Consider the following 230,445-nt stretch of genomic DNA (forward strand, 5'->3'; position numbering starts at 1 on the left):
GAAGGCTGATACGATTACAATAATTAAAAGGCATCAGAAATGGGTGTATGAATAGGAAGGGTTTAGAGGGATATGGGCCAAATGCTGGCAAGTGGGACTAGCTTTATTTAGGATAGCTGATCGTTAAGAATGAGTTGGATTGAAGGGTCTGTTTCTGTGCTGTATACCTCTATGACTCTGTGACTCTATCCAAGTTTATTTCTTCCAACTGCCATCACATTAAAGCCGGCACTTTTATCTTCCTCCAACTCACTTCAAAATGGTAATCCCAAATTTATTTTTAACTGCCATAATTCTTTCGTCACCACCACCTTCTCAACCTGGCTCACTATGGTTAATATGACTAATCTTCTTCTACTCCTAATCCTAAACAAATGTCCCAGCTTATCCTGCTCAGTTCCTATGCATTTTCACCTGATGTTTCCTTTCCTCCTCCTTCATTACGATCCATTTTCCCTCTTTCTTCAGTACAAATCCTATGAGTCTTTTCGGGAATGATTCCAATCTCTGCATTTACAAGATTAGAATTCCAGTTCTTGCTCTTGCATCTCTCAGAAAATGCTGACTATTAGCACACTGTAATGTGAAACCAGTATATTCTGTTCTAAGAATACACTGGTTTCACAGCAGGGGAGGCTAAGATAGCCTTGATTTTTAGTCAGTGTTCCCCATTACACATTGCTATCAGTTCAGAAGTGAAGGAAATTGTAGCTGTTTCAGGGACTCAGAGGCAAGATAGTTACATTTAAAATGTACAGGGTCTTTTAGTTTTTATAACATGTGGAGTCACAGAGATATATAGGATGGAAAATGACTCTTCATCCATGCTGGCCAGATATCCTAAATAAATCTAGTCCCATTTGCCAGCGTTTGGTCTATATCCCTCTCAACCCTTCCTATTCATATACTCATCCAAATAACTTTTAAATGTTGTAATTGTACCAGCCTCCACCACTTCCTCTGGCAGCTCATTTCATACATGCACCACACTCTGTGTGAAAAAGTTGCCCCAAGGTCCCTTTTAAATTTTTACCGTCCCATCTTAAACTTATAATGCTCTGATGAAGGGTCTAGGCCCGAAACGTCAGCTTTTGTGCTCCTGAGATGCTGCTTGGCCTGCTGTGTTCATCCAGCCTCACATTTTATTATCTTGGATTCTCCAGCATCTGCAGTTCCCATTATCTCTTAAACTTATAATGTCTGATTTTGGACTTTCCCACCCAGAGGAAAAGTCCTTGTCTATTTACCCTTTCCATGCCCCTGATGATTTTATAGACCTCTGTATGATCACCCCTCAGCCTCCAACGCTCCAAGGAAAATGTCCCGTCTATTCAGCCCTCCAAACCTGGCAACATCCTTGTAAATCTTTTCTGAACCCTTTCAAGTTTCACAACATTCTTCCTATAACAGGGAGACCAGAATTGCACACTGTATTCCAATAGTGGCCTAACCAACGACCTGTACAACTGCAACATGACCTCCCAATTCCTATAATAATGCACAGACAAAGAAAGGCAAACGTACCAAACACCTCTCTACCTGCGACTCTACTTTCAAGGAACTATGAACTGTATTCAATATGAGAGTATCCAGAGTTTCAAAGTCAGTTTCTACACATTAATGACCCTCCACTCTATCCGAAAGCCTCCGCACTGTCTAGCTATTGTTCAATTCTGGGTGAGTGGCAACTTCCTGAAACTCAACATTAGAATTAATTAGCTTTGGGGCCCCAAGGTGGATCCTGCTCTGACAGAATATGGAGACTTTTAACCCTCCAAACAAACTGTGGATTTTTAAAAAAATATAAACCTGAACCCAACCCACTTCAAATATATCAAAGATAATGGGAACTGCAGATGCTGGAGAATCCAAGATAATAAAGTGTGAAGCTGGATGAACACAGCAGGCCAAGCAGCATCTCAGGAGCACAAAAAAGCTGACGGCCTAGGCCCGAAAGGTCAGTTTTTTTGTGCTCCTGAGATGCTGCTTGGCCTGCTGTGTTCATCCAGCTTCACACTTTATTATCTCAAATGTATCAACTTTCATTTTTACCAGGGCAACATGTATGGGATTGAACAATCAGCTCAGTCTCAGGACAAATTAAGGCTGTTTGCCTCATGAATAATGTGCATTTTTTTCCAGGAGTATCTCAGTTTCCATGCCTTTCCAGCAACGTTTGAGGGCTGTCCTTTTTCAATCTCATGAATCTCTACCCCTTCCCTGGATTCCTACTGTCACCCCCTACTGCATCCCAGGATCAGTGACCTGCTCCTTCAACTCTGCTCCGTCGACACACTTCACCCCTGCCTCCCATCCCAACCACCCACCATGATGCTATGAATGTTGTCAGTACCCAAGGAGCAGGTTCCCTTCCTGTTCCTATGTTGTAGCCTCCTTTGATGTGTTCCCCATTTAAAGGGGGGACCCAATCTGTCAATCCACTGGCCTCTGGATCAGGACGGTCGCACAATGGTAATGTTGCTGGACTAGTAATGCACTGACCCAAGCTATTAGGGAACAATTGCCTTCACAATTGCTGGCAGAATTTAAATGAATGAATCTGGAATTAAAAGCCATCTCAGTAACATTGACCATGAAACCATCATAAAAAACCCATCTGCTTCGCAATTGTCTTTTAAGGAAGGAAATCTGACATCTTTAAAATAAAATTGTGGATGCTGGAAATCTGAAAGAAAAAAAACAGAATTTCTGGAGAAACTCAGCATATCTGGCAGCATCTGTGCAGAGAAAGCAGAGTTAAGTTTTGGTTAAATTCAGGGTTAACCCTCTGAAGAAGGGTCACTGGACTGCTAAGTTTTCCCATCAATTTCCATTTTTGAAACGATATATTTACCAAGTCTTACATGATTCTGGACCCACATCAGTTTGGTTAACTTGTATCTGCAGCAAGCCACTCATTTGTATCCATCCGTTGCAAGAAGAATATAATTGGGTGGACTATCCAGGATCAACCAGGCCCCAGGAGCAATGTTTACTGTGTAGTGCGTGCAGTGCAGATGGAGTGCAGCATAAAAAAGGATCTTTACAAGGTACTCCAGCGTCTTTTCAAGAGCAATTGGCGACGTGCAGCAAATGCTGGCTCTACCAGCAATGCTCACATCCCATGTAAGTATGGGAAGAAAAACCTGCCAAAAAAAGGACGATGCAAAATACCTTCCTCCCTATTCAGACTTTGCCCCAGTCAAGGTCAAAGCTAATGATTCTCTCCCCAATAATCCCAACTACTCAATCACAATTATTGCCTAATTTCACTTCCAAAATATTTCTTGCCTGCACCCCAAACCCCTTGATATATTTATATCCTACATCATTAACTGATGAGGTATGACTTGAAATCAGAGATTTCTGGCTAAGAACTGGGAGTGATTCTATAAAGAACAAAACTTGAGTTCTCTCTGCAAGTAAAATTCCTCCCATCATTACTTGATGGTAAGGTTCTGGGGTGTGTTGTTGAACAGAGAGACCTTGGAGTGCAGATTCATAGTTCGTTGAAACTAGAGTCATGGGTAGATGGGATAGTGAAGAAGGCGTTTGGTATGCTTGCCTTTAATGGTCAGAGCATTGAGTATAGGAGCTGGGAGGTCATGTTGCGGCTGTACAGGACATTGGTTGGGCCACTTTTGGAATACTGCATTCAATTCTGGTCTCCCTGCTACAGGATGGATGTTGTGAAACTTGCAAGGGTTCAGAAAAGATTTACAAAGATTTTGCCAAAGTTGAAGGATTTGAGCAACAGGGAGAGGCTAAATAAACTGGGGCTGTTTTCCCTGGAGCGTTGGAGACTAAGGGGTGACCTTATAGAGGATTATACAATCATGAGGAGCATGGATAGGGTAAATATACAAGATCTTTCCCCCAGATTGGGGGAAAAAAAAATCAAATGGCATAAGTTTAAGATGGGAGGGGAAAGATTTAAAAGGGACCTAAGGGGCATCTTTTTAAATGCAGATGGTGGTGCATGTATGGAATGAGTTGCCAGAGGAAGTGGTGGAGACTGGTACAATTACAACATTTAAAAGGCATGTGGATGGTTATATGAAAAACAAGTGATATGGGCCAAATGTTGGCAAATGGGACTAGATTTATTTAGGATATCTGGTCGGCATGGATGAGGTGGACTGAAGGGTCTGTTTCTGTGCTGTGCTTCTCATTAATTCCTGTTGTGTAGTCCCACAACAGTTTCTCAAAAATTAATAAAATTAAAAACTTCACTGCCTCTGTGTCTAGAGAGCTCATGCTGCAACGTTCTTTTAGCCAGTATAATGTTTCAGCAGATGAATCAGCCTCATTGAGTATGTCTGGTGAATACAATGATAGAATCCAGTGGGGTTCAAGTGAAATTTATAATTAAAATCTATTTTAAACAATAATGATTATGGTTATGTGCTATCATACAATAGATATACCATGAAGCAAAAAGACGTTGCCGTGAGGCCTGAGCTGCAGGGACAATATTTGCTGCGTCTTGAGTAGGTGAAGGAACTACAAAGATTCCAAACAAATATATAAATTGTCCTTATGAATTGCAGAAGTATTGCATAAATCTTCAAGAAGGATTTTTATTTTGAAATAAAAATACACCATTGATGATTGCACTGTGGTAATATAATAACAAAGTTATACAGTAATGAAATATTAAATATTTTACAAGCTTTCATAATTTATCCAGTTTACACTGTGGGATTAAAATATCAGACAACTGTTGCCAATAGTGATTTACTTTGGCATCTTGCCCTTTCTCCCCCTCTCTTGAAGGCACTAACTCTTTATTGCACTACAGTTCCTTAGGTGCCAATCACATTCCGTTCACTTGTCCAGCTGACCTATTTAATGCCCAGCATACACAGCAAGCAGTAACAAGCTATTCAAACATGGAGGGCATCACAAATAGTCCAATCATGTCTCTATTCAACTTCCAGTAAGAACCATCAGTAGAAATCAGAGACGGGAACATAAATACTGCCTGAGTTCTGATGTGAGCCCTTCTGGCTAATTCCAAATGCAGCACCTCGACTGCTACTCTAGCTAAAGATTAGCTAACTCAGACATAAAGATCTAAATTATTTCTGTACAATTCCCAAATCTTGACTGGGACACTACACAATGGTGCTAATTAAATGAAATTCTCTTCATTCATTATCTAACAGGATTAGAAATAACAGCAAAATTAATTGAACAAACTTGCTTCATGCCACTGCCTTCAGTTACCCCATATATTTTGAAGCAGAAATATTTGTTTGTGTGAATCCGGCTGCTCTTCACCAATACAAGTGTTCAATACAGACCTGAACTTTTAGATGCTGAAACAATCTTTCTGTCACTCCCCAAATTAACAATTAAAATGTCATGAAAGCAATTTAAATATTCTTCCCTGAAAGATAAGTTTACTTTGTATGTATGTGAGCACAATGAACAGATTATTTCAATGCTGGTTAGTACCTCAATTGTGCAATGTCATCCACACATTAAAATACCAAACATTCAACGACTGATTTATTTCTAACCCTCTCCTTGCATGACACAAATCTGATACAAATTCAATGAGCTGCAACGGAAATATACAGCTACAACAACAGTAACTGATCAGCATTCAGTGATAATTAATTCCTTTTCAAACCAGGGCACTGAGATTTGGGATTTTTCGAAGTGATTTATACCAGTATAACAGCATATATTCGTTCGTTCATAATCCAGAAAAATTACAGCTTCTCCTTGTTATAAAAATAAAACTGTTTGCGAAGAAAGTTGAAGGAACCAGGGATCTGCTTGTATAATCCTTTAGCTTCCTTGTTATCTGAAATGCTTCTTGTCACCTGAAAAATAGATATATCTGAACCACTTGTTCCAAATTTGTCACAGGCAGGCCACATGATGATGCACAGGTCCAACTGCCCATATGAAAAATAAGTATAAACAAACTTTGTAAAAAGCCAAAGTGTGTTCAGCTAGCCTCAGGCTATGAAAATATATCAGAATCGATCTATGGGTTAATAAAATGTGAGGCTGGATGAACACAGCAGGTCAAGCAGCATCTCAGGAGCACAAAAGCTGACGTTTCGGGCCTAGACCCTTCATCAGAGAGGGGGATGGGGAGAGGGAACTGGAATAAATAGGGAGAGAGGGGGAGGCGGACCGAAGATGGAGAGTAAAGAAGATAGGTGGAGAGAGTGTAGGTGGGGAGGTAGGGAGGGGATAGGTCAGTCCAGGGAAGACGGACAGGTCAGGGAGGTGGGATGAGGTTAGTAGGTAGATGGGGGTGCGGCTTGGGGTGGGAGGGATGGGTGAGAGGAAGAACCGGTTAGGGAGGCAGAGACAGGTTGGACTGGTTTTGGGATGCAGTGGGTGGGGGGGGGAAGAGCTAGGCTGGTTGTGTGGTGCAGTGGGGGGAGGGGACGAACTGGGCTGGTTTAGGGATGCAGAAATCTCCCCTTCCCCTACTGCATCCCTAAACCAGCCCAGTTCGTCCCCTCCCCCCTCTGCACCACACAACCAGCCCAGCTCTTCCCCCCCACCCACTGCATCCCAAAACCAGTCCAATCTGTCTCTGCCTCCCTAACCGGTTCTTCCTATCACCCATCCCTTCCTCCCACCCCAAGCCGCACCCCCATCCACCTACTAACCTCATCCCACCTCCTTGACCTGTCCGTCTTCCCTGGACTGACCTATCCCCTCCCTACCTCCCCACCTATACTCTCTCCACCTATCTTCTTTACTCTCCATCTTCAGTCCGCCTCCCCCTCTCTCCATATTTATTCCAGTTCCCTCTCCGATGAAGGGTCTAGGCCCGAAATGTCAGCTTTTGTGCTCCTGAGATGCTGCTTGGCCTGCTGTGTTCATCCAGCCTCACATTTTATTATCTTGGTTTAGGGATGCAGTTGGGGAAGGGGAGATTTTGAAACTGGTGAAGTCCACATTGATAGGCTGCAGGGTTCCCAGGCGGAATATGAGTTGCTGTTCCTGCAACCTTTGGGTGGCATCATTGTGGCACTGCAGGAGGCCCATGATGGACATGTCATCTAAAGAATGGGAGGGGGAGTGGAAATGGTTTGCGACTGGGAGGTGCAGTTGTTTGTTGCGAACTGAGCGGAGGTGTTCTGCAAAGCGGTCTCCAAGCCTCCGCTTGGTTTCCCCAATGTAAAGGAAGCCACACCGGGTACAGTGGATGCAGTATACCACATTAAGCAGAGGTTCACCTGCACATCTGCCAATGTGGAATGTCATCTGGGGGCCTGGGATAGGGGTGAGGGAGGAGGTGTGGGGGCAAGTGTAGCATTTCCTGCGGTTGCAGGGGAAGGTGCCGGGTGTAGTGGGGTTGGAGGGCAGTGTGGAGCGAACAAGGGAGTCACGGAGAGAGTGGTCTCTCCGGAAAGCAGACAGGGGTGGGGATGGAAAAATGTCTTGGGTGGTGGGGTCGGATTGTAAATGGTGAAAGTGTCGGAGGATGATGCGTTGTATCCGGAGGTTGGTAGGGTGGTGTGTGAGAACGAGGGGGATCCTCTTGGGGCGGTTGTGGCGGGGGCGGGGTGTGAGGGATGTGTTGCGGGAAATACGGGAGACGCGGTCAAGGGCGTTCTCGATCACTGTGGGGGGAAAGTTGCGGTCCTTGAAGAACTTGGACATCTGGGATGTGCGGGAGTGGAATGTCTTATCGTGGGAGCAGATGCGGCGGAGGCGGAGGAATTGGGAATAGGGGCTGGAATTTTTGCAGGAGGGTGGGTGGGAGGAGGTGTATTCTAGGTAGCTGTGGGACTTCCGCCATTTACAATCCGACCCCACCACCCAAGACATTTTTCCATCCCCACCCCTGTCTGCTTTCCGGAGAGACCACTCTCTCCGTGACTCCCTTGTTCGCTCCACACTGCCCTCCAACCCCACCACACCCGGCACCTTCTCCTGCAACCGCAGGAAATGCTACACTTGTCCCCACACCTCCTCCCTCACCCCTATCCCAGGCCCCAAGATGACATTCCACATTAAGCAGAGGTTCACCTGCACATCTGCCAATGTGGTACACTGCATCCACTGTACGCGGTGTGGCTTCCTCTACATTGGGGAAACCAAGCGGAGGCTTGGAGACCGCTTTGCAGAACACCTCCGCTCAGTTTGCAACAAACAACTGCACCTCCCAGTCGCAAACCATTTCCACTCCCCCTCCCATTCTTTAGATGACATGTCCATCATGGGCCTCCTGCAGTGCCACAATGATGCCACCCGAAGGTTGCAGGAACAGCAACTCATATTCCGCCTGGGAACCCTGCAGCCTAATGATATCAATGTGGACTTCACCAGTTTCAAAATCTCCCCTTCCCCAACTGCATCCCTAAACCAGCCCAGTTCGTCCCCTCCCCCCACTGCACCACACAACCAGCCCAGCTCTTCCCCCCCCACCCACTGCATCCCAAAACCAGTCCAAACTGTCTTTGCCTCCCTAACCGGTTCTTCCTCTCACCCATCCCTCCCACCCCAAGCCGCACCCCCATCTACCTACTAACCTCATCCCACCTCCTTGACCTGTCCGTCTTCCCTGGACTGACCTATCCCCTCCCTACCTCCCCACCTATACTCTCTCCACCTATCTTCTTTTCTCTCCATCTTCGGTCCGCCTCCCCCTCTCTCCCTATTTATTCCAGTTCCCTCTCCCCATCCCCCTCTCTGATGAAGGGTCTAGGCCCGAAACGTCAGCTTTTGTGCTCCTGAGATGCTGCTTGGCCTGCTGTGTTCATCCAGCCTCACATTTTATTATTTTGGAATTCTCCAGCATCTGCAGTTCCCATTATCTCGATCTATGGGTTCCCTGATTTCAACCCTGGTGGCTACAATTCAACTAGATCAATATCGGGTGAACTGGGGCAAGTCCTCTCTTCTGATTTCTTTTATTGACTGGTGCTTGGAATGCATGTAATCAGGCTAGACTGTGAAGCAAAGAGCTTAATAATGCTCATTTACACAGCTTCTTACGTGACAAATGGCCAAATCAGGGAGCGTGCCCAGTGCATCCAAACCAAATTTCAACAAGATCAATATCTTCAGGAAAAGAACTCATAATAAATGCAAAAAGAAAGTCATTCTACTCAACTTGTTCTTGTTGATGTTTCAAGTACTTGGTGTTGTTGATAAAGTTTCAGAAAATGTCTACACTGTGCTCACTTCATGTAAATAACACAGTGACAATTATATATGTGTCCTTCCAAATTTAGCTGTATTTTCAGAGGTCAAATTGAGTCGAATATATCGACCAGCAATGTGGTCTCTCATGTGCAGTGGTAGTGATGGGAGCATTTTAAAGGTATGAAGTATTTAGTTAGAGTGAGATGTACTAACAACTGTTTCTGACAATACATTGATAACAATAAACTAAGTAAATCTGTCAGAACAATGTACATTCACTAATTCAAATACAGTTGCCCAGATTTCAATTGTTCACATCTTCCAGCATTACAGCCCTCTACAAATTAAGATAAAAATTTAAAAAGCTCATTCTGATTAATAAAGATCTAACATAGGACTAACATAGAATCAATGGCATTATACTTAAAGTAAAATAAAACAACCCTCACCCTCGTTAAAAGTGTTTGTAGATCATCTGAATGAGCATATTTACTGAAAATATTCACCAGTGTTTTCATGTACCAAGATCCATCCTTTTTATGTCGCCAGGACACATATCCTAAAGGGAAAGTTTGTAAATATCTGAATAACTCTTTGTTGGTTGTCACAATAGGAGAAATAAATCTTAGTCACTAATTTGTTTATGCAGCCCAAGTATTACATTGAGCTAATTACAGCCCAGAATATAGTCACTGAGTAACTCTCAAAGCTATGACGGCATATCAAAACCTGACTCAGTACAGGCCAATGGCTGGATGCAGCATGACATCCTAGAATCATTGCTGTTCCCCAGTCTCAATAATTTCAACAAGGTTCAATAATGATTATACATGTTCTGAATACAATAAATAGTATTGCAACTAAAGAACACACATAATAAGATATCAAGAAAAAGAACAGATTTGAATATATTTACAGCCCTTGAGTTACGTCATCTGCTAACAATCAGAAAATAACTTTTAACTTTAAGAATCATCAGCGGGAACACAAGTTATTCAGATTGGCAAAAAGCAGGAAGTGAGGTTCTACAGGGATCGTTGCTGGGACCACTGCTGCTCAGTCTTTTCATAAACAATTTGAAGTGTAGTTTCATAAATGTAAAAGGTGAACAACAGTGGTCCCAGCACTGAACCCTACGGAACACTTTCAATAAAAGGGCTAGTGTTGACCTGATAGAGTTCATAAGATTATGATCAAGTTTGCTAGATTAAGCACAGAAAAGAAATTTCCTCTTGTTTGGGTCGGAGAATGGGTTGATCAAATGTAGGGTCATAAATATAAAGCAGACACCTGGGAATCCAATAGGAATTTCAGAGATAGCATTTTACTCAGTGTGGCAAAAATATGCAGCACACTAACAAAGTGAAGAGCAAGATGCATTTAAGGAAAGCTCGACAATCATGAGCGAGTGCAACATAGAAGATTGAGTTGATATTTGTTTATCTGAAACGGGAAGGAATGTTGTTTCTGTGGAGCATAAACACTAGCATGGACCAGATGACCCAGATGACTGGGTTCTGTGCTATACATTCTAAGTTTGCACTCAGCATTTAGGCTTCTCGTCAAGGACACCCATTGAGTAATACTGTGTCCTCTTCAACGTTTCAAAATTAATTTCAAAGCCAAAATACCTTCACACCTTTTGGAAACCTCATTTTGCTAACTGACAAGAGCCATTAATCTCATTCAATGATGTTTAAAGTTCACTGATGAATGGAAAATACAACTGTGCTCTAGTTGAATTGCCAGAAATGGAAATGCTTCATTTTCAAGCATCAATATTCACAATTTTGATAGGCATGAAAATCACAAGATGGAAATTGACATAGTTCAGGAAACATGCTGTAAACTGACTGATGCCAGCTACTTGAGCCTAAGAAATGCAACAATATTGACATTCACTTGGAACTACAGCTAACATGGATCTGCTTGGGAGGTACTAACTGGGCAGATAAAGGTACCTGGGAATGTAGAATATGAAACCAAAATATCACTGGGAGTTGGTAAGCTGGATACTGCATCTGGCTCATCTTCTGCTGGACATGGAGTTGCATCAGTCTGCAAGCTAACAGCATCAAAGGGTATAGAAAGAGCATTATCCACCTCCTCGGCTGTCTTGAATCCTATATCCTTCAAATCTGTGAGGAACAAAACATTTCACTGTAATGCTGTTAAAATACAAACTCAATGTGTATGTCTTTCAGATGACTGGAATACTCCATGGTAGTGTGCAAAAGTGATCCCCTGTCGCCAGAATCATTCTGGTCGTACTGCTGGTCTATTCCACTCGTGGATTCTTTTGACCTCCCTCTCCAGCTGTGGTCTCTTTTGGTGTTGCACTTTTCTAGGCAATAAGCAAAACAGACATTCTCATTCACAGAGGCAAGTGAAACGGATAAAAAGCAGCTTGAGAAAGAGCACATAAGAAAAGAGGTGATAAGACAAGAGGCTGGAAGTAAACAGCAAAGAATTTCGAAGACAACCGAATAAGTTTCAGCGAATACAGAAATCATGTGGGAACAGGCAAAAACAATGGGGCCGGGGTAGAGAGAGCTCAGTTGCACTAGCACAAGTGTGATAACCTTTTCCTGTCTTAAATTTCTGTGTTTCTGTGGAAAAAAAAGCAAATGATAATACAAATGCTAATACGTAGAACTCTTTTACTTTCTCTGAATGCACACGACATAGAGTAAATCAAATATGGAAATAAGATACGTTTTCATAATTGCTCAGTTCTTGTGCTTATTTTATTTCTATTCTCAGCATGCTTACAGTGTCAAAGACATATCAATAAAATGAAAAAGCAGGTAATTAGATACAAGAGGGGAGCACTAATCCAATTAATCCACAAAGTAACTAATATTGGAACTGCATCAAAAACAACGTAAAGTCATATGTTGTCATGGGCCTTTGAAAAAAATGAGCAATATGTTGTAACACATTCTTAAAAAATTTTCACAGGAACACCAAGATGACTAGGCCAGCATTTATTTTCAATTTTAATTTCTCTTGTGAAGATGTAGCCTTCTTGAATTGCTGAGTCCGTGGAGGCTATATGCAGCCATGAAGCGGTTAGGAAGGGAATTCTCAGATTTTGACCTAGTGATGAAGAAGGAGTGCAGTTCCACTTAAGGTGGTGATGGTTTGAAAGGGAACTTGCAGGCAGTAATGTTCCATGCATCTGCTGCCCTTGTCCTTCTAGTATGACACATCATGACTTTAGAAGGTGCTCATGCAGTTGCTCTGGTGAATTGCTACAGTGCATTATAGATGTTCCACATGATGCCAATGTGCTTTGGTGATGAAAGAAGCACATATTTAAAATGATTTATAGGGTTAGGGTTCCATTTAAGTGCGCTTATTCCGAATGATTTCAAGCTTCTTCAGTATTGGTGGAGCTGCACTCATCCAAGTAAGTGAAGAATACTTTATCACAATCCTGACTTATTGCTTGTGGATAGGTTTTGGGGAGTCAAGAGGCAAATTACTCCCCTCAGAATTTCCAGCATGTGGCACAGATGTTAGTGAGGATGACTTTGAGGAGTTAGCTAGGCTGAGTGTACCTTTCTTGAATGCTGTCTTTTAAAATGTTTTATTTATTCATTCATGGGATTGTGAGCATTGCCTGGCTGGGCCAGCAGTTATTCCTCAATCCTTGTTGCCCCTGAATTGCTTTCGTTGCAGCTGAGTTTTACTTTTTTATTCTCTGCAGTGAATTGATAAATGGACTGTTTTTTCTAGGCCAGTTAACAGTGAACCAGCTGATTGTACTCCAGATACATATTGACCAGATGGGAGGGAGATGGCAGATTTGCTTCTGAAAAGTAAACATTTGGGTTTTTGTGACAATCTGAAAATTTCATGGTCACATTTATTGAAATCTTCATTCCCAAAGCCTGTTTTAAGACTGAATTTGAATTCTGAAATTTCCCTGTGGGTTTTAAACACAGATTCCCTTAATTATTATTCAAGGCCATTGGATTACTAACCAGATTAGCAACATAACCATTCTCTTGGAGTTTCTTGTAAGTAAGTATTTTACTGCTGATCTGAGCTCTTTTTCTACAGGTGAGTTAAAATACTAATCCATCCAAACTGCAATAAATAGTGCAAGCCAGTGATCAGGCACAAGATGGAAAGATTCTGATAACAGCTATTTAGTGAGGTATTTAAACTAATTCTTAAACACATTCACTGGACACCAATAGTAGCTACACTTACACTTTTTAATGCTTCTAGCGCTGATCTATTTCTATAACTCAGCAACAAATATGGCACTTACCACCACCACAGGCCTGAATGAAGAATAATTTGGGCTTTTCCCGCAACGTTGGGCAGTGTGAACCATCAAAGTAACTAACAATATGCTGAACTGGCACTGATTGGCCCCCATCCACTCCAAAAATTGCACCAGGAAATTGTCTGTGCTGAGCCTGAGGACAGAAACAGATGTATAAAGTTCAACATTATAGTACTGTAGAATGCATCTACACACAGGAAATGTTGTAAATGTAGTCACACACAGTGCATAGTTACTGTGAAAGGTTTAGCTTACAAACAAATACTTGTTGTATACTGACTTCTGTTTGGTAAACTTAACAAGGGAATGAAAATCTTCTGTCTAATTGCTGTACTGTAAATCATCACCCTTGCTCAGAAAGCAGATAAGGAAGTTTGATATGAGAAATGCAGAATACCAGTGTTAGAGTAGAGTTTGAGGATGCAACAGAGGTACATTATTAGAATGAGATGGAAGACAATTTATTCTGTATCCAAACTATGCTGTGCCTGACCTGGTTGGGATGATGTTTCAAAAAGGTGCCTAAAGTTTGACAATATTCCTCCAGTATAAATACTGCTAAGGAAAATTTGTAAAATGTTTTACATGAGCGTGAAGGAAAAGAGATTGTGTTCCGAAATAGTCACTCCTGCACAACAATTGAAGGGATTTGTCACACACTGAGTAGTCTACTTCCCCTGCCTACATCTGTTAGTGTATGTGATTTTCCTGCTTGAAAGCATGCCGCACCATGTAACATTATTGGTTGAAGTGACAATGAAGCTTAAACCAGCTCCTTAACAAATATACATAGGGATGTACCACCATGGTGAACTGACATCAGATTACATTGTATCACATTAAGCTAAAATTTATGACAAAAAGGTCTTCTCCATTCTCTAATCGAATTAAGCAGAAATTTAGTAATAGGCAAAAAGCAGCATGTTGTTCCAAAATAATTACTTTATATCCATATGTTTTTACAGTACAAATTTTGGTCCAAAGGATCATAATAAACTCATTACATCACAGAATGAGGAAAGATTGGTCATTCTTTTCATGTAAACTTATTGATTATCATTTAAGAGCTGAAATTTTTCAAAAGCAGTTTGAAGTTCTCTTTCAGACACTTCATATTGCGCCCCTCAGACCATGACCCTGTCGCTGAACATCAAGCCATGTTTTCCCCCCAAGACTCTCACCGTCGTCATCATCTCCTCAGAGATCTACCTCTTTAGTGGAGTTTTAGTGAGTTGCCTGCCAGAATTTTGTGAAGCTGCGGCGGTGCTTCAAGCAAATGCTTACAGCTAAAAAGCCTCTTTAAATCTTTGCAGCTTTTTCTCCCAATAGAGGGCACAGCTTAATTGGCTATGCCTCGATTATGATCATGTAAAACACAGCAGAAAAGCAGCTATACTTTGCTTCAAATCTTTGTAGACTAAACAGTTTCCCTCAACCCCATTGCTCACACAGACTTCTCACCAATTCCCTATCAAGCTGTGTATTTTCAGCATATCTTCTCTCTGCTTCAATTTTTCAAAATGACTTGTATTAGGGTTAAAGCCATTGAACTGTGCTGGGGACTCCACTTTTTGCAGCAACACTACAGGAACTGGGACCTACACGTTTTTGGGAAACTTAACACTTCGTCATGAGTGCAGAAGCTCAAAGAATGTCCGTAATCTTGGGAAATCCACCTAACAGCAGGACACCATAAGACAGCAGTAACATTTGTACATTTAGCATGGTTGTTTCTATTATGGAAGAGTAATGATTTCAACTAAGGTTCAGCAGGAATATAATCAGAAACAGTAGGACAGAAAACGTAGAAAAAAGTTGTGTGACAAAAGAGAAAAAAAACATCAAAACAGCAGACGGAAAAAAAACAAGAAAATTGCACCCTTAATGTTAAATATTACTGACCCACCAGGTTAAATTATGTGTTGCATTTATTGGTTAAGTTACTTGACTCACCTGACTGCCGTGTGAAAGAATAACAACAACACAGCAGTCAAAAGCTGTATGGTCCCTGAGAGCTAGACTTCGCAACTCTTTTACCATCACCTGTCGGGGGGAAACATACAGAGTGAGGAAACACCAACAATCCATGACATAACATCTATTAAAACTAAGACTTTAATAAATCAAGTCACCACATGAAACCACAGCTGAAATAACTCCACAGAGGCTGGTACCCTGTTAACAAGTCATCCTTTATTCACACATGCATAGTGCTTGATACTAGTCCACCTCCCTCGGAACCAACTCTAAAGAGTGAACAGGAAGTCTGATGCTCTTATTCTTATCTGTCAGCCAGGGGTCCCTGATTGGGGCTGTTAATTTGGTCCAATCAGGGAACTCATATTCTGTGCCATTTCTGGTTGTGCAGCAGCACGAGAGGGAGCTTGGAGCAGGAGCATGTCGGGAAGCCGGTGAGTCACTGTTTTTGAATCTTTAAAAAGCTTACCTCAAGTGTCGGCGCCTTCCATTTCTGGTTGAGCAGCAGCGCGAGCGGGAGCTTGGAGGAGGAGCCTGTCGGGAAGCCGGTGAGTCACTGTTTTTGAATCTTTAAAAAGCTTACCTCGTGAATAGGCGGAGGTGCGCTGAGCAGGAGCCGACACGGGATTGGTGAGTAAGTGAGGTAATATATTTGTGTGGTTGCATTACCCAAAACACTACCCGGGTAGTATCTCCCACCAATCCTCCTCCTCTTCCTCTAACCAAAAAAAAAGGTTCTGTGTGCCTGATTGGTAAGGTAACAAGTTTATTTTTTATTCTTTATTTTTTAAGTCTTGGGAATTTTGAATAATAGGAACGGAGGTCAGGGCAGTTGAATGTTCCTCCTGCATAATGTGGGAGGTAAGGGTCACCACTAGTGTCCCTGCTGACTACATCTGCGGGAAGTGCTCCCAACTCCAGCTCCTTGAAAACTGCGTTAGGGAACTGGAGCTGGATGAACTTCGGATCATTCGGGAGGCAGAGGGGGTTATTGAGAGGAGTTACAGGGAGGTAGTCACTCCAAGTACAGGAAAAAGGCAGATGGGTTACGGTCAGGGGACGGAAAGGGAACCGGCAGGCAGTGCAGGGATCCCCTGTGGCCATTCCCCTCAACAATAAGTAAACCGTTTTGGATACTGTTGGGGGGGACTGACTTACCAGGGGAAAGCAGTGGGGCACAGGTCTCTGGCACAGAGTCTGTCCCTGCTGCTCAGAAGGGAAGGGGGAAGAGGAGCAGAGCATTAGTCATTGGGGACTCCATTGTTAGGGGGACAGATAGGAGGTTCTGTGGGGGTGAGAGACTCAGGATTGGTGTGTTGCCTCCCAGGTGCCACGGTGCGTGATGTCTCTGATCGTGTTTTTGGGATCCTTAAGGGGGAGGGGGAGCAGCCCCAAGTCGTGGTCCACATTGGCACCAACGACATAGGTAGGAAGAGAGATGGGGATTTAAGGCAGAAATTCAGGGAGCTAGGATGCAAGCGGAGAGCTAGGACGAACAGAGTTGTTGTCTCTGGTTTGTTGCCCGTGCCATGTGCTAATGAGGCAAGGAATAGGGAGAGAGAGGAGTTGAACACGTGGCTACAGGGATGGTGCAGGAGGGAGGGTTTTGGATTCTTGGATAATTGGGGATCTTTCTGGGGTAGGTGGGATCTCTACAAGCAAGATGGTCTTCACCTGAACCAGAGGGGTACCGATATGCTGGGGGGGAAATTTGCTAAGGCTATTCGGGTGGGTTTAAACTAATTCAGCTATAGAACAACTATAGAAAAGGTTGAGAGTAGGGTGGTCCGAAATAAAGTTTCAGGGAAGCACGATGGGACCGGCAAGCAAGAAGTTGGTTTGAAGTGTGTCTACTTCAATGCCAGGAGCGTCCAGAATAAAGTGGGTGAACTTGCAGCATGGGTTAGTACCTGGGACTTCTATGTTGTGGCCATTTCAGAGACATGGATAGAGCAGGGACAGGAATGGTTGTTGCAGGTTCCAGGATTTAGATGTTTCAGTAAGAACAGAGAAGATGGTACAAGGGGCGGAGGTGTGGCATGTTGGTCAAGGACAGTATTACAGTTGCAGAAAGGATGTTTGGGGACTCGTCAACTGAGGTAGTATGGGCTGAGGTTAGAAACAGGAAAGGAGAGATCACCCTGTTGGGAGTTTTCTATAGGCCTCTGAATAGTTCCAGATATGTAGAGGAAAGGATAGCAAAGATGATTCTTGACAGGAGTGAGAGAGACAGGGTAGTTGTCATGGGGGACTTCAACTTTCCAAATATTGACTGGGAACACTATAGTTCAAGTACTATAGATGGGTCAGTTTTTGTCCAGTGTGTGCAGGAGGGCTTCCTGACACAGTATGTAGATAGGCCAACAAGGGGCGAAGCCACATTAGATTTGGTACTGGGTGATGAGCCTGGCGAGGTGTTAGATTTGGAAGTAGGTGAGCACTTTGGTGATAGCGATCACAAATCTGTTATGTTTACTTTAGTGATGGAAAGGGATAGGTGTATACCACTGGGTAAGAGTTATAGCTGGAAGAAAGGCAATTACGATGAGATTAGGCAAGATTTGGGGAGCATAGGATGGGGAAGGAAACTGCAGGGGATGGGCACATTAGAAATGTGGAGCTTATTCAAGGAAAAGCTCCTGTGTGTCCTAGATAAGTATGTACCTGTCAGGCAGGGTGGAAGCTATAGAGCACGGGACTGTGGTTTACGAAGGAGGTGGAATCTCTGGTCAAGAGGAAGAAGGCAGCTTATGTTAGGATGAGATGTGAAGGCTCAGTTAGGGCACTTGAGGGCTACGAGGTAGCCAGGAAAGACCTAAAGAGAGAGCTCAGAAGAGCCAGGAGGAGACATGAGAAGTTGTTGGCGGATAGGATCAGGGTAAACCCTAAGGCTTTCTATAGGTATTTAAGGAATAAAAAAATGACGAAAGTAAGATTAGGCCCAATCAAGGATAGTAGTGGTAAGTTGTGTGTGGAGTCAGATGAGATAGGGGAAGCGCTAATTGAATATTTTTCAACAGCATTCACTCTAGAAAACGACAATGTTGTCGAGGAGAATACTGAGATACAGGCTACTAGACTAGGTGGGATTGAGGTTCACAAGGAAGAGGTATTAGAAATCCTTCAGAGGGTGAAGATAGATAAGTCCCCTGGGCCGGATAGGATTTATCCTCGGATCCTCTGGGAAGCCAGGGAGGAGATTGCCGAGCCTTTGGCATTGATCTTTAACTCATCATTATCTACAGGAATAGTGCCAGATGACTGGAGGATGGCTAATGTGGTTCCCCTGTTCAAGAAGGGGAGTAGAGACAACCCTGGTAATTATAGACCAGTGAGCCTTACCTCAGTTGTTGGTAAAGTGTTGGAAAAGGTTATAAGGGATAGGATTTATAATCATCTAGAAAAGAATAAATTGATTAGGGATAGTCAGCCCGGTTTTGTGAAGGGAAGGTTGTGCCTCACAAACCTTATTGAGTTGTTTGAGAAGGTGACCAAACAGGTAGATGAGAGTAAACCGGTTGATGTGGTGTATATGGATTTCAGCAAGGCGTTCGATAAGGTTCCCCACAGTAGGCTATTGTACAAAATGCGGAGGAATGGAATTGTGGGAGATATAGCAGTTTGGATCGGAAATTGGCTTGCTGAAAGAAGACAGAGGGTGGTAGTTAATGGGAAATGTTCATCCTGGAGACCAGTTACTAGTGGTGTACCGCAAGGGTCGGTGTTGGGTCCACTGCTGTTTGTCATTTTTCTACATGACCTGGATGAGGGCGTAGAAGGATGGGTTAGTAAATTTGCAGACAATACTAATGTCAGTGAAGTTGTGGATACTGACGAAGGATGCTGTAGGTTGTAGAGAGACATAGATAAGCTGCAAAGCTGGGCTGAGAGGTGGCAAATGGAGTTTAATGCAGACAAGTGTGAGGTGATGCACTTTGGCAGGAGTTACCGGAAGGCAAAGTACTGGGCTAATGGTAAGATTCTTAGCAGTGTAGATGAGCAGAGAGATCTCGGTGTCCATGTACACAGATCCTTGAAAGTTGCCACCCAGGTTGACAGGGCTGGTAAGAAGGCGTACAGTGTTTTAGCTTTTATTAATAGAGGGATCGAGTTCCGGAACCAAGAGGTTATGGTGAAGCTGTACAAAACTCTAGTGCGGCCGCACTTGGAGTATTGTGTACAGTTCTGGTCACCGCATTATAAGAAGGATGTGGAAGCTTTGGAAAGGGTGCAGAGGAGATTTACTCGGATGTTGCCTGGTATGGAGGGAAGGTATTACGAGGAAAGGCTGAGGGACTTGTGGCTGTTTTCATTAGAGAGAAGAAGGTTGAGAGGTGACTTAATTGAAACATACAAAATAATCAGAGGGTTAGATAGGGTGGATAGGGAGAGCCTTTTTCCTAGGATGGTGACGGCGAGTACGAGGGGGCATAGCTTTAAATTGAGGGGTGAAAGATATAGGACAGATGTCAGAGGTAGTTTCTTTACTCAGAGAGTAGTAAGGGAATGGAACGCTTTGCCTGCAACGGTAGTAGATTCGCCAACTTTAGGTACATTTAAATCGTCATTGGACAAGCATATGGACGTACATGGAATAGTGTAGGTTAGATGGGCTTGAGATCGGTATGACAGGTCGGCACAACATCGAGGGCTGAAGGGCCCGTACTGTGCTGTAATGTTCTATGTTCTATGTGCTATCCAACTGGCTGACCTCATTCCAATGACTACAACAGTGTGTTGTTCAATTTTACCTCAGCAAGTAAAATGTGGCTGGGAGTCAAAGAAAAAGAAAACATAGTCAGGAGATCTCTCTAAGCATTTGTATCTCATACAGCTTCTAGTATGGATCAAGTCATTAAATATTCTGCTACATTCAACTCCAACTACTAGTTGGGCAGACTAGGATTGGGGCCAACATTTCTGGAATGAGGAAACACTTCAAAGATCAGCATTAGTATAGAACTTTTGTACAAATGATAATTGATGCCAGTTAATTAACGTTATTAATCTTAAATCTGAGCCCGATAATTTTTTTATTAACTGAAGAATTGGGCAAAGGCAAGCATATGGTTGGAAATCAGCCATGATTTTATTGAATTGGTAGAACAGATTTGAGTTGCTAAATTATCTACTTCTGTTCTTGAGTTCCTATTATGCAGGAGATTCTTGCAAAGGTGTACCTTGCAAAATCCTAGAAGATGAATGCTAAATTATAAGAGTAGACATTTTGGATAATACCTAAATTGTTGTGGTTGAAGTTAATTTCAATGAAAATGAAGCAAAGACATTATGCAAAGCTTTTGGTGAATTTGGATAGCTCTCTGTGACACAGTGTGATTAAAGTGGAGAAAATCATACTTTGAGAAAATTCAACAGTTCCTTATTTCTGGCTCTTTGGAAAACTCTTAGTTGTTTCTTAAGCCACAGGATCCACGCAGTAGGTACCCTTGCTAAGTGAGATAAAGTCTGTGCTGCATTCCACATTGTACACAGCCTATGATAACTTATAAAACGTTACTAATAGTGCACTTGGAAATACTTACATGCTTGGTCAGATTTCTTTTAACAATAACCTCAAACTGTAACTTCTCAAAGAGATTTTCTACATTTTCACAATCGATGTCAGAACCTGAACGACAAGCCAAACCACTGCTTGGAAAGAAATCCACATTGTTGATGATCAAACATAAGCCACAGGGTTCAGCGTCCATTTTATAAATCTAGACACAGGTAAAGGAGACATGAAAATCAACAGAAACTGAACACAATCTGAAAATGGAATATAATTTTTGCTCCATACGGTCTTTCTGAATAATTTGGTGTCATTTTCTTCTCCCTAAAACTATAAATTATGATAATTAAAGAGCACAAATCAAGAAAAAACAGATGAGGTAATGGGGGTTCAGCAGGATACTAATCTATTAGAATCCTCACAGTGTGGGAGCAGGCCATTCAGCCCATTGAATTCATGCCAACCCTCTGGAGACCCATCCTGTTATCCTGCATTTTCCCATGGCTAACCCAGCTAGCAAGCACATTCCTGGACACTATGGGAAATTCAGCATGGCCAATCCAACTAACCTGCACATCTGTGGACTGTGGGAGGAAAGCAGAGGACCACACAGACAAGGGGAAAACGTGCAAACTCCAGACAGACAATTGCCCGAGGCTGAAATCGAATATGGATCCCTAGCCCTGTGAGGCAGCAGTGCTAACCACTGAGTCACTGTGCCGCCCGATGGTGATGACAAATACATTTCTACTTATGCAGAGCATTTGAGGCCTCCAAACTAGGGACCACAGTTATAAGACAGGCACTAAAATAAATTTCTTTTTTCAGAAAGAATGACTGATGAGAAGGTTGGACATAAGCATGGCTAAGATAAATACTTAGTCTGTGCAGCGAGAAGGAGTAAAAGGATGCGTTGATAGGTTTAGATAAACTGAACTGAATGGTCAGAAGCTCATCTTAAATGTAAACTTAGAACACTGTACTCTGATTTAAACTACCCGTGTATGTAAATGATGCAGCAAAGTGGTATTTGGTGGTTAAAAATCAGTTAGTTCATTTGAACACTTTTGAATTCAGAATGTACCAGCATGCAAAAAAGTGCTGAATTTTATTATTTTAAACATGCTTTCGCCCTGAGGTAAAGGCAAGCTGAGGGATATCAGTGAGAGGAGATGGAACACTCTGTTAGTCAAGATCTATCAGGTCAGGTGCAACAGATACGGGGCAATGCTTCTCTACTCTGATGATGTATCTGAACTGTGGGGAACAAACAATCAGCACTTACTGTATCTTTGGGAATTTTTCAACTTCCATCACACTATATCTATTTAACTATTCTTAAGAAGCAGCTCCAAATAGTAAAACCTTGTGCTGTAAATACATGTACATTATGACATGGACTGAGGTGAACCAATTTGTTTCACGAACGGTTCTTATAAACTGCAGCCAGACTGTGTTTTTTCCATCAAGTTAAAATCACTAAAAGCTCATGTCCCTGAATAAAACAATGTGATTATCAACCAGTCCTCATTTTATATCTATCTTCTTGCCACGTTTGTTTTCACCTTGGTAAACGATACAAGACTATTATAAAATGTGGGAGCAAAATTAGTCTCCATCCTCCAATATGATCCTGGCTGATCGGATTATCCTCAACTCCGCTTTCCTGCCATTTCCCTAACATAAGAAATAAAAACCCGAGTCGAACACATGGCCCATAAAACCTGGCCTGCACTTCAATGCAATCACAACTGATCTTCTGCTTCAACTCCACTTTCCTGCCCACGCACCATATCCCTCAAACCTCCAGAAACCAACAATTTATCTCAGCCTTAAAGATATTATTGATGGCCCTTCTACCACTCTGTAGCATAGTGAATTGCAAATATTCTGAACACTTTGAGTTACAAAACTTCTCACCTTAGCCCTAAATTATCAATCCCTTATTCTGAGACTATACAGTGTTCTAGATTCCCCAACCAAAGAAAACACGGTGTTTATCTTGTAAAGCTTGTTCAGAATTGTGCACATTTCAATCAGATTGCCTCTCATTCTTCTAAACTCCATTTAATCACCCTTTTATCACAGGATAAACTTCATGCTGGTGCAGCAGGTAGTGAAGAAGGCACATGGCACATTGGCCTTCATAGCAAAAATGTTCAAGTAGAAGAGCAGTGATGTCTTCCTTCAATTGTATAGGTCTTTGGTGAGACTACACTTGGCATAATGTGTGCAGTTTTGATCTCCTTGCATGAGAAAGGATGTACATGGAGGGAGTGCAACAAAGGTTTACCACACTGATTCCTGAGATGGCAGGACTGGTGCAGGAAGACAAACTGCATTCAGGACTATATTCACTAGAGTTTAGAAAAATCAGATGGGGAAAGAGTCTCATAGAAACTTATTAAATTCTAAGAGGACTAGACTGGATAAATGCAGGAAAGATGCTTCCAATAACTGGGGAGTTCAGAAACTGGGGTCACAGTCTAAGTTTCTGGGATAGGCCATGTAGGAGTGAGATGAGAATTTCTTCATCCAGGGAACGGACAGCCGATGGAATTCTCTACCACAGAAAGAGAATTACGCTAAAACATTGAAATGTTTTCCAGAAGGAATTAGGTACAGTTCTCAGGACTAAGGCGATTAAAGAGTATTCAGAGAAGGCAGGAACAGGGTACAAAATTGAACGATCAGCCATCATCATATTGAATTTGGGATAACAAAGTGTGGAGCTGGATGAACACAGCAGGCCAAGCAGCATCTTAGGAGCACAAAAGCTTTTTCTGATGAAGGGTCTAGGCCTGAAACGCCAGCTTTTGTGCTCCTAAGATGCTGCTTGGCCTGCTGTGTTCATCCAGCTCCACACTTTGTTATCTTAGAGTCTCCAGCATCTGCAGTTCCCATTATCTCTGATATTGAATGTGGAGCAGGTTTCAAAAGCCAAATGGCCTACTTATGTTCCTGTTTTGTTTGTCAACCCAGGGACCAATCCAGTGAACCCTTGCTGCATTGCCTCCAATGCAAGAACATCAATGCAAATATGGAAATCAAGACTGTGCACTGTCTGCTTTTCCCAAAGTTGTGATCTCACCAAAGCCCTAGACAATTGTAGCAAGGCTTCCTTCTTATTGTTCTCTAAACTCCTTAAAGTAAAGGCCAACACGCTATTTGCCTTTCTATAATTTGTTGCTGCATCTGCATGCTAACAATCTGTGTTTTTTAATGCAAAGACACCCAAATCATACAGCCATCCAAATGGAAACAAACCCTTCAGCCCAACCAGACTATGCCAACCATAAACCCAAATGAAACTAGTCCTCCCTGCCTGCAATTAGCCCATATCCCTCCAAACATTTCTTAATCATGTGCTTATCTAAACGTCTTTTAAATGTTGTAACAACACCCGCATCCGTCACTTCCTCTGGAATTTCATTCCACACGCAAACTATGCTGTGTACAAAAACTGTCCCCATGACTATTTTAAAACCTTTCTCCTTTCACCTTAAGAATATGCCCCCTTGTCTTGAAATCCCACCCTAGGTAAAAGAAACCTACTAGTCACCTTATCAATATCACTCATGGTTTTATAAATCCCTGTAAGGCCACCCCTCAACCTCCTATGCTCTGGTGAAAATAATCCCAGTCTATCCAGGCTCTCCTTATAACTCAGACCCTTCTTCTGAATGCAATCATTTAGAAGTTAGTACCTGAATATAAGTAAACACAGAATCATTGCATTCAACTTTAATTTAGGACTGAATTATTCCCTTTACAATACAACTTCCTATACAAGATACAACAAATAAACAGTCTGAACAGACATTGATACATTACACTCACCATGTCATCTTGTAGTCTTTTTATAGTTGGCTTACCAAGAACTGTATCAGTGTCTGAACCTGAAACACAAGAACACAAAATCATGACGAGCTCATATAAAAATTCTTTGAGATATTTGCAGCTACGTGTCCAAATTCCCAACTGTCCACTCTTTGGTTTCTCATTCAACTCATTACTTCTCCAGCTGTCATCCAAACTGACACTCTTTTTTCCTCCATATTTCGACATCCTTATCCCTAGTAAAGTCTTATTCCTCCCTGTCTTGATGAGTTCCCTGGTTTAACCCATTTGTTCTCTCAGATCCTAGAAATGCAGACTTAAACAAATATGATGCTCAAGTGGTTTAGGCACCGTCACCAGATCTTACTGCATTACTCAGTTAGATGTCATGCTCCTTGTCAAGTCAGACAATCCGTTCAGATACTTTCCTTACCTTTGCCCATCAAGTCAAACCTCTCCTCTCTGCCTTCTCCCCAATCTTTATCCTGCTTCATTATTCACTTTGTGTGTCTCATTTCCCCAAATGCTCTATCCAAGCTTAACTTGTCCATGAAACTACATTTGCCTCACAAAACCAACACAAAGAAAAACAACTCCTGATAATCAGGTTGTCACAAACTACCACCCAGGCTCCAAGTGCCATTTCCTTGAATACACCGCTTCTGATATTTGTGCCTATCTTTTCAGCAAATTCACATTTTGCCTTCACATTTCTACCCTGAACCAGAGTCCAGGTCAGACTCACAAAACATATCCTCTGTGACTGTGACCATGATGTAGTTTCTTCTCAGCCACTGCATCCCTCACATGGTTTTCACATAAGACCATAAGACATAGGAGTGGAAGTAAGGTCATTTGGCCCATCAAGTCCACTCTGCCATTTAAATCATGGCTAATGGGCATTTCAACTCTACTTCCCTGCACTCTCCCCATAGCCCTTGATTCCTTGTGAGATCAAGAATGATGATCTCCCTCTTTTATGCGACTGAATGGAATTGCCCTCATCTGGGTTAATCTTATCTGTACAATGGAGCTACAGCAATAGTGATTTTTTTTCCATTTGTCCCATTACCGTGGTTTCTGAATTGATCGTTGACTCAGTCCCCCTCTGATCTACATCTAAATATCATTCCTGAGAGACATGGTGTCAGCATCTACATGTCCAGCTCTACCTTTTGACCACCTCCTTTGACTCTCCCAATGCCTCTGCATTGTCAGACCACTTTATTGATGTCTAGTCCCAGCTAAATTGTGTTTTCCTCATTAAATTTTGGGAAACTATTTGTTCCCTTGTGCTCACTACTCACATTAGCTCCTGGTCTATCAATTTCCCCGATTTAAAATTCTTATCCTTATTTTCACAGCCATGTTCCTTCTTATCTCTGCAATATATTCTCAGCCCCCAGTGAACTAACTTACAGCAAAAACAATATTCACATTTAATCAACTTTCCCTCATGGGGAATTGAGAACAAAAACCATCTAATTCCAGAATTCCTATCTTCCATTCCCAATGCTTCTTTAATATATTCCAGCTTCACTGTCCTTGTGTCTTGCTAAAATTCTGAACCACTTGCTAACAGAGGACCTCAGTTATGCTGTACCATGTTTTGCACCATTTAACCCTCTTACCCATTAGTCTCCTTTTAACTCTTTTGATAAGTCCTCAGTGGATGGAGAGGAAGGGGAAAGCAACTGTTTGACACCTACCTAAACACTGTGGCTGGAAATTTATAGTCACAAGTTCATAGGTACAAAATGGTCCTCAATAATTAGAACTGGGTTCAAGTAAACCCAGAGATAATGCAAACTGCAGATGCTGGAGAATCCAAGATAACAAAGTATGGGGCTGGATGAACACAGCAGGCCAAGCAGCATCTTAGGAGCACAAAAGCTGACGTTTCGGGCCGAAGGGTCTAGGCCTGAAAAGTCAGCTTTTGTGCTCCTAAGATGCTGCTTGCCCTGCTGTGTTCATCCAGCCCCACACTTTATTCAAGTAAATCCACATTGCCAAGCCATCAGTTTCTAACATACAATCAGATTCCTTACTTACATTGAATAGGGTGAGAAACCTGAGTGTCCTGCTGCACGGGATTATATTTTATCGTAGGTTCAACTGGTCTAACAAAGGTGGAGGAGCTATTTTGGATAGACAGCCCCTCTTGCAGTAAACCGGCGAGCTCATATTGCTTGCTTTCTTTCAGACTTTCGAAAAAAGCATGAAATGCTCCCGACCCACGAGTCTGCAGATCAGTTATCAACTGACGGGCTTGGTCCCTGCGCGTGCCTGCATTCTGCAGACAAAGAAAATTCAGTCAAATGCATGTTCATAATCATCATTTAAATACATTAACTTCAAACCTAATCAGTATTCATCAACAGTCACCATGTTCGCTAGCATTTCATTTATTCAAATGGCAAATTTTCCAAAACAATACTAAAAACCAAAGACAAAAATTGAAATCGCTGAAAAAGCTCAGCAGGAATCGGAGTTAAAATGTTTCAAGTCAAGTGACCCTAAAAACCAAAAGACAAATTTCAGCCAAAAATAGGATAGGGAAACCTTCAGCACGTATACAGCAATATTATTGCAAACAATCAATCAATGTAAACATTCAAATATTGTTGTTCCTATCCGAAACTCTGCTGACTAGGACTTAAACATGATGCTTTGAAATTCCCTCAATCTCCCTTTTCAGACATCTCCTGTCTCAATGCTGTCCCCACCCTCGAACATTCATTTTTAGCTGTGGACAACTGATTCACTCGTTTCCCAAGTATAACTGTGATATCTTATTGTTGTTATGTTATTATTTACCGACAACACAAAGTAGAGGTTATAAACTAGACCTTTGGAGAAGTTGCTTTGGCTCAGTCCAACAACGTTTGTTATATTTCCCCAATAAAACAGGTGAACACTTAGGTTCTTGAGAAGTATAAATATCAGTTACGTATGAAGTAATTAAATGTAGACAAGAGATCATGAAAGAAATAGGCAAGCAGACAAAAAGTAGCAAAACACTTTATTCAAAGTGACCTAATTTTCTTAAATGTTTGCTGCACATTACCATTTGCCGTGCTTAATATGTGATTAACCTCAGATACAATCATGCTGAACATTTAATAGGAAGTAGTACAGAAATCAGAAGATCCAAATAAGAACGTCACCAACTGTTTGAACTGCGCAGCTGCATATGAAAACATAAACAGATCTTTTTGTAACCCGTGCTACGGAAGTTTACACAACTGACTGGGATTTGTTACATCTTTTGCATATTATCTACAAATTTAATTAAACTGCAAATGTATAGAATACATAATATGTGCCTCCTGCTGACATTCCACAGATACCTCAACTTGAATCCAAGGACCCCAGACATAGACAAGGACATTCGACTATGTGCAGCCTCACTGTCGGCTTCAAGTTCTCCCCGAACCAGTAACCACCCTGCCTTTCCATCGAAACGTGCAGCATTTGACCGGGAGAAGGCGGCTTTTCTTAAAAAGGAAAAGCGGGAGAGAGGGGGGGAAAAAAAACCTATCTGCCTGGATGTTTTGTTCGGACTGTGCCTGAGCTGGACACCCCCCCCCCCCCCCCCCCCCTTCACACCTTCACTTCCTCTATCATGTCATCGGTGAAAATGCCTTTCTCCGTCAGAAAGTCGTAGAGGAGCTCGGGCTGCAGTTTCTTCACCAGCTGGACGCGGTTCCTCTGCAGCAGGTTTCGGTGAGGCTGGTTCATCTTTTTTCCCCCCCACCGGCGTGAGGAGGAGCCGAGCTGGAAACTATCAGACCCTGACCTTCAGCAAATGGCAGCCAGGCAGTTTCTGGGTGTGGTGGAGGCAGTCTCCCAGATGGTCCAGGCTATTCGACAGAGGAAAAACGGGGATGACATGAGTGATAAATGATATTGACCTACTTTTAAAAAAAACTTGTAAAGTACTTGCCATTTAGAAAATATCACTGAATATAGACGCCTGATAGAGTTCATTATTTACCATTTGAAAATTAACTCTTAATATAACTATTTGACAAGAGGTCATTCCTTTATTTTTGACTATTTAACTCTTTAGTCTGCAGTGCCTGGTACTGTATGGTTTAAGAATGTCTGCTATTTTGAGGGTCATTTCCCCAGCTGTATGCCCAAAACCAGCAAAATCCAGTATTCCTGACCTGTGGGTACAACCAGCCTAATTTTAGGAAATCCATCTCACCCCACATAGTTTTCATTGAATCAGTGAATTATTATGCTGCAGGAACAGGCTAATTAGCTTATCATGTCCGTATCAGTTCTGTGATCTAGGGCCAATAATCTCCTGGACCTCCCTAACTCCCCACCTACATTCACCTTCACTGGATCTAACCCCACCTCTTTGACCAGTCTGTCTCCTCTCACCCTATCTTCGCCTTTATCCATCTTCTATCTGCTTTTCCCGTCTCCCTATTTATTTCAGAATCCCCTTACCCTCCCCCATTTCTGAAGAAGGGTCTTGATCTAAAATGTCAAACTTTCTGCTCCTCTGATGCTGCTTGGCCTGCTGTGTTCATCCAGCTTCACACTGTGGTATCGCGAATAATCTCCTGCCTTTTCCCCATATCCCTGCACACCATTTCTATCCAAGTAATTATGCTCTGCCCTCTTGAATGTCTCAATTGAACCTGATGTTTGTAAATTATTGGATTCCAAATACAACATTGCTCCTATCTGTTTGCTGTGTTAATTGTGATGTACTTCGCTCTGCATTAAGAACTACCTTTTGATATCAATCCTAAAAAAAAGACTTGCATAGCTCATAGCCAATTTTGTACTTTTGACATGCAGTCACTGTTATAATATAGAAAATGTAGCAGTGTGTTTTTAACCTAGCAAGCTCCCAGAAACAGCAGTGTTTTTTTGTGTGTGATGTAGATTGAGGGATAATTTGATGAAGACATCACCCACACATCTTTGAAATAGTGCTATGGGCTATTTTGTGCCCACCTGAGAACACATATGGTGCTTTTCTTTAACAATTTATTTGAAAAACAATTCCAATACTTCCCATTGTTGGGCCTGGTTGTCTCTTACATTATGCCAGGGTTTATCTCCAGCAGGCACATTGCAAGAGTTGATCGAGTTCCACCTGATACCTCCTAATAAAAGTCCTAAACTTACCTTATATTAGTTGGAATCTGTGCCTCCTTATCCTCTAACTATGGTTTAAAGTTATGTTATGTATTAATCTTTCCAATACCATTTACTATCTTATACATAAGACCATAGACCATGAGACATAGCAGTGGAAGTAAGGCCATTCGGCCCACCAAGTCCACTCCGCCATTTAAATCATGGCTGCTGGGCATTTCAACTCCACTTTCTTGCACTCTCCCCGTAGCCCTTGATTCCTTCTGAGATCAAGAATTTGTCGATCTCTGCCTTGAAGGCATCCAACATCCTGGCCTCCACTGCACTCTGTGGCAATGAATTCCGGAAGCCCACCACTCTCTGGCTGAAGAAATGTTGTCTCATTTCAGTTTTAAATTTACCCCGTCTAATTTTAAGGCTGTGCCCATGGTGATTATAAAGTCTTTGTGCAACTTTATAGATTTGGATGTATGGTATGAGAGGACAACAGCATTCGGAAATGTAATTTTGACTTAATTTTTGTTGTATGTATGTTGGAAATGATTATAACATTGAAAATGGGCAATAATTCCAATCTCTGCAGTAACTTACTGGTCTGGATTCATTTTATTTATGCTTTTGTCAGACTCATTTTTTTAATTGTGGAGCTGTCTGATGTTAATTTACTGATCCTTTTACCAATTTGTACAAGAGGTTCTGAATCTAAATCATTAATACAACTTAGAAAACATGCTGATTCCAACATAGGGTTCCAGGGCACATTACCAGTACTTATCTCACACCCTAGATATTATGCCACAAACATTATGCTCTTGGCTAATTTTTTTCTCTGTCCACAAGTTTTCTCTGATTTGCCTGAGTTTAGAGCTTAATTAATACTCATTCATGTGGATTTCTATTAAATGTGTTTAGAAACGTGAAGTTCACCCAAAAAAGTATGTCATAATTTCAGAAAAATAAATTAATCAGGCAGGGTTCTTCATGTGAGTCTACTAAAACTAATTAGAGTTTTTCTACAAAGAAACCTCAATTTTATTCCTAATAATTAATTAATTTTCATGGAATAATAGAATAACATGCTTATTACCAGCACTACTACTTTATTCTGTCTTCTTGTGCATCTCATTTCCTTCAATTACTGATCATGCTCTAAAATATTCTTTCTGAACTCCCATCACTCATTTAGGAGCCTCTTTAAATTTGTGAACAAGCTTTTTGGTCGCTCCCAATATCTCTTTCTTTGCTTGACTGTGCACCCCATCTATTCAGCTATACACAAAAAAAAACTTGCTGTAGGGTTTTCTTTTGTAATTCTCCTTTCTAGGTTTGTGCAATAGATGTGTTTTTGTACCACTTCAAACATAAATCAACTATATAAACTTTGTACAAATTTGTTGGTGAAATTTTTTGGCTTAATATGTGTATGATTTTGAACCTGACCAACAATTACTAAATATATTTTAAAAGCCAAATTCTTAATATATTTGTATTGCAGTACACCTTATTATGCAGACACTTTATCTGTATAGAAAAGATGGTGAATTAAATCATAGCACGTCCTCTCCTGCTGCATATTTGGCCTTAAACCGAACGCGGACCCCACGATCATGGTATGGTCCTCGGGGGACCTCTTTCAGTGTTGCAGGAGGGTTACTGACAAGTTGGCTGGTGCTGATTGGTTAATTCGGAAAATTGGCGGTCGCTGATATTTACTTTTGAAGGATTCTTACATTTTAAAAAAATACTCGGACTACAAATCGAAAAATAAATCAGAAATTCAATAATAATGGTAATAATAAAGAAGGGGAAAGTGTGAGGGGAGGAGAGTGACTGGACTGTGGGTGCGGGGGGGTGTAGTTTCCGGTTCCGTTCTCTGTGCAGCCACGGTCATGGCGGTCGGTCAGAGGCAGAACCGACTGGGGATGCAGCAGGTTTTGGGGGCTTCGGTTCTCCTGCTTGTCTCGCTTGTTTGTGTGGCAGAGGGGACCGGGCGAACGCTCGTGCTTCTGGAGAACATCAACATGAGGGAGACGCACTCAATGTTCTTCAAGAGCCTGGCAGGTGGGAGCTGTCTGCAGATGAGAGAGTGACTTGTTCTCGGTGTTTGGCTGCACAAAGTGAAGGTGGCGTGTAAGATCTTGAAGATACTGTGGGTGGAAAAGAACAAGAGGGATAAATCGCGTTTAGAAATTCATCAGTAGGAAACGACTTTATTCCATATCGTTTATAAGGCTAGAGGACGTAAGAGGAGAAGTAGCCCATTGAAGCTGTCTGGCATTGAATGAGATCATGGCTGATTTTATAAACCTCAACTCCACTTCTATAACGTTAGACCGTAATATCATAAATAGTGCGACGTTCGTCCCTTCAAGCCTGCATGTACTATCTTTCTTAGGCTGCACTTCCTCTTTTTTTTAAATAATAAAACTGCTTCATCCTCACACCCGTGGTTAATGTGTAAACATCTGTATTTCTCAGCCTTAGATATGCTCAACGATCAAGCCTTAACAGCCCTCACAGATTCACTAACCTAAGGGTGAAGATATTCTCTTCATCCCTGTTTTAGATTAGATTCCCTACAGTGTGGAAACAGGCCCTTTGGCCCAACAAGTCCACACCACCACTTGAAGTATCCCACCCGGAGCCATTCACCTATAACCCACACATCCCTGAACACTATGGGCAATTTAGCATGGCCAATCCACCTAGCCTGCCCATCTTTGGACTGTGGGAGGAAACCGGAGCACTCGGAGGAAACCTATGCAGACATGGGGAGAATGTGCAAACTCCACACAGACAGTCACCCAAGGCTGGAATCAAGCCCGCTCCCTGGCGCTGTGAGGCTGCAGTGCTAACCACTGAGCCACCGTGCTGCCCTTAACTGGGCTGTTCCATGCTTTGAGATTATGCCGTCAGTTCCTAGACTGTCTCTTATTCTTCTAAATGACAATCTGTACATGCCCATTCTTCCAGGAAAATCCCTTCACATCTGAAATAACCTAGTGAATCTTCACTGACTTTTCAATACCAATATAACTTTCCTTGGTGTTCAACACTATTCACTGTATTCCAAGTGTAGTTTGGCTAGTGCCTTGTATAGTTTTAGTTTATTTTTATGCTCCATTTCACTTGAAATGAAGGCCAACATTTCACTATTATCTGCTGAACTTGAATACTATCTTTTTGTGATTCATGCTAGAACTGCTAAATTCTTCTTTACCATAGCTTTCTACAGACTCTCCATTTAAATAATTTCTACTACTGATGAAGTTCATGACCTCACATTTTTCCCAAGCTGTACTTCACTGAGATGTTTAATTCACTTTCTTAACCTACCTATGTCATTCATAAGACACTTTATGTTATTGTCATTACTTGCTCTCCCACTCATTTTTATACCATCTGCAAAACTGGTGATAGTGTGTTAATTTGCACTGTCAATATATATTGTAAATAATTGCAGCTGGATCATCACAGTTAAATACTTTGCTCCTGTGCCCTAAACTTTGCAGTCGTGTAATAATATCCTGAGAAAGATTAAAAAGGAATGATAAAAAGACCTAGAGACACCGAAAGAGAAACAGCTGTGCAAAATTCCTCTCTGACAACTCCACTTCTCTCCCATCACCTCTCTCTTCCCCTTCCCTATAAAGGAAGTTGAGACCAAATGGACAAATGTTTGCCTTTTGTGATATTTTTCTATATAGTGCAACTTATGTTCTTGTCAGATATTAGTTTTATTTCTTCCTGAATGCACGCAAGAGAGTCACCAGCACTACATCAGCTGGCAACATGGGTGATTATGGGTTACCACTGGTTACCTTCAGCACCAGAGGTCTTTGAGTCCAGGCAGCAAGAATTGGATGGATAGCTGATACAATCCCAAGTCGGTATCAAAGATAGATTAGAATACAGAGCGTTTGTAATGATCACAATTGAGGCAACAAATAACCCTAAAAGAACAGCCTTTTCTGCACCTTCAGGAGATTTAGTACCAATATCACTTAATGATATGTCCTGCAGTCATAATCACTGTCTTTCGGAATATTTCTCATCAGCTACTGTATCTATTAACCTATGCCTTTCTGTTGACTTTTCCAATTAGATCTTGGATTTAACTTGACATTCAAGATTTCAGATGATCCTGGTTTATCTCTGATCAAATATGGAGAATTTCTGTATGATCATCTTGTCATTTTTTCTCCATCAGTGGAAGGTAAAAATGTCAGTTCTCTTTGGAATAGATGTTTCACTTGGAAATAGCAATTTATTTTTGAATGCTTCTTGAGCATGCTTTCTCTGATCAAAGAAAATCACTGGTAAATTGGGCAACTTGTGTGAGATGGAAGCCTGTATAGTGCACCTTCTCTGAGAAAATTTGGAGGATTTGTAGCATAATGTGAAATCCTCAGAATTCAGTGGCAGAAAATGTTTTTATTTCCTATCAATGTTCTCCTGTCTTTTCCTGACACCCCGGTGCCTGAGCAACGCCAACAAGGCACCGTTCAGCTGCGACAGAAGACTTTCCATATGCCAGGATGAGTGCAGCTCCAACAACACTCAAGTTATCCCGTACAATGTTGCATGTTTGATTGGCACATCTAATGCCTTCAGCATTCACTTCCTTAACCAGTGATGTACAGTGGAGTGAGCACCATCAACAGAATGCACTATAGTAACTCATCAAGGCTTCTTTGACAGCACCTTTCAAACCTGTGAATACTCTAACAGCTAGAAGAACAAGGGCAGCAGATCTATTTTCCCCTCCAAGTCAGCACTGTCATGACTGAGAACTATATTACTGTTTATTCACTAACTGGGACAAAATCTTGGGCTTCCCCTTCTAACATTGTGTGTGTGTGAGTGTGCCTTCACTATCTGGATTGCAACAATTGAAGATTGCAGATCACCACTGCCTCAAGGGCAATTGGGTGTGCACTAAATGCTGCTTCAGCTAGAAATGCTCACTTCCCACAAATGAACCAGAAAGAAATGAGATTGGCTAATGTAAGAGATTATGGAGCAGTCACTACACTCGACGTGTGTTTATATTGCTCTATCAAGCAGCCAATGATAACTTCCAAGAGAGTCATGTGCTGTGATTGTAACCCTAACACGACCCCCACATCCCCAAAAAAAGCACTTTAAATTGATGGAGACTAAAGTATTGCCCTTCCCAGAGCCAGTATCTACACTGCTTGCGGACATGGAAGGGTGAGAAAAGAGATACAGCAGGAATTAATGAAAATTCATTTTCTGTTTCAGATTTTGGAGGCAATATCAACATTGACACTATTGCCACGTTCATTGATGGAGGTGGAAATGTACTGGTTGCTGCAAGCTCAGATATTGGTAACATTAAGGAATAATTATTATGTTTAAAGTGTAGTGTCTTTGGTAATCTAAACAACATATCAAGCATTATTTTGTGCAATTTAATCTCGGATGCAAGTTTGTTCTTTATTATTTATAAAGCACATAAGTATTTAAAAATATCCAGTAAATTAAGTAGTGCAGTGGAGGCCGGGACGTTGGATGCCTTCAAGGCAGAGATCGACAAATTCTTGATCTCAGAAGGAATCAAGGGCTACGGAGAGAGTGCAGGGAAGTGGAGTTGAAATGCCCAGCAGCCATGATTTAAATGCAGAGTGGACTTGATGGGCTGAATGGCCTTACTTCCACTCCTATGTCTTATGGTCTAAGTAGTTGAAGTATTGTCACTGTTGTAATGTAGATACTGTGGGAGCCATTTTTTACACAGCAAGGTCCCATTAACATTACGAAGTAAATGGCCAGTATTTTGCTTTTATAATGTTCATTGGGGGATAAATGTTGGCCAGGACAACACAGTGAAGTCTGCTGCTTCTCAGCTATTAGTTGTGGATGGTGTAATCTTTCTGCAGTCACTTAAAGGAGAAGACAGAGCCTCAGTTTTAATATTTTATTTCGGTTGAAATGTTTCCAGTGCAGTACTAGCTCAATGCTGCATTTAAATGTCTTTTTATGTGAAGATTATGTGTGGAAGTCTGAAGTGGGGAGTGTACCCATATTTGTCTGACTCTGAAACAAGACTGACGCATCTGAAAAAGCTTTTAGAGACGCCTGTAGACCCATTGAATATGTTTGTCCTTTTGATCAAAATCTTCATTTTGCAAATTTTAAAGTTGTGATTTCTCAGAATTGCTATGCTGTGAATTGGTGTTAAAATTGTTCTCTCTTAACTGGGGGTAAACTAGAGATGCAAACAATCTCAGTGTCTTAAACCATTCCTGGAAGAATTTTCCGCCTTCTGAGAGTATTGTTCCATGATTACAGTGGAAAATGATACTCATAGATTGTGGATCTAGTGCCAGGTCCTTCCTTCCCTTTAGAACAGAAACGCAGATAACTGCAACAGAAATGATACTTGTTTCCATGTATGCAGATTTATGCCAGCCCTGTTCCTGTTGTGCCTTGCACCATATTTTGCTGGCCTATTACTCAGTAAGGAGAGATCTTTGTGAGCCAGTTGTAATTATTTGGAAAATGTTCTCATTTACCAGATTTCCAGGTTTTCTTGTTTAAAGGGACATTTAATGCATTTAGAGTTTCATCGTTGGGAAATCTAGCCTTTTAAGGAGCTAATTGATACTATTCCTTGATCTGATCTGTATTTCGTAGATGTGTGTTTTACTTAAGTACACATTGCTGGATCAGAAAGTACTTATCTTAGGATCATGCTGGATTGGTACGATTAAGGAACTGACCATTGCATTGCTTGTGTTGGCCTCAGGCTGAAAATAAATTTATCTATGCTGAAATCCACCACCGTTTGGGCTATACATTCAATTAGGGACGTTTCTGCAACTGCTTTGAATTTCTCTCCTACTTGTCATTTTCCCATGCCATTGTTGGGATTTCAACTTCAATTCTCATCATCATCGATACCTATCTGTATTCTATATGCCACTTAAACTTATTGTAAACCTTCAGTAAACAGTTTGCCTCTGTAAAATCAGTTGCTGCCCCTTTGAAAATTGAAGTTGAGTTTTTTTTTTGTCTTCAAACTAGGCCTAAATTCCTAATCTCAAAATTACAAACAAACCCATTCTCTCTTTCTTTCACTCCACCCATCAACAGCAGAGTTAATTGTGAACCAATGCTGCATCAATTAGGAGCAATGGGTAGGGTTGAAGGAAGTCAATAGTTAGAATAGGAGAATGTTACAAGGTGAGAGATGTTGAATTTTCAGATCTGAGGGAAAAAATTTTTGAATGCAGTTGGAGCAGAGTAAATGTAGCTAAGGGATTCTGGTATGCTCCAAGGTGATAAAAGTTTAATTTTTATATCTTTATTTAAAGGGGACCCTTTACGTGAATTGGGCAGTGAATGTGGGATTGAATTTGATGAGGAGAAAACGGCTGTTATTGACCATCATAACTACGATGTTTCTGATCCTGGCCAGGTAAGGATATTGTTGGAGGGAGGGGTGAATCAAAGGTCATATTGACTCAATAATGGTCTGTTCCTCCCAAGGTAACCTAATTAATATGAAAAGTGTTTGTAAAATGGGAACAGTTGAATATTTATCGATTCTTTTCTGCAACAACCCCATCAAAGTAAAATCTGATGCCGTAGATTTTCGGTGCTTTAATTTCACATTTGATTAATTTTGCTTGTCAATGTGAAAAATATCCCTGAGAAATGGAACCCCTTTTGAATATTGTAATTTAGTGTGAGCATCAGGCTTCTCAGTCAGTTATGTGATTTGTTAACATTATTTAAATATAATTTGTTACAAACTGACTTCAAAAATACCTGAGCAAATTTGATTGATATATTCTTCCTTGTTTTCAAAGCACACACTGATCATTGCAGACAATGAACAACTGTTGAAGGCTCCCACTGTTGTGGGGAAACAGCCAAAGAATCCTCTTTTATTTCAGGGAGTTGGGTAAGTGCTTAGGTTTTTCTTGCTTTGTACAAATCTATAGCAGAACAAAATCAAGGATTGATCATAAAATACAGCTCAGTTGTGACATGCAGTTCTAGGCCATTGGAATACTTTTCAGATATCAAAATTTGGAATTTTAAGAAGAATTGAATGAGAAATGAAAACATAAAATTGTTGGGAAAAAATCAGGTCTGGCAGCAACTGTGGAGAGAAATCAGAATTAACGTGTTGGGCTGGGTGACTCTTAGAGTTCTGAGAAATGGCAATTGCTTTACAATGGCATATGTTATAGGTTCGTAATAAGGTTTGGTGGCATATATGATTTAATACAAAAGCAACTGCTGATAGAGAAAGAGGTTGAAATGGCAGCAAATTTGTTTGGGAATTACCACGGGAAGGAAGGTTGGCAACATTCAAACACATAGTGCAGCTAATTGGAATATCTTCTATACTGTTATTAACTGGAATTGATGAAATGTAACTAACATGGATCATTTCAAGGTGAGACATATTGAAACTCAGACAGAGCAAGCAATATCCTTGAGCAAAGATGGAAAGGGATGACCATCCCCAAAGCATTTTGTCATGTGAAACATAGCTACAAGGTTCATCAAATAATAGGATACATCTGAAAGGCATTTAATTATAATTTGGAACAAGTTGTTATACCCTCGTCAACCTTGGTGATGAAGCTATGCTAATAAAGGCAACTGATCAAGAGTGGGATATTTTCTATTTGGCTTATGTAAGAAATTTGGTAAGGTATTAACTATTTTATAATACTTTATGTGAGATGGAAGACATGAACTCATGGCTTCCTTCTGTGCTATCAGGTCTCTTGAAAAACTATTCCCATTAAATCTGCAAAGCAGCAAAAATTCTAAGTTGCTTCACAGTAGAAGGTCATATAGGAGCAGAAAAAGAACTGAAGAAGTTACCATAAAGCATTGACATGAGAAAGTATGAGGAAACTTTAAGAGGTGTGGTAAAACAGTGGTGAATTGTGGCAAAACAGTTGGAGAATTTAGGGAATGTTCCATGATGTGCAGGAAAAAAAAACTAAATGTCAACATAATAAAAATGATGTAGGCCAGAGGCATAACAGTGAAAGCTTGTAGCATGGACTTGAAAGAAATATATTATAGGAACCAGTCAAGCCAGTAGACAGGGAGGTGATTTCATTCTCAGTTGTGAAACAAATGTGAAATGTTGAGGTTAAAATCTGTATCAACACAATATTTCAGTATATTTTGATAGATTTTCTGTGCAGGCCAACTTTTTCATTTAACTGCAATTTAGTTAATATATCTTCGAGTCTTTCAGGCTAAACCTCAATGTTTATTTTTGATTTGTCCTAGTATGGTGGCAGATCCTGATAACCCTCTTGTATTGGATATTTTGACCGGATCCTCTAGCTCTTACTCCTTCTTCCCAGACAAGCCTATAACACAGGTAACTCGTGTGTAATGTCCAGGTTCCCCTTCCTCTCTGAGGAATATATAGTGGGATACAGTTAATTTATTCATTCAATGGATATGGATATTGCTGCCTAGGTCAGTATTAATTGTCCTTGAGAAAGCGATGGTACTAGTTTCTTGAAACTCTGCAGCCTCTGTAGTGTACGTACACTCATAGTGCTGTAAAGGAGGGAATTTGAGGATTTTAAACCAAAGATGGTGAATGAATGTCTGCTTAATTTCAAATTAGTATGATGTAAAGCTTGGAGGGGAATTTTCCAGTTGTGATATTCCCATGCAATGTCCCCGTCATCCAATTTGTCGACATTGTGGGTTGAAGCTATTGTCGAAGAATTGGGAGCAGTGCATCTTTTAGACGGTGGACATGTTGCCACTGTGGTGAGGGAATGAATGTGAAGATGTTAGATTGGGTGTCAGTCATGCATGGTGCTTTGTTTAAATAGCATTGAGCTTCTTGCGTGTGAGAGCTGCACTGTTCTTGGTGAGTGGATAGTATTCCGTGACATCCCACACTTGTCATGTGAACAGGCTTTGAGGAGTCAGCCTCTGACTAATAGTTCAATCTCTGTTTGAGCTGGTCATTGTGCTTGTGTGACATGAATAGTATCTGCCACTTATCAGTCCAAACCTGGATGTTGTCTGGGTCTTGATGTCTTTGGACACAAACTACTTCAGTATCTGAAGAATCATGAATGATACTGAATGTTGTGGAATCATCAGCAAACATCTGCACCTCTAACCTTATGATGGAGAGTAAGTGGTGAAACAATTGAGCATGCTTGGGCCCAGAACATGACCCTGATGAATTCTGCACTGATATATTATTGCTGAGATGATTGATCTCCACAACTACAGCCATCTTTATTTAGGCTAGATTTGACTCCAGTGAGTGGGGAATTTCTCCTTAATTTCTGTTTTCTCCAGTTTTGCTGGCTGTCCCTGATCATAGTTGGTTGAAAACTGCTTTGGTGTCAAGGGCTGTCATCCTCAGCTTCCCTTGACTCTTATGTCAACGCTTGGACTGAGGCTGTACAGAGGTCAGCAATTGAGTGGGCCTGGCAAAAAGCAAACTTGTCAGTGTGCAGGTTATTGTTGAATAAGTGCTGTCTCATACATTGTCAATGATACCTTTTGTCACTGATGATTGAGAGTATACAGATGGAGGAGTAATTGTCTAGGCTGGATTTGGCTTTCAGGACAAATTTCAGAGGGAACTTCTGGTGCTGTACTCAAAGACCATTTTTTTGTTTGAGCCTCGACAGTACATATCAACAGTTTGATCATGGAATCACAAACCAGTTCAATCCTAGAAACACCTGATTAGTGACATGTTGGAATGTTCATTAGGTAAAGCTTAAGAGCGTAGGTTATTGCATTCATCCCTTCCCTAGTTTAAGCAGGTGAACTGTGAATTCCCCAACTAATCCCTTATCTCAAACCAGATACTCAGCACGGACTGCAGACTGAATGAGACTGTCTGTCTGGTTCTGGCTACCTTTTTCAGTTTAGTTTTTGCCAATTGAGCACTTGAGAGGATCCCAACAAATTTTAGTCTTGTTTTCATTTTGTTGTACACTTCCTGCAGCATTTAACAGGCCATTTACTGCATTTGTATGTATGTCTACAAGTTCATGTTTTCAGTACTGGGTAGTTTCACAGCTACATGCTTCTCATCGGGCTTGAATGAAAGTGATGACCATGCTGTGGATATTGGATACTTAAGGAGTACATCATAATACATAGTGCACATATGTGTGTGTGTGTATACACTGTAGATTCTGTGGGTATACACTGGCCCCTGTCTGCTTGTACGGCTTCTGACTGGTCTTCATTTGAGTATCTTTTCCATTAAAATTAGTGTATGATATTTGGAAACTAAACCTGTTTCAAATATTACTGCATGTGGTACATGCCAACCAATCATTCATCACAGATAAAAAACATATAAAATAGGCATGAAATAGGTAATCAGATTTGTGACAAACTTGTGGACTTTTCTTAATCTAATAGTACCCACATGGTGTTGGGAAGAACACCTTACTGATTGCTGGACTCCAGGCCCGGAACAATGCTCGTGTGGTCTTCAGTGGTTCTATTGACTTCTTCAGCGATGCCTTCTTTAACTCTCCTGTACAAAAGGCTACTCCAGGAGCTGAAAGGTAAGACCAGATACTGAAGACCAAAGTGTTTTTTTTGAAAAATCAGATTTTCAACTGTAGTCTAGATTGCTCCATGATGGTTGTCATCACATTGTCAGAATAAAACAATTTTTGATTGTTTAGACAATGTAGGCAAGGTTACCCTTATTGTCCCTAAGTAAGTGATTTTGAACTGTTGCCATTTTTGTGCTTTCTTAATAGTGCTGGGTAGGGAATACCAGGATTCTGAACTTTTGGCAATGAAACAGTAATTTATTCCTGAGCTGAATGAACACGTGGCGCTGATAGTATTCCCAAAATATATCTGCTGCTCCTAGTAATGGTTACGGATTTGTGCAGTGCAGCTGAAGTAAGCCGGACAACTAAGTGTAGTAGATCCTCCAGCCTGGTACATCCGCAGTTTCATTAAGTCGTGGAATGTACTAACTCTGAGCAGGGGTGTTTATTCCATCACATTTCTAACTTGAACATTGTGAATAATGAAGAAGCTTTGAAGGGTCAGATGTTGAAAGAAACAATTTGCAGAGTACCCAGCCTCTGGCCTGTTCTTGTAGTTATGTTATTGAAGTGCAAGACTAGTCCAGCTTTTGACATGTAGTGAATCCCAGGATATTGTTGGACAGAACCACCAGTTGTATCTTTCAAGGTCATGGGGAACTGGTTGAGATTTCTGATGAATGCACTTGCTGGGCCAAGTCCAAATGGCACGAGGTTTATTATTAGATGTCAACAATCAGCTTCATCTTAAAATTCTTATCCTTGTTTAAAAATTCTTCCATTGCCTCTCCCTTTCCTACCTCTGCAATCTACTGCACTCCTAAATTCCACCAACATTTTTATTCATCCTCTAATCACAACCTCTTGTGTTTTCCTCAGCTTAATCACTATTATTGGTGACCATCATTTGCTTGGGCTCCTAACTCTGGAATACTGTCTCTACATCTCCCTGCCCCTCAGTCATTTTCCTTCTTTTTAAAACATTCCTTAAAATCTATCATTTTGGTGAAGCTTTCGGTCATCTTATCTGTTTTTTAAATGTGGTTTGGTGTACTGTTTTGTTTATATAGCACTTGTGAAGGACCCTGAGCCAGTTCATTATGTTGAAGGGGATAATTGTTAGTTGTTAAAGAAAAAATATCATTTCAATGTATTGTGGTATGGCCAACAAATTAATATTTTGCAACAGGAAACCACTCAATCAGTGATAATGAATATTTGTTTTCCGCTGAGATTCTTAGAATCGTGTAGCTGGATTCTTGATCTGAGTAAGCATGTTTTAACAGCAGGATGACTTTTATTCTAATTTCTCATGATAGTATTTGTTTTGTACTAAAACTTGTGCCTTCTGATTAGTCAATATCCAGAGATTTCAATTCGCCACTCCTTTTCAGTTAAAACATAACTGTAGGAATGTGAAATTTTGTAAGTTACGTTTATGAATCTAAGAGTTTATTCAGATAGAAGCAGTTGTGCCCTTGATATGCTGAATGATCAGTCTGATGTGTACTGTCATTCAGCACGTATAAGTTTCTTCTCTGGGAGTATCCACATTTTGATAATCCTTGACATTCCGGAGCTGAAATTGAGAATACAGAGTTATAGAAACTAGGGCAGGAGTAGGCCATTTAGCTTTTCAAGCCTGCCCTACTGTGTAATATGATCATGACTGATCTTCTACCTCAATGCCATATTCTCATTTTCTATCGTACCCCATGATTCCTTCATTATCTAAAAATGTGTCAGAATCATTCTTGAATACACTGTGACCTGGCCTGTACAGCTTTTACTGGTAACAATCACCCTCTGGGTGAACAAACATTTCCTTGTGTCATTTCTTAATTGCACACTGTGTAATCTATGACTGATCATCGTCCAGATTCCCAGATCAGGGATGAATCCTCCCTGCATCTAATCTGTCTAGCTCTATCTTTCTTTTGTACAGTTCTATCAGATTTCCCCCCTCGTCCTTCTTAACACTAGAGAATACAGGTCTTGAGTTTATAGCTATAACATTGACTACCCCTCTTTTGGATCTAGCATTCACAATTATAAACTGCAATATTTGGGTCAGGGTGTGCCGGTCACTGCACTAACCATTCTAGGATGCCTGGATCTCAAATCTACAGTTAAAACCATGTTTTACATAGTGCCTTTTTGTGAGTTTGGCATGGGGTAAATATTGTGCTCAAGAGTTTAATGTAACATGGACATCCTCTTGAATTTAGATTCTCAAAAACTGGGAATTATGAGCTGGCTGTGGCCCTGTCTCGCTGGGTATTCAAAGAGGAAGGAGTTCTCAGGGTTGGAGAGGTGTCCCACCACCCTGTTGGAGAAACCCAGCCACCAAATGCCTACACCATAACAGACCTAGTGGTACGTATGAAATTAATTGCTACAGGGTTTTTCAGTGGCTATTTCAAGTGATATTTTGGATTCAAATAGTATGGTGGGGTCTTAACAACAGAGGAGCCCAAGATGTTTAGCGTGGGAACTTGACTATGAAATGGGAAGAAATGGTGGAGATTACAATTAGAAGTGTGAGTGAAGAATAAAGCTTCGTGAAGACTGTAAGGAGAGATGAAGCAAAGCGCAAAAGGTTAGTTAAAGAATTTTGATGAGTAGTGTGTTTTGGCTGCCTGTGGTAGGAAACTGCATGTTAGAGCTCTCTCATAAGTAGAGAACTTGACATTGCTGAAAGGGGTACAGAAATAGGGTAGAAAGAAGTCATAAAATGGTTTGTAGACCAGCGATTTTCAAGTCTTTCTGCTGGGCAATAGATCTGTACTTTCTCATTCTCTTCTGTGGACAAAAGGCCCCCACCCACATTTTAAAATGTTCTTTTTTCCCAAGAGAAAGTAATTACAGCTACGTCTTGGTTGAACTGTGCAGAGACAGAGGTCATCACAGCATTTATCTTTTTCACTAGCTTACGTTTTGGTTTGGTTTTGCTATTTATATCATTCGTTTTGCTTCATAAACTGCCTGAATGCAAGCTAATAGAATCAATCTGTTTTATTTCCATCAAATCTTTTCCGCTGTAAATAAAAATCTATGGTTTGTCTAACCTTGTCTTTTGGGACAGGCCAATTGATGCTTTTACTTGAGTTTACAATGTTAGAGTGCTTAAAACTTGCTTTGTTTGAAGAAATTTAAGAAAAGCCTTTAATACTCTGGTTTTTCTTTTTATTCATTCATCACATACTCTGCTGTTACAGTTTTTAATCTTATGAGCTGGCATGTTAGCTGCCCAATATTTTCCTGTAACGTGTCTAATGGCTACTTGGCAACCAGGTTATATTGGTTTTGTTTTAAATCTTTTATTGCAAATTTACCGTCTGTGCACAATGTGTCCGGTATTCTTCTCTGTTGTATAAGACTTAACACACCTCAGTGGGATGCAGAGTTTGAATGGGTATAGTGTTGCTGTCCTTGCTTTATGCCTATCTTGCCAGCCTTTCACTTCCTTCCCAGCTGAAAGACAGTTAGTTCTATACTAATGGACTTAGATTTTGCTGATATTCTTTGGCAGTGAAACTGTTGTATAACTTAATGACCAAAAAGCAGAATCATTGTCTTAAGAGTTTGGATAAATTTCAGTGGTAGAAAATCAAATTGTACATATAGTTAAGTCTTTTCAGTTAAGGATTAAGGTGGCCTTTACACTTACTAAGAAGTAATATTATGTGTCAGAATGCAATGGTACATTATTCAACAATGTATGGTCTTTTTGACATCCTGTCTATGACATACTTTGATTATTCAAATGTGGATACCCAGGTTTGATGCTTTAAGATCTGCTTATACTTTTAGCTATCTAGCACCAAGCTATGATGCTGAAAGAAGATTTGGGGCTGTCTTGTGATGTTTTTAATATTCTGTCTTGGCGCAGGAGTACAGCATTGTTATTGAGAAGCTGTCTAATGGGAAATGGGTCCCATTCGATGGAGATGACATTCAGCTGGAGTTTGTTAGAATTGACCCCTTTGTTAGAACTTACCTGAAGAAAAAAAGTGAGTAGAATCTGTACTGCTCATGACCTGTTTAGCTGATTTTGGCTTAAAGAACAGGAGTAAAACAGAGCCCTACTTGTTCAATACTTGTACTCAATATCTAATCTTATACTGTAACTCTGAAAGTCAGGTAATAATATGTTAATGTTATTCTCATACGGAAGAAATAATTAAGTGGCAATGGATAAAGGATTGAAGCTTAGCTCTTGGAGAAATTAAGCTATAAGTGTAAAACATTGAACGAGTTTCCATGAGTGTAGATTGCATTGTTCTCAAAACAGAAATTTCAGGCATCGAAGGCCTTTATCACACTTTTTTAGGTCCCCAAGACACACATAGCAATTGACTCTGGGTTACCTCGCTGTTTCTCGTGAAAATACACATTCCTAGTTAAACATGTTTATGATGCTTTTGGGCGTTGGTTAAGTAGATCTGAACAAAGAACAAAAGAAAATAATGGCACAGGAACTGGCCCGCCAAGCCTGCGCTGATCATCATGCCCTGACTAAACTAAAAAAACAAACTGTCTGCCCTTATTCGGTCCCTCTATTCCCTTCCTATTCACGTAACCATCCAGATGCATCTTAAGTGTCGCTGATGTGCCTGCTTCCACCACCCCGGCAGTGTGTTTCAGGCTCCTACCACACTCTATGTGGAAAAACTTTCCTTGCATATCTCCCTTAAACTTTTGCCCTCTCATCTTGAACCTGTGTCCCCTTGTAATTAAAACTTCAACCTTGGGTAAAGGTTTCTGACTATGCGCCTCATTATTATAGATCTCTATAGGGTCTCCTCTTAGCTGCGTCTTTCCAGTGAAAACAATCCTAGCCTTTTTAACCTTTCCTCATAGCCAATCTTGTCTGGGAAAGGATGCCTTAATTTATCTGGGTGATGATGACAAAAGAGAAGAATCATTATCTGGGTGAGTAAAATGAAAGAAATTGAAAATAGGTGATTGCAAGGAATGTTTATCCAAACAATGTAAAAGAAAATTTGCATGAGAAATAACAGGATTTTATTTCAAGCAGGGACACTGGTGCTAGGAATACTTCCCATTTTGGGTGTCAGCATCATACAGCATCACATTGCCACACGTGGTTTGTAGGGGTCTCTGTCAGACAGTAGACTTATGTCCCATTTATCTAGATTAGGTGAAGGAATGCAAGGACAAAGAGACAAGAAATACACTGCTGGGAGTCACATAAAGTACTTTGTTTCTCTTATGTTTGCCTACCAGCTTTTGTTCTTTCTTTTGTCTCTCTTACTGTTACATTTTAGAATGAATTTTATAGTATTGCTTATAGATTGTACCCTATTGTTCATCATGAGTGAAAATGTTCTTTAATCTATATGTCTTCTATTTCTTAGATGGTAAATACAGCGTGCAGTTCAAACTACCTGATGTTTATGGTGTGTTCCAGTTTAAAGTAGATTACAACAGACTTGGATACACTCATCTTTACTCTTCCACCCAGGTATGCATCAGGCCGGCAGTTGAGCAGCAATATTGCTTGAAATTAGTTGACTTTATTGTGTATGAGATGTCTAAAAGGCTTGCAAGGATCAAAAATATTCAGCTGGTCTATGCTGTTTAATTGGAGAAGTTTTTCCTCGTTATTTTGATAAAGAATGATTTCTGTTGCTTATCCATTGCTAATCATTCCTATGAGAGGCAGCCTTTACCCACAACAAGAGATGTAAGTTAGGAGAATGACAGTGAATTAAGAGGGACAGATGAGATTAGTAAGTTTAAAAAATGACATACATAGAATAAATGAGTGAGAAAATCAAGTGGAGTTTGAAGCCAGCAGACATGAGGTCGTAAACTTTGGATCTGAGCACCTTCTAATTACTTTAATTAACTTGCTTGGACATGTTATGGCGTGCCTCCAGGGAAGATGGAACTTGAATCCACATATTCTGGCCAGAAATAGGGACATTACCAAGCGTCACAAGAGCCTTTATTTAAAGATGCCATCAGTTCAACGGTTTGAGTGGTATTGCATTTCACTTGGAGTCCAAGTCGCTTTGACAACATGCTGGATAATCAACTTCTGGGAATCTCCCTCAGTCCTACTGCCTCTGTTTGCTGTGTGATGGAAAGATTACAAATTGATATTCACTCAGTTTGGCCACATACAAAGGCATCTTCCTTATCATCAAGTACTGGGGTGACTCTTGAACTCTGATATAGGGATGCTACCCACTATGTTCTGCGTAACATTCTGGTGCTCTTCCGATAACAATATCTCCAGTAGTCTTCTGTAGTGGAGGCACGGACTGTGTGGAACGTGTTTGGGGTGTGGTATGTGTGGTGAATGGCTAAGTTTCCAGATTTTTTTCCCACAAGACTATTTAGAAACAAGCATAAAATGATTGTTTTATTAAAAACCTAAATCTAATCAAGTCTGTTTCTTTTTGTTCAAGGTGTCTGTTCGACCCCTCCAGCACACTCAGTATGAACGTTTTATCCCATCTGCTTACCCATATTATGCCAGCACCTTCTCCATGATGGTTGGACTCTTCTTATTTTCAGTGGTCTTCTTGCACATGAAAGAGAAAGAGAAGGCAGAGTGAGCTCCGATTGTGGTGTGCTGTGTTCTTGGCCTCAGTAATGCTGAGAGTTTAAGTTGATTTGAATTGGTGGTAGATGAATGCAAATTCTAGTTTTTTTTTAATACGGGCCACAGTAATTTTCTGAGCCCATACATTCGAGGATGCAACTAGACTACAAGTGACATTTGTCATTGATCCCTCCGTTGATCAGAGGTTTGCCATGTCCTGTAAGTTACTAAAGGTGGAGGTGTAACCATATATTGATTTTTATTTTCTCCTTGGAAATGAATAAAATTTGTGGAAAAAGAAAATATATTTAAAATTGCTTGAGAAAGACATCTTCATCTTCCACTCCTGATAAAGCCCACTGTTTCCTTGGCTGGGTCAGATGAAGGCAACGATTAGACTTCAATGGTGCTTCACTGAGTAATAGCCCCATAAGCAGAAAAAAACTGCAAGACTTTGCATTTGCCTATCACTGGTTCAAATCAAGAGTCTGAGTATTAACCATTTGGTTTCTCTTCAGACAGATCTGCCCTTTGGCCAATAAGAGATTACACTGAGTTGGAAGAAATTTATTTTCATCCATCTATTGTCAGTTGTTTAATTTAAAATGTTTCCTTCCAGTTTTCCAATTACTGCACCCAAATTGATGTAACTTCTGTTTAAACTTATTTTTCCACACCATTGGAAATAAAGTGAAACATTCCATTTTTTTTACCGTGGTTTCCATTTCTTTTAGCTCCTAAAGCTTTGGTCAAATCAAGTCGTTTAAATTTTGTCTCATGTGCCACGTACAAGTTAGAATCATGGTATGTGGCAAAATATGCTCCATTATTGCTAACAATGGAGTCTAAAATACCCATATTACAATGCTTGTGGCTAGGGAAAAAGGTGTACGATAACTATTCTGTACACACTTTAGCTGGAGTGCAAACCTCATACTTCACCATTTTGTTAAGTATCTGCTGGATGGTATGTTATCTGGCTGTTTTAGCAGTGCTTAAGGAAACAGCATTATAGCTGTTCCCCTTGCCTATCTTTACCGTTAAGACCATTCAAATGGCTTCCTGCAATCTTGGCTGAGGATGCCTCTGCCCATAATGTTTCGATGCACTAGATGGTTTTCATTTTGATGTAATCTTTAAACATATCAAATGCTGATGCATGAAAAATGCAATTACTGTGAGTTATCCCAAACAAACTAAATATCAAGATCATGTAGCCATAACATACAAGGATGAATATTGATGATGATTTGGTTCAAAACAGTTTATGCTGTAGAGACTCTTTCATTTTGATTTCTAACGAAAATGACCTGTTAGCAGAAACAATATCCTGAAATAAGTATGCTTTAGACGTGAGTGATAATCTCTCATTAGTGATTTAATAAGCTGTCAGAAAGATAAACAATGCTGTCCACTCAAAAATTTTAAACTCTAGTTCGGGTTTTGGAATGTGAAGTGATTTTTAAAAGAAGGGATGCATTTTCCTAAAGCTACCATCAGTGGACCTGGACTAATGAGTTGTTGTATTTGTAATTATAATACAGTGGATACCTTATAAGGATTTGCGGGTAATATAAGGCAATGAATATTTCCTCATCAAGATGGCAGTGGGACAGCGACAGGTACTGCTATTTTACGGCTCGTTTTGCGACAGTGGCGGGGCTGGTTTGCGGCGATGCCGTAAGGCGGATTGTACAGCTTCTAGCTGGTGTGTCGAGTGGTTGTTGGAGTGTCCGCTTTGGGTGATCGGGCCTTTGGTGTAATCGGCGATCGAGCGCCGGGTATTTGGTGCTGGTTCCCCGGTCCAGTTGTGTCCCTGTGTCCGGGTTTCGGTTGCCGCCATGTTGCTCACCGTTTACTGCGTGCGGCGCGACTTGAGCGAGATCACCTTCACCCTGCAGGTGAATGGCGGCATGCAGCTGGAGACTTTCCGGGCTCTCTGTGAAATGGAGAGCAGTATTCCCGCGACGGAGAGCCAGGTGAGAGTATGAGGGACGTGTACAGGCTTAAGTACACTGCCACACCCAGATATACATCTACTCCAGAATATACATACCAGCACCCAGCATCATGTGCAATTATTATCCGTTCTGAGACTATATACGCATAATTCTGCATATAACCACACCCATATATACTATGAAATGAAACCCTGCATCTGATTGTCAGTAGGGGTACTTGTACTTGGACCCATCTTTGATTCTGGGTACATACACAAGCATATCCCTACGTATCTGCATGCTATGTAACATTTCCCTTTCTTACACGCACTCCCCAAGATCAAACAACTCAGCTGTCTAAAATTGAATCTATATACTGGACTGAATTCTGAATGAAGCCATATACATCCAAAAGTACATAAACATAATAGTGGTGTGTTACATTTCACCCTAGGACGTTGAGTTTCCATGGTAATTTGAATCATGCATGTTGTGTGGAACTAGGGATGGTCATGTTAGAGGCTACAACTTGCTTTCCTCTCAAGATTGTCCAGAAGCCCTCTTGCTCTTAGCGTCTTCTATTGGTGTGTGTTAAGTTGATAGTCAAGCTATTTGATTCTGTTGAGTGCATCTATCTTGATCTTCAAGTATTGGAGTCGAGCTTGTACTCAGAATTTCTAGCTCAGAGGTAGGGACACTGCACCAAAAGACCTTAAACATAAGAAATGTTATAAGTTCCCAGTTAAAATTGTAGTTGCAATACTGAAAGGTGCAACACTAAGTGAAATGATATAAAGTAAATCAGTTTTCCTCATAAAAGCCTATGCGAAAGTGTAGTTAGATTCTGTAGGAGTTTCATCAAAAATTGTAGGAGTTTACCATCAAGTTGGTATGCTTCACATTGCTAAATTCAGGTATTGGTAAATAGAATAAAGTTTTTAAAAAAGTGTTGAAATGCTTGGGAAATATGCTGACTTAACTGTTGTTTCTGCAGCTCATTGCTTATATAGTCATGGATATGTTCAGCACGGAAACAGACCCTGTGGTCGAGCTCATCCATGCTGACCAGATATCTTAAATTAATTTAGTCCCATTTGCCAGTATTTGACCCATATCTCTTTAAACCTTTCCTATTCATGTACCAAGGCAGATGCCTTTTAAATGTTGTAATTGTACTAACTTCCACCACCACCTCTGGCACCCAATTTCATAAACGCACCACCTTGTGCCTGAAAAAGTTGCCTCTTAGGTCCCTTTCAAATCCTTCCCCCTTCATCTTAAACCTATGCCATCTAGCTTTGGACTCCCTTACCCTGGGAAAAATACCTTGTCTATTTACCCTATCTATGCCACATGACTTCATAATTTCTGTAAAGTCACCCCTCAGCCTCCAAAACTCCAGGGAAAACCCATTCTTCCCTGTTCACTACACCGCCAATTTTGCAGTTGTCTGCAAACTTACTAACAATTTCTCCTTTATTGACGTCGAAATCATTTATATAAATGACAAAAAGCAGTTGCTGCAGTACCAACCCTTGCGACAAAACACTAGTCACAGGCCTACAGTCTGAAAAACGAGCTTCCATCTTCAAGCCAATTTTGTATCCAAACAGCAAGCACACCCTGGATTCCACCATGTGATCTAACCTTGCTAACCAGTCTGCCATCCAGAACCTTGTCGGATGCCTTGCTGAAGTCTGTATAGACAAGTCCACTGCTCTGCCTTTATCAGTCTTCTTTGGCATTTCTTCAAAAAATTCAGTCAAGTTAGTAATGTTGACTATCCCTAATCAATTCTTGCAATTCCAAATACATGTAAATCCTGTCCCTTAGAATCACCTCCAACAACTTACCCACTCCTGATGTCAGGCTCATTGGCCCCTGGCTTTTCCTTATCACCTTTCTTAAATAATAGCATCACATTAACCACCGTCAAATCTTCCGGCACCTCTTGTGTGGCTATTGACGATACAAATATCTCAGCAAGGGACCCAGCAATCACTTCCTTTGCTTCCCACAAAGTCCTGGGTACCCCTCATCGTGTCCCAGAGATTTATCCACCTTTATCCATTTTAAAACATCCAGCACATCCTCCTCTATAATGTGGAGACATTTCAAGCTTCCATATCCTTCTCCACAGTAAATACTGACATGAAATACTTGTTTAGTATCTCATTCATCTCCTGCATTTCTACACATAGGCAACCTTGTTGATTTTTAAGGGGCTGTATTCTTTCCCTAGTTTTGCCTTCCGTGTATTTGTGGAATCTCTTTCGATTCTCCTTGACGCTATTTGCCAGAGCCTTCTCACATTCAGTTTTTCCCTGTTGATTTGTACCAGAGTTGTGCAGCATGGAAACAAACCCTTTGGTCCAACACGTCCATTCTGACCAGAGACCCTAAATTAATCTAGTCCAATTTGCCACCATTTAGCTATATTCTTCTCAACCTTTCCTATCCATGTACCCATCCAAATGCTTTTAAATATTGTAATTGTAACAGCCTCCAAAATTGGCAATTCATTCCATATATATATATAGATATTATATATATCACCCTCTGTGTGTAATGGTTGCCCTTTAGTGCGCTTTTAAATCTTGCCTCTCTCACTTTAAACCTATGTCCTCCAGTTTTGGACTTCCCTACCTGGGGAAAATACTTTGATTAATCAACTTATCCATGCTTCTTATGATTTTATGAACCTCTACAAAGTCACCCCTCAGCCTCTGATGCTGCAGGGAATATAGCCCCAGCCTATTCAGCGTATCTGTATAGCTCAAACCCTCCATCCCCAGCGACATTCTAGTCAATCTTTTTAGAATGCTTTTAAAACTCTCCGCATTCGTGGAGAGATTGAGAACCAGAGGTTATTACAGAACCCCAGAATTTTTCCAATGGAATAACGAGGCAAAAAACAGCTCATCATGTCTGCACCAGCTCCATTCCCCTTTTCTGTATAACCCTACACATTAATCCTTGCAAGTAATAGTCTAATTATGAATTCACTGACAGTATATTTCGGAGACCGCTGGCCATGACGTTCTGTTTCTTTGTCGCTCAGCCAGTCATGTATCTATGTTGCAACTGTCTCATTTATTCTTTGAGCTGACTATACCTTTCGTTAACAAAACTGGTGTAACACGTTATCAAGTAGGAAATACCTTGGAAGTTCATGTGCATCACATGAACAGCGTTACTCTCAAAAACACTCCAGCAAATTGGTTAAACCCTTATACTCCTTGAGGGATTCACTGGTTCCCAGCAATCTGTACATGTCATACGCGTCCTTATTTCTTGCTGTATGAAGCTCTCACTTGCCACCCATTCCTCCAGACCCTAATGCTCACCAATTGTGGTTGCAGTCTCTGCCCTTCTGCAACCTCTACTGCTCTGTAAACCTTCCAGTTGTGGCAGAACCTTCCTTTCATCGAACCTTCTGCAGTCCGACTGTCTGCATGCCACTCTCTCCAGAGCACTTGCTGTGAGTGATGGCTGTGGAAATAAGCTACAAGCTGGAAAAGTGGTAAGATGGTTTGTGTGGGAGCAGTAGAGGCTTTGAAATTGAGGGTTGGAGGTGAGACAGATGGTCAGTGAGTGGCAGAGGTTGCATATTGTAGGGCCACAGTGAGCAAGAGTGTCAGCAAGTGGTTTAGAGGGGTGGTAGCAAGAGAGAGAGAAGCTACTCCAAATCGGTGCTGATTGGATGATGGAGCCCTTCCTCAGACTTAGCACAGACTTTCTTTAAAACCACAATGTAAAATGAGAGTACATTAACTGACCAACATTAAAACAAAGCAACTTTTAAAATGGGCAACATAAAATGGGTATTTACTTTGTGTGCATCCAAATACACTGAATTCTACATCTGTCTATTTCCACATTGGCATCTGAATAGATGCCCACCAACCCAGACGTACACAGTCAGAACTATGTACATTCATATCCACCACTGTGAAAGAGTGCACTGTAATGGTTGCACCTATTTTTAGTAATGGGTAAATATATACGCACATTCATTCGTACATGCCCGGGTATCTGTGACAGGAATCTCACACGGTCTTGGATATAACTACACCTGTCCGTATATACATCCTCATATATGTTTTGTTCACATCTTGAAGAGATAGTGAAAAAAAGCCACCTGACTCATCATTGGCCTGAGGATTTCCTGAGTAATCAACAAGTGATTGATTTCAAGAATGCTCAGCAATTACTTTGTGTCTGTAAAAATGAACTGCACTTGAACGTTTTAATCTTTCATGAGATGTTGGCATAGCTGATACGAGCAGCATTTTTGGCCCATCCCTTATTCCTATTGCAGAAGGCAGTTGAGGGATGACTGTATTGCCACGGTTCTGCATTACAAAGGCTACGATGGGTAAAGATGGCAGATTTCTTTCCTAGAAGAGTAGTGGGTGTTTTTTAATTAAAACAACGGTTGATGAAAGTTCCTTGGTCATTTGAATTTAAATTCCACCAGCTGCCATTGTAGGATTTGAGCCTGTGACTCAATGCAGGTACCTCTTAGTCCAGTGACATTACTGCTTTGTCACTCTCTTTTATCTGTGGGCTCTTTGTTGAGTTACACACAAACATCCCTCAACGTACTGACAGTTCCAGAAATATATTAAATCAATGGAAATGTGTTAGAACTTTTTATTATTGCAAATGCTAGCAACAATTGGGTTTAGATGGAGTTTGAATTACAATAGATTTCAACTAGTGAAGTTCTTTCATCAAACAACAATTAGAGGTGATGAATTTGTCAACCTTGGAGGGAGATTTGATTACTTTAAAGGCAAAAATTATATACCTCAAATACTGCAGAGCTTACTGTATTATTCTGTCCAATTATTATAGTATTTAAATTTATTTACCTCACTGTAAATATACTTGTTCAATTGAATGGCCGCATGAAATATTTTGACGGTTGATTCAATTTCAAGTCAATTTCTTCTCAAACACCATGATCCACCGTGATGTCTGAATGAGGGTGCAAGTGAGAAGGCTCTCTGCTGCTATGTTTTATTTAAGGCAAAGTTGCTTAAGGTGATTTATGCTGTAAGTAAAATATAACTGCAGATAAGTCTTCACACTGCATTACATTTCCGCTACTTAATGTGTGTTTTTACATTGATTATGTAAACCTCTTGATTATCCAGGACGTTTGATCAACCTGGTCCCATAGATGCCAGTTAATAAAAAGTTTGCTGTAGCATCTTTGTGCATTGTTTCATATACGCAGGAGTGTTATATTATACAATGTAACATCCAGACCACCATGAGCAGCTTGACGAATTGCTGCAAATAATCAAATATATATTAGCAGGACTGTTGTGTTTTGATTTGATGGACGCTTTTTAGAATGTTGTATGTAATTTTAGTGTCACTATTTTGCAGTGACTGAATTAGTCAAATATTGTGTGTCAAATCACCAAAGTGTGACAGGAACATGGCTAGTGTAGATAGGAAAGTGCATTGACATGCACAAAATATTTCAAATGAGAGTTATTTCCCTCTAATTGACTGTAATGTCAAATTCATCAACCAACAATAAGTAACAATTGAATGTGTTGATCTGATATCAATGAGCAAACAAGGAAAAAAATCATTAATCATGTATTTCTAAAACAAGCCATAGATCAAAAATGGGCAGTGAGTACTTTAGAAATGAAGACCCATCACATTGGCGTTCTGTACTGTAATTTGATTTTCATATTTTTTGTTTTTCTTTAAATTTGCATCTGCATTCCTTGAAAAATAATAACTAAACAGTGAGAAGCTGAACCACATTACTCAATGTACATTATGAAATTGAAGCAAGAATTGCTGGAGAAATTCAGCAGACTGGCAGGATCTGTGGAGGGAACCAGGAGTTAATGTTTCAAATCCAGTGATTTTTCAGTTTGAAACATTAACTTTGCTTTCTTTTCACAGATGATGTCATATCTGCTGAGTTTCTTAAGCAGCTTCTGTTTTTGTTTCAGATTTCCAGCATCCCCAGTTCCTTGTTTTATTTTACATGATGAAGTTGGTTTGATTCACTAACTGAAAATTTATATTTTCAAAAAACGACTGTGAAGTAATATTTTTTGGCTAGTTTCTGGTAACAATATATAGATCTGTTTACATGTACAATTGTTTGTTTCAAAGATTTTAGTAATAAATAAAATTAAAGTACATGAAAAAAATCTGTATGTCAGACAAGTAAAATGCTGTCCTTGAATACAGTAAACTGTGTTTGTTTCCGAGCAAATGACTTGAAAAAATGTGGGTTGTTATTCTTTGCTTTGCAAATGTGAGAGTGGAGGAGTAGTGAATAAATTTATGTCTGCTTTAGTAAGCATACAGATCTTTTACAGTAATTAATATCAAGGAAAAGTCCAAAATGTTCATGTTTACACAGAAAAAAGTTATCTTGTAGGCTTCTAGGGAACTAAGAGGGGGTTTTGTTTCAAACAGCAATCAGTGACATGTTTTGTGAATATTACCAAGACTCATTAAGGAAGATGCTAATGTGGTTTGTGAAGAGAGCTTGCTGTGGTTGCTGTGGACAGTAGCTACTGGGCAGAATTGTGAAATTTATCAATGTTAGCAAAACTTGATGCAAAAGTTGAAGTTCTAAGCAAGCTGTCCATATATGGAGTTTTAGGCTTACAGTACTGATCAAGACAACATAAAACTTTCCTTCGTCATTCCCTGCTCACTTCCATTAATCTTTAGAGAACAGCTTCTTGGAGAGATGTCATCTGTATTTTACCAGAAACCAGTCAAAAAATATTAGTTTCACAGCCTCTAACAAATATTTTGCCCTCTGGATGTCAATGGCTGTTGCAAGACTGCAGTGATTGCTGATTTTTGGTTCCTCTAAGCATAGTGGTCCAGCACACTAAGTGTTCATGTATGCAACTGACAAGCTGTCTGGGTCATCCCAACAACATTAAACCATGGGCATGTAAATTGGGATTAAAGTTGCCTAAAGAGCACATCCAGTGGATGGGCAGGTTGTGTACGCTGAAGGAATATCAAAATTGTACAAGTCTTGTGGCCCTTGAATAATTTCCACCACAGTCTTTGAGATTGGTAAAGATGTACCAATGCCAGAATCGCTGTATGTTAGTCAAATCTGAGTGTTGTTTCTGTGTTAGATAATCTTTGCAGAGCGGCCATTGATTGATGACCGGCTGACACTGACAGCGTATGGATTGAAGGATGGTGATGTACTGGTATTGCGACAGTTGGAAAGACCTCCAATGCAGTCTAGTCTACCACTCCCAGGTGTATCAGGTGAGAGAATTTGTAGGAAAAGTTTGCCAATTGTTTCCATGAATTGATGGTGTCTACAAATCACATGTGTACACAGTAGTAAAAATTCAGCTTTGTGACCTCCTAAACACTGTTGTGACGATGAAGGGAATTGTATGTGTGATTATTCTTTTAAGATGGTTTTCATACAAGTGCTGCAAGGTGTTAACTTATTAGTCATTCCTTTCCTGTATTCTACTTGTAAGACTGATGAGTTAGCATTAAAGGCATCACTGGTGGCCTTAGTAATCCTGGATGAGGGACACAAAAGTCAGTCAGGTTTCCCACTCCTGAGCGTTACCATGTTGAAAACTAGATGTGCAAGTGTGTGGATTTTAGATAAGGACAGAATTGGGCTCAGATGATGCATTCTCTTGTGCAGTAGCTTGTGACTATCCATAGTCATGCATAAATAATGGAGTACTGGAGTGTTCAATATTTGTGGAATTGTGCTCTGCAGGGAGTCAATGCCTTCATTAGAGAAGAGATGATTTGCAAAGGACAAAGGTCTATTGGGGTTTTTAAAAATTCTTTAGACGAGACTGTGTTGAACACACTGTATGACCTGGAATGGTCAATACCCATGCAGCAGCAGTTAGAGTTCATGCATTGTGTGCAACTTAATCATGTCTTAAATAAAAACAGAAAATGCTGAAGAAACTCAGCAGATCTGTCAGTATATAGAGAGAAAACAGTTAATGCTTCAAGTACGGTGACCATTCATTATATCTCAGCTGGAAATATTTTTGAATGATTTTGTGTAAGTCAAAAGGAGGATCCAGTAGGTGGAACTGTGCTAATACGTACTGTCAACGTTGGCCCTATTGCCATCGAATATAACAGCACAGAAAGGTTTGATTCATCCCAGTGCCATTGCTGGCTCTTTGAAAGAGCTGATCAATTAATCCTGCTCTTGCTTTTTTTTCCCCATAATGATACAATTTTAAAAATTCCTTCACAGGATGTGGATGTCGTTGATTGAATAGGCAGTGATTGCCCATCTCTAATGGCTTGCTAGGCCATTTCAGCAGGCAGTTAGGAGACCACGATAATGCTGTGGGTCTGGATTAACATACCAAGACTGAGTAAAGACAGCAGACTTTCCTTCCTAACAGACATTAGTGAACTAATAGATTTTTGCAACAATTGGCAATGGATTCCTGGCTACCTCTGTTGGGCTTTTTTAAAGTCAAGATTTACGAATTGAATTCAAATGTAACCATCTGCCACTGGGTAGATTTGAACTTCTGTATCCAGAGGATTTGCCATGTTCTCTGGAGTACTAGTTCAGTGACATCAGTGCATTGCCTTTCCCTGCTTCATTTTCATGAATCTAATTCCCGCTTGAAAGTTACTACTGAATTTCCTTCCACAGTGTCTTTGGGAAGTTCATTCCTGATCACAACAAGCAAAATCATTCTGTTACCTTCCTCTGACTATTTTTCAAAGGTACCTGAGATCTGTTCCCTCTGGTTTTTAGCCCTCTAGCCAATGGAAACAGTTTCTCTCTATCTATGAAAAACCTTCTACTGAAACTCTCTTTAACCATCTCTGCTTTAAGGATAACAGTGTCAGCTTTTCCAATCTCTCTCCTAACTGAATCTCTTCATCTCTACTGTCATTCTAATAAATCCCTTGCAGGCTCTCCGTGATCACGACATCTTCTTGAGGTATTCCAGCTGAGGTATAACCAATGAAACCCAACACAAATAAATTCCTTGCTTTTATACTTTTCTTTATAAAGTCAAGAATCCTACACGGTACAACGCATAAGGAATCATTCAAGCAGAAGAATGAAGATCCTACAAAAGGCATTTAACTTTCATCATTGCTCATGACTGGGATATGGTTTTCACTCTGCAATATGTTTTAGTTTAGCTTGCGACTGACCATTTAAAAAAAATGTTATTCCAGAGGTTTGAGTGCTTTATAAGTGTTCTCTTTCTTGTCTCTTTCATTGCCTCTTTTTGTGATACGGGCACTGGCAATAGTGTGAAGTTGCTGAATTGCCGTTGTATGTTTTAGTTTGATATTTCTTTCATCTCCTCCTTTAGGACTTCCCAGGATTGACTTCAGTGGTATCTCGGTGCCTGGGTCAATGGGGCACAGAATGCCTCCTTCTGGAGTAGCTAATCAGCAGCCACCAAAGCCAGCTTCCAGTAGCTCTACTTCTCCTCCCCCTGTTCCAGCTCCACACAGTTTGGAAAATAATCCCACTTTACTGCGGGACATGCTTCTGGCTAATCCACATGAGCTATCGCTATTGAAGGAACGGAATCCTCCTTTAGCTGAGGCGCTTCTTAGTGGAGATCTTGGTAAATATAGAAATTCTGATTTGTCATTTATGTTGGTCTCCCTTCATAGTTGTGCTGCTGTTTAATACAATTGCCTCTTTGTGAGGAGTAAAATACTACCCATAGAATTTGTTACAAGATAGCTGTATTTTATCAGCCTGCTTATATTCAGCAGGCTGATAAAAGTTTCTCACTGTGTAACTATGGATTTTTACTTATTAAACAGTGATGATAGTTAAAAGGTTGGGAAATTGAATCCAGTAATTTTGCTTAATATAATGAGTTAACAAATATTCAGTACCCAGCTAGAAAAAGACTTCCAGGCCCATCTTTGAGATGTAATCTGCATTAATTTCAGATAATTTCTGTATTAAAGTTGTGTCTCCTCGAAATTGTAGTCCTGTGGCTGTTAAAGGATTCATTTAGTAAAAGTTTTTCCTGGTTACAGAAGGGTGAGGGGTGTTTAAAAAATCAGCAGAAATGCAGTACTGCTTATGGAAATATAAACATGGATGAGGTAAGGAAGATGAGCTAGTGATTTTTTTTAATGTTCTGTCTGATAAATTAAGTTTTTGTCGGAATGGAATGAAGAAACGACACAGGTGAAGTGCAATTTCTTTTCCTTGTAAATGGCAATGGAAAGCTGGAAAAGGAGAAAGTTTGCATGATTTGATCTGTTATTTCTGTGTCTTATTATTCACCAGTTAAAATAAAACTCTGACCCATAACAAACGAGGAAGAGAAGTGACAGTTTTAACAAGTTTAAATGTTGGTTTATGAGTATCCCTTTGGCCTTTGAATCAGAAAGAAATTAGATTTCATAGATCATAGAAGATCATAGAATCTCTACAGTGTGGAAACAGGCCCTTCAGCCAAAAGTATAACAGTGATTGAACAGTAAAACTCCAGAGATCTGAGCACGTACTCTGAGCTTCAGTACAGCACTGAATGGTGTCTTGGAACTGCTGTCCTTCAGAAAAGGTGTCAAATCAAGATCTCCTCTTCCCTCTCAAATGGACCTAAAAGCTCCCAGGGTAGTGTTCCTAAATCAGGCAAGTCTCTCAGTGTTATTATTGATATTTATCCCTAAAGGCTCAAAGTAAAAACAGATTACCTGGTCACTTATCTTATTGCTGATTTTAGGGCTTTGCTGTGCTCTAATTAATGGCCACCATTTCGCTTTCAGCATCCATTATAGTAGCATCTAAACTTCAAGAAGTGGCTGTAAAATATTTGTCCTATACCAATGGTGTGAAAGACACTCTCAAGTTTGTTCTTTCTTCAGTGGTCATGAAGTTGCATTATGGCTCCCAAGTAACCACTTGGATTAACAGCCAAAAGATAGTTAATGCCTATAGAACTGTACGCTGATGAAAATTCAGTTGCTTCAGAGGTAGAAGGGAGGACATTTTCTCAAGCATCCAAAGAATATTTTAGGCAAATTTGAACAATGCAGCATGGTAAAAAGTTGTATTAACAGCTTTCTTCACATCTCATTAGACAGACAGAAAAGCTTCATGTCATTGATAAATTTTGAGCTAAGTGACCAATTGTTTGGCAATGATCACTATTACTCATTCATTGCTGTTACGTGCTATGTACTATCTCAATAGTTAAGCATTTCTTTACACTTTGTGCTATCTCTGTATAGATAAGTTTACAAGCGTGCTACGAGAACAGCAACTGGAACGAGCTCGGCGAGAACAGGAGAGAATCCGACTTCTGAATGCTGATCCCTTTGACCTGGAAGCACAGGCCAAAATTGAAGAAGACATTAGGTAAAGAGCTGTCTCTGAATTTTCGTACTTAACATTTTAGTTTAAGTCATTGTATAAAGCACTTTTAAGACATTTTGGTGCTGATAAGGTGCTCTGCTACAGTGATTTATTTTTCTTTATCCTTTCCGGTCTTTCTTATGCTTAGAGTGTCTACAGTTGTCTGAATTGAGTTGTTCCTGAGTGCTTATTTGTTAATTTAAAAATTTGGTGCCCCTATGTTAGGAATGAGAAAAATGAGTAGTATTCCTAGGAAGAATGAAAAGTAGGAGGGGTGATGGTACTGACTAAAGAGAAGTTGTGGTTCTGGAGAAAGAGGATGTCCCCTGGCAGTCAAGGACAAAGTTGATTTAGGTTGAGCTAAGGAATTTTAAAAAAATGCATTGTTTGTAGGCCCTAGCTAGTGGGAAATTACAGAGGTGCAAAAATTATACAGTAATTTAAATGGGGATTTTAATTATTCAAATATGGTTTTGGATAATGGCAGTGTAAAGGGCAGAGGGAGGAGCAAGAATTACCGGAGTGCATTCAGCAAAAGTTTCTGCACTTCAACTTCAATGGATCTGGGTCGAATAAATTGGAGTCAGAGGTTGGCAGGAAGGATGGAAGATGAACTATAACCTTCAAAGAAGAAATGGTTCAGACATGGTCAAGTTTTATTCCTTCAAAAAGGAAAGATGGCAAACAAATCCCAAGCTCCCTGAATGACAAAAGAGGTGTATATTTTGGTAAGTAAGAAACGGTGTGCTTGTGACACATGTCATGTAGAAAATTCAATTAAGAATCAGGTTCATAAAGAAGTTCAAATCGATGTTGAAAGGCAAATAATAAAACTAAAGAGGAAGTCTGAAAAGAGTTAATGTAAAAAGGGAATTGCAAAATTTTCTTTAGGAAATAAACAGTAAGCAGGTGGTAAAAGGCAGAATGGGGCTCATTAGAGGCCAAAAAGATATTTTGTAATTATATTTATATATTGGAGGCATAGGGAATGGCTGGGGAAAGGTGCCAGGAGGAAGGTAGTGCCCAAGCCATGGTCAAAGAGGAGACAATTCAGTTACTAAAGAGCTTAAAATGATACAGAAGAGGTATTGGACAGGCTTTTGTACTTAACTTTGACAAGGCACTGGGACTGGATGAGATTCACCCAAGTATATTGGTGGAAGTACAAATGGAAATCGCAATGGCACTGGCAATCATTTCTCAATCTTCAGACTTGGATGGTGTCCGAAAAGTGGACAGTTGCAGACATTATATTCTTGTTCAGTAGAGCGTGCAAGAATGACTTAACAACCGTAGATCTGTCAGTTTAACTTTGGTAGTTAGAAGATATCTAGAAATAATATCTGCAACAAAATTAATAATCACCTGAACAAATGCAGGTTACATAAGTACCAGCATGGATTTCTCAAGTGAAAACATGTTTAACTAACTTACTGGAGTTTTCTGATGGAGTTAGCAGTAAGTGTTGATCAGGGCAATGCTATTGATGTGAACTTTTAGAAGGTATTTGATATAATGTCATACAACAGGCATGAGAGCAAACTCAGGGCTCATGGAATAAAGGGGACAGTGCCAACATGAATGCAGAATTACCTGCGTGATAGGAAACAGTGTTATGGTTAATGGATGTTTTTATGCCTACAGTAAGATTTGTTGTAGCCTTCATCCGTGGTCAGTATTGGGAATCTTGTTTTTCCTAGTATTAATAATCTGAACTTTATGGTACAGGATGATGTGCAAGTTGTAACCTGTGAGAAGAATAGTGTAGAACTTCACAAGGACACAGACAAATTGATGGAGTATCCTAGGCTTCGATAATAGTGACACAGAATACAAGATCAAGGAGGTTATGTTGAACTTCTATAAATTTGCTCAGAATATTACATCTCGTTCAGGGCTTCACTTTAGGAAAGTTATGAAGGCGTTGGTGCGAGTTCAGAAGAGGTTTATGAAGTTTGTTCCAGGGTGAAGAATGTCTGTTGTGCAGAAATTGAAGAAGCTAGACTGTTCTGCTTGGAGACAAGAAGGCTGAGAAGATTGAAGCATTCAAAATTATAAGTGATTGGGCTGGGTAATTGGGGAATAAAATGTTTCCACTTGAGAAAGGATCAAGAACAAGAGAACACAGATTTAAAGTAATCAGCAGAAGAAGCAAAAAGGGAGGAAAAATATTCACACATTTGAGTGGTTAAGATCTAGGGTGTGCAGCTTGAGAGTGTGGTGAAGGCAGGTTCAATCAAGACATTCAAAGGAAAATTAGATGGTTATTTAAAAAGGACGAACATGCAAGTTTACGGGGCGTCGGTAGGATGCTAACACTAGGTAAGATGCTCATTTGGCGAGCTGGTCCAAATGTAGTAGATCGAATGGCCTCCTCCTGCATTCCTACTCCTGAATGCTCCATGCTGGCGTAAATGTAACGTTGACCTGCAGAAAATTTTGGTTGTGATGCACTGTACAGTTGAATGGCCTGTCAACAGACTCTTGAGTTTCGTAAGCATCACGGCTACTTGTGCGAAGTACCGCTTTTTTGACGAGAGATTGACTTTTCAGAATGGATGAGAAGAAAATATTTCTGAAGTGTTCTTGTGTTCACAGAATTGTTAAGGTAATGTTATGTTGGTCCTGGAATTTAAGGAGTTTTTAAAATTACTTCTGCCACTATACCTTCTGTAAGGTTTTGCTACTGCATTTGAGAAATAGCTGGAGAGTTTTGCCCATGCACTACTCAATTTTTCTAACCCTTCTGCAATTAATCACCCTTTGTTTTTGGATGTCAGTTTACCTGGGCAATCAGAATTGGAGACTGGATCAGCTTTTCTTTTCTACATGTTCTGATGTTATTGTTGCTTCTCATTAGTACCCAGCATATTCCCTGTCCTTTTGGAAATGACAGGTAGACACAGAAAAGGAGGGGAAAAAGGGTGGCTTTGACAATGCAGTACTAACTTTAGGCATTTACCTCGTGATCTGTGCTAGTGAGTTTTGCTTGCTGACTGCATTGCTCTGACTTGTTGTGGTGCCTTATTCTGATGTTCTGTTAATGGATGCTTTTGTATTTCAGACAGCAGAACATTGAGGAGAACATGACAATTGCAATGGAAGAATCACCAGAGAGCTTTGGTCAGGTGGCAATGCTCTATATTAATTGCAAGGTTAATGGCATGCCAGTTAAAGCATTTGTAGATTCAGGTAGGTTCATATGTGCTCATACAAATAAGTTAAACATAGCCTCTAAGTTAGTTTGAAGCAGTCATTGTAAAATCCTGGCAACAGAAGATCAGGCCGAGTTGAGAAGTAAGATTGATGAATGTTCAGAGGGAAAAATGTATTTGAACAATATCAGGTGCACAGGATCCCTGCCTCTGCTGTGACAATACAGAGAAATCAAATTTTAAAATACCATGTTTGTTGTACTCATACAATGACCATTTGCGGTTATCTTCCGTACAGGGCATTAAATACACAATTACTGCTTTGTTTACACATTCTTCAAATGCACATTAGTACACAGTCGTTAATACACAAAACTGCTCCTTACATGTGTTTTCTCAATAACTGGGTCAGTTAGATCAGTTGGTTGGATAGCTAGTTTGCAATTCAGACTGTCACCGACAGTGTGGGTTCAGTTACCATATCAACTGATGTCGCCATGAAGTTCACACCTTCTGAATTTTGCACCTCACTTGAAGCATGGTGACCCACCTTAAACTCTCAAATAGTTGTCCCTCTGTAATGAGAGAGCAGTCTTTTGGCCCTTTTACCACTTGAAATAAACACTCCCAAGTGATGAAGGAGTTATTTAAATTGGACTGATCAAATTACCTTTAGGCACTGGATGTGAGTTTGCTCGCTGAGCTGGAAGGTTAGTTTTCAGACGTTTCGTCACCATTCTAGGTAACATCATCAGTGAGCCTCCGACGAAGCGCTGGTGTTATGTCCCGCTTTCTATTTATCTGGTTAGGTTTCCTTGGGTTGGTGATGTCATTTCCTGTCCTTTTTCTCAGGGGATGGTAGATTGGCTCCAAGTCAATGTGTTTGTTGATGGAATTCCAGTTGGAATGCCATGCTTCTAGGAATTCTCGTGCATGTCTCTGTTTGGCTTGTCCTAGGATGGATGTGTTGTCCCAATCAAAGTGGTGTCCTTCCTTATCTGTATGTAAGGATACGAGTGATAGTGGGTCATGTCGTTTTGTGGCTAGTTGATGTTCATGTATCCTGCTAGGAAGCTAGTCACCAGGATACATGAACATCAACTAGCCACAAAACGACATGACCCACTATCACTCGTATCCTTACATACAGATAAGGAAGGACACCACTTTGATTGGGACAACACATCCATCCTAGGACAAGCCAAACAGAGACATGCACGAGAATTCCTAGAAGCATGGCATTCCAACCGGAACTCCATCAACAAACACATTGACTTGGAGCCAATCTACCATCCCCTGAGAAAAAGGACATCACCAACCCAAGGAAACCTAACCAGATAAATAGAAAGCGGGACATAACACCAGCGCTTCGTCGGAGGCTCACTGATGATGTTACCTAGAATGGTGATGAAACGTCTGAAAACTAACCTTCCAGCTCAGCGAGCAAACTCACATCCAGAGCCTCAACTTGAGCTACAAATCTTCTCAAAACTCGCTAGTACCTTTTAGGCATTTCAGTAAATGGGGCTGATCCCCTTTCAATTGGAGTTGTAAGCTAATGGCATAGTTGTGCATCTGAACATAGTGATAAGTCTACACTGTTGCTGATACAGGAGCACAGATGACAATCATGAGCCAAGCATGTGCTGAGAGGTGCAACATCATGCGCTTGGTTGACAGGCGGTGGGCAGGAATTGCTAAAGGTGTTGGAACACAAAAAATCATTGGCAGAGTTCACTTGGGTAAGTAATTTTGCCATAATACGTGACTGACTTCTTTTTTCTCCTGACAAGAGACTTCCATTACTACTGTTTTGGAAAGTAAAGCAGAATATCTGTAGTGCTATGAATTTTTAATGGTTGATAGAGACCTTAAAGATTTGTCTGCACATATAAATTAACATTTTTGCAGAGCTAACAATGGTGAATAAGATGTGGTGATGTGATTTTAAGTTATTTTCCCCCCTCGTTATCTTAAGGTAGCTTATTGGAGAAGATTTTACGTTGTATTTCACTATTTCTGATCTGCAGTGATTTGATGTAACATTCAACTATTTATAGTGACTTGGTCTCCAGTCATGGGGCCAAACATTGAAAGAAGGATCATAACCCTACTTGAAACATTAGAACAAAAACTAACCAAAAATAGTGTGCTTGTCCAAGATAAAAATACTGCCAGCATACAAGAACTAAGAACATGAGTAGGGCATTTGACCCTTTGAACCTGCTCTTCATTCAATGTAAAATATGGTTAACTCTCTATCTCCATTTTCCTTCCTACACTGTCCTGCTATCCTATAATTCCCTATCAATCTGCATCTAGACAATACTCAACAACTGTGCATCTATGCCTTCTTGTATTGCTAATCTCAAAGATGCACAAATCTTTAACTGAAAAAAAATGTCCTCCTTTCAGCTTTAAATAACTGATCCCTTATTCTGAGGCTGTGAGCCCAACTTCTAGTTTTCCAAGCCAGGAAAAACATTCTTCCAGCTTTATTCATGACTCATGGTTCTGGATGTTTGCCATATAGAAGTTTCTCTTTGCTCTGGTTGTAGAGTTGAAGTACCTTCCAGTAGTTTCAGAACAGTGTTATCAACAACTGCAGAAAGAAAGGACTCTGTGTCATTAGTCACAGAAAGGGAACCGTGACCTAAGTTAAGAATTTGTGCACAAATGTTGGTAAAAGCCAGAGTATTCAGTAGTTACTTGGTTTTGGTGTTCAGTTCCTTCAGATAGCTTTAGTTGATATATTGTTGTTACAGCCCAGGTACAGATTGAAGGTGATTTCCTCCCCTGCTCTTTCTCCCTCCTGGAAGACCAGCCAATGGATATGTTGCTTGGACTCGATATGCTCAAAAGGCACCAGGTAAGAAGCCAACAGCAATTCCAGATAGTGGAGCCAAACTCATTGAGGTGAGGGTAACACAGTTCAAAATTGGGAGCTGACATCTTGTGAACTGTCACCATTATTTCTGACCTAGCTAGGCCTTTAAACCCTGAGTACAACTTGCACTTCAGTATTGTAAATTGCTTCAAAACTCTTAACTAAACAAATTTTATTTGTAATTCAAACTGACAGAACTGCGGATGCTGCAAATCAGAAACAAAAATAGAAATTGCTGGAACAGCTCAGCAGTTCTGGCAGCATCTGTGAAGAGAAATCAGAGTTAACGTTACGGGTCCAGTGACCCTTCCTCACAGAACTAAAGCATTAACTCAGATTTCTGTCCAAAACGCTCCCGGATCTGCTGAGCTTTCTTAGCAATTTCTGTTTTTATTTGTAATTAGCTTGCTCCTGGTATCAAAGTCAACAACACAGCCCTGCTTTGAGCTTCCAGCAGAAACTTGTTGGACAGTTAAAACTGCCTTCAGATGTACCTATCAAATTCTCACATGTTCCTTCTTATCCTGCTGTTCTGACAGCAAGAGCATCATCTGGAAATTGGTGGGATCTAATAACTTTGTCACTTGCACCAGTGAGCAATTGTGGATTTCTCACTTGACCAGTCTGGCAGACCAAAAGAATCTTGGGCCAGTTTACTGCACTCCTTTGGGTCTCACAAAAAAAAGTTTAGGCATTTCCTGCCAAAGCTCTCCTCCAGACCTCCCTACTCCAACCCCAAGCCTTAGGCCCTCCAGCATTCCCATCCTGTAAATAACATGAAGTGTGGGTACTCTTTTCTTAGTTCTGGGTAGTGGTGAGCTGTTCCTTCTCCTTGATATTGTGTTCCCACCTTCTGACCATCTGCTGACAGACAGTTTTACACAGGAGCCCGACTCGCAGATGAGGCAAGCCCCCATTGCTGAGATTGTGTTGATTTACCAACTGCCGTGGGACACACTGCCATGAGTTAAAATCAGAGCTTTGGTATCCAAGCTAACAGATTTTGTGGGTAGAACTCAGGAATAAAAAGGGAGCAGTCACATTACTGGGCCTGTATTACAGGTCTCCAACTAGTTGGTGGGCAAGATAAGAGCAGATATGGAGATAGCTTACTGAGTTGTTTAAGAGGAATAGGGTGATTAGAACAGATCTAAACTTTGCAGTCCTGCCATGTCCACTTGTGAATGGTGGTGGACAACTAAATAACTCACTAGAGGAGGAGGCTGCATAAATATACCCATCCTTAATGATTGAAGAGCCCAGCCCGTCAGTGCTAAAGATAAGGCTGAAGCATTTGCAGCGACCTTCAGCCAGATGTGGCAAGTCAATCATCCATCTGGGCCTCCTCCAGTTACCCCAGACTTTGCAGATAACAGTCTTCAGCCAATTTGATTCACTGCATCTGATATCAAGAAACTGTTGGAGGCGCTGAATAGTGCAAAGGCTGTGGGCTCGGAAAACATTCTGTCTGTAGTAGTCATGTGCTCCAGAGCTTTCCACTGCCCAAGCCAAGATCTTCCAGTACAGTTATAACACTGGCAACTACCCAACAATGTAGAAAATTGCCCAGGCATAACGCGTACACAAAAAGCAGGACAGGTCCAACCTGGACAATTAGCACTCCTTCAGTCTAGTCTTGATCATCAGTAAAGTAATGGAAGATGTCAACGATAGTGCTGTTAGAAAAACCTATTCAGCATTAACCTGCTCAGTGACACCCTGTTTGGGTTCTACCAGGTCCACTCAGCTCCTGTCCTCTATACAGCCTTGACCTAAGCATGGACAAGAGAGCGGAGTTCCAGAGGTGAGAGTGACAGCTCTTGACATCAGGGCTGCATTCGAGCAAGTTTGGCATCAAGAAGCTCGAGCAAAACTGGAATCAAGTATCAGGGGACAAACTCTGCATTGGTTGAAGTCATACCTGGCACATAGGAAGATAGTTGTGATTGTCGGAGTTCAGTCATCTCAGCTGCAGAAAATATCTGCAGGAGTTCTTCGGGGTAGTGTCCAAGGCACAAGCATCAATGATCTTCTCTCCATCATAAGATCAGAAATAGGGATGTTTACTGATGATTTTACATGGCTCTGCACTATTCGCAACTCCTGAGATACTGAAACAGTCTGTGTTCAGATGCAACAAAATCAGGCTTAGGCTGACAAATGGCAAGTAACTTTCGTGCCATACAAATGCTAGGCAACAGCCATCTCCAATGAGAGACAATCTAACTACCGCTCCTTGACATTCAATGGTGTTACCATCTCTGAATCTTCAGCTGTCAACATCCTTGGGCTTACTGTTGACCAGCAACTCACCTGCACATGCCACATAAATACAGTGGTCGCAGGATCAGAAAGGCTAGGAATCCTGCAGTGAGTAACTCAGTTCCTGACTCTCTCAAGCTGTCCATCATCTACAAGACACTATTCAGGAATGTGATGGAATACTCCCCACTTGCCTCGATGGGTGAGTGCCAACAACATTCAAGAAGCATGACACAAACCAGGACAAAGCAGCCTGCTTGACTGGCACCATATGCATAAACTTCCATTCTCTTCAGCAGTAGCAGTGTGAATGTATACAAAATACACTGCAGAAATTCACCAAAGATCCTGAGACAGAACCTTCCAAACCCAGGACTACTTCCACCTGGAAGGACAAGGGCAACAACTACACAGGAACACCACCTTTTTTTAAAAATCTAATTCACAGGATGAGGGTGTCATCAGCATTTATCGCTCATCCCTGATTGCCCTGAGGACAGTTAAGAGTCATCCACATTGCTGTGGCTCTGAAGTGACATTTACACTAGACCAGTTAAGGATGGCAGTTTCCTTCCCTAAAGGACATTAGTGAACCAGTTGGGTTTTTCCTGACAGTTGAGAATGGATCATTATTAGACTTTTTAAAATACAGGTTTTTATTGATTCAAATTCCACCATCTGCTGTGGTGAGATTTGAACCTGGGTCCCAGGACGTTATCTGGGTCCCTGGATTAACAGTCCAGCGATAACACCACCATCGGCCACTTGCCAGTTCCCCTTCCAAGCCACTCAGCATCCTGACTTGCAAATATATCATCGTTCCTTCATGGTTGCTGGATCAAAATCTTGGAATTCCCTCCCTAATAGGATGAGACAATGGAGTACTTAGTGAATGGCAGGACAGTAGGAAGCATAGGGAAACAGAGGGATCTTGGGGTGCTTGTCCACAAATCCCTGAAGGCAGCAGGACAGATTAATAGTGTGGTTAAGTAGGCTTTATCAGTTGTGGCGTAGATTATAAGCGGGGAGGTAATGTTGGAGTCATACAAAACTTTGGTTTGGTCACAGATGGAGTACTGTGTGTGGTCTGGTTGCCCCACTATAGGATTGATGCGACTTCACTGGAGCGGGTGCACAGGAGCTTGACCAGGATGCTTCTTGGGTTTGAGTATTTTAGCTATGAAGACAGGCTGGATAGGCTCTAGTGTTTTCTTTGGAGCAGAGAACACTGATGAGGGACCTGATTTGAGGTGCACAAGATTATGATGGGTGTTGACAGGGTGGATAGGAAGCAACTATTCCCCTTAGTTGAAAGGTCAATGTGGAGGTGCATAAATTTAAGATGAAGGGCGGGAGATTTAGAGGGTACTTAAGGAAAAACCTTTTCACCCAAAGGGTGGTGGGTGTCTGAAATACACTATCTTGGAGGGTTGTAGTGGAGGAAAACTTTACCACCTTTTGAAAGGTGCATGGATGAGAGCACCTAAAATATCATAATGTTCAAGGCTTAGAGCCAAACGCTGGAAACTGGGATTCATGTAGATAGCTTGGTGCAGATTCAGTGGACTGAAGGGCCTCTTCAATGTTTTATGACTCTGAAGCTATAGGACTGTAATGAAAACCGAGGGGTGCCTGTGCATGGCTGTGCATGAGTCAATGTCTTCAGGAAAGAAGTGAAATTTAGTGAGGGAAACGCTTCAAACTATAGTCTTAGCCACTTCTCCTGTTCTGCAGCAAACACTACTTGATGATCAAAAGCTCTCCATATTAAGAATAATTCTTGTCTCATTTATTAAAAATTAAACTCATTATACATGATATTAGTTGGTTATTGGTTCATAGGTTATTTTAATTTCCAGAATTTTATGTGTCTTTGATCTTTTTATTTCTGTCTGTTTTAAGTGTTCAATTGACCTGAAACGCAATGTGCTAGTTATTGGCACAACAGGAACAGAGACACGCTTTTTATCTGAAGCAGAGTTGCCAGAATGTGCCAGGCTGGCATATGGTGTTCCACGAGATGATCTTCGCCCTGAGGAGCTAGCAGACGCAGAGCTGGCGGAGGCACTACACAGATCAGCAGAGGAATCTGGTAATTTGCAAAAAGTTTTTCCTTTGAAGAAAATTGTCTAAATATTGTGGGAAGCAGTGATTTTAAAATTGATACCTATAGCCTATGTGATTATTTTAAAGGCAGAAGGGTTTCTGATCCAGCTCAAATTTATGAATAGTTAGTCTATAATAAATGTTTCACTTGATGGATCCTGGTTGTGGTTTCATGATCATTTAGTAGCAAGAAGGTAAGTAGAAACATTTTCTTTAGTCTTTTGCACAGCTTACTCAGTATTTTGTGTTTCCATTTTAATTTTGGCTTTATAAAGGTTCTGCTGGTGTTTAATATCGTGGGCACCAGCAGACTCTGTTATCTCTCAAAGTGACAAACTTGTTTCTGAGATTAGACAAAAAAACATTAGCAGGCCCTTCAGTTATGAAGGCGTTCCAAGCTGAGTCCGTCCCTGCTCCCACTCAAACACTATTTGCATGACATGATGAGATTTTCCTCAGAAGCAACTTTAATTGACCCTACTACAGTAGCAGATGAGAGCAAATTAACTCAGCATGTCCTGGAGATTGGACTTGGCACATTTTGCTCTATGTGGCTTAGTGTATGTCAGACAGTTAAAACCATATGGATCTGCACTACTGAGGGAAGTGAGAGCCTGTTCTCTTCCCAATTCCATTTTGTTATATATCAATATGTCTGTAACATCATGTGTGTACTTATAATTAACAAGATATTAGTATTTACATTTTTTTTCCTGGTCAGTCCAACCTTCAGAAGCTGGGAGTGCTAATGCAATGAATACTGTCTAATAATATTGCTCATACATGTGTTGTGATGTTTGTGTGGAATGTTAATCTGTTTGATGTCCATGGTGAATTATACTATATGCATGTTGCATGCCTCAATTGGCTAATCAAGTTTGCTGTTTGGTTTGTTTTGGTTTTTCTTTTATCCTAACAGGACGCCGGCATCACTGATGCATGTTGCACTTTTGCTGTCCATGAAGATGATCATAGCCCAGGTATTTAATGTGCTTTTACTTTTAGATGACTTAGAGTCTGGTACAGCAGCGAACCATCTTGTATGGAACTACGTGGCTTGTTTCATAGTTGAGCTTCTTATTTTCCTTATTAAGTACTGAGGCTGAATAATGCCTTTTCTCACTGGCCAATCAAGTCACTTCCAGAATTGCACACTTGTTCCTGTCAGTGGAAAATAAAATGCTGAGGTGAACTATCCCTGTATCTGAATCACCCAATAATGGACAAAGTTCCAGCCTTCTCTCCAACAATACAGTGAGATTTTGTAACACTGAGTACAAACAGAAAGGTTCTGCCTACAATTCACTAAACACTCCTCAAATTTTCATATCAAAGGGGATTAAGTTCATGATATAACATCTATTTTCTGTTACAAATCTAATTACTACACAATGCTTAGCTATAAAATGCACGTATCAGGGCCAGAGTTTTTCTAATGGATTTGATAGGGTATTTACCACAGAGTGATAGGGATATAATTCTGTGGCCTACTTTATGGACCTGTGCTCACCATTGTTAATGACAGTCTGACAAAACAAATATCTTCTTGAATAAATTGGGGCAGAATTTGGTGGTAAAATAATGACAAACTCTGAGCGCATGCTGTTATCAGTGTTCTTTAAAACAAATAACAATTTATGTAGTGCCGTTGTGAATTTGACACCATGTCTGTCACCTCTCTTGAGAAGAACGCCTTTAGGGGAAGCTATTCTTTGTCTATTTTACCAAACCTTGTCCCTTTCTTCTTTTCCTACTATCCTGGTTTAATGCCCTGTACTTCATGGAATCATAGCGTCCCAACAGGTGTGGAAAACAGGCCCTTAGGCCCAACAAGTCCACACTGATCCTCAGAGCATGCCACCCAGACCCATCTCTATAATCTACACATCCCTGAACACTGTGGGCAATTTAGCATGGCCACTCCACTTAGCCTGCACATCTTTGGGTTGTTGGAGGAAACTGGAGCACCTGGAAGAAACCAACCAGACATGGGGAGAATGTGCAGACTCCACACAGACAGTCACCGTGGTCCCTGATGCTGTGAGGCAACAGTGCTTAACCACTGAGCCACTGTGCCGCCCCCATTGTATTTTGTTTTGAGATTGAAGAGTCAACTTGTCAGTCTCTATGTAGTGCTTCTCTGGCCATGAAATTTAGGCTTGTTCTTCATTGCATTGGCTTAGGGACCTGGGTGGCACTGCTGAGCAGCTGTGGCATAAGGGGACTATACAAAGAACCCAACTCAATTCTTGGCTCCCTATCTGTTCACTGTAGAATCATCCTGATTGACCAGTTGGATCCCAATGATTGTGTCCTTTCTCAAACCTTGACAACTCAATTCAGGCATTCTGTATTCACAAGTTAACTGGGTATTCCTTACCACTGTCTTACTCTGAATTTTTGTAGATGCGTAAAGAATGGAAGGTGACGGTAATTACTTGTCTTCAGAAGAGCAACCCAATTAGTCTTCCTCCCCTGCAATTTCTCCATATCCTTTTTTGTTTACTTTTCAAGTCTATATACTGATTATTTTTGGAAATTACTGTTGAATTACTGTGGGGTGGCCAAGTGATATTATCGCTGGACTGTTAATCCAGAGACCCAGATAACATTCCGGGGACCCAGGTTCAAATCCTACCACAGCAGATGGTGGAATTTGAATTCAATTAAAAAAAAATCTGGAATTAAGAATCAAATGATGACCATTAATCCATTGTCAATTGTCAGAAAAACTCACCTGGTTCACAAATCTCCTTTAGGGAAGGAAACTGTCATCATTACCTGGCCTGGCCCATGTGTGACTCCAGACCCACAACAATGTGGTTAACTTCTAACTGCTGTCTGGGCAATTAGGGATTGGCAATAAATACTGCCTAGCCAGAGATGCCCTCATCCTATGAATGAATAAAGAAAAAAAAATTCCTTTTGAGGCATTGCATTCTAGATGGAAAAGTAAATTGTGCTCAGCTCCCCTCTGATTCTTTCACCGATTATCTCAAATCTGTGTCATCTGTCACAGCCCTTCATAATTTTGAGCCTCTATTAAAACTTACTTTTGTATTTCCTGCTTCAAGGAGAACAATCCTGCTCCCCAGTTCTTAATTATTGTTGGCACAGGTGCATAAAGTTAGCACACTGTGTAAGCTTCTGATTTATTGTGGGACTTATCGCTCCTTTGTAAGTAAGGAAATCATGTAAATAACTTGTCAGATTTTAGTCTACTGTAGTTGTTTGTAATATTGCTGTGTGTCACCATACTGACATGCCGTTTATTCCCAATAATAATACTCCGGCATTGAGTAAGATGTATTTCAAAATTGCTTTTAAGGTGCAGCTTGTAGTCACCACATGACTATCAGCCTTCAGGGAATTATGACCTACAGCAAGTTGAAGCATTGTTGCTCGGTAATAACAAGTACCTATGATTTAAATAAGCACTTAATTAACAACAGATTTCTAAACCCTGATGTCAGGTTTGGGTGTGAGTCAGAAGCCCAAACTTTGAGATAGAAGTCACCTACTGTGATTTTCTTTGGAGCAGCCAGTTAATGGCCAGAGGGCAAGCTTCTGATCCAATTAAGGACTGTAGTAGGGTTCTTAAAGCTGGAGAGCCAGTAAGAGATTTTAAAGCTTGAAAGCAACAGCAGTGTTGTGATAACAGGAAAGTGAAGGAGAGCGTGCATCCAAATGGTTGTTCAACGCACCAACTTTTCACAATTTAGACTGAGAAATGACCAAAGCTTAAAATAAACAGATGAGGGAGTGTGCAACCTCTCTGCATTGTGACCTGTGGCTGCTGCTGCACACAAGCAGGGAGGGCTTTAAGGTCAACCTGGAACCCTGGCCTCTGGTCTGCTACCAAGAGGCTATATTGGCCCCCATAGTCTGTGTATACCTTGACCAAATGAAATCCCTAATTGACTTCAAGTTGTTGGTTGGCTGGTTTGCCAAGCTGACTGGTTTTCATGCAAATGTTTCGTCCCCTCTTCTCGGTGAAATCTTCAGTGCTGTCCAGCCTCCATTGAAGTGCTAAGATAATAAAATGTGAGGCTGGATGAACACAGCAGGCCAAGCAGCATCTCAGGTGTGCTCCTGAGATGCTGCTTGGCCTGCTGTGTTCATCCAGCCTCACATTTTATTATCTTGGAATCTCCAGCATCTGCAGTTCCCATTATCTCCATTGAAGTGCTGTTGTTCTGGTCCAGTTTGTCATGGTGGCGAGTTCTGTTTCTGGTTTTGCTCCATTGTAATATGTAGATGGGGTCTACTTCGACATGTTTGTTTCTGGTACTAGTGGTTGAAAACCAGGCTTCCACGAATTCTTGTGTTTGTCTTTTGTTTGCTTGTCCTAGTTCTTTTACATTTTCCCAGTTAAACTGATGTCCTTCTTTATAATTGACCTACTTTAAGTGGCTCTTAAGAAACTGGATCAGCTGACCACCCTTGCAAGCAGGGAGGCCTGCTACACACTCTCCCCACACCTCATTCCACCTTTGTGAAAGTGGCCCAGGATGAGTTGGAATTGGGGAATCAGCAGGCCATCGTAGCAATTTTTTTTCCAATCCTGGGCGAGATTTGGGCCACAAAACCAACCTTTGTCAGCTCAGCGGGCAACTGCTTTTTGAGTTCTCATCTCTGCAGTAACAGTAACTGAGCTGGTGTTGTTATTGAAATCTTTTTAACTGACATTTAGCCAAAGAAATTAAAAAGCCATCTATAAAAGACGTCATTAACACGTATATGTGGTGCTAGATTGGTAATGAATAGAACGGGGTTTAACATTAGAACTGCTGGATTATTTAGTCGTATTGTGGTTTGGAATAAGCTGTCTACATTGGAGTAATCTGAGACTAGATTTATGTTTTTCTGTTTCAGGAAAAGAAAATGGCAAAACTACCTCATTGGAAAGTCCTTCATTACCAGCACCTCATCATCTTCCTCTCCCACTTCCCACTACAAGAACTGACCTATCTCAGGCCCCCAAAACCCAAAGTCAGTTGGACTGTTCACTTTCCGTCCCTGCTAGCCTTCCTTCACAAAACGAGAAGAAGTTGGAACTTACAGATGTAAACAACCTTCAGCTCACTCCTGAGTGCATGGAACCTCAGGCAGAAAAGCAGGCACCGTCAGGATCATTGGCCAATAAGTTGACCCCTCTCTTTCCTGATAATCTGTCTGCTCCTTCTCAGGCATCATTAGGGAAGAACCACATACCACAGGGTGAAGGCATTCCTTGCAGCTCACAAGACCTTTTGAACTATCCAACTTCAGATACCAATGATGAGTCCCTGCCAAAACGTGTCTTGCCAAACAAGAGTCCGTATGAGGTTGGCATGGAAAAGGGTGACATCACGCATTGTACAACCAAAGCCTGGTGGGAAATTATAAACAAAGAAGGTTTAGATGAACCACCGACAAAAAAAATTGGAGAGATTTCTTCAGCTGTACAATCAAATAGTGATCCTGTGTCTGATCTGGGTTTGGTTAACAGACTAAGCCAACAGGTCTCACCTAAATTGGCTTTTGCAGCTGGTTCTAACCTAAATGAAATGCAGCAAGGCACCGAAACTGGAAAGGGGATTGATGATCCTGACAACCTCATTAAGCCATTTGATATGGACCTTGAAATAGCTGAAAAAGATCCATGTAGCTGTCAAAAGAAATTTGAGACTGATGAAAGACCACCACCTGAATCTTCAACTGGAAACATTGAAATCTGCGATGCTGAAATTGTAAACTCTACTCAGCAGCTGGTAGACGAAATTAGATATTCAGCATCAAAAAGGACGGAAAAATGTAGTCAAAAGGAGGGAGAAGTCACTATTTCAGATCAGAATTTGGAGGATGAACATTTAAGATCATGCTGCTCCATTGCTCAGGAGACTATGCGTCCTGAGTTACCAAGTGGCTGTGTGAGGGAAAAGTCTGAACTTGCTGTTGTCACTGAAAAAGAGCATGGAGAAGTACATCCTTTGACTGAGATTAAACAGTCTCCTTCTGAGCAGGATCAGACAACAGTCTCTGATTCACATTTTTCCCCTGTGGCTGCTTTATTTGAACTACATCAAAAGTTAGTCGTCTCATGTCAGGACGTTTCCTTGAAGATGTCAGTCAGCTCAGAGGACAACCATCGGTCAGACACAACAAATCAGGAAGAAAGTTTTCAACTAATGGAGGTGTCTGAAGAATGTTCAGATAATAATGCTTTGAGGACGTGTGTCAATGTAGAGGTGGATACTGTTGCCGTGGAAGAGCAAAATGAACCTTTGTTAACTGCTAATTCCAAAATTTCTCCAAAAAGAGACAACAGTGTGGAAAGCTTCAATGAATTTCCAGAAAAATACACTTCAGATGTGGCACAAGTTAAACCTAATGAGACTTTTGTGCAAGCATCAAAGGATGAGGCTGCAGCTTTTATTACTGTGTCTAAGGATCAAACAAAGGAAATGGAAGTTTTCCCTACTGAGGAATCTTTGCAGACCCAAGAATTATCAGTACACCCGCATGATTCTGCAGCAGCTGAAAGCAGCCAGAACACTCAAAGTAGTGAGTCACATTTGCAAGAGATGACAAATAATGTAGCCTGTCCTTCAGAGGACCCAGAGGTTTTACCTACACCCATGATGGGGGAAGGGACCATTGAAGCCAATACGAATCAGCCTAATAGACGTTCTTTGGGTAGTCCTCTAGAAGTGCGCCCCCTAGCTTTCCCGGCTGCTAATGTTGCACGAATAAGACGCTCAGGATTCACTCAGCAAGAAGCATTGGAAGCCCTTGAACGTTTTAATGGCAATACAGACCTGGCACTTCTGGTTCTCCTCGCAAGAAACATTGTAGTTCCTATTTGAAGCTGTCCAGTAAGAGCCTGTAGGACAGTGATAAGCTGGTACTATTTTGATATTTGGTCTACAGTGGATACTGTGGTGGGTAAAAAGGAAACATGTTGACCAGTGTTGAGAAAGACCTGTTTTAGCTGTTGGTATCATTGGTGGCATCTGTCACTGGCAAACCAGTTTTGAGGTCAAGTTGTAGCAACGTTAGTATTTTATTTCAGTGCCATTCTTGATACCACTTCACTGAAATATTCACTAGTAGCCTATAAGCCAACAAACCTAGTCAATTCAAGTACTGGCCTTTGTGCAGTTTAAACTGCCTATAATTTTTAACTGCATGTTCTCCAAACACAGGAGAAATTAGTAAGAAGAAGTTTGAAATGGCAAGGAGAAGAAAAGACAGAGGTAGCAGCTTTGAATCCTTGGAGGATGATCTACGTGTACATGGGTATTCATGGTGGAATCATGTTAGATTTTAAAATTTTTGCAAGGTCAGTAGTTATCGCCATTGGATTTGGGGGTTACTTGAATGTTTGACTTAACCATCAGGAGAAGTGGAAAGTCTCCATCATGTTTCCTCCATAAGGATAAAAGTTCATGTTCTCACCTTTTGAGTACACAAATTTTTAGAATTCCTTTACTGTTTTATAGCCTTTGTTAAATCTGACACAGCAACACCACCTCTGCTGGACGTATGTCACATTTGAGGCACATTCAGTATTCAGTTGGTTTTAAAAAATGTTTTATGAAGGTATTTGTGCTATTTTTTTTCTTAAATGACAGTAGTGATGTTGCTGTAATCTTCAATGGCTGCTTAGTGCAACCTCTGTTCTTTGTTTTCCTTTTTTAAAACCAAATAATTAAAAACAAAAGTTATTGCCAAACAAAACGTAGGTCGTGTGTCAGCTGAAGCTAGTGCTTAAAAAGCTATCTATGTGAAGAACTATGAACTGTTTCTATTTCTTGCTTCTAAAAGCTGATATCTAAAGGTGCAATGATGAAGTAGCACACTAAAGATATGGAGGACGGCAAATGGGAACAAACAAGAAGAAAATTTTGATTCAGTACTGACATAAAAACCTATAAACTATTCAAGGCCATAATCTGGATTTTCAGGGCTGAATCTTTACTCTCAGGGACTGAAGGATTGGGATCATATCAGAAATTAAAATGTATGAACACTGTAACAGGAACCAAGCCTGTCCACTTCCAGGTTTAACAGGGGCAGGATGCCTGGTGGCAGAGAATGGGTTTACTTATTTAAATATTATAATGAGGCCATGTGCCTTTGTTTTACGACATTCTATTTTTAACCACAGACAGCCAGGCTTCCCAAAGCATGAGTGATTCAGCAGCTTAAATATCATAGTAAAATCATAGAATCCCTACAGTGTGGAAACCAGTCATTTGGCTCAACAGGTCCACACCACTCCAAAGAGTATCCCACCCAGACCCATTCCCCTAAGACACCAAACTTAAACACCCTTGGACACTATGGACAATTTAGCATAGCCAATCCACCTACCCTGCACATCTTTGGGCTGTGGGAGGAAAACCACGCAAACAGGGAGAGAGTGTGCAAACTTCAAACTGCAAACAGTCACCTGAGTCTGGAATTGAACCTGGGTCCTTGATGCTGTGAGGCAGCAGTGCTAACCACTGAGCCACTGTGTTGTTCCAAATATCTTTACAAGATGGCTTGTGCATTAGGAGCACTTGCTCCAGAGCCAAAAAAACCCGAGTAAACTGTAGTCTTCACCGCACGCGCGCACCCCCCCCCCCCCCCCCCCCCCCCCCCGGCCGCCGCCGCCAAATGGTCCTGCAAGAGCTGCCTGCATCACTGAACAGAATCAGACTCACCTGGAACTCCTCATACAGTGGCAACCTGGGTTGCCTTTGTATTCCGTTGTTGCTGTACGTCTCTGAAAGTAATACTTGGTTCTCTTTAAAATATTTACATTGCAGAGACATTAAACAAATACTTTTAATGAGCTTAAACCAGAATATGAACACGCCAAACTGAGATATTCTCTAGGGATTGAGCTCTCACTGGCTTCAAATAATAACAGATTTGTCAAACTGAGCCACTCATCGGTTTTGGGCCTTTGAAGTCACCTTTCCAGCCAGAAGGAACCTTACTGATGGCAGCCTTACAGTTGAATTCTGCTATCTGTACCAAACCATGAAAAACACGCAGCCTGCATTGTGATCCAAGAACTTTTAAAACTTAGCAATGTTTCTGTCGTTGGATTATTTGCATACTGTGTGGGATAAGCTGAGCTTCCTGAATGGGTGACATGGATCACTGTAAAGACATTTCTTGACACTGATTTTGCCAGGCATTTTTGCTAGCTAGTAGATATCAAATCCTACAGAGCAGTGTGTTACAGGTTCAGTCACCAGCTTGAGTTGAGTTTGTTGATGCCAACTGGGGCTGTAGTTGGGCTACTTCACCTGGCTTTAGTAGTCCTAAGAGAATAAAGGAGAAATAAAAACAAAGTACTGGAGAAACTCAGCGGATCTGGCAACATTTGTGAGAGAAAAGCAAAGTTAACTGGGCAAGTTTGATATGACTGTTCTTCAGAATTGAACTCCCTTTTCAAAGAAGTCATACTGGACTCTGAAAATTAACTTTGTTTCTGTCTATTTTAGATCATCAATGTCTGCAGTATTTTACTTTAAACTAGGAAGGAGAAGTAGGTTTGTTGTTCTTTTTCACCATCCACTGACCCTTGTTGGAATCTTTTGTCTAGGTGGACAACAAACCAGGGTCATATCTATCTTTGACTGTCTTTACGTGTTCAGCAACCTGCCAAAATTCACTCTTCAGATCGTCTCGTGAAAATTGTTCATCTCTGTGTGATACCAGTGAGCATCATTCTACCCCTTAGATCTACATCCGATCAACAGCTGACACGTTTAAAGAGTTGTATTTCTTCATTTACTTCCTCCACATTCAGTTGGTCAAGTTGGGCTTACCGATAGAGTTGCTCACATCCCCTTTCTGATATAGATTATGCTCATAGAACATCACCAAAGATGATGCAAGAACATAAAATATAATACAGAAAATCTTAAGAACTTGGCTCTGGTTAAAAGAGTGCTGCTGCTTAGTGGGAGAAGAAAGCGCACATAAAACAATAGAAAATGATTGTAAATCCAACAAAAGGAACTACTTCACTCAAAGGTGAAAGGTTAGTCATGGTCAAAGGAGGAAACCTCTGCTGTAGGAGGTTAAAATGTACCCAGGTATCTAGCTAGGGTCGATAAGACCAGAAAGGGTAAGCTTTGGTCAGATGGTCATTTCCCATCCTTGATAATTTTTCTTTTGATCCCTTTGTGTTCAAACATAAAGGTGGATTCATCATTGATAGACTGTTGTATTTAGCTCTTCTTGGGTTTCCTGGGACCTATTTTGGAAACATTGGGCAGAATCTAGATGCCAACAATTTCCACTTGAAAGTCAGAGTGGTAGCCCTGTGACTCCAGCTTGCTTCTCTGGCCCTCCAAGTGTTATCGACATCTCAGACCAAGCTGCATACGTAACAACCGCATGTAACTCATCAACAACCAGGATCTTTGGGTCCCTGACAGCAAAGTGGATTGTGAATTTGCTTCTGCCTGATATGTTTTAGGCAATTGACAGGCGCCTTGCAGGCCAGGGTTTACCCATGGACTGTGGACTACCAGTGCTTGAACAAGTACATGGCTGGGCATTAAAAAATGCTGCCAGCACTACAGATCGCAGGTGACAGGTACTTCCGTCTGTGGTGAGTGGGAGAATACACCAGGTATGGTGCTATAGGTCATGAGCTGTGTTTGGGGTGGTAGCATGGTCAGAAACCCTCCATGAAATTTGCCAAAATCGACAGAGCCAATTTCAAGTGAAATTCAGACCAGTATCAATTCTTTAGGTTTCTAAAGTGAACAGAAGAAAAGTTCATAATCTGGAAGAAAATCATAATGGTCTCAAAAAGCTGTGATAAGTAACATCAATTGCTGTACTTTAATCTGAGTCTGAGGAATGGAAAGATAATCTATGTTGTGTGTGATCAGCCTGCAGGAATTCATTGAACAAGAATGGAATATTAGGTTTTCTGTCCTAAAGTTAAGCAAAGTATTCTCCATTCAGTAATGCTTTTTTGCATCTTGGTGTCAATCACTGCCAAGGTCAGCTCCCTATCTCCAGCTTTTGGGCATACGTTAGTTTCTGAATAAAAGACCAATGAATGTTTTGTACTTTCTCAATTTCAGTTCCCATTGTGAATTGAATGTTGCCGTGGACGCAATTGGCAGTTGGTTCAAGGTCACCACATTATTAATATCTTGGCAATGCCTTTACTTGACCAACATTCTTGGTTAACTCTTTGTTGATGAAAATTCATGATATTATGATTATTGGTACAGTGGAACAGTTATTGTACATTAGGATTTGACCTGTTTGCTTTTGAAATTGATCTTGTTTTCAGGATCTCCTGTTAAAATCTACAATTGTATTCAAACAAATCTATTCATTAGGTACTGTCTATACACTTCTCAGGTCAGCTTCTGTTAGAACATTGCCATTGTGAGTCTGACTTCGATTACAAAACACCATTAGGAAACTAGGAAATGACAAATAGGCTGATCTGCATCTGAAAGAGAAAGATCAGTTAATGTTATAGATCCTACCTTTCATCAGACCTTGTGACCTGTCCCCCACCTTCCCAAACAAAATTGGTATTGGAGCAGTGATCACAGCTAAGTCTGATTGGGTTTCTGTCTGATAACAGATCATTTTCATACATCCAGACTCTTTATCAAGTTTCTTATTTGTGGCTACAGTCAGTCCACCAGGGAAAGCTGCATGCTTATCTATACCCATTAATTAGTAAAGCCAATCATCGAGTGCATAACACCTTTGGATCACTTGAGAAATTGCCATAAACTGGGTACAGATTTTAGATTAGTTGGCCTGATGTATATGGTTTCTAAACCATACCACACAAGTCCTATCAATCCAACCTCACCTTAAGTATTCACATCATGAGTGGCCAGTACAAAATGATTGCAATGGGTACCAGCTGTCGGATGTACTGCAGGAACTAGCTATATTTTTTCAACGATACTTGAAAGACAAAATACCATTGTTTCCAAGTTCTCCTTCAAATCACAGAATATTCTAATTTAGAGATATACTGCCTTTGCTGGATCAAAATCCTGGAACTTCCTAACCATAGTGCTGTAGAAGAATCTTCACAATGTGCACTGCAATGATTCAGGTTCACCACTATCTTCTCATGGCAAACTAGAAATAAGAAAGAAATGCTGATGTCAATATCCTGACAATGAAATTTTAAAATTGAGCCTCTTTGTGCAGAATATTCTCCAATATCTGATAAACTATTGCTTTCATCTTGGTTGCTAAAATCCTCATTAATTTTTCATTATTCTTGTTTTTACTGCTTTATCAATTTTAACTTGGAACTGGGAACTGAGAACTAAACAGGTCTTGGACTATGGGTAATAGTTGTGTTAAAAAGAAATCTGACCAAACAAACTTCTGTTTATTCATGAGGCTGGTTCATGATCAAAATGTTCTGCAGACACTTTGTCACCAGAGAAGAGCGTTATGTTTAAACAGAGCGTAGAGGTTGGCTAATAACAAGGTCAGCCCCTAGGAACTGGTTCCAGCGAGTCTGGAAAAGGCACAGTGCTCAAGCAAGTGGAAGATGTTGAATGGTAGCTGACCTTGTGAAGTAGACAGTCTGTCAGAGAGCAGTCAGAGTTTGAATTGGGTTTTTCTGTGAGAAGGAAGATGGCAAGTTGGTGCTTCAGTATGAAGATTTGAAAACTCCCTGCCTGACTTCCCATGAGCAGCTCTTAGAAGGTCAGGCAATAGACAACTAAGTTATAAATATTACGACCTGTCTGAGTGAATAGAAATGAGGATGCTGATCAACATCAAAATCAAACATGGAACAATCATCTGTACTGGTGAAACAACACATCGTAAAACCACTTAAGTAATCTGCCCAGTTTTGTTATTTCATTTATCCCCTAACTGTTTGTTTGTCTGCCTTTTGTGTGAATGGGGATTGAAAACAAATTCTTTTGGGTTTAAGGCATAGACTATAACCAAATTACTTTGTTTAATTTACTCTGCTGAAGTTACTACATTATTAATAAACTGCTAAGTCTTTTATTTAAGATACAAACCAATGTCTGGAATTTGTTATTATTGAGAATGGTTGTTCAAAAGTCTGGTTAGGAACTATTGGGGTCAATTCTGAAAGTCTTTAAAGGTTTTAATTTTATTGTGTTGGCAAGTACGGAGGGAGAAAGGCTGATTTGATTCAGCAATCTGTCTCCATGGTGTGACATGGTACACCCATTTTGTTTTGTTTATGTTAAAAGCAAAAGACAATTTAAGCCCTAAGTCTCCAACAGTGTTATAGGCATAAATTTATGCATGATGACAGGAATGGAATCGTAGCAGGACCAAGTTTGCTTTTGGACCCAATTTTTCATACTACTGTCAAAACAGGTTGCAAACCATGCCTCTTGCCCATCTGAAATATAGAAAACACCACATTATTGTTTTCCTGATGACGTGATAGTATTGAAGCATTCAATAATTTAAATTGTTCAAATAATAGTAAAGTTAATATAGAAAATAACCAGCAACACTTGACTTGCACTCATCATGAAAATAGAACAGGAATAGATCAGAGATAATGGGAACTGCAGATGCTGGAGATTCCAAGATAATAAAATGTGAGGCTGGATGAACACAGCAGGCCAAGCAGCATCTCAGGAGCACAGGAATAGATCATTCGGTTTATCAAGTGGACTTCACTGTCCAATGGGATTGTAGCTGACGTTATTGTGGCCTTCACTTTTCTGCCATCCCCAATAACCTTTCACCCTTGTGTAGATCAAAAATCTGCCCAGTGACCCAGACTCCAGTACTCCGTGCAAGAGATTCCAAAGAATGAGAAGAAAATCCTCCTCCATCCCAATCATAAATGGAGACCTCTTATTAACTGTGTCCACTGATGCTAGACTTTCCTATCAGCATCTACCTTGTCAAGCCCCCTTAGAATCTTATGTTTCAAAGATTCAAATTACCTCTCATTCTTATAAGCTCTAAGGAATGTGGGCTCAACCTGCTCAGTTTTTCCAAATGAGACAACCCCTTCAATGCAGGAATTAGCCTTTTGCACCTGTTCTAAAGTGCTTCCAAAGCAAGCACTTAAGTGGAGAGTAAAGTAATATTATGTTGGATTAGAGATAATGGGAACTGCAGATACTGGAGAATCCAAGATAATAAAGTGTGAAGCTGGATGAACACAGCAGGCCAAGCAGCATCTCAGGAGCACAAAAGCTGACGTTTCAGGCCTAGACCCTTCATCAGAGAGGGGGATGGGGTGAGGGTTCTGGAATAAATAGGGAGAGAGGGGGAGGTGGACCGAAGATGGAGAGAAAAGAAGATAGGTGGAGAGGAGAGTATAGGTGGGGAGGGGATAGGTCAGTCCAGGGAAGACGGACAGGTCAAGGAGGTGGGATGAGGTTAGTAGGTAGGAGATGGAGGTGCAGCTTGGGGTGGGAGGAAGGGATGGGTGAGAGGAAGAACAGGTTAGGGAGGCAGAGACAGGCTGGACTGGTTTTGGGATGCAGTGGGTGGAGGGGAAGAGCTGGGCTGGTTGTGTGGTGCAGTGGGGGGAGGGGACAAACTGGGCTGGTTTTGGGATGCGGTGGGGGAAGGGGAGATTTTGAAGCTGGTGAAGTCCACATTGATACCATTGGGCTGCAGGGTTCCCAAGCGGAATATAAGTTGCTGTTCCTGCAGCCTTCGGGTGGCATCATTGTGGCACTGCAGGAGGCCCATGATGGACATGTCATCCAAAGAATGGGAGGGGGAGTGGAAATGGTTTGCGAAGGGAGGTGCAGTTGTTTATTGCGAACCGAGCGGAGATGTTCTGCAAAACGGTCCCCAAGCCTCTGCTTGGTTTCCCCAATGTAGAGGAAGCCACACTGGGTACAGTGGATGCAGTATACCACATTGGCAGATGTGCAGGTGAACCTCTGCTTAATATGGAAAGTCATCTTGGGGCCTGGGATAGGGGTGAGGGAGGAGGTGTGGGGGCCAGAGTAGCATTTCCTGCGGTTGCAGGGGAAGGTGCCGGGTGTGATGGGGTCGGAGGGCAGTGTGGAGCGAATTACGCTGGATTGTACGTGTTATATACAATACGGAATTAAGCTATTAATCCCAACCAGTTCATAATGGTATGTATGCTGTGCTCAAGCCAACTGCTATCTTTGCTGACCTAAGCTGGTTTTTTGTAACCCTTTGACCCCTACTCTCTCATAAATTCTTTTAACTTCTCCTTAAATAAATTGTTTGATCAACACATTCTTTCACACTTTGGGAAAGAAATTGCTGAATTTCCCCCATTGGATATCCCGGTGACCATCTTATATTAATGGCCTACTCTTCCACAGGAGAGAAAACACTCAGTCTGTACCAGACTAACAGAATCTTTCGTAGTTTTAAATATCTCTTCGAGCTTACTCCTCAGTCATTTCTTAAGAAACCCGACCGTTATACAAACTCTGTTAGTTCATCAAACAGTTGAAACATTGAATCATCCAGTGACAAAACCAAACAATATTATGGTTTGCCTTCACCAATCAAAACTTCTCTCAAAGGTGTTATTTGTTGTTTTGAAGATACAGAGCTGCCTGGAAATAGGCTTTTTGGGCTATGGTCTTCAAAACAGTGGCATTGAGGTTCTGCTCTAAGTTTATACAGTGGTCCTGGGTCGCAGATCCAATAATCAATTGATAAAGCAACACAATCTGAGAGAATTGGTCATAAAAGCTTATGATACCATGTGTCAAGAGTTTGACCTCAGTTGTGTTTGGTGCAAAAAACAACTTGTGCTGTTAAGAGTGTCTTAACAAAGAAGATATTGCAAAAATAGTTACATAGGGTGGCCAAAAATATCCAAAAACAGATGATCAAATAAATGCTGAGTCATGCGATGTAAGCTCGGCCAAAAGTCTAGTCTTTGAGAAAGCGTTGAGGATCCAAATGTTTGTGGCAAAGACAATGCTGCTGAAGGTGAGACTATGAAATGAAATGCACAAAAGATTAGAACTGGAGGACAGAGGGAAACTGAGACTGGATAATGTTACAAAGATGAGATGTGTAGAGGTCATGGAATGCATTGGAATACAGTGTGGGTTAACAATGATGATCATGAGGTAGTATGGGACAGGATACAGAAAACTAAATGATGGGTAAATTGGAACTAGTGAAAGTATGCGGGATGACACTGAAGAAGTGACAGAAGCATGAATAAGTATTTCAGAGGCAGAGCAGCAGGCGTATTGGCAGGATGCAGACTTGTGATAATAAGGTTTGAAGCTTAGCTCTGGTTGAACATGATACCAAGGTTTCACACAGTCTGATTTGGCTTAAACAAGTGGCCAGGGTGGTGACTGAATCAACAGTAGGAAAGCTGAATATATGGCAAAGGTCACAAACAATAGCTTTGGTCCACCAAAGGAAGTTATAACCCATGACAATGTCAAGGAAGTAGAGAACGAAGGATTGATCCTGGCAGGAGTCAGTGATAGAAGTGATTGGGAAGAGAAGCAATTGCTGAAGCAAGTATTTTAATCTCCAGTAGGTAAGAATGATGCAAAAGTTGTTAAGATACCAATAGACAAGTAAACTTGCAATTCATAGATCCCAATTTTATCCTAATGGATTTTCTACAACACAGATGAGAATAAAATAGCTGAATTTTGGCAAATTCTAAATGTTTTATTCATCTACCTGAAGACTTGCCAGCAATTCCAAAGAAATGACAGTCTGAGCCAGTTGAATTTTTGGTTTCACCCATCTTTCAATGTGTCAGTGGAATATTAAGCTTTAAAGCTACTCAGATGGCAGGATTAGCATTACTACAATATTATGCCCAAAATGAAAAGAAAATCTAAAACAGTTTTGATTTTTAGAGATACCCCTAATTGTGTATTTTAACTCACCTTGAATTCTCTCATTGATGACTCCATAGTCAACTCATTCCCCGGGCAAAAGGACTACTTAATTTATTCATAAAAGGATTGCAACTCTTAAGGTTTTGCTCAATTTCCCACTCACGATGATACTTATAAAACCACATAGGAACTGTGCCAAACAATGAATCATTATGCTAAAGTTTGATATACTAATTTTATGTTGCAAGTTCTGCCACAAAATTATGTGTGAAATCCAGCATGGGGTACACCATCTGGCACCTTGCAGACTGAGTACTTGGAGTTTTTCTCTTCTCATTATTTTTATTTCTTTCCTTGCCTCCAACAGCAACTTTTCTCTGTGGTCTATGTATTCAGCACATGCTCCTCTGAATTTTAGCACCTAGAAATATATTTTGCTTCACATGGATAAATAAAGTCTAAAAATGTATTTCAGTTAGACTATTAGCCACAATCTCATATTTGCCCAAATTTCTGTCCATGCTCAAGATGTTGGAGTCATATGCCCCATTACAGGAAGGAAGTGGAAGCATTGGAAAAGGTGCAGAGGGGATTTACCAGGATGTTGCCTGGTCTGGAGCGCAAGCCCTATGAAGAAAGACTGAGGGACTTGGGTCTGTTCTCATTGGAGAGAAGGAGGCTAAGAGGGGATTTAATAGAGACATAGAAGATGATCGGAGGATTAGATAGGGTGGACAGTGAGAGTCTTTTTCCGAGGATGCTGACTTCAGCTTGTACAAGGGGGCATAGCTACAATTTGAGGGGTGATAGATTTAAGACAGATGTCAGAGGCAGGTTCTTTACTCAGAGAGTGGTAAGGGCGTGGAATGCCCTGCCTGCCAATGTAGTTAACTCAGCCACATTAGGGACATTTAAACAGTCCTTGGATAAGCATATGGATGATGATGAGATAGTGTAGGGGGAGGGGCTTAGATTAGTTCACAGGTCGGTGCAACATCGAGGGCCGAAGGGCCTGTTCTGCGCTGTATTGTTCTATGTTCTGTATTTGGATATTATAGATACTTTTCATAAAATCCACATTAAATGTATCCCATTTATAAATAACCATTGTGATAATATACAATATATAAATGATACTGTACAAAATATGCTCATAGTATATCATATCATAATCCCTGAAGTAACACAGTGAAGGATTAGTGTGGGCAGCAATGATGGATAGCTGTCATCTGCCAAATTAAACCAGTTTAGCAAAATGTGATCTAAGATCTATTACCCAGTTTGCTTTGCTGCGAAGGAAAATTAATGAATGGAAAATCAAGAGGCAAGAAAAGGCACCGGGGATTAGTGGTCTGTTAAACTCCCTGTCCAATTTTCTCCCATGTTGGTTTCAATGGAAAGAATAATATATGAATATGTAATAGGTAACTGTTTTGCAACAGTCTATTTCATACCCCTGCTGTAGTTGAATTTTGTATCAAATTTCTACTTTGGGAATTTGAGGACCTTTTTAGTCCAAAACAGGATAGGTTGCAACTCTTTCTAATTAAAATAGTTGCTGGTGCAATTTCCAAATGCTGGCCCAAATAAACTGTAGAAGTGTTGGTATTGGGTATTGTTGAAAACTTTCTATTAAAAGTTGAATTTGTTGAATCTGAATCCGTTTAAGGAGATTGTGTCTGTCAAGATGATTATTCAATTTTAGTGGGAGAGAACAGTAAACAAGAACCAAGGCAGATCAGTTTGATTTCTAGATGACATGGCTAACAAAGAAAGATTGCAGCTTCTTCATCTCAATGTTTGCGTGGCTGACAATTTAAAGCATAAACCAGATAGCTTCAAACTATTTCAAGGTACTGTTTATTTACCAATCACTTGTTCATTAATGGGGTCCGGAGAGGTTTGTCTGTGTGTATTGAGTGGGCCACTTCCCACTAAATGCTGCAGTTAACCCTGTTGGCCAACGCTTTAAAGGGTCCTTTAGTCTTTTATGAATCTGTACACCCCTACTGACCATCTACAGAGTTTGCCATTGCAGTGCAGTGATTTTAAAATTCCCATAATTTTGTTTAAATTCCTCCATGGCCCTGATACTCACTCTCTGCATAACACCACCAGACCCACAACCCTCCACAAAACTCCAATTCTTCTCTCGTAGGCATCATGCAATTCATTTGCCTCAGCATTCTAGCAGCATCATCCCGGCCTAAGCTCTGGAACTTAGTCAATGATGATCCCCCAGTAACAAAAAAGAAATTGCTGGTGAAACTCAGCAGGTCTGACAGCATGTGTGGGGAGAAAGCAGGGTTAATATTTTGAACTTGGTGACTCTTTTTCAGAACTGGTGATTTGCTGTGGAATATTTGACAATGGCAGTGACACTGGTTGTTAAAGGTAGTCATTGTAAGTGCTAATCGCCACTTATCAGTCCGAGTACATATGTTGTACTGGCCCCTCTGCGGGAGTGATTGCAAATGGAACTGGAATCAAGGCAAACATCCAGGAACATCTTCACTTCTGATATGGTGGCGAGAAGGTCAATGATAAAGCAGCTAATTGGTCTAGTACACTGCCCTGGGGAAATTCTGCAGCATTGTCCTATGGATGGAATGATGAGCCTCCAATAACTACAACTACCTTTGTGTTAAGTATCACTGCAGCTGATGGAGAGTTTTCCCAATGATTCTATTCCTCCTGAGTTTTTCAAGGACACGATGCCACACTTGGTCAAACACTGCTTAATGTCAAGGGCAATCACTTCTGCTTCTTTTCTGAATTGCAGCTGTTTTGTCCAAGTTCAGACCCATGCTGTAATGATGTCTGGAGCCAGGTGGCTCTGGTAAAACTTAAACTAAGAATTAGTGGACAGGTTATGGTGAGTACTTGACAGGAGTGTCTATGATCCCCTTCATCATTTTCATCATGAGAGGAGGCTACTGTATGGTAATTAGACTCATAGAGATGTACAGCATGGAAACAGACCCTCAGTCTGACTCATCTGTGCTGACCAAGTATCCTACATAAATCTAGTCCCATTTTCTAGCATTTGGCCCATATCCCTCCAGGCCCTTACTAATCAAATATCCATCTGGATATCTTTTAAATGTTGTAATTATACCAACCTCCACCACTTGCTCTGGCAGCTCATTCCATACCCGCACCACCCTCTGTGTGAAAAAAGTTGCCCCTTAGGTCCCTTCTAAATCTTTCCCCTCTCACCTTAAACCTATGCCCTCTAGTTTTGGACTCCCCCCATTCTGGGGAAAAGACCTTACCTCTTCACCCTATCCATGTCCCTCATGATTTTATAAACCTCTCTAAGATCACCCCTCAGCCTCCAATGCTCCAGGGAAAATAGCTCCAACTTATTTAACCTCTCCTTGTAACTCAAACCCTCCAACCCTGGCAACATCCTTGTAATTTTTTCTAAACCCTTTCAAGTTTCACAACATTCTTCCTGTAGCAGGGAGACCAAAATTGGTTGCTTTGTAATTTTTAATTTTTTTTATTTCACCAATTTTTCTAATCAACCTGTTCAGAGATGTTATTACACACATCTGGAGCAGGTGGGACTTGAACCCAGGACCCTTGTTCCAGGGGTAGAGAACTGGTTTTTCAGGATGAGGAATAAGTAGATACTTTTTCATTTTGTTACGTTAGTGCTATTAGGACAGTTTGGCTAGGGGGTACAGTTAGTTCTGGACCACCAGGTTTCAGTATTACTGCTGGGATGTTGCCGGGACCTGTAGTCTTTTTTGTATCCAGTGCATTCAATAGAAGATAAAGTGTGAAGCTGGATGAACACAGCAGGCCAAGCAGCATCTCAGGAGCTCCTGAGATGCTGCTTGGCCTGCTGTGTTCATCCTGCTTCACACTTTGTTATCTTGGATCCTCCAGCATCTGCAGTTCCCATTATCTCTCATTCAATAGAAGATGTGGTTTTTAGAGGCTAATCATCACATCAGTAGAACAGTACCACATGAATTCCCCAGGTCACTACACTGTTCTTTCATATTACTTGGAGTGCATTCAGTTGTTCAAAGATTGATTTCTTCAACAATCAGGCCGTCAGAAAGAGGCCTGATAAATCATCCATTCAGCACTTTTTGTTGAAGATGGTTGCAAACTCTCCAGCCTTTTCTTTTGCATTGACATGATCCTGAGCTCCCCCCGTTACTGAAGACGGAGTGTTAGTTATGACAACACTGCAATTCTTTGATTGAATCCGCAGGGGTTCATGGGATATTTTAGTTCCGAGCTGATCAGGATGTTTCTGAATGATATTCCTGTATGATAACTTCACTGTTTTAATTTTGATATGCCTGATACTGCTATGGCATGCTCTTCCAAACTCTTCGTTAAAAAAAAATTTGTCCCTTGATGGTAATGATGGAAGGAGAGGTATGCCAGGCCATGAGGTTTCATACTGTGATGGAATACAATTCTCCTGCTGCTGATGGACCACAGTGTCAGTTCTGTTCTGAATCTGTTCCACTCAATACAGTGGTGGTGCAACACAACACAGAGGAAGATGTTGTCAACATTGTGATGAAACTCTTCTCCACAAAGATTATGTGGTCTCCATTCCTATGAATAATGTCTTGTACAGATAGATGTGCACCAGGCACAGTTGGTCAGGATGATGTCAAGTTCACAGGAACATAGGATCAGGAGTAGACTATTCAGCCTCTTGAGCCTGTTGGACCATGCAATGAGATCATGGCTGACCTGTGGCCTGACTCCAAGCACCTATGTTTGACCTTGAATATATTCACTGACTTGGCCTTTACTGCTGTCTGGAGCATTGAATTCCAGAAACTAATGACTGTCGGAGAAGAAATTCCTTCTCAATTCTATCTGAAAAAGGAAAACTTTGCTTTGAAATTGTGCTCTGTAGTTCTAGATTCTCCCCCAAGATAAAAAAAACCTCAGTTTTAGAGCCTGAGATAACAAGGTGTAGAGTTGGATGAACACAGCAGGCCAAGCAGCACCAGAGGAGCAGGAAGACCGATGTTTTGGGCCTCGACGCCTGAAGGTCTTGGCTGCTGTGTTCGTCCAGGTCTACACCTTGTTATCTCAGATTCTCCAGCATCTGCTGTTCCTACTGTCTCTGAAACAGTTTTAGAGCCTGATGGGTTTCCCCCCTACACTGTCTTTTGTAATTCCAGATTTATTTAATGAACTGAGTTTAAATGCCCCAGTGGGATTTGAATTTGTCTCTGGAACATAATTCGACGAATGTGGTTCACGATGACACGTTGCTCATTTCTATTTTATGGAGATTTTCCAAACAACTTGTTCAGAGATATTGTCACACAGACACACACCCGTGGAGCAGGTGGGACTTGAACTCAGGCTTCAAGAGCCACTTGTTTCCATTTCACATAGTGTGAGATGCATTGACTGGGATGTGAATAGGGTCATTAGCAGCTCTAGGAAAGGATGTGGTGGAGGCGTACATACCAAGCTTGTCTATCTAGGCTCAGCAAGCGCTGAATCTGCCGCAGCGTGACGCTACCGCCAGGGGGGAGACGTGAGCAGCTGTGACGCTCCGAGTGCGTGCGCGCCGCCGCGGCGCTGTCGCTCCTGGCGGAAGATGGCGGATCGGAGCGACTGAAAGCGGGAGGTGGTGAGAGCCACGGGCTTCGCTCACACAAGCAGCGGCCTTGAGTGCACACCGAGCCGGCACAAGGCGGGCGAGGGTGGGGAAGGGAGCTCGTCCGGTGAGTGTCCGAGGGTCCCCGGCGTGGCACGGCACAGCCAGTGGCGGGGGATAGCTGGGTCCCGGCATGGGCTGCCAGCTCCCTCTTGTACATCCCCTTCCCCACCCAGCGGGAGGGGGAAAGCTCTGGGCAGGGTGGTGCCCGGCCTTAGGCTGATCCCGGGCCCCCACTGCCGGCCGTAGCAGAGACAGCGGACTCCAAGCAAATGGGGCTCCGCAGGCTGCTCACCGTGAGCCCAGGGCGCTTTGGGCCGGCATCCGGCCCTTTGTATTGGGAAATCTCCCTGGAGTGAGTGGGAATTGGCCACACGCCGCTGGTAGCCTTGGAAGATCTGGATCCAGGGTCAGGTGTAACGTCGGAATACACCTTTATTGAGAGCCCTCCTGCACCCACTTACCGAGACGTGGAACTGGATCCAGAATTGCTGGGCAGTGAATTAAAGAGAGGGCTGATTTCCCAATCTGTATGAGGGATAAACACAGGTGACAGAGTCCTTTGAACTCCGTAATGTGGGTGTAGTAACTGTGTGGCCTTTATGTCCCATCATATTCAAGACAACCAGTGTGATCTTCGTATGGCATACATTCAGTAAGGAAGAGGAGCAGCACTGTACCTCAGTGCTCTGCTTTAAATAAGGAATGTGCTAAATATGATGGTGTTTGTATTAGCAATAAGGAGGGCACATTAAACCATACTACCTATACCTGTAATTTGGTTAAGGAGGGGTGGTGAGATCGCTGAACTCATCAGGTTTGAACACAAAATTCAAAATGAGCTGTTGACAGATAGCCAGGAGATCTTGACTTTATTTTGGTTCTGTTGGTCTTTTAAGTTATTGGAAAAAATGGGAGGCATGATCTTTTCTGTTTCATCATAACCTGACTGCTTCAGATAAGTGGTCAAATTTTGCATGTTTTAACAGTGAAACTGAATCTGTACTGTTCTACTGATGCTTACTATTATCCTGGGAAAGGGATTTTTCAAATAAATGAGGACTGAAGTCTTGCAAAAACTGCACTTCGAAACACATCTTAATTTACCTTGAGAAAATATTTCAAAATGTGGTTGTAACTAAAACAGATAATATGGTTGCCTATTCCAGATTTGTTGTTGTGAAAGACTAGAATTGGTGATCAAGAAGCTGGTTTTCAGTTAGCCAGCTCAGCATCTATGCACTCTATCTTTGGAACACTTAGTTTTGATCACTGTTCATGTGTGGTTTTTGGAGCCAAGTCTTTACAGTAGGGTTACATTTTGAAATGTGTGGTTGTTGAAGTGTCAGTACATTATGGTATTGTAAAAGGGTTTCAGTAATCCTTGGTCATGGGCATATGAAATTTTCATTATGTCTGTTTGAACTATAAGAAGTACCCTGTGGGTTGAGTTTGCAATGTATTTTTCAAGCTGTCTAACAGTAGGGTTGTTAAAGGTCTCCACCTGGTGCTGGAAGTAGTTTAATGTGATGAATTAAGCATTGATAACAAGCAGGTTGTGCTGTCCATCAGAGATAATGGGAACTGCAGATGCTGGAGAATTTGAGATAACAAAGTGTGGAGCTGGATGAACACAGCGGGCCAAGCAGCATCGTAGGAGCACAAAAACTGATGTTTCGGGCCTAGGCCCTCCATCAGAAAAGGGGGATGGGGGAGAGGATTCTGAAATAAATAGGGAGAGAGGGGGACGTGGACTGAAGATGGTTAGAGGAGAAGATAGGTGGAGAGGAGAGTATAAGTAGGGAGGGGATAGGTCAGTCTGGAGAGGACGGACAGGTCAAGGAGGCAGGATGAGGTTAGGTAGGAAATAGAGGTGCGGCTTGAGGTGGAAGGAGGGGATAGGTGAGAGGAAGAACAGGTTCGGGAGGTGGGGACGGGCTGGGCTGGTTTTGGGATGCAGTGGTGGGAGGGGACGAACTGGGCTGGTTTTGGGATGCGGTGTGGGAAGGGGAGATTTTGAAGCTTGTGAAGTCCACATTGATACCATTGGGCTGCAGGGTTCCCAAGCGGAATATGAGTTGCTTTTCCTGCAACCTTTGGGTGGTATCATTATGGTACTGCAGGAGGCCCATGATGGACATGCCATCTAAGGAATGGGAGGGGGAGTTGAAATGGTTTGCGACTGGGAGGTGCAGTTGTTTATTGCGAACCAAGCGTAGATGTTCTGTGAAGCAGTCCCCAAGCCTCCGCTAGGTTTCCCCAATGTAGAGGAAGCCACAACGGGTACAGCGGATATAGTATACCACATTGGCAGATGTGCAGGTGAACATCTGTTTGATGTGGAAAGACATCTTGGGGCCTGCGATAGGGGTGAGGGAGGTGGTGTGGGGGCAGGTGCAGCACTTCCTGCGGTTGCAGGGGAAGGTGCCGGGTGTGGTGGAGTTGGGGGGGAGTGTGGAGCGGACAAGGGAGTCACGGAGAGAGTGGTCTCTCCGGAAGGCAGACAAGGGTGGGGATGGAAAAATGTCTTGGGTGGTAGGGTCGGAATGTAGATGGCGGAAGTGTTGGAGGATGATGTGTGTGGAGGTTGGTGGGGTGGTGTGTGAGAACGAGGGGGATCCTCTTTGGGCGGTTATTGCGGGGGCGGGGTGTGAGGGATGAGGTGTGGGAAATGCGGGAGACTCGGTTGTGGGCGTTCTCGACCACTGCTGGGGGAAAGTTGCTGTCCTTGAAGAACTTGGACATCTGGGATGTACGGGAGTGGAATGCCTGATCCTGGGAGCAGATGTGGCGGAGGCGAAGGAATTGCTGTCTGTTATTGGTCTTGTTTCTTGCCACTTTGTTGTTTTCTACTGTATAAACTGTTTGGCAAGCTGCATTACTAAAAGGTACAAAATAATCAAAAATGCTAATGGAAACTTGGCTTTTATTTTAAGGAAATTGGATCTCGGGAAATGAGTAAGTGATGCTTTAGTCACAGTTTTAGCCAGATCCTGTCTACCTTGCTGCTTTCGATATTAGATGGGAAATGTCAGGAAATGTATATTAATGTCTAATATACATTAGAAAAGGCAAAGTGCAAATTCACCAGAATTACAGTAGGCCTTATATTTTGAAGACACATATAAACATAGCTCCTATATGCTTGATTTTAGAGGATGATCATTTTGGGGTATTTAAAATGATTGTGCAATTCAATAGATTAAGATACAGTTACAATATTTGTTCTGGCGAGAAGTCTTAAAATTAGTTTAGGCTACTTAGAGACAAAATCAAGTGGTTCTTCGTAAAGGTTGTTGGAATTATTGAACACTCCAGACGTAGAAGTTGGAGAATTGAGGTACAGGTCAGTCTAAATAAAACTGAATAATAAAACAAGCTTGAGGCGCTCAATTGCCTACTCCTCTTCCTATTGATCCACATGCAATTTGCTATTTTTATTCAGGCTTGTCACTCTCCAAACACATGCAAAATGAAGTTGTTGAAAAGTTAGAATACTATGAAAATTACACTAAATAGTGCTTTTTAATCAGTTGTTCATTTGAAGGAAAAAGAGCTTTAGAGTAAAGAATCTCAGGAAATGTTTTCTCTTTGGGAGAGACCAGAACTAGAGATAACAGTTTAAAAATTAAGGGCCTACTATTTAAAGAGATGAGAATAGTGTTTTCTTCAAGGGTTGATGCTCTCTGGAGTTCTTCTCTTCAGCTTAAGGCTGAGGTTGATACTTGTTTGATGAGGGAGTCATGGGATATTGGGGTTAGAAAAGAAGCATTCAGATGAGTCATCATCTTATCAAATGTCAGAGTGGATACATGGGGCTAAAGGACCAACTCCTCTCAATTTATATATTCATATGTGATAAAATTTATTTTTTATTAATAAAACATACAAGAAAATTTATAGATACTTGACAGTGCATCAGTCAGAACTCTTGGCACAAGGTGTTTGGGGTCTTGGGGAAAAGTGGAAGTGTAATCTGATATTTGTGGAAGTAATGGTTCCTGTGTTTTCTGGGAAGGATGGTGTTATCTATGGAGCAGGCTGGGAAAGATCGGTGGGGATGTTAAGTGATAACTCTAGAGTGCGATTTGATAATGTATCCTGAGCAAAGAGTTTTACTTGCTGCAATTAAGAAGATTAATTGTAGATTTTTTTTGTTTTTAAATATGAGCCTTCTAAAACTTCAGAACTGCTAACAGCGAAACACAGAACAAAATGTTTCTTTCCTGAGTCCCTGGGAATGCTGTTTTGCTAAGACTGGGCAAGTAGTTTAGTTCCTATATACAATATATGAACAAACACATAAATTAGGAGCAGAGGCAGGACATTTGGACCTTCAAGCATGCTCTGCCATTCACTGACATCACGGCTGAACCTTTGCATTCAAATTTCCATATGTTCCTCTGCTGCCAATAACCTTTGATTGCCTTGCCTGACAAGCATCTACCTACCTTTGCCTCAAAAATATTCAGTGATTCCACGTCCACCACCTTCTGAGGCAGAGAGTTGTAACCTTTTACAACCCTCTGTAGAACAACAGAAGTACTGATACTGCCGCAGGGATTCAAGCTGTTCAGTTCTTTTAAAGATGTTTAGGGATTCATTTAGTTTTTTTAGTTTCCTGTGACACCATTTTATTCTTAAAGCAGATTACAGATATGCTGTTATGTAGGAATAGAGAGATTTCACACACAGCCTTTTGACCTTGCTAAATTTGTAGCAGTATTGACTAAGCGTGGGAAGTGTTGCTGTTGCTTGTATCTAGATCTTCACATGCAGCGCTTGTTATGAAAGCAGACACCAAACATTCTGTGATTAACAATGTTGAAATGTGAAAAGCATCCAGAATGTAGTATAGATCTTGTCCTTCTAAACCAGAGCTGCGTGGAAACAGCATTTTGAGCTGAATGACACTGAGATGTGTTATGATCCCAGCTGATGTTGTTATTGGACTAGTCAGATCGCAGACTGAAATCTGGCTTGATAAGTCATATTTTGTTTTTCTTTGGTTTTAACAAAGTTCTCTTTCACTGAAATATTAACACGGCATTGTAGACTTGATTTTAACAATTGAACAAAAAATTATTATGAAAAAGAAATGAAAATAAATGGAATAAGCCAAACTACTTAAATATAAAACAAGTGTAAAGATTTTGACAGTGAAGTATAATTCCATTAATCCCAACAGCATTTCTTTGCAGCATTTGCGCCTGAGAGAATTCTCTTTTCTATCACATTGATAAATAAAGTTGCTGTGATTCCAGAGGAGTCAAGGGCTGCGCTCTCATCAGAGGGATGACTGGTGGTGATTTAACCTGACAGTCACCACACCTCAGGCGAGGGAGAAATTGAGAAGGAGGGACCATCATGGTAACCTCAATCAGTATAAGAATTGAACCTGCACTGTTGGTGTCACTCTGCATCTCAAACCAACTGCTGATCCAACAGCAAACCGACTCCATCATATCTGTAGGGCTTAACTAATGCTTTAATTCCCGTTCATGGAACTTGATAGCTTCTTCCTTGGCTATTCATCCAACTGATCTTATCCTTTCTCAGCTTCAAAAACCCCTTCGGAGTTTTAACCACATGTCTCTTCTGGAATTTTTTTGTAGATTCCTGGCGCTGAGATAACCTATTGGTTAGCAGTTCTAAATGATCTCCTTTGAAGGAGAAACTGTTTCACACATCCAGGATTTCTGCACACTGAAATCAAAAGGCTTTCTAATTTACAAGTGTTTTCGCAAGCCCCAGAAAAATTCTGAATCCTCTGACTGAAGTTAATTAGATGACAGGATACCTTCTTACTAAAAAATTCTCCCAAATTAAACTGATGCCCATTAGCTTCCAAGAAACTTTGTTTAACATTATCTATGGCTTAGAAAGCTTACAGGTTAATTATTAGACCCCTTCATAGACACAAGCCAAATCCCACATGTTACTAGTTCAAAACTCCAACTATAAAATATATTATGTTAAAATGTTCATAAGTTACATAACAAATCAGGTGTATAGCTGGTGAGTGGTGTGATTGGTGTTAGAGATGGAAACAATTTGAGTTAAGAACTTCAAGTGAAGAAGCTTTTTAAAAAGCTAATGTGTCATTTTTAAGGATAAGTTTTATTATACGACTGTTGTCTATACTTAAAATGTCTCATGGCGCTATGAGCGAGATCTGTATCTTACTGAGTTTATTGTACTGATTCAGTTCTGGATACTAAGAGAGTCCAAAACTAAATGCAGGACAACTTTCAAAGTTTTCAAATGGGTGAAGAGCATGTGGGAGAGAACAGGTAATCTTAGGATGGTTTATTTGATTGAAAATTTGGATTGGCATGGTTTGTAAACACTGACTTCGTGCTTTATTTTTATTTGCCATTCTTTTCAAAAGAGTATGCCCTACCTCGCTGTGATCACTGTTATACCCAATTTCAACTAATAGGAAAAATCATGCATAATTCAAGTATCTGTTGTACATTAGAGATGCTCCTGAATCATGAGGTGCTGATAATAAACCCACAAAAGAAACTTTTAAGTCCCATCAGATTTTGAAGGGACATGTCTTTGTGGTATAACCAAGAATATCAGTTAGAGAACCTTGCAGAGGTGTCCCCTTTAATTATGCCATTATTTGATTCCTGTGCCAGGGATAGGTTATGTTTTTATTCTGACATATGTATGCACAGTGAAGTCCAAAACTCCGTGAAGATGGAGAAGAAAGCAAGGGAAGTGTAACGACAGTGCCCCAGCATTCTAGCACTGCCAACATCTAGTTCGTGTTATTCTTGAACGTTGAGTTAATTTTTAAATCTTTTGTTTTGCAGTTAATACAGCTGAGAATTGCCACACTTCCAATACACAACTGAACAATTCTTTCTCATTTTTGATAGTGGCATGCAATGGCCAGCTCGTCAGACAGCGAGGATGACAGTTTCATTGCCATGGATACAGAAGAGGTATTGGATGGGACCATGGAACAGGATGAAGAACCTCATGTTGAATTGGAAGTTGAAGAAATGAGGCATAACCGCTCAATGTTAGAGTTGCCTGAGGAAGTGCTGGAATACATCTTGTCTTTCTTGTCTCCATATCAGGAGCACAAAACAGCTGCTCTTGTTTGTAAACAATGGTATCGACTCATTAAAGGTATGGTTTGTGGTTCAGGTAAAATGTTTAAAGTAGAATAGAGGCCTGGAGCTTTGACCAAAATGTTAATATGAATCATAGATTGGTCATTAAAACAGAAGGAAATCAGATGTCCTTTATGCCTGTGCTGGATCTTTGCAAGATCAACTCAACTGATCCCACTCTCCTGCCCTTTCCCCTTTCCCCTGTTTATCTCTATTTCCTATGTCTGGAGCGCTCATGATTTGGAACATCCCCACCAAATTTCCTCCTAACTTTATCTTCCCTGATGAAAGAACCTCAGATTTGTCAATCTTTTTATAAAATTGAAGTCCTTTATCCCTTGAGCCATTGTCATAAATCTTTTCTGTACTCTCTCCAAAACCTTTAGATCCTTCCTAAAGCTTGGTGTCCAAAATTGGATGCATACTCCATTCAAACTGGTGTGGTGTAAATGTTCTTCATAACTCTTTTGTCTGACTTAGTTTGTGAAGGTCAAGATCTCATTTGCCTTTTAATTGCTTTCTCAAACCTGTCCTTTGACCTTCAATAATTTGTGCACACATACCTACAGGTCTTTCTGTTCCCGCACCCACTTTAAAATTGCACCTTTTATATTGCACCACCTTGCTGTTTCTACCAAAATGCCTCACTTCACACTTTTCTTTGTTAAATTTTTGTCATGTGATAAGAGTGGGTGGGATGCTCTTGAAGAGAGCTGGCATGAAAACATGCTGTATGTCGTTCTGTGCTGTAGCTGTTCTAAATCCTCTTGAAGTCTGTCTCTATCTTTCTCTCAGTTCGGATTACTTCCAATTTTTGTGCTGTTTGAAAATCATGACATTTTTTGTACATCCAGAGTCTATGATGGTAACATTTATAGTGAAAAGTAGTGATCCAAGTACTGACTGCTGGGGAACTCCATTGATATCATGCTCTTTTTTGAAAAATGACCCCTCACTATTACTCTGTTTCCTGTCCCACATCCAACTTTGTAACATGCTAAACCTTTTATTGCACAGACCTCTGCTTGGCTGATAAGCCTGTTAGGTGACACTTAGCAAATACCTTATGGAAGTCCTTGTGCACCATGCCAACTGCATTACTGACATCTACCTTCAACATAAGAACTAAGATCGGTAGGAACTAGGCCCTTCAGCCCTGTTCCATCATTTAATACGATCATGACTGGTCTCATCTCAGCCTCTACTCACTTTCTCCCTGCTCCCCATTACCAATTAAAAATCAGTATCTCATCAAAATTATTCAGTGACCTGGCATTTACTGCACTCTAGTTTTGTGATTTCCATAGATTCATGACTCTGAGAGAAGTAATTCCTACTCATCTCTGTTTTAAATCTGGAGCCCTTAGCCTAAAACTGACCTCTTGTTCCACATTGTTCTTCTAAAGGAAACATCCATTAAATATTTATTTTGTTAATCCTCTTTAGCATCATCTCTGTTTAAAAAAAAATTAAACAAGTTTGTTAAACATGATTTCCTTTAACAAATCTGGCTGGTTTTCCTTAATTATTTTGCACTTGTCCATATGATTGTTAATTATTATAATTTTTGAAATAGTTAAACTGCCTTGTCTGTAGTTGCTAGTTTTATACTTGCAACCTTTTATAAAATAAGGGTATAACATTTACAATTCTTCAGTCCTCTGGCACCACCTGCATACTTGAGGAAGATTGAACAGTCATGACCAGAATCTTCATAATTTCCTCCTTTACGTTCCTCAACATTTTTGGATACATTTCATCTGGAACTGCTGAATTATCAACTGTAGTTCAACACTTCTCCAACATGTTCTTTTGATAATTTTAACCCATAATTTCAACGACCTCTTTCACAGTGACTTTGGCAGCCTTAGCTTCTTTGCTAAAGACATGTGCAAAGCATTCATTTAGCATTTCTGTTATACTCTCAGCTTCTGTGTGCTCCTTTTTGGCTCAGCTTGGCCTCATCTCTCCTCTTCATATCCTTTTGCTACTTATATGCCTGTAGAAGACTCGTGGATTCTTTAAGTTAGGCAGGTTCTTCTTGGATACTGTCCTTCCCCCTCTCGTTTCCTTTTTCAGTCTCTGCTGAACTTTTTACATTTGACCTGATTTTCACTTGTATTATCACCTGACCTAGACCCTCTTTTCCCTATCTTTGATCCTTGCAGAAATTACCTCAATTGTAAATGTACCAGCTCATCTTTAAAAGCAGACAATTGTCTGTTACTCTTTTCCTGCCAAAGTTTGCTTCCAGTTTATCTGGACCAGATCTGTTCTCACCACAATGAAATTAGTCCTCATCTACTTTGGCATTTTTACTCAAGGTTGCCTTTTCATTACCAATCTAAACCTTTTGACACTGTACCAACCCTAATCTAATTGAATGGTGAAACATGCTTTATGGGCTGAATAGCATACACCTATTCCTTCATTCACTACAACCTACATGTATCTCTGTTGACACTTTATCCATCTCACTCCCAACAGTCATGTCCAGCAATAGAATCACAATTGTAGAATCTCTGCGGTGTGGAAATAGGACATTTTGCCCATCAAGTCCACACCGACTCTCTGAAGAGCATCCCACCCAGACCTGCAATGCACCTAGCAAAGGAATGGTCCTTCTATTGTTTCTTAATTATAGTCAAATAGATTCTGTTCCTGACCCCTCCAAGATCTCTTTCCCTTCAGCACTATACTATACTCCTTAATTGATACTGCCACCTTTCCACTTTTTTCAGCAACTCTGATGAAGAGTCATCTAGACTCGAAACGTTAGCTTGCTCTCTCTTTATGCATGTTGCCTGACCTGCTGTGATCTGCAGCATTTTTTTTGTTTTCTCCACTTTTCTTCCCTGAACAGTTTATGTCTAGGAATATTTGGCATTGATACCTACATTTTTTGACCCAGGTCCCTGTTATTATATGATATAATATTCCCATGTAGCTATATGTGCTTGCAGCTCACCAGCCCTTTTTTTTACCACAGTTAGTGCATTAATACATGTATATTGCAATCTTAATTCAAATGTATTCTGTCTTAATCTGACTCAGCTAAGTCTTCTGTTATTTCTGAAATAGTGCTCTCTGTCTCTCCCAATCTTAATGCAGAATGTAATGAGTCATGCAGTAGAACATTTCTGTGAAAAAGAAAACGCTTAATACTATTTGACAGTATCAAAAAAAAACTTTTATCCATCCGTCCTTCCTATTCATAACTTATCTTTAATTTATGTCCTCGAGTTTGAACTTTTGGGCATAAGGAATAGTGTACCCAGATCTACTGTGTATCAGATTGCTTCACTACCTTGAAAATGCCAATGAAGTGAAGATCAAAAGGCCATAAGTGATTCTACATCATCTTAACCGGCACGCATGTTTGCCTGCCTTCAGTGAGGCAAGGTTCATGTTATCTTCTGGTGTTGCCACTTTGTTTAATCCCCCATGTCAACTTGTTGCAGAGCCACTGTGTCATCCTCATCCTAAAGATGCACTCATAATGGATTCTTAATTTTATAGATCTTTGTTGACCTCTTCACAAAAATTGTCTGATGGTTTAGTGCCCTGGGATAATAGTGATGGAAGGACCCCTCTTGAACTCATTTATGCTGATGTGTTGATAGTCTTTGCCGTAATTCCTGCTCCAACTTGCCTATCATTTTGGGTTTTTCTACGTCCACTGAGTTTCTGATTTCAGTTGCCACACAAATATCAGGCAATGATCATTTCCGATAAAAGGCAATCTACCCACTGCCCCTTGACGTTCAGTGGCATTACTATTACTGAATCCCCCTGTATCAACATCCTGAGGTTTACCATTGATCAGAAACTCAGCTGGACTCGTAATATAAATACAATGGCTACAAGAGCAGGCAAGAGGCTAGGAATACTGCACTAAACAACTCAAAATCCAGACTCCCCAAAGCCTGTCCCCCATCTAGAAGGCACCAGCCAGCAGTGTGATGGAATACTCCATACTTGCCTGGATGAATGCAGCTGAAACAACACTTGAAGCTTGACACCACTGAGGACAAATCAGTCTGCTTGATTAGCACTACATCTATAAGTATGCACTCCCTCTTCCACTGACACTCAGTAGCAGCAGTGTGAACCATCTACAAGATGCAGTGCAGAATTTGCCAAAGATCCTGCGACGGCCATTTCGAAACCCAAGGCTTCTCCCATCTAGAAGGACAAGGGCTGCAGATACATGGCAAAGCAATCACCTTCGAATTCCCCCCCAAAGTCGCTCACCATGCTGACTTGGAAATATAGTGCTGTTCCTTTACTCTTGCTGGATCAAAATCTTGAAATTTTCTCTCTGACAACACTGTGGGTGTATCTACAGCTGGTCTAGGCTGCAGCAGCTCAAGAATGCAGTTCTCCTTCTTAAGGACAACTAGGGATGGGCAATAAATGTTGGCCAGGCAGTGAATCCCAGGTTTCATAAGCAAAGTTTTTAAAAATTGTTTGTGTGGATATGGCTGGGTAGCAGGGGAAGGGAATGGACAATCAAAAATAAAATTGCTATATCAGTTCTGTATGTAGAATTGTAATTGAATACAAGTGTAATTGCTAGAGTTTTGAGAGTTAGTTATCTGCCTGAAGTAAACGTCGTCTTGAAATGAGTACACTTGGAGAATTGGAGGCTGAGGAGTGACCTTAGAAAGGTTTATAAAAACATGGGGGTCATGGATAGGGTGAACTTAGGATATCTGGTTGGCATGTACGAGTTAGACTGAAACATTTGTTTTTGTGCTGTATATCTCTAACTGTTTGACCTGAAAGTGGAGGGGAGGGTTGGGGAAATGGTGACGTGGATACAAGTAGTTCTTTCCCTTGTTGAAAATGCCATTAAATTCTTGCATCTCTTTGACTCCAGGCGTGGCTCACCAGTGTTACCATGGTTTCATAAAAGCTGTTCAAGGAGGATATATTCAGTGGGAGAGCCGCACCTATCCTTATCCCGGGACTCCGATTACCCAGCGCTTTTCACACAGTAAGCAGAGTTTCCTGATGGCATTGTATGGGGCTAGGCAGAGGGTGTTTATTAATGCACCTACTGTACTGTATTGGTGCTGCAGTCCTGTATGCATTGCAACTGTTGTTTACTGCAGCAGAAAACCCAGAGGGACTGTGCTAATTTACATGGCTTGTTAAGTCATATTCTATTTTTAATATTGTTTTTTGGGGATTTACCAAGAGTAGAGTGAAACTTAGAATAATGCTCACTGTGTTCTTCTACTTTTCAATCTTTCTTCCTCAAAAGTATTGGACTAGAAAAGTAAAGAAGCCTTATTGCAATAAGAGATTTTGGCTGGAATGCTGTTGGTACTTTTGGCCACCTAAACCAAGCAAGGTGGATATATGTTTCTTGGAAGGAATCCAACAAAGTCCCTCAACTATGAGGATGTATGGAAAAGGCTCTGTATAGGTGTCTTGTAACTGATTGTGATGTACAGGAATCTGTTTTTTTAGCCCCTCTCAGTGTTCACATTTAGTGGAATAAGACAACTGCTGATTAATGAAAACTCACTTTGCTGTATCATCATTACTGCCCATTGCTAAGCTAGTTTCTAAATTAACAGGCCTTAACTTTATCTTAATGATCCTACGCAGGAATGCTTTCAAATCTGACCAGGATAACAGGACAGCTCCTGACCCTCTGTAGCCATCTACTGGAACATGTTTAAGGGATGGTGCCATAGCATCACAAGAACCCTAATATCTCAGTTGTGTAGATAATTTTAATTAGTCAGTTCGGATATGTTCTGACACATATCTAGAGTGGGTGGGACTTGAGCCCAGGTCACCTGGTCCAGAAGTAGGGACACTAGCATTATGATGCAAGACCTCTAGCATCTCACCTGTAGCTTGGATATATTAGCAGTATCATTTACATTAAGCAAATTTAGATCTCTGATTACAAAAAAAGCCTCACTGCTGTTTTCACCTTGAAACTTTGAAGTCATATCTAATGAGATTTACTACTACCTCGGAGACAAAATATTCAACAGTGTTACCATCACTGAAACCCTCACCAACAACATTGTGGGGGTTATCATTGACCAGAAACTCAACTGACTCACCACATAAACACTGGCTACAAGAGCAGGTCAGAAACTAGGAATACTGTGACAAATAACTCACCTGCTGACTCCTTGAAGCCTGTCTAACATTTACAAGGCACGAGTCAGGAGTGTGATGGAATACTCCCCACTTGCCTGGATGAGTACAACCCCAACAACACTCAAGCTTGGCACCAACCGGGACAGCCTGCTTGATTGGTACTATATCCACAAAAACCCACTCCCTCCTCCACCGATGCTCAATAGCAGCTGTGTGTACTATCCACAAGATCCTCACGTGGCACCTTCCAAACGCTTCCATCTAGAAGGGCAAGGGCAGCAGATACATGGGAATGCCACCACCTTCAAGTTCCCCTCCAAGCCACTCGCCGTCCTGCCTTGGAAATACATCGCTGTTCCTTCACTTTCGCTGGGTCAAAGTCCTGGAATTCTCTCTGTAATGACATTCCGTGTCAACCTTCAGCATGAGGACTGCAGCGGTTTGAGAAGGCAGCTCACCACCACCTCTTCAAGGGCAATTATGGACGGGCAGTAAATGCTGGTCAGCCAGTAATGCCCACACCCAACAAATGAATTGAAAACAAATCAGAACATTGTTGCAGTGTAGTATTATTGTAGTGTAGCTCTTGGCCTCTGTACTCTTCATATTCTCAAGCTAGGGTTTCTACTGTTCCTCTGTTTAATTCCAGGTGCTTGTTACTATGATGCCAATCAGTCCATGTATGTCTTTGGAGGTTGCACTCAAAGCAGTTGTAATGCAGCATTCAATGACCTTTGGCGGCTTGACCTTAACAGCAAAGAATGGATCCGTCCTCTGGCATCAGGTATGTCATAGAACAAAGGGACCAAGTGTCAAAATACAACATTAATCAAAATAATGGTCTCCACCATCCTGCCAAGAGATGTCAGATTGAAAGAGGGGAAAAACAACCTGGTTTGGATACATTTCTTGGTAGATTGTTGCTTTGTGTTCTAATTCAAAGTTAATGCCCTGCGAGGCTGTGTTAAGTCTTAACAGTGAACAGTTACACAAACAAAATATGTTGGTTAGTGGTGGTGCAATAGATTCCACAATATTGCAGCAATCTTCCTAAATGGCCTAATGGAGGATGCAGGAGACTGTATCCTGGCTGACTGGATCAGCCATGCACCATGGAGTTGATCCTAGCTAGCAGTTCCAGTGCAACTGTCTCCGCATTCCTTCCGATAGGGCTGTAAAAATTAACTAAATTCCTGATTCTGATCATAATCAGTTGGAAATTACAAGTGTGGTCACAGGTGAGAATAAATAGGCTCGTCTGTAATGCTTTCCACCGTTGACTAGTGTGCCATTAGAGCTCAAATATGAAGATTGGGCACCTGAATAAAGCCCTGAAAGACTGCTAGAGCCCATGGAACCTGTTCTGTAATATGTGTTGAAATGTTCAAGAAAATAAATGATAAAATTGACAAAGGAGAATTTCTACATGAAACATTCTCCTTATAGTGAATATTTTGCTTCACTGGGACTTAAACCACCTTAGAGCCCAGAGCAGCTGTTAGCCTGAAATGAGGAATTCCAGAAGGAATTTATCTTATCCTTATAAATTCTTCTAGCTGTGCCCTGAATTTCAGAATCAGAAGCATACCTATTGGTTCTTTTCCACATGAGTAGAAGGAGTGAGCTTTAATTCTTTTATGCTGAAGACATCCAGAGCAGAATCAAACTCTTTTTTTTCCTTTGGGATTGAATCCTATAACTGTCAAGAAATTGCATGCAGGAGTGAGGATCTTTATAAAATTGGACACTTTTTTATAGAAGTGTTTGGAACTTTTCTTTTGGTAAAGCTATGTGTGTTCGTCATTCATAAAAATACAAAACTAATCATAATGGAAAGAACAGTGCAGAAGGGTGTTAATGGTGTGCACGTAATTTTTAAAAACTGTTCATGTCCATTTCTTCCCATCTCTTAACCGGCAATGCCTCTTGCTTATGGTTCTGCAAATGTTGTATACCTTCTGATACCTTGTAGGTGACTGTTTTACGTGTTTTGGTGTTGCTAATTGTTGGAAAGATACTTAGTTTGGGTCCATCATGACCTTATCTGATGCCTGTACACATGTCCTTCAATCAGAATTCACTGCAGAAGTTTGCAATGAGTGTAATGGCCGGTTTTTCTTTTCTTGATCCAGTTGTAGTGGACTGTTTGTAGCCTCATGTCCCAGCTGAAGGAAGGAGGACGAAAACATTTATTTAGGTAGTGGCTGCCGTAGGGCATCCTGACTGCTTTGCGAACATGGAATTATTTTCAGAGTATGTTTGCTGTTGTTTTATAGGAAGATGCAAATTGGTTATATGCTGTGTTTTAGCCAGGGCATCTGTTCCACTTTGGGAGAAGTTTTGTACATAAATCTGAATGCGTAGTCGGGGACCATTATGCCGAAATCCTCCTGCAATCCAGCTTTCTCTCAGTGCTGTACATTAGTGTGTGACTCTATTATGTACTTAGGAGTTTTAGTGTGACTCGAGTCCCCAGCCGTGTAGTTGAGAGTGCTGCTATTGAGCCAAACTGAACAAAATTAACTTTTTTTTATTCACTCCTGGGATATAGGTGTGACTGGCCAGAAGGCATTAATTACCCATCCCTAGTTTCCCTTGAGAAGCTGGTTGCGTACGGCCTTTGTGAACTGCTGCAGCTGATGATCTGCAGGTAGACCTACAGTACAGAATGGGGTGATTTTGACACAGCAACAATGAAGGAATGGTAATGTATTTTCAAGTAAGGATGATGAGTGGATTCGAAAGGAACCTGCAGATGATTGTTCTCATATATCTGCTGCCCTTGTACTAGATGTCTAAGGAGCTTTGGGAGAGAGCAATTAATAATGTGTATAGTATCCTTGGCATTATTAATAGGAGTATAGTGTACAAGAGCAAGAAAATGGTGTTGAACTTGTATAAGAAGCTGGTTAGACCTCATCTGGTGTACTGTGTACAGTTTTGGGCACTACATTATAGGAAAATGTGAATGCATTGGAGTGAGTGCAGAAGTAATTTAAGAATGGTTCCAGGAATGAGAAGTTTCAGTTATAAGGATAGACTGATTAAGTTGGAACTGTTCTTCTTGGATAAAAGGCGAAGAGGAGGTCTAGTAGAGGTTTTTAAAATCATGAGAGAGACATGCATAGTGTAATAAGAAGAAAACATTCCTGCTTGTTAAAGCACAGACCCAGAAAGCACAAGTTTAAATGATTTGAAGAAAGAATAAAACATAGAACAGTATGTCACAGTACAAGCCCTTTGGCCCATGGTGATGAGCTGACCTATTATCCTACCCTAAGATCGAAACTAACTTGCATACTCTTCATTTTATTATCATCCATGTGCCTATCCAAGAGTCACTTAAATGCCCCTAATGTATCTGACTATACTACCACTGCTGGCAATGCATTCCATGCACCCATCATTCTATGTAAAGAACCTACCTCTGACATCTCCCCTATACCTTCCTCCAATTACCTTAAAATTATGCCCCCTCGTGATAGTCATTTCCGACCTGGGCAGAAGTCTCTGGCTATCCACTCTTGTACATCTTTATCAAGTCACCTGACATCCTCATTCACTCCAATGAGAAAAGCCCTAGCTACCTCAACCTTTCCTCATAAGACCTGTCCTCCATTCGAGGCAGTATCCTGGTAAATCTCCTCTGCACCCTGTCTAATGCTTCTACGTCCTTCTTATAATGAGGTGACCAGAACTGAACGCAAGATTCCAAGTGTGGTCTACGCAGGGTTTTATAGAGCTGCAGCATAACTTTGTGGCTCTTAAACTCAATCCCCCCCTGCCAATAAAAGCCAACCCTCCATATGCCTTCTTAACAACCCTATCAACTTGGGTGGCAACTTTGAGGAATATATGGATGTGGACCCCAAGATCCCTCTGTTCCTCCCGACTGCCAAGAATCCTGCCATTAACCCTGTGTTCTGCATTCAAATTCGACCTTCCACGATGAATCACTTCACACTCTTCCGGATAGATTCCATCTGACACTTCTTTGCCAAATTCTGCATCCTGTCAATGTCCCTTTGCAACCTACAACAGCCCTCCACACTATCCACAACTCCACCAACCTTCGTGTTATTGGCAAACTTACTAACTCACCCTTCCATTTCCTCATCCAAGTCATTTATAAAGATCACAAAGAGCAGAGGTCCCAGAACGGATTCCTGTGGAACACCTCTGGTCACTGACTCCAGGCTGAACATTTTCTGTCTACTACCATCTTCTATTGGACTGCCAAATTTCCCTGATTACCGAGCTTCCTTACTTTCTGAATGAGCCTACTATGGGGAACGTTATCAAATGCCTTGCTAAAATCCATATACACTTCATCACTGTTCTGCCTTCATCAAAGTGTTTTGTCACATCTTCAAAGAATTCAATAAGGCTTGTGAGGCATGACCTGCCCCCCTCAAAGATTTGCAGAAGAAGCAAATGCAAGATTTTTTTATTTCCACTGTGAGTAGTTAGGGCATAGAATGTTCTGTTTGGAAGCGTGATGGAAGCAGGTTCAATTGAAGAATTCTAGAGGACATGAGAAGATTAATTTGATTAGATTTGGGGGAAAAAGCAGGAGACTGGCAATTGGTAATCATGCTCATTGGAAGAATCTGCAGGCACAATGGGCAAAATGGCTTTTTTTTTGTGGCATAATGCTTTCTGTGAACCCAAAAGGGATCGATGAGTGGGACTTGGTGCAAGTTAAGTTACAGACAGAGTTGCTCTGAATGAGATTAATCTTGTTGCAGGAAGGAAGATGACTTACTAGCTGGGAAGAAATTTGGTTCAAATGACTAACTTGCAATAGAGAGAAACAGCTAGAACTACCCTTGTCTTTATGGTTCAACCTTCACTGAACTTGGTAACTATCAAGAATGCTTTCTTTAGATAAATGTTGGATGAATTGAAAGTAGATAAATTTAAGATTTGGATGGGGTTATTGAAATCTCTGATCATCAGTGGAAAATCAGTCCCAGAATTGATCTTCAAGCTATTTGTTTGTGATTTTAAATTGACTATTTTGATCCAGTTTGAGTTGGTGACGCAATATTTCATGCAGGGTTTGGTAGTCTGTCTTCAAAGGAAGCTAAAGTATTTGATATTATTGATAGATGGCAGGAAACGTGAACCCAGAATTAAAATGTTACAAAAGAGAGTCATAACATTGATATATTCTTGTTACCTTCTCCTAAAATCTCCTGTTTTTCCTTGATGTGAACAAATGCTTTTTTACATATTTTACGCCTTTCAGTATGTAATCAGGTTAATTTAAATTGTGATTACAGAGCGAGGGGACAGAAATGCAACATTCTGACATTAGACTGACATTTTCCCACTGCAGTATCTAATGTGGAGCAGACTCTGATCAAAAACAGCAAATGCTAAATACTAAAAGGGAGCTGGATGAATATCTGGTTAAGGATGCAATTGATGGTTCTGAGAGTAAGTATAGGCCTAGATGGTCAAATACTGTAGGGAACCAATGATTACAATCCTTTTTGAAAGCATGAAGATTTAATCTGGAAGATAGCTGCATGATTAGTTTGCTGAGGACAATGGGAGGGTAACAAAACGTAGTGTCTGGGACCACCTTCACACATGTGTGGATCTGTGGCTGGCAAGTCAGTGGCTGATAAGGACTTAATGTACCTGAGCTGAGGTTTTGCCAAAGTCCTTTAAAATTACAGTGAGATTTCTTTTAGTCTCATGCTGCCATCTTTTCTAAGAGGCTTAATTTTTTTTCTTAATTGCTGCTGTATCTATAGGCTAAGTTTCTCTGAGTTGTAAATGAGGACCCAGCCCGTTTCATTTTAAACGACATATTTTTGTGTTTTGCCTACCACATCAGATGACTTTGCGTTTCTCCATATTCTTTTCTATCTCATTCAAGCTCATTGACTTTAACATATCTATAATATCCTTTTGCAGCCACTGCGTATCTTACTCTTAGCTTGCTTTCCCATGTAGTTCTGTATGCGAGATTACAAACTTGATGGGCTGTAAATATGTCCCTTTTTCAAGTCATTGTCTTAGGTTGTAAATCAATGTGGCTCATGCACTGATCCACTCACAAGTTATAGTGTCTCAAGATGAAAATTAACCATTTATTCCTCCTGTTTTTTGTTTGTTAACACACCTACAATCCATGCTTAAATATTAGCCCAGTTGCATGAGTCCTAATTTTTTTGTAGCAACTTGTGAAGGACTTTTTGAATATCAAACCCAATGGTGCACCCTTATTTATTCTTCACCTTACATCCTGAAACAAACCGATCAAATTTCTTTTCCTTCTTCCCGGGATTTGAATGTCTTGGAATTTGAATGTCATAACATTTGTTGCCCATCTTTAATCCCTTTTTGGAGGGTAATGATGAGTTGCCTTGAAGCTCAGCAGTTCTGCAACCACAGTTGTTTTCAACTTTTCTACAATTTGATATGACTGAGTGACTTGTTTGATTTGTTTTTGAGCGCAGTTAAGAGTTGATATACCATTGGTAGGTATGGGCCTGGAGTCATATGTAGACCAGACAGAATGTCAGATTTTCTCCCTTGGTAGGAATTAGTGAATTAGACAGTGTTTTAATGATAGTCTGCTAATTTTTTGACCATCATTACCTAGATTAGTTTTTGATTTCAGATTAGTTGAAGTTCGATCCCCACAACTGTCATGGTGGAATCTGAATGCATGTCTCCTGAGGATTTGTCCCACTATCTTGTTTGGGAATATGTTACAATCCCTTTCATAATTCTGCATTGATTATGTTGAACTATGTTATGATTTTCCATGTGCCTTTGCCATATCCCTGTGAATAGATGACTATCAGACTGTGGCATAAGTTCTCCGGATTTCTCTCTCCCTCTTCAGGGATCACTAATAATCTTCAGTGGCATTACACTTGTGCTATGTTGTAATGAGTTTTTCACTGCATTAACTTGGTTCTGTGGTGTCCTTTCTCATATTTCATTCTGAATTGGAATTGCAGTGCATGGTATGGATTCTGTTTTGCATTGTATATTTTGTTACCTTAAATTGTTTTTAAATTGTGTTATGTTGTATTTCATGTTTTAAGTTGATTATTTTGCGCTGATTTAAGTTAGATTTTCTGAATATTGTTTAGTTTGGTTCTGTTTTTGGATTGAACACGGTTTTGAGTTGTAGCCTTTTGCTTTCAGTATTCATCAGAAATGTATTGGGTTTTATATGGAATGGTGTGATGGGATTTGCATTTTAGTTTTAGATTATGCTTTTATACCAACTTCTTACTTGTGTTCTATGTTGGGATTTATTCTGCACTGCTTTGGACTTTTTTGCATGCTGTGTTGGATTTAATTTTCCTTTTTTATCCAGGTGCATTGTACTTTTTATGGTGCATTGTATTGTTAGCATATGTTATATTAATTTTTATTTACTTCCAGTTGAATGTTCTCAAGTTTGGAATTTGGTAAAATGGAGCTTAAATAATTTGGGTTTTTCAGATTTTTTTTTCCATTAATTGTATTGCTCTGTTTAAGCATGTGAAAAGTCTTCATTTGACAGTTTATGTTGGAAGCCAGAGAATAATGTTACTGAACCTTCATCGTGTTCAGCAAGTTGCATGTTTTAACATCCACGTGATGAGTGTTACTGACAAGGAGAAGTATTAGTGTCCATTCCTATTCACCCTTGAGAATGTGATGGTGAGGCACCAGCTTGAACTGCTGCAGTCTGTGTGGCGTAGGTCCACCTTTGATGCCAATAGGGGAGGAGTTCCAGGATTTTGACTGAGTGACAATGAGCGAATGGCAGTTGTGGCCCAAGTCAGGATGAGGTGTCACTCGGAAGCAAATTTTGTTGGTGGTGGTGTTGATATGCCCTTGTTCTTCTGGATACTGAATTTGTGTGTTTGGAAGATACTGTGAAAGAATGTTCAGAGCTATTTGATAAAGAATTTTCTCAGGTAATATATATTTTATTTGTAAGGGAAATGTTGGTTCTACATGGTTGAGATGGTAAGTTGTCAGTTCAAATTTTAATGTAGACCTGCTTGAAATAGACCTGCAATTTTGGCCACAGTCCAAGGATCACTGTTTTTAATGATCGTTGTGACTAAACTACATGGGCAAGTACGGTACAAAATTGCTGCTATGTGCTTAACACAGGAAGGAGCGTTAACTGCTGCAGTTGGAGGATGTTCTTACATTTGCTTTAAGGGGATTGAAATTCAGAAGAAATTTGATGCTTTCTGACACCATCCTTGAATGGCCTAGCTCTATCCTTAAGGTTTTGTGTGTTCTGGACTATCGAAAAAAAGGAAATAATTTCTTTCCTATCTACCCTATCAAATCCTTCAATCATCTTAAACACTTTAATTAGATCACCCTTATTTGTCTGTACTCAAGTGAATACAAGCCTAATCTATGAAACATGCTATTATTGTTATAACCCTTGTAGCCCTGGTACCATTTTATAAATCTATGCTGAAACCCTTCCAAGGCCAGTGTACTCTTTGTGAGATGGGCAGAACTGAATGTAGTACTGCAGATGGGGTCTAACCAGTGCTCTGTATGACTTGATAATTTTCATCCCTTTGTAATCCAAGCCTGTTTGGATGAAGGCCAATATTGCATTGACCTTACTAAATTATTTCATTTGCACTGTTGCAGCAGCTTTTTATTTCTGTGCTTGAGCCTTTTAGTTCTTAGTTTCTCAAAATTGAGAAAATAGTCTGATATTTCTAAGGTTTTGGAATAGATGTGTAGCTTGGCTTGTGGAGGTTGGTTGGCTCCCCGAGCCGGTTTGTTATTGTGCAGATGTATCGTTACCGTGCTTGGTAACATCCTCAGTGCAGCCCCTTTTGAAATGTCGGTGTGTTTTCCCACCTGGCAGGAACACTGAGGATGTTACCAACCACGGTAACAAAACGTCTGCGGAAGAACAAACCAGCTCAGCGAGCCAACCAACCTCAATAGTCTGATATTCTTTTAAATCTTAAATCTGATTTCACACTTTCCACATTGAACGCTATCTGCCATAGTTTTGCCCATTATTCAAACAGCTATGCTTTTCACTGGGACTTATTGAATAATAATTAGAAATAACAACTTAACTGATATCCCTCATCATTTGAGGGCAGCTTTGGGGTCAATAATTGTTATTCCTCTTAACATCATATTTAACAAAGGATAAAAATTGAATTGATGATTTAATCTTGCTTCTATGATTGAGGTAGCTACCTGTTGGAAAGCGGAGTGTAGTTCAGTTTGGTTTTGCTTTATCTGTTCACTTGACTTCTCCTAAATTCATTCAGAGCACAGATCTTTAATTCCTGTGAGCAAACAATAAAACCAGACTTTTGTTTTCCCTGATAAACTAACATTTTATTATGGCAGTGTGGGTTTGCTCCATTAACAAAGTCTGGAAGGTACTGTTTTGCATCTGTAGCCACCCCACGCAGAGTTTTTTTTTGCACTAGAAGTGTGAACTTGATTCTGTTTAGTCCTCCATCCCTGACACAACAGAGAAAAAATTGTTTTGAGAATAAGTTGGTATATAAATCTGAGCTGAAATCAGAGCAAATCACTCCTTAATCGCGTTTTGCATTTCTGAAAAAAGATTGAGTTATAAAATTTAGTTTGTCTGGAAATGCCAGATGGAAGGGTAATGCCATTTTTAAAATTACGTAAATCTCCTGGGTATTGCTTTGCTTACCTGTTTAAGAAATATTGTAGGAAAGAACTCTTCACCAGAAATGCTTTACCCCAAGAATATCTTCTTGCTTCAAGAGAATACAGACAAGGGCACTCTGCTGTCAGTCACTGAGCATTGATTTATTCACTAAGCAACAACTGAGATTCAGCCTGTTGTCATGGCTACCCATGTTTATTTAAAAGAATCCAACACTCCATTAAATATCCTTCTGTCTGTGTTTTAACACTGTCTGTCGGACATAATTTAGATTCATGTTTCAGTGTTTGCAGAACAGCATCTTCAGTGACACTGAGTTCTTGACTTCTTGAAAACTTGTGAAGTTTTACATTAGTGTGTCCTGATTTTATTTGTTAGATGTTTACCTTTGTGGTCTTGCTAGTTTTGCTCCACGATTCTTCCCCGTGGTTTCAACATGCTTTGTCTGTTTCTCAGTGTTGTATGTTAATAGGAAATGGTGGCACATTGGTAATTTCATTGGACAATAAAGGAAAGGTCCAGGCTTATCCTCTGGGGCCACAGGTTCAGATCCCTTCATGCTAACTGATAGAATATAAATTCAATCCATAAATTTGGTGTAAACGGCTCAAATCAGTGAAGGTGGTGATGAAAATGACTGATTTTCAGAAGCTGTGGTTGACTAATGTCTTTTAGGCAAGAAAAGCTGTGACCCTTACCTGTGTTGGTCCACATGTGACTTCAAATTGTCAACAACATGGTTGAGTCTTGACTGCCTTCCGAATGGCCCAACCAAGTCCCTTAGTTAAGGAGACATGGGTAATGCTGGCCTTGGCCTGCATCCCTTGGAAACATTTTTTAACAATATACTTCTTGCTGCAGTTTTGACTGAAACAATTCAATTTTTTTTAAACTTCATTTGTTGTCTTAAGCTAGTTTTTATTCATTTGTATCTGAAAAAAACAAATTTTTGTGTAAAAGCAAAGTACTACAGGTGCTGGAAATCTGAACTAAACACAAAATGCTGGAGAAAACAGGTCTGACAATATTTTTCATGAACGAAACAGTTAACATCGTCTTTGGTCATATTGAAATTGAAGCTGTCAGACCTGTTGAATTTCTCTAGCACTGTTTTTATTACCAAAGTTATTTGTCTTAATCCTGGTTTGTATAATTCTAAAGAAAAAGGTAGGAATAAGATTATAATGCAATCCATTAGAACATTCAAATAAATACTTATTAAAAATTGTCCGGATGATTATTGGCCACGAGTATTCATTACAAGAAAGTGCTGTGTTACATCACTTTGTAAACTCTCTAGCATTGATCTTATTTGAAATTCTGTGTTCAATATTTGTCTGTAACAATGTAAGATTTATTTACAGGCAGTCATTGACTTACAACTGGAGGTTTTCAAACCATTCTATACGTATTCTCAAGATAACAATGCAAATCTGTTGGTAAACTTCTGGCGTCCTAAAAACATCAGATAATTATGTGTACTGGGGAGGAGATTGGGCTCTACTGCGACTCCCTTAAAATAGAATGTACATGTTAGAATTTTTTTGTCATAATTGCTTGTATTTTGTAAAATTGTTGTGACTCACAGATAAAATATGCCTTAACTAGACTGTAATTAATAGCCAAGAAACAAATGAGTGGCAGAGCCAAATAAAATGTGACTGTTCCAAGTGCGCGAGTAGGTCATGCTGATTGTAATTTGCAAGTTGTGTGAATTTTTTTTTGGAAATTGTATATGTGAGATATGATGGAAATGACACCACGTCTTTCTGTCTGAGGGACTGTGATATGATTTACAGGGTGCAAAATAGTAAGTAGCTTTTCAATCCAATTTTGAATTTGTTTATCCAAGGATTATCCAGTTTATCACTTGGTCAATGGCTTTAACTAATTATTTGTCCATGATTAATGTCCTGTAAGTTTTTTATAATTTGGGCTGGCAAATGGCTGGTAATGTTTATGTAAGTTGTGTGCTAGGCTTTATCATGCAAGATAGGATCCAACTTCTTCCCCCTCACCTTCAAATGTCTATAATGTCTTGGTGTGGAGTGGGGTGTTGCTACCACTAATCAGCAGCTTAACTACACCATGCGTATCTTCATCATGACCCATTTTTTTTATCACATGGATCACCATTCCCCCTTACAGCAAAAATTATGGATGGGTGTAGCTGCAGAAACCTGCATGAATCTCAGCACCAAGTAAGACAGCGTCCAGACCGGAGCTATCAGCTTGATTGAGGTTCAGATGCTGTACTTATTATCTACAGGATACACTTTAGTAACTCAGCAAAGTTACTTTGACAGCATGTCTCAAACTTGCACTATCTAGCATCAAGAAGGCCAAGACCTTCATTATAATGGGAGCACCACTACTTGCAAGCCTCACAGCATTCGGACCTGAACACATGCAGTTCGATTACTGTTGATACGTCACAATCCTTGTGTCCTCGAGTACAATCATGGATTGTCATAAAGATTGCAGGTTGAACTGGACACAGAATGTGGCATTAATTTCTGTTCGCTGTATGCAGCCAGATTGTTGCACTGCACTGTCCTTAAGATTGCACAACGATGCAGCTTAATGGAACCATTGTCTGCCAATGTCATCTGCATCCTAGGAATTCATAAAGATATATTCAGTTTGACCTATCTCAGTATTACTTTTGAGCACAAATAGTACTCCAGTAATCATTGTAGAATGAAAACTATTTGTGAAATTATTTCCCTTGCTAGATCCAGTTGCACAGGTAGTCTCATACCATACACAGATGGTGATTCTTTTTTAAATCAGACTACATACTGAGTGCAATCATGTTGTCTTGCAATGGAGAATAAAGTAGTCTAGCTTGATCTTGTTCTTAATCAATATTGGTACATGCTAGTCTTCCAGATGGACTCACTGAGTAGGATCCTGCTGATATTTTTGCATTATTTCTGTCCTTTCCTTGTCCCAAGCATTATTTGCCACTCAGGCTAGTTGTAATAGCTGCCTGATATTGACCCTGCTATTAACTAGCTAAGCACAGGCCAGACATTGAATTTGACTTTCTCTTTATTAGCAATAAGGAGAGGTTGGACAAACTTGGATTCTTTTTGCTAGAGTGTTGGAGGTAAAGGCCAACTTGATAGAAGCATATAAAATTATGAATGGCATGGATAGAGTGGATAGTTGGGGTTTCTCTTCCATGATGGAAAATCAAACACAAGGGAAAATAAGTTTAAAGTGAGAGGGTAAATTTAAAGGAGACATAAAAAAGATTCTCTTGTACACAGGGTGGTAGGTACCTGGAATATGCTGCCAGGGGAGGTGGTAGAAGCAAATATGATTAGCAAAATTTAAGAGTAATTTAAAAAGGCATGTGAACTGGCAGAGAATAGAAGGATATGGACCATGTGCAGGCAGATGGGATTAGTTTAGGATAGCATAATGGTCAGCAGAGACATGGTGGGCTGAAAGGCCTGTTTCTTTGCTGTATTGTTCCGTGTTCTAACATGCAGTACATGATACCTTAACATGTATCTGTAGGTTTGTTTGGTTGTTTTTCAAAGAAGCATGACTGTTTTCCCCCTCCCTATTTCTGGCAGGTTCCTATCCTTCTCCAAAGGCTGGAGCTACATTGGTGGTGTACAAAGACCTTCTAGTGTTGTTTGGAGGCTGGACCAGGCCAAGCCCCTATCCTCTACATCAACCTGAGAGGTTTTTTGATGAAATACATACTTACTCGCCTTCCAAAAACTGGTAAAGATTTCATTATTGTTTAATATGCTACTGTATGTGTGAGACTTCTTAGGCCTGGATCTTAATAAAACAACTTGTGTTAAATATTATTTTGAGAGAATGTACTTGTTTTACTGCTTTAAATGAATCTAGTAATCATGCAACTGCAGAAAAATCTGTCCTGTCTGTCTAATTACAAGTGAGATCCACTGTAATGGCGCTGCTACTTTTGACTTAATTGGCAAGTTTCCTTTTCTTGTTTGCTTTTTAAAACCCACCGAAAGCTGAAGCACACTAAGCCCAAGAAATATTAGAACCAAGCACAAGTTCATAGTGTTTCCTTGAAGCAAAAATAAATTGTTACATACCAGTGCATCTGGCAAGTCTTTCTGGAGCAAAAAGAATCAATGTTAGCATATATGGAGCATGTCACATGGCTGACTTGCATCTTCAGTCTTTCTAAGATGGGGCAGCTCTGGGCCATTTTCTAGGAAGGCCACACACCTTCCAGTTTCTCATAGCCATTTTTCATGTGTTAGGCTGAATGGTAGATATTACCATGCTGGTCTCTGGAGTTCACAAGAAACCAAGAGTTTTTAATCAACAGTTAACACCGGGGTTCACTTGATGTATGGAATGTAAACTGATTTTCTTATTAGCCTAGGTGCACATAATGTTGTTGTATCTCTGGTTGAAATCAACTAGAGAAAATTGCTCTTAATGTCTCCTTGCTGGAGTTTTGGATAATGCCTGAACATGTGGTTGGTTTGTGAAAATTTCCGTTCAGCAAATGCCTTCTCTTTCTCTTTCCTATTAGGTGGAACTGTATTGTAACAACTCATGGACCTCCTCCAATGGCTGGTCACTCATCCTCTGTAATTGGAGATAAAATGATTGTATTTGGAGGATCATTAGGCTCTCGACAAATGTATGTATGTTTAGAGAGTTTGAGTAGAATTAGAAACTATTCAGTGCTGAGGTTTTGCAATGAGACCAGTATTTTGATTGGCCCACCCTTTAAATGTGTCCCTTCTCACTCTTGAGGGTATTTTGGGGTCAAAATGGGGGTTACCTACAATGTGTTTTGTCGCCTACAATGGCTCATCTAGTTTGTGTTCTGTTCACATTGTTCTTTGGTTTCCAAAAATTGACTGCCAGAGTTTTCCAAGAGCTGCTTGACATGATCCACCTGATTTTTGATCTCACACATACTTCTCTGTGGAGTTGACAAGCTTCAGTCTCAGTGGCACCACTGGGATTGGGTTGCCATTGTGTCAGGAACTGCAAGTATAATTTCTATTCAAGAGCTGCATATGAAGCATGATATTGTCAAAACATCAAATGATAAGCCTTTTACAGAGCTAGTATTTCTGGTGAGCTTTTACAAGTTAATTCGTGCTGAGGGATCTGTTATCAGCTTTTACCAATCTAGCTCTTGAGTGACCAGCTATCTCAACACTTAGAAATTGAAGCAGTAGATGGAATCCTGGTTAAGGTGAAAGGCACTTGCTGCCTGTCAGTACGTTTTCTCGTTGATTAGGTTCAGTAGCCATGATTCAATTCAAATGCATACTGTGATCACTTTTATGTGTTATCTTGAAATTATGCAATAAACATTCAGGTCCACTGTAGGTCACCTATGCATTATACTTTGTGCACATTCTGTCATAGTTTAAACTTCAATGACCTTGTTTGTTGATTGTTCTATTACTCTTGCTTTGCCTCATTATTACTTTATTTCTTCTTTTGATTCACTCATTTGTTGCTCTTCCTGTCTTCATCTTTGCATTATCTGCTAACCTACTTTTTGTATTTCTATCCTGCCTTGCACTGTTCTAACTGTTCAGGAGTAACGAGGTCTGGATACTGGATATGGAGCAATGGGCTTGGTCCAAACCAGCGACATCGGGTAGTATGCCCCATCCAAGGGGTGGGCAGTCCCAGGTAAGAGGAAGAGAGAGGCCTGGTATTGATAATGTCTTGTTCAGTGTGTGCTACTTTTTTGTTGATGCTGTGAGAAATGTGCATTTGAGATGTGACCTTTATTGGCATCATTCTAATTCAAATTTCTGTAGTTAATTGATAGGATATCAGAAGGTTATCTGAGATTAAACATTTGTCCAACCAAGGAACTGATTTTACCCGGGTGCTGTATATCATAGGTTTATCTTTCATCCCAATATATAGAGTACTGTCCTATTTAATTGTAAGATATTCCTTTTTTATCAGTGACGCAAGCTATTTTAAAGAAAATTTAAAGTTTAAATGTGACAAGAGACGATATTGTGAATCTACATGATACAGTAGGGTAATTAAATGCTTATGTAGAGGTAGCTTCATCAGGTCATCTGGTATCTATTTAACAGGTTCGAAAATGACGTGACCACAACCTCATCTTGGCCTAGTTTCACTTCCTTCCATTTCAGTAAGAATACCAGGAAAAGATTTGTTCTTTCTTGCGCCTAATTTCTTTAATTTTGTTTCATTTTATAGTTTTATCTTAACTTTATTCCCTTATATTTTACTTTTCTTCTATTCTCCTCATTACCTTATCTCCTTTTCACCATGTTACTTTTGATTCTCTTATCCTTTCATGCCTCTTGTTTTCTCACCCATGTAGAATTATAAAATCATTTCAAGGCACAGAGTTATATATGCTAGTACTGTGCAGGTTTAGCATGAGCCATCTTGTCTTCTCTTTAAAAAAAAGTTTCTCAGTACCAGTTACCTTTACTTTGAGATGTTATTGATAAATGGGTTGTTTGTTTTCTCTCCTCACCGTGCGCATCCCAGTAAAGCAGGAATAGCGAAATATTGGAAGTTGTCTGTTTTGGCTCCATGGCAGCATTCTCCTTTCTGAGCCAGAATGTAACGGATTTAAGTCTCACCTTGAGATTTGAATGCAAAATATATGCTGTTACTTGCTGCCATAATGAAGGAGAGCTGCATTGTAAGATATTCTGCTTTTTTGGGTGAGGTGCATTCCTGGCCAATATTTTCCTTCAACCAAAATTACTAAAACAAAGTAGCAAGTCATTGCCTCATAGGATCTTGCTGTGCGCAATAATTTGCTTCTTGCCCTGTATTATAAAGTGACACACTTCGTAAGAATTTAAAATGGCTGCAGAGCACTTTGAAATGTTCTGGGACTGTGAAAGGCAACATAAATTACAGATTGTTTTCTATAATTTTAAATATATATCCAAATATTCTTTGCTTAGATCTCTACAAAGTAAGAGAACTGTAATGCAAGGTGTACAATAGGAATATACCAATTAGGAGTGGGAGTAGGCCACACTGCACCTTAAGTCTCCTCCGCCATGGTTGCCTATCAAGAATCTATCACCTCTGTCTTATAAATATTAAAAGATTCTGCTTCCAGCACCTTTTGAAGAAGAGATCTAAGGATTCATACCCTTTGGTCAGAAAACATGTCTTCCCGTCTCTGTCTTAAATGGTAACTTCTTATTTTTGAACAATGATCCATAGTTCTAGATTTCCTCTAGAGTAAACCTGTCTCACTTCCATCCATCAAGATGCTTCAGGATCTTGTTCATTTCAATTAAGTTACCTCTTACTGTTCTAAACTCCAGCAGACCCAAGCCTGTCCTATGTAACTTTTCTTCATAAAACAATTTGCCCATTCCAGGTACCTGTCTATTCAGTCTTCTCTGAACTACTTCTGACGTATTTGCATCCTTCCTTAAATGAGCAGATCAGTACTGTACACAATCCTCCAGATGTGGTCTCACCAATGTCCTGTGTGACTGAAGTACACTCATTTAACACCTCTCACAATAGAAGATAACATTGTTATCTTTCCTAATTACTTCTGTTCCTGCTGACTAACCTTTTACAATTCATGTGTTAAGATACCCAGATCTCACTGTATCTCAGAGCTGTGCAATCCCCAACAGTTTAGATATGGTTTTTAAAAAATTCTTCTCGCCAAAATGGACAGTTCCACATTTTCCCACATTATCCTCATTTTCCACCTACGTAACCTATCTTTGACCCTTTGTGGCCGCCTTTATCCCTCTTCACAACTCCATTTCTTACCTATCTATGTGATTACCAAATTTAGCCACCATAAATTTAGTCCCTTCATCTTATGTATTTATATAAATCATAAAATATTGAAGCTCCAGCAGTGATCCTTGCAGCATACCACTTGTTACTTCTTGCCAACCAGAATTTGACCTCTTAATCCTTACTCTATTTCCTATTAGCAAGCCAGTTATCTAAGCATCCCAGTATGTTACCTCCCTGCCGGAATGACTTTTGATGTGGTGCTTTGTTAATTGCCTTCTGGAATTACTGGCGTAGGACTTGCACAAGTTCCTCTTTATCCACAGCAGGTGTTACTTAAAAGAACACCAATACATTACTCACACATGATTCTCCTTTTACAAATCTATGTTGTTTCTGCCTGATTACCTTGAATTTTTAAAAATGCACTTCTGTAACACATTAAATAACTTATTAACATTTTCCCTGTGAGTTATTGGAGTTTGCTGCTTTCTGTCTCCCTCCATGGTGAATAAAATTATGTTCATTATATTTCAATTGAATGGAACTATCCCCAAATTTAGGGAATTTGGATGAATTAAAATCAATGCATCAACTATTTCTCTAGCCTCTTCTTTTACTGCTCTGTGGTGAAATCCATCAGAATCTGAGGCCTTGTCAAACTGCGCTTTCTACAGTTTGCTCAGTACTACTTCCCTGATGTTTGTGATTTTCTTGAGTTCCTTCTTCTCTTCCATTTCCTGATTTACAGCTAATTTGCGGATGTTACTTATAACCTCTGTAGTGAAGACTAATGCAGAACACCTGTTCAATTCATCTGATATCTTCTATTCTCTACCTTTTCTGTTGGACTGATGCTCACTTAGTTAAAAAAGAAAAGAGATAACTGTCTGTAGAAGTTACTACTGTACATTTTTTATATTTCTGGCTAGCTTTCTTTCTCTGTTTTCTTATTAATCTTTTGATCATTCTTTGCTTTTTTTTAAGTTTCTGCCAATCTTTTGACCATCTACCAATCATGCACAATTGAATGCTTTTACATTTTGAAAACTGTACAGTTTATAATATTTTTAATTACTTTAGTTAATCATGGGTCCACTTCTTTATAAGTTTTGTTTCTGTTTGGAATGTATCTTATTTGTGTATTCTGAAATATCCCTTAAATACTTGCCACTGGACTTCCATTGACTCCAGTGGCTTGGGTAGCAATCCAGAAATCATTACCTTAAAGTTTCTGCTTTATTTGCTGCCTAGCTCGTCATAGTATGCAGAAGGTCTTTCATTCTCCTGTTTGAGTTGTTGGTTTGTACATGGACCATGTCACATGGATCCTCCCCCTCCCACAATAAATTCCTCTCAAGCCATAAGAACACAACACAAAGGAGTGGAAGTAAGGCCATTCGGCCCATCGAGCGCACTCCGCTATTTAATCATGGCTGATGGGCATTTCAACTCCACTTACCCGCACTCTCCCCGTAGCCCTTAATTCCTTGCAGGATCAAGAATTTATAAATTTCTGCCTTGAAGATGTTTAACGTCCCAGCCCACCTGAGCAGGTATCCTGAACCCTGGCAATTGGCAGACTATGAAGCCTTCTAGACACTTGCTCCTTGATGTAGAGATCTGTGTCAATCCCCTTTATCATATTGTCCCCTAATGTCACAGTATCCCTTTTTGCCCTCCTATTTCGAACAATTTCCTTTACAGTGGTGCCATGGTCAATTAGCTCTTTTTGCCTGCAGCTCCCACATCTGGACAAGCTGAAAAGAAATACACAAAACTATTGGTCAGTTGCAAAGCCTGTGGATCCTACATTCCTGCCTTGATTCCCTTACCTGCCTTGGCTACAGCCTCACTCCCCTATGCTTGATTATTGATCAAATCATAATATTCTGTACCTCCTGGTGCAAAACATCCAGATAGCGTTGTCCTTCCCTGCTGTGTTGCTTCTTCTGCAACATGGCCTCCAGCTGATTGAATCTGAGGTGAAGGTCCTTGAGCTGCAAACATATATTGCAGATCTGATTCCCCGAATCATATTGATATCGAAGAGATTTCAAATGCCATAACCATGGTACATCACAGGTCCTGCCATCCTTACTGGATTCTAATTAACTGATTTTTTTACAATTATGTCTTTACCAATTTTCATATATTTTGTTAGCCTTCCTGCTAACAACTTTGGTAATTTACACATTAGGAATTTAGTAGACCATAACACCTACCAGATACTCACCAAACAGTTAACACCTTTCCCTGTAGTACAGTAAGAACCAATTCTTAGTGTGAAAAAAATGGAAAAAGCAAAGAAGCACCTCCTCACACTAACTCCCTTGCTCATTGAGCTCCCAGCACTGAGATACCACTTATGTGCTCTGAGTTAGCTCAGCACCAGGTACAAAGAAACCAGTTCAAGGTAATTTCTTTAATTAGCTAACTTCGGTTGCACACCCTATGAGAGCTTGAGGTATTTCTGCTTAAGCTTGGTTGAAATTTAGAATTTAAACAATAAATTTCAGTAAGAAAAGATTAAGCTTATCAGTCCACCTCTGTTCAAAATCATACAGTATCTTATTGACTTGCAATGGGACACAGTTTTATCTTTGATTTAATGGGTCAATTTGTTCACACTATGAAATGTGTCCTATATTTTAACAGTAACTTTAGAGAAGAGCTGTCAAGAGCAAATAATTAATGTAACTTCTCTGTAGTTTAAAATGGACAATGGCCTTAATTTACCAAAGAGAGGTTTTAATTTTTTTCCAGATTATTATTGATCATGAAACCATCCTGATCCTGGGAGGCTGTGGTGGACCCAATGCAGTGAGTATCTGTCTTATTTTGCTGTATTGATGCATTTTCTCTCTACTTACCACTCCTAGAGCTTGGACTAGGAATGTGATGAGGTTTGCAAATATTGTTGTATAGAAATTAGGAAATTAGCCTTTAAGAACCTAACTTAAACCTTTCATTGTTTTCTGCCTTTAATGTGTTTGGAAATTCAGTAATAAGCAAATTTTGAATGGGTCAATACTTTTTGACAAATTGATATGCTGAGACTATAACTTCACATAATTTAAAATCATACTATTAATTTTGATTTTTAGTTTAGTTTTGAAAGCCCCTGTAGTTAAACCATTGTTTAAAGGTTGCGTAAAAATAAACACCAGTGGAATGGAGGCAATAATCTTAATTGTACTATACGTGTAGAAGGCCATCTAAGGTTTTGGAGTAGGTTTGTAACTCAATTTGTGGACGTTGTGGTTAGTTGGCTCGCTGAGCTAATTCTTTGTTCTGCAGATGTTTCATTACCCTGCTGGGTAACATCATCAGTGCAACCTCCGATGAAGCGCTGTTGTGTTTCCCGCCGAGTTTAAAAACCTGGAGACTGCACTGATGAAACATCTGCGGATCAACAAAGAACGCCATTGACTAAGTTATAAATCTAGTGGCCCCAGCGTTACGCTTAGTCTCTTTCCAGTTCTATGTTGTCTGCATTTAATGAATGACAGTATAACAGCTTACTGATGGCTTAGTTTGGGCTCTGTTGGACTTCGTAGGAATTTAGAGAATAAACTACTGTATTGTCTCTTACATAAGACGCATACATAGAATTGTACATGTTCAACTTCTGTAGATGTAAGAGGTATATCTCAGTTACATGGAGGAACTGTACCAGATTTAAAATGCTACAGTTCAGTACTTCACGGATATAAACATCAACCTGGTAGACTTCTCCCAACTGTAATAGATTGGGCTGAGGGTAGTACGTGCTGTGTGTTAATTATTTGCTGATTGGGTCCAGACTACTAAATAACGATGTCAGCATGCTTTTTCTGTATATATTAAAACTTGTTGAATTGTTGCTCTGAAACAGCTGTTTAAGGATGCCTGGTTGCTACACATGAACAGCATACCTTGGACGTGGCAACAGCTAAAAGTGGAGAATGAGGAGCATGGGGCACCGGAGCTGTGGTGTCATCCGGCCTGTAGGGTAAGTCTTTACAAGTTTTGATTTTAAACATGGAAATACAATGACTTAACTTGTTAACCTCAAGGCTAACTGAGAATAGACTAAAACATTCTGGGTTTGATTTATGCCTATTTAGCTGATTTTTGCTGGGTTGATTGATACAGTTGACTGCTGTTCTGGGTTTTAAAAAAAGGCACATTAGCCAGGGTCTTTGATTACCATACAATAAACACTGCCAAAGTACACGTACTTCAGTGTTGATGGTCTTGATGCAAGATGCAGCTGTGGTTGAATAACACACAAATACTGACTGCCCAGGCTCTTGGATAATGTACTGAAGAGTAACTGACATCTGTGCTGCTGTGCCACAGCCACATGTTAGCACCTTCAGCACAGGGTGGAAATGCTGGTGCATTGAAAAATGGAACAGGATCTAACAAGGTCAGTGTTTCGATTTCTTTTGGCTTGTTTAGGGCCTTGCGGCTTAGTCCATAAAACCACTTTTTTAAAAAAATTGGAGCTATTTACCATCTTATCATCTGTGGGTAGACAAAAGTCTTCTGAAGAGTCATGTTGCACCTAAATTCACAAATGCTGAGCTTTTCAAACACCTACTGCGTTTCTCCAGCTTTTTTTTATTTCAGATCTCCAGAATCAGCAGTATTTTGCTTTTATTTTACCCATCTATCATCGTTCTTTTTAAGAGATCAGAGATTGACCTATCCCTTAATGAAAATCCAATCACAGCAAAACCTTCCGCATCTGATTAGGCTCAATCTCTATATAGACATTAATGCACCCAACAATTGGACATATTTTCTTTCCATGAATTACAGTCATTCTGTAAGCTCCAGAGTGAGGACAGTCGGTACACTTTACAGGTTGGTTAATTGGATGTACCTGGGGTACTAGTAAAACTACACTTGGATTATTTCTTGAGTTCCTCAGAGTAATTTGGTTTCTCTCACATTTTGTTTCTTTTTATAATTCATAATTTGGTCCATGAGTTTGATGTTAAAGAGCAACCTCCATTCTTTGCTGTTGCTGCACTAGTAGTGCACTGGAAGCAGCTTTTAATGAATGAAATTCTTAAATCATTAAGTCCCGAAGTACCACTTGGCAGCATTGGAAGTTTTTCTGTGTGCTAAATGGAGACACGATTCTGAACTAAGGGACACTGAACTAAACTAAAATAATTGCTCACAATTAGTATTAAATTACATCCATTGCAGTTAATGTGGACGCCTTTGAGCAGATTACACTGATTAAAGTAACTTAAGGATTGAATTAAATATACTTTCACTCAGCACAGTGGAAATGGATTTAATTGAATACACTACCACCCAACACCAAGCTGCTCAGGACAGTAAGATGTTCATACAAGAAAGAGATTCAAATCATTTTCAGAAAATTTAACCGATTCTCAGAAGAAATGGCCTTACTCCAGCTCATTAGTCTTGTACCATCCTTTATTTGAGTAAGGCAAAGCAGGTTGTTATATTCATGTTAAAAAAAATGTTGTCTAACAGGTAGGATTAAAATATTGCTAGTGATTGCCATTAACTAAGCTTTCTGATTTAACTTCTAGGTTGGACAGTGTGTGGTAGTGTTCAGCCAAGCACCCAGTGGTCGAGCCCCTCTTAGTCCCAGCTTACATTCGCGCCCTTCTCCTATCAGTGCCACACCACCAGCGCTTGGTGCAGAAATGAGAGAACATCGATCACAGTCCCCAGTACGGAGTACTGATGAAGTTCCGTGTGTAAACGGACGCTGGGGTACATTGCGCCCAAGGACGCATAGGCCGACAACAGCTAGTTCTCGGGAAGGCAGCCTCTCTCCAGCCAAAGGAGAAAGGTCACCAGTTTTAAATGGTGGAACATTATCCCCAGGATCCTTAGCTGGCTCTTTGGACAGTCCAGTGCAGCCAGGATCCCCTGTCACATCAGCTGTGGTGGAGGGTTATGATCTTCGAGGACTTCCACATGTCACTAGGCAAAGCACACCAGCGGAACAGAAGGTAGATTCAGGATTAGATCCACATAGGTCCCAGGACTCTGTAAGTTGGGACTCAAAAGCCTCTTCCAGTAACAGCCTTGAAGAAGATGGGAATAGGACAAGTCCTGGAACTGAGATTAATCTTGGGAATGCTCCAGATCAGACAAATGGAATTCACACACCACCTCATGTGGCAAACGCTCCTCCAGGCCCAGTATCGCCAGGAGCACTCCGAAGAGGGCTGGAAGCTGTGAAGGATTTCTTACCACAAAGTTCATCATCTGTTGTTTCAGCTAGCGGAAGTTCAGCTCCTTTATCTGTAATGCCAGGAAACCATGGTCAAAGTTCAAACAGTACTGATGTATCACTTCGTTCTGCACCTGCTCCGGCAGATGGACATACACTGCCACCTATTGCACGCCGGTTAGGCCACCACCCACCTCAGTCTCTCAATGTAGGAAAGCCCTTGTACCAGAGCATGAACTGCAAGCCAATGCAAATGTATGTGTTGGATATAAAAGATGCAAAGGAGAAGGGAAAAGTCAGTTGGAAAATGTTCAACAGTGGCTCAGTTGTAGGCCCGCCAGAAACCAGCCTCCACACAGTGGTGCAAGGTCGGGGAGAGCTGATCATTTTTGGGGGGCTGATGGACAAGAAACAGAATGTGAAGTACTATCCAAAAACCAATGCATTGTATTTTGTGCGAGCTAAGAGATAATGCACCACCTCAAGGTATTTCACATTACCTGATGCACACCCATAAGCTGTGAATTCAAAAAAAAAATTCATCTGTAAAACTGCTCTGGAAATGGCTTAAAATTTGCTTGTTACAAACACAAATTTTATTCCATTCCAGTGAGTTTGTTACATTTGGACTGATTTGTCTTAATTTGATTCTCGCTATGTTCTGAAAAGCTTCTGCTGCCTTCAATACTGACCGGAAAGGAAATAGCATCTGAATATTTCCACCATTGCAGTAACTCGTATGTGGTATTCTACAGGTTAGCAAATGTGCTTTAGCTAGGTGAGATCTTACTATAAACAAACGCAAGTGCATTGATAATGGCACAATGGGTTTGCAGGAGTCTGCAATGCCTTGTTTGAAGTTGCAGCTTATCTATAGGAGCTGATGCCCCCTTTGTTGAAATGGGGTATTTTTGCGATTCAGTATTTTGGTCGCAACCTTCAATCTGCTCAGTGGACAATTCTTTGAGATCAGCTAACTGACATAAACCAAACACTCCAAAAATTGCACATGCTGACTCCAAAGCCAGCTGAGTTAAAGCATATGTTCTGGTCAATGAAAGGTGCCGTACAGAGTTTAACCTCTTTCTTTCCTGCAGTTTATAAACTAATTTATTTTTAAAGAGAAACGTAGCAGCTAATGTATTGAAAAAAAGAAGTATAGGCGTGGAAAGAATTGGTACTTGTCACAGTACCTGTCCCATTGTGGATCGGGGCACTCACTGCTGGGATATGCCTGTCCTGCTGTGGAATGGGGCACTCCGTCTTCAGTCTACTGCTTATCTGCGGGAGGGAGCACTCACTACATGGATCCCGTTGTGGAAGGAGGATCTAAATAATCAGTGTACTTGTCATATTGTTAGGTTGGGCAAGTAACAAAGGAATGTAGAGATGTTTGAGATATAACCCCATAACTGCCTCAAGTCTTTTGTTGCCCAGGTGGTAAGCCAAATTGAGTCGATTCAAATGAAGAGAGTCTGTTTGTTGATGCATGCAGGCTGACTCTGGTAGTAATCAGTTGGATTGTATTTCAGAAACCTTGTGCTCGATTAAATTCTGTCTGTTGTCTGAATTGGAAATCTGACTCTCATTTTAGTCCAGACACAATTGGCAGCTGGCCTTAATTTATATTTTAATGGATATATCAAGGAGCTAGTGGATACAACTACCTTAATTTAATTGAGAACATCACACATCCCACTGCCTTCAGTTATCTATTTTTGATGACGAAGGGAACTTGTTAGGAGACATTTGAAGGTTTTCTGGTATTTTTGCTTTATAAAGTTGATATTTTTCTGCCTGTTCCAGTCAGTTAAGCCCATTTAATTGATGCTCTTGTTTGTCAATTGTGTAGAGGTGTCCAATTAACCATAAACTTTATCCTGTTTTAATTAAATACATTTTCTTAGCATTTCTTGCAATGACAAATTTATCATTTGACTTGGAGCTTATCTGTTGTAGTTGTCTAATCTTGATTTCAAGGCTAAGATCAGAATGAAGTTGCTGAGGAAAATGGCTACCAAGCTGCTGTCTTGCAATTGGGAAATTTTCCTGAATTATTTAACTTGATTGTCCATTGGTTTTGTGCTATATTTTTCAGTCTTGCAGAAGACACAATAATTTGCTGTTACTTTGTGTGAGCACCACCTCCCTCCAGTGATGCCTTTGCATTTACTAATCTCTGTTATGCCAAGGGGAGGTGATGAGCTCTGCAGTTTGCTGCACCCTCAGGTCCCAGTATCAGTTCCCTGGGTGACTGCAGTGGAGAGACTGATGAAGGGAAACAACCGCAGAACAGTGTTAATCTACATCTAAATTCATCTTTTCAATTATTTTTTGGCTGCCAGGACAGTCTTAACTCCTAATATTTGCTTGCCCTCTTTCTCAATTTACAGTAAGAAAAGAGCTAACAGCATTGAACCCCAGCTCTGGCTATATACAACATCAGACAGGCTGAGGTTTAAGCCCCATTGCCACACGGAACAGGAGCTGTGTTTAATGCTGAAGGTGTAACAACGGCAAGTGTGAGCAGATTCCACGTATTATGAGTGTCAGTGCCCTGGAAAATGGAACAACTTATAGTGTAATATGCTGCTTTGTACCATAACTTGCTTAATTGTTCACATCTAACAAACTGATGATCACAAAGAATGGAGAATTTTCAGAGATATAGCCCAAGTGCAGTAGAAAGAAAAAATTGCACCTTTCAAAACACATGGCAGTAGATACTGGCCCCAGATAATAGCTATCCTTGCATTGAACAACCACAGTCACCAAGTTGTAACTATCAAATTGGAACTTGGGAAGTTATCCTGAATTTTGTTGGATGGTTGTGTTTTTTATTTACTGATATGTATGTGATATGTACTGATATGTGATATGTGGCCAGATAAAATTTACCTAAACACTGGAAAGTAGAAGAACTACTTCTCTGGCCCTGTGCACATCTATAAGGGATGAATATACATGGCAGTGAACAGATACAACAAAAAGTATTTAAACCTACTCCATCAGATGTCTTTGTAAATGCAGTGGTTTGGACTTCAGTAACAAAGTGTGTTGTTTAATATGTGTAACATGTTATGTAATGTGACACAACCTGGCCGATTTTTATGCTGTTTTGGTTTCTGTACAGATGCCAGATCCATAAAAATGCAGTTTGGTGGGTTAAATTGTTGACAGTTGTGCCTCGAACCAGAGAATCATGCAGTCCCTGAGCACATAAGGAAGTCGCGCTGGAGCAATGTGAATTTGTCATGGGGTCCTGAATGAATGCTGTGAGGTTAGATTCTGTCAGATTCAGTTGAGTGTATGCAGTGGTGCACTGCTACCCAGGGCTTACAAATGTGTTGAAGGCAGTAACAGGGCTTTAAGTTGCACAGATATGGTCCCTTTGCCAGACCTGCTGCTTTGATCTATTTTCTCCAGGTTTTAGTTAATATAAGGATGAACTAAAATGCTGCTCAAATTTCGAATCAAGTAAATGTAACCGGTGAAAAACGTTTCACTTTTAGATGTGCTCCAGGTATATGACAAGACTGTTGGGTATGTAGGTACTTATCTGGTGTATCCTTTTCCCACCACCATTCATTGAATTCATGCCCTGATTTGATGAGGTTTGTGGTGCAGATGTATTTTGTATTTGTGATATTTCTCCAAGTAAAACCACAGCTGTGGTGATATTTATGTCAGCCTCTTTCCTAATTACTTAATCATACTATTGATTCACAAAATCACAGTGATGTTAAATTCTATGCAATGTTTTCATCCCCAAAATTTGGCTATTCAAATCTGGTTCTAGCTTATCCTTCCACTGATTCTATCCTGCCTGGATTATTGCAGTCACGTGTCAGTTTTCTGTCTAGCCTCCTGAAGGAGAAGGTAACCATATGGTGTCTTTGCAGTTGACATTGCTGAAAGATGATCAGTCTGGTGGTGGATCTTTAGGAACTGTCAACCTTCTGTACCTGACTCAGCAATTTGATATCTAAAACACACTCAAACCATAGTACTCAAGGACATTGTTGATTGACAGCTAATCTCACCAACTGGCTTAATGGGGTGAATATTTATGGGACTTTGGATTGTTCCCACTGATGGTCAGAAAACTCAAATGGACAGAGTAGTTCTGTACAAAATAATGGGAAGCTCACCAGTAATCCATTTTTGAGAGTTGTGTGATTTAAGTTGATTATGTACCAATAGGTATCCCCTTGTACACTTGAAAGTCCTTAAACTTTTGCTCTGCCAATGTGTGCCTAAGTTCTTGATCAATAGATGAAGTGTGTTTTTATGGGAAATGTGTTTGGTTAAACACAGCCATTTGACAAATGTAGCCTGCTGCAGAGTTTCAAATATAATATGTTTCTCTATGGCAGACATCTGATTGTACAGTCTTCTATTGGTATGCTTGTTACAGATATATAGAGAAATGGCTATGTATGTCCAAAAACATCTGGATGGCCTGATTTCAAAATGGTAAAAATGCATGACCAATGAACCAATTATATTTAACACAATGCCCACATTTTTGGCTAAGTTTTCTCCTTAGCTGCTAGCATCCAATCTGATGATTTCACATTCAGCTTTTGCAAAACTTGATGTCAATACACTGTTGTACAGTTTCACACACAAAGGTGGGGGAAGTATGACACACAAAGCCTGTAAACTCCTTATTCATTGCATATTTAAAATACCATCAAATGTTCTGTTTATTGATGTATTTAAGAGAAATTAACAGCCAGTTTATTTCCTTTTCCTCTGCCAGTTTCAATTGGAGTATATTTTCACAGGGTGTGGATTTATTTTATTGCAGTTTTTACTTCTCTATTTCCCCTTTGTCTTACATTTAAAGATGGAAGAGTGGACCAGTTTCCATTCTGACCATCTAGCCAACAGGTCATGTCAGCCCAGGCACCTCTATGTTTTCCCATGATCAAAAGAAAGTTCAATTTTCACGAGTAAATTCAGGATCTGGATTCTGTGGTATTGTTGACTGTTTGTTTTTTTGTTGAATAGTTCTGACTTGGAATAGTTAAACCCATTTCATTAAGGGCTTTCACAGTCACCAGATTTTTGGGAAGATATTTCATATTAAGTCTTGAGGTTAGGTCAGTGATTGGGTGACACGCAGGGTGAATCTCCCACCACATTAATTTCAAAATGTAAGGTTTGGTATTCCAAAAAAAATTTAGGAAGGAATAAATTTGCACTTAAATTGCTCAATTTCTGCAACACTTCATATCTGTAAAAAAAAACTTCGGAAATTCAGTTATGTAAGCAATGATAATTTTCACACAACAACATCCCATAATTTTGTAGTTGAAAAAAATCACCAGTTACTTTTTGGTGGTTATTGAGGGATGAATGTTGGTCTGAACACTGAGAAATGTCCTCTTGGGATTGTGCTGTGGAATCTTTAACATGCACCTAAAAAGGCAAACCTGGTCTTGCAGCTCTGATGGAGTAGGCATTACTGCATTAGAGAGTCAACCTATTTTATTATGCTCAAGGCCTGATTAAATGACAAATTTAGAATGTTCAGTGTACTGGGTTTTTTTTAAGCTCCTGTAATCTATTTTGTGCTTCAGACAAGTTTATGAAGTATTAGAAATGATAAAATTTAGGGGAAATGGGAATGTAACTTCAAAAGGTTTCTTCTTACTGATTGTATTTACTTCTGGTTTGTCAAACATTAGGGTGGTCCCTGGCAGCAACAAGTTGTTAACTCTTCAGTTGAACTGAGGAAATTTGTTTTGCATTCAATTTTCTCACGCCCTCGGACATTTTTGTCCTGTCACTATATTAAATGATTTTTTTTTCCCTGCTCAGAGCTGCAGCTGGCTATTTGAGTGGAAATTCTGCACCTGCTATGGCCAAATCACTTTTGTTTCCCCTGTAGAATGTTCCTGTAAGCATGAATTGTAGAATTAATCTGGAAGGAGGGAATCTGGGATTGCAGTGAACTGAGCCAGAACAGGTTTCCAACAAAGCCAGGTCATGAGGCTTGATTCACAGTCTGCTGCTGCCACCTACAGAAATGTAAAGATACAAACATTTTTCGTGCAGTGGTGAGAAGCCTTTTACTGGACTTTTTTTGAACTATGCTACTGCCGCAGTTAACTGTAGATCTCTGACTCTTTTTATGATTTCTGAGCTGCCTCCTTTAAATCCAGCACCAAATTGACAAGTTTGGTGAACAGCAATATCTTCAATGCTGAAACAAGAACAAGGCTCTCCATATATTCTAAAAATCTGAAATATAGTAATTGCTGGAAAAGCTTGGCAAATCTACAGCATATGTGGAGAGAAGCAGAATTAACATTACAGGTTCATGACTTCTTAACATAATACTATCTAGTCTTTCCAAACAGTTTAATTAACGTGTCGTCTTGAGACTCCCTCCTGTGTGCTGCCCCCCCCCCTCCCCCGCAACTCCACATATTGGCAGACACTAGACCAATGCCTAGGTAGAAACCTGACACATTGATTATTTTTACAAAATGGCATACATTTTAAAACAACAATTGATGTTCTGCACTCTTCTATTAAGACTCCAAATTTGAAATCTTGAGTTTTTTTTCCAGTGGAAGGAGAAAGTTGAAAAATTATCTGAACAAATTATAACAACAGTCAATTTAGTGAGAATCAATGGAATTTTATAAACCTTGCTTTTATGCTGAAATTACTGTTGTCATGAATACAGATGATTGAATCAGTTTTGGGAAGCTGTACTTAAACCAGGTTTCTCCCCATCAGAATAACTTCTGTTTATATCAGAAGCTTTCTGCTCTAATACAGTGGTCTTGTGTGAACTCTGCACAGCATTCCAACACTGATGCAACAATAGTTTGTTAATGGGCTGAGCAGGTCTGTTGCCTGAGTCCATGATTTAGAGTGCAATGGAGGTGTTTTGTAAAACTGAACCAACCTTTAATAAAAAATACATTGTTTAAAGAAAGAATGGAATCCTTATTGCTCCTAAACAGAGTCCTGATATGATTGTGCAGTCTTAATGTTAATTGCATCTGAACTACAAGGGTTCCAATTTAAAATCTTGGTCTATTTTATGTTAACTGATTTCTGACAGGTTAGAAAATGACAGTATCAACAGTGATGTGAAAAGGGACATCCACGGCAATTTTACTCCTGTTGTCATGCCGTATCCTCTGTTGAAAAATGCAGAAGTTTGCATACCCTTCAAATAGCCTGCTAACATACACTATCCAGACTGACACATGATCATTTGGGTAAATTACTGCAGGATACATGGTTGTCATAGATCCTATACCCATCAATAGTCAACACTGGAAAGAAGAGTGAAAAAGCATCAGTGAAATTTAGCAGGTAGATGTCTACCTTGTGATTACCTGCCATGGATAGCTAAATAAAAAGATGGATATAATGGCAGCTGACTGAATGTTATTGCTGGGTATGATCCTTCACCTCTCACAACATTTATGTTTATTCTGCATTTTACTCGGTTTTTCCCCGGTCACCAAGTTGTCTAACATGATTGTTGAAGCTTGACTAAAATAGTAAAAACAAACCTTGGAGAGCCTAAGGAGTTTGAATCCTTTTATACTGAGACAAGTTGAGAAGTTGCTTGATGTAACCTCAGCCATCAGATGGCATACTGTATTTTGCAGAATACAGTTGTGATGTTCTATAATGTGCATGGCTGAAATAACTGGAGCCTTTTCCTAGAAAGTCAGATTTTCTTGAGTCAGTGCTCAGAACAGCAGTATTGTTCAACCCCACCAAAGCTTTATACAAGCAACATGATTTTGGTAGTTCTAATTTGAGATTTCATCAATTGCATCTTTACCATTCCAGTATAAGGAGTGGTTTGGGTGGGAACATCTCAAATTTGTTGAATACTTTTAGCTTTTTCTTCATTAGCAAAATAGGTGGAAAGATATCGGAGACTAGAGAAGTTATATTTCCATGGTCTTCTGGAGAGGAGATGATCACTGGAAAACTGGAGATTGATAATAACAATAACCCATTTTCACAACACTTGATGGAAGTAGTCCAGCCAAATAAATGCTTGTTAACATGTGACAAGAAACATTTTGTGATCTTTAAAAGGTACTAATTGTTGCCTCCATTATTTCTTTGCCCATGTCTGGGGTTATTTGCTGTGTCTATCAGCTCTCTGCACCTTTTTCTGATTAACAGAATTCTCTGATACGTGCCTTATGTTTTTGATAATATAATCTTTTAACCAATTCACTATCTCCTTCTACTCAGAAGTCTAGTTACCAATCTCAATTTCATCTTTACAATTTACCCCCTTAGGAATTGGAGAAAAATGCTGGGATAGATAGGCTTTTGAACTTGGGAAATAAAGGGATTTGTGGAGAAAATGGATTTGTAACATCATCCATGATGGAGCAGTCTTGAAGGGCCATTTTGACTATTCCAGTTCCTATTTCTTATGCTCCTGTCTTATATTTAAGAGTTCTCTTTTCGCTGATAAATTTATAGAACACTTTTTTTGAGCTTCTGTTCTCATATTATTTTGTTTTGCAAGACTCTATATCAAGAAAATAGACAATGGCAGAAATATGAAAATAAACAAGAATAGATGGCTGAATGCAATGATGTTGAACTGAAAGTCTGACATGAACATTTATCTTGACGCTGAGTTTTTTAAATGCAGCTTCCCTGACTCATTTTCAGCAAACTAACAGTTGCTATAGTGCCGACTGAATACTTAACTGCAACAACAGTGCACCAGTGGTTGATGTTGAATTTGGTGACTGGGACATTGCTGAAGTAAGAGTTTTATCGTCGATGGCGTTGAGCCCTGCAGGTAAATGACTATTCCACTACACTCCTGATTTAAATACTGTGCATGGTGAAGAGACTTTGAAAGGGTCAGTAAGTGTTAACTAATTACCGAATATCCGGTCTCTTCCCTTTAGCTGCAAGGCCAATGCTCTGGTCTGTTTAAATTTCAAATGAGATATCCAAGCCCTGACAAACAAATAAAATAAATCCATCTAATTTGTTTGTTCTTAGGTTAATCTTAAATTCATGCTATGAAGTTACTGACTCACTAACCAATGGAATAGTCCAACTTACAGCTCTTCAAACTTGGTGACTTCATATTATATGATATCATAATGTCAGTATGCCAGTGGGAAAAATCCTAAACTTGTTTTGCCTCTAACTATATCTAAAACCCACAATCTTTTATACCATAAATATTTTCTGTATTCTCTGCACAATATTTTTAACTTGCCTAACCAGGTGCTCAAAATTATATAAGATGTTCTAACATTTTATTATTCAGTCATAGGATGTATGCTTGCCAAGTGGGCCAGCATTTATTATCCATTCCTGATTACCCTTGAGAAGGTGGTGATAAGCTGCCGCCTTGAACTTCTGCATTTCATGTGCTGCATGTAGATCCACAATGATTCAGGAGAGAATTTCAGGATTTTGATCCAGTGACAGTGAAAGAATATTGATATGTTTCCAAATCAGGATGGTGAATTGTTTGGAGGTGAATTTGCAGGTAATGGTGCTCCCATGTATCTGCTGCTTTGTCCTTCAAGATGGAAGCAGTCAGGGGTTTGGAAGGTGCTGTTTCAGAATCTTTGAATTCTGCAGCGTACTTTGTAGATGGTACACACTGCTGCTACTGAACATTGGTGGTGGCAGAGTGAGTGGATGTTTGTGGATGTTCCAAATCAAGTGTGCTGCTTTATCCTGAACGGTATTGAGCTTCTGAAGTGTTATTGGAGCTGCACCCATCCAGGCAAATGAGAAGTATTCCATCACACTGCTAACTTGGGGCTTTGAGTTGAGTTACTCAATGCAGCATTCCTAGCCGCTGGCCTGCAACTATAGCAACTGCAATTCTATAGTGAATCCAGTTGAGTTTCTGGTCAATGGTTAAACCACCTCTCAGGATGTTGTAAGTGTTAGTGATGGGAATGGCATTGAATGTCATGGGGTGGTGACTTGTCTCCTACTGGAGATGTTCATTGCCTGGCATTTGTGTAGCAACTGAAATCAAAAACTCAACAGAGGCTGAAAAACCAAATGGTACAAAGAGTTGTAGCCAAAGTTACTGCAAAGGCTTCTAAACACACCAGTATAAATGAGTTTGAGAGGTCCTTCTGTGACTACTGTTCCAGGCCATTAAACCATCTGTGTAAGAAATCAACAAAGATCTACAAAATCAAGAATCAATTCAGCTGCATCTTTAGGATGACAAGGCTACAGTTGCTCTGCAGCAGGTTGACATTGTTGGTTAAACACAGTGGCAACACCAAATGATACTATGAACCGTGCCTCATTGAAGGAAGGCAAATTCTTTGCGACAGCTAAGAGAATGTATAACTGGAGCATATTCAGTGATTGTAGGGTTTTAGCTTTAGCTGTGTTTCACTAGTTGATACATCTATTTATAAAAGGTTTTGAGCACATCCTGATACTGAGGGTCGTTACAAAATATTACAGAATAATAAGAAATAAAGGTATACATATTGAAACCAAAGTCAGAAAATGGCAGTGTGTCTTTTAGCATTTGATTAAAGACAAAAAGGATTTGAGCTTTCATTAAGTTGTGTGCTGCTTTTTCTAAAAGTAATCTAATACATCACCTCACAGGAAATACTGTCAAGCAGAAATCTTATCATATGATTTGTTGGTTAAATGTATATCCAATGATTGTCCAACGACGTAGATCAAAACTTCCCAGTTTTTCAGTACCTGGCCTCTGAGTTGCCAATTTGGCATTTATGGTGTTACAATTGATTGCTTCTTCCTTACAGAAACTATGCCTGCAGCCAGATTATTTACCTGCCATATTTTGGCAAGTGCTTTCAAGCCTCAATAATCTGTTGATACTAACTGTTGACACTTGTTATGTGAGGTATCAAAGGGGCAGATCCCATTTCATCAACAATGATCATAATGAGTAGTGGATCAGGCTCAAAGGGCCAAATGGTCTACTTTTGCTGCTATTTTCTATGAAGGGGGGAGGAAAACATGAAAACAGCAATAAATTGTGATAGGATAAGTAGTGACCATTCATAACCAGCATTGCAGTGGTCAGTGAGCCATTAACAAGAAGCGTAAGTTATAAATAATTACAAAAAATAGTCAGGGCGATGTGATAAAATCCTTTACATAACTCTAGACTTCTGTCACAAACAGCAGTTAAGCCAAAGTCCATGAACTTGTTTCAATGGGAATTAAAGATGTTCGGAAAAAGAATATCAAAGTTATGGGAATCAAACAAGTCACTGATTCGACTGAGTTCAGGCAGAAAAAGTTCAGTGGAGACTTTTATTTGTTCAGGGGATGTGGATGTCATGGGGTAGGCAGTGTTGTTGCCTGTTAGTAATTGTCGTTGAGGTGATAATTAACCAACTTTTTGAACTACAGTTCATGTGGTGGAGATGCAGCAATAACACTGTCAGGGCATTCTGGGTTTTTGACCTAGCAACAGTGAAGGAACAATAATGTAATTCCACGTCAAGATGGTGTGTTGCTTGGAGGGGAACTTGCAGGTAGTTGCGCTCCAGGCATCAGCTGATTTTGTCCTTCTGAGTGATACGGGTTCAGATTTGAAGATTGTGTTGAAAGGGCCCTGGTGAGTTGCTGCAATGAATCTAGTAGATGGTGCACATTGATCCAACTGCATCACTGGTGAAGGGAGTGAATGGGGAGCCAATTAAATTGCTTGCTTTGTCCTGGAAAATTATGAGCTTTGTGAATTGGAGCTGAGCTCATCCAGGCAAGGGAGGAGTGTTCCATCACATTTCTTGATTTGTGCCCTGTGGACAGGCTTGGAGAATGAGGAGATAAGTTACTTATTGCATAATTCCTCCCCTCTAACCTTCTTTTGTAGCCATGGTATTTAAGTGACTAGTCCAGTTTGGTTTTCAGCAAGTTGTAACCTCGGAAAGTTGATTGGGGATTTAGTGATTGTTTCAAGACCCTTTCAAAGGAGGGTACTTAGATTCTTTTGTCGGAGATATTCATTGCCGGCAGTTGAATGGTGTGAATGTAACCTTGTTTTCTAATCAGCCTAAACCTGAATATTATCCATTTTTTAATGCATATGGATAGTAACTGAGGAGACACAAATGGTTCTGAACATTGTGCAATAGTCAGCAAACATCCCCACTTCTGACCTTATGATAGTAGATGGTCATTCATCAAGGAAGTAAGGTGGTAAGGACTAGGGCACTATTCTGTTGAACTCCTTCAGCTATGTCTTGGGGCTGAGATGATTGATTAACTGCCGCCAACAACAACCATTTATCTTTGTGCTAGGTATGACTTCAACTTGGAGTTTTCCTACTGAATACCATCAGTTTCTGCTTGTTCCGTAGCCTTCTGCTTTTACGTCATGGGCAGTCACAGTCACCTCAGTGTTAAGCTGTTTGTCCTTGATTGTACCAGGTAATAATGAACTCAGCAGCAGAGTTGGTCCAGTCGAATCCATTTGAACATACTGTTGATGACCCCTTCCATCACTTTCCTGATGACTGAGATTAAACTAATGCAGTGGTAAGCAGCCAGGTTGGATTTGGCCTTTTTTTCCTCTGGTGGGATATGCCTGGGAAAAATTCTACATTGCCCGGTGGATGTCAGTGTTGTAGCTGTATTAGACCACCTTGGCTACGGGAGGTTAATTCCAGTCCACAAGTCTGTTCTGACAATTCACAGCCTTTGTCTTTTGCACTTTGCTTGCCGAGACAAATGCAGCTCTAACAATACCCTAAAGCTTAACACCATCCTAGACACAGTAGCAAAAGAACATACCATCTACAAGCTACACTGAAGAAATTCACCAGAGCTCCTTTGACAGCACTTTTCAAAACCATGACTACCCGTCTAGAAGGACAGGAGAGCAGATATATAGGAACACCATCAACTGCAAGTTCCCCTCCAAACACTCACTATCCTGACTCGGAAATATATTGCTACTCCTTCAATGTCAGATCATTAAAATCATGCAATACTCTCCCAAACAGTATTGTGGATGAACCCACACCACATGGACTGCAGTTGTTCAAGAAGCAGTTCAGAACCATTTTCTCAAAGACAGTTGAAATGTGATATAAACTAGCCTAGCCAGTGAGCCTGACCTCATTGAATGAATTTTAAGAAGTATGTAAGGTATCAGTTGTTTCTTGATATCACGTCGAGTGAATCAATTTGCTTGAAGACTTCAGTGGAGATAATGTGGCCGGTTGTGGTAATGCATTAATGTTTCTACCAATTGGTGATTGATGCTCATTAAACAACCTAGTATCTTCTGCTATGCAAACATTTTAAAAAAATTGTGGTTTAATTGCATGATTCAAAAAGAATGAGAACACAGCCCTGGAAGACATAGATGTGTTTGTCCTAGGCCTGCTGCTGTGTTCAATGAAATGTGACGCAAGGTGGAGGAATAGCACATCAGAAATAATAGGAGCTGCAGAAGCTGGAGAATCCGAGATAACAAGGTGCACCGCTGGATGAACACAGCTGGCCAAGCAGCATTTTAGGAGCACGTCACTTTCTGCTGAGGCACTTTATAGTTTTCAGGACTCAACATTAAATTAATCAACTTCGAGACCTTTAGCTCTTGGCCTCTAGCTTTATTTCACTACCACCCCATCCTTATTTGCATGGATTCAGCTGAACTGGCCTACTCTCCCTGATATTAACTCCTATCATTACTCTATAGCCATTAGAATTCACTTTGTTCTGGGCTTTTTCGCTATCTGTCTCCCAACCCCCACTTCATTCCTCATCTCTCTTTACCAACAGTATGAAAACAACATCTTCCAATCTGATGAAGGGTCACTGGATTCGAAACATTAACTCTGTTTCCCTCTCCACAAACGCTGCCAGACCTGCTGAGTTTTTCCAGCGCTGCTTTTCTCCCACTCATTCTCCATCCTCTCGGCTAGAGGCTAGACCCAGTTTCCGTGGAAACCGCGCATGTTCGAGGGAGCCGCTTGTGACATCAGGGGAGGCGCGCTGGCGTCAGACGCACGGTGTCCGGGGCGGTTACCATGGAGATGCCAAGAACCCAGCAGGCCGCTGTTTTGAGGGCACGATGTGGGCAGTTAGGATCAGCGACCAACAGAAAAATGCGGGAAATATTCGTGAGTCCAATAGCAGCGAATCTGAAGACAGCCATTAGGGCTTTATGTGGGGACAGGGACAGGCTAATGGGACTGGCAGTGGAGACGGGGTGGGGGTTTTAATGGGACTGGCAGTGGGGAAGGGGGCAACGTTAATGGGACTGGCAGTGGGGATGGGCGGGCAAGGTTAATGGGACTGGCAGTGGGGAAGGGGTAGGGGGTTAATGGGACTGGCAGTGGGGAAGGGGTAGGGGGTTAATGGGACTGGCTGTGGGGAAGGGGTGGGGGTTTAATGGGACTGGCAGTGGGGAAGGGGTAGGGGGTTAATGGGACTGGCTGTGGGGAAGGGGTGGGGGTTTAATGAGACTGGCAGTGGGGACGGGGGGGCAAGGTTAATGGGATTGGCAGTGGGGAAGGGGTAGGGGGTTAATGGAACTGGCTGTGGGGAAGGGGTGGGGGTTTAATGAGACTGGCAGTGGAGACGGGGGTCAAGGTTAATGGGACTGGCAGTGGGGACGGGGGGCAAGGTTAATGGGACTGGCAGTGGGGAAGGGGTGGGGGTTTATGGGACTGGCAGTGGGGAAGGGGTGGGCGGTTTAATGGGAGTGGCAGTGGGGAAGGGGTGGGGGGGTTAATGGGACTGGCAGTGGGGACGGGGTGGGGGGGTTAATGGGACTGGCAGTGGGGACGGGGTGGGGGTGTTAATGGGACTGGCAGTGGGGAAGGGGTGGGGGGGTTAATGGGACTGTCAGTGCAGTCGGGATGTAGGGGTTAATGGGACTGGCAGTGGGGACGGGGTGGGGGGATTAATGGGACTGGCAGTGGGGAAGGGGGCAAGGTTAATGGGACTGGCAGTGGGGAAGGGGCGGAGGGTTTAATGAGACTGGCAGTGGCGACGGGGGTCAAGGTTAATGGGACTGGCAGTGGGGACGGGGGGTCAAGGTTAATGGGACTGGCAGTGGAGACGGGGGGGGCAAGGTTAATGGGACTGGCAGTGGGGAAGGGGTGGGGGTTTTAATGAGACTGGCAGTGGGGACGGGGGGGCAAGGTTAATGGGATTGGCAGTGGGGATGGGGGGGCAAGGTTAATGGGACTGGCAGTGGGGAAGGGGTAGGGGGTTAATGGGACTGGCTGTGGGGAAGGGGTGGGGGTTTTAATGAGACTGGCAGTGGGGACGGGGAACAAGGTTAATGGGACTGGCAGTGGGGAAGGGGTGGTGGGTTTATGGGACTGGCAGTGGGGAAGGGGTGTAGGGGTTAATGGGACTGGCAGTTGGGACGAGGTGGGGGGTTAATGGGACTGGCAGTGGGGACGGGGTGTGGGGGTTAATGGGACTGGCAGTGGGGACGAGATGGGGGGGGTAATGAGACTGGCAGTGGGGACGGGCTGGGGGGGTTAATGGGACTGGCAGTGGGGAAGCGGGGCAAGGTTAATGGGACTGGCAGTGGGGAAGGGGTGGGGGGGTTAGTGGGTTGGCAGTGGGGTCGGGGTGAGGGGTTAGTGGGACTGGCAGTCGGGACAGGGGGAGGGTTAATGGGACTGGCAGTGGGGAAGGGGTGGGGGGGTTAGTGGGTTGGCAGTGGGGTCGGGGTGAGGGGTTAGTGGGACTGGCAGTGGGGACAGGGGGAGGGTTAATGGGACTGGCAGTGGGGACGGGGGCAAGGTTAATGGGACTGGCAGTGGGGAAGGGGTGGGGGCTTAATGTGACTGGCAGTGGGGACGGGGGGCAAGGTTAATGGGACTGGCAATGGGGATGGGGTGGGGGGGTTAATGGGACTGGCAGTGGGGAAGGGGTGGGGGATTTAATGGGACTGGCAATGGGGACGGGGTGGGGGCTTAATGGGACTGGCAATGGGGACGGGGTGGGGGGGTTAATGGGACTGGCAGTGGGGAAGGGGTGGGGGCTTAATGGGACTGGCAATGGGGACGGGGTGGGGGGGTTAATGGGACTGGCAGTGGGGAAGGGGTTGGGGGTTTAATGGGACTGGCAATGGGGACGGGGTGGGGGGTTAGTGGGACTATTTGTGGGCGCAGGAGCTTTAATGAGACTGATTCTGGAGTGTGGGATTTGTCCTGAAGATAGAGCCAGGGGAAACACCTCTAAGACAAAAGTAAAGACTAGAATAGAGTTTAAAAAGGCTAACAATGGGGCTTGAATGTCACAAAAGCTGGTGCTGGACAGAAGGGAAAAGATATGCTGAGGTTGGCACTGAAGAAGTTTTCCCAGGGCAGAAATGGCTAGCACGAGGGGTCATAGTTTTAAGCTGGTTGGTGGAAAGTATAGAGGGGATGTCAGAGGCAGGTTCTTTACGCAGAGAGTTGTGAGAGCATGGAATGCGTTGCCAGCAGCAGTTGTGGAAGCAAGGTCATTGGGGTCATTTAAGAGACTGCTGGACATGTATATGGTCACAGAAATTTGAGGGTGCATACATGAGGATCAATGGTCGGCACAACATTGTGGGCTGAAGGGCCTGTTCTGTGCTGTACTGTTCTATGTTCTATGTTCTATGAAAATAGGCTACGAATGGGACGGCTCATATCTGTTTCCATACACAAAATAATTACGCACTCACCCCTAACATTCCTGTGCAGTCCTGATTAGTGCCTCATTGTCAAAGTTGCTGTCTTTTGATTGAGATGTAAAGCAAAGGCTCTGTGTACCACTCAGATGGCTGTAAAAGATCCCTTTGTCACTGTTTGAAGATATGGAGGGGCATTAAGCCCAATATCTTAACCAATATTTATTTCTCAATTAACAACATAGACTATATGAGCAGGAAACAACCATTCAGCCCTTCAAGCCTGCTGCACCATTCATCATGAACATAGCTGATCATCCGATTTCATAGCCTGTTGCTGCTTTACTGTCAAACTCTTTAGTGCAAGTGCTGTATCCAACTCCTCCTTGAAATCATACACTGGCTTTGCTTTGCCTATTTTCTGTGGTAGTGAATTCCACAAGCCCATCACTCTGGGTGAAGACATTCCTCTTCCTCTCAGTCCTAAATTGTTTACCCCATATCCTTAGACTGTGGTCCCTGGTTCTGGACTGCCGCTCCATTGGGAATATCTTTCCTGCATCTACTCTGTCCAGTCCTGTTCGAGCATTTGTTAGATTCTTTATAGGTTTCTGTCAGATGCCACCCATGGTCAACCTGTTTACATATGTTAGTTCCACCATCCCAGGAATCAGTCTGATAAAAAAAATTATTACACTCCCTCTACAACAAGAGTATCTTCCCTCAGATAAGGAGACCAAAAATGCACAATATACTCCAGGTGTCTCCAAGGCCAACAAGACATCCCTGCTTCTGTACTCAAATCCACTTGTTATGAAGGCCAATGTACCATTTACCTTCTTCACTATCTGCTGGACCTGGATGCTTGCTTTCAGAGATGTGTACAAGGACACCTAGGTATTTTTGCACATTCCCTCCTTTCAATATATTGGGAGATGATGGCCTTAGTGGTATTATCACTGGTCTTCTAATCCTGATAATGTTCTGGGGCTCAAATCCTATGATGGCAGATGGTGAAATTTGAGTTCAATACAAAACAGAATCTGGAATTATGAGTCTAATGATGACCATGGATAGATTGTCTGAAAAACTCATCTAGTTTACTAATGCCCTTTGGGGGAGAAAGTCTGTCATCCTCACCCTACATGTGACTCCAGACCCACAGCAATGTTGTTGACTCTTAACTGCCCTCTGGGCAATTAAGGATGGGCAATAAATGCTGCCTGTGCAGCAATGCCCTTATCCCATGAATGAATAAAGACAAAAAAGTTATAGTCTTCAGATAATAACCTGCTTTGCTGTTTTTGCCACCAAGGTGGATAACCTCTCATCTTTTCACATTATACTATATTTGCCAAGCATTTGCACACTCACTCAGCTTGTCCAAATCACACTAAAGCATGTCAGCATTCTTTTCTCAGCTCACTATACCACCCCCTCTGTCAAGCTTTGTGTCCTTTTCAAGTTTGGAGATATTACATGTAGTTCTCTCATCCAAATCATTACACTCCGTTGTGAATAGCTGGGATCGCAGCATTGATCTCTGCAGGATCCCATTAGTCACTGCCTGCCATTTAGTAAAAGATCGATTTTATTCCAGTCCAGGCCCTTCTAGTTTATTGATATCACGTTGTACATTTACCTAATGAGCCATCATAAGCCACCATCAGTTCTGAGGAAGGGTCACTGGACCCAAAACATTAGCTGTACTTTTTCCTTCATAGGTGCTGTCAGACCTGCTGAGCTTTCCCAGCAACTTTGTTTTTGTTCCTGATTTACAGCATCTGTAGCTCTTTCAGTTTCCATTTATTCCTACTCTTTATTTCCTGTTTGCCAGCCAGTTTTCTATCCGTCTCCACACACTATTTCCAATCCTGTGTGCTTTAATTTTACACTCCAATGTCTAATGTGAGCCTTTGTCAAAAGCTTTCTGAAAGTCCAAATAAACGACATCTCTTGGCTCCCCTTCATTAACTTTACTAGTTAGATCCTCAAAGAATTCCTGATTCTGTCTGAATCTGACTCTGTTTTTCAAAATACTGAAGTATTGAATTATTTATGACGGACTCTAGCATTTGCCCGACTACTGACGTCGGCTGACTGGTCTATATTACTGGTTTTCTCTGCCACTTCTTAAATAGAGGGGTTACATCACGAAAAGATAATCTGCTCATTCTTCTGTTGTTGTTTGGAAATGCTTGCAGTAGCAGATTGGCTGCTGCATTTCCAACATTACACCATGATTTATTTTCCTTCATTTATATATCTAAAGGTAGGTCCAACCCATGCACTGTAGTCTTTGTCACAGGAAGGATGAGGAGGCATATTGCAAATGCATCTCAACCAGAACTAGCAATGAGCCCTGTATCGTTGATACCAATCTGATCCACGATAGTTGGCCAGCTAACTTCCATCCCTGGAACGAGACCCATTAACCCTGCTCATCCTTTGCATTCATTTTCTCCTCTTTGTATCCACTGTGAACTTTAAATTTAGTGTTCCAAGCTCCTTCTCAGCCAGTGTCTCAGGCTGAGCCAGGGCCTTCACAATCTCAGTGTCCTATTTGACTCCACCTAAGCTTCCAACTCTTTGTTATCCCCATTACAAAGACTGCCTGCTTCAATCTTTGTAAAATGTTTTCCCTGCCTCATCCATATTTCTGTCTCCTTCAGACTGCGTTATTGTAATGTTCTCCAGACTGGTAATTTTACAATAGATAACACCTTTGATTTTGTCCTCATTCTTTGTTGTGCGTGTTCCTGTTCCAACATAGGTCACTAAAGATTGATTTCCCTTCTTGCCTTTCCTCACCCCAGTGATGCATTTTAGATATTATCATGGAGGTAGCTATATGTCAGGGTCCAATCCAGGCCCTTCTAGTTTATTGTTATCAATTTGTACATTTACCTAACAAGCCATCATAAAAGCTCCAACTTTGTTTGGAGCTTCCAGTGGGAAGTAGCTGAGTTTAATGTCAGATGCCTTGGATCGGAAATTGGCTTGCTGAAAGAAGACAGAGGGTGGTAGTTGATGGGAAATGTTCATCCTGGAGACCAGTTACTAATGGTGTACCGCAAGGGTTGGCGTTGGGTCCACTGCTGTTTGTCATTTTTATAAATGACCTGGATGAGGGCATAGAAGGATGGGCTAGTAAATTTGCAGACAACACTAAGGTCGGTGGAGTTGTGGATAGTGACGAAGGATGCTGTAGGTTGCAAAGAGACATAGATAAGCTGCAGAGCTGGGCAGAGAGGTGGCAAATGGAGTTTAATGCGGACAAGTGTGAGGTGATGCACTTTGGTAGGAGTAACCGGAAGGCAAAGTACTGGGCTAATGGTAAGAATCTTGGTAGTGTAGATGAGCAGAGAGCTGTTGGTGTCCATGTACACAGATTTTAGAAAGTTGCCACCCAGGTTGACAGGGCTGTTAAGAAGGCATACAGTGTTTTAGCTTTTATTAATAGAGGGATCGAGTTCCGGAACCAAGAGGTTATGCTGCAGCTGTACAAAACTCTGGTGCGGCCGCACTTGGAGTATTGCGTACAGTTCTGGTCACCACATTATAAGAAGGATGTGGAAGCTTTGGAAATTGTGCAGAGGAGATTTACTAGGATGTTGCCTGGTATGGAGAGAAGGTCTTGCGAGGAAAGGCTGAGGGACTTGAGGCTCTTTTCATTGGAGAGAAGAAGGTTGAGAGGTGACTTAATTGAAACATATAAAATAATCAGAGGGTTAGATAGGGTGGATAGGGAGAGCCTTTCTCCTAGGATGGTGACAGCGAGTATGAGGGGGCATAGCTTTAAATTGAGGGGTGAAAGATATCGGACAGATGTCAGAGGTGGTTTCTTTACTCGGAGAGTAGTAAGGGAATTGAACGCTTTGCCTGCAACGGTAGTAGATTCACCAACTTTAGGTACATTTAAGTCGTCATTGGATAAGCATATGGACGTACATGGAATAGTGTAGGTTAGATGGGCTTGAGATCGGTATGACAGGTCGGCACAACATTGAGGACCGAAGGGCCTGTACTGTGTTGTTATGTTCTATGTCTGACTGAAGTGCCTTACTTGCAATTTATGCCTGAAGGGAAAGCTTTTGGGTAGAAAGGGTAAAAATGTAACATGTAAATTGAAGAATAAATCATGCATCTGGAACAAATGGTAACAATCGATGAGAAGTTTTAGTGACCAACAGAGGACCTAGTTGTTGGCACTGGAACCTTTGTCCATTTTTTCAATATTTGTAAGAATGTTTATAAATATTAGTGGTTAAGGTGCTTGGGACAGAGATGTAATTCAAAGAACTCACTAATCCTTGGGGTCACTCTGGGATTGCTAATTGGTGCTGAGCAATGGGCAGCTTTGTACTAATTACATTTGTTTTGCTTTGATATGAATTCTGGTCAAAGAAATATTCAATCAACATCCAAACCACTGCACCATCTCTTGATATTTTAGAGATGCACACATCAAGAAATACAATTTTAACAGTAATAATTGTTTGATTTTTCAGGTTGCTTTCTAATGGAAATTGGATGTCCTTGAGCTCCATGCCCAAGAAATGGCAGTTCTGGTGAAGTCAGGATCTCTGGTAACAGCCGACTGGCTCAGCTCTGTGGATGGCCAGGAGTATCTAGCCAGCATCTTGCGCAAAAACAAGAGAAAAGTGTTTGGTAAATGAAAGAAAAAGATTGCCACTGTGTCAACTGTGAAAGGATGGCCACAAAGAACAGGCTTATTTCTAACCATCTGCATTCATACAGACACGTGGGAAAGGGCAGGAAAAGCCAAGCTGGTCTTTCAAAACTAACTTATTCATGATTTAGCATGTTTAATTCCTTTCCACAACTGCCTTGACCTAGGGAGTAGGGTTTTTTCACACTTCTTGTGAATAGGTGTGTGGTGTTATCATGTTTAATCCCTCATGTATATCCTCATTACAGATTAGAAGGCGACATACCTACAAATGCAGTGGGAATGAGCACAGCACATACACAAACAGCTAGTTAAGTCTACTGTATGGTTTAGACAGGGTGCCTTTCAGATTTGTTTTTGGTGCATTTATTCTGGAATTCATACCAACTCTTCAGTTCGTTGTTTGCATCATTGTTGTTTGTCATGGTTAGAAACGTTTTACAAGAGCAACTGACTTTCTTACATTGTTTGGGAGCATCTTGAATAACTGATGGAAGATTTAATTTTTGGAATTGTGGGTTGATGGAATCCAGACTACCATTATCTATTGACAGGTCAACACTTTAGTATCCATTTCAGTTAGTATTTGTTCTGGTAACACTGTGATATACATCTGTTTACCTCCAGGATTACTTGAGCGACCAGTGCTCCCTCCACAGATTGCACCTGACATTGCTAGTTACAAGATCTTTCTGTCTGGGAAGAGTGGAGTGGGAAAAACTGCAGCAATAGCAAAGTTTGCTGGTTTAGAAATCTCCAGTGTACATCATGAGACCACAGGTGATGTTTCAGCCTATTTCCGCTATATGTGTGTATGTATACTCACTAAGTATGTATGTATATACTAGACTGCATATATATCTATGCATATGTGGACCACCATTTCTGTACTAGCCACATATGTGTGTCAATTCAATATTATTCCCTGCATTTATGTACGCAGTGTATTGGACTTAGTGTACTTTGTGGGTCTTTAAACAGAAGTGTGCTGACTTTGTGTGTGCTCAGAGTACTTTGCTGTATAGCAGTGCTTCTTGAATTGGAGGGTAGGAGCACCAGTAGGGTCATTAGCTAGAACTTTTGAGCTCCAAGACTGCCATGGGCAACTGCCTTCCTTACTGTTAAAAGTCTTTTTCTCCCCCATTCACTGCACATTGAGGGGGTGTGATCATTTCTAGGCTTGAAAACCTAGTCACAGCAGACAAAAGTTCAGGAAGCACTGTTGTACAGGGATGCTTGTCGACCAGATGCTTTGCCTTGATATTTTTTTTGGGAAACTCCTAAAATTAGAAAAATATCCTACAATATTTAGGATTCCAATATAAAATCTACCTTTGTTTTAATGATAAAGTCTCATGATTGTCTTAAATGCAGGAATTCAGACAAGGACAGTTTATTGGCCAGCAAAACTGGTGGAGAGTGGTCGAGTGATCATGTTTCGCTTTCAGTTCTGGGACTGCGGTGAGGCCTCACTGAAGAAATTTGACCACATTCTTGCAGTAAGAAAGCATCAAAACCATTAGATAAAGAATGCATAGATTCAATGTTGTAGGTGCATCCCTCATTTCTTGCACAAATAAGATAAACAATTGGCAAACTGTTATAATACAAAGTATAATTCAGCAACTGAAAATGTAGTTTTGGATGTCTGCGTCTTTTACTATGTCAGTTTATGCTTCTTTTCTTTCAATGGTCGACTGCTCTAATGAAACTTGGTCATTGGCCGTGAGACTGATTGTGTTTGGAGGTGGCTGGTGCCCGTGGAATCCATATTCTTATTAGGGTGAGCAGCTTGAAAGGAGAAAGGTCCTTTTAGAAAGGGATACTCTTTTGAAACTCTTACTCATCATTTCAGGAGATGTACCTACTATTCCCCACAATACACTGATCTTTGCACTGCTGGAATTAGCATGTTGGGTACCCGCAGAACTCTGTTGCCGTTCCTTAATGGGGAGGAGAAAAAAGTTTCAAAGAGAATCATCCCAAATCACTTCACCAGCTGCCTGACTCACTTTAAACTCACTGATTCATACACCACAGAAGGACATGATTCAGATCTTTATGTCTGTACCAGGGTTTTAAAGAGCCAAGTAATTAGTGTTCTCTTCTTTGCCCATAGCCCTGCATGTTTTTCAAGCATTTATCAAATTCTCTTTGAAAGTCACTACTAAATCTAATTTGTCACCTTTTTAAACAGTATGTTCTAGATCATTACAACTCATTAAGAAAAAGAACTATTCTTGAGTTTCTTCCTTGTTTTTTTTTAATCATCTGGGTTACTGATTCCTTTGCTGTCGGTGGAAAAAGCTTCTCCTGATCTACTTTGTCAAAACTGATCACAATTTTGAACATTTTGATGAAATCGTCATGGATTCTTTACTCTTACTGTGTAACAGGATCCCTCAGCCCCAGTACCTATCTGTTAAATCTCGTTTACATCTCATGGTTTGACATACATCCGAAAGTGTGGTGCCCAGAATTGAACACAGTGTTTTAGCTGAGGCCTAATCGGCAATTTATAATGTTTGATCATAATTTCCTAGATCTTGTACTCTCTGCTTTTACTAATAACATTCACAATCTCGCATATTTATTTTAATCTATTTTCATAGAATCCCTGGAGTGTGGAAACATGCCTTTCGTCCCAACAAGTCCACACCGACCCTCAGAGCATCCCACCCAGACCCATCCCTCTACTTTATCGCATTCAAAGATTTATACAAATAAATTTCATTATGTGTAGTGTATATTTCTTCTCTGTCTTCCCTCTAAAATGCCTTACAACACAGCATTATTTTAGCTGCTATATGTCTGCCTTATCTATGGCCTCCTGAAGTCTGCCACTATTATCTTTAATACATTTTCAGCTCTGTGTTAGCTGCAAACTTTGAAATGATGCCCTCAGCATGAGTCTGGGTCATTAACATATATCAAAAATTACAATGGTCTTAATATCATTAACATATTTCTTCAGAGAGTCAGTGTGAACTCGATGGACCGAATGATTTGCCTCCACACTGTGGGAATTCTATATATCAAAAAGTACAGTAGTCCTAATACTGATCCCTTGAGAGACTATTGCTTAAACCTCCCATCCACAGTCTGATAAATAACTGTTAAGCCCTACTTTCTTTATCTTTTAGTCAATTTTGTATTCATATTGCAACTGTGCATTTAATCCCTTAGCAGGGGGCAGGGTTCAGTTTTATTAACAAGTCTATTATTTGGCGCTTTATCAAGCACCTTAAAACCTATGCATGCAACATTAATTTGCACCTTCATTAAAACTTTGTTACTTAATTGAGATGCTCCTTTTGCACCTTGCTTATTTTTTAATGATTCATGGGATGAGGGCATTGCTCGCTAGGTAGCATTTATTACCAATCCCTAAGAGTCCAGAGGGCAGTTAAAGAGACAACCACATTGCTGTGGCTCTGGAATCACACCAGGCCTAACTAAGTAAGGACGATGGTTTCCTTCTCTAAAGGTTTTTAGTGAACCAGTTGGGTTTTTCTGGAAATTGACGATGGATTCATGATCCTCACTAGACTCTTAATTCCAGACTTTTATTGAATTCAAATTCCACGATCTGCCCTGACAGGATTCAAACCCCAGTCCCCAGAACATTACCTGGGTCTTTAGATTTAACAGTCTAGAGATAATATCACTAGGCTATTGCCTCCCAGCAATTAAAAATGCCATCTCACATTTCTTAGTTCATCTATCTAGCTTGATCCATCATCAACTTTTGTTATACTGTAAACAGGAAAGTGCTCCATTTCACCTTTGGTTTGGTAATCAGTGGATATCACAGCAGACATAGACCAAGCTTTCCTATTCATTTGTACCCCAAACAGAACAAAGAAAATCAACTGCATTCTGACTTTGAATGACAGCTGTCTACTCATAATTTGTGTGTGTCATTAAATCTTTAAAAGCTTTGCAAATACAAGTGTTTTCTGAAAATCTGAGTGAAATATTTATATCTAGTTTTAATCCTTATGCTTCAGTTTAATGCATTCCTGGAAGAACCTTGGATGAGTTCCTATATTTATGTGAAAATATTAATGAATTTCAATGAAACCATGTTTTAGATTATATGGTGCCCCGGAAAGTGGCAAGCAATAATTAGATGAACAGTCCAAACCAGTGAAACAGGCCAGATGAGCCGTTTGTTTAATTCCAGGCATCTTTCTCAACATTATACTAGGTTGTTGATCTGAGTGATACTTCAGCCTACAATTCAATGACTAAGAAACAGTGGTGCTGCTAAATGAGCTTAGCTGGTGCATGCCTGGGTACTGAGCTTTGTCATAGCACTCAATTTGATGACTTTGGTATTTGAGGCATTTTGAATGAATCACATTTTTCTCTAATGCCTTCAGATTGAAAGGCTGATTTGCATAATGTATTCAGCATCTGCTGTTTCTACTTTTGCCTAATTGAATCTACATTCAAAAGCCTAACCTTTAATACTGTAGATTTAAAGAATGTGTGTTCTTTAAAAATGATTATAACTGAAAAAGCATAACCAAAAATTGTAGCAAAATGAAGTTTGCATTCTCTGAAAAACGTTTTAATAATATATTGCTTGACTTCTATAATGCTGTATAATGGAAATTGAGACCAAATGTATTTTTCTGATGAGGTTATACGATATAAGATAATTGGATCAGGCGGGCTAATGTAATTAAGTCCGCATTTTAAAGTTTTCAAATTCTGCCCTTGACAAATTTATTAAAAATTTGTATGCCAACTTTGTAATGGAAATTGCTGGAATAAGAGTGAAAGACTAGATAGAATGAGCTTACACTCACTGGAGTTTAGAAGAATGACAAGTCTTCTCATTGAAACAGAAGCTTCTTGAGAGAATCTGATAGGTAGATGCTGAGAGGCTGTTTCTCCTGGCTGGAGAGACTCAAATTAGGGGATGGAATCTCAGTGCAGTGGATCACCATTTAGGACTGAGATGAGAAATTACGTTACTTGTAGGTTTTAGAATTCACTATCCCAGGGATCATTGGCAACTTAGCTGTTCAGTATATTCCACGCTGAGATGAATTGACTTTTCAATTTTGAGGAAACAAAGAGTCTACAGTTTGCGTAGTGAAGTGCAGTTAAAGTTAAAGGTCAGCCTTGATGTAAATGAATGGATTGAATGGTCTACTCTGCCCTTTTTCTCTTAGTTTAGTTGAGGTGGAAGGATGTAACCACATTACCAAACATGGAACAGGTTTGATGGACCATGTCTGTTCCTACTTGGCAGTGATACAGCAATAGCTTAGCTTTCTTCTGTGTTTTCAATTTGTAGATCTTCACTCTACACTTGAGTTGCCCAGTTCTTTATTTTTGAACCTTCTTTCTTTGTGTGCTTGAACATAGATCACTGTGTGCATTTTAGTTACGATTTTACAGCCCTGGTCAACCATTCGATAAAATGTTATGGTATTGGCTGAAAATGAGAAACCATTGAATGCACTGTTTGTAGTGAGCAGCCCTTACATCGTATGTTTAATTCCCATTAGGCCTGCAAGGACAAAGCTGATGCCATCTTGTTCCTTTTCTCCTTCACTGATCGGTCATCATTCAACGATTTGCCTAGTCAAATGTCACGGATCGTGGATGATTCTGAGAAAATTGTTAAAATTGTGATTGGCACCAAGTATCCTTAATCACTAAAGCAGTTCAGATTTTAACTCTTCCAAACAGTAGCTGATATTTGAAATTTTTAATGTGTGTCTAGTTTTGTAGCAAGTCACAGTTATTATGGCACTGCTTCTATCTCTCAAAAATAATCGGAATTTTATTGACTCTGCTAACACAACCTGGGAATAAAAATGCCCCAGAAGGTTATATTTTCAATGCAGAGTATCAGAGTTCCTTTAGAGGTGGGCCTGGTGACCTTGGAATGAAAGCAGTATCTGTTGGCTGCAGATATGGGCTGGGCACAAGGCCTGGCACTGCAGGCACCAGCACTACATTGCAGTTTAATAAAAACAAAATAAAGCTGTCACCAGCTGTTACCTCTCTTACCCCCTCCCACACATTCCTCATGTCATATCCATACCAATCCCATGTCCTTCTACCCACCTCCATCGTTCCTGATGATCCAGACTATCCTATTCCCTTATGCCCATTGCCCTTGGTTCCCAGTACATCCTATGCCAATTTATTGTCCTATGCCCAACATCTTAGCCCTTTAAAGGCCCTGTGCTAACTTGTACTCTTGAACCTAATGTCGTACTTATTTTTTCCCACCTTTGACCATCCCCCCCCAACGCATGCACACACGCACGCACAATCCTTTCTCCCTTGTAACCTCTCCTAGTGTACGCCATTGACAAACTTTGAGAACCATGCCAATGTAAAATGACATTATGAGTCCACTCAGATAACAAGGTGTAGAGCTGAATGAACACAGCAGGCCAAGCAGCATCAGAGGAGCAGGAAGGCTGCCATTTCTGGCCAAGACCCTTCTTCAGAAATGTGTCCACTGTTGACTTTACTATTTAAAAGAAAATTCACCCATTGATTTTTTAAAAAAAATTCGATACAATGACATCCCTTCAACTAATCTCTCATGAAAACAAATATTTGAATTCAAAGTTGTTTTACCATTCCATTTAAGTGTAGGCACTTTTTAGGAACATTCTTTTCTACTTTTTGCAATCCCAAAGCTTTCCCTTAATGTGTTCCATGGCCATATCTAATGCAGTACCTCACCTCTTCAAAGGTGTATCCTGGCTGTCCAAAGTAAATTCACTGAAATACACCTGTTCTGACTTGATTTGCTCTGTACAGCCTCAGTTTCAGACAACTGAAATGTGGAAAATGGATTTAAATGAGTAGAGTTGACCATTTAATAAACCTGCTGTCTCTGTGAACCATGCATAGTTGAAGTCTGGTCATACTCAAACTTATCACAATGCAAATCAGAAAGGAAGCATTTGGTGGGAGGGAATTCTGATTTTCGGTGGTCTCTGACATGACAAAAATCTGGGCCTGCTTATCAAATATTGATTTCTTTATTGATTTCTTGATTATCTTGATTTCAATCTGTAAAAGCTTTTAGCCAAACTTGTTTTCATTGCTCCCAATCAGCTGCTGAAGGATTTTGAAAGGTATTTTGCTAAATATGTACTTTTGCCTGGAACAGGATACTTTCACATGAAAATAATGGCTTTATTTTTCAGATCTAATCCCTCCCCACTTCTAAAAATGTGACCTGCTGCTGGGAACCAAAAGCCTTGCTCACTTTAGTGATCATTTTTCATGTGAGCTTAATATCTATAGGCTGCTTGACCATGGAGGCATTGCAGCTAAATCTTGTCCTAACCCAATGTTATATTTTTGCTTTTTCCAGCAAGAGGCACTATATAGCAGTCAACAAATAGGAATCCTAGTTGATTGTTTTTTTGTGTCTTCCTTTAGCCTGAATGCATTGTAGTTCATTGCAGAGCCCTTCACTGCAACTGCTATAGACGTTCAATGCCTTTTCTGTTTCTTTTTCTCCTTGAAGGTAATTCATTGTTTCGTAATAGTTTAGAGTGGCATATAACTTTTGATGGTTTCTGTTGATGTATATGCAAAAAACATCACTCAATGTCTACTAATTTTCCTTAACTCAGTGTGAACAGATTTGACCAGTACATGCATACTGATGTTACTGAGAGGGAACTTCGCGATTTCCAGCAAACGTGGCACCTGCCTGTCTTCAAAATGAAGAGCATCAATGGTCCACGATTGTCAGATGGAAAAACTCTTGATGGCAAAGCAGGGCTGCTGGAGGTAGAGCACATACTGAATGGAGTGGCTGAACATCTCTGGTATCAAGATCAAGTGACAGCAGGACTAGTCCCTGCACCACACCACCGTTGAGAACCTTACAGTACTTGCTGAGGTTTCTGTAGCCTCTTCCCCTGGACCACTCTCTTCTTAACATATGTCTTGAAGGTAGTGACCTGTAAACTCTGGGCCAAATGTGTTGGGTCACCACAACCATTGCCAAATTCTGACACCTGCAGTTCCATGATTGTAGCCAATGTTCACTGTGAAAGTTGTCTCCAGTCCCTTGACTGGTAACATGCAGCAAGAGGTCTGGGGAAGAGAATTGTTGATAGGTTGCTAAAGGCAACAAGGTGACTCATTTTATTTGCTCAATGTCGACAGATTGATGTCACTGGATAGCAGTCAGGAGTGGAAATTGTTTAATCTCTTTGTCCCCATGTTCCCCATCCTGTGAAAATGGTCACTGTGTCCTGGCTTGGATCAGCTAACATAGACGAGGATCAGTCCTGGGGTGATCTTGGTCTGTATAGATGAACGTTACATTAATGTTTTATTTACCTATTAGGCAATTGGGAAAACTGGAGTGTTACTGATTTTAACCCAAAGATTTGACTTCCACTGTCTAATATGTAATGATGTCACTGAAAACTATTGCAGTTGTGTGTCCTTTGTTGGGACATAGCTGTACTCATAACCACAATAGTATGTGGAAATGACCTGCTGCCAAGTAATTATCAGTATGGGATGTTAGTGGGACACTCTCCTTGAGATATGATTCAATTGAGTTGATATATGTTTTCAATCTTTGCAGCTCAAGAATCAGATGTCCCTATTGCAATGGGTTTCTATATTAGATTTTTTATCACCCGATTGCTGCCTTGCAACTTCAAATTGAAAATTTAATGCTTGCAATACATAGCACAAAAATAACTTTAAATGAATATTGTAGAGAACAGCATATGTTAACAGAGATTTATTCTGCTATATTTCTGAGATAGAACTTGTTATAATCAATTTAATTTGCTTTACAAATATTTTGAGAAGAGATCAGTGTGCAAGTCACATTGCAGGAAATGGTGCCTGGTCTTTTTAAGATAAAAAGGGGATCTAATGGATTATACTTCTTTTAGAAAAAAAAGGGTTAGATTAATAGTTAATACCCCAATGCAATGTTTATTTTGCACTGCCATCATGACTTTAATATTTTTCCCCTGACTTAACGCCTTCCGCATTAAATTACTCTGTTGAAATAAGCTGCTCCGTTGTTCTCAAACCACCCTCTCACATTTCTTGCTCTCCCAGACAGTCAAGCCTATAATCAAAGTGAATAGAGTGTTCTAATGGCATATAACCATGAAAATATGCCTGTTATGGGCTTCATCTGGGCAGGGCAGATATCCTGCCCCCCTGTTTGGGTTGGAGATAAAGATCTGGCTGCAGACAGTCAGAAGTAAAAGATATCTGCATAAACATTTTACTTGCTTGACCAAACATTTAGATTCAAGGCTACTTGTTTAAATCTGTCAGTGTTTCATCCTCTGGATTCCAAGTATTTTCTTTCATTGAAGAGTTCCACACAAGTGTCAGGCATGACCAGCTCCAATAAGAGAAGGTATAACCATCCTTCTCTTGACCTTCAGAACATTGCTATCACTAAATTCCCCCACCATCAATATAGTGATTGTAATATGGTCAGCCAAGTGGACTTCATTGAATGAATTCCCTGATTAGACCAGATTAATAGCCCTAATCAGGGAGTCCTGGCTGACATAACAACGGGAGTGTCAGGCATTCTGTCGACTCTGAGACCTGACTCTGAGGGATCTGGATCAGTGTCAAGGAATTTCCATGTGTAAATAAAGGGTGACTTGATGATGGGATATTGACCTCTGTGAAGTTATTTCAGTGGCTGACTTCATGATGAGATACTGACCTCTGCGAAGTTATTTCAGTGGTGATGAGAGTAAAGCACATAATGAAGAAATTCATTAACAGTAGTCTTAGATTTTGGGTAGTTATTTCTGGAATCATGCCATTATTTGGCAAGCTTGATTTGTTCGACCCTATTGTCGAAGACAGGGCCCAATATGTGGAAGGAATGTTTATTACCGGGCAAATGATGTTAAGGCAGGTGAAAAACAATGAGTAATTCTCCTGATAGCTTGTGGACCCGCAGCTTTTTTGGTTATTAGGAGGCAAACGTTCCCTGAGTCACCAGGTACTAAAACCATATTGGGATTTTTGACTTGGTTAGGATGACTGGCAGAGGCATGTGACTTTGGATTAACCCTGAACAGGATGCTGAGAAACCATTTAGTATGTGGGAATACTGATGTAACCATACAAAAGCACCTACTAGCTAAAGCCCAACTAGACTTCAAACAGGCGCTGCAACTGGCTTTATCATTGGAAAATGTGGCAAGTGGAGCATATGAGTTGCAGGGTATTCCCTGCAAGTAGAAGTGGCCATCCTTGCCCATCCATCTGAGCTTGTAGTGCTCCGCATGGGCGAAGGCAATTGCATAGCCTCACTCAGGACATATCCTGAACAGAGGGCCCAAAACAAAACCAAGCCTTGGTCAATGGTTAAAATTTTCTTCAGGGAATCTGGGCCGGCAAGCCATTGTACTTGCTGCCGGTGTGCAGATTCGTGACAGCAAAGAAATCCCACTAGCCCTAAAATAAGGCCAGCATCCAAGAGACCGCACAGCCTGGAAAGTTCACCTACATCTGGTTTGGGACAGTTAAGTTGCTGAGCAACATCTAAATCAGAACCAATGAAAATAAACATTTGACTAAATGGTTAGCAGTTCTAATGGAGGCTGATATCGGTGCTGCCATTTCAATGATCGCAGAATGAATCTTTAACAAAACTCATTCTGGATTCCACCCCTTTAATTATTGCATGACCTCAGCTAGACTGAGAACCTGTATAGGGGAACCTTTACAGATTGAGGGTACAACCTTGGTGCCAGTCTCTTATGAGAAGCAGCTGGTTCAGTTAGCACTGGTTGTAGTAAAAGGCTCGAGGCCAAGCTTGATGGGGGCAAAATTGGTTGAGAAAGGTTCACTTTGATTGGCTCAACATTTTTTGATTAGAGAATGGCTGCCTGTGTGAAGCCGTAATTAAATACCCATAAATTTTTCAGGAAGGTCGAGGGACTATCAAAGGAGGCAAGGCCGCCTTGCACGTTGACCAGGAAGCCATTCCATGATTCTGCAAGGCGTGCCCAATTCCTTACAGGAAAAATTAGAGGCAGAAATCAGAAGGCTGGAAAGCGAAGGAGTCATCAAACCCAGACCAGATTGTGGATTGGGCAGCAATAGTCGTACAAATTGTAAAACCTGACAGGTCGGTTCACCTTGTGGGGATTTTAAACAAATGGTAAACCACTTTTCGTGGCTGCATAAATACCCAATCCCTCATGGAGGATTTATAGATGTTTGGGGATGGGGTGCTGTCCTTCATGAAACTGGACGTGAGTCATGCATACTTGTAATTGTGGTTAGGTGAGGATTTCCAGAAGTGTGCTATAATTAATATCCATTGTACAAATATACGAGACTATCATTTAGGGTATTATCAGCCTGCGCAATTTTTCAGCAAATGATGGAGGGCACTTTACAAGGTCTAGTCCAGGTCACCATTTATCTAGTTGACATGTTAATAATGGGAAAAACCAATAAGGAGAACTTGGAGAACTTGGACTTAGTCCTTAGATATTTCTCCTGGGATGTGCATTAGAAGGGAAAAACATATGTTCCAGGCACCCCAGGTGACCTACTTGGGCTACAGAGTTGACAAACCAGATTATACCTATTGGAAGATAAACTGAGGATAATCAAAAATGTCCTGGCTCCCATGTCTGTGCAAGAGCTTCGGTCTTTCCTTGGGCTCGTGAATTACAGCATTGAGGTAGTATTAGCTCATAAGTGGCCCAATGGAGAGGACATCCAATACCATACGCATCAAGGGCATTGGCTAATGCAGAGTATAAATATACCCAGAGACTGAAGGTGGTTTTGGCCATCATATTTGGAGTCAGAAAGTTGCATCAATACTTTTATGGATGTAAACCTGTAATAATAATGCACACCAATGCTGCCAGGATGGCTTAAAGAGGATGAGACATTCCAACCCATAGCTTCAGGTCAAATTCAGTAGTGGGCTCTAATGCTAAATGTAAATGATTACAAGTAGGAATTCTGTCTGGGAGGCGAAGTAGAAAATGCAGATGCATTGAGCCATCTCCCATTTGGCAGAAACATCACCTGTGGTACAGTCACTGGAAGAGTCTGTAATGATTTTAAATTTTCTGGACACACTTCCCGTCACAGCTGACAATATCAGACTTTGGGCGCAGAAAGGTCTGGTCCTGGCAAAACTGAAACAGCTGGTGGTGATAGGGGAAACCAAAGAGCAGTCACAATCAGAAATGAAACCTTTTTGCACCTGGAGAGACCAGATCACAGTAGAGGACTGCATATTATTATGGGAAAAAGAGTGATTGTCCCTAGCAAAGATCGCCGCCAGATACTGGCTGAACTCCATCAGGTCATTCAGGGGTTCACAAAATGAAAATGTTCTAATGAGGTTATGTCTGGTGGCCAGGATTGGATGCGGACATAGCTGCAATGGTGGGGTCATGACCAGAGTGCCAACAAGGACAAAAATTACGGTCAGCAGCTCCCCCCACATTTGTAGGTGTGGCCAGGTAAACCCTGGACTTGGCCACATGTTGACTATGCAGGCCCTTTCATGGGCTCAATGCTCTTAGTCATTGTGGACACTCAATCAAAGTGGTTGGATCTGCATAGGAGTTCATTTGTCAAACACGGGGACATCAGGTATGACCAATGCTGTATAGAAGACTTGCTAAGTGAGAGAGACAGTTTACTTCAGGGGACAAAGTTTGGTGTAGGAGCCACGGGAATGGCCCTGCATAGGTAAGAGGCATGGTCAACGTGAGGCCAGACCCAGTGATGTATTACCTTCAGGCAGGTGCGACAGTCCTGAGCAAGTGGGCCATATGAAAGCTCCAAACTCACAAATGGTGCGGGAGCATAATGTGTCTGGCTCCTCGACAGCCTTTCGGACTGTTCTGGAACCTGTGGGTTTTCCTCTCCATCAAGCGTGCCTTAGAATCTGAGATGGACGTGGCCGATGTCACTGACTTGACACCTTTGCCACCTGAAGAGGAGAATGAATTTCTTCTGAGATGCTGCAGGCACAAGAGGCAAGCTGCTGTGTGTTAGGTGCCATCCGTGTCCGAGGCAGTGTTGGAGGAACCTGACCCAGTGCTAAAATGCCCCAGGAAGAGCTACTGGAAAAAGAACTGGCCTATGTTTTCGAACTGAGAGGGGGAGGAATGTAGTGATTGTAACAAGGTCAGCCAGGTGGACCTCATGGAGTATGAGTTCCCTGATTGGGGCTGTTGACCTAGACAAATATAAACAGAAGTGTTAGAGGCTCTGTTCACTCTGAGATCTAGCTTTGAGGAAGCTGGATCAGTGTCAAGGACTCTCCATTTGTAAATAAAGGGTGATTTGGTGACAGGATACCAGCCTCTCTGGAGTTATTTCAATCAATATTTTGGGGTTTACAGCCGACATAAACTATCATTGTTGTAAAAACTCATCTGGTTTGCTAATATCCTGATCCAGTCTGGTCTGGTCTGCATGTGACTCCAAGACCAGAGCCATGTGGTTGACTCTTAAATGCCCTCTGTGATGATCTAGCAGGTTACTCAGTTCAAGGGTGAGCAAGAAATGCTGAATGTGTCAGTGGTGCCCTGGTCCCATTAAAAAAAATCATAATATGACCAGAAGAGTATATCACTCTGCAGTGAGGAGCTCATCGCCTGACTTCCCAAAGGCTGTGTACATTTTTAAAGCAGTATGATGGAATACTTTTCATTTGCCAGGATACAAACAGTTCAGCGTGACACTCAAACTCAACATCATCCAATACAAAACAGCTGACTTGATTGGCACTCCCTTAACCTACTCAAACATCACTCCTTCCACAACTTTCACTCACCACTTTCACACAGAGTCACCAGTTATATCATTCTCAAGATGTGTTGAAGCAAAAACCAAAAAGACTGCAGATGCTGCAAATCAGGAACAAAAACAGAAATCACCTGGTCTGGCAGCATCTGTGAAGAAAAAGTCAGAGTTAAAGTTTTAGGTCCAATCACCCTTCCATGGAACTGATGGTAGCTGGGAAATGTCAGTTTATGTTCAGAAAATAGGGAGGGGGATGGAGTAGGGAATAAATGATAAAATAGAATAAAGTGATAAGATAAGAGAGAGAAGAGCAGTTGGATAGACAAAGGAGATGATAATGATCTGGCTGGGAGGGTGAATAACTGGACTGACCTATCTCCTTCCTAGCTCGCCACCTGCACTCACCTTTACTGGCTCCATCCCCGCCTCTTTGACGTGTCTGTCTCCTCTCCACCCATCTTCTCCTCTGTCCATCTTCTATCCACCTTCCCCTCTCTTCCTATTTATTTCAGAACCCCTTCCCCTCCCCCACTTCTGAAGAAGGGTCAAGGCCCAAAACGTCAGCCTTCCTGCTCTTCTGATACTGCTTGGCCTGCTGTGTTCATCCAGCTCTACACATTTGTTAATGGGGACTGTTGGTGACTAGCAATAGGTATTGTGTAATGGCAGGTTGTGTGATAACCAGGTTTGGTGTGTGGGGTAGAGGGCTGGGACAGGGGAGAATTTAGACCTTAAAATTATTGAACTCTATTGAGTCCGGAGGGCTGCAGGGTGCCCAAGCAGAAAATGAGGTGTTGTTCTTCCAGCTTGAACTGAGCTTTGCTGGAACACTGCAATAAACCAGAAACAGAGATGTTGATCAGGGAACAGCATGGTATGTTAAAGTAGCAGGCAACAAGTAGCTTAGGATCTTTTTGCAAGCAGAACATAAATGTTCTGGGAAGCAGTCACTCAGTCTATCCTTCGTTTCCCCAGTGTAGAAGAAACCACATTGTGAGCAACGAATGCAGTAGACTACATTGTAGGAAGTAGCAAGTCCAACTTCATATGGAAGGTTATGTTTGGGTCCCTCGATAGTGGGGAGGGAGGAGATAAATGGGCAGCTGTTGTACCTTCACCGGTTGCAGGAGAAGGTGCCGTGGGACTGTGGGAGTTGTTGGAGGTGAAGGAAGAGTGGAGCAGGGTGTCCTGGAGGTAATGGGAACTGCAGATGCTGGAGAATCCAGATAACAAAGTGTGGAGCTGGATGAACACAGCAGGCCAAGCAGCATTTTAGGAGCACAACAGCTGATGTTTCAGGCCTAGACCTGCAATAGTTAAGGGTCTAGGCCCAGAACATTGGCTTTTGTGCTCCCAAGATGCTGCTTAGCTTGCTGTGTTCATCCAGCTCCACACTTTGTGAGCAGCAGGCACCTCCAGGACAACAATGTGGTCTCTTCTACATAGGGGAAATGAAGCTTAGACTGGGTGGCCGCTTCGCAGAACATCTATGTTCTGCTTGCCAAAAAGACCCTGAGCTTCCAGTTGCCTGCCACTTTAACACACCACCCTGTTCTCCAGCCAAGGTATCTGTTTCTGGCTTGTTGCAGTGCTCCAGCAAAGCTCAGTACAAGCTGGAAGTACAACACCTCATTTTCCACTTGGGGACCTGCAGCCCTCTGGACTCAATATTGAGTTCAATAATTTTAGGGCCTAAACTCTCCCATGTCCTAGCCCCTCCCCACACACCAAGCCTTATTACTGCACAGCACTCCATTACATACTACCTAATGTTAGCTACTAACAGTCCACATTAACAACTATTCACCCTCCCAGCCAGATTGTTTACAACTCCCTTGTCTATCCAACTGCTCTTCTCTCTCTTTAGGTTCCATTCTATCATTTGCTCCTTACCCTATTCCCCACCCTGTTTTCTGAATATAAACTGATGTTTCCTCACCTACCATCAGTTCTGAGGAAGGGTCACCAGACCTAAAACATTAACCATGATTTTTTTCTTCATAGATGCTGCCAGATCTGCTGAGCTTTTGTAGTAACTTCTGTTTTTGTTCATGTGATGAAGCAACTTTGTATAGCACCTAAAGTTCACCTCCATGTCTCAATCTATCTTATCTTGGAACTATATCACTGTTGCTTTACCATCCCTTGGTCAAAAATCTGAAAATTTCTTCTAAGGAGCACTGGTAGTCTACCAACATCATATGGAAAGCATCATTTTAAGAAGGCAGCTCATCACCACCTTCTCAAGAACAGTCAGGATGAGCCAACAACTACAGGCCTTGTTAGTGACATTTGCATCCCATCATAAAACTTTTTCTCAAAACAACTATCCGTCCACATGAGAAATAAAGAGAGAAATTTACAAATATAGTCATGACCTTTCACTTATGTATTTCTTGAGGGAAGGAATCTCATGAAAATCAAATTCTATGTTCCCTTGCTGCTCCCCTGGTCATCTGGTAGGTGACAGTCGGCCTACAGGAGATAGTAGTCAGAGAAGAGCACTGGCTTGACATCGGTGGATCAGACAGAGAATGTTCAGGACACAAACAGGACATTTATTCTTTAATGGATAGACCCATCTGTCCATGACCACTGTATCTATGCTATGCTCAGTCTGCAGGGATGCTGAAGACATCATGCAGCTTGGTGACTTTAACTGTTTCCAAAAACAGTCGTGGAGTCCAGTTTGCTGTCAGCTCCTCCAGATCGCCCATCTGCATCAATGATGCAGTTCAAGTCTCCGGCCGGAATGACCAGCCTGGATGTTGCCAGCAACAGTGGGAGCTGTTGCAGAATGGCCAACTGCTCATGCTTTACCACCGGGGTGCACAGATTAACTAGTCCCAGGGGACCGTTTTTGTAGATAACATCTGCTATGAGGAGGCACCCACCTACCTTCAGAGATGATGAAATTACTGATGATGAAGGGTAATTGCTTCCCCCGACCAAATTGAAGGCCCGTAGGCACACAAGCTGCAGCATTCCCTGTAGCTGCTGACGTGCAGTCCCCTGCATTCCTCCAGAACCCAGAGGTCTGCTTTGACATTGGCCAGGTGAACTAACAAGAAAAGGCGTCGCGTAGTAGATTTAATGCTATGTAATTTTAAAACCTGTTTTGAGATTTTATAAAATTACCCATACACCCAATGTCCATTCACCTGCAGTCTTGTCACTGGGAGGAGTTCCTGCATCCCAGTTCCTCCCTCGAGGAATTGCCCTGATCTAATATCTTCAGAACAAGAACAGAGCTAGGAAGGTCCTGTTCAGAGTCTGAGAGAGGGGCTGTCGTGCTCTGCTCCTCGTTCACAGCAACGCTGCTCCCGGTTGCCTGGAGCTGTGATACAGTGGGTACCCTTTTGTTCCTGATGGCTGGAAATTGGGTTTCACCGGCCCTTCACTATATCCACCATTTCCAGGTTGGGGTTTGCTCCTCTCCTTCTCCCCTGTGGTGCTGAGCCTCTTTTCTTGTTGGTGGTCATCTCTCCACACCTCTTCATTGACAGAGGAGTTGTTGGTGGGCCCATCAGCTGCCTCTTTCCATTTTACTGTGGGCCAGTGGGGGCCCGATATGTTTCACTTTTCCAGCTGTTTCTCACCGGTATTCGTTCCCCTGCCTCCTTCACTTCCTGTTCCTTTGTTGACTCCATCTGTTCAGGTGAGTTGGTTGCTGTGCCTCTGTGCTGGCTACCTTTTTATCCTCCCTGGCCTGTCCCTCCTTCTGGATGCCCTTTGTTTCAGTTTTCTTGCTTGAGGATGCATCTTATTGCCTTTGGGGTCCATGGCTCATGTTACCTCTTCTTGCCATCTGAGCATATGTGGCACCTCCTCTCCTGTCTTGGGCAGGCCTTGTGCAGGTGATGTGCTTCTCCACACAATGTGCAGCTGTTAGACTTCTTGCAGTCCTTAGTCAAACGGCTGTCCTGTTTGCAAGGGTCACTTTGTAGTCTGCTGCCATGTGCCCTGATTTCCTGTAGGTTCAGCACACCAGGCTGGTTTGCATATGTCAGGTAGCCTTGGCTCCTTCCAATTGTGAAGCTGGGGGACGTGTGGAAGATATTCCCACTATCATCCAGCTTCAGGGTCACCTCCACCTGTCGCTTGTCAGTCCAGATTCCGAAAGTGCCCACTAAGCTGCTGCTGCCTCCTTCAAGCTGAATGCACCTTCCCAGTAAGGTCAGAACATCTGCCGAGACAAGGCGGGGGCATTGTTCAAATGATTGGAACAATCCAGCTCCTCTGCACAGGGAGATAGAGCAATGGTGCTGCAGACAAGATGGGGAAGGGACCCTCACCTCCTTTCTCCTCAGATATCTTCAGGAGACACTTTGCTACACCCTGACTGTATCGTAGAGCCCTGGCCTGAGGTGCAGACACAAGCAGAGGCTCTGGTTGACTGGTCACTGGATTGGCATTATGCTGAAGTCAGCATAAAGGCTCCACCAGCTGCAACTCAGTTCAACTGATGATCCTCCAAATTCCGCTCTCAATTGTGATCCAGCAAAGATCTCAAGATCTTATTAGAAGCTGCTCAGCTCAGACTTGTCCTGCTAAGAAACACCTTCATGATCATGGTATCTCCCCTGCAAGGTAAACTGGAGATGTGTGACAGCATTCTTCAGCAGTGCCTCATGAAAACTAAGGCCATTTCCAACTTTGTTTGTATCCAAGGTTCTTTAGGTTCTCTATCATTTAACAGACTGTGACAGAAACTTTATTTCCAAGTAATAGTGCAGGAAAGTTGCTACTAAGGTGCCACTATTTATTGTACTGCTGACTCTGCTGCAGGTATCTTCAATGGATTATAACATATTCTATTTACATTTTTTCTTTTATTTATGCGTATTGCAATATCATCATCCTGACATACTTAAATTAACATAGAGACTATTGGTCAGTATATAGTTCAACTGCTCCTTGAGTTCTATGCATCAGGAAGATGCCAAGATGCATCATAGTCTGGGACAGCTGCTGAGTGATTTAACTGAATTTTGTATTCCCAAGCCAGCAAGTGAAAAGTCAGTAACCTCTGATGGAAGTTCTGTCTGTGGATGTTGAGAGAGGGTATGAGCAGGCCCAGTTCTGATATCGCTTCCCTTGTGTCAAATAAGGCATGCATAGTAAAGAATACCCACTTGTGTTACCACCTGGCGCCCTGGACCTGCCTCCAACCAACAGTGCAGAAACGAACATAACCCATCAAGGGATGGTGAAAACCAGTTGAATGTAAATATCCTGCGTAGGGAAGATGCAGGGAACTATTTTAAAATGCTCAGAGAACCAGTGAGGACACAGTAGGCCAAATGACCCCTTTTTGTACTATAACAATTCTGTGATTCTGTGAATGTTGGCTGGTTACAGTTTTTAATACCGAATCTCCATAGATAAGTCACTATCTACTCAGACATTCAAATTTATAAATTCTAAGCTAGAATATCATGGATTCAAATCCTGCTGCAATAACATAGACATACATTCTGGGCTGACACTTCAGTGTCAAGCTGAGTGGTCTTTGGATTTGCACACAGTTGGATAGCTAGTGAAGAGTGAATATTAACATGGAAAAGCCCGCATCACCTCTGCAGAAAACATTAACCTTTGACCCCAAACTTATTATCTTTTTTAAAACACTAATTCAAGCCTGCATTTGTTTCTACACTTTTTATATAAACACAAATTGATTAAATAAATATAGTTATTAATATGATTTTACAAAAATATAAACCATAAGACCATAAGAAGTATGAACAGGATAAGGCTGTCAGCTTCTTGAGCCTGCTACCCAGTCATGTGTGATCTGATATTCCTCATTGTCAACTTTCCTGCCCTTTCCATAACCTTTTATTCCCCTACTGATCAAGAATCTATCTATTTTATCCTTAAATATATCAAATGACTCTGCCCCTACAGCTGTATGTGGCAAGGAGTTCTAAAAACTATCAACTGAATTCTTCCTCATCTCCATCTTAATTTGGTGCTCCTTTATTCTAAGACTATGCCCTCTGCTCTTTGACTCTCCCATGAGGAGAATAATTATCTCAATATTTACTCTGTCAAGCCCCTTAAGAATCCTACTTGTTTCAATAAGATAACCTATCATTCTAATAAAATTCAGTAAGTGGAGTCCTAGCCAGTTTAATCTTTGCTCATAGACAATCTGGGATCAAGACTGCTCAAAATTTAGCTATAGTATATTCATTTCCTTGCTCCAAGCCCTCAATATACATTATAAACATTTGTAATCTCAGTATTGATCCCAGTGGATCCCCACTGCTCATAGGTCGCGAACCTGGAGAAGAACCACTATCCCTATTTGCTGTTTCTGCTCATGAGCTAATTCTCTATCCATGCTAGTATGCTACCTCCAAAATCTTGGGTTCTTATGACTTAATCTTTTGTGAGGTATGTTGTCAAACACCTTCTGGAAGTCCAAATACAACACATCTACTTGTTCCCCTCTATCCACTTTGGTTGAGACTTCCTCAAAAAACTCTTTTTTTTTATAAAAGACACAATTCTCCTTCCATGAAGACATGCTGACACTACTTGATTAGATTATGATTTTCCAAACGTTCAATATTACTTCCTCAATAATTGATTTTAATACTTTTCCAACAATAGATGTTAAGCTGATCGGCCTACAGTTGGCCACCTTTTGCTTCCCTTTTTGAATAGGGCTGTCACATTAGCAGTTTTCCTATCTTCTGGTACTTCTCAAGAATCCAGTGGTTTTTGGAAAATTACAATTATTGCATTCAGTATTTCTGTAGTTACTTTGTTTAGGACCCTAGGATATAAACTATCAGGACCAGGAGACCTATCTGCCTTTAACCCCATTAGAATGCCCAATTCTACTTCTTTAGTGATGGTGATAGTACTTTAATCCTCCCCCATATTCTTTTATATGAATGGAATATTTGAAATATCTTCCACCATAAAGACTGATGCAAAATATCTGTTTCACACTTGTATCATTTCTTTGTTCCCCAAAACTGTCTCCTCAGATTCATTTTATAAGGGTTTTTTTTTCACTTTACCTTTTATATATTTTAAAGGAGCGCTTACTGTCAGTTTTTATGTTCCTCACTAATTTGCCCTCACAGTTTATTTTCTCTGTCTATATTATATTTTTGGCCCACCTTTGCTGGCTTATAGAACATAGAACATAGAACAATACAGTGCAGAACAGGACCTTCAGCCCTCGATATTGCACTGACCTGTGAACTAATCTAAGCCCCTCCCCCTACACTATCCCATCATTATCCATATGCTTATCCAAGGACTGTTTAAATGCCCCTAATGTGGCTGAGTTAACTACATTGGCAGGCAGGGTGTTCCACACCCTTACCACTCTCTGAGTAAAGAACCTGCCTCTGACATCTGTCTTAAATCTATCCCCCCATCAATTTGTAGCTATGCCCCCTTGTATAAGCTGAAGTCATCATCCTCAGAAAAAGACTCTCACTGTCCACCCTATCTAATCCTCTGATCATCTTGTATGTCTCTATTAAATCCCCTCTTAGCCTCCTTCTCTCCAACGAGAACAGACCCAAGTCCCTCAGCCTTTCTTCATAGGGCCTGCGCTCCAGACCAGGCAAATCTCCTGGTAAAAACCTGGTAAATCTCCTCTGCACCTTTTCCAATGCTTCCACTTCCTTCCTGTAATGGGGTGACCAGAATTGCATGCAATATTCCAAATGAGGCACACTAGCGTTTTGTACAGTTGCAGAATGACATCACGGCTCCGGAACTCAATCCCTCTACCAATAAAACCTAAAACACCGTAAGCCTTCTTAACAGCACTATCAACCTGGGTGGCAACTTTCAGGGATCTATGCACGTGGACACCAAGATCCCTCTGCACATCCACACTACAAAGAATCTTTCCATTGACCCGGTATTCTGCCTTCCAATTATTCCTCCCAAAGTGAATCTCCTCACATTTATCCGTACTAAACTCCATTTGCCACCTTTCGGCCCAATTCTGCAGTTTATCTAAGTCTCCCTGCAACATTCTTCCGCACTGTCCACCACTCCACTGACTTTAGTGTCATCTGCAAACTTACTAACCCATCCACCAATGCTTGCGTCCAAGTCATTTATAGTTCAAGAAGGCAGCTCACCACCATCTTCCCAAGGGCAACTAAGGACAGGCAAGAAATACTGGCCCAGCCAGCAAAACCCACATCTGACAAATGAATAATTAAAAAAAAGCCCCTGGGATAACTCCCTAACTCATCCTCGACCAATGAAATTGAATTAGCTTTACTGTCATACGCACTCAAATGCGTGTAGTGAAAAGTTTGCAATGTTGCTGCTTAAGGCACTATCCCAGGTACAAGATACCTGGGTAGAGATACTTCAGATTTTGGTACAAAATTGAAAGAAAAATACAGTCCAAAATAAGAATTAAAAAAGGAAAAAGATGTATTCGAATTAGAGTCCTTTTCACCCAGCTCTGTGCCAACTGGGCCAATTTTTCCAGACTTTGCCTCCAGCAAAGACTTGTTGTAGGATGAAGGTCAAATCAATCAAATAATGTGACAATATAGAGACAGACCACTCAAATTAACGTCCCAACCTCTGTAGCATACCATAGGAAAATTAAATCTTCAAAGACCCCCAAAATGGACTCCAATGGCTCTTAACTAGGCTTTTTGAATAACCAATCCCAGACTTCTTGAATGTCAATTTCAGATGCTGCGTTTGTAGCTTAAACAAAGATTTAACAATTTATTAACAATAAAGTAACTTTAGCAGAGCAAAATTAAACATCAAAGTATTCTAATTAATGTCTATCATTTGAACCCAACAACATTTTCATACAACCCCATTCACGCCAGAGACAGGCTTCTGAATTTATCTCAGTCTTTGGCTTCCTTAAATGCTTTTCCTTTCAACTTAATACTCTCCTTAACTTACTTGGTTAACCACGATTGATTCATCCTTCTATTAGGATCTCTCCTCTTTACTAGGGTATATTTTTTTCTGAGAGTCTTGAATAACATCCTTAAATGTTTGCCACTGTTTGCTTACTGTCATTCCTGCTAATCTATCTGCCCAGTTCACTTTAGCTAAGTCTATTCTTATTTTATTGTAATTCCCTTAATTTTGGTTAATCACAGTTGTTTCCCAACTCATGTTTCTCACTCTTGAACTGAGTATTAATTTCTATAATTTCGCCATTTCCTTGGGGATCTTTTACTTAGAGGTAATTTATTAAACCTGCTTCATTACCCATTACCAGATCCAAGGAAGCCCATGCTCCCTGGTTGGCTTCAAAACATTTTGCTGTAGGAAACTGTCCCTACTTCATTCTGTGAATTCATTGTCTTAGCTACCTTTTCCAATTTGATTAACCCAATCAACATGAAGATTAAAGATGCCCATAATTTTTGCTCTATTCTTTTTACACGTTCCTATTATTTGTTGATTTATATCGTTTTCTGTGGCTACTGTTTGGAATCTGTACATTACTCCTACCAATGTTTTCTTTCCCTTGCTGTTTTTTTACCTCCATCCAAATAGACTGTACATCATTTGAGCCTAGACCATCTCTCTCAACTGTTCTTATTTCTATCACTTATTAACAGTGCTAACTCACCAATGCTTCCATCCGTGCTGTTTCTCTGAAAATTTCATGTATCCCTGAATGTTAAGTTTCCAGTTTTGATTTCCATGTAACCATGATTCTGTAATAGCTATGAGATCATATTCATTTACCAATTTATGCCATCGGTTTGTCTATCTTATTCTGAATGTTTCATGCATTAAGATACAAAGCCCTTAAGTTTATTCTGTTACTGCATTTCCCTACACTTTTATGATTCTTTGGTACAATAAAACATTTACATATTCTGTCCCTTCCTTTTATTTTCTGGTAACAATCAGCCACATCTCTAACATGCAGTTTTACCTTCTCCCTTACCTTTCATTTTCTAATTTTGTGCAAGTGAATCCTGCCCCACACTATTTAATTTAAAGCCTTGCCTACCACCCTAGTTGTGCAATTCACCAGAATACATAGATGACTTGTCATGTAGGAAATAATATTGGTAAATTACACAGAAGAAAATAGAAATCCAAGCATAGATTGTATGCATGTGAATAGATATCCAGAAATAAATTGCACAGAGAATAATAGACATCCAAGCATAAATTACTCATTTTCTAAATTATTTCATGGGATGTGGGCTTGACTGGTTAGGCCAGCATTTATTATCATTCCCTAATTGCCCTTGAGAAGTTGGTGGTGAACCACCTTCTTAATCTGCTGTAGGCACTCCCACAGTGCTGTTAGAAATGAAGTCCCAGGACTTTGATACAGCAATGATGAAGGATCGTTAGTATAGTTCCAAGTTGGGATGCTCTGTGGCTTGGAGGGAAAGTTTCAGGTTCCTGTGTTCTCATGAATCTGCTACGCTTGTCTTTCTAGGTTGTAAATAGTAAATATGGTGGATTACACAGCAACACATGTACATTTACACAGAATGGTAAGTTAAACAGTGTTAAACACTGGAGAATGAGTTATACTAAGAATGATGGGCACCTATGCATGAGCTACTCAGAATAATGAATGTGCTGGTAAGTTACACATGAAACAAATGGGCACTGAGGGTTAATAGTATATATATTTATGTGACTGCTCTTTTATACAGTTCTAGAAGTCTGCAGAAGGGGTCTCTGACAAGATATGCATATGAAATAACAAAAGAAGTGAAATGGCTGACAAGTGATGCAATATTGAGGATGTCAGTCTCATTTCATAAATTGAAATGCACAATAGTGCATCTGCCTCGTTCATTCTTTGCAGAAGGCAGTCTTTCTTCAGCTCTATTGTGTCTCCTCCCCCTTTGTATGCTGCATGTTTACATTATGTTATTAATATTTAATTAGTGCCCAGGAAGCAGCTACCCTTGAATATTTTTTATTTGAGTACATTGAAGAGGAAAAGCAGCATTGCAATGGCAGATTTTGAGGCCAGAACTGCGTTAAATCTGTAGGTTGAGGGCCCCAGAGGTTTTTCTAAAATAAACAATGTAAACGGGAATGCTGAAGACTTAATGCAGTTCATTGCGCCTGTGCACAGCACATCTGTATGAGCAGCAAATGAATCCACTGTTGCATTGAATGTCAGAGGCAGATATATGGCTGTAAAATGCTGAAGTCTCGTTTCAATAAAAGAGCTGAAGTTCTCCTCTCTGACTAGAAGCATTGGAAAGGGTCTGCGTGCTACAGTGGTTTTCTCTCATGGCCATGTTTGATGTGCTGTGAGATTGAAAGATGCTGCAGAGCGAGAGCTTTGAGGCTCAGGAGAATCGTAATGTGCTGATGTATTTAGAAAAGGATACATCTCGTGTTTTGATGGATACTTATGGAAGTGTTCAGAATGGGGGCTACCGCTCTACCATCTATGTAAGTTGTCTTGTTTATTCTGGTACTAATTATAATTATGCTAACTGTCCTGTTTCTCAGTGCTTGAAATAACCTCGTGCAGACAAAACTTTTGAATTGAAAATGGTTGAGGTTACCTTCTAGATAAAATCAGCTAATTGACTGTACTTTAAAATAATTTATTTCAATGCAACAATTTTGATAATTTGAGAGGAAATATAGCAGATACCCTCCAGTGCTGCTGTTGCATTCATGTATTCAGTAAGGTTCAGAAAAAAAATTACCTTTTTACAGCCATGTTTATGCTGTATGTCACTGTTTTAAGGTATCATGTTTATGCCTAAAAAAAAGCCTTTTTAAATTTGCAGCTAATTTACAGGAGACTCTCCCACCCCCATCCCCTGACTCCCTGTAATTAAATTAATCAGCTACATATTCTACATAGTCAGGAATTTTCCATTCTGGCATATAAAATCCCCCTCTTCCTTTTCAAACAATATCAATATCTCTGGCTGAGGCAGGGTAGAAGCTCATCTTGCCTAACATCAACTCAAATGGTATAGAGACCTTTTAATTTCATCCTCGGTCACAAGAATTTAAGGGGTCTGTAGTGTTGGGCTGTGGCTTAGTAATAGGCCTCTTGCTTAGAAGCTGTTAGATTCAAGTCCAACTCTACACAGTTGAACATAGATTCCAGATTGACACGTGCTATCTTTCAACTCAGACATTGAACTGAGGCCTCATTTGTCCTTTTAGATGAGCACTAAATATCTCACAGCACTATTTTGAAGTTTGGTAGGATAGATGTATTCAATATTCTGGCCAATTTCGATGCCTTAACCATAATCACTTAAAAAAAATTTCTAGATGTTAACATATCTCAATTTATGTGACTTGCTATGTAAAAATTGTTGCCATGGCTTCCTACCGAAAAATATTGACAATGCTGCTAATATATTTCATTGGCTACAATGTGTTTTGGGATTTACTGACACTGTGAAAGGTATATATCAGTAATTTTGGGATACAATAAAATATATACTCCCATCTCTTGTGTCCCAGATGAATAGATACATGTTTCAATATGCGTATTTAGCTGAAGACTGTATAACCATGTTCAGTCTCATTTTAACATGTAGTTTGCAACACGTGGTATTGATTAGCAGTCAACAGCAGGAACCTGGGCTTGTTTTGCTCCTCACTTATCTGCAACCCTTGGACAAACCCTGGACCTCTGGAGTGTGCAGTAAATTTTGTTGCAGAGTCTGAATCCATTGTTTTGAGAGTAAGGAAAGGCTGTGATTAAATCCAATATGTTAAAAAGGCCTAGACCCTCCATCAACGTCAACCTTCCTGCTCTTATGATGCTGCTTGGCCTGCTATGTTCATCCAGCTCTAGACCTTGTTATCCCGGATTCTCCAGCATCTGCAGTTCCTATTATCTAAGTTAAAAAGGGAGCTAGATTAGCTCCTGGCAGACCACTGCATTCAAAAAGGTGGTGGACTATGAAGTAATATAAATTAAAATTATTGTTTCCTGGACTAGTTTTGATTGTTTAAGTATTTTGGAGAATGATTTTCCATATTGTTTCTTCTGAACTTACACTTATTTTTAAATCTGGATTTTTATAGAACGATATCAAATTATTAGTGTGCTGGAGGATATTGTAAATTATGACATAAAAGGCATTATGGCTCTATGGGACATATTAGTTGACCAGCTCCTCTTTTCTTGTCTATCAGTTATTTATATTTGTATGTTCTTTCTGAGCCGGGGTATCCAGACCCTTGGCATTTACCCTTTCCGAATATTGGAGCCAAACCTTGGTTTTTTTAGTATGTAAGCCTCAGTAATTGCCCAGTGCCACGAAAACCATGTTGTACTGGGAATGTGGTAAAGGTGGGTTTGTGGTGCATTTTAGGTGCAAATGTGTGTGGCTTTTTGTGATTGTAATGATTGATATCTGTGTTCAATGATTAATGCCTCTGCTTGCCCATGCTCATTGGCAATAACTGAATTCATTGCTTAGCATGGTGGTTTGCTGGTGTTTGCTATTTAAATGACTGCTTGCTTATGTTGCCTGTGGTCACTGGGTGATGACCTTCTCACTTGTTAATCCTCACACTTCTACTTCTACCTGAGTTCAGTAGTTAATGGCCACCATTTACTAGTTCATAGAATCCCAACAATGTGGAAACAGGACTTTTGGTCCATCAAGTCCACCCAGATCCATCCACCTAATCTACATATCCCCAAACACTACGAGCAATTCAGCATCACCAATTCATCTACTCTGCACGTCTTTGGACTGTGGCAGGGAAACCCATGCAGACATGGAGAGAACAAGCAAACTCCAACGGACATGGAGAGAACAAGCAAACTCCACATGGAGAGTTGCCCGAGGCTGGAATCGAACCTGGATCCCTGGTGCTGTGAGGCAGCAATGCTAACCACTGAGCCACTGTGTCGCCCCTTTAAACAAAGGCTGACATGATCAGGAAGTGCTCACTTTGCTGAAACCCAGGATTGAACTAGGGACTTTTAGCTCTTCAGTCTAATGCTCTCCCAACGGAGCTATTTTGGCTGGCAAATAGCTGGGAGTTGAAGTCTCTATTTTCACTGGTTGAGACATTTTTAAGTTCATGTCCATGTTGTTTGCTGTGTTAAGTAATTAAGTCCATCTGTTGTTATATTGTAGGGGGATGACAATGATGAAGACTTGTGTATTAATTCCAACAGTGGTTACAGCCCTGACCACAGAGGGAACTATTTCAGTGATGGGACAACAAAAGTTGGTGAGCACCCCACCTCTGTCCTGCTTGTCACTGTGTCTTGGTTCATATGATTCACTTTCGAGTCTCATCATGACGTTTTTCTTTAGTCTGTAAGCTTTTTAATTCCTTACATTATTATCATGAGAGTAAAAAATAGGTGGTTGAATATGTGTATTTTGTATCTCTAGCAGAAAGGTCTAGCATTCTCCTATACCCAGGTTGGTTTGCATACTTGAAACAAATGGTGATTTATGACAGAATCTCTCATTCCAGGCAGCCTATGTTTTTTTTCTGGAAAATGCAAGTTACAAAGAAAGGGAGCTCTCTGTGACCAGCAGGGTGCACTAATATACAGTTAGTTATGTCAAGCAAATGAATTTTCGCAAGTTCTCTTGCCACTCCACTGTAACATTGGGAAGAGCCATGGCAACCCTGAGAAAATAGTGGGCAAGCAACATAACACCTGTAGAAGTTCACCACAAATATTTAAAAAGCAATTTTGCACTTGTCATTACATCTCAAATGGCTTACAACGCAAAGGAATTGCAGACCAACATGAACATGCTGCATAAAGCTGACTCTACCAGCCTTCAAGGCCTGCTTCTAAAGAACCAAGCCATTGTGTCCAAAACTACCTCTCCCTGCAGGTTCTGTTCTCTCAGCTCTCCACTGACAGTGCCAAAAGCTTCGTTAAAGGAAGAGGTAAAGGGTGTGCTCAAGGCTACCTTAAAGCACAGAGGTATTGTCACCAATGACTGGGAGGAGAAAGCTGCCAACCATTTGGCATGGCACTTCCTGACCCATCAAAGTTCAAGTTCCTTCAACCAAGGCTTACTGAGTTGACTCCAACGTGGATTGTGAGAGGAAAGGGAAGAAACCGTCCTGAGTGGTGACATTCATTCCCCCACGCTGCAACATACCCCACTGCCAAAAAAACATACAGATTCAAAGGTCAAATGCTCAGTTATCCGAACACTGGCCTAGCTTATAGATGTCATGCTCAATTTAAAGGGACCTCCACCAACATAGATGTAGAAATCTGATTTGTTGAGCAAGAAGCAAAATTCAGAATGGAACGGAATAAAGCAACAAGGTTGAGTTTCCATGTGTACATTCCACTGCCACCTTTACCCAATCAATTTTTTTAATTCTAAAGGATGTACATTGAAGTCTCAGTCTGGGACCTGAGTGTAATCTAACTGACACTCTTATGTTGTGCTGAGGGAGTGCTGCATTGTCAGTCATTATTCTTTTTAGATGAGAGTTTCAAAGGGATGTTAGATATTGCTCAGGACCATTCAAAGGAGAGCAGGGAGTTCTCTTAGCATCCTGACTAACATTCCTCCCTCAAACACCAAAATAGTGATTCAAATTATTGCTGGTATGGGATCTTGCAATGTGCAAAATGACTGCATATTTTATTTGAACAGCACAAGTAAGTCAGTGTATCTGAAGCTGCTTGAGGTATTTCTGACAGATCTGGTTCACATGAGGGTAAGTTCAGAGAATAATGCAGTTTTATGGGATTCATATTTGATGTTTTTTGGATATTTCCATGATTTGGTCAAACTGGAGCTTTTGCCAGTTCTTGTTACAAATCTAACAACATCATCTTATATTTTCACGGCTTGCAAATCATCTCTCAGTACTCCTAAGTTCAGACAGATCAGGCTCTAGTGGAACTAGCAGAGATTGGGGTGGTTTAGGCAGGCAGAGGTTTAGGATGGTGGAGGAGTAGGACACTCCAACTGGAGCTCCTCTGCTCTTTCTGTTTATTTCCCATTTTCTTCTCTTTCTTCCCCGCTTTTTGCTGTTTCCCCCCCTGGTGCTTGCCTCCCCTGTGGCAGGTCTGAGCCTGAGCTCCCAGCAGCTTGTTGTGGGTCCCAGCCTGGTCTCTTGGTGGCTCATGGTGGGTGACTTGTAGCAAATCCCAGCCTGGTCCCGTGATGGTGTGGTGACTCTTAACCTGGCCTTTCAGTGGCTCGTGGCGGATCTTGCTTTGTACCTAAGTATTTTTTTAACCTAGGTGCCATGTGTGGTGACATTATACACTTTTCACTGTACTCCTGTACTTCTGTACTTGAGTACGTAAAATCATAGAATCCCTACAGTATGTAAACAGGCCATTCAGCCCAAGAAGTCCACATGGACCCACCGAAGACCATCTCACCCCCATAACCAATCTCCTCCCCCTTTATTTCCCATGTCTAACCCACCTAACCTAAACATCCTTGGGCACTATGGGCAATTTAGCACGGCCAATCCACCCACCCCGCACATCTTTGGACTGTGGGATGAAACTGGAGCACCCGGAGGAAACCCACGCAGACACAAGGAGAATGTGCAAACTCCACACAGACAGCCACCCGAGGGTAGAAGCAAACCCGGGTCCCTGGTGCTGTGAGGCAGCAGTGCTAACCACTGAGCCACCGTGCCGTCCTTAAGTACACGTGACAATAAAATCTAAAATCTAAATTTACATGATAATGAAAGATGCAGTGAAGTAGATCAGTTAAAATGAGAAATTTGAAGGTGCAGAGAGATGTTGTTATGGAAGATTGAATTTTAGAGAGCCTTCCACTATGTAGGGAAAAGATAGCTGAATGCTAGGCCACCGAAGTAGTTGAGGGAGCAGAGCCTGCACAGTAAACCAGCAATGTAATAGGGGAGGACACAGGAAAAGAAGTTGAGAAAGTTGCACTAGGGACAGAGAAGGAGGGATAAACCTACAGGGAACTTTGAAGATGAGGAGTCTTAAGACATTGAGATCAGGGTACGTGTAGCTAAAGGAGGTTAGCCAGGACAGAATTGGTAGAAAGTGGAATGTTGTGGAAGTGAAGCTCTGGATCAAATAGAGTTTATGAGGGATAAAACAGGTGGGATTATGGAAGAGTCGAGCCTATTGATGACAAAAGCTCAAGTAAGCGATTAAGTATTTTGGGGATTAGATGGGAAGGTGTGAAAGTAGAAAATCTTGTGATGTGGATACGCATGTGCACATGGCAAGTGCCAAATAGCTGCAAGTCTTACTCAGTTAAATTCCAAAGATCTGTAAATCCCATGGGATACTGTTGATAAATATTCAGGAATGCCATGGTAATACTGTTGAAGCACTGTCACTTAATTGTTACTGATGGCTGGATTCTGAAAAGTATTTGCCAGGTGTTTCTTAGTACAGTCAGACAGTGTGGTCTTGCAACTGGTGCCGTGTTTATGGTTTATGTTCATCGCTGATAAGGAGCACATGTTAGCGTGTATCTGACTATGATTTTCTTCATTACAGATTTTGTGCTTGTTTGGGAGGTGAAAAAGAAAAGGTCAAAAAGGCAGAAAGTGAGGTCCTCATATCAGGAAATGGAAAGAGAAGAAAAAGATCCAACAAAAATGAACTTGTACAACAGACATGAAAAATGGAGAAACAAATTTGTGAAAAATTTACAGAATGCAGGGCTTTTGATGGAGAAGGTGAGGGAATTCCTACCTACAAGCAATATTCTGTACCCGCAAAAGGAAATTGTTCAGTGTCAGGAGATCAACAGCAGTACTCTAGTTCTGGGTTGTTCAGCCCAAGGAGCCAATCTGAATCACTTTCTGATTTCAAACTGCTGAAGCAAACAAATTTGGAGCAGCAATAGGCCATTCAAACCCTTGAGACTGCTCTGCCATTTGATAAGATCATAGTTGATTTGATCACTCTACATTCCTATCTATCCCCATTAAAATTTGACCCAGTTGCTTACTAGAAATCTATCTTTTCTTCAAAATGTTCAGAAAGTTGGCTTCCACCAACTTTGAGCAGGCAAGTGTCAAAGATTCACGACCCCACGTGAGAACAAAGACTCATCTTTGATTTGAATGGGTGACCCTTCATTTTTAACAGTGGCCCCTCATCCTTGCTTCTCCCACAAGAAAAGACATTCTTTCCATGTCCACCCTGCCAAGACATCTCAGAATCTAATACTTTCAATATATTCAGTATCTAATACCTTGATGCCATCTGATTTAAAAAAAGACTTTTCTCAAGAGTCCAAATGGCAGAACCATCTGATCTCTCAATGAGGAATAAAGTAAACTTATGACTGTGCCACCATAATTCAGGACAAGGAATGCAGTATTGCTGGGAGTGGAAGATACATTCTCTGAGCTACTCTGAAATAAAGTTGAGAATCTAGTTCAAAAGATATCTAAAGAGATTCAATTTGCAGTAACTTGTGCTAAATAAAATTTAATGCTTAGGATTTTAGTACTTTGGGATTTTATTTCTGGATAGATTATATGGACCACGTCCTATTATTAATAAAAATTGGAGTCATCTGGTGGGAATTTAAGTGTGACTCTCAAGTAAGTCCCTGATACTTTCTTCAGTCACATACTTGCAAATTATTGGATAAACTCAATGATCTCACAATCCAGGTGAGCAGAAGTGCTCAAAACAGATGGGTTGGAAAAGTTCTGATTCTCTACTCCATACTCTCCTTGAGTAGGTCAATAAACACAGATCAGAGATTTAAAATAATTGGTAAAGAATCAGAGGGAAAATGAAAAATATCTTCACACACAGTTTGAAATACAACCAATTGAAAATGTGGTCGAATCAGATTCCAAGTAATTTTCAAAAGGTTGAAGAAGACTAATTTACAAAAAAAGAGAAAAGCTCAGTTGTGGAGCTGAATTGGATAACTATTTCAAAAACCCAGCATAGATACATGGTGCCAAATGGTCTTCTCCTGTGCCATCCAATCTACTATTCTATTCAATGATTCTGAGCATAGCTCCCATTAAAATGTAAATTGTCAACTTTACCCTTATGATTACCTGCATACTTGGCCCAGTGGGTGTTACTGTGACAGGAATTGATGTCTGACACCATTTGGAAACAGCTGTGAATGTTCTGCAATGGGCTGTCTGCGTGTGATATATATCTAAGTAAGGGAACATGATGCATGATGCTTTATATTACCCTAGTTTACATCCATGTGGTTAATACTCTGTTGGTATCTCAATGTAATTATTTCCCAGGATATAACTATCAGTGAGAAGAAGAGTATCCATTACCTGAAGCTGAGTGCCCCCTGGGATGTACTGGTGTATTATGCTGAAGAGTTGTCGCTGAGGGCTCCACTACAGGTGTGTATGGTCACGTTCGTATCCCAAAAGTGCTTTCAATTGCTGACATTTCATTGATGCATTTTAGAAGAACACAGCAGGATCTGGAAATGAATCATATAGACCAGGAAATTGCCAAATTTAACCTATAGACTAAGTTGAGTTTGTTGATCTTACAAATGGAGTAACTTATGCAAACTAATTAAGTTCTGAGGAAGAGTGACCGGACCCGAAACGTTAACTCTTTTTTCTCCTCCACAGATGCTGCCAGACCTGCTGAGCTTTTCCAGCAACTTTTGTTTTTGTTCCTAATTACCATGCCTGCTAAAAACGGCAGATGGAGTTTTATAATCTATTTATTTATTTTCTTAATTTATCTTTGCCCACCCACATGCGTCAAATGCATTGGCGTGGTTCCCAACCTGCATACTCTTCAAGGCTGTAGCCTTTAGAACCCCTTTCATTTCCATCACTTTGTGCTTTCTGTGCTAGTTACCTCTGGCTTTTGTTTGGCAATCACTCTTCTGTTAGGCATGCTTCAGTTATCCAGCTGCTGCATTATGTTTGCTTTCTGTGTGCATCTTGGCTGAGTCACCAACTCAATCTTTTTTATTGTATTCACAGGCTCTGCCCAACCCCTGCATGAATATGTCTGAGATAATCCTGGAAAAGCTCAGTATTCCCAACATAATGACTGAGCATGTTCCCAACAGGCCAGTGGATTATTACACCTGTCCCTTCCGTAAATCCAAGCTGGACAAGTAAGTCATCAGCAGGGCAGAGGGATGCTCCAAGTTTGAGGGAATTCCTATGTGTTGATGTCTGTGTGCATTGTGTAGCCTAAGGTGAATAGGGAAACTGCAGGAAGGAGCAATGACCTCAGGGAGGTGGAATTCATTTATTGCTTGCAGCAGCAAATATGTTTTCTAAAGTCTTTTCGGTTGAAGATTTATCAGGATAGCTCCACTTCCAGTGTCAAGGGAGAGTATTCTTGAGGTTATTGCTTTAATAGATGTCCACTCTGGAATGCTACTATATTTCTCTTCATGGTGTACCTGTCACCCCACAGGGTTGTACACATTGCTATAGAATTATCACTTGGATTTGAAACTTGTAATGACCTGCTAATCTCAGATGTGCTATTGTGGACAGAATCCAAGTGGAATGTTATCACTTTTCTTTTGGAGATGAAGCCCATCCAAGTACGCTCTTCGATATCAGTGACTGGCTCTAGAACAGCTTGGGCAAAGTTTTAAGAGTGGAATCAGTACAATTTATGTGCTATAGAGACTATTCAGCTCATCATGTTTGTGTATGCTGATAATGATCTACCCGGCCTAATCCCACTTTCCAGCTCTTGGGTTACAGCCCTGTGGGTTACACATCTCAAGTGCCTATTCAAATACTCTTTAAATGTGTCATGTGTCTCTGCCTCCACCACTCTTGTTCAGTGATTCCAGACTTCCTGGGTTAAAAAAAAAATCTCCTCAACTCTTTCTAACAATTATCTGAAATTTTCCCCGCTGATTATGTTCTCCCTGCAATAGGAAACTTCCCACCTTTTTACACTTTCTAGGTCCCCTTCGTACACCTAAATGGAAGTAAGGCCTTAATATGGACAAAAACACGGGGATGGACTTGCAGTCTTTGATTGTTTAGGCCAGCTTTTATCCCTTTGGTAGTTTTGCAAAGTGTGCTCACTGACATCTATAGAATAGCAATTTACTGTCATGTGTATTTTTACAAAAACGCCGTGAAAAGTTTTACAAGTCACCATATCACAGCACCTAAAATAATGACAGAAGTCATAAGTAAGAAGAAAAAAAGGGTAAAAATTCATCACAATTCAATTAGTGGCTCCTGGTTTTGCGGTATCCTGGAAAACTAGGCCAAATCTGCCCCGCCACACCAAAATGAGACATCCATACTGGGACAAGACCTCCACACTGGGCCATTGGAAGACCTGGAAGCCACCTCAGAAACCAAGACACAACCTCCATGCCAGGCTGCTGGAATATCTACACACGGGGACAAGACTATCATGCCAGCCCGAGACTGCCCCTCCTGGACAAGACCTCCATACCGGGAGACCGCACCACCAGGCACCAGGCCTATACTGCTATTCTAGAATGCTGGAAGCCACCTCATAGTTTGGCCTGGGTTGGAAGAAGGTGCCTTCCGCCAAAGTTGTTGAAAGAAAGCAAAGTACCATAACAAATGGAAGCATTTTAAAAAAGTACAGAAAGAAAAGAAAAGTAAAGCAGATGGAGTAGAAGAAACCTGAGCTCCTGGGTTGAAGAACTTGCATGTTGTGCTGCTACCATCTTGGAGTACTATCAATACACTGATGACCCTTCCTCAGAAAAAGAGAACCTAATAATTACAGATCAATGTGCAAGTTTGAAGGCTACGGGGGCTGAGAAAATAGCTCTGATCACTTTGGATGCTGCAACTTTGTTGATGTTAATGACCAGTTTCCATTTGAGTTTTAGGGAAGTATGGTTAATCATTGCAACCAGACAGTAGCTGTTAGCCAATGGCTCGCAGTTCAATCCTTCTCCCTCCCCCAGTGGTCTTCTCATTTTTTTGTATCAATGAAGTAGAAGATGTCATGACATCCAATTTGAATTGGTGCTTTCCTCATGTATTGGTTTCAGTATTTTGTTTCAGACTTAGCACTTCAAGACAAGGTTACCATTTCTTTTTTGTTGCTATAGGTTTTTGGGAAGCTATAATCATGAGACATACTTTACTAACACGCAGAGGCATCGGATTGTAAGTCTCGTTTTGAAATGTGTGAACATAGATTTGCAAAGTATGTATGTAAGAGATGTGAGCAGAGACACTTTTAGGAATGTGTCCAACTCACTCATCCCAATAATCTAACAGATGGGTGCTATCTTTTCATCACATCCTGCTATCCTTTTCTATTACATCAGTTATCTAATGAATGCACTTATATTCATCTTCCTTGGGAACTTTTTATTTGGGTTCTTTACCAGGTCCACTTTTGTCAGTCCCTTTCATTGAGACCATCTCAAAACTTCTACTCCTCCTCTGCCAAAATTGGGGAGTGACGAGATGAGCTTTCTTCAATCAGGATTCTTTTGTGGCTGGTATTTTTTCTTGTAAGAATAAATCAAAAATCATTGTTCTGGGAGTTGGGGGTCGGGGAGTAGACTGCCCAAATTCCATAGTACTCCCGTACCCCCGCTCCACTGAAATTCCACCCTTTCCCATAATTTTGAAAAAATGTGTGAGATGCTGGTGGTTTTCATAAATGATGTAATGAGGTCAGGAACTCAATTTCAGGTTAGCTTTGTGCATCTTGGCTGGGGTGTGGGCTCCATGCAGAAGACCTGTTTCAGAGCTGAAAATGGGTCTAAAGGAATATCCTTCCTTTTGGTAAACACTGACTGAGCCCCTGTGTACTTGCATCATTTCAGGTTTATTCCTCAACTTCCTTTAAAACTCCCTGTATATTAAATTCTTTAAATTTAAATTAAATTGAAATCTTTAAATTTTTCAGGGATATTGAGTTGAACAGCATGAATAATCAATTTGTGGAGAGGGAGGGAACCTGAGGGCTGGTGAGAAAGTGGATAGGCATTGGGGATATTTTACTTGAGTAATTGTGTAGGATGATTTGTTAAAAAGAATGAATCTACTGGTTGTTCCTCAAAATTTGTGTGATCCTGTCTACACAAGGAATGCGCAAGTGCATAAGACTATACTATTGTATTTCTTTGTGAAATTCATTTCAGCTTGAGTGAGAATGATAAAGAATAAGTAAAGCTGACAATAGAGGCTGATTGGAATGTAACATTGCATTACTGAGCTGGATGGAAGAGTTGGCAAAGGAGAGGATAGAGGGGTTTAGTGTGTGCATTAGAATGATTCGGCATATAAATAAAACAGATTGGGAGCATAAATAAAACAGTGAGGTAATGATAAATGGAATGATCAGATTCTGAGCAGTTGGAAATATGAGTACTGCCTGCAGATGTTTGGTGTTGGGGATATTTTACCTGAGTAACAGTGTAGGATGATTGGTTAGGGTCAGGTATTAGGTCGTATTCCTGCTAGGGATGCTTTCTGGAGGTGTTGAATGGGTTATCACGCAGGGTGGAGTAGTTTAGCGTTGAATGGAGAGTAAGGAAGGGTGGCAATGTGTCTGTGGAATATTTGAGAAGGTTACATTGAGAAGTCTGAGGTAGGAATTTAGTAGGGGTATTGTTCTGGGATGTGACCTGAATGTAGGGTTTGTGAGTTACTGAATCTTGCTGTGTTTCAGGTTTGTGAAATTCTAGCCACAACAGTGTACGGGAAAAGGAAAAGAATACAAGTTGGGATTGATCGCTTGCTAAATGAAAACGTCATTACATCTGCCTTCCCGCTCCATGAGGTAAGAGGCACTGGGATAATGAGGATGAATATTTTGTAAAAGTTGGATCTACGAAATGTTGTAGACCACAGCATGTGACCCTCTTTCTCTGTCTGTAATACCATGTATCTGAACGTCTCTTTGCAATAGACATGTACTGACATTCACTGGTGTATCTTGTGCTGTCTGTAGGGCCCCTATGAATTACCAGAGTATGAAGTACCTCCAGAAAGTCTGAATCCAAGACAAAGTTTGTATAAGTATTGGGCTCGTTGGTCCCAGTGGTATAGATATCAACCACTTGATCACATCCGAGAGTACTTTGGAGAAAAGATTGCCATTTACTTTGCTTGGCTGGGTGAGTTCCTTGTTCAATGGTTCTTTGTGTGAGGAATATCTAGGAAACAGTCAAGAGTTATGAATTTATAATAATGGGCTCAATTATGCTTTTCCTCTGTTGTCTTTAAGGAGTCAGGCTTGTGATGGGTGAAATTCTAATGATAAATATAATCAAGCCTGGTTCAACAGGTGTCACTTTAATTGGGGTTAAGAAAGACAGTTTAAGTCAAGTTAATATTTCTGTAACCATTCACTACAATTGGCTGTCAGGGATTGATTCTTTATGAAGCTAAGCATCAACAAATCTATCGCCTATGTACATTCCCATAGATCTGTATGTTCATGGCAGCAGCATTTCAAAATTATTTGCATTTGGAGAGCAAGAAAAGTTGAAAGTTAAGGCGAGAGTAAAATGAAAGTCAAGTGGAACTTCTTCACTGAGGGGGAATGCTATTAAAATGGATGTGAGATAATAGATACAGATTTGGAGAAAATGCCGTAAAACAAAAGGTGAAAATTGATTCAGAGATTTAGTGAGAAGAGATTGAAGGACAGGATGTGTTCTTTGTATCTAAGAGATTACATTGACCATTTTAATTTCTGGAATCGTTGTGACTTTTCCTGACACCATTGGCAGATTTCATGTGTTGAACTAATGTGGAGAATGGTCACCAAGTGTAAGTAGGTGGATTTTCTCTGGCTATCACCGCGTTACAAAGTTTTGAGACTATATAATAAGTTCTTGTGGAGTGTACTCAATTTTAAAAATGCACATCAAAGCTTTTTCTTTTTTCTTTGCAGGCTTTTATACAACTTGGCTTCTCCCTGCTGCTATAGTTGGGACATTGGTCTTCATCTCTGGGCTGATGTCAATGAATACAAGCAAACCAGCGTAAGTCAATGAGTTGTGAGAACAACACAACTATTAAACTCCATGTAATTATGTGTTAAAACCACCTCTATTCCAATAGGAGACACTGGATTTTTGAATTTATTCCTTGAACATGAAATGAGAAGGAAAATGTGGGAACCTTTAAGTGTCCAAGAGTTGAGAAGGGTGGGGGCATTTTTGAATGACTTTTTTCACAATAATTTCTCTGACAAAAGATTACTTTCCATAATCCAATATCCAGAGTCTTTGGGAGCTCTGTGAATTTATGAGAATGATTAATGTTGAATAACAGCAGATAAAACCCACGCAAAATTGCAATCAAAGTATGATGGAAATGTACATCCAAGATCATTGAGAGATGCAAAAAGGGTAGACAGAGATTGAATATGAAAGTGACAGAAGAAAGCAAATCTCATGCAAATTCCAAAGTTAAAAGCTAGGTACTATAATTTACTGGTTAATTACATAAATATTAGGATTGATTCTGATGGACCAGATGGGCTGATTAGTTCAATTGTCTTGAAAACAATGTCCTGGAGAAGTTCTGCATGACAGATAGCAGCTGTGAATTGAGAAACAGATTTAATGTTTTGTTCTGAAGAAGAATCATATTGGACCTGCAACTCTGTTTCTCTTTCCACAGGTGCTGTGAGGCCTGCTGAGTTTCTCCAGAGTTTAGCTTTTTTTAAAATTTCAGATCGCTAGTATTTTTACTTTAACTCAGCTGAATAGAATGAGGTGAAGGATGATACCACTAGCATGGGTTCAACTGCCTACCAATGTGCTCATTTGTGGACATGAGTCTCCTTGCCTTGCCCACACTTCATGTAGAGTAGTGTCCCTCAAGATGTATAATCAGTTGTCACATATGCTTCCAGATATATGACTATTTACTGTCAAGATATGTATTTGAATTGATGCGTGATGGTAGAATGATGGATTTTGTGCATGAATATTTTTATAAAGCTGGTGGTAAAATTCCTCAAAGTTTGATGCAGTCTCATGAGATTGAGAAGGGTATTAGATTTGGTAAATGGTGAGCTGGTTAGCTCAGTTGGTTAGATGATTAATATGTGTTTCAAAATAATACAAATAGCACAAAATTTGGCCCTATCCTGCTTGAGATAAGCTTGGATCCTGCCTCCTCACCCTGCCCTGAGTAATTCACAGCTTAAACCATGGTTTGTAACCCTCAAATACTTGACATTGCTATCTGGAGAAGAAAAAGAAGAGATGTTATTAATTAACTAATGAATTGAAAACATAAATGAGCTGTCAAACACAGCCAGTATTTGTTATTGGGCATTGGAAAGTGGGGCACAACATCGAGGGCTGAAGGGCCTGTGCTGTGCTGTAATGTTCTATGTTCTATGTTCTATGTTCTATGATGCAACCATAACGGTTGTTTAATTCAATATAAAGTGTCAGAGATTCAGGTATGCTGAATCATATATTGAAAACCTTGGAACAATTTTGGGTCAGTAGAATAAGAATGTAAGAAAGCAGTGCCTGCTAACAAAGTGGACAAATTCATTGCTTGGAACAGTCAAACATCGCAAGAGAACCTAAAATCTGATTCTCAGTTTCTAAATTAAGTAGCTGCGTTAAGACCAGAAAAAAACAGGTTACAATTGCCAAGGGCAATGAATGTCAGACCTGATTTCTGCTCCTGATCAAATTGGAAAGTCTACGTGTATAGATATCACCTGAGGACCGATTTAGATCTGACTTAATATCCATATAGTCAAGTAACCCACCTGCACTTTTGTAGTGATTGTTATGAGGTCAGCCAGCTGGACATCATTGAATATGAGTCCCCTGATGGGAGTTGTTAATCTGGTCCGACCAGAGAAGCCTGGTTGACAGATTAAAGAGGAGTGTCATAATCTCTGACACTCTGGTAGCTGACTCAGAAGAGGCAGTATTAAAGTCAAGCACTGTTCGTGTGTAAATAAGAGGTTACTTGGTGACAGGGTACTGGCCTCTGTGCAGTTATTTCATCTTTTTTATTTTGTGCATGTCAATTGGTCATTTCAGTGAGGTGTCCATAAGTGGCTGCTTTGAAATTATGCACAATGTTGATTCCTTGTCGCTAGGCAAGTTTGGAAGAATGGGTAAATGAAGCTTTCAGCCCATTCACCAATGCAGCTGATTAAGACCTGTGTTTTGATGCATGCAGTCTGAAAAAGGGTGAATGCACAGAGACTGGCACTTTGATCAGTTTTATTTTATATCTTGCAGAGAAGAGATTTGTAATAGCAGCAACCTGTATCTCATGTGCCCTCTCTGTGACACTTGTGATACCTGGAATATTTCAGAGATCTGTTCCATGGCTAAAGTAAGTCTTTTAAAGCCGTAATTATTATTTGGGTCTTATTTACTTTTATATTTTGGAACCTGTAGTTGTGTAATTGTGTTTTGTGCCCTCATTAAGCCAATTGTGTGTAGTATTTTGAATCCAAAAACCTTTAGTATTTTATTGATGTTCTGTAGGTCCTAGAACATTTCTAATCTGTTCCCATACAGTATCTGCATTGTATAAGTGCAAAAAGGACAGATTGTTCCTTGAAGACAGTCTGGTGATGAATAAATTGTCCAGGTCAGCATTAGGCTAGACAGCCCCTGAACTTGCTCTGCCATTCAGTGTCATCATGGTCAATCTATGACCAAACTTCCCTTAACAGCACAGGTTCTGTAGTGATTGTCATGAGGTAAACCAAGTGGACCTAATAGAATTCCCTGGCTGGAGATGTTAATCTGGTCCAATCAAGGACCCCAAGCTAACAGATATAAATAGGACAGTCAGCAGCTCTGTTCACTCTGAGAGCTGGCCCTGAGGGAACTCTGAAGGACTTCTCATGTGTATGTAAAGGGTGACTTGGTGACAAGATACTGGCTTTGGAGTTATTTCAGGATCCCTCTCCAAAGACTGTTTAGGATGTATCAGTTATTACCTAACATTGGAATTCTCTCTCTCTCTCTCTCTCTCCCCCACTCCGTACCATGGAGAATAAAGGTGAATATGAAGGAGGTTTCTTCATTCACTCTTCACTGCTCCCTTGCCTCATCAATGCAGATTTGTAAATTCATTACAAATTGAAGTTTTTTTTATACCCATTATTATATAGAAATCACTGTATAAAATCAGACCATTCAGTCTAGTTGATATTTACTGGTGTTTAAAAGTCTGATTCCACCCTGCCAACACATGTTTCTCTTTGTTTCTATCTCATGTACATCTCTGGATCTTAATGCGTACGTTATTTATCTCAGCTGCTACTTCTAATGGTCAATTCCACATTCCAATCACACTCTGAGTAAAAATGTTTCCCTAAATTTCTTATGGATTTTGTTAGTGACTAGCTGATCTTCATGTTCAATTGATTCCCTCAACTATCTACCCTATCCAGCCCCTCTGTAAGTTTAAAGATATTAGGCCATTTGTCATTTTTTCTAGAGAAGGGAGACCCAGCCTGTTCAGTCTTTCCTGATTGTTATAATCCCAAATTAATTCATAGAACGTGTTGCATAATAAGATCCATTACTTAAGTAGTTATCCTCTTAATTGGAAAAGGCACAACTCTTATTTGTGCTTGTTTTCTCATTACATCTGTTCCCTGCAGCTTGGTTACCTCTTTGACCATCCTGGCACAGTCTTCTTCAGCATCTTCATGTCTTTCTGGGCAGTGGCCTTCTTGGAACACTGGAAACGGAAGAATGCCACTCTGGCACATCACTGGGATTCCGTGAACTTTGAGGAAGAGGAGGTGAGTCTGGAAGCAAAGAAAAATCTGCCACTTGATTCAACCTCTGTGTTCAGTCTGACCCTGCCTGGTTTAAGTCAAGATCCTTGAAATCTTAGTCCTTCCTTCACACAAATCAGGAGGAATTTCAACATTTTTACTTACGAAAAAGTTATTCAATAACACCAAGCAAACAATGAGGGTGAAATGACCCAATTTATGAAATTTGTCAATGTATAATATGCCTTGCAAGGAGAGGAAATTATTCAACTGTGTCCAAAAGCTATGGTACTGATATATTGAGTGAGAATGAGAGGCTGTTTGTTTGCATGACTCAAAATACCAATGTTTTCAATATAGAAAAGGAGTGATGGGTGCTCGAGCTATCACTCATATATTTGTACAAACCTACAGCATAGGAATAGGAAATTTGGCACTTTGAATCTGCTCCACCATTCAATAAAATCCTAGCTTTGATCCTGGCTCCTATTTCACCTTCCTGCATATCTGTAATAACCTTTTGACTCACTTATTTTTAAAGCTAGTGAAGAATCTATGTATATTTGTCTTAAAAACACTCAATGCCCTATCCTCTATGCTGTTTAGGGAAGAGAGTTCCAAAGATTCACAGCCTTCAGATTAAACATTTCTCCTCAATTGGAAAGCAGATGAATGATTTTGGTTAGTTACTGTTTGGCTTTGTTCTATTCACAAACGTCCTGTATTCAACTGTCAAAATTTTGGCAACTGTTAACACTGGCTAATGCTCAATACCAGTAGTTGAACCATTCTTTTTATTGTTTGTACGCAATAATAACTGAGGTACTAATAATGGTGAAATGAAGATTTTTGACACCAGACATCAGAGTTAAGGCAAGCATTCAGATCTACTCTGTAACAGTAATTGCTTTTGCTGCAGGAACGTCCCAGACCTGAGTTTGCTGCAAGGGCACCAACGATGGAACAGAATCCAATCACTGGAATCAAGGAGCCATATTTCCCTGAGAAAGATCGCCTATCCCGAATCATCACAGGATCAATGATTATCATAATTATGGTGAGAGGACATATCTTACCAGAAAGAATGGAACTTTCAGCGATCCTGACTGTTAGAACTTGGGCCCCACACTCAGATTTGTGGGCAGTTGTTTAAAAGCCAGGAATTATGGTTTTCCTTTTGAATTACAGCCCTTCTTCTGTCACTGGGAGTGTCTGCACAGAAACATGGACAGCAAAACAAGCAATTAACTTGCAAAGAGAACAACTGGCTGTCCATGCTGTCATTCCAAACATATTTCAACTGTAGGTCTAGCAGAGATGAATTTTCCTGAACTGCAGCAACAGTGGCAGTTCACACCACTTAACCCAAAGTTGGGAGTGGCACAGGATCAGCATGGGAATGAAAGGTCTTAACTGACACTCACCTTAAAATACTAATAATACTATGCTTGGAATGTGAAAGTGTAGATGAGAACAAATTTCAATATACACTTAAAAGGGAATTACTTACTTTAATTTGCACCACATTCACTATATTATTGAACATTGTGCCTGTTGTGATGGTTTCTAATATCCAACAGACAGGTCCTACACAAAAGATGAGTGAACTGACTGATCAGTTCTTGTCAAGTCTGAGACTACATTAAGCATAGGACAGATTTTATATTGTGTTTTTTGCTTTTAGGAAAGAAAATTCTTGATTTAATGAAGGGTAATGGGTTGTCTTTCTCTGAGATGTTGTTTTATGCTGGTTTAAGGGGATATTTTATTCTTTCATGGGATGTGGGCATCATTGAGAAAGTAAATATTTTTTCCCCATTCCTAATTGCCGTTGAATTGTCTGGCTTTTGGAGGGCAGTTAAGAAGCAAACATATTACCATCAGTCCAGAGTCTCATGTAAGCCAGGCTGAGTGAGGCTGCCAAATATGTTTCCCTTTAGTGGCCCAGATGGATTTTCACAACAGTCAACAATGGCTTCCTGGTCACTATTACTGAGGCTAGCTTTTAATTCTAGAATTTATTGATCTAATTTAAATTTCACCAATGCTCCTGGGATGATTTGAACCCATGACCCCAAATCATTAGCTTAAATCTTTGGACTAGTCCAGTTTGATTAGCATTGCATCAACAGGAAGTGTTTAATGCTAAGTGTTGTGTTAATAGTTGCTTTTTTAATTGGTCTGGTATTTATTGCTTCAATAAATATGAGATACTAATAGTTATTTTTGTTTTCCGTTTAAATCTTCCCTTTTCGGCTTTTCAATTTTCTTCTCCACTCTTGTTTCTCATTCACTTTTGCATACTTCTTAACTTCTTCACTGTCTTTGTTGTTCTTCTATGTGGTATCTCATTCTCTTTATTTTATGTAACCTCCTCTCCTCCAAGCCATTCTTTCTTCTTCCTCAATTCTGCCTTCCATTATTGTTTTTTCCATTTTGCATGTTTGCTGCCTGGCCCAGTTGCTTATAGTGATGATTTTCCTGGTGACCGTGATCATGTACCGTGGGATTATCAGTGTGATGATGTACCACACAGGCAACACTATCCTAAAGACTCAGGTGAGAAAAGGATAACCAACCCTGCGTATTAACTGTTGTGTGCTGTACAAGTGCTATAATAAGTGCATGTTCAGCTTTCCATGTACTTTAAGCTATGCTGTGGGACTAAATGTAATAACTTACCTCTTTGCATTGTCCTTGACCAAGTCACCATGACTCCCAATGGCAGTAATTAACTGAATCACTTGGGTAACATTGAAAGTGTTTGAAAATATTCTGTTTTAATCTTCTGACACTCTGGCAAAAACACTTCATTGGATTAATGCACTGTGCATTTAACAATGCAGCAAGTGACTGGGTGTGTGATAGGATAGTGTAAGATGAGTTTCATTTTGATAGAAGATTAGCGAGAGAGGGAATTGTGCATTTAATTTATGGTGTACCTAATCAGAACATGGCCAAGTCTGATACAGGGTAAACAAAATACAAAATGCTGCATTTTCTCAGCATTAACGACAGCAACAGCTTGCACTCCCCTTTCAGACTAACAATACCTCATTCAGCAGCTATTTTCATTATGCTAATCAGTAGAAAGTGAGAAATTTGGAAAGTTGATTGATGAAATGGATTTTGAGGATTTTTTAAAAATGTGGAACAGAGAACATAGAACATAGGGCCTGTACTGTGCTGTACAGTTCTTTGACCCACGATGTTATGCTGAACTTTTACCCTAAAACCCAAGGTCTCTCTAACCTCCACCTCTACCTTATACTATCACCCCTATGCCTATCTGATAGCCGCTTAAATGCCCCTAATGAGGCCAACTCCACCAACCCCTCTGGCAATGCATTCCACGGCCCGACCAATCTCTGAGTAAAGGACTTACCTCTGATGTGTCCCCTGTATCTACCTCCACTCACTTTAAAACTATGCCCCCTCGTAATACCTACCTCCACCCTAGGAAAAAGTCTCTGGCTATCCACTCTATCTATACCTCTGATTATTTTGTACAACTCTATCAAGCCACCTCTCATCTTTCATCGTTCTAAAGAGAAAAGCCATAGCTCTCTCAACCTTTCCTTATAAGACCTTCCCTCCATTCCAGGGACCATCCTGGTAAATCTCCTCTGCACCTTTTCCAATGCTTCCACATCTTTCCTGTAATGAGGCGACCAGAACTGGACACAATACTCCAGATGTGGCTGAACCAGGCTTTTATATAGCTGGAGCGTATCTTCACGGCTCTTGAACTCAATCCCTCTATTAATGAAAGCTAACACACCATACGTGTTCTTAACAGCTCTATCCACCTGGGTGGCAGCTTTCAGGAACTGTGGACATGAACCCCAAGATCCCTCTGCTCCTCCACACTGCCAAGAATCTTTCCGTTAACCCTGTATTCTGCTTTCAAATTTGTTCTTCCAAAATGAATCACCTCACACTTTTCAGGGTTAAACTCTGTCTGCCACTTCTCAGCCCAGCTCTCCATCCTATCAACGTCCCTTTGTCATCTCAAACAGCCCTCCACATTATCCACAACTCGACCCACCTTTGCATCATCCGTGAACTTACTCATCCATCCTTCCACTCCTACATCCAAATCATTTACAAAAGTCACAAATAGAAGAGGACCCAGAACAAATCCTCGTGGTGCACCACTCGTAACTGAGCACCATGTTGAATATTTTCCATATACTACCACCCTTTGTCTTCTAAGGGTCAGGAAATTCTGAATCCAGTGGAGTTGGAGACAAAAAGATATATGCAAACCTTGGGTAGCTGAAGAATGCCATTGCATGTGGTTTGGCAAAGAGAGGGAAGATGCTCAGAAAGTCAAAAGCACAGTGCTCACAGGGAAACAGGATTACAAGATATTTCAGATATACAATCAGATAAGGGGTAGGCAACGAACAGCTTTTAAAGATGTTCACAAATTGAAAGATTTGGATAACCGTGGGCATGGGCAACCTGAGAAAGTTATACGGTCAAGCCAGTGGATGCTAGGAATGGCCCTGCCTTTGGGTAAAATACATAGCTCCAATATTAAACACACAGATCAGTGGAGAACTGGGGTTGAAGATTAATCGCTTTAAGTGGTCACTAAATTTAATTTAAATGTATAACTTCTCCGATGTGTGTAAAATGGCTTGCAATCAAGATCATCCTTGCTAATAATAAATGTCACCTTTGACATTTCCCCACTGATGGCAATTCTGGAATAATTTCTTTCCTGTGGGGCGAGGATGTCTTCAAATATTGCAGCTGATATATGTGCTGGTTAACCCAATGCACAGCCCATCATGCACAACATTGAAATTTAATGCTCTCCTTTCCTGAACTTGCTTACTGATGTTGAACTACAGTTCCAGAGGTGGCAGCTGTCCTGAAGGTCTTCATTCACCTGTCTGATGCTCATATATGCTTCTAATATTAGATATGTTCTAATTGTACTCAGTGTATTGCAATTAATCCCTGACAGGCTGGAAACATAGCGAATATCAGCAGCTCCTTAGTAAACCTTATTCTCATCCTGCTCATGGGCCAGATCTACACTTCTCTGGCAGAAAAACTCACCAGATGGGGTAAGGAAACTATCAGCTCACTGAATTCAGAGTCTATCCCCGTTTAGTGTAAATATGCTCATAGCTCTACCCCTTTATAAATTTGGAATTGTAATAAGTCGGAATATTCTATTTGATGCATCGAATTCAGTCTGCCATTCAGTATGATTGTGGCTGGTCCTTAATCTCAGTGGCATAGTCAAGCACTGTCACTGCAGCTAACTTAAAGGGATTTTTTTAATATGCAGATAATCTAATACATTAGCCTAACAAACCATATTTATGTTATAGCACTTGTACACAGGATGCCATCATTTTGCAGACTTGATGATCTATATAGATAATTACATTGCATTCCATGCATGCTAAACAGCAAAAGCAATCCTGCCACATCTCGCTAGGAATGGTTGGCAGTTAAATAACTGATGAAGGGGGAGGCTCCATGTCCTCAGTGGTGACGACACCCAGTAGGATGAGTGGGAAGGCCTAGGTTTGCAACCTTTCCAAACAAAAATGCTGAGCAGATGACCTATTTAGGCCGCCTGCTGAGATCCATGCTGTCCCAGAAGACAACTGACTCCACAAAACACCTAAACACACTAAACAAGTACTATAGGCCAAACAGTATCTTGGTTGTAGAGCTGAAGGCATTTCTGTCCAGAGCTAATGGTACCTCTAGCCAAGTTGTTCCAGAACGGCTAGAACACTGGCATTCATTGGCCAAAGTGGGAAATTGACTATGTATGTTCTGTCAATAAAAAGCAGGACTAGTCCATTTTGCCCACCTAACTTCTCGAGAGTCTATGCTTGACTATCAATAAAATGATAAAGAGAAATTGTCATTGACAGTATTATCAGGAGGTATTTACTCACCAATAACCTCACTGATGCTTGATTTATGTACTGCCAGTGTGACTTGGCTCCAGGCCTCATTTTAGCTTTGTAAAAGTAGATAATTCCTGTGATCTGATCAGATGATTCCCAGAACTTTATGGGAAGCTAGCCAATTGGATACAAAATTGGCTTGAAAGTAGGGAATGACAGTGCTAGAGGGTTGTGTTTAGGACTGGAGGCCTGTGACCAGTTGTGTGCAGCAAGGATCAGTGCTGGGTCCACTACTTTTTGTCACTTATATAAATGATTTGGATCTGAATATAGGAGGTATAGTTAGCAAGTTTGCAGATGAGACCAAAGTTTGTGGTGGAGTGGACAGTGAAGGTTATCTTGGAGTACAACGAGATTTTAATCAGATGGGCCAAGGAGCCAAAGAGTGACAGATGGAATTCAATTTAGATGAATGAGGCATTGCATTTGCTAAGGCAATCAGGGTAGCACTTATACAGTTAATGGTAGGGCCCTAGGGAGTGTTGCTGAGCCAAGAGACATTAGGGTGTAGATGCATATTATCTTGAAATTGGATATGCATGTAGACAGGATAGTGAAGAAGGCGTTCGGCACACTTGCCATCATTGGTCAGTGTATTGAGGTAGAGAATTTGGGACAACATGTTGCATTGGTGAGTCCACTTTTAGAGTTCTGCATTCAATTCTGTTTTCCCTGGTATATATGTTGTTAAACTTGAAAGGCGTCGGAAAATATTTTCAAGGACGTTGCCCGATTGGAAGGTTTGAGCAATAGCAAGAGGCTGAATAGCCTGGGGCATTTTCCCTGGAGTGTCGGAGGCTAAGGGGGCGACTTTATAGAGGTTTATAAAATCATGAGGGGCATGGATAAGGTGAATAGATCAGGCCATTTTCCCAGGGAAGGAAAGTCCAAAATTAGAGGGCATAGATTTAAGATGAAAGGGAAAAGATTAGAAAAGTACCTGCAGAGCAACTTTTTCACATAGAGGGTGGTGTGTATATGGAACAAGCTGCGAGAGGAGGTGGTGCAGCCGGGTACAATGACAGCATTTAAAAGGCATCTTGAAGGGTTTAAAGGGATATGGGCCAAGTGCTGGCAAATGGGACTAGAGCAGTTCAGAATATCTGGTTGGCGCAAATGAATTGGACTAAAGGGTCTATTGCTGTGTTAGATAACTCTATGACTTTATGGTTCAAATGTGGTCAAAAGAGCTGAATTCCAGAAGTGAGATTGACTGCATTTGGCATCAGGACAGCATTGAAACAAGTGAGACATCAAGGAGACCTAGTAAAGTCAAACTCTTCCCAAATTCCCAATGAGGTCCCCAGCGTAGAGGAGGATTGTTCCGGTCATTGGAGGCCAGTCATTTCAGGCTCAGAATGTTGTTGCAAGAGCGCTAGGGGGCAGTGCCCTTAGCTGAGACATCTTCAATTGATTCACAGGATTGTTAACATTTAGGAAGTATTATGAATTTCCTAGTAATCAAAATATCACATTATAGGATTTCATATCTTAAGACTTCTACAGTAACAAGCTAACTACAATCAACACCAACTACACATTACTCAGCCTAGTGTATTAGCTGCTGATTATGGAAAAGGTATTTTCCTGATTTAAGTAATTAACACAACCCAGAACACCATGCTGCATTTTTACATTACACCACAATTTCAGCACATATATTACCTTGTAGATAAAATTCCAAATGCCCCCGGCTTTCTAACAGGATCCTTTCTCCAGTAAATTGAGTCTTCCATTGTCTTTAAAATTCCCTTCACTCAATCTCTGAAGCACATCTGAACAGACTTGCAGCAGCCAAGAATAGGAAATCCATTTTCACCATTCTGTGTTGTTTTTTAAATCTCAAAATAGTGTTTCCCTTTGAATGGAATAGCAGCAACAGTGTTCTGTCTTCCTGTGCAGCTCTCAGAAAGATTAGTTTGTTCCTCTTTTGTCCCAAGATACCGCCTTGGCCCTTGATTTCTGATCTGGATCTCTACCACTTACAAACATGGCTCTTCTCTGGGCAAAATTCAGTATGACTTTAGGATATTCTGTTTTATCTTTTAATTGAAAGAGATATTTTAAAACTGAGCCATCTTATAAATTCTAGAATTTGTAACCATATACAACAAGGCCTGGACAATATTCAGGCTTGGATTCATAAGTGACAAGTAACATTTATGCCACGTAAGTAGTAGGCAATGACTATCTCTGACAGGAGAGAAGCTCTTCACCTTCCCTTGAACTTTCAATGGTATTATCATCACTGAAACCCAACCATCAACATTGTGGGGCCATTGAATAGGACCCTAACAACCAGCAGGTAAATACTCGTGTCTACAAGAACAGATAGAGGTTGAGTTTTCGATAGAAAGTCACTTCCTGACTCTTCAGAGCCTTTTCCACCTTTTATAAGGAACACATCCAGAGTACGATGAAACTACCTGTAACTGGATGTCTGTAGTTCTAATAACATTCATGAATGGCAACACTATCCAGAACAAAATGCCACTTACTTGACACTTCATTCATCATCTTAGGCATTCAGTTCGTCCCCAATGTACAGTATGCATTGCATGTACTACAACAACTTGTGAAGGCTCTTTTGGCAACACCTTTCAAACTTGGAAACTTCTTGCAGATTCGTAGAACACAGCTCCAATCTCTTATTCAAACCACAGACTATCCTAACTTGGAGATATATCATTGTTCCTTCATTGTCACAAAATCCTGTGCAGTCCAATGTATCTTCACCACAATAGCACAAGAAAGAAGGTATTTCAGTATCCCCTTTTCCAGATCAAACAGAGGTGTACAAAAAATGGGCAGCACGGTGGCTCAGTGGTTAGCACTGCAGCCTCACAGCACCAGGGACCCAGGTTCAATTCCAGCCTCAGGTGACTGTCTGCGCAGAGTTTGCACATTCTCCCCATGTCTGCGTGGGTTTCCTCCGGGTGCTCCGGTTTCCTCCCACAGTCCAAAGATGTGCAGGCTAGTTGGATTGGCCATGCTAAATTGCCCATAGTGTTCAGGGGTGTGTGGGTTATAGGGGGATGGGTCTGGGTGGGATGCTTCAAGGGGTGGTGTGGACTTGTTGGGCCGAAGGGCCTGTTTCCACACTGCAGGGAATCTAATCTAAAAGCATTGGCCTTGCCAGTGATGCTGTCATCCCATAAATAATTTTAAAAAAAACACATGTTTATTCTTGTGGCTAGAATGTTTATTGATACTTGCTTTACTGTCTTCTGCAGAGATGCACCGCACACAGTCGCAGTTCGAAGATGCATTCACATTTAAAGTGTTTGTGTTCCAGTTTGTTAACTTCTATTCCTCTCCATTCTATGTGGCATTTGTCAAAGGAAGGTGAGGTAAAAATGCAAGCAAACTATTGTAAGGTTAAAATGAGATGATGTAGATTGTTAATGATAATTGCTGGCTCTTTTCCAGAGCATTCCACTATAGTCAAATTGAAAGTGAGAATTTCCCAGAACTGAAAGGCATGGGTAATAAAGATTTGAATATATTTATCAGTGTCTGAAAACTTTAGAATGTAGGGAAGCTTTGGTCAAATTCTTAGTCCTCCTATGCTCCACATGCCCTGTCATTTTATGTACTTGCTTCATTCTCATTGCATAGAAATCAATATTAATCACATCATGTCTTACTGTACAGTAATTCACTAAAACCAATATGAAAAATTGGTGGAATTCCTTATCCCAGTCATCACATCCTCATATAACCTACGTAGTTTTAGAACCAGACTTGCTTTCACTAAATCACTACTTCTGTCATCATTCAACTTGTTTCCCAATTCAAGAAAAGCACCTAAGTTCTCAACATTTTACTTTTACATAGAACATAGAACAGTACAGCACAGTACAGGCCCTTTGGCCCATGATGTTGTGCTGAATTTTTACCCTAAAAACTTAGGTCTAACTAACCTCCACTTCTACCTTATACTATCACCCATGTGCCTATCTAATAGCCGCTTAAATGTCTCTAATGAGGCCGATTCTACTACCCTCTCTGGCAGTGCATTCCACACTCCTACCACTCTCTGAGTAAAGAACTTACCTTGTCATCTCCCCTATATCTACCTAAATTCAGTTTAAAACTATGCCCCCTCGTAATAGCTACCTCCACCCTAAGAAAACGTCTCTGGCTGTCCACTCTATCTGTACCTCTGATCATTTTGTACACCTCTCTCAAGTCACTTCTCATCCTTTGTCATTCTAAAGAGAAAAGCCCCAGCTCTCTCAATCTTTCCTCATAAGACCTCCATTCCAGGCAACATCCTGGTAAATCTTCTCTGCACCTTTTCCAATGCTTCCACATCTTTCCTATAAGGAGGTGACCAGAACTGGACACAGTAGTGGACACAGATGTGCCCGAACCAGGGTTTTGTATAACTGGAGCATAACTTCACGGCTCTTGAACTCAATCCCTGTTTTAATTAAAGCTAACACACCATTATGCCACATTATGTAATGGTTATGGACATGTAAGATCACATGGAGAGATTTTCCAGGTGTTGGATGGCAGGCTTGAAGGCAAACTGGTGGGGAATTAGAGATATCATATTGAGATAGCTCCTTGATGCATTCTGACCTCTCTGGAAGTTTCCTAGAGGTGGGTCCACCTGAAACAAAGTGAACAGCCAATGTAAATAACTAAAGACCTCAATAGGTGCAACTTAAAGGATTTTCTGGCATCTTGTCAGCAGCATGATTAGTCTCGACTGCATGGAGAGTCTGCCACTTCAGTGGAGATGAGCCTCCTTGCAGCAGCCTGGGTACCATTGGAGCTTTTTTCCCTTTATTCATTCAAAGGATGAGGGCATCACTGGCTAGGCAGCGTTTATTGACCATCCCTAACTGCCCTCAGGGTAGTTAAGAGTCAACCACATTGCTGTGGTCTGGAGTCACATGTTGGCCAGACCAGGTAAGGACCAGGACGGCAGTTTCCATCCCTAAAGGACATGAGTGAACCAGATGAGATTTTCCAACAATTATTGGATTCTTAATTCTAGGTTTTTATTGAATTCAAATTCCAATACCTGCTGTGGCGGGATTCGAACCCTGGTCCCCAGAACATTATTTGGGTCTCTGGATTTACAGTCCAGCGATAATACCACTAAGCTATCGCCTGGAGACTACACACCCCAATGAGGAGTCTACAGTAGCTTTACAATTTACTACCCCTTTGACTTTGCACCATTAGCTCTCATTTAATCATTTAATCTCTCCTGCCTTATATCACAGACTTTGCTTTTGATTCTTTTCCCACCTTGCACCTTTTCACTTGGCTTGACTTATACCTCTCACTTTTCTGGTTTCTGATGAAAGGCCGTCAGGCTGAAATGTTAACTCTGTCTGATGTTGCCTTACCTAAATATTTCCACCATTTTCTGTCTTTATTTCATTGTTCTCCTGACCAGTCTCCCATTTCCCATCTTCCATCTTCCTTACAGCTCATTTCAACTCTGTTGTTTATGTTCGATATTTCACTAAATTTTGCCCATTAGACTTGCTGAAAGTATGCTGCTCCCAGTTCCTCAAACCTCAAAACATGAGGATGTGGGTTTTAATCACTTCTACAACACTGGTTGAATTTAAATGCAAGTTGTGATCAATTATGAAATGTTTCTAAGAATTTCTTGTTTGCTTTTTCAAAGGTTTGTGGGTTACCCAGGACATTATGGAAAGCTGTTTGGGATGAGAAATGAGGATGTAAGTACTGAGTCACCTGAAGAAGACCATTTATTTTGGCCAAATTCCCCCGTCCTTTTCCTGAGATAGTGACTATGTGGGTTATTGTTTTAGAGAAAATGATACATTCTCCTCAACAGGACCTCACAAATTTTTTTAACCACACTTTATTTTTGACCGTCTCTCACTACATGACCTTGATTGACCACTTCAATGCTCCAAATTACTGGACTGAAGACACTATTTTGTTTTTTTCTTTCTCAATGATATGTGGTCATTTTTGACACCTATAGCTATCTTGTCTTTATTAAACAGACGCATCTTTTCTATATATACTGCATTTTATGCCTTCTATCCATGTTTTCAATTTCTTTCCCTGCTGCATTTTGTATTTGAGACTAGTTTGAAAGCGTAAAGGAGGTTAGGATAGGCCTGTATCCTGATTGCACCTTGATGTTGAGAATAATGGGGAGAAATTAGTGCATCTCTGATTCTGAAGCAAACAAAATGTAATGTGTGTTGATGGGACAGGGGGGTGACGGGTAAGATTTTTTGGAGCATTGAGGTAGGAGATTTATATCTTTCCCAGGGCACTGAAGCCTCTCTTCAGCATAATGTTAGTAAAACTTCCAGATGCAACTGCTTTTTGATCCGATGTTTATTTGCCAAGAAAATAATTGTGGAGATGGCCCATTATTATTTTATCTAACTGGTTGCTTCACACTTCTACTCCTTACCCCTCTCGCTCTTATTGCTATCTGCCTGTTGTAATATCTCATCTTAACAAAGACTGCAATATATGTGAATTGACATGTTCTTTCTGTTTCTCTCAGTGTGGCTCAGGAGGATGTCTGATTGAACTAGCTCAGCAACTTTTCATAATCATGGTCGGGAAACAGATGATCACCAACATTGAGGAGTTTGCCATCCCGTGAGTAGATCGTTCCAGCTCCTTATCATGGCCAGTATTAGACCAGGATTAATTTGATCAAGCATTGGGAAATTCTGTATCCTGTATACAAGCAGTCAAATTATCTCTGCAGTGTTAACCATGGAAGAAATGAAAAATTACAATGTCATGGGAGTTGAGTGGATGAGTAGATGAGGAAAAGCTTGAAATTCAGCTAAAACAAAACAGTAATTTAGAAAGCCCAGGGGACTGAAGAGTTTATAGTTTATCAAAGTACTCATGGTTAGTATGCATGATGACCGGTATTCCATGTAGATATTTCATTTATTATCTTTGGTTAATCCTTGGATAATGTGAAGTACCCAAATAATGAAACTATTGCATTTGCTCCTAGGGTTATAGAAGAAAGTGTAAGTGCATTGAGACTGTACATCTAATATGGAGACAAGTCAGGAGGAAGAAATATTGCCCAATCTAGACATACGAGCTGCTGATAAACTACAGTGACATATCTTAGATAACATGGTGTGGAGCTGGAGGAGCACGGTGGGCCAGACAGCATCAGAGGAGCAGGAAAGTTGACGTTTCGGGTCGGAACCCTTCATCAGAAATGCCCATTTTTTTTTTGAAGAAGGGTTCCAACCTGAAGTGTCGACTTTCCTGCTGCTCTGATGCTGCCTGGCCTGCTGTGCTCCTCCAGCTCCATACTGTGTTATCTCTGACTTCAGCGTCAGCAGTTCTTACCATCTCTGAGTGACATAGCTTAACGTCGGAAGCAGCAAAATGCCAGCATCTGACAATGATGTTCTTAGAGCTCTTTGTAGCCTATCCAAAGCAATTGGTGATGCAGCATTGAGTAACCCACAGTCACAGCTCACTTTCATGCAGTTAAAAGCTACAATGCAGTTGATGCATTTAGACTTATACAGCAATTTATACCACAGGACCCAGTCAGTCCCAATCCTTTGCAAGTTTATTTCCTTTAAGCGCTCATCCAATTTCCTTTTGAAATTATTTCATTTTTTTTCTGCTTGTCGTTGGATGTATTTGTCAGGAAGCTAAAGGCCTGGAGGCAGAAACGAAAACTGGCCGTTGCCAGGGGCTCTCAGATCTGTCAAGAGCACAAACAATGGGAGGATGACAATGAACTCATTCCCCCTGAAGGCTTGATTGATGAGTATCTAGAAATGGGTGAGTGAATGAAACATTTTTACCGGTGTTTCTTAATGGAATTTATAAATGCAACAAAAAATGGAAGTAGAATTACTCAACTTCATTTGCCTCGTATTATAGCTGTGAGCTTAATTTAATAAGGAATATCTTTAGAACAACATAGGACTGATAACCAGAGGTGGTGGTACTTTGTGAAAGCTACAATAATCTCCAACAATGGTGATATTTAGTTCCTCCCAGTACTAGGGGCGTTCAGTAATATACACTCACAATGATAACGAGCAACAGTTAGTGATGTCCTGTCATCTGTGTTGGTCACTACTTTATCCCAGTAAAACTCAAACATATTAAATGACAGAATAAGAATGATAACCATTAAAGGAAATGATATCCAGTAGTAAAGCTAACTAAATATTTCATGTTGACTAGTGCAATAACCAATTCTGTATCAGGTTCAGCAAATTTCTACACTTACAGCATGTGTTGCAATTTGCTGCCTCTATATTCCAGTGTCCCATGAAAAGAACTGGAGAGAATGAAAGTGTCCATTTCTGAATGAATCTTAAGCTAACAAATCAATTGATACCACAATCAGTGACACTATGTGAGGTTAAGCTGGTTTTTGCTGATATTGGGTGATATGCAGTAATGAACTGTGTATGCACAGGGCTGAGATGACATTATCATCTCAGGCGAAAATGCTGCGCAACTTATGGTCATCTAGACCTCAAGTATATTATGTCACTGTGCATGACACACTGTAAACAGGCAATGGCTTTATCATAATGATAATGACAGATTGGCAGTATAAATAGCATGTAGCTAAATAAAAAAGTGATAAAATTTATTGGTATTCATTTATACACATTGCATGTCAGTGAGGTATAGAGGAGATTGCATGAACAAACAGGGTTCTGAGGTTCCCGATGCTCTACTGTTCTTCCTCTTGCCAGTCCTACAGTTTGGATTCATCACCATCTTTGTGGCTGCCTTTCCACTGGCTCCTCTTTTTGCTTTACTTAATAACTGGGTTGAGATTCGTCTAGATGCTCAGAAGTTTGTGTGTGAATACCGGAGGCCAGTGGCTGAGCGTGCTCAGGACATCGGAGTCTGGTTCAATATCCTTGAAGCGTTGGCTCAGCTTTCGGTCATTTTTAATGTAAGTATCAAAGAACAAAATCAGTCAGTATCATTATTAGAAACCCAATGTATATCATTGATTTCCTATCCACATCCTTTCTGTTCCAGTTTTCTTCTGAAGGAAGGATTGTGCAGTTGTGCAAATTACTGCCCCCAATACCTCCAGCGATTGGACATTTTTAAAGACGAACTTGGAGTGTTTTAGCAGGGGTTTCCCTAATCCTGTCAACCCACAGTGTACCCATATAAAATTACCTTATTTCAGTGCCTTTCATGATCTCCAGGCATCCCATAGAGCTTTACAGCCAATAAATTTTATAGAAAGCTCCCACAAACAATAATCACGTACTTGGTTTCAGTGATGTTGGTTACGTGCTAAATATTGGCCAGGACGCAATAGTACTGTGGAATCTTTCCCATCTATCAGACAAACCCTGTGCGATTATAGTTTAACATCCAAAGGAGTACAATTTTGACCAGTCAGCACTCTCTCAGTACTGCAATGGAATGTCAGCCTAGACCTTGTGCTCAAGTTTCTGAAGGGGGACTTGAACCACAATTATTTGAATTAGATGGGACTGCCACCAGTGGAGTCACAGCCAGATTATAATCAGGTTGATTTTTGCCTCCTTCACAACCTTGGATCATTCAGGCCAATTGTAACAATTTTTCCATTGCCCTGGTAGAGATTAGTTAGTTCAGCACAGATTGAGGATCAAGGATTATTTTGGAAAAATCTATTTTTGCTGTTTGCATACTCTGCACACCCAGCTTATGTATGTACTTGTATTTGAACATGTCTTGTGTATGTAACATATTTCTCTTCTAACATTTATTCCAAAACAAGTTCCATTCTGCTTTTTCCTCCAGGCCTTCCTGATTGCATTTACGTCTGAATTCCTGCCCCGCCTACTCTATCAATATGAACACAGTGTTCACTTGGACGGATACATAAACTTTACATTAGCATATGCTCCCAACACCTATGTGCAAAGCAATCATACCATGTGCAGGTGAGACTAACTTAGGGTACTTAAGTGTTCCCAATCAGACTGATGATGGGCTTCTTTCAAACTCTCAGTATGAGCTTCGAGAGTTTTAGATGACCTATGTCTTTAAGACTGGGGACTGGGTTACACTCAAACCACACCAAGATGGTCAGAGTGAGACCTCTGCCCATTGGTCCAACCCTGCCAAGACACCAGGCTATTTGAGATAACAAGGTGTAGAGCTGGATGAACACAGCAGGCCAAGCAGCACCAGAGGAGCAGGAAGGCTGACATTTCAGGCCTAGACCCTTCTTCAAAAATGGGGTCCCATTTCTGAGACAGTGAGACAGTAGACGCAAACAAGTTGTTTCAATGACTGAAGGTCTGGAACATTGGCACACTTACGATGCAGTGTTTTAGCAGGACAGAGAAGGAGAAACCTTTATACACAATGGAATGCACAATTAGCATGAGTAATTGAAACAGAGAGAATGTTAAAAATGAGTTAGTGGGTGGTTGAAGGAACTGGAGCAGTGGTGAGATGATGTGAACCACAATATTATACATGTGCAGGGAAAGCAGCTGATTGCTGAGTAGGATTGGGGATTATTTCTAATCTTTCAAGTAAAAGCAAGGACTTTATTTTGTGTTTAGGTCTCTGGTCTTTTTCTTCTCTCTTGGTCTTTAGACTTTGTTTTCTCTCTTTTTTTAAAAGTAGCTTGTGAGTTATAAGGTTGATATCCGTGAATTTTAAAATAAATAATTGATAACAACTGTATAAAATTAGGAAACCCTATTGATGCAAATAATAGTCTTGGGAGGACACGTGAGATGCAGTGGTAGTGCACCTACCTTTTAGAGCCCCGAGACCTGGCTCAAAGTCCCTGCTGCTCCAGGGGTGTGACATAACATCACATAAGATGCTTAGGGAGCTTGACAGGATAGAAGCTGAAAGTTTGTTTCCCCTCCTGAGAAAGTCTAAGACGAGAAGGCATAACCTCAGAATTAGTGGTACACATTTAAGACTGAGATGAGAGAGATTTCTTCTGAGTATAGTGAATCTGTAGAATTCTTTACTGTGGAGGCTGGGCCCATAAGTATATTCAAGGCTGACGACAGACTTTTTGTAATCAGTAAGGGAAGGAATGGTTGTGGAGAAAAGGTAGGAATGTGGAGTTGAAGATTAGCAAATTGGTCATAACCTCATTAAATGGTGCTGCACACTTGACGAGCCAGATAGCCTCCTTTAGTGGTTTAGAACAGTGGGATTAAGACGACTGACAATGTCGAGCTTAAACACAAGAGACAGCTTGTTTCTGTGTTGTAATGCCTCATGGTTTTCTATCTCACGACAGGTACAAAGCATTCCGTGATACAGATGGAAATCTCACACTGTTCTACTGGAAGCTGCTGGCTGTTCGACTTGGATTTATCATTGCTTTTGAGGTAGAGCAGTGGCAAGAATTTTTGTAAAGGAAATATTCATTTTTGAGTAGTAGTCTTAATCCTATCCTACTGCCAACTGGATTTGCTGGGTCCTTTTTATGCATGTCACAGTCAAGGTACAGGTATCTCATTATAGATCAGTGCATCTTAATTGCTTCTCTGAAATGTAATGAGTAATTTTACATGAATCTGTCTGATCCTGGCAAATCTGAAAAAAACCTATGAATAAATGAAAACAAAATCCCAAATGTACAGATCATGTTCAGGTAACCCCCATAAGCTACAGCCCTTCTGTGTAGATACTTTTCTGATGCCCCTCCCCTGAAGGTTCTGCTTGGGTGTTTCTCCACAGTGTACTGTTCCTGTCTTATCACCTCGTGGTTACTCTCTCCTACGTCCCACTATACCCTATTGCTTCAAGTACAGAATGGGTTTAGTTCATGTTATTGAGATGCTATTCTTTGATTCTGCAGCATGTGGTGTTTTTTATTGTCCGTATTATTGATTGGATAGTACCGGATATTCCAGAATCCCTTGAGGTGAAAATGAAACGGGAGCGGTATCTGGCGAAGCAGGCATTAGCAGATAATCAGGATATTTATCTGTCGGTGAGTCCATATTTGGCGTCTCCTGGTTAGTAAAGTTAGAAATGTATGTCAGGCAGAGGCAGCAAACTATCAAATAAGAGTGTTTTCCTCATACACATGACCATAGTAACAGAGAATAAACAGTTGGATATGAATCAGATGAAATAATTGACCCTGGTCCTGGGGATTGTAGGAGAAACAGTGGATCATGTGTGTGTTTGGGATGGGAGGGGTGTGGAGTTAAATAGCCTGAGATACAGTGAGGGATGGTGTAATGAGGGTTAGTCTTGATGCAGTGTGAAGATAGGAAAGAGATAGTATGGGAGAGGGCATTTTACAGCTGGAAGAACAGTAAAGGGAAGTTTGGAGAGGTGATGACCATATTAATATGGATAAAAGAACAGTTCTGTGGTTGTTTGTAGCTCACTCTAACTTCTCTGATTCTATCTCCACAGGAAGCAGTACTTTCGACAGAACCGTAAGCCAGCAAGTAGCAGCTAGGCCCCGTTCTGGGGAAAGGGGCTCACTGGCTGAATCACCTGAAAATAGCCCACCCAGCTGTTCCCAAGGCAATAGGTGATGTGGGGATGTAGTCGCAGGATGATGGTATTGATTCACTCAGACAAGTCAATGCTTTTGGTTTGGCATCTGCTGCAGATGTGGCATATTATACCCTAACCAGCTGCCTGTGCATGGCTGTGCAGCATCTCTGTTTTAGCGATGGATAAAAGCATCAAGATTGACCCGTTCTGCTCTCCCTCCTCCAAACTCCCAACAGTGCTAAGGATTGAAAATACATTGTGTGCTGACTGATATTTCCCTTTTCCTGAATAAAGTGGCTCTCTGTTGTTACTGTCCTGAACACATATCCAACGCTGATGGGCTGTTCCGTTGTGTTCTCCTTAATGCGTTAGCACTGTCACCCACAACACTAATTCCAACTGACTGAAGTATAAGTGTGACAGTATAGCATAAAGTATGCAACTTTTTGCCACTACATCCTTAAACCTTTGAGGCCTGTGTGTGACTAGAAATGCCCTGGTCATGAACCCCGAAAAGGATGGAACTCCTCAAAGACGATGTCAACCCTACTAAGGTGAGCAAGCAGGCTGTGTCAAGGAGCTGACCAGACACAGCGAGGACACAGATTTACACTTCAGCTACCAAAAGAGCCCAATTTGAAATGCCCCGAATCCCTCTGTCTAATTCCAGAGCAGGTAGACACAGGCATTTAAGGCATACATATGTTTTTGGACCATGCACAAACGCACATGAACATGTTGCCAGTTGCTCGAACTGTGGAGGAACTCTTTTGTTCAGTAGTAAGCCTTAGTTGAGCCTTGCTGGGCTGGTATCTACAAGCCGAACAAGAAAGCAACAGAGCGCTGCCCTGCTTGGAAACATGACAACAGGAAGACCAAACCATTTGAATATATATCACTGCTGCTTTGCCTTCTTACTGTGCATCAATCACAAAAGTAAAAGAGTTGCTCAATAAAGAATATAGATCCAAACGATATGTGACCTGAACTTGGTCCTCACTGCATTTTTGCTTGGTAGAGATCTGTATTTTCAGTAACAGTATGTAACCTCAAAGACTCACATGTAAAACTTGTCAAATGACTCCCGTATCTCTACTCTGCATCTATTCCAACCTTTCTTGTCTCTCTCTGTCTCTCTATTTTATCAAAACTACTACAGCTGATGCTCATCTGAACTTGCCTATTTTGTTCCAAACAAAAATTTGAATTGCTGGAAAAGCTCAGCAGATCTGGCTGCATCTGTGCCGAGAAATCGGAGTTAATGTTTTGGGTTGAGTGACCCTTCCTCAGAACTAAATAAAAACTAAAAGAACTGCAGATGCTGTAAATCAAGGGCAAAAACAGAAGTTGCTAGAAAAGCTCAGCAGGCCTGGCAGCATCTGTTTAAAAAAAAGTTCAGAGTTAACGTTCTGAGGAAGTATCATTGGACCCGAAACATTAACTTTGATCTTTTTCTTCATATATGCTGCCAGACCTGTTGCGCTTTTCCAGCACTTTCTGTTTTTGTTACTGACGTATAGCACCTGCAATTCTTTCAGTTTTTATCTAGTATTTAACTCACTGCCACGTCACTTCCGTGCATTGCCCACCTTGAAGATGTTTTTGCCTATTTTGTTTCTCCCCACTTCCCCTTCACAGTGTTGAAATAGGGGCATACCGCACCAGCTTAGAAGCCAACTCAAAATTCAATTTTTTCTCCATATATCCATATATGTATATTTATATACAGATGTAAAATTAACCACTTGTATTTATAATAGCACCTTTAGTGTAGTAAAACATCCCAAACTGCTCGGCAAGAATGTCCAAAAGCAAAGTATTATTTTGGGGCACATGAGACAATATTGGTGCAGATGCTGCAAGAGATTTTGAAATTTGTCTTAAGGGATGAAAGAATTGAGCAGAGACAGAAAGATTTAGGAAGGGAATCTAGTCCTAGTACAGCTGAAGGTACAGCCACAATTAAAATATCTTGCGCCTCAATGCCAAACTTTATTTGACAAATGACCATGTGAAGCGCCTTGTGAGATACAATGTAGATGCAAGTTGTTCCAGGGGTGTGCAGGCTTTTACTTTGTGCTTTATCAGTTTCTGAAGATATGCCAAAACACTTTATAGCTAATTAATTGGTTTTTAAATGCAGTGACTATTTGTAATATTGGCAAATGCAGCAGCCAGTTTGCTCACAGCAGGGACCCACAAAGAACAAGTAAAATGGAGGCAGTCAGTCTGCTTTGCTGGTGCTGGTTGAAGGTGGAATATTGATGTGTACACCAGGAGCTTCGGTTAGTTTTGTGAGATCTTTTACATATACATGAACCACTGGCAGATAGAACATTCCTTCATTAAACATCTCACCTAAACAGTAGAGTCTTGGATAGTAGGCCTCCCTCAGTACAGCCCTGCAGAGTTAGGATAATCATGTGCAAATGCAGGAAGGGAGCTTGAAGCTCCATCAGCAATATGAGTGTTACCCACTCAACCAAACGGTCACATTCTTATTCCAATGATTGGGATAAAGAGACACCGCTAATGGAAGGACAGATTAATACAATACCTCCATCCTTTAGGGCATGTTGTTGAACTAATGGGAATGATGGCTGTTCCAACTGAAAATTATGTTCCGGTCCAGCTGAGATGGCTTTGACCCCTGAGGTAAACTAAGAACTTACAAATACTTACTCCAATCCAATACACTGGCAAGTGCTTGTGAAGGGGCCTGCTTTATATCGAAGGAAGCAAATACAAAGTATGTGTTCAGTGCTGTGAATGTCTCTGTTCTCTCCATAAGTTTTACCAGGACTGCTTTGTTTCCAAACCGTTACTCTTCATTCCAGTCCTGACATTACATCATCGGCCTCAGCAATGCACCACAAACCGCAACACTGATTTGAGACTGTTTTGTGATTTATGCATCCTTTAAGGAAAAAAAACTAATGATTAATATAGATCCATTCAGACAGAAGCTAAAGACCAAATTTTTCCTTAAAATCAAGTGAATAAATTGTCCTCTGGCAGTCCTGTGAGAGTCACGAAGATGTTTAGATGTGGTTCTATTGCCTCTTTAATGTAATCATAGTTGTTTGTGCTTTTTGTTCTGAAACTTGCATTCTAAATTGCTACAAATCACACTGTGCGTAAAACACTTGCTGAACTGGTTTGTATCTTCTGTACATTTGCATATTTAGATTGCAGATGAAGTCTGACCTGGATATATACCAACATATTTTGATTGAATAAACTAGTTCATGTAATAGTTTATTTGAAATTTTGTTCTTTGGAGTTAAGTTATATAAGATTTATTCCTTTTTTTTTATTCCAACTTCTTGCTTCTCTAGATCTTTGAGAAGAATTACAGGTTCAATAGTGTTCGACATGTTTTATTCCATAATTCTCCCTTTTTTTGGCATAATAATCGGCAGGGCAGACAGTCTGACATCTCTGTTCCATTTTTGTCTTATTTTGCCTATTTTATTATAGGTATCTTTCATTTCTGTGTTTGAAATTGCTTTCATAAGTAGCGGATTCTTTGAATCAACAAGTTAACTTTCTCTTAACTCTGATCTTTTAAACTGTGAAATTTTAGATAGGATACAAGCACTCATGAAGTTAAATGCAGTTTTCAGACTATTATATTTGCCATGCGGTCTCAGTAAAGTTCTCTGCATGAACTCTTACTATTTGTTTCATCAGCAATTGGTTCTATTTTTTACCTTTATGAGATTTGCACTCATCTTCAAAAACTGTGGGATAATTCCACAGTAGACCTCATCAGGGTCTTTTAATGTAAAATGAATTTATTTAAATGGTAAATAAATAAATCATGAAGAAGGAGGCTTTTTTTCAATGGAGTTTGTTTGTTGAGTTTTGATCTGCAGGGTGATTTTTTTGGGACAAAAAGATTTATGTAAAATAATACATGAAGAATTAGAGATTGCTTATATACAGAGCTTATGGGGAGGCCTACACATGGAAACCTCTGGAGAGAGTCTTTATATCAAGGTTGAAAGCTGAATTTTGGATTATTTGAAGAGGGGTCACTTTTGTTTGGTCATCTAAGTGTTCAATTTCTTTATAATATTTATGTTTAACTTTTTTCCTAATTTTTCCATGCTTAATATTAAATCTGTGGGTAAGGAAAGATAGTTTATTTTTATATGTAAGGTGCTATTGATCTTTTTAGGCTTAATGTCACTGAGGGCATGCAAGAGACGCTGAGTGTGGCGACTAGCAGAATTTGAGAAGTGATTACACAGCCAGATAGACAGGGAACTGTCAGGAAAGGTAAGAAGGTAGATGAGAAATTTCCTGCGGCTGTTCCTCTCCCAAACAGATATTCCATTTTGGGTACTGTTGACAGAGAGAATCTCTCAAAGGAAAACAGAAGTGCTAGTCAGAACTTGGGAACTAAGAGAGATTCTTACGTTAAACTGGGTTTGTCGAGAATTAGAAGAGTAACTGTTACAGGGACTTGCTTGTCAGGGCCCCAGACAGGAGATTCTGTAGCAGCGAGGGTAAATCAATGATACTATCTTAGATTTGCTTTCCTGGTGCCAGAGTTAAAGAGATCTCCAAATTTGAAGCATCTCGTCAAAGGGGAGAGTGAGAAACCGGAAGTTGTTGTACCTATTGATAGGGGAAGTGGTTAACGCTTTGCAGACTGAATGTAAGAGGTTAGGGAGAAGGTTTAAAAAAAAACAGAACATCCAGTGCTAATGAGGGATGGAATAAAAGGATTTGGAAGATAAATCCATGCCTGAAGAGGTGGTGCAGAGTGCAGGGATTCTGTTTCTTGGATCATTGGAGCTCTTTTGGGACAGAAGAGACCTGTTTAAAAAGGTTTGGTTTCACCTGAATGGAAAAGGACCAATATCCTGGTGAGGAGATTTACTTGTTCTGTTTCAGGAGCCTGTAAACTTTTTTGGGGGTGGCTTCTGAAGTAACAGTGAAAATAGGAAGAAAGATTAAGATGGTTCTGAAACAGAAAAGAAAAAGTTAAATAGAAAAGAGAGACAAGAGCAATTCAGAGAACGAAGTAACTCTGAAGAATTAAAGTGCATTAATTTCAGTGCACGAGGTCTTACAGGTAAGGCTGATGAACTCTGGGCCTGGATATCATACCAATTACAGAAATTTGGCTGAGGGAAGGACAGAAGGGGAGGCGGACCGAAGATGGAAAGAAAAGAAGATAGGTGGAGAGAGTATAGGTGTGGAGGTAGGGAGGGGATAGGTCAGTCCAGGGAAGACGGGCAGGCCAAGGAGGCGGGATGAGGTTAGTAGGTAGATGGGGGTGCGACTTGGGGTGGGAGGAAGGGATAGGTGAGAGGAAGAACAGGTTAGGGAGGCGGGGACAAGCTGGGCTGGTTTTGGGATGCAGTGGGGGACAAAACCAGCCTAGCTCGTCCCCTCCCCCCACTGCATCCCAAAACCAGCCCAGCTTGTCCCCGCCTCCCTAACCTGTTCTTCCTCTCACCTATCCCTTCCTCCCACCCCAAGCCGCACCTCCATTTCCTACCTACTAACCTCATCCCGCCTCCTTGACCTGTCCGTCTTCCCTGGACTGACCTATCCCCTCCCTACCTCCTCACCTATACTCTCCTTTCCACCTATCTTCTTTTCTCTCCATCTTCGGTCCGCCTCCCCCCTGTCCCTATTTATTCCAGAACCCTCTCCCCATCCTCCTCTCTGATGAAGGGTCTGGGCCCGAAACGTCAGCTTTTGTGCTTCTGAGATGCTGCTTGGCCTGCTGTGTTCATCCAGCTTCACACTTTGTTATCTTGGATTCTCCAGAATCTGCAGTTCCCATTGTTTCTGAGGGAAGGACAGGACTGGCAGCTCAATGATCTGGGCTTTTGATGCTACAGGAAGGATAGTAAAGGAGACAAGAGAGGAGGGGGAGTGGCATTTTTGATTAAGGAAAATATAATTATGGAATTTGAGAAGATATTTCTGAGAGATTATTTAGTGAAAATATTTAGTTTGAGCTTAGAAATAAGAAAGCGATGATGGGATTGTACTTTTGGATGCCCAGTAGTCAAAAGGAAATTGAGAAGCAAATATTTAGAGAGACTCAAATATATGTAAGAATAATAAGGTTGTCATAATAGAGGATCTTAATTTTCCAAACACTGACCGCGACTGCCATTGTGTTAAAGGTTTAGATGTGAAGAATTTGTTAAATGCGTTCAAGAAAATTTTCTTTATCAATATGTAAATATTCTCACTAGAGAAGGAGCAAACTTTGACCTTCTCTTAGGAAATAAGACAGGGTAAGTAACTAAAGTGTTAGTAGGGGAACACTTTGGGACTAGTGATTGTAATACTATTAGTTTTAAAATAGTTATGGAAAAGGATAAGTCTTCCATTAGGTTCTAATCAAACGGGTTGCTTTATCCTGATGGTGTTGAGCTTCTAGTATTATTAGAGCTGCAGTCATCCAAGCAATGAAGAATGTTGCATTGCGCTTTTGGACTGGCTTTTGGGAGATGGAAGATGAGTCACTTGTTGCTGAATTCCTAGCCTCTGATCTGTCCTTACAGCCATATACTTATATTGTTGGTCCTGTTCAGTTCCTGATCAATGAATCTTAATAATTACCAATAAGTTGAATAGTTATGTTCAAATAGCTGCCAATCTGCAGGTTGAAATCAATTGTGGAGCATGTTAATATTTGAATTGAATGACTCAATCACTTGTGAGCTGCTTGGTAAGTAACTGAACAATAGTTTGCAAATAGGATCAAGATAAAACTGGTCATGCTCTGGGTTTTTTTTATCCTTAATGTTAGAATTTTAAAAAAAACAAACATTGGACAATAATTTTTTTACATGATTTTCTCCTGTACAAAAACTGAGACCATCTTACCCCCATGCTGTCAGCCTACTGACATGTCTAATCTTTAAATGGAACCATTATTAATGGCAGAAGTCCTTCACCCTCTCAGTAGATATTAAAAGTTCATTGATAGTTGAGGGTTGCCAAATATCTATCTCATGTGCAATGCAGCAATACTTCTAGTAATGGAATGAAGACAAGTACTATATTAATGTTACAGAGAAGGGGAGGTTAAATGAAAGAAAATCTCTGACATTTACTTTATAAGTAACAAATGACAATTTACTTATTAAATCCTAACATTGAACAAATTAACAGAGCTAATAACAAACCAATTTCCCCCTAACTGAACAAAATTCTACTGTTATACTATTCCAATTAAAACTTTGTCTCTCAAAGTCCACACAGAATGTGTCTTCCAGAATGCTCTGCCTCCTCCACTATCTCTCTAGTCATGGATGCCTCTCTTCTGTTGTTCTTTAGTCATAAACACCTTTCTTCCACTGATCCCAGCTATCAGGGATGTTTTCTCTATGAACACTCTTAGTTGGAAGTGTCATTGTACCTTTTATACATAAGATGGTGTTTTCTTAGGGAGTTTAGCAATTTCTTGTGAGAGCTAGGTGCTTATTTCTCAGATGGCAGTTTGCTTTCACCCCAATTTTCAAGAACCCTCTCCTTATATACCTTGGATAACATATCGATTTTCTTACAATAATATTGGCCTGAAGTTGTAAAAACCATCAATTGGCTTTCAATGGCTAAGTGCTTGGTTTAAGTTGAAGGCTGATTCCAGCTCATTGCCATAATATCAAAACACATCTAAGGTTTCCAATCACACAGCCATTTGATACATTTCCATCTTAGAACTGGCTGTACATCTTCAGCTACATACAGACACCTTTTTTCTATATAAATCTTTAAGCTTAGAAAAACACTTTAACTCTCAAAGGAACCACGCACAGTCCTCCTTTGTCATTTTTAAAAACAAATTCTAACTTTCTGCCTTCCAATTCACGATTACGCTACACAACTTCATAACAATAAGGAAGAAAATAAACATAGTTTAGGTTCATTCTCTAAGAAAGATAAAACAGAGGTAGTAAACTAAACTATACAATGAAATCATTAAGGCAGGCTCATTGATTTTTACTTTTGCATTGTACATGTGTTTAAAATCATTGTTATTTAATGTGCCGATTGTCTTTATTTAATTCAGAGAACAAGAACAAGAAGTAAGAAGGCAAATAATATGTTCTGAAATAAATAGCGGTAAAATTATTTTGCTGGTACAACATGCTTGCAATCTCAGTGTACAGACCCGGGTTCAAGTCCCACCTACTCCACAGGTGTGTATTTATATCTCTGGACAGGTTGAAAACAAAATAACTATAAATTTTGACAACTTAATCTTTCTTTTCATTTTAGTCAAGCTGAGAATCAGTTAAGGGAAAGAGAAGAAAATATGCAGAATAGGCTGGCAAATAGAAACCAGTATCATTAAAATTATTTAGAGTTTTTTCCCAAAAAAAATCTATGGATTTGTGCATGTGGACTATTGCCACCACTACGGGTAGCCTGGCCTCTGTTTTGTGTTCGTCCTATACACTTTGTGTCTACTTTGTTCATGTCAAAAGACCATAGGCATTACAGACCTGATTTCTTCATTAAAAGGTGCTGTAACTTGCCAAGAGATTATGAGATAAAACTTTCTGAAAACGTACATTTGCACTTGTGGATGGAATCTCATTTTCTTTAAGTTTTCTACTTTGTAGTATTTTATACGTCTTACACATTGTTTGGGCCCATATCTCAGATAGTTCACAACGGATTTATTCTGGAATGAATGGAGAAAGCTGAAAACTCTTCAAGTTGTTAATAAAATGATCCACTGAAACAGAAATGTGTGTTGGTAGAATACAGCACAATTAGTAACGTGCATTATGCAATGTTTTGTCAGTTGTACAATGAAGTCTATGTCTATCAGTCCTTCCTGGACAACAGTCTGTAATAGAACATGTTGCTCAAGGTGACCTTTCCACCTTCCTATATCTTGTGCAAATATCAACGAATAAGAACTAGGAGATGTTCTTCTTTGAAATTTATGCAACTTCTTCAAAGATTGTGTCACTGAACCAATATGCTTACACTGAGCATCGAAGCAGCACTGGTGTCTCACCACAATCCTATATGTTTGTTTTAATGTTTCAAACAAAATGTGTATGTAGCTGAACAGATGAAATGAAAATGATTGTGGTCGACCACATTCAGATAAAAGCACAATAGATGTGTACTTCAGTTTTCAAAATGTGCCTAATAAGGAGTGTAATCTTACAAATATTTAGGTCTATACTGTAAAATACAACGAAGCAAAGTGGATAGGAAATTTGTTGATTGACAGAAAGCAGAGAATCAGAGTATAAACTGGTATACTTAAATTGGCGATGTGCATGCTGGATAACTCCCCAGAACAACTTTGTTCTTCATATTTATTAACCATTTGACTAAGGATCTAGATACTGACATTTGCTGATGACACAGCAAAAGAGAAGGTTTTGGTTAAAAAGAAATGAGGTGAGTTAAATGCTCCAGGCTAACCGAGCAGACAGACAGACAGATGGAAAATGTAGGTGAATTGAGAAAAGTGAGAGATGATACATTTGGAAAGGAAAAGCAAGGAATTAGACTCTACGCAGATGGAGCTGGTGAACTGAAAAGAAAGGGGTACAAAAACATAATTTGAAAGCAAAAGTAGGTAACAATGCCAGCTCAATTGGTAACCCTCTTGTTTCTGAGACACAATGTTCTGGGGTCAGGTCAAGATGGATGGATGGACGTAAAAGATTCCATGATATTACTTTGAAGAGCAGGAGACTTATCCTCAGTGTTTGGGCCAATATTTATCCCTTATCATGAGGACAGATTAGCTGTTCATTATTATATTTGCCCTTTATGGTTTTTGATTGCCTGCAAACTGGCAGCCCACGTTTCCTACATTGTAACAGTAACTGTTATTTCAAAAGTATTTCACTGGCTGTAAAGCATTTTGATGCATCTCCTGTTGTGAAAAGTATGATATAAATGCACACTTTGTTTCTAAGACTCATAGCATGTTGACTTTGATAAATGGCAGCATTGAGTACAGGAAGAAACAGCTCCAAATACATTTCTGGAGTATTTGGTCTCCCATTATTGAAGAAAAGTCCAGCCATAATGTGCATACTGCATAGGCTCATTAACTGGTCCCAGAGATAAGAAGTTTGTTTTGCAATGAATATGTTGTTGCTGTCAGCCAGTTGGAAGTCAGAGTGCTTAACCGGTGCTCAGTACAAAATGGAGCAAGAGCAGCAAATTCTGCCAGGAATGTGTTGTGTCAGGTGTGGTACAGCTGTCAGATTCACAGCCTACGTTTCAGGCAGGTCTGCACAGGCTCAGTCTCTCCGCAGGAACACAGCACTGAAGGTCAGGCAATGCTCCCCAGTGGTTTGCTGAATTTGCTACCGTCTGGACTGGTTCCCAGTGATACAGACTGACAGGTTAAAGCCATTCCTGAATTCACCATTGGGTTTGGCAGCAGTCGCCAGAATTGGCTTCAATAGCTCTGGCCTGTAAGAAAGGATCAGCTTTATTTCTCCTCACTGAGAACAGGGATTCCTGCAGCAGTTAAACGTTGGATGATGATTGATTGGGTGATGGTCCCTGTGGAATTTAATCCATGCACCACAACCAAATGGGATCTGAGATCAAGAACCTTCTTCAGAGAACTGTAAAGGTTATAGAGATCCTTGATACAATCGTTTTACCATCCCCAATTTGTTGCTATTTTTCTCCACATTTTGTGTTTAATTAGGGTTATGGAGGATATAATGGCATAAACATAAGCCATTCTGCCTAATCAGCCCACTGTGGTGTTTATATTCCACTTGAGTTTCCTTCCCTCTATCCTCATTTCAATTTAACTACACATTCCTTTTTATTTCTTTCTTTTTGAACTGTTGTCTTCCTTCCCCTTAATTACACCCACAATATTCATTTCAACCATTTGCTGTGGTAGCAAGTTTCACATTACCACCACTCATTGGCTAAAGATGTTTCATTTGAGTTGCTGTTGAACTTCTTGGAGACTGTCTTATATTGATGGCCGCTCCTCATGCTTTCTCTCTCTCACTGTCACCCAGACTATTGCACACTGTACAACATACACCCAGGCCCTCGCACACTGTACATTCTCTCTATAGCCATTTTTCCAAAACCTATGTCAGGGACCCCCAGCCTATGAGCTCAGCTGCCACTGATGTGAGCAGAGAGAATTGCCACAATGACTAATTGATTGAGAGGCATTCAATCTATGTACTTAATAAGAGAAGAAAGCAACGTATTAGAAATTGCAGAGCAAAACCTCTATAAGCACATGTGGCTAAGGCCATACTATCTACCCGTCATGGCTCAGTGCCCCTTTTTGTAGAGAATTTGCAAGTTTGCCTTTCTCAGAAGGGAGTAAGGTAAAAATTGACATTGAATGAACAGAACGCCATAATTTACTCCAGTTCCTTATGGGAGTGAACTCTATTGCATTGGCATTCATCAGCCAGTCTTTGAGGGGTAATGCTTTTTCTGCTTTAGCTTAAAGAATCTTCTGGTATCCATGGAACTCTGAACCATCTCCTAACCTTTATGAGCATGAATACTCTGCAAAGGATGAGTAGCATCTTCTTGTAAATTAGGGACTTAAAGTCATGGAGCTGTACAGCACAGAAACAGACCCTTCGGTCCAGCTCGTCCATGCTGGCCAGATATCCTAAATTAATCTAGTCCCATTTTGCCAGCATTTGGGTCATATCCCTACTAAACCCTTCCTATTCATAGACACATCTAGATGCCCTTTAAATGTTGTAATTGTACCAACCTCCCCCATTTCCTCTGACAGCTCATTCTATACATGCACCACCCTTAGGTCCCTTTTAAATCCTTCCCCTCTCAGCTTAAGCCTATGCCCTCTAGTTTTGGAGTAGTTTCTCCCATAGTGGGGAAAAGACCTTAGCTATACACTCTTTCCATGCCCCTCATGATTTTATAAATGTCTATAAGATCACCCCTTAGCTTCTCTCACTGCAGGGAAAATAGCCCCAGCCTATTCAGCCTCTCCCTATAACTCAAGCCCCCCAAACCTGGCAACGTCCTTGTAAATCTTTTCTACACCCTTCCCTGTGTTTAACCTTATATTTCCTATAGCAGACAGACCAGAATTGCACGCGGTATTCCAAAAGTTGCTTTACCAATGTCCTGTACAGCTGTAACATGACCTCCCAACTCCTATACTCACTGATAACAAGGCGTGAAGCTGAATGAACACAGCAGGCCAAGCAGCATCACAGGAGCAGGAAAGCTGACGTTTCGGGTCTAGACCCTTTTGGCTTGTAAAAGTCAAATCTGGACTTGTTTCCCTGATTATCTCTGTATTCTGTGTTCTCAACATTGAAAACTACTTGTTTTAGTTAGCATCTTTAATGCAGGAAAACATCTTGAAGAGATTCCCTGGAATGTATCGAGACATAAACTGACACCAGGCTAAAGAAGGAGATATTAGTCAACAGGTTATTAAAAGCTTGAGCAATGATGTGGGGTGGAATGTTGTTGAGGTGTTGGGGGTCTCGTTTGTGGCTGAAGAGTCATAAGATACATATATTGGCCCTCCCACCAAATCACACACCTATTCAGCAGCAGTGAGGCCACATCCTGGCCTTCCCTTGGAATTAAGCGTTTCTGCCATGGGGAAGAGTTTCTGGTCAGCCAGAGCTTGGCCACTTTTCCATTGGAGCCCAATGCCTCTGGCTGGAAGAGCATCCAAGAAGAAGCAACATGATGTGGGTGCAGGGGTGATTCTCAGGAGGTTGTGTTCATGACGGAGAGGTGGGGCTGAGGGGGAGGGGTGGCATTGGAAGCTAGGGTGCTCCCACTGGGTGTACTCCTTCCCAATGATTAGTTCTTTGATCAGGGACTGACTCCCTTTGATTGAGGGACTTTTCCCAAAGCACCAAGTGATTCAGAGCCTCAAGGTTAGTAGCTCTTGTGAACACTGTACAATGACAGGTCCATTAGCAACTAGGGTACTCTCAGTGACAACAGCCTGAGGTTGATAGTGAGTCCGGGGCATCACCACAAGCTCTCCCACCCAGGATTCAATCCAGCGAAGGCAGGGAAAATGGTGAGGTTTGTGTATGCACCCTGTGAAGTGCCTTCCCCGCCTCCAAGATCAGCATCTCTCGGGGAGAAGAGGATTTCACCATTTTAAAGATAGAGCAGATTGGTGAGAACTGAAGATGCAGCCACCAACTGTGTTGTGTGGAGTTTGGGGGATGTACTAAGATTCCAGAGCAGTCCAGGTTTTGGGCAGTTTGTAGGGCTGGAGGACGTTTACACCGTTGATAGGGAAGAGTTTTGAATATGACAATGAGAATTTTAATTCTCTCTGGCACAGGACCTAAATCAGATCTCTTCACACATGGAGGCACAAGGTAACTGTCAGGAGAGCATGTTATCCAATGGAATCACTCTGAGTCTGACGCCAGCCTGAACCTGGCCTCACCTGCTCTTTCCAGGAGCAGTCACCTCAGAGTGAGGTGAAGTGGGAGTCCGGCCAAATTTTCTCCCTAACTTTGCAGTAACTATCACTCTCTTTTCAACTGACCACAGGCTGGAAATGGAACTGAGAGCTTTACAACCTGCATGGCCAGTATACGGCCATCTACCCATTCAACCAGAGGAAACTGAATGACAATCACGTCAAAAAACACAGAATCATTGCCAGATTGCAAGCCTCCACAAGGCATCCCAAAACTTAAGATGAATCTACAGTTCCTACCACCCCATTGTCCAAACGCTTGCAACTTTTAGACAGCCAGAAAGTGACAATGCATGCAAAAAATAATATCTTTTAAAGAGACAGCAGGAACTGCAGATTCTGGAGAATCTGAGACAACAAGGTGTAGAGCTGGATGAACACATCAAGCCAAGCAGCATCAGAGGAGCAGGAAAGCTGGCGTTTCGGGCCTAGACTCTTCTTCAGAAACGGAGGAGGGGAAGGGGGTTCTGAAATAAACAGGGAGAGAGGGGGAGTTTGATACAAAAGAAAATCCATGCATGTTTCTTCTGTTTATTGTGTTCAAAATGACAAAAATGATTTTCACCATAATTAGAACATAGAATATAGAACATTACAGCACAGTACAGGCCCTTCGGCCTTCGATGTTGTGCCAACCTGTCATACTAATCTGAAGCCCATCTAACTTACACTATTCCATGTACGTCCATTAGCAACTTTAACGTAGCAAGGGCCTTCACAGGAGTGAAGTTACCTGACTTTAAATTTGAAATGTAGCTGTACATCATTGTGACAAGCCTCTGGGACAGCCTTTTGGAAGTTGCAGCTATTGGAGTGACTGCTTGGGACTGTGGCATCACCGGGACTTCCTTGAAACTGGGACCTTCCATGAGAGTTCCCAGCTGCCCTGGGAAGTCAGCCACATCTACATTGCTGCTATCTGTTCTGATGGATCTGTGTGGCTCTTCCCTTTTGTGGTGTGGTGAGGTGAAGAGCTTGGCTTGTACCCAGATAACAAAAGGTAATCTGTCGTCTGCCTGTTGAGGCCTGTGTGAGGAGACAGGCATCTCTCTGCTATTTAGTATCAACTCACAGGGATCAGACCAAATCCAGTCACTTACACAAGTGTGCTTTCAACCAGAACTTAGATGTTACTGTCAATAATGTGCGCTTTTTTAAAGTCTACAAATAAGGCTGAACTCAAGTCAAACTCATGAATTTTCCACTTAGAATATTCCCGCAAAATGATGTAGCCCCGAATGGTCACATGCATTTACTTGTTGAGTTACTGTCCATCCTGGGAGGTGGGGAGAATGAAAGAATTACTTCATTCATAACAAGATGTCCATCCAAATTGGAATCCAATGGAAGGTTTCTCCCTGCAGTTTAATAGATGTGAGGCAGTCAATCCGTGTTCTACAATGCTTCAGTATGTTGGGTGGGGGGGCGCGGTGGGGGCTTGTGCAATTAGTCACTTTCACACTGTGTTAATAAAAGGTTACTCAGAGTTACTCAGCATCATGATCAGCTGTATGTTTGATAAGACTGAGTAGAATCATTGCAAAATATAGGATGACACAAAGGAAAAACAACCCAAGCTTTTAAGTCTGCTGGTGAGTGTTGTAATTATGTAGGAGACTGCGAATGAGGTATGCAATCTGTCGTCTAAGACTGTAGCCCTGAACTCACATCTCCACATTACATCCTAAAGCTCAACAGCTAAGACAGGGTAAGAGGAATGGCTGTAAAATCCTGCAGGGGAACAGCAGAGTCCTTAGCCAAGGGACTAAACAGATCAACTGCCTCATTATCTCACTGCAGCATGAATCGGGTAAAGGGAAAAATTCATCGGCTTATTTACTATGACAGTGTGCCTCACTCTCAGGAAGGTGTCCTCTGTCCATGAGTACACGATGAGGGGCTGGTAACTTAGAGATCCTCTCAGGCTATTTGCTTGTAATGGAATGTGTGTAATTAATGTCATATTTAGATAATGTCACAATTTTGGAATTGAACCGATGGATCTAACAATGTAAAGTGCTCGATTGTGGAAGATATTATTTTATTGTATTTTCTGTAATGTTCACATTGAAATATTTTATATGCATATTTGATGAATAGAATATATTTTTGTAAAAATGAATGTCTATGGGTGAAAATAATTTGATCTGTGCAGTTGTGTGTTATATGCACTTAATTTTTAGCGATCGCCAAAAATCACATGAAAGTGAATAAAACTTGTGATGTAGAAATATCACTCTGTCATCCTTTCTTACACTCTTTCTCACTCACTAACTCCATCATGTTCTGACAGATTCCTTACAAGTGTGGATTCCTCACACATGCCTCCCACTCATGCTCACACGCTCTGTTGCATGCTCTCTTAAATATTCCGATTCATAAATCTGCATTCACCCACACATTAACACTGTCTCTCACAACCTTCTAGTATCATTTATTCATGTGCATTTAGGTTCACAATCTCACATATTTACTTACACACGTCCTAACTTGCACAATTCTCTCCTGCGCACGTTTTCTCTCACACAAACTCTGATCTGTTGTTCCTCTCCCATTTTCTGGGGAATTGCATTGTTGAAAATAGATCAACTTTCTTCTGGGCTTGCCCTCAAGAATATTGAATGAAGTCATGAAACGTATGGTAACTGACCAGAAAAGCACCACATTGAAAAGAATAAGGTAATTGATGAGATCCTCTTGGGTTTTAAAATGGTCTGGATTGTAGAATCGAGGAAAGGAACAGTGAAGGATACAAGGAGCAAGAACGATTTGAGAACCTGGAAAGACATGAGTTACAGTAACCAAATATCACAAGAGGCACTACAGGTGCAGAGGGAAGTGGGGAGTTGCTTTGATCTGGATTTATCAAAGAATCGATAGCTTTTTCTCCTATAGTATAAATTGTTGTGATTGTTTGAAATTTGCCATCCATGTGGTTGTTCTGATGAGTGCAAAGTGAAAGGTTTCAGCTTTATATCTCTCTCTTCAGCACTGCTAGAAGTAAGTAGCAGGAGAGCATTACCCATGTATTCCTCTCTCCCAGACACTTGCATCACCCATTCCTTGGCAGAAGACACTTGAACAGAGTCACCAATTGTTTGCGAGATCAGGATTACTGAAGCTTCCATTAATTAGGCTTTGGAAAATCTCCAAGTTGCATCTTGATATCCAAGCACAATTACTTCTAGCAATTGCGGCCAGCAACTGCCAAGATCAAACTTGTGAGAATTGGTCCTCGGTTAACTCCTGCTGCAGCTTGTTCTTATGGGACAGAATTCAACTCAAATTCATACCTTTCAGACAGTGCCACTTAAGACTAAGTGATAACAAGGCGTGGAGCTGGATGAACACAGCAGGCAGCATCAGGGGAGCAGGAAAGCTGATGTTTCGGGCCAAGACCGATGCTGCTTGGCCTGCTGTGTTCATCCAGCTCTACACCTTGTTATCTCAGATTCTCCAGCATCTGCAGTTCCTGCTATCCCTGCCACTTAAGGCTGCTAGGTTTTATCTTGGCTTATTCTTTTGGTAATGTTCTGCCTCCGAGACAGAAAGTTGGGTTCCCCAACCCAACAGCAGCACCTCTGAGCAGGATCTAGAGTCTACATCGACCATGACAGAATGGCAGAGCAGAGATGATGGACTGAATCGCCTAATTCTGCTGCTATATCTTATAGTCTAGAGTTTTGTGCAATACCAAGAGAGGGC

General features: G+C 40.8%; 5 protein-coding genes across 13 annotated transcripts; 4 read left to right on the forward strand and 1 right to left on the reverse strand.

The window, feature by feature from the left end:
- Nucleotides 1-4,553: 4,553 nt before the first annotated feature.
- On the reverse strand, nucleotides 4,554-28,612 carry casp9 (caspase 9, apoptosis-related cysteine peptidase). 2 transcript variants are annotated; one of them, XM_048561680.2, is made up of 9 exons: nucleotides 28,368-28,599; nucleotides 26,811-27,051; nucleotides 24,759-24,817; nucleotides 20,950-21,126; nucleotides 15,383-15,472; nucleotides 13,412-13,562; nucleotides 11,091-11,267; nucleotides 9,579-9,688; nucleotides 4,554-5,834 (listed from the first exon to the last, which is right to left on the reverse strand). In XM_048561680.2, the coding sequence occupies exons 1-9, from the start codon at nucleotides 28,497-28,499 to the stop codon at nucleotides 5,721-5,723; spliced, it is 1,251 nt and encodes a 416-aa protein (XP_048417637.1). In that variant the 5' UTR covers nucleotides 28,500-28,599; the 3' UTR covers nucleotides 4,554-5,720. The 2 variants fall into 2 exon arrangements, with proteins under 2 accessions (XP_048417637.1, XP_048417638.1); XM_048561681.2 differs by lacking the exons at nucleotides 4,554-5,834; nucleotides 9,579-9,688; nucleotides 11,091-11,267 and adding an exon at nucleotides 11,274-11,473 and having other exon boundaries at nucleotides 28,368-28,612.
- Nucleotides 28,613-31,744: 3,132 nt separating this feature from the next.
- ddost (dolichyl-diphosphooligosaccharide--protein glycosyltransferase subunit (non-catalytic)) lies at nucleotides 31,745-48,734 on the forward strand. The gene is made up of 11 exons (XM_048561283.2): nucleotides 31,745-31,943; nucleotides 33,988-34,098; nucleotides 35,148-35,234; nucleotides 37,223-37,326; nucleotides 37,721-37,815; nucleotides 39,174-39,267; nucleotides 41,304-41,452; nucleotides 43,678-43,825; nucleotides 45,342-45,462; nucleotides 46,831-46,937; nucleotides 47,890-48,734. Exons 1-11 carry the CDS (start codon nucleotides 31,772-31,774, stop codon nucleotides 48,037-48,039), a joined length of 1,338 nt encoding a protein of 445 aa, XP_048417240.1. The 5' UTR covers nucleotides 31,745-31,771; the 3' UTR covers nucleotides 48,040-48,734.
- Nucleotides 48,735-48,836: 102 nt separating this feature from the next.
- On the forward strand, nucleotides 48,837-80,358 carry ddi2 (DNA-damage inducible protein 2). Of its 4 annotated transcripts, XM_048561277.2 has the most exons (10): nucleotides 48,837-50,005; nucleotides 57,115-57,253; nucleotides 59,326-59,586; nucleotides 61,217-61,343; nucleotides 64,405-64,532; nucleotides 66,109-66,237; nucleotides 67,261-67,364; nucleotides 71,547-71,736; nucleotides 72,670-72,730; nucleotides 76,626-76,739. In XM_048561277.2, exons 1-9 carry the CDS (start codon nucleotides 49,868-49,870, stop codon nucleotides 72,684-72,686), a joined length of 1,233 nt encoding a protein of 410 aa, XP_048417234.1. In that variant the 5' UTR covers nucleotides 48,837-49,867; the 3' UTR covers nucleotides 72,687-72,730; nucleotides 76,626-76,739. The 4 variants fall into 4 exon arrangements, with proteins under 4 accessions (XP_048417234.1, XP_048417231.1, XP_048417235.1 ...); XM_048561274.2 differs by lacking the exon at nucleotides 72,670-72,730 and having other exon boundaries at nucleotides 76,626-80,358; XM_048561278.2 differs by lacking the exon at nucleotides 76,626-76,739 and having other exon boundaries at nucleotides 72,670-72,731.
- Nucleotides 80,359-94,151: 13,793 nt separating this feature from the next.
- fbxo42 (F-box protein 42) lies at nucleotides 94,152-138,049 on the forward strand. 3 transcript variants are annotated; one of them, XM_048561279.2, is made up of 10 exons: nucleotides 94,152-94,296; nucleotides 101,120-101,375; nucleotides 106,242-106,358; nucleotides 108,138-108,272; nucleotides 120,740-120,893; nucleotides 121,690-121,800; nucleotides 122,720-122,816; nucleotides 127,668-127,724; nucleotides 128,779-128,895; nucleotides 130,463-138,049. In XM_048561279.2, the coding sequence occupies exons 2-10, from the start codon at nucleotides 101,129-101,131 to the stop codon at nucleotides 131,585-131,587; spliced, it is 2,160 nt and encodes a 719-aa protein (XP_048417236.1). In that variant the 5' UTR covers nucleotides 94,152-94,296; nucleotides 101,120-101,128; the 3' UTR covers nucleotides 131,588-138,049. The 3 variants fall into 3 exon arrangements, with proteins under 3 accessions (XP_048417236.1, XP_048417237.1, XP_048417238.1); XM_048561280.2 differs by lacking the exon at nucleotides 94,152-94,296 and adding an exon at nucleotides 94,652-94,778; XM_048561281.2 differs by lacking the exon at nucleotides 94,152-94,296 and adding an exon at nucleotides 97,476-97,569.
- Nucleotides 138,050-145,130: 7,081 nt separating this feature from the next.
- On the forward strand, nucleotides 145,131-216,998 carry ano11 (anoctamin 11). Of its 3 annotated transcripts, none has more exons than XR_007250498.2 (28): nucleotides 145,131-145,241; nucleotides 152,251-152,410; nucleotides 153,060-153,212; nucleotides 153,807-153,931; nucleotides 157,958-158,094; nucleotides 160,070-160,220; nucleotides 180,323-180,419; nucleotides 183,682-183,863; nucleotides 185,418-185,525; nucleotides 186,129-186,265; nucleotides 188,222-188,279; nucleotides 189,799-189,909; nucleotides 190,081-190,246; nucleotides 191,029-191,119; nucleotides 193,361-193,457; nucleotides 194,743-194,886; nucleotides 195,782-195,919; nucleotides 197,323-197,421; nucleotides 199,841-199,943; nucleotides 204,041-204,152; nucleotides 206,464-206,518; nucleotides 207,331-207,428; nucleotides 208,462-208,598; nucleotides 209,534-209,739; nucleotides 210,591-210,733; nucleotides 212,065-212,155; nucleotides 212,669-212,763; nucleotides 213,198-216,994. XR_007250498.2 is itself a non-coding variant. In XM_048561658.2 (28 exons), exons 2-28 carry the CDS (start codon nucleotides 152,299-152,301, stop codon nucleotides 213,222-213,224), a joined length of 3,213 nt encoding a protein of 1,070 aa, XP_048417615.1. In that variant the 5' UTR covers nucleotides 145,131-145,241; nucleotides 152,251-152,298; the 3' UTR covers nucleotides 213,225-216,993. The 3 variants fall into 3 exon arrangements, 2 of the variants coding, with proteins under 2 accessions (XP_048417615.1, XP_048417617.1); XM_048561658.2 differs by having other exon boundaries at nucleotides 212,629-212,763; nucleotides 213,198-216,993; XM_048561660.2 differs by lacking the exons at nucleotides 145,131-145,241; nucleotides 152,251-152,410; nucleotides 153,060-153,212; ... (1 more) ...; nucleotides 157,958-158,094; nucleotides 160,070-160,220 and adding an exon at nucleotides 177,057-177,644 and having other exon boundaries at nucleotides 212,629-212,763; nucleotides 213,198-216,998.
- The last annotated feature ends 13,447 nt before the right edge of the window (nucleotides 216,999-230,445 follow it).

This window comes from Stegostoma tigrinum, chromosome 28 (assembly GCF_030684315.1).
Source record: "Stegostoma tigrinum isolate sSteTig4 chromosome 28, sSteTig4.hap1, whole genome shotgun sequence".
In the NCBI taxonomy this organism is placed as follows: Eukaryota; Metazoa; Chordata; class Chondrichthyes; order Orectolobiformes; family Stegostomatidae; genus Stegostoma; species Stegostoma tigrinum.

Bases quoted from the DNA above. Each gene is read 5' to 3' on its own strand.
- casp9 (XM_048561680.2), bottom strand. From the start codon at position 28,499: ATGAACCAGCCTCACCGAAACCTGCTGCAGAGGAACCGCGTCCAGCTG. The intron at 21,127-24,758 runs GTGAGTGTAATG...ACCTGTGTCTAG, and splicing joins AAAGACTACAAGATGACATG to ATTTATAAAATGGACGCTGA. The intron at 11,268-13,411 runs GTAAGTGCCATA...TGTTCCTCACAG, and splicing joins CATTCAGGCCTGTGGTGGTG to ATTTGAAGGATATAGGATTC.
- ddost (XM_048561283.2), top strand. From the start codon at position 31,772: ATGGCGGTCGGTCAGAGGCAGAACCGACTGGGGATGCAGCAGGTTTTG. The intron at 34,099-35,147 runs GTAAAAATGTCA...TTTCTGTTTCAG, and splicing joins TTTTTCTCCATCAGTGGAAG to ATTTTGGAGGCAATATCAAC. The intron at 43,826-45,341 runs GTACGTATGAAA...GTCTTGGCGCAG, and splicing joins ACACCATAACAGACCTAGTG to GAGTACAGCATTGTTATTGA.
- ddi2 (XM_048561274.2), top strand. From the start codon at position 49,868: ATGTTGCTCACCGTTTACTGCGTGCGGCGCGACTTGAGCGAGATCACC. The intron at 50,006-57,114 runs GTGAGAGTATGA...TTTCTGTGTTAG, and splicing joins TTCCCGCGACGGAGAGCCAG to ATAATCTTTGCAGAGCGGCC. The intron at 66,238-67,260 runs GTAAGTAATTTT...TTGTTGTTACAG, and splicing joins CATTGGCAGAGTTCACTTGG to CCCAGGTACAGATTGAAGGT.
- fbxo42 (XM_048561279.2), top strand. From the start codon at position 101,129: ATGGCCAGCTCGTCAGACAGCGAGGATGACAGTTTCATTGCCATGGAT. The intron at 120,894-121,689 runs GTAAAGATTTCA...CTTTCCTATTAG, and splicing joins TACTCGCCTTCCAAAAACTG to GTGGAACTGTATTGTAACAA. The intron at 122,817-127,667 runs GTAAGAGGAAGA...ATTTTTTTCCAG, and splicing joins CAAGGGGTGGGCAGTCCCAG to ATTATTATTGATCATGAAAC.
- ano11 (XM_048561658.2), top strand. From the start codon at position 152,299: ATGGCAGTTCTGGTGAAGTCAGGATCTCTGGTAACAGCCGACTGGCTC. The intron at 199,944-204,040 runs GTAAGGAAACTA...TGTCTTCTGCAG, and splicing joins AGAAAAACTCACCAGATGGG to AGATGCACCGCACACAGTCG. The intron at 210,734-212,064 runs GTGAGACTAACT...ATCTCACGACAG, and splicing joins AGCAATCATACCATGTGCAG to GTACAAAGCATTCCGTGATA.